The following is a 288,358-nucleotide window of genomic DNA, read 5'->3' as shown; positions in this document are numbered from 1 at the left end:
GTACCCCAGTCTAAAGTAGTTAATGGCATAGGAGAAGGGGATTTTTTTTACAAAATGGCGCTGAAGTTAAAGGGAGGGGATTTCTTTTAGATAGCACTGTGAGCTTTTTTTGCAGGCTTCTGGGGTTTCTTATTTAAATCACCATCAGTGCAGGGACATTGTACATGTTTTAAAAAAGGGAAAAATCATTGTACTGCATGAATAAGCAGAAGGATCACATGGCAGAGCTGGATATGTATAAATATGAGTAAAATATTAAAGTTTGTTAGTTATAATATTAACATTTTAAACGGACCCCATAGTAAGGAAGAGAGTCTTGGCAGACTTGAAAAAATTAAAGGCAAACATAGTTTTCTTATTAGAAACACACCTTACAAAATTGGAGCATAATAAATTAAAAAGGGACTGTGAGGGACAAGTCATTCGTCTTCTTTCAACTACAAAACAAGGGGGGTGGCAATTTTAATTAATTAAAATATACTAGTGTCAGTTGAGGACACATCCATTGATTCACCGGGAAGATTTTTAATGGCACATTGTCAGATATATGCAGAATCCTGCATGCTTCTTAGTATTTATGGTCCAAATTTTGATGATGAATCCTTTATGCAGAATGTCTCCTTAAAAGCAGTGGAAGGAAGACAAAATACATGGGTTGGGGGAGATTTTAATTTCTGCTTGGACCCCATCCCTGATAAATCAGCAAAAGCTGCAAAAGTTTCTTTCTCTTTTATGAAGGATTTAAATTTGATAGATGTATGGAGATAGTAACATGCCAGGGCAAGAGTTTATTCATTTTACTCAAAAGTTCATGACACTTATATGAGAATTTATCTTTTTTTTAAATGTCTGCACAAATGGAAAACAGAATTATTGAAACTGAATACCTGACTAGATTACTATCTGATCATGCACCGCTGACCCTAACAATACTGATGACAGACAGACAAGAGAGTGTCTATAGATGGTGTCTTAATCCTGTACTGTTGAGAAGGATGGATTTCTGTAATTTTATTAGGAGGCAAATAGAATTGTTTGTGAAATGAATTATCCCTCTACTGATGATAGTTTTGCCTTGAATATTGGATATACCCAAGGCTTATTTAAGGGGACAGATAATTTCATACATTAAAAAAAAAGGAGCACATGACAGAGGCTAATGGTCTGCAGAAAGAAATAACAGAGCTGGAAAAAGAGTACCAGAAATTAGGTTCAAAAGATAAGATGATGAAAAATAAAAAAAGAAATAAAATACATTACATGCATATAAAACAGAAATAACTATTTTAAAATCAAAACAAAAATATGAATTGGGAGATATAGCACATAAAGTTCTATGGTGGCAATTGAAGGCAGAAGAGACATCAAGAATGATGTGAAAGTGGAAAAGTTTTGGGAAGATCTAAACCAAGTATTAAATAAAATCACAAAAAGCAACATACCAAAAAATCCAGAGATCTTTCTTCTAAGTAATATAAGATGTAAAAAACTGACTCGATTTGGATGGAGCACAAAAAAGATTTATTATGATAGCCTTAGCTGTAGCAAAATAATGTATTATGTCAACCTGGAAATAAGAAGATAGCCTAAGAATACAGCAATGGTACATAGAAATGAATAAATGTATTCCATTGGAAAAAATAACATACAATTTAAGAAATAACATCACAGTATTCAAACAAATTTGGGAACCGTACATGGAACACAACAGTCCTACCGCGGACCTCCACCGCCTAAAATGACAGAAGGAGAAGAAGACAAAATGAACTGACCCAGTATGTAAAAGTAGAAGACACAAATTTCTTGTTTATTTTCATTGTGTGATGACATTGTTTAATGGGTTTAATGTATCATATATGTTGAACGTTGAGTGAGTGGGGAGGGGGGGGTGAAGGAGGGAGGGAAGGGAGGGGAAAAAGGGGAGAAAATGACACTGTATATATTCAAGAGGGAAATGTTTGTGTTTATTTTGGTCAGTATGGTTCATAGTGTGAAAAATTTTAAAAAATTTAAAAAGAATGATTAATGCAATTCAAACAGAACCTGATAAATTAACATATAATCCAAAAGAAATTAATGATACTTTTAAACAATATAATACAAAATTGTATGTCAGAATTGCTAGGGGACTCTGGGGAGATAGATGAATTTATTTAATTGATTGAATTGCCAAAATTGGAAAATAAAAATCAGATGGAATTGGGTGTCCCCTTTACCAGAGAAAAGATTGAAAAACATTTGAATATATTGTAGGCAAATAAGTCATCAGAGGAAGATGGTTTTCCACCCAAGTTTAATAGACATTTCAAAGATCTTTTGATTCCTCTTATTATGGACATGATAAACCACGTTAAGGAGACTCCATCTCAGCAGCAATTATCATGGTGCAACTGAGGAAAAAAAAGAGATCAGTTAAAATTGTCCTCATATAGACCTATTTATTTATTAAATGAAAATTACAAGATTCTGGTTAAAGCCCCAGCTAATAGATTAGGACAATATTTACCGAAATTGATAAATCCAGTTCAAGAAGGCTTTGTCAAATAAAGACACTCTTCAGACAAGTTGTGCAGATTATTAAATATAATTCATCTGGCTAAGTCTAAAGTGAACCCAAGTATGACTATCTTTGGATGCAGAAAAGGCATTTGATCAGTTAGAATGGATGTTTCTATTCAAAGTATTGGAAAAGTTTGGACTGGACTGAATATATATTAACTGGATAAAAACTCTTTATCATAAGCTATGGGCCAAAATTATAACTAACGGTCAGATGTTGTTGATAGTTCCTTTGAGTAGATCCAGTAGGCAGGAGTGCCCACTGTCACCAAGACTCTTTGTTTTGGTGATTGAACCATTAGCAGAGGTTATAAGGAAGGATCTGGACATAAAGGGATTCAAAGTTGGCCAGGAAGAGCATAAAATTAATATGTTTGCAGACGATGTGCTGTTGTATTTAGCAGACCCTGACAAGTCTTTGGCCAAACTATAGACCACACTGGAGAAATACGGAAGAGACTCTGGTTACAAAATTTGGAAAAAAATGAAATTATGCCACTAATAAATCTTGATTAGGAAAGATACCAGAAAGGAAGTCGGTTTAAATGGAAATTGAAAGGAATTAAATATTTGGGAATAATGTTAGATAATAACTTACAAAAGTTAAATAGACTTAACTATCTCCCTATGCTTGGAAATATAGAAAATAATCTACAAAGATGGAAAAACTTGCCTATTAATACTATGACTGCAATTTCTTTTCTAATCATTGCCTATTTCCTTGCCTCAGAATTTTTAAAAATATACTCATTGGTCATATAAGACAATTTATTTGCAATAATAAAGTGCCTTGGATTTCCATGGGGATATTGATGAGGGAATATAAATTGGGGGAATTAAGACTACCAGATTTTTAAAAATATTATCTAGTAGCCATTCTTTTCATCCTTTTTTGAAGAGGAGAGCTCTCCCACATGAATCCAAATAGGATTACATACAGTTAGGGAGGGGGCAGCAAAGGATTTTATTTACAAATGGATGTTAAATTAATTTTTTTTTAATGGATAGCCCCATTTTAATACATATGATTAAAATTTGGCATGAGATATTGGAAAAAAGGTGGGGATATTACCAAAAGCACCATTGTGACAGAATGAATTATTGCCCATGAATTTGGGTAACAAAATTCTAAATACTTGGTATGAGAAAGGAATTAGGCATATTGAAGATTGTTACGAGGAAAGGCTATTATGTTCTTTGAACAACTAAAACAGAAATATGACTTGACGAATGGGACCTTTCACTGCTTTCTTCAATTAAGGTCCTTCTTGCAAGTAAGATGGGGTCCCACAATGGTCCCGCCCTCAAGTAATGAAGTAGAAGGGATCTTCAGCTGGGAATTACACCTAAATTTATAACTAGGATGTATTTTGTTCTCTAAGGTGAAAGTGCTAAGCCAGGCCTACAAAGGTCAAGAAAGAGATTTGAGTCGGACCTGTATGTTATAATATCAGAGAAGTGTTGGTATGATTGGTGTTTGGATAGTATAACATCAACAAATCAATGCAAGATATGGACTGGCTCAATACAATTTTTTACATCAACTATCTCAAGCCACAAAAACCGTACAAGTCAAAATCTGAACTCTCTGAAATGTGCTTCATGTGGTATTAGGAACATAGGAACATAGGAAGTAGGAAGTAGAAAATGGCCCATCGAGCCTGCTCCGCCATTCAATACAATCATGGCTGATCTAATTTATGACCTAACTCCACCTACCTGCCTTCTCCCTATATCCCCTAATTTCTCTATCATGTAAAAATTTATCTAACCAAATTTTAAATATGTTTAATGAGGCAGCCCCAACCACTTCCCTGGTTAGAGAATTCCAAACATTCACTACTCTCTGGGAAAAACTATTTTTCCTCATCTCTGTCCTAAATCAACTCCCCCAAATCTTGAGACTGTGTCCTCTTGTTTTAGTTTCCCCGGCCAGCTCAAAAAACCTTCCTACATCTATCCTATCCACACCCTTCATAATCCTATATGTTTCTAAATTGAAATTGGAACCTTTTTATATTCTACCTGGTTGTGTGTAAAGGTAAGACCATATCACTGAAACACTAACAAGAGTAACAGAAGTGTCTTTCCCATGTGACCAGAGCTGTATTTTCTGAGCAATCTTATGGATGTGAGCTACAAATTGACTAAATTTCAATGTTGCTTTGTTAAGGTAGCTCTGTCTGTGGCCGAGAAGTGTATAGCAATCACCTAGAAATCCAACTCCTGCTTTTTATTGCTCGATGGGCCACGGAGTTACGTCATTGTATGCCCATGGAGAAAATTACTTACAATTTAAAGAATGAATATAGTACATTCATTAAGATATGGCAATCATACTTGGATTATGTAGATGTCCAAATATAAATTTGACCCATTGATGTATGTAACGATGTGATATCATAACAATTTACAGCACGGAAACAGGCCATTAGGCCCTTTTAATCTGCACCGAACCAAACACCCCTCTCTAGTCCCACCTCCCTGCACAATGCCCATAACCCTCCATCTTCTTCTCATCCATATACCTGTCCAACCTTTTCTTAAATAATACAATTGACTCCGCCGCCACTATTTCTCCCGGAAGACCATTCCACACGGCTACCATTCTCTGAGTAAAGAAGTTCCCCCTCATGTTACCTCTAAACCTCTGCCCCTTAATTCTTAACTCATGTCCTCTTGTTTTAATCTTTCCTCCTCTTAATGGAAATAGTCTATCCACATCCACTCTGTCTATCCCTTTCATAATCTTAAATACTTCTATAAAATCCCCTCTCAACCTTCTACACTCCAAAGAATAAAGACCTAATCTGTCCAATCTCTCCCTATACTCTAGATGCTTAAACCCAGGTAACATTCTGGTAAACCTTCTCTGCACTCTCTCCACTCTGTTTATATCCTTCCTATAATTAGGCGACCAGAACTGCACACAGAACTCCAAATTAGGCCGCACCAACGTCCTATACAATCTCAACAACACCTCCCAACTCCTATATTCCATGCAATGATTGATAAAGGCCAGCATACTAAAAGCCTTCTTCACCACCCTATTCACGTGAGTTTCTACCTTCAGGGAACGATGTACCGTTACTCCTAAATCTTTCTGCTCTTCTGTATCCCTAAAAAAGAATTATGAAAAATTAGACCTCTGACAGTACATTTTTGTATTCATTGGGGAGGGGAGGGAGGGGGGAAATTTTGCACTTATTTAATATATTGGTTATTTAATATATTTGTGTATAAAAGATTAAAGACTGTATGAATGTATTTATTAAAAATGAAAAATAAAATATTTTAAAAATAGCTTTGAAAGTGAACTGTGCTTAATTCCTGAAACTTCCATGATAATTACAGTTACCAAGATAATCAGATTCATATATAGGACATGGAATGGTGCAGGACAGGAACAAGCCCTTTGATCCAAATCAAAGTAAAATTATGCTGCTTGCACCTGATAGGTATCTCTCAATCCTCTTCATTTTCATGTGTCAATCTAGAAGCTTCTCCTGGCAATCCATTCCATGCTCCCTCCACTCTCAGTGTAATATGCTTGCCTGGTGTAATGATAGTGATCATGTGTGCAATGCAACTAGCAAGGCCTAAGTGTTATAATTCCTGTTTGATTATACTTGGCTGCTAGCAGGGGCTGACACAGAAGGAGAGACTGCTGTATGTGAGATCTGTAATGGACATTTGCAGCCTCATTGCATGCTTCATGGGCTGTTTATATCAACATGGTGTCAGAAGTGCAATGAAGGAAATTAAAAGGAAATACTTTAAAAGGAAAATCTAAAGTCAGCAACTGATAAGTGAAGAGAAAATATCAAATTGAAAAATGGAAGGATTACATCCACCAGCTAAACTTCAGTTGACAGGTAATGTGGCTGAAAATTGGAACAGATTCAAACAATATTTTGGATTGTATTTAGTGGCAGTCAGAACTGACGAGAAAAGTGTTAAAGTGAAAGTGTCCGTTTTCTTGCATGACATGGGTGATGAAGTCCTGGAGGTGTATAATAACTTAACATTTGCTGCTGAAAAAGACAAAATGAAATTGGAAAAAATAATGAAACAGTTTGAGGCATACTGCATATCTAAACATAATGTGACATTTGAGAGGCACAGATTTTTCACGCAAACAGAAAATGGAAGAAAGTATTGATCAGTATGTGACTGAATTGAGAAACAAAAGCAAAATGTGTGAATTTGGTGTACTGACTGACTCGCTGATAAAAGACAGATGTGTGTAGTATTCCAGATAATAGTCTCAGGGAAAGACTGCTAAGAGAGCAAAATCTAGACCTGGAAAAAGCCATAGCACTCTGTAGAGCTACATAAATTGTAAAATTGCAGGCAAAAGATCTGTTCAGTGAAACTAGCTGCAAAGTGGATGCAGTGAGCAAGCACAGACATAAACCATTTAACAAAAAGAGCACCAAAGTAAAAAGAGAGGAGTGGCCAGTGAACAAAAATGTAAGGGAAAATAGAAAGCCATGTCATCGATGCAGTACACAGCACCTACCAATAAAGTGTCCAGCATATGGTAAAATATGCAATATATGCAATGAAAGCAACCATATGCCCATTGCTATAGGAACCAAGTCCAACAAAGAAAGGTTCATGGGGTTAGAGGAATTCTATGTCGACATTGAGACTGAAAACAAAAAAGAAAACAGAGACTGGATGTTGAGATTAAACATGAATGACATATACATTTCAGTTAAATTGGATACTGGAACACAAATTAATGTAATATCAGAGAACGACTTTAAGAAGATTCGACCCAGACCAAAGATGTATGGAACAAAAGTGAAGATGACAGGATATTCAGGTACCGATATACCAGTGCAAGGAGAATGCATGGTTAAAGTGAAACACAAGGACAGAGAGCACATGGTAACATTCATCATGGTACCAAAGGATGTAGAGGTCATATTAGGTTTAACAGCCTGTGAGAAGCTGAACCTGGTAAAAAGAGTCCTCGTTGTGGAAAGTGAAGGAGAGACAGTCTATGATGAACTCATGAAAGAGTGCAATGAGCTATTCCAGGGTCTAGGCTGCCTTACAGGAGAACACACAATCAGAGTGGATAATACATCCATGCAGAAAAGTTCCATTTGCACTTCAAAAGCAACTAAAGGCAGAGTTGGACAGGATGGAATACCTGAATGTGATTCAGAAGATAGATGAGCCATCAGAGTGGACAAAAAGAATGGAAAGCTTAAAATTTGCCTGGATCCAAGAGATCTAAACAGAGCAATAAAGAGAGAACACTTTAAGTTTCTGACGTGAAGACATCATGTCACCATTTGCAAAATGCAAAGTTTTTCAGCAAATTAGATGCATCATCAGGATTTTTGCAGTTGAAATTGGATGAAGCAAATTGAAGATTGTACATGTTCAATAGTCCATTTGGCAGATACAGATTCCTAAGGTTACCATTTGGAAATGCCTCAGCTCCTGAAGTGTATCACAAAACTATCCATATGGTCTATGAACACCTGGATGAAGTTAATACCTCAATGGATGACATCATAGTATGGGGAACCATGAGAATGAAGCATGATGAGAGACTAAGGAAAATGCTGGAAGTAACAAGGAAAGCAAACCTGAAGCTGAATAGAGAGAAATGTCAGGTCGGGGTGACTGAACTAACATTTGTTGGAAATATTATTGGCATTGAGGGCATCAGACCAGATCCCAGAAAGGTGTCCACCATTGGGAACATGCCAAGGCCACAATGCAAAAAGGACATACAGAGGTTTAATGGAATGGTCAACTATATGGGTAAATTCATATCCTACCTCTCAGAAAAGATGGCTCCATTGAGAAGACGAACAGAAAAGAACATTGAATGGGAGTGGAATCATGAGCACGAAAAGTCATGGAGGGAACTAAAGAAACTGCTCACAGAGGAACCAGTTCTGAGGGTTTACAACCCAGTGAAACCCATCAAGAAATCATCAGATGCATCACATAGTGGGCTCGGTGCAGTTCTTCTGCAAATATATGATGACTGGCACCCCATTGCGTATGCATCACGCTCAATGACAGACACGGAGACACAATACGCTCAAATTGAAAAGGAGTTGCTCAGCATCACATACGCCTGTGAAAGATTTCATCAGTTACAATATTGCGGCAATTAGTGAGACCTGGCTTACAAGAGGGCCAGGACTGGCAACTTAACATTCCAGGATATATTTGTTTTAGATGTGATAGATCAGGGGGTAAAAAAAGGGGGAGGAGTTGTTCTGCTTGTTAAGGAGGACATTATTGCTGTGAGGTGGCAAGATGGTCTGGAGGGATCATCCAGTGAGGCTGTTTGGGTGGAATTGAGGGGTGAAGGAGGCATGAGGGTGCTAATAGGGGTGTATTAGAGACCACCAAATGGGTCAAGAAAACTAGAGGAACAAATGTGTAGAGAGATAACGTATATGTGTGAGAATCATAAGGTAGTGATCATGGGAGTTTTTAACTTCCCTCACATTGATTGGGATACCCATACAATTAGAGGGCTGGATGGGCTAGAGTTCGTTAAATGTGTTCAAGATTGTTTTCTGAATCAATTAGTAGAAGAACCGACTCGGGACAGTGTAATACTGGATCTCCTGTTAGGGAACGAGCTAGGTCAGGTATCAGACATTAATGTTGGAGATCCAATTGGGTCTAGTGATCATAATTCTGTTAGTTTTAAGGTTTTAGGGAAGAGCAAGGAGGGGCCTAAAGTTGAGGTTCTGGATTGGAGAAGAGCAAATTTCGAAGGAATAAGAAGGGATTTGGAGAGTATTGAGTGGGACAGGATATTTTCAGGTGAGGGTGTAAATGAAAAATGGAGGATATTCAAAAAAGAAATTTTGAGGGTGCAGAGAAGTTATGTCCCAGTAAGGATCAAAGGAAAGGCTGGAAGTCATAGGGAGGCTTGGTTTTTGAGGAATATTGGAAATTTGGTTAGGAGAAAAAGGGATGTGTACAAGAGATATAAAGAAAAGGGAGCTGACAATTTGAAGGACTACAAGGAGTGTAGAAGGAATCTTAAGAAAGAAATTAGAAAGGCCAAAAAAAGGCACGAAGAGGCTTTGGCAGACAGAGTAAAAATAAATCCAAAGGGTTTCTATAAGTACATTCAAAGTAAAAGATTAGTGAGGGATAAAATTGGACCCCTTGTAGATAGTGAGGGTAGGCTGAGTGAGAAGTCAAAGGAAATGGGGGAAATTTTGAATGATTTCTTTGCCTCGGTATTCACTAGGGAAAAAAATATTGAACCAGTTGAGGTAAAGAAAAATAGTGGGGAGGTAATGAAGCATATAAGATTAACCGAGGAGGTAGTGATGGCTGTGTTGAAAAAGATAAAGGTGGATAAATCTCCGGGACCGGACAAAATATTCCCAAGGACACTCAGGGAGGCTAGTGGACAGATAATGGGGCCATTAACAGAGATATTTAGGATGTCACTGGCCAAGGGGGTAGTGCCAAAGGATTGGAGGGTGGCGCATGTGGTTCCGCTGTTTAAGAAAGGGTCTAAATGTAAACCTGGGAATTATAGGCCCGTGAGTCTGATGTCTGTGGTGGGCAAGTTGATGGAAAGTGTTCTGAGGGTGGTATTTACAAATATTTGGAGGTACAGGGATTGATAGGGAGTAATCAGCATGGTTTTGTCAGGGGTAGATCATGCTTGACAAACCTGATTGAGTTTTTCGAGGGGGTTACAAAAAAGGTTGATGAAGGGAAAGCTGTGGATGTTGTCTGTTTAGACTTTAGTAAAGCTTTTGACAAAGTTCCCCACAGGAGGTTAGGAAAAAAGGTGGAGGCATTAGGTATAAATGAGGAGGTAGTGAAATGAATTCAGCAATGGTTGGATGGGAGGTGTCAGAGAGTAGTGGTAGAAAATTGTTTGTCCAATTGGAGGCCGGTGACTAGTGTTCCTCAGGGATTGGTCCTGGGTCCACTATTGTTTGTTATATATATTAACGATCTGGAAGTAGGGGTGGAGAATTGGATAAGCAAGTTTGCGGATGATACAAAGATTGGTGGTGTTGTGGACAGTGAGGAAGATTACCGTAGATTAAAAGGTGATTTAGGAAAGCTGGAGGTGTGGGCTGAGAAATGGCTGATGGAATTTAATACAGATAAGTGCGAGGTGTTACATTTTGGAAAGGCAAATCTAAATAGGTCATATGCATTAAATGGTAGGCTATTGAGATGTGCAGAGCAACAAATGGATTTAGGAGTTGTGGTAAATAGTACCTTCAAGGCTGATACTCGGGTAGATGGTGTGGTGAAGAAGGCATTTGGAATGTTGGCCTTCATAAATCGGAGTATTGAATTCAAGAGTAGGGAGGTTATGATGAAATTGTACAAGGCATTGGTGAGGCCAAATTTGGAGTACTGTGTACAGTTTTGGTCACCAAATTATAAAAAAGATATAAGCAAAATAGAGAGAGTGCAGAGAAGGTTCATGAGAATGTTGACAGGATTTCAAGGTTTGAGTTACAGGGAAAGGTTGTGCAGTCTGGGGCTTTTTTCTCTGGAGCGTAGAAGATTGAGAGGGGACTTGATAGAGGTGTTTAAGATTTTAAAAGGGACCGACAGAATAAACGTGGATAGGCTTTTTCAATTAAGAGTGGGGGAGATTCAAACTAGAGGGCATGGTTTAAGATTGAAGGGGAAAAATTATAATGGGAACATGAGGGGAAATTTCTTTATGCAAAGGGTGGTAGGGATGTGGAATGAGCTTTTGACAGACGTGGTCGAGGCGGGATCATTGGTTACATTTAAGGAAAGACTGGATAGTTCCATGTGTAGGAGAGGACTGGAGGGGTATGGACCGGGTGCTGGTCAGTGGGACTAGGAGGGTGGGGATTTGTTACGGCATGGACTAGTAGGGCCGAAATAGCCTGTTCTGTGCTGTAAGTGGTTAGATGGTTATACGGTTATAGTTTGTGTCAGGACATGCAATGTGCAGTGAATGACCATTGTATTGTATTGTTCCAAAAGCCATTAAATGAAAGTCCACTTAGAACACAAAGAATGATGATTAAGCTGCAACACTATACACTAAATGTGGCGTACACTCCGGGTAAGCTAATGTACACACCAGACACGTTGCCTAGAGCTGTTGACACGAGAGAGTCCACAAACACCAAAATGGATGAAGGCGTGAATGCCTTTGTGGACATGATCACAAGTGCACTACCCACATCAGATGCAAAAATGCAGCTCATAAAGTCAGAGACAAACAAAGATGAAACACTGAGACAATTGAGAAAAAACATCTTGGATGGATGGCCCAACATGAACCAGGACTGCTCATCATTCCAGAGTACTGGAACTACAGGGCAGAACTATCAAAGGTTGAAGACATCATCTCCTTCTTTCTTTGGCTTGGCTTCGCGGACGAAGATTTATGGAGGGGTAATGTCCACGTCAGCTGCAGGCTCGTTTGTGGCTGACAAGTCCGATGCGGGACAGGCAGACAAGGTTGCAGCGGTTGCAGGGGAAAATTGGTTGGTTGGGATTGGGTGTTGGGTTTTTCCTCCTTTGTCTTTTGTCAGTGAGGTGGGCTCTGCAGTCTTCTTCAAAGGAGGTTGCTGCCCGCCGAACTGTGAGGCGCCAAGATGCACGGTTTGAGGCGAGATCAGCCCACTGGCGGTGGTCATCGTCTACAAAGGAAGTAAAATCCTTATCCCAAAGAGTCTGAGAAAAGAGATGCTAAAAAGGATCCATAGAGGACATCTCGGAATCGAAAAGTGTAAGAAAAGAGCACGAGAGGTGATGTACTGGCCAAGAATCAACAATGATATAACAAATGAAGTGTCAAACTGTACAATATGCTGGAAATATCAAGCAAGCAATCCTGCAGAACCACTAAAGCCACACCCAGCATCATACAGACCTCACCAGGAAGTAGGTGCTGACCTATTCGAATGACAAGGGAAGGACTATCTTATAGTCACAGACTATTACTCCTGTATCCAGAGGTGTGTAAACTGAACACCGCCGCTGCATTAGCTGTAATAACAGGTATGAAAGCCATATTCTCTAGACATGGTGTGGCAAGCGAGGTCTTCACAGACACTGGACCCCAATTTTGCAATTCAAAGTTCCAACATCACATCACATCAAGTCTTCATTTTCCACAGTCAAATGATCTTGTGGAAAAATCAGTATACAGAGTAAAAAGACTGATGAACAAGGCAAAATACAGTGGAACGGACTTCTACCAGAGGATGCTAGTATACCGCACAATGCCTCTCAAGTGTGATATGTCACTAGCACAACTGCTTATGGGTCGTAGGCTAAGATCAAACCTACCCATTCAGGAGGACCTCCTAAAAACAAAAGAGGGGGAGAAAGTGAGGAAATTCAAAGAACAACAGAAAGAAAAGCAAAAGTATTACTTTGTCAGAGGAACAAAAAACCTAACGGAACTCTACACTGGTGACAAATTAAGGACAAAAAGACAAAACAAACTTATGGACTCAGAAGGGAACTGTCCTTAGTGAAGTCCAACCAAAATCATAAACCATTCAGACAGATGAAGGTACTATTCTGAGAAGAAATCGTCGAGATCTTCAAATGGGATCGCCCCCGCCCCCACAGTAGATAGAAAGACAGATACTGTTGAACAACCTGAATAAACAATGGAGAAGGCTTAATTTGAGGCAAAAACTCAGATTCAAGGACAATCAATCAGGAGATTCAAGACACGTTAATCCTCCTAAGAGACTCATTGAGCAAATTTAAAGACTCCTGTTATAGAATGAAGTAGTGCTATCTTATTGGCTCTTCAAGTTTTAGTGTATGTAAATGTGAGCACACAAAACAAATTTTAAAAATGTTAACAAATGTTGATAATAATGAAAATGTAAGTTCTTGGTGTTAAAGTTAAAATTGCAGAGTTATACAAAGAAAACATGTTAGTTAAAAGGAAGCTACTTTTGTTTTAAGAAAGAGGGTTGTAATGGTAGTGATAATGTGTGTATTGCCACTACCAAGGCCTTAAGGATTGTACTTAGCTGCCAGCAGTGGCTGACACAGAAGGAGAGACTCCTGTATGAGAGATCTGTAATGGAGTCTTGCAGCCTCATGGCATGCCTCATGGGCTGTTTACATCAACTTTAAAGTAAATAACCTTTTTCTTTCATCCATGTGTTATCTAAGAACTCACACATATGAATACAAGATGAAACACAAGGTGTATTCCATTAAACTTCCTCCCCTCATCTTAAACACATATTTTCTTACATGTGATGATTTTACCCTGGGGGAAATATTCTGACTGTGCACCCTATCAATGCCTCTCATTATTTTATAAACCTCTTTCAGGTCTCCCCTCAGCCTCCTACACTGAAGATAAAACAATCCAATTTCGTCCAATCACTCCACATAACTCATAGTGTCTAAATCAGGCAACATGGTGGTAAAACTTTCCAAAGCCTTCACATCTTTTCTAAAATGTGGCAACCAGAATTACTCACAATATTCCAAGTGGTGGCTAAAATTTGATGCAGCTCTAACATGACCTCCTTACATACCCCATCCAATGTAGCCCAGCATACCATATGTCTTCTTTACCACCCTATTTATTTGAATGGTGGATTTCAATTAGCAATGGGTCTGAACTTTAAGAACTCTTTGGGGCATGGTTAGCACAAAGCCGTTACAGCACTAACAGGGGTTCGAATCTAACACTGTCTGTAAGGAATTTGTACATTCTCCCTGTGCCTGCATAAGTTTTCTCTGGGTGCTCCAGTTTCCTTCCACCTTTTAAAACATACTGAGTTGGAGGTTAATTGGGCAGCATGGGCTCAAGGACCGAAAGGGCCTGTTACCATGCTGTTGTCTAAATTTGCATATCTGTATGTTTTAAGTGCCCTACCACTAATTGTATACATACATTTTTTTATTTGAACTCCCAATGTGCTTTACCTCACACTTATCCAGATTAAACTCTATTTGTGATTTCTTTGTCCATATCTGAGACTAAATTAGATTATTTTTGTATCCTTTAATAGCTCTTTACATTGTCCACAACTCCACCAATCTTTGCAAATTTACTAACCAACCCTCCTATTTTTCATTCCACTTGAAGGGCCTTCTGTCACAGACAGCAGGGGTCCTAACACAAATCCATGCAGAACATTGCTGGTCATAGGCCTCCAACATGGATAAAAACCTTCCATTACTGCCCTCTGTCTTCCTTGGGTTAACCAATTCCATGTCCAAACTATCACCTCACCATGGATCCTACACATCTGTACTTCCTGAATCAGCCTACCATAAGAGACCTAGTCAAACATCTTACAAATGTCTATGTGTGCAGAATCCACTGCCCTCCACTCATTAACCAGGTAATAAGCAAACACTTGCCTTCATTCTACTCCCATTTTGTTTGCTATTGATTTCACAGAGCCCACCATGTTTTTATTAATTTTAAAGAAATAATTGGATATTTCTATCACCAGGACATATGTGTCAACAAAGATCATTATCAGTTAGAATGGCAATTGGAATCAAAGCTGCAGCCATAAACATTTCTTGAAACTAACTACAGTATTTGCATATGACCCTGACTGAAGCTGCAACAGGAGAAATTCCAGTCTTTAACATAAATCCAAAATGATGCATTTTATCAATATTATTGCAAAAGTCAGCAAATATGAAATAACAGTGTCACTTTCTGGGATTCGTGGCCAAAAGAAGTAGAAAATATTGTAAATCAAGTTGAGACAGATGAGACAAAATGGTAAAGTTAACAGGAATTTTAACATTTTGTGAAACATGTAAAAATTCCAAACCAGGAAACACTGATAAATTAAATATAAAGTGAATAATAGATGAAATTACATTAAACTGGTGAGGAATGTACTAAATGGTTGAGAAATGGCATGATAGACCAGATATGGAGCAAATATGTGGGAATACTACATATGAGAATGAAGGTATCCAGCACTATTATAACATGAAGAAAAAAATGGCGATGCTGCCAGAGCTACTGTAATGACAGCACTGCTGCTGGTGCAGACCCAGGAGAGTGGGGAACAGAGACACAGGACTTCCCCACAGGATCCTACTACACAGTTGTGAAGCCAATGGCTCCATACAGGCTTTAAACAGCCTGTTAGAAGAGCTGATTGATTTTTTTAAACATCCTGTAACCACGAAGGTCTGTGCCAAAGTTGGTGGCACCCATGTTGGGAAGCACTCCATGAGAGGTTGCAGACTCTGGGGGGCCAGCAGACCAGTGCAGGTATCAGAAATGGGGGAATTTCTCCCTCCCCCACTCATTCAGAAAGCCTAGGAGATGACCCTTCAGGAAGGTGATCACAGCAGCGGTCCAATGAGGGCATGGTGGCTGAAGGACTCACACAGGCAGCAGGCTGTTGGCAACTTGTGGTCAAAGGACTCGAATAGGCTGTGGGCTGGTAGAGACTGGCTTATGGGAACCAGGTAGTGGAACCAGGACTCAAGATGATGTCTCAGGCACTAAAAGCTTCCTGATTGTATCGAAGGTTTGGATCTGGAGCTCAATACATTGAACAGGGGTCTGCGAGGTTGCAGGAGCACAGGAGGGGAACCCACAGACATTCAGTGTCTCTGAAGGCATTCTCCTTTGCTTCTCACTTATCATTAAGGGCATGCTAATGCTAATGGAGACGCCTTGTTTGCATTTACAGCAGGCAAAAGTTAACATATATCATGTATATTACACTTTTTGTATTATTACATGACACAAACTGTTACAATTCTGTCACAAACTTATGTGATATGGAAGGTCTCGGATAACTATCTGACCAAAAATATTCATAGCTAAATCTGATGGCTGTCAATCAATTATCACACAAAATATATAAAATGCAATGTATATTGATACTCTTAGATTTGCTCCCACTGTTCTGTGAGGGAAAACAAGTTTGATGGGACCCAAGAGTAGCGAGTTTGAACACAAGATGATTAAAACAGTGATCTTTATTCATGCATGGAGAAGTCAGAACAGGGATAAGAAAAAGACACACACAAACTCACGCAGGATCGCACAATACAATGGCTTCAGATGCAACAACTACCCGATACTTGCAACCACGCATGGAGAAATAGCTTGACAGTCAAGGAATAAAATACGATACCCGTCACCCCTTGATACAATGCAGGCATGGCTCTTAACTAAACTGGATTAGGGACAGTGTGTGGTAAACCACTGTAATGTATAATTATCTGGTCAAGCTTACCTATTGGCACCTGTTGCCCCTCCCCACAAGCTCTTGTATAAAGGTGGCTGTTCCACAGCTCCCTGCAACTCACTACAAGACAGCTGAACAGTAGGAATATGCTATGTTCTCAAGTGAATTAAAGCCCATTGGTTTTTCCACAATAGTCTCCTGAATGATTGAAGGTACATCACAGTGATTTATTACATACACAATACTCCAGTTCCCCAACCATTTGTCAGCGCAGACCTTATCAATGACTCTCCAGCGTTGCCAACGGTTCACAACCTGGAGTGGAGCTGGGGTTCATTCTGGGGAGAAAGGGGCAGATGGTCCACACGTTGTGGGCTTTAGAGTGCAATTGGCTGGAGAGTCTGGTCCAGGTGTGGTTAGGTGATTACATGGGCCAGGTATGCTCCAATCTGTGGGCAGAGCCTGACCTTGATTGGCAGGGAAGGTGACTTCTGATTAGGTACCCGTTGGCAGGGTCAAATGACATATATAAACCTCTGTATTACACCTCCATGAATGATTGTATTCAGATTGAATAAAATCTTCTGCACCAGTTTACAAGATGATCTTCACCCTCAACAATCTTGTGACTTAATGGCATCAAAATTTTACACATTGTAAAATCTTGGATCAGATTTTCATTCATTCCACTTGCATTCTCCAATCTAGGTGCTTTCTTATAATATCTGTACAAAAGTTTTCATTTGCTGATTAAAGATTTTTCCCTTGACTTTAAAAAAAAATTAGTAAATGGCATGTTATCCAGTCAACCATAAGTATTATTCCTTTCTGATTTTGATAGAAAGTATAATTGAACAATTCATATTAAAAAAGCAGTCCAAATCTACGTTGTAGGACAAAATATTTATATTTAATAAGTTCTGTGTGCAATTGGCTTTAAATGATTTAAGAATGATCAGTACAGACATTTTTTTTGACAGCAGTGCTGACAGCAAAGATACTGCACCAACTTTATTAGTAGCGCTTCAGAGAAAATGTTTATGCAAGCTCATGAAACATGCATGCCGTCTCTTTCAGTGATGCCTTAAGAATGGTGACAATTGTGCATGATTGGATATTCTTATACAAAGGTGAAACAATCTCCATAGGGATAGGAGAATTTAATTAGCCTACACAGGCATTGCTCCAGTCTGCTGAAATAACAATCACCTCATGGAAGAATGCTCAGTCATTTCTCAACGACAGCTCACTAACCAACAGCATTAATCCATCTTGCTGAGCCATCAGCTACCTGACACCAAACTGACAGCATAAAACTGGCAATTTGCATTTATTCACTGCCACATATGAAGTACAATGTCATTCTCAGGCAAACCTTGACAACTCTAGCATCTCCTCAAAGATGAAAATTACTGCTCAGACCTGTTTTTATAGAACATAAATGTGTTTCAGAAATGTAGGGGTCATGCAGTTTTGCTGGAAGGCATTGAACACTGTAATGTTTTACTCACTGCCTCTGGTGAATGTTTGCACTGATGTAAAATCACAACATAACGTTGGGAGATATCTAAAAATGCAATTTATCAAAGGGAGCATCTCACAATAAAATTCTGATATTTGACCATGCATTTAATCTTTTGCTCAATTAACAAAAAATAGGATGATTTTTATAATAGGAAACATTAAGTTTGTTCTCAATCACTGGAAAATTTCAATATTGAGACAGACTTTGGAAAGATGCGAGAATTAAAATGGAAATAAAATAAGGTCAGTAGAGTTCAGAAATAGATCTGCTGTAATCAAACAGAAAGACATAATGTGATCAAAGGTTTTGAAATACTTCAGATTCCTGTTCTACATCCCAAATTAGTTAATTAAAATATAATTAAAATGAAATTAGATTGGAGGAAAGCCTAAACTATCTTGCACCAATAATGCTTAGACTGCAAAATGTGAATAATGAGGTTTAAAAGTGCTATAGCTTGATAGACCAGCTTTGGATCATTACAGAGTTGAATTATCTATCTGCAATATAAAATCAAAGTTTGTCCTTCATCAATATAGACTATCTGCTGACAATTTAGCATTTCTCCCTGTGGAAAGAGGGAAACTTTTTTTTACCCAATAATGCTTGATAAGAATCAAATTAATTTGTATCTACATATATGCCCCAATATTGGAGGCTGTGGACAATGTAATGCTGCAGCTGGTGCAGCCATAATCTCATAGCTACAATAACCTGGGTAAAACTTTGACCTTTGGCTAGAGTTTTCCATGTACATATGGCATTTATCTGCATGATCCATTTCCTCTCATGTCCCAAAGTTCTGCAGATTGGTTGCTGTAATTTGCCTCAAGTATAGTTGTGTATTGATGGTCAGTTGTCCCAAAGGGACTGTTTCTGTTTTGAATAAATCTATGACCCAATGACATGGAGGATTTAACTCCAACCTTGGAAAAAATAGTGGCCCATGTCCCAAAGGGTGAGAAAATGATGCTCATGGGCAACAGCAACATCAACCCACTGGCATGGTGCAAAAACGCAAAGCTGGAGAAATTCAACAATCAAGCAGTGTCCTTTATATAGCAATGGTAAAAATACATAATCAACATTTCGGGCTTGAGCCCTTCATCAAGGTATGGGAAGATCTCAGTAGCCATCCGAACAAAAGATAAGGGGAGGAAGGGGGTGGTTGCAAGGCAGGGAGGTGATAGGTGGAGAAGGGAGGGAGGGGACAGCAGAGATCAAGAAGAGGAGAGAAGGCTAGGTGAAGGGAGGGAGGAAAACTGGAAAGGGGAAGGGAAGGGGTGAGGGGAAAAAGGAGAGCAGGTTAGCAGAAACCAGAAAAGTTAATGTTAATGCCATCTGGCTGGAGAGTGCCCAAATGGAAAATCTGGTGTTGTTCCTCCAATTTGCGGATGGTCTTGTGGGGACAGTACATAAGACCTTGGACAGACATGAGTGTGGGAATGTAACACAAAACTGAAATGGTTAGCTGCTGGGAGATTTCTGTAACTGGTGCAGAAGGAGTGAAGGTGCCAACTTTGATTTCAAAAACAGATGTTTTGTAGAAAAAAATGAATAACAGAAAACTTGAAACTGCTAAATTTATTTTAAATTCCAAGAATAAGTAATACATCAATATTTAATTATCTTTCTCAAGTACAAAAGAAATCATTTTGAACTAAAGGGCACTCACCAAAACCTTTTACTTCACACACCTTTAAGTTTTATACCTTTTAAAGTTACTTGGCATAACAACCCTGTCATGTTAAGACAATGTTTTACTTACAATCAGACGGATAAACAAATAAAAAACAGACAAACAGGGTTATAAACTTAACCTCCTTGTCAGAGGTAATAATCTTGTGAATTGTGTGGTTAAAATTTAAATCTTCACTGGGACCCTACACTCCATCCGCTCCCTCCTATGCACCACGACCAATGCCACTCCCCATGAAAGGAAATCCAAATTGGCAACAACCACGCCGGCGTGTCTCACGGTTCCCGGACCTGTCCTCCTGCGACGCCACATCCGATACTCAAAGAATGACCCTTTGTTGACCGAGTGACGCTGCTCCATGCGAACCTGCATTTTGCATACATTGAGTACCCGGACAGACGGGAGGACACAGTCTCGGTAATGGACCTAGCCCAAGCTGGATCGGACCCAGCATTGCTCCCAACCCAACCTCCTCCAAATCCTCCTCTAGGTCATATGCTTGAACAGAGGGATCAGGCACATCAAAATCTCACTTTCGAGCCTTTTCCTTTACAAATTTTGTAACCAATTCAATCAGATCAAGTGCTGATGGCTGGGCATGTTCATTTGATATAGTTGCCAAGCCGTCTACACTTGATTGCAACACTGTGGAGCATATGTAAGTTTTTATAAGTTTGAGCTTTGAGAAACTACACTCACCACTTGTCACTGATACTGGAAGTGTGAGAAGGATCCTTAGAGCAATGGAAACATGGTGGGCACATTATCCAGGAGTTTTTTATTGTAGTGAAGTACTCCTTGAGGCAACATAGTGTAGTGCACGTCAAAAGAATCAAAGGCTTGTTGATCCAAACCAAGGCTTCTATTAACTAGAAGACTGGAGCATATCACATGTAGGTTGACCAGTCCAGAATAATCTGGGTCTGGCTAGGACAACCCTTTAAGACCTGCCAGTAGGTGTGGCTATGCTCTCAGCCAATCACAACCATCCTATACCACAATATATACATATACACATTGGTGATAGAATCCTTACTATCACATTTACCCCTTCTTTGAGAACTGACCCCGGGGTGAATGGAGGGCTGTAAAAAAATGGGGCAGGGGAAAAAAACTGGTGGGCGGTTAGGGGCTGTAACGGTCAGGGGGCCTGATTGTCTGGCGTGTCCACCTTGGTGCTGGGATTGGGTTAGCTGGAGTCGTGTCACTGGCGGGCTCATTGGGTGCGGCCACCGTCTCGCTCAATTCTCCAATGGCATTGTCGACAGGCTGGCCTGAGTTGGTGGGGTGGTGCTGATCCCTCTGTTCAAGCATGTGACCTAGAGGAGGATTTGGAGGAGGTTGTGTTGGGAGCAATGCTGGGTCTGATCCAGCTTGGGCTAGGTCCATTACCGAGACTGTCTCCTCCCGCCCGTCCGGGTACTCAATGTATGCATAATGCAGGTTCGCATGGAGCAGCGTCACTCGGTCAACCAAAGGGTCATTCTTTGAGTACCGGATGTGGCGTCGCAGGAGGACAGGTCCAGGAACCATGAGACATGCCGGCATGGTTGTTGCCGATTTGGATTTCCTTGGGAAAGAGAACATCCTTTCATGGGGAGTGGCATTGGTCACGGTGCATAGGAGGGAGCGGATGGAGTGTAGGGTCCCAGTGAGCATGTCCTGCCAGCGAGCGGTGGGGAGGCCTTTGGACCAGAGGGAAAGCATAACTGCTTTCCAGATGGTGGCATTCTCTCTTTTGACGTGCCCATTACTGCGTGGGTTATAGCTGGTGGTCCTGCTTGAAACAATACCACGCTTCAAGAGGTACTGCCGCAGCTCAGCGCTCATAAACGAGGATCCCCAGTCACTGTGGATGAAATTGGCGTACCCAAAGATGGCGAAGATGCTGTGCAAGGCCTCTATGACTGAGGAGGCAGTCATGTCCGAGCAGGGCACAGCGAACGGGAAGCGAGAATACTCGTCGATCACCATAAGAATGTAGGTGTTACGGTTGGTCGATGGTAGGGGCCCTTTGAAGTCCATGCTTAGATGTTCAAAGGGCCGGATGGTTTTGATGATGTGGGTGTTCTCCAGACGAAACAAGTGGGGCTTGCATTTAGCGCTACCGGGCAGGCTCGAGTCATGGAGCGAATCTCCTCGACCGTGTAGGGCAGGTTGCGACCCTTAACAAAGTGCATGAACCTAGTGACACCCGAATGACAGAGCTCCTCATGGAATCCCTGTAGCCTGTCCAGTTGTATGTTGGCACGTCCCCCCCGGAGAGTGCATCTGGCGGGTCATTGAGTTTCAGGCCAGTACAGTATGTCGTAATTGAAGGTGGAGAGTTCGATTCTCCACCTAGCGATCTTGTCGTTCTTGATCTTGCCTCGCTGGATATTGCTAAACATGAAGGAGACCGCGTGTTAGTCGGTCAGCGGTGTAAAGCATCTGTCAGTGAGGTAGTGCCTCCAACGACTATGGCCTGGGCCTCCTTCTCAACAGAGAAGTGTCGGCTCTCAGGGCCCTGGAGGGTCCTGGAGAAGAAGGCTACTGGCCGGCTGGCCTGGTTCAAAGTGGCCGCCAGTGTAAAATCGGATGCATCGCTCTCTACTTGGAATGGAATGGACTCATCGACGGCATGCAGCTTTGCAGCAGCAATGTCTGATTTGATGTGGTCGAAGGCTGCTCTGGCTTCGGTTGACAGGGGGAAGGAGGTGGTCTTGATAAATGGCTGTGCCTTGTCGGAATAGTGTGGAACCCATTGGGTGTACTACGAAAAGAAGCCCTGGTAGCGTCTGAGTGCCTTTTGGGTGTGGGGGGGTGGCAAATCCATGAGGGGATGCATGCGGTCAGGGTCCAGCATGACCACCCTGTTGTCCACCACACAACCCAGAATTGCGAGCCGAGTGGTCCAGAAGACACACTTATCGAAATTGTAGTTTAAGTTCAGCTGAATGGCAGTCTGAAAAAATTTCTCAAAGCTGGCATCATGATCCTGCGTGTCATGGCCACAGATGGTGACGTTGTCCAGATATGGGAAAGTAGCTGTTAGCTGGTTCTGGTCTACCATCTGATCCATTTCCCGCTGTAAAACCGCGACACCATTCGTGACCCCAAAGGGTACCCTGAGGAATTGATACAGCTGGCCGTTGGCTTCGAAGGCCATGAAAAGTCGGTCTTCTCGCCGGATCGGGAGCTGGTGATAAGCCGAACGTAAGTCAATGGTGGAGAACACACAATATTGCGTGATCTGATTCACCACATCCGTGATCCATGGGAGGGGGTACGCATCCAAAAGGGTGAAGCGGTTGACTGTCTGGCTGTAGTCAACCACCATTTGCGGCTTCTCCCCATTTTTAACAACCACCACCTGGGCCCTCCAGGAACTTGAGCTGGGTTTGATAATGCTCTCATCCAGCAGTCTGAGCACCTCGCTTGTGATGAATTTCCTGTCTTCATAACTATATTGCTGGCTCTTGGTGGCCACTGGTTTCCAGCCAGGGGTGAGGTTTGCAAAGAGTACTGGAGAAGCGACCCGAAGGATGGAAAGGCTACAAGTGGGGCGCCAGGGCACGGGGCAGGTGGCTTGGGCTGTCGCTGGCAGAAGGCCTCCGGGGTGGAGTGGTTACAGATAGAAAGTGGAGCATGGGGCCCACCATAGTGCAGGGAAACAGTTCGGAACTGGCACTGAAAATCCAGTACCAGCAATACGGGAGCACACAGTTGAGGGAGGACGAACAGTTTAAAATTGGTAAAATTGGTCACCAAGCAATACCCCTTTACCCTAGTCAAGTGTGATCTGGTCACCAATGAAATCTTCTGATCAGTAGGGAGAATAACCAGTCTACAACGGTGGGCCAGGTCTGGACGGATAAAACTCTCCATTGACCCTGAGTCAAATAAGCAATTGGTATGGTGTCCATGCACTTTAATCAGTTCCATTGCTTTTGTAAGGGGATGGGGGCAGTCCTGGTCCAGGGTCACTGATGCAGCGACCTGTGCTGGGAACAGTGAAGTCTTGTGTGATGATGTCACAGAACCTGAAGTGCACTATGTGTGTGTGGTGATGTCACAGAAGCAGTCTGGCTGGAGCTGTCAGCATCGAGGAGCTGGGGCTGCTGCCTGCAACCTGCTGGGGGCATCGGCCAGCCAACGGTAAGTGCTGGGGGTTGCTGCTTGCAGTCGGCGGTGGGGCAGTCAGTCGGCCAGTTGTTGGCGGTAGTGGCAGTGGGTACCATGTCAGTAGCATTGGAAGCAGCAGCGTGTACCAGGTCGGTGGCATTGGTAGTGGCAGTAGCAGCGGTCATGGCAGTGGGTACCAGGTCAGCAGTGTCGGTGGTGGCGATAGTGGTGGCCGTGGCAGCAGGTACCTGGTCGGCAGCATTGGTGGTGGCGTTATCGTCGGTAGTGGTGGCATATACCAGGTCGGTAGCAGCAGTAGCGGCGGGAGCGGTGGCCACAGCGGCGGGTACCTGGTCGGCAGTGTCAGTGGTGGCGATGGCGGCGGCGGGTCCCTGGTCAGCAGTGGCAGCAACGGTAGTGGCAGCAGCAGTTCTCAGATTGGCAGCAGTGGTTGCTGAAGTCGGGACTGGGGCCTGGGTTGTCATGCTCCATGTGGGAGGTCCAAGTAGGCCAACGTCATCGCGGCGAGGGTGGAGTGTACCTTCTGCGCTTGGTACCTGCCCCGTGATGTCAGGCACTGCCATGTGATGGAGCCCTCGCTCTCATTGGACGAGAGATGTGGAGAAGAGATGTTTGAATGGGAGGGTGACGACTGGGCCTCACGACTGTGGCCATTTTTAAGGCACTTCTAACACCTGGCTCTCCTCGCCGGACACTTGCACCTGCTGTGCTTGTCCCTCCCGCAGAAGTAGCACTTCGGGGTCGCATCAGGCAATGTAGCAGCGGCCAACAGGTCGTTGGTGGGCCATGAGGTAGTAGGGTTGAGGGAGGGCATCCTACTCACTTCATAGCGTGGGGTCCAGCCCTGAGAGTAAGCATCCATAGTTAAAACCGCAGCCTCCATTGTCTCTGCGATCGAGGTCACCCATGCTCTAGCAGGCGCTACTTCACCTCATTCGATCGGACCCCGGCCACATAAGTATCCCGAATGAGATCATCAGTGGTCTCAGCAGCAGTTCTATCTGTGCAGGCACAGGCTCTGCCCAGTGCCCTTAGTGCTTGGAGATAAGCTCTACAGGACTAACCTGGTCGCTAGTTTGTACTGGGCGTAGACCCTGTTTACCAGTCACTCATAGAGTTCTTTCAGCACCTTCTTGGCTGCGGCATAAGTGGTTACATCCTGGATGCTCTCATAGATTCTCAGGGACACCATAGACATCAATACTAGTAGTCGATGGCCGTCCTCCACCACGCCAGGGTCAGAGAGTTGTAGGTAAGCTTCGAAACACCTCAACCAGTGTTTAAAGTCATTCGGAGATGTAGCCTACTGCAGGTCGATGTTGAGGCATTCCGGTCGCAGCATACACTCCATCCCTTGAAAACTTTCTAGTTAATAAAATTGTAGTGCATGTCGAAAGAATCAAAGGCTTGTTGATCCAAACCAAGGCTTTTATTAACTAGAAAACTGGAGCGTATCACATGTAGGTCGACCAGTCCAGAATGATCTGGGTCTGACTAGGAGCAACCCTTTAAGATCTACCAGGAGGCATGGCTACGTACTCAGCCAATCACAACCATCCTATACTACAATATATACATATACACATTGGTGATAGAATCCGTACTATCACACATAGACAATGGAAGTCTTTGAGCTATTACTATGAGTTAACAACACAGATCTTCAGCATCAATATCTTTCCAAATTAAGATCATTTATGTTTTTATTCTGAACAGATTATCCAAATTTCACTACACTGATGTAAAAGTTTAATTGACAATTATTCCTTCAATTTGTTCTGCTATTTCCCTCTAAAGTCACAACAGCATGTCTATAAGAGCAAAAGAAGATGTTGAAACCCACAGTTATTAGACCACTTTGAAATCTTCATTTGTATAAGCACCTGTTTCCTAGGGCAGGATCAGCAAACACCAGGGGACATATGTACAAAGTTAAGGGAGGGAAGTTTAGGGGAGACATCAGGGGTATGCTTTTTTTTCACACAGAGAGTTGTGGGTTCCCGGAATTCCTTACTTGGGATGGTGGTGGAACCTAAAACATTGGGGGCATTTAAAGACTTTTGCATGAAAGAAAAATAGAGGGTTATGGGCATGGAGGGTTAAGTATTTGTTTTAGGAAGGAATATGTGGGTCGGCACATCAAGGGCTGAATGGGCCTGTTCTGTGCTGTATTGTTCTATGTTCTACATGAATGTAATGAGAAAATGCCCGTGCAATTTCATATCAGTAAGATTTGTTGCATTTCATCCTTTGTGGCATTCAGGTCCTGAAAAGCTTCTACTTTACCTGAATCAGATCCTGTATTCAGAAATGTTTTGGTTCATAGTTGAAACAGTATGAATTTGTCTTTTATTGGAAGCCATGGAAGGATCTCTACAGTTACCTTAAAATTATGCTTTGAAGTGAAAGCCTTTGTGCAGAGGAATTTTTTTTTCTTTCTTTTAATTCTCCAAGTAAATGACATGAAGGCATTTGTGCTTTCCAACAGGCAGCAAAGCGACAGGGTCTCAGAGTCACTTTTTATACTGGCTGTAAAATTTTGGGCTGGCATTGTCCCTACTTTAACAACAAATGGTCATCATTCATCAATTAACATTTGACTTTGCTTTAATGTTTGTTCAAAGAAAATGGGTGGGGAATAAAGCATTACATTTGTCTCTTCACTATTTGATTCTGATGCATGTACAATGTTTGCATGCAGGTGGGAAAAGCTCATTTATAGTCTATCTACCTTCTGCAAAGTGAAGTCCCTTTTCAGAATAGTCAAAACATTCAAATAATCATCAAAATAAATATTATTTTGAGCAACCATGCTTCCTGCTAGTGACATTGGCTGATTTTATTTTTGTGATGGCTGAAGCAGATACCAATGATGGTTCAATTTTGCTCTGTCGTATGCAGCTTCTGTTTAACTTTTGGTTAATACTTGCAAAAGTTTAAATTTGAGCCGAGAAATTCCACTATATTACACAACCCATGTAAAATTCAAATGAATCTGCTAGAAAGTGTTAAAAATCAGATGATGAACTGATGGTTTAGATTTGGGTTTAAACGATTCAATGCAATACAGTACCAGAAACTAGGTACTTAAACAATTGTCACGTTATTTTTTATGTCAATTTGCTACAAATATGGAATGGAATAAATTCACCCACATATTATCAAACAAAACATCCAACTCAGCAATAGAAAACTGCAGTTCAAGTGAATGCGTCTATGGTGAGACAAATATGTAACTGCTGATGGGTAGCTGGTCCATCCCCCACTGGTGACTTGCTCCCTGGTAACTCCTCTCCATGTGTCCCTTGAATAAAGGTCGACTTCCCTCTCCCTGTCCTCAGTTGAGCACTTGCAATCGGGCCAGCTACGTCTAAAGTATAATAAAACCTATTGTTCCTCTTTCTACAGCTTTGGAGTTATTAATAAAGCATATCAATTTATCATACTTTAAATTTTCCACACAGAGATGGACAAACTGCTGTGACCTGATAGACTAAACCTTGACCCACAGATGCCCGGAGCCCCAGAGCTGAACGAGTGCTTCATAGATTTTCTGGAAGCTTCTGAGGACCTCGTGGACTCTGACAAGAAGAAACTTAAGCTACTGCAAGCGAGGGCCGGCCACCGTGCACACTTGGCGATGAGGGGCTGCACGACTTAACCCGGTGCCATGATCAAGCTCCACAACCTCTGCAGACCACGGGTAAATAAAGTCTATTCATGGTACCTCCTGGCCTCGAGAAAACAGCAACCGAGTGAGACTCTGGACTTTTTTTTTGGGTCTTGCTCAATCTGGAGCCAGAATGTATGGGCAATATCCCTGCCCCGGTATCGGTGGACCAGTATGTGTAAGAGCTGATCCAGGACACCTGTGTAGCTGGGATGAGTCCGATTACCTCTGCCAGCGACTACTATAGGAAGACAGGCTGCCATTGAAGAGAGCCCTCCAGCTCGCTAACTTCATATTCAGCCCACCACAACACCCATCACTGCTGGCAATGGGTCCTTAACGTGCAGGTCACGGGCACAGCCATGTTGAGACATAGTGTCACAGACAACCTCTATATAGGGAGGCTCCAACATCATTACCGCTACTGCCACCTCAGCTGAGCACCCGAAGTGCTATTTCTGCGTCCAGCAGAAGCACCCCTGGAAATGCTGCCCAGCGAGAGAAGCCACCTGCTTGGGATGCAGGAAGAAAGGACACTACAAGAGAATGTGTAAGTCAAAGCCTTCCCTATTGAACAGTGCCACGTGCACTCCCAGGAATTGGCCATCGATCCTGATTTCACTTCCTCCCGCAGCGACAACGTCATTTCCAGCCTCAAACGGCTCGACCACATGCGCGAACCCGGGAGTCGCCATCTTACTTGACTCCACTCCTGCCATCGTGGATGATGTCACTTCCGCCTTCTTCATCCACCTCTCTCTGTGTGACCTTGTGGTCAACATGGGGGCCACCATCTTACTGAACCAGTTCCCCCTCCAATATCAATGGCGAACTGCTACTGGCATCCATCATCTTGGATCAAGGCAGCCCTCACCTAATCACCCATTCAACGATGGAGATTGAGGTAAAGGCAAAGCGAACTAACTGCCTGTTCAACAGTGGAAGCTTCATCCAACTCTCTCTCCGTCAGACCAACAAGCAGCATGATAACAATGGCCGCAAAGGACCAATCTGCCGAGATCCGCAGGTATTGTATTGCGTTGGTAACAGTGCATTGTAAACGTTATGACAATTTCCATTTACTCTTAATGCCTCAGCTCTGTGCACCACTCCTTCTGGGGCTGGACTTCCAAAGCCAGTACAGGAGTGTCACAATAGCGCTTGGGGGGCCCCAACCACCCATCACTACATACAATCCCCAGTTCACGGACACCCTATAGCCAGCCCCACTTGCAGTCTCTCCACCCTCTGCATACCCCCACCTTCGCTGTTTGAGAACCTGACCCCAGACTGTAAGCCCATAGTAACTAACAGCAGACACTACAGCACTGAGGACAAGGCATTCATAAAGTCCAAGGTTTAGTGACTCCAGGCAGAGGGAGTCATAGCACACAGCTCCAGCCCATGGAGAGCCCAAATCATGGTGGTCAGGGGTGGAAGTATACCCCGTATAGTGATCGACTATAGCCAAACGATCAACCACTTCACACAGCTGGACACAAACCTCCTTCTCCAGATCAATGACATGGCCAACAAGATCACCCAGTACAGGGTGTTCTCCACCACTGACCTAAAGTCAGCATACCACCAACTCCCGCTACGCCAACGAGACCGCCAATATACCATTCAAAGCAGTTTGGAGGCTCTACCACTTCCTCCGGGTACCCTTCACAGTCACCAATGGTGTCTTCGTATTTCAGAGGGAAATGGATCAGATTGTGGACAAGCACAAACTGATGGCCACATTCCCCTACCTAGATACCATCTGTAGCAATGACCAACAAGACCAAGACGTGAATCTTACCAAATTCCTCCACATTGCTAAGTCCCTCAATCTGACCTACAGCTACAACATCCTATACTGGCTGGGCAAGCTCAACGACCACCCCCCCCCAGATGCCCTGTCCTGAGGGTCGTGCCATTGCACATCTTGGCCATCTCCAGTCCCTCCACAATGACCTTTGCCACCCCGGAGTCAAGAGATTGTACCACTTTGTGAAACCCTGGAACCTTCCCTACTCCAATGAGGATGTCAGGTCATTGACCAGACATTGTCAGGTCTGTGTGGAAAGCAAACCACAGTTCCTCCAGCCAACAAGTCACACCTCATAAAGGCCACAAACCCTTTTGAATGACTCAGCATCAATTTCAAGGGGCTCCTTCCCTCATCCAGCAGGAATATATATTTCCTGAATGTCAATGATGAGTACTCCAGGTTCCCTTTTGCCAGCCCCTGTCCTGACATGACCTCAATCACTGTCATAAAGGCGCTCCACAGCATATTTACCCTCTTCAGGTACCCGAATTACATCCAGAGTGATCGGGGGTCCTCTTTTATGAGTGACAAACTGCAGCAGTAACTGTTGGCTAGAGGCATTGCCACTAGTAGGACGACCAGTTACAACCCCTGGGGAATGGCCAGGTAGAGAGAGAAAATGCCACAGTTTGGAAAGCTGTCCTCCTGGCTCCTAAATCAAAAGGCCTGGCAATGTCCCATTGGCAGGAAGCCCTGTCAGAAGCACTCCATGCCATCCAATCTCTGTAGTGCACCGTTATCAACTCAACCCCACATGAATATGTTTTCCTTCACCAGGAAATTGGTAACCGGAACCATACCGCCACACTGGTTCTCATTTTCAGGACCCATCCTCATGCGGAAACATGAGGGGTCACAAGTCTGACCCATTGGTTGAAGAGGTGCAACTCCTCCACCCCAGCCCTCAGTATGCCTACATGGTGTACCCGGATAGCCATGACGACATGGTCCCCGTCCGGGACCTGGCACATGCCGGAGACCCCTGCCCTCTCCCCACTCCCTTCAACCCAGGTCCTACCTACACACTTACTGTCCCTGTCAGGGACTCAGTGCAAGTCAGCAGCCCATCCCCACCCACCACACCATACACCTCGAATCCTGCTTCAGCTGCTCCAACCACCAGACTGCCACCGCATTCAACCAAGCCCCACCTCTGAAGGAGCCAGCCATCCCTCCCCAGCCTCAGGACACATGATCAGCAATGGAGCTGGCCATTGTACCACTGGCAGAACTGCGCTGGTCCCAGAGACCAATTTTTTTAAAAAAAGAACATAAAACTTATGCGATTACATTGAAAATTGGGCCTATCTATGGTGGTCACCATTTTGGCTGGTGACCAACCTTTCATGAGAACTGCTTTGGTGGCTGCCATATTTCACTGCATTTTAACTCTTTGTGTCCAGTTTTTTCATGTTCTGTTGCTCAATATTCTGATGATCAGACAGATTTTAGAGGTCAGTAGAGTCAGCAAGGCGCTCAGGGTCTGCACCAACAGAGAGAATGAGAAGGATTTGGAGAGAGAGAACAGAAGGAAATCAATCATTTTACTCTTCAGTATCATAGGTAAGGAAATTTCCTGACATTCACCCATTCCAGAATGGAACACGGTCGTATTTCAGGGAATACCTGTAGTTTGATTGATACTCTTCTATCAAGATGTGATAGATTGTGAGTAGACTAAAAAAAATCTCGTGCCTCATAGCCACTGGCACAAAAGGCCTAGGCCTTCCTGTGGTAGAATTGCAGACTAACTTTTCACCCATTTCATTCAGGATTATATCTTGAAGAGGGAGACCAGAGTTGATTCGGTGATACAGGATGAGATCGGGATGGTAGTAGCCATATGTAAGGTGTCAATGTCTCACCTGGACAGGGCACCGGCCATGGTATTCGCTTTTCCTTTAATGTGACTCATGTCCGATGAAAATTGTTGAATGAAGTCCAAGTGCTGAATCTCTCTGGGCGAATAGAGATGTGTGCTTGTACTTGGCATGTGCATAAGAGACTAGTGCTCTATATAAATGGTGGAAGTGAAAAGACGACCTTCCAGTAAAAAGCGGAAATGTTTCACTGCGAGATAGATGGACAAGTGTTCTCGATTCAAGTGTACAAGACAGTGACAGCTTAGCTGAAAAAAAAGTCAAAGGTTCCAATTGCCCATTGTTCTAACACTGTTTCCACAGTACTGACAAACGCATCTGTGGTAAGAGAGAGAAAGGTGTTGGGCTTTTGATGTACAAGCATCATGGCATTCACAAGCGCAGTCTTCACATTGTTGAAAGCCCACATGGCATCATCTCCCAACGTTAATGGTCTTTTGGATCCTTTTTGTAGTTCAGTAAGGGGTCATAGAGATGCTGCAACATTTGGCAGGAATCAGCGATAAAAAATCATCATGCCTAAAAACATCACAACTGGCCAAACGTAACGTGTGTAGGAAATTCTCAAATCTTTCGCGCTTTCGATTCATCAAACAAAATCCCATGTTACATAACTCTATGTCCCAAAAATATAAGATCAGCAGCGCCAAAAACACATTTACTAGGATTGATCGCAATACCAAGCTCATCAAGCCTCTGAAACAATAAGATAAGGTGGCGCTTGTGCTCCTCTTCATCCACACTTGTGACCAGGATATCACTGATGTAAACAAACACAAAATCGAAGCCAAAAAGTATGTGATCCATAAACCGCTGGAATGTCTGAGTTGCATTCCTTAGACCAAATGGCATTTGGAGAAAATCAAATGTGCTGAAAGGGGTAACTATTGCCGTCTTCATGACATTCGAAGGCTCAACTTGAACCTGATAGTAAGCACATGCTAGATCTATTTTCACAAAGTTTTCTGAAAAGCCTTGTATATTTGGAATGCTGTATTGGTCAGGCACGGTAGAATTGGTCAGAACACAATAATCACTACAAGGCTGCCAATCCCCAGGAGATTTTATTTAACCATATGCAATGGTTAAGACCAGTAGCTGTCAGATCTGCGGACTATGCCTAACTCTTGCATCTGGTCAAATTTTGATTTCGCGATTTTAAGACGGTCCCGGGGTAATCTATGAGTCCATGATACCACCAGAGGACCCTGGGTTACTGTATGTTTCACATCTGTGTGACAATACAATGCGGTCACTAGGCAAGGAAAACACTTGAGCAAGGTTCAGAAAGGGCAGGAGCCGGGTTGAAGGCTTGTCAGACAGCTGACAACGTTGAAAGGATGACAGATGTAGCTCACTTGCATACAAGAGCTGCGGTCCATGATGTAGTGATAAAGTGCTAGTGATCCTCCTGACCACTAGAGGAAGTTGGAGACTAGTTTGTTGCAGCTTCAGTTGGATTCAAGATGGATCCCTCCACACGGTCTTCAGTACTTTAGCTAATATAGTTGTTTTAAAAGAACACTTTTTTATTACAATAAAAGAAACATCACATTGTTCCAGGAGTGGGGTCAGTGCACATAGCAGCAGAGAAATGGAAAGTGTGAAGGTTCTTGGAGCTGTAAATTGGACTGGAAATGTAACCACCAGTGGAGGCTGATTAAACAAAGATTCATGCTGTACCTGCAAGCCATTAGACTTGATAGCAAACCTGATGCATGGAAAATTGCACTGCTACTTACCATAGTGGGATCTCAATCACTAGAGGTTTTCAACACATTTGTCTTTGTCAAGGTAGCTGACCAGGGAAACTTTGACAATGTTATCGTGATGTATTATGAACACCATTCACCAAAGTAAAATGAAACATTCGAGCAGTCATAGCTGCAGGGAGAGAGCTTTGATACATTTTTAATGGACTTGAAATTTAAAGCAAGAACATTCAATTATGGATCGCTGCAAGATTTATTGATCTGTGATCAAATTGTGTTTGGGATTATTGATAAGAAATGAGAGAGAAGTTGCTATGAGAGACAGAGCTTATCTTAGCTGGAGCTGTGAAAATATGCCACACCAGTGAATTAGATCTGCGGTACATGATAAAGTTTGGTGAGAGTGCAAATTCCAGTGAAAACAAAGGCATAGCCATAGCCACAGTGTGTGTCAACACACACAAACAAAAATGAAATATAGGAAACAACAAAAAGATGGAGAGACATTCAATTGCAAAAGACGTGGCACTCAACATGCACCAAAATGTTTTGATGCACATTGAGTGCCCTTTGCACTTATGGAAGCCTATGGAAAAGGTAATAAATGCAAAGGGCAGAATCATCATGCAAAGCAATGTTTTTCCAAAGGGAAACAAAACAGAAGTGAAATTGTACACACTATAGAAGAAACTGGCCTCAGTGATGCACCTTTCATGGGCACGGTAGTGCAAAATATTCGAAACAAACAGGCACTGAACAGCAAAGCATGAATAGAGATGATTGGGTTATGTGGAGTGTGTCATTGCATACAAATGGAGCAAATATTTCTTTCAAGCTGAACACAGGGCAAAGGTCAATTTGATCTGTGAGCACGACATCAGGGCAATGAAGATAAATTGGACTGGAAATGCAAGCAAATCCATGCAAATCCTGTACAGCTCAAAGCCTACAATAGACAGAACATCATGTAAATTTAAAGTGAAACTTAAAGATAAAGATAAAGAACACCACCACTTCAGTTTTGCAGTAGTCCCAGATAGACATGAATCATTGCTGGGTGACAAAGCATGTGAAAACTTAAGACTAGTCAAGAAGTTATAAACACCAGAGAAACCTATTGTATTACTGATGTGTTATCCAGGGCAATGACACAGAGTGAAGCACACAATGAGAGTTCCACAGAGATAGATATGAATCTCCACATGAACCTGATCACTGAATCTCTTTCCATATCTGAAATGAAATCCAAGCAGATCACAACTGAAACAGAAAAGGACACAGTTCAACAGAAGGTCATCAAGAACCTGAATGAAGGATGGCCTGAAAGTGAATGTCAGCCATACTAAAACATCAGTGCTGAGCTCAGTGTTGTTATTGGGCTTCTGCTGAGACAGAACAGAATTATCACATGAGATGCTGAAAAGGGTGTATGAGGGGCACCTTGGAATGGAAAAAAAAGAGGAGGCCCAGGCTATTGTTTATTGACCAGGGATAAATGCTGACATTGACAGGATGGTTTTCAGCTGTGAGACCTGTTTGAAACATCATGCAAAGCAGACAAAGGAACCCATGATAATAACTGACATACCAGGAGAACCATGACACAAAGTTGGAAATTATCTGTTCCCCAAGGATGGAAAGAATTACTTGCTGGTTATTGATTATCTATCAAACTATGCGGAGAATGCGTTGCTTCCTAATATGTCTGCTGCTTGTGTAATAAAATATATGAAACCAATTTTTGTAAAACATGGAATTCCTAAAATTGTCTAGAGAGTATGATTTTTGACATGTAACTTCAAATCCTTTGCATCCACAGTGAAACAGTAAAGCAGAGAAAGGAATTTACATAGTTAAACAGTTGCTCAAGAAACCACAAGACAGTGGCTCGGATCCTTACCTAGCTCTACTGAACATGGCATGTCACCCATTGAGCTTCTGATGGGACATAGACTACACACGGCACTTCCCTACTCTGCAGACCCAAACCTTGATTAGAGGGAGGGGATAGATTAGATTAGTTTAGTCTATTCATATTTAGCTTGTTTTCACTTCTCTTTTTTCTCTTTATTATTTTAATATAAGTCTAATAAATGAGTCTGACATGGTTGCAAACATTATGTTTATTACTAGATTGAGTTAGAAGTGACTATTAATGCAATTATGCATATTTTCTTATTCCTTTCTCCCTTCTGTATGTATTTACTTGTATACAATTGAATTAATATGTAATCATCATTTATTATATATGCTTATATGTTAAACTCAATAAAACTATTTTAGAAAGAAGGAAACAACAGTGTCTGTGATGGAGACAAAAAGCAAACTATGGAAAATCAGCAAGAAGCTTAGGGCTGCTGGCACAACATGACAAAGTGAGACTCAGCGATTCCAACACATGGGACTAGAATACCACTGTTCTGGTGGAAGCAGATCCAAGATCCTACACTGCCAGAACAGAGGATGGTCTAATACTGAGGAGAAAGCGAAAGAGTCTGCTAAAAATGCAAGAGATACTGCAGGAACAGCCAAATGCAGAAGATCCAAACATCACCAGTGATAGATGGTAATGGACCAGCAGAGCCAACACAAGCACCTGTGTTAAGAAGATCCATACATGTTATCAAAGCATGTGACAGACTGAAAAGGAACTGCACACTTAAAAAGTTTGTGCTGCTGATGTTTGTGTTTACATTTGTGTTGAACTTTAAATTGAAAGTAATTCTGTATTAGTGTGTCATATTGTTAAACATCTCAAGGAAAGGGGATGTAATGATAGAGTGCGAGAGATCCTCCCAACTACCAGAGGGAGTCAGAGACTAGTTTGTTGCTGCTAAAGATGATTCAAGATGGATCTCTCCATCGATCCCAACACCTCCCCACTACCACCACCCATTCCAACATCACAACACTGCCAGTCCCAACTCCTCCCCACTGCTGCTGCCAGTCTCCTGCCCTGGAGCCTGAGGTCTCCACTCCTGCCCGGGAGCCCAAGATGACTTCTTTGATGCAGACAGCACCGCACCCGATATTGAAAATGGAGTTACAGTCACCGACTCTGGCTGCAGCCAATGCTAAAGACTTGGACCCAGCTCTGTTTGACATCTTTGTGTACTTTGTTTAACCACAGAACTCTGTTGTTAACAAAATGGCGCCAACAGAGTGTCAGATCCCCACATGAGCAAGTCTGGTGGTGAATTTTTTCAACTTGTGACATCATGTTGGTGCTAAAAAAAAAATTGTTTTTGAATCTTTTCAGTTTTTACTTCTTCGGATACATGGAACACAATTGTATCTGAAAATGCCCATAGTTGTAGACAAAAATAACTAAATATTGCATCCATTGGTTTTTACAAAGTTTACAAGAATATATGTTTAACTGCAACCACTGACCTGCTGTAATTCTGCAAATCATCTTGCTGAACAGATTGGAAATATTAATTGAACATCAAAGAGAATTATGTTTTAATTTATGCTAAAATAATGTTGTAAAATTACATTCCATTCTCAAAGAATTAATGCCCACAAATTAAAATGCTGTTTAGTTAGGACATTAATAAATGACTGAGCAAGGACAGCCATTAAGCTGTTAACTTTTACATATCTGCAGTGAGACAATAAAAAGTCATTAGGTATATCCATGACAGCTGATGCTATTCATTCAATATATCTGGCAAGGGACCTCAGATGGTTAGAGTTCCCAGACTGTGAGGAAGGTTCTAGTCAAGCTGGTGATGTTGACAGTTTGCTGACCTATTCCCATCACAGCTGTGAGGATATCATTTTCTGAAGGTAAAAGGTACAAACGTCAGAGAAAGATAAAGAGATTCTGAGATTTTACTCACTGGGCATAAAGTGAGAGAGATAAAATAATGACAGATTGATGTGTAAACTTGCATCAGGATGTAAAAGAATAGATTAATATCGCGTAATTCAGAAACTAATTTATGAATCAATTAGTTGGGGAACATGTTTATAACTGGAACATTGAATTTTGGTCATCAATCCATTGTGCATAAGTGTTTCCAGAGAAATCTCAGAACACCAAGTGAAATATTAAATATTTTTCACTTCATGATGCTGCCTGAACTGCTGTGTATTTCCAGTATTTTCTGTTCTCAGTTAATTGGTTACAGTTGGGTTTGTCTTGGCATATTGCTTTCTCGTTCAGTCTCTGAAAAGTTAACACACATGACAGCATGAGATAATGGAATCCAACTCATTTCTTTGATCCTAATCTTAGACTAAAGTTTCATTAAATTTCAGGAAGCAAAGATAATCATAAAGGATATCTGCAAAGAAACCATAAATTTTGTATGGAGTGAAACAAGAAAGACTGCAGACGCTGTGATTGTAGTAAATGCACAAAAGTGCTGGAGAAATTTATCAGGACTTGCAGCCACCCCTTGAGGGCTCAGGCCCGAAATGCTGGTCATATATCTTTGTCTCCTATGCACGCTGCAGGACCTGCTGAGTTTCTCCGGCTCTTTTGTGCATTTACATAATATTTGTATCAAATGTTTGTGAGCTACTGCAAATATCTTAAACTGATTTAAGCCTTACATCTAACATGCATCTTGTCAATACTTCTAAAGGAATTTATGCAAAGGTATGGCTTTATATAGGGCAGACATCAACCTACCTTGGGGTATCCCTGCTCAAAAGTGTTGTTGTTTTTAGTTTTGAAGTTTTATAACTCAGAGTGTTATTCCTCAGTATTATAAAAGGATAGCAAAAATATTAATCATTTACCTGGAAATTGAAAAATCCAATACCTATTAATTAAACACGAGTTATCCATTGAATCATTACCCCATAGAAGCTTTTAGAGACTACAACAGTTCTTTGTAAAGCAAGTCTTATTCTGCTGCTCCTTCTCCAAACCTTTGTGAATTTTATTCCCTCAAGTTGTTCTCAAGTTCCTTTTTGAAAGCCATGACTTTTTTTGCCACCCTGACATTTTGCACATTTGCAATTAGTATTGCTCTCAGCAATAATTTTTTTTTACCTCATTTACTCCCAAATCTTTTATACAACCTTTTAGATCCATGCTCACTAATACTTAGATTATCAAATGATGGAAACAGATTCTCTTTATTTACTCTGTCTAAACCAATTGTGATCTCATATACCCCCAAATCTCCTCTCAACATTCTTTTTTCCAAAAAAGATAACATCATCTTCTCAAATCTAACCTTGTAATAGAAATCCTTCTTCGCTAGAACCAAGCCAATAAATCTTTTCTAGACTCCATTGAAGACTTTCATATCTTTCATAATGAATGGTGGTCAAACTTGGCTGCAATTCTCCATTTGTGGGATAGCCAGTATTAAATTTTACTACTTTGCTTTTGTAGTGCCTGCCTTTATGAAGTCCAGAATCCCATCTGCTTTACTAATTGCTCTCACAATATGTCTTCAAAGATTTATTCATATGTACACCCAGTTCCTGCTGTTCATGCACGTCCTTTATAACTGTGCCATTAATCTCTGTTCATCCTTTTTGCCAACACACATCACTTCAAATTTCTCTGCATTAAATTTCATCTGCCACTGTTAACCAGCCCATGTCCTTCTGCAATCAGTTACCATCCTCCATGCAAGTTTCTTGCTTCTCACTTGCAAATTTAAAATGTTGCCCTCCACCCTGTTCATTTTAAACCTAACTTTGATCCTCTACAGTAGTGATTCCCAAAGTGGGCGGTGCCACCCCTGGGGGCAGTGGAAAGATCCAAGGGGGTGGTGAGGAAAGAGGGGCGGTCAGAACATTTGTTTGTATCTTGGTGACGTGGTCTGGGATATTGGCCCTCAAAATTCCCGGATTGGAAACAATGGTTGAATAAATCCGCTGGGAGATCTGGCCACAATGCTACTGCAGCAGAGTGGACCGTCACCATACACTGCTCCACCCCTTCTGACTCTGCAGCTCCACCACTGCCTCCTGAAGGGCATAGTGGATGCATGCAGGGCCTTGGTATGGCCTGGAGGAGGAACCAACAGATGCTGATGTTGCAAAGGAAGTTATCTCTCATCTCAGCTGCCTCTGAGCATAATTCATGCACTACTTCCCAGAAATAAGCCTAGAAGGACTGGCACTGGTGAGGAACCCCTTTCTTGTTAAAGTCAACAAAGTCCCTGTTGATCCAGAAGATGAACTCATTGACCTTCAAAATGATTCTGGATGCAGAAATGTGTTTAAGACTTGGTCTATCTCAGAGTTTTGGCCAAAAATGACAGATAGTTACTCCATCATTGCGAAGAAGTATCTTCAGAAGATCCTGCCCTTCACAACCACGTATCTTTATGAATCAGGCTTTTCAACATTGCTGCAGTTGAAGACAAAGGCACAATACTGCACTGAAGTGAAGGCAGATCTCAGGTGTGCATTCTCGACAACAGAACCAAGAACATGGAAACTGGTGAAGAAACATCAGGAACGGGGGTCTCGTTAAAGTGGCTTGAGCTTTGATTTTGATTGGAAGTTTGTATGTTCAATATTTGCTGGTAGTGTTTTTTTTAAATGTTAAATAAATTGAATAAAGATGTGTTTCTTACAGAGCTGCCTTTGACTTAATAATATTGCTCAGTCATTGACAGTAGGCTGGAAGCCAGATGGGCCTTAGACTGAAAAACACTGAGAACCAATGGACTAGATCCTATTGGCTAAATTAAATGTGATCACTGAGGAACTACTTAATGTCTGGAGTTGCAGATATAACAAGGCTTTATTCAATCAATTCCAATGGAAGGATATAGGAGAGATTAATTTTCCTGAAAATCAAATATTTTGAATGTTATACTTCAGATGCAATGAGTAAGTTTCTTCAAATCATGAGTCAGAGACATATTGCATGGAATAGGCCTTTGGTAGAAAAGGAAAGCCATTTCAGGCAAAGAGCATTTGTGGCATTGTCAAATACCTTTAATCTAAAATGTCCAGTGATTCCAATAACTCTACAACTGTTCTTAGTCACCAGGTACATTTCACATTTCTCCTTCACTCTGAGCTTATCAGCTTCCACGTGTTTCTAAAGATGCTGAATAGTATCAATTAATGTAGCTCCTTGTCTCATCTATCTCAGTACAGTACATTTTGCTCCAGTGCACATCTCCACTGATAACAGAATGCCTCATAGTTCTGTCACATCTTTTCTGTCCCAATATTGAATAAATGTATCACATCTTTTCTGTCCCAATATTGAATACATGTATACAGCAAGGAACCAATCGTTGCCTATATAAATGCAGTCCTCAGTGTGTCAAGTAGCTGCCTGCTGAGTAACATCACAACTCAAGAGCGTTTATACAGTTGTTTCCTGTGATTTCAAGGCCAATCACTGCTTGCAAAAATCAATACATGCAATAGCAATATTTTGAAAGTTGCTTTTTGTTTATATCAATTGTTCCTATATAACTATATATCTCCTTTCAGGAGATGTGAATAGCACATACTGTAACACTGTGAAATCGTCTGTGAATATTCCAACTTTGGCCTTGCAAGTTTTTAATTAAAAAAGTAAAGTTTGTTGGGATTATTAATTTGATGTCCTTAAGCCTGCCAAGTCATTACCATTATTTTCATTTATATGTGATCTTACTACCATAGTGAAGTTGTTTTCCCCTTGATTCCCACACAATCGAAATTTAATAGGGCTCCTTGATGGAGAATTCATCAGATAAGCTTTGTCCTGCTTCATGAAAACTTAACTTGACAATATTCCTCAAGGTTTGCTGAATGTCAATATTACTGCTGCTGTGGCATAGCAAGTTCTACAATACAAATGCTCAGTATTATAACTGGATTCATATTTGGATTGTGGCAAAAATGTCAAAAAGTGGCTTCCAAACCTCAGGAGAAAGACAAATACTCAGTGTAACCTCTGTATTTCTGTTCATGAAGTCTTCTGTGGACAGCAGTCATTGACACATCCACATGTGCTTCCTGGAGAGTGTTTCTGATCTGTCAGACGTACAGATGAGAGTTCTTTGTCACCAGCAGTGGAGGTCTTCCTTGGAATTCCAAAGGTGATCAAAAGCTTAAAAGCAAGTATAACTCTCTTATACCTGAACCAATGAAGCAATTAAACATAACAGAGTCCTCACAAACACCTGTGAAGTCAAATGTCCCAAACATTATGGTGCCCTGAAATGAGGGGAATATGTATAAAGTGCTGTAATTTCTACATGGTCAAACCAAAACGTATAAAATCTGAAATGTGCGCTAATCACATGTGAATTGTTTGATTACAAATTTAAAACTGTGGAGCACAGGGGCAAATAAAGGAAAAAATAATGACTTTGTCCCAAATATTATGGAGAGCACTGCAGATCATTCACTCATCATTTCCAGTAGAAGATGAAATAATTGAGCCTCCTCCTCCTATTAGCTACTTAATTCTGCAACAGGAATCACAAGAAGATTTGGTAGGACTGCAGAGATTCTCTAATCTTCTTGGAATGGGCCCACTTTCTTTTGTCCATAGCATAATGATCCACCATTTAATATGCAGATTGCTCAACCTTGTAGCTTCACCAACTGATCCCCTCATATTCATTTATAATTTTTTTACACTCCTCATCAAAACAGAGTTTGGCTTCTTCCTTGGTGCTCTTGGAATTCCGGATATGCCAGGCCAATTTGCTGCTTCCGATGTCCCTGTTTTGAGCTGCGAAACTTGCACTGAATCAAACCTAATTTGCTTGATGTTGATGGATGGAAAGATAATTATCATTGCCCAACAGCAGTGAAAAACTGAAAGGTGGATTCCAGTATTTGACTTCATAATCCACTGATTTCAAACCATATTCACAACTGAGTCCAAAAGCAAAGCACCAATGTACTGAGCTCAGCGTCAGGATGCAGTTTTCATCCATTCACTCAGCGTTATGCCAGCCAGGTTTTTCTCTTTGGGGCAACGAAGGATAAGAGGTGACTTAATAGAGGTATATAAGATTATCATAGGCTTACATAGGGTGAAGAGCCATCATATTTTTTTCCTAGAGCGACAATGGCAAGTTCAAGAGAATATCGGTTTAAGGTAAGTGCAGGAAAGTTTAGGGGAGATGTGAGAGTTAAATTTATTATAACACTGAGTCTGGTGGGTGGCTGGAATGCATTGCTGAGGGTGGTGGTGGAAGCAGGTACAATAGGGGCATTGAATCAACTCTTAGATCAGTACATGAAGAAAAATAAAGGGTTATGGGTGTGAAGTCGGGAATAATTAGATTATTGAGGAGTAGGATTCCAAAGGTTGAGCTGAAGGATCTGTACAGTGTTGTAATGTTCTGTTGTTTGATTCCTTTTCTTGTTTTATACTTTAAATTCTTTTCTGGTAGTTTAAGTTATATGAAGTCTTTTATCCTGTTTTTACTTTTGAATAATTCAATTTTTAATTTTAAATCTATTTCATTTAAGGTAGTTTTATGCCTCTCTGTTTAGCAGCAGTGCCCTTCACAGAATGGCCGCAGCAGCTAAGCCTCCACCAGTTGGTGCCAAAAGGCTGTAAAAACCATAGCCTTGGGATAAGAACAGGGTGGAGGATTGGTGGGGGGGTGGGGGGGAGTGGGATGGAGTGACAGCAATGAGTGTACAGGTGGCAGGCTGCATCATATACATGACAGGGGGGGAGTGGGATGGAGTGACAGCAATGAGTGAATAGGTGGCAGGCTGCATCGTATACATGACAGGGTGGGAGTGGGATGGAGTGACAGCAATGAGTGTATAGGTGGCAGGCTGCATCATATACATGACAGAGGGGAGTGGGATGGAGTGACAACAATGAGGGTATAGGTGGCAGCCTGCATCATATATATGACAGGGGACGGAGTGGGATGGAGTGACAGCAGTGAGTGAATAGGTGGCAGGCTGCATCATATACACGACGGGGGGAGTGGGATGGAGTGACACCAATGAGTGCATAGGTGGCAGGCTGCATCATATACACGACGGGGGGAGTGGGATGGAGTGACAGCAATGAGTGTACAGGTGGCAGGCTGCATCATATACATGACAGGGGGGAGTGGAATGGAGTGACAGCAATGAGTGTATAGGTGGCAGGCTGCATCATATACATGACAGAGGGGAGTGGGATGGAGTGACAACAATGAGGGTATAGGTGGCAAGCTGCATCATATACATGACAGGGGTGGAATGGGATGGAATGACAGCAATGAATATATAGGTGGCAGGCTGCATCATATACATGACAGGGGTGGAATGGGATGGAATGACAGCAATGAATATATAGGTGGCAGGCTGCATCATATACATGACAGGGGGGGAGTGGGATGGAGTGACAGCAATGAGTGTATAGGTGGCAGACTGCATCATATACATGACGGGGGGAGAGGGATGGAGTGAGAGCAATGACTGTATTGGTGGCAGGCTGCATCATATACATGACAGGGGGGGAGTGGGATGGAGTGACAGCAATGAGTGTATAGGTGGCAAGCTACATCATATACATGACAAGTTGAAAAATGATCTTAGTTTTAAAAATTACTGTCTTCAATTTCCACAATAACTTTCATGTCTGTTCACTCTCTCATGCCATAGAACTAATCTGAACAGTTTTATCTTTCATATTTGGTCAGATTAATTAACTCTTGGTGATAGACATTGAAATTTCTCACATATAATACATCTGTATCCTTGTTGCCCCGGTGTTCAATAATGCGGGGTGCTGATTTATCAACCGAGAGAGGGGTATCATAGGCAAATAGAGTTTCATCACAATGTTTGAACGAACACGTGAACATTTCTGAAGTCTTGGGATGATTGATTTTGAAATGCTCTGGTCTAATCTTTCTTATCTCTATATTTAGCCACCTACACGGGTGGGTTTACTGCTGCTGTGATATTTCATTGTTGCCTAAAATTTATGGTTATCTGAGTTTGACCATCCCTCAGGCTTTCGCTTGATTAGTTGTGTGGTAGCTCTTCCACATTAGACCGAAGTACACACTTACACAAATGTCTAAATTTGAAATGTTTGCGACTGGAACAAAGTTTGTCAGTAAGTGGTCTGTTTGGATGCCCTCCACTTAATATTTTTCCATTACAGTTTTGTTGCTCATAAATGGTGTTCTCAGCCATTTTCGGAAAGCAAGTGACATTGAAAACATTTATGTGGATCTGGAGCCATGAAGTAAAGGATAGAAGATTTTCCTTCCTCCAGGATATAGAAATCAGGTGGATTTTTTTCAGCAATTTAATCATTACTTGGTCACCATTCATGACAGAAGTTTTTTCAAAAAAAACTTTTGGTTCTATACTTTATAAATATTTATCCTTTGGTCCAGAATTTATAATTGTGATCTTGGCAAAATATCAGCATTTACCATTATTACTTTGAATTAATGAATAGCAACTTCCAGGAACTGCAGCTCTACAGTTAAATTCAGAGGGTACTCTCAATGATATTTTGCCAATTCTGCAGAGAAGTCAATTCAAGGGTCTGCAATTTAGTGTGAACTTCAAAATTTTAAAATTATTTTCACCTTAAACAGCACTGAATATGTGGAATAAGATGTAATTAAGTTCATAATCACCTTACTAAGATTATAATTCATACTGAAATGCTGTTTGATCCAGAAAAATAACATTACGTGTGAATTGTCAATCCCTCAGGATAATGTTTCAAATTTTATAGTCTTAAAAATGATAACTGTAAAGCTTAAGATTTTTTAGCTTTTACCTTAATCCCATATGAATAACCTCAGTCTTCATTTTGCTTTCTGCATAATGCTCAAAAAGTTACACAGGACTACTGCATTTCCCATCATGATTTTCTGTCTGTAAGTTGTAAGCACTGTTCTTTAGAGAGGAATTTGAGCCTAGAGGGCACTGCGGATATATTACCCAGAGTGGCACTGGGGAATTACAAAGGAAGATTAATGAAACTGCTCTCTTTATAGCTGAGAAGGTAAAGAGATTGAAAGTTATGAATGGCTTTGTGTATTAAGATCGAAAGAAACAATTCCAAGTAGCAACAAATTCAATGATCAGAGGGATACAGAGTTAAGATCATTAACATAAAACATTGTGCTTTAATGATCAAAGTTTGTTTAAATTAATATTCTTTTGAGTTTCTTGGGAATTTTCTTATGTTGAATTCTGTGTTGACCACTGCCAGTGGGCTGATCTTGCCTCAAACCGTGCATCTTGGCGCCTCACAGTTTGGTGGGCAGCAACCTCCTTTGAAGAAGACCGCAGAGCCCACCTCACTGACAAAAGGCAAAGGAGGAAAAACCCAACACCCATCCCCAACCAACCAATTTTCCCCTGCAGCCGCTGCAACCGTGTCTGCCTGTCCCGCATCGGACTTGTCAGCCACAAACGAGCCTGCAGCTGACGTGGACTTTTTACCCCCTCCATAAATCTTCGTCCGCGAAGCTAAGCCAAAGAAATCTCCTTAGTAGCAGCAAGGTTGGTTATCAAAAGATGCAGATTAAAGATAATTGGGGGGAAAATCAGTTATTTGGCTCTGTTGTAGTGATCAAATGTTGCTTATGTTCATCTGAAGAATCAAGAAAAGTTCATTAGATTGAAGGGTGTGCTCTTTATAATTTGGAAGAGGGCAATGAGTGTACAGGTTCTATAGAGTCTAGAGTATCCAAGTTAGCTTTTGAAACAAATTGTCTTGAGGAAATCTGCAAGGAGATGTAGATAGGTTAGGTGAATGAGCAAGGGTATTACAGGTGAACTAAAATGTTAGTCATTCACTTTGAAAGAAAGAATAATAGATCAGGTTCTTGGATGGAGAGGAGGAGGAACTATTTTACCCAGAGAGCAGTGAACCCGTGGAATTCTCTGCCCAAGAACGCAGTAGAGGCTAACACATTAAATCTATTAAATAATGAAAGATTGCAGCAGGTGACCATGCAGAGTGCTTGTGCGTGAATCACAAAAGGTTGGTTTGCTGGTGCAACAGGTAATCATGAAGGCCAATTAAATATTGGCCTGCATTATTAGAGGGACTGAATTTAAAAACAGGAGAATTTGCTGCAACTGTACAGGATCACACCTGGAGTATTGTGTGCAATTCTGATCTCCTTACTTGAGAAAGGATACACTGGCTTTGGAAGTGGTGCAAAAGAGGTTCACATGGTTGCTTCTGGAGGTGAAAGGGTTAATCCATGAAATGAGCTTGAGTCATATGGGACTATACTTGCTGGAATTTGGAAGAATGAAGGGAATTTTATAGAATATAAAAGTCTAAAAGGGAACAGATAAAATAGAGGCAGGAAAGATTTTTTTCACTGATTGGTGAGACTAGAACTAGCAGACGTAGCCTCATGAATAAGAACTACTTTTCCAAGAGAGTAATAAACCTGTGAAATTCTCTGCCCTGGGAAGCAGTAGACTGCCTTGTTAAATATATTTAAGACACAATTAGATAGATTTTTGCACAGTAGGGGAATTAAGGATTATGGGAAAAAGAAAGGACTCCTGCTCCTATTTCTGATGCTCTTAAGTGGTAGACACAGACACTATTGCCAATAATTATTTGGATGAGGGAGGAATTGGTCAGTGTGGACTGGGAGGAGAGGCTAGTTGGAAGAACAGTTGAGGAACAGTGAAAGACTTTCAGCTCAACAAAAATATATTCCCATCAAAAATAAAGGCAGTAAGAGAGGGAAGAGTCAGCTTTGGTTAACTAAGGAAATATAAAAATTATAAAATTAAAAGCTCATATGTACAAAGTCGCCAAGAGTAGTAGGAAACTGAAGGATTGGAAACACTTTAAAAGGCAACAAAGGACAATTAAACAGGAAATAAGGGAAGGGAAGAAGGATTATGAAGATAAATTAGCACAAAATATAAAAATATAGCAAAAAATTTTATGAAACAGCTGACTTGAGTCAACATAGGTCCCTTGGAAGATGAGAGAGGGAGATTGATATTGAGTAATGAGGAAATGGCCAAAGCACTGAACAGATATTTTGCATCAGTCTTCATGGTGGTGACATGTCCAGCATGTGAGTTAGCTTAACATCTGTAGTCAGGAAAATGCTTGAAGCTGTCATTAAGGATGATATAGTGAGGCAAACCGTGCATCTTGGCGCCTCACAGTTTGGCGGGCAGCAACCTCCTTTGAGGAAGACCGCAGAGCCCACCTCACTGACAAAAGGCAAAGGAGGAAAAACCCAACACCCAACCCCAACCAACCAATTTTCCCCTGCAACCGCTGCAACGTGTCTGCCTGTCCCGCATCGGATTTGTCAGCCACAAACAAGCCTGCAGCTGACGTGGACTTTTTACCTCCTCCATAAATCTTCGTCCGCGAAGCCAAGCCAAAGAGAAGAGAGTGAGGCATGAAGGGGTTCCATCAGGCAGTCGCAGCATGGATTCAAAAAGGGCAGGTCTTGTTTGACAAACTTGCTGGAATTCTTTGAGGATATAATGGGTGTGGTTGATAGAGAAGAACAGGTTGATGTTGTATATTTGGATTTCCAGAAGGCATTTGATAAGGTGCTGCACAAGAGACTTATCAATAAGATACAGGTGAATGGAGTTGGGGGAAGTATATTGGCTTGAATTGAAGGTTGGTTAACTGACAGAAGGCAGAGAGTTGGGATGAATGGATGTTTTCTTCATTGGCTGATGGTGGTAAGTGGGGGGGCCACAGGGGTGGGTGCTGGGGCCGCAGCTGTTCACCATTTACACTGATGATTTAGAAGAGGGGGCAGAGTGTAATGAAGCCAAGTTTGCAGATGATACTAAATTGAGTGGAAAAGAAAATTGTACAGAGGATGTGGAGAGGCTGCAGAAGGATATCTGAAGTTAGATGAGTGGGCAAAGGTCTAGCACAGGGGTGTCAAACTCAAATTCACAGAGGGCCAAAATTAAAAACTTGGACTAAGTCATAGGCCAAACTAAATATTTATTGAAAATTTTCAACAACATCTGCATGTTTTCTCTTCTTTCAACACATGTAATGTTAAACTTTTTATTAAAATAAATGTTTAATAATAGTTTTGGTTAAACTCTTTCCAGAAGAAGCATTAACAAATGAGAAATAAAATATTCAATAAATAATATTTCTCTATTGCCTTTAAGCTCCTTTTAAATGTTTTTTTTTTCACAAGCCAACAAGTCAAAAAAATAACAACTTGCTTCAATGACAAACAGGTTTGTCTTTTAAAATGATGAACATATAGTCTGCCTCCCATCTGTCTTGAAAGGTCCTGTTTTCTGTCTTTCGTTTGGCCATTTTTCATAAGGGGTTTATTACATGTGAGTTGGGCGACAGGTCGCAGATGCTAATGAAAGTAAAGAGAGGAGATGGGGGCGATTAGCGGGCTGATGGGCCGGCGCCAACGCATTTGCAAAGCATTCTGGGATTTGTAGTATTAGCTGTGCATGCGCTATACTGGCGCGGCGACCAGCGGGCCAGCTCTAATACATATTTGATATGATCTTGCGGGCCAAATATAATTATATCACGGGCCAAATTTGGCCCGCGGGCCTGAGTTTGACATGTGTGGTCTAGCAGATGGAGTACAATGTTAGTAAATGCAAGGCCATCCACTTTGGTAGGAAAAATAAAAGAGCAGATTATTATTTAAATGCTGTTGTGCAGAAGGACATAGGAGTTCTTGTTCATGAATCGCAAAAAGTTTGGTTGCAGGTACAACTGGTTATTAAGAAGGCAAATGGAATGTTGGCCTCCATCGCTAGAGGAATAGAATTCAAGAGCAGGGAGGTCACGCTGCAACTCTACAAGATAGTGGTGAGGACACACCTGGAGAGCTGCATACAGTTGTGGTCTCCATACAGCCCAGAAGAGGTTCACCAGGTTGATCCTGGAGATGAGGGGGTTCACCTACGAGGAGAGACTAAATCATCTGGGATTATACTCATTCAAATTCAGAAGAATGGGAGGCGATCTTATAGAAACATATAAAATTATGAGAGAGGCCGGAAAATTGTTTTTCACTGGTAGGTGAGACCAGATCTAGGGACACAGCCTCAATATTCAGTGGAGTAGATTCCACATGGAGATGAGGAAAAACTGTTTTTCCCATAGAGTAGTGAATCTATGGAATTCTCAACCCAGGGAAGCAGTTGAGGCTACTTCATTTAACATATTTAAGGTTCAGTTAGATAGATTTTTACATAAAAAGTAAATTAAGGGATATGGAGAAAAGGCAGGTAGGTGGAGTTGAGTCAATGATCAGATTAGCCATGATCTTATTGAATGGTGGAGCAGGCTCGTATTTCTTATGTTCTTTTGGAACAAATTGCCTGTAAAGGTGGAGGAGACAAAATTGCCAAGTTGACTAAATGCTCTGAAAGGAAATCTTATTAACCTCCAAGAAAATATGAGCTTAAAGGACAGCATTTTCATAACAAATATTAAATGGTCTTCTATTCTCTTATTTTTCAGGTTCCAGTGCAATAAATTAACAAGGAATGACAGGGTCTTGGTAAAAGTGAACAAAGTTGGGTTGAGATTCATCTTTGGTAGCACAAACAATTCTGATTATTGCCTGTTAGTATTCTCATTGATACATTCAATACTGTTGACTTAAACTGAGTCAAAATATGCATAAGTATTACAACCAACAGAACATTTCCACACATATTTAACTTCTAAGAACTACTTAGTTGCTTCACTGGATATTTTTCATAAAGTGTAAGATAAACACACTATTTAAGGATCTTTGCATCTTTCATTATCAGTGAAGTGCCTAATAGTCTTACAATGCAACAGATACTTAATAAGTGTTAAATAGCAATTCGTTTTGCTGTGGCACGACATCAGCATCCAAACTTCACATCCCAATTTATCCTAAGGCAAAGCATAAACTACCACCTACTGACATGAACAAAAAAAATATTTCTATGGCAACTGCATCTCTCTAATGAAAGTGTAATACAAAGTTCAGAATTATTGTCAGAGTACATACATGCCTAAAGAAATCTCTTGGTGCCTGCCACATTGACCACCGCCAGTGGGCTGATATCGCCTCAAACCGTGCATCTTGGCACCTCACAGTTCGGCGGGCAGCAACCTCCTTTGAAGAAGACCGCAGAGCCCACCTCACTGACAAAAGGCAAAGGAGGAAAAACCCAACACCCAACCCCAACCAACCAATTTTCCCCTGCAACCGCTGCAACCGTGTCTGCCTGTCCCGCATCAGACTTGCAGCCACAATCAAGCCTGCAGCTGACGTGGACTTTTACCCCCTCCATAAATCTTCGTCCGCGAAGCCAAGCCAAAGAAAGAAGGCATACATGACATCATATACAACCCTGAGATTCCTTTTCTTGTGGGCAAGGCCTAACTTCTACTCAACAGTCATACAACTTGTACTCAAGAAAAAGATACAGTATGTATACAAGAGACAAAATTTAAACAAAGAAAAATGTAAACAAAACTGTGCAATACAGAATAAAAAATAAATATCCTTTAATAAATATTATGCCAAGTCAGAGTCATTAAATGAGTGTCTGATTGGCTTTGTTGTTGAGGAGTCTGATGGTGGAGGGGTAGCAACTGTTCCTGAACCTGGCCGTACAAGTGTTGTGGAACGTATACCTCTTTCCTAATGACAGCAGCAAGATCAAAGCCTGTTCTGGGCAGTGTGGATCTTGATGATTGCTGATGGACTTTGATTGCAGTGTACCATGTAGGATTTTCTCAATGGTGGGAAGTTTTGCCTGTGATGTACTGGTATCCACTATCTTTTGCAGGGCTTTTCACTCAGAGGTATTGATGGTCCATACCAGGTTGCGATGCATCTGGTCAGCATACTTCCCACTTGACATCTGTAGAGGTTTGCCAAGTTTTTTGATGTCAGACTGAATCTCTGTAAACTCCTGTGGGAAGTAAAGGTGCTGATGTGGTTTCTTCATGATGATATTAGTATGTTGGATCCAGGAAAGGGCCTCCGGGGTAGTGACACCCAGGAATTTAACTTTCCTAAGCTTCTTCACTGCAGATCCCACAATGATATTACTGGTTTTGGTTTTCCTTTCCTAAAGTCCACTATCAGCTCCTTGGTTTTGGTAACATTGAGTGCGATGTTGTTGTTTTATTTATATTATGTAAGATTTTAAGCACATTACTTTTCCATGTTTCTTCTTTCTGCTCTTAAAAATTCATTGGCACAGATCTTGCACTAATTAACAAAGTAATGATACTGACCTTGAACCTGAACTATTGCGTTTGAAGTTAATACCCTCAAAGATCTAGCAGTTGGCATGGTTTATCATTCATTTGTTTTCCTCAAGCAGGCTGACAAGACAATCATATATAAATATTCACTAAAAGAAACCAGCAAGTAAAAACCAATCAAAATATGCATAAAGCAGAAGATAAAATGAAACTGTCCTTTAAAGAGAATTATTTTGTATTCCTTTCAATCCAAACAGTTGAATACAGAAACACACTTAAAGAGAATGCAAGATATCAGTGACCTTGATCAACTCCTGTATTTAACAACACATCTCAACCCTGGTAAGACATCATTGACTTGAAACAGAAACTATTTTCCTCTCTATAAAAGCACCCGGCACTGCTAACCACAGTATTTTCCACATATATGGTGTGTTATGAGCCCAGAGGACCCCAAAACCCAACAACAATAGTTATTCACCAAGACAAATGGTTACATAAACAAATGTTGCTTTTAATTATCTTTAAACATGAAAATAGAATCAAACTTTAACTTATCACTATTAACTTACTTAATCTAACTTAACCCCCTTCTAATTTTAAGTGCGCGTGTATGTAATATGTGTGTAAGTTCAGAAAAGTTATTTGGTTCACAGTCCAATCTCACTTCTCATTCCTCCAAGTTCACTGTTTGCAGGCAATTTTTATACTGTGCACAGATTTTAACATTTATAAAGTTCACCAGATTTTGGTGCGTGAAAGGTAAATGGTTACTACTCAGGAAGGTTCTTGTTGATTTTCAGGTATCCGGGATCTGCAATGCCTGCACCTTGTTGTGCATCACCGTCTTGCAGATGATGAACCACAAGAACTTTGTCCAGGCCATCTTCCAAATGGGCTGTCCACAAAGTTGCTAGCTTGTTCCCAGTCCCAGCTGCTGTCTGCTGGCTGTAACACTGTAACAAGTGACCTCTGTCTGTCTGTCTGTCTGTCTGTCTGTCTGTCTGTCTGTCTGTTTCTCTCTCTCTCTCTCTCTCGCTCTGTCTCTCTGACTCTCTTTCTCTCTCTGAGAGAAAGCCTGTTTTGCTCTCTCTGCTTGCAAAACCACATGACCCTCTTACAACAGCAAGCTCTCCTCCAGACAATATGCGGCTCCAACAAGCTCTTTCATCTGTTGCCTTTTGTATACAACAATCCATTAGTGAAGTCTCTTGAGTCCTCTTCAAAGCTCTGAGGCCCCGATATGATTTGCATGAGGCAGAGCTCCAGTATTTTAAATAAGATCTGTTTTTATAGTGTTTGTATGTAAGCTTTCCCAATTTATCTCCCAAAAACATATCTATATACTCTGTCACAGGTGTAATTTAATAAGATGTATCAGATTTTTTTTTTAAGTTATAGCAGTACACTGGATTTTTATAAGTTCAGGCAAAGGGAAACTATTGCGTCAGAGTGAAATGTTCTTTTTTTCAAAAATAGTAATGCCTGGGAAGGAGAGAAACGAAAGGCTAATTTTTTTAAATAATTGGTCAAATACCCAATTCAATCCAATAATGGCAGAAGATACTGTTCACTATAGAGGTCCCGCATGCTGGGTTTGAATCCAGCACGGTAAGGTGTTTTTACGTTCTTCCTACGTATGTGTGGGTTTCCTCTGGATTCTCCGGTTTCTTCCCACATTCCAAAGCCGTAAATGGTTAGTAGGTTAATTGATCACATGGTTGTGTTTGGGTGGCATGGACTCATGGGCCGGAAAGGCCTATTACAGTGCTGTATCTCTACATAAATAGAATTTGTCTTTTCCATCAGACAAAATCAAATTCCTTCTATGCTTTCAAATAGCAAATCAGTCAGGTCAACAAATAGATTTTTTTAAAGATTTTACCATTGGCCTGGAAGGTTACAATTCTAGCAACACACTATGCATCATGCAAAAAAGAAAAATGGATAACCTTGCAAGAGGAAAAGCAAGAGATTCTATTACATTCCCAAACAGAACAAAGCTTGCTCCAGAAATAAAATGTGACTGGATAAGGCAAGCATGCAACTTGGAACCCAACAAGACAGGAGGAAATGCTTTTGAGGGAAAAAATCATATAAAAAGATACCTGTGAGTAGAGAGGAAGATATCAATTAGCAATAGACTAGAGGAGATCCAAGGTAGCATTGACAAAAGTATATATAACACATTGAATTATGAATTTAGGCTTAATGGAAAATGAAGTTAAAAAAAAATCGAAATGGAATTTATAACGCTAATTTGGCAGCTCAATAATATAAAGTAGGCTTTATAAAGTGACTTTAAACCAAAAATAAAATTAAAAATATATTTTTCAATTGCAAATGTTTGATCAACAAAGATCTTTCACTTTATTTTCCCCAGAGCAAAGTCAAATTTCACTGTGGTTGTGATCAGATTCAAATTTATATTTCAGTAGAAAGCTAGTGAATAAATTGTTTGCTCAATATTAGATTATTTACCACAAATGGCTGATGGGGTTTTAAAAATAAATGCTTTTAATGAATATTTACATCGCTGTTTTAGATCAAAAAATTGCATCATGTGACCAGATTTAAGACTGCTTTAGGGACAAATGCATGGCTTACAATATCACGTGTATTTTTTATTCCATTCATACAAACATTTAGTTCGTGGTTTTCAAAATAATTTATTCTGTTGCAAATGAATATCAAAGCATCTACTTACTGATCAAAGGTGCAGGAATCTTAAAAACATCTGCGAATAATTACACATCTTAACATGAGCAACTGCTTCCTCTATCTTCTTTCTACTTCATTTCACATCCAAGCTTCTACAGGAAACCTCTCTGTCCTATTTTAAGACCATTGGATCGTCACAACTCAGCTTCTTGTCTATTCCTCACTGATTTAGTTTTTATCTCTGATGGTATATGGTCTGCTCGGGATCAAATTACGAATAACATGCTTTGTGACCATGATGCAGCACCCCTCATTACATTTAACCTTCCAGTATGTGATCAACTAAGCCACAGTCCAGTCCAGGTGGGGGCATGGCCATGCAGAGGATCTGAACAGACGTGTTTTGAAAGTCCTCTCCATAAAAAGTATTAAAAAGACAGTGTGAAAACTCCAAAATCAGAATTTCATCATCAAAAATGGATAAAACTAGTGTTAAATGACCAAGGCAACCAAAAATAAAAACTGAAGAAGCAACAGCTCAGCCAAGAACATCGAGTGGAAGCTCAATGAGGAGCAGCTCAGGAGGAGCCTTGGGACCAGTTGAACTCAGCAGAGCTGGGGGGGCGGGGGAGGATTGGCCCAAGATGTAGCCAACATCCTGAATAAGATGAAAACTTTGTGTACTCGTTTTACAAGCATTGAATCTGCAATAAGAGAAGTATCAGAAGTTACAGAAATTGTGGAAGACTTAACGGAATGAATGACTCTAGTGGAGGCTGAGCCGAACAAAACAAAAGACAGACTAAAGGCTTTAGAAGAAAAAGCAAAACATGGGACACAGACAGAAAATTAATGATGGACAAGATCGATCATGTGGAAAATTTCAGCAGATGCAACAATGTTAGAATCGTTGGACTGAGAGAAGGGATCGAGGGAATAGACTCAGTGAGCTTCTTAGTGAAAAATGGATCCCACAAATTCTGGGACAAAACAAGTTAAAGGGCTCACCAGAGCCTCAGACCCAGAAGAACTGGCAAACAGCGAACATGACCAGTCCTGGTAAGATTTTTTTGGTACTGGGAGTAGGATGGAGCAGCATATGAATATTCAAAAAATAAAAATGGCCCATTAGTGGTGGACAATAATAAAGTAATGTTTTTCGGAACAAGGTAGATGAATTAGCTGTGGAAATTGAGATAAACAAATATGATTTGATTGGGATTACAGAAACATGGCTGCAGGGTGGGCAAGCCTGGGAACTTAACATCCCGGGGTATACGATGTTTAGGAGAGATCGGCAAGAAAGAAAAGGGGGTGGGGTAGTATTGATGGTGAGAGAAGGGACCGACACGATTGACAGAAAGGATATCAACTCGGAAGATGCGGAATCTATATGGGTAGAACTGAGGAATAGCAAGGGGCGGAAAACGTTAGTGGGGGTGGTATATAGGCCTCCAAATAGTAGTGTAGAGGTGAGGGAAGGCATTAAAAGAGAAATTAGAAAAGCGTGCAATAAGGGAACAGCTGTCATCATGGGAGACTTTAATTTGCATATAGATTGGACTAGCCAAATTAGAAAAAATACTGAGGAGGAGGAATTCCTTGAATGTTTACGGGATGGTTATCTAGACCAATATGTCGAGAAACCACTCGGGAGAAGGCCATTTTAGATTGGGTATTATGCAATGATAAGGGGCTAATCAACAATCTTGTTGTACGAGGCCCTTTGGGTAGGAGCGATCACAATATGATCGAATTCTCACTCGACATGGAGAGTGAAGAAATTAAAACCGAGACTGAGGTCCTGAATTTAAATAAAGGGAATTATGATGGTATGAGACGGGAGTTGAGTAAGATTGATTGGGTGGTGTTTATGGGGAGTTGACTGTGGATAGACAATGGAGAAATTGCAAAAATCGTTTATACCGGTTTGGCATGAAAATAAACCAAAAAAGGTGACTCAACCGTGGATAACAAGGGAAATTAGAAACAGCATTAGGTCCAAAGAGAGAGCATATCAATTGGCCAAAAAAAGTACCACAATCGAAGACTGGGAGCAGTTCAGGATGCAGCAAAGGAGGACAAAGGGATTAATCAAGGAGCAAAAATAAATTACGAAAGTAAACTTGAGGCAAATATAAAAACCGACTGCAAAAGCTTTTATAAATATGTCAAGAGGAAAAGATTGGTGAAATCCAAAGTAGGTCCCTTGCAGTTGGAATCAGGGGAATATATAATGGGGAATAAGGAAATGGCAGACCAATTAAATTCTTACTTTAGTTCTGTTTTTACAAAAGAGGATACAAATAACCTCCCAAGGATGTTGGGAAACATAGAGACTAATGCAAGGGAGGAACTGAAAGAAATCAGTATCTCTAAGGACATGGTCTTGGGGAAATTGATGGGATTGAAGGATTGAAGGCAGATAAATCCCAAGGGCCTGATAATCTACATCCTAGGGTACTTAAGGAAGTGGACATTCAGATAGCAGATGCTTTAAGAATTATTTTCCAGAACTCGATAGACTCAGGAGGTTAGCTAATGTTACCCCACTATTTTAAAAGGGGGTTAGAGAAAAAGTGGGGAATTATAGGCCGGTGAGCCTTACATCAGTAGTGGGCAAAATGATGGAATCCATTATTAAGGATGTAATAGTGGAGCATATGACTAGCAGAGAAGGGATCGGATGGAGTCAACATGGATTTACAAAAGGTAAATCGTGCTTGACAAATCTATTGGAGTTCTTTGAAATGGTGACAGGTAAAATAGATGGGGGAGAGCCAGTGGATGTGGTGTACCTGGACATCCAAAAGGCCTTCGATAAGGTCCCGCATAAATGATTGGCTTCATGGAATTGGGGGCAAAGTATTGATTTGGATTGAGAACTGGCTGGCAGGTAGAAGACAGAGAGTTGGGATAAATGGCTCGTTTTCTGAGTGGCAGGCGGTGACCAGTGGGGTGCCACAGGGATCTGTACTGGGACCCCAGCTGTTCACAATTTACATTAATTATCTGGATGAGGGGATTGGATGTAATATCTCCAAATTTGCAGATGACATGAAGCTAGGAGGGGCTGTGTGCACGGAAGAGGGGATCAGGAAGCTCCAGTGTGATTTGGATAAATTGAGGCACTGGGCAGATACATGGCAAATGCACTACAATGTGGATAAATGTGAGGTTATCCACTTTGGTAATACAAACCGGAGGGCAGATTACTATTTGAATGGCAATAGATTAAGAGATGGGGAAGTGCAGAGAAACCTAGGGGTACTTGTACACCAGTCTCTGAAGGCGAGCATGCAGGTACAGCAGGCGGATAAAAAGGCAAATGGTATGTTGGCCTTCATATCAAGAGGGTTTGAGTATAGGAGCAAGGATACCTTACTGCAGCTGTACAGGGCCTTGGTGAGACCCCACCAGGAGTATTGTGTGCAGTTTTGGTCACCTTATCTAAGGAAGGATGTTCTTGCAATGGAGGGAGTGCAGAGGCGATTCACCAGGTTGATACTTGGAATGGCAGGAATGACTTATGAGGAAAGATTGCGCAAATTGGGATTGTACTCACTGGAGTTTAGAAGATTGAGAGGGGACCTCAGAGACATATAAAATTCTGGCAGGACTGGACAGAATGGATGCAGATGGGATGTTTCCAAGGATGGGAAAATCCAGAATCTGGAGCCATGGTTTGAGGATAATAGGCAAACCATTTAGGACCGAGATAAGGAGGAATTTCTTGACCCAGAGGGTGGTGAATCTGTGGAATTCATTGCCACAGAGGGCAATAGAGGCAGGTTCATTAAATATATTTAAGAGGGAATTAGATATATTTCTTCAGTATAAGGGTATTAAAGGTGAGAGAAGGTGGGGACGGGGTACTGAACTTTAAGATCAGCCATGATTTCGTTGAATGGTGGAGTAGGCTCTAAGGGTCGAATGACCTACTCCTGCTCCTATCTTCTATGTTTCTATGTTTAGCCCTATGTTGGTCAAACAAAGTTAAAGAGATAACTGCGATCCAAAAACTTAAAATATTCAATGATTTACCCAGCGATACTGAGGGTTGATGTCCCAGAAGGTAATCAATGAATTTTCAAGAATAAAGAAGTCAAAGAACTTTTTAAAAAGTTGTGAAGAGATTTGAGGTGCCAGGTAAGAAGATCGAAAAGACGATTTTGGAACGGGACTAACTGAAAGATGTATATGTTTTCTATTTTGAGGTCCCAAGCTGTCTTGTTTCTTCAGCTAAACAAAAAAAAATCATTGTAATATACATGGAGAGCTCTGGAAAGAAAGAAGGTGGTGAGGAAAGTGGCAGGGTGGGGATCCCGATTTAAGGGGGAAAATGGTACTGGGAGAGAAGTGGGTTTAAAAGATTGCACTAAAGGGTTGGGTTCTACTTCTTTGGAAGATACTGCGCACTTTTTTTGTGGGCTTCTGGATTCTACTGTTTATGTCACCATCAGAGCTAGGGATGTGTGTGTGTGTGTGTGTGTGTGTGTGTGTGTGTGTGTGTGTGTTTCTTAAAGGGGAAATGTGTATGTCTCTTAAAAGGTAAATGTTTCTTAAAAGGGAAATATTTCTTAAAAAGGGAAATGTTTCCTAAAAGGGAAATGTTACAGTAATATTTTTTTTTATTTGAAAGATTTTATTGTTATACAATATTTGTTTGAAATATGGTATGGATAAAACACTAAAGTTTATTAGTCTTAATATCAATGGGTTAAACAGAACAGTGAAAAGGAAAAGAAATTAAAAGCAGATATAATCTTTCTGCAGGAAATGCATCTTACCAAATTGGAACATGATAATTTTTTTTAAAGTATGGTAGGACAAATAATATCATCTTCCTTTGGTTCAAAGGCAAGAAGGATAGTGATTCTAATTAATAAAAATGCACAAGTATTAATAGAAGATACAATGATTGGCCAAGCTGGAAGGTATATAATGGCACATTGTAAAGGATGGACATTTATAAAGAGTTATGCCCTGAATTATGACAATGAAGTCTTTATGAAAAACATCTTCTTAAAAACAGCAAATGGAAGACAGAGGAGATTTTAATTTTTGCTTGGACCCAATACTGGATAAATCTGCAAGAATGGTAACAAGGGTGAAAGTGGCAAAAAACAGAATATTGTATATGAAAGATCTAAATATTTTTGTTATGTGGAAGCAATTAAATCCCACAGAGAGAAGACTACTCCTTTTACTAAAGGGTGCATGACTCACATACAAGGATTGATTTATTTTTAATGTCTGTCCAGTTAAAAAGTAGAGTGATAAAAGCAAAATACCTAGCGAGGCTTCTATCAGACCACTCACTGCTAACATTAACTATTCTAATAATGGAAAAGCAAGAAAATGTATAAGATTGCATCTCAATACCTCGCTACTTAAAAGAAGACTTCTGCGAGTTTATAAAGAGACAGATAGAAATATCTTGTGAAACAAATCAGCCATTTACTAATAATAGTTTTTTGATATGGGACATGCTCAAAGCATACCTGAGGGGACAAATTATATCCTATACAAAAAATATTAAGAGAGAATATATGGCAGAAATAAAGAAGGATATTGAAATAGAAAAAAATCAAAGAACGAGACTACAAGAACAATATAGACTACTAGAAACTAAAAAAATCTCTGATACGATACAATGCAAAATATAGAACAAAAGAAGCTATCGTAAAAACTAAACAACAATATTATGAGTTAAGCAAATGGGCACATAAAGTCTTATCTTGGCAAATTAAAGCAGAGGAGTCATCAAGAATGAAAAATTGGTGCAATATCACAATTCACCAGTACTACATCACATACTTAAATTATGGAAAAGAATACATCTGGAAGAAAAAAAGATAAATTATTAAATACCAAAAATGATATTAACAAAAAACCATTAACCCCTTTACAATAGACAATTTATTTTTCAAGCAATGGGATAGAAAAGGAATCAAGAAAATAGAAGATTGCTTTTGGGAAATAATTTATTATCATTTGAGCAATTAAAATAAAAATATGGAATAACACAAAGTACAATGTTTACATATTACCAATTGAAAACTTATCTAAAAGATATACTGAGAATTAGTTAGAGATTACCAGAAAGTAGCAACTATGAATATTTAATAATGGACACAATGATAATTTAAAAATGTATTACAAACATGTACATCAAATTCCAATATAAAGAAGAAGGTGAAATAAAGTATAAACTGAAACAAAATTGGGAAAAAGATTTAAACACAGAGACAAAGAACGAAACATGGGAGAAGTTATGTATAGGGAACAATGAGGAACATGATAAGTAGTAGATTAAGTATAATTCAATATAACTGGCTACATAGATTATATATTACTCTTCAGAAATTAAAAGAGTGGTACCCAACAGCATCGGATAGATGTTTTCATTGCAAACAAGAGATTGGATCAACATTACATGCAATTTGGACATGCTCAAAAGTAAAAACTTTCTGGGAAGATCAAAACTTAATATTAAACAAAAATCACAAAAAATAATATACCAAAAGATCAAAAAAATTTCTGTTAAATAATATAAGAGACAAAAAATTAGGATTAAAATTAGACAAAGCCCAAATAATTTTTTTAATGATAGCACCAGCAGTAGCAAAAAATGCATTATAACAACCTGGAAATTGGAAACAAATCTTAAAATACAACAGTTGTATACAGAAATGAACAAGTGTATTCCATTAGAAAAAATTACATTCAATCTGAAAGACAAGGGTACATTATTTGAGCAAATTTGGGAACCAGACATAAAATATGTCGGAAAATGCCGACCACAAAACAACATAATTATAAGCACAATAAGATTTAAATATGTGAAAGTAGCCGAAATGACTTTTTTTCATTTTTCTTGTTTTTGTTATTTCTTTATTTTATGTGTTTTATCTTTTATTGATTTTTGATGAGGGTTGGAAAGGGGGGAGAGAGGAAGGGGGGAAAAGAAAAAAATGTCACTATGTATATATTAATGATGATCATTTGTGGACGTTGTTATTGATATGACTCAGTGCGAAAAATAAAAATAATTTAAAAAAAGAATGATAAATGCTATAAAAGCAGATACAGACACTAGCATATAAACAAAAGGAAATCAATGACATCTTTAGACATTCTTGCACAAAATTATACAAATCAGAATTACTGGGAGATAAGAATGAAATGGAAGAATTTTTGTCGAATGTTGAACTTCCAAAACTAGAAGAGAGAGAAAAGATAGAACTAGCCATTCCCTTTACAAGAGAATAAATTGAAAAATTATTGGGTAATAAATCACCAAGAGAGAATGGATTTCCTCCCGAGTTTTACAGACAATTCAAAGAATTATTAAGCTCCCTGTTAATGGATGTTCTGGACCAAGCAATAAAAACACAGACCCTTCTGGAATCATTCTGAACCACAATTATTACAGTGTTACCAAAAAAAGAATCCATTAAAAAACTTTGTCATATGGACCAATCTCTCTGTTAAATGCCAATTATAAGATAATAGCAAATGCATTGGCTAATAGATTAGGATAATATCTACCAAAACTGATACATACAGACCAGGTCAGATTTGTTAAAGAAAGGCATTCTTCAAATAGTCTAGAAAGATTATTTAATATAATACACATGGCTAAATCTGATCAAAATCCAAGTGTCACTAGACATGGTAAAAGTATTTGACCATTTGGAATGGTCCTTTCTATTTGGAACTCTGGAAAAATGTGGCATAGGCAGAACATTTATAAACAGGATAAAAACTTTATATCATAAACCACAAGCTAAAATTATAACCAATAATTAGATGTCAGCATTGTTCCCCTTGAATAAATCAAGTCCCCAGTGCTTTTTATTTTTCTGATTGAAATGCTAGCAGAGATAATAAGAAGGGATCTGGATATAAAGGGCTTCAAAGTTGGACAAGAAGAACACAAATTTAGTCTATTTGCCAATGATGTGCTACTACACCTATCAGACACAGCTAAATCTTTGGAAAAATTACAAGGAACACTGGAAAAATATCTGGATATAAAATAAATATGGACAAAAGTGAGATAATGTCATTGACACATTTTGAATATGGAAGATACCAAAACGTAAATTTAAATGGAAGATGAATGGAATAAAATATCTTGGAATAGCAGCTGACAACAATTTACAAAATCTGTATAAACTAAATTATATTCCTCTTTTGGGTAAGATAGAAGAAGGGTCAATTGCATCAAAATGAAAGTGATGCCAACGTGCAGTACCTTTTTCAATCGCTGCCTGTTCCATTACCTAAAAATTCCTCCAAATTATTAAACAATTATATTAGACAGTTCCTATGGAAATAATAAGATACCAAGAATCGCACTGGAAAAACTGGCATGGGACTATGGGCTGGAGGACTTAGACTCCCAGATTTTAAAAAAGACTACCTAGCAGCACAGACTAGATTTCTTGCAGCCTTCTTTGTGGAAGATAACTCCCCCTCTTGGATTCAGATGGGAATGCTCTCAATGGGAGAGGGGTAAGCAAAGGATTTTATCTATAAATGGGGTGTCAAATCTCTAAAAAAAAAGACAGATAATCCCATACACATGATCAGAACATGGCAAGAAATTAATGAATGTATAGGAAAAAAAATAGGAATATCAATAAAAGCACTATTGTGTAAAAATGTGTTTTTGCCTATGAACATGGGTAATAGAATATTAAATTCATGGTATGACAATGGTATAAGATACATTAAAGACTGCTATACGAAAGGAACTTATATCCTTCAAATGACTAAAACATCCATTTTTATAACAAATGTACTATGCTCTCCAGAGTGAAAGTGTAAAACCAGGGTTACAGAGGTCAAGGGAAAGATAGGAGTCAGACTTGGGTGTGGTGATTTCAGAAAGAAGATGGTCGGATTGGTGTAAGGGCAGCATGGCATCAGTTATAAATGCAAGATATGGATTGGTTCAATATAATTTTTACACTAATTATAGCTTACTCCAGAGAAGTTACATAGATCAAAAGCAAAAATGTCCAAGATGTGTTTCAGATGTGATCATGTAAGAAAGTGAAGCCATTTTGGCAAGACATCACAGAAAAATTAACCAGGATAACAGGAGTGGTCTTCACGGGCGACCCAGAGCTATATGTACAAGGTAATTTTATAGAAATAAGTAACAAATTGAATAAATATCAAAATTCATTTATAAAAATAGCATTGGTGGTAGCAAAATAATATATTGGGATCATTTGGAAGTCTGACTCCCCTCTACTTATAGCACGATGGGCTGTGGAAATGAACAGCTATATACCTATGGAAAAATATCACTTATAATTTAAAGAATAAATGTCACTTTTGTAAAGATATGGCAACCATACCTGAACCACATAGGAACCCAAAAACAGTAATTAAAAAGGACTATAAATGTTATTATTTTACATATTCAAATGTGATTTCCCAAATTGTGCTCCATATATTTAAAAGCTCTGACGGAGTGCGAACCTGTATGTATGGGGGGTAGGGGGAGGGAGGGACTGTTTTCTTTTTTGTTGTTTGTTAGAAAAAGTTTAATATATTGTGATATTGAAGATTTTATTATGGATATTTTTGAAAAAATATCAAGATTATAAAATGTTCAAAAAACAATTCATCCACAGTCCATTATTTCCCATCCAATGTACTTGCATGGCTACTTGCAGTACAGCAATTCTTCTTGGATATTGTACATATTGAAAAGATAGTTCATTGCTCATGGAGGATTTTCAGATTGGGCAGATCACCAGTCCAGGATTTTTTCCCCAAATGCTACCAACTTTTTTAGTTCTATTGGACTTGCACCTCTGCAAGCAACTGCACGCTGTTCCCCTAACCTTTAGTATTTGTGCAACCAGGACAGCAAAAGAGCTAATTGGTTTAGGAGGCAAGTCACTTCCTGCCAAAAGTCCAGCCTCTGGTATATACTTATGGTCATTGTATATTGTGGATGATTCATTTAACTTTTCTTCCAAGGTGGCAACAAAAGGATAACAATGAAGGAAATATTGTCACAGGGATCTGATTAAACTTTTGCATGCTTGTTGCCTGGCCCTTTTCTAAGTCCTTTACTTAACGTTTTAACCTTTTATTTTTTGCTGCTTCCACCAAACCCTCACTCAATGTTTGTATCTGTTGTGAAGGTAAAGCTCTATTGTCCTTCCTACAATTTTTTTCTGGAAATTTGCTTCAGGTCTGCCTCACCACACCCACAAATTCCATCCTGATCCTCAGGCTGGGAAACTGATCAGAAATTTAATAAAAGATAAATTCCTCAGCATAAAACTCCACAAGCTTCACCATAAATGCTTTCTTGATCCACTGAATAAACTTCATCCAAACCTCTACTTTCTCATTTACAATCCCACAGTTTCATGCATGTTTTTTCTTAAATATCAAGTGCTCTGTTGAAGGTCAAGTAGTCGTTTAAAACCACAAAAACAGTCAAGGAATAAAATTGTTCATATTCATCGGGTACTGTGAAGAGATTTCAACGTACTAAACCAGAAACTATTTCCAAATAGACAGTTTTTACTGAAGTTAATCAATTTTATCTTCACAGTGGACTCATGGAAACAGCAGGTGCTGGGCCCTTCACAGTTACTTCTACATGGCATCACATGCATGCCTGAAACAGCCCATATCATAATTTCAATTGACATGAAATTTCTTTGATGATACATCTTTCGAAGATAATGAGTTTCACTTTCTTCTGCAGATGGCAACATTATATTCATTACTATTTCAAAGACATGAGGTGACTTCCTAATTAGCTTATGAATAATATCAATTACGTCCCCCAGGAAACTACTGCGGTTGATGGAATCACATGGGATGAAACACTTTCCAAACAGCTTAGTACATAGTTTACCCAAAGGATCAAAGAAGTTTTAAATAATACAGCCTACCTGAAGCTAATTTTCAAACAGAAATTATAGGAAGTACATTAGAGCTTTGCCTTCACAACAGACACAACTGTTGATCTCAGCATCATCAGAATGAGTGCAGGGGAGCTGAACAAAATCAGACAGATGCTACATATGAATTCTATGATTTCCCCAATGAAATAGAGTACTCTCGAAGGCTTATTTGTGATAGTCCTATCTTTGAGGTACCATTTCAATGTTGCAATCATAGAATAGTGACTTGGGGAAAAAAAATCTGGGAGGTGGCAGGAATCCATGAAATTCCTTCGCAAACATACTTCAAAACCTTTGGAAGGAGACAGGGAGAAGGAAAGATCAGTGGATCGGAATTTGCTGGTAAATATCAGTCAATTCTTCTCAATATGCCAGTGACTCAATTACTACCAGTCAGTGACATCCATCTTGATGAAATACTTTAAGAAGATGGTTATAGAGCAAAACAACTCCTACCTGAGGAAGGACCTGGACTCACTTCAATTCGCCTACTGTCATTAAATTACCATGCAGAAGGATAAATGCAAACAATAGATAGAAAGTAAATATTCATAGTTTCAGTAGTGCAAGAAAAAAAAAGTGGTGTTTTAACAGTACAGACAGGTCATTTTGTGGTGCCGGATGATCAGTGGAAGTTCAAGACCGTGAAAACCATAGAACAAAAACTATTCTTGAACCTGGAAGTGCTAGACTTAAGGCTTCTCTACCTTCTTCCTGAAGGTAGCAGCAAGAGGTTAAGACCAGAGTGATGGAGGTCCTATGATTCTGTCTGGCTTCTTGAGGCAGCACCTCATGAATGTCTGCAATAGATGAGAAGTCAGAGCCTCTAATGCCTCTATTCTACCTGGTTATGCCTTATAGCCTGTGAAGGCATGCATGCCCTGCCTCAAGCACCTGGTGTCTATGAAATATCTTTTATCGAAGTCAGAAAGAACAATCATTATGCCATTAGTAATCTCCCATTACCCTTCTCAACTTTTCTTCAGCAGCCAGTGTGGTTGAGCATACCAATATCCTCTAAAGCCTTACCTCCAGCTGGAAGAGATTATCTCTTGACTGATTTCATTCTAGACCCAGAGAATTACCCACAAAGGTCATTTCTTCTCTCATTTCCAAATTGGAGTCTCTCAAGGATCTTCTCTAGGTTCCCTTCAACTTCTTATCCATACATTATCCCTCAGTTAAGCCAAGAACAACCAATTTTATCTTGGGCCAATCACTTTTAATGCCTCTGCTCTCTGATCCCTTTCACTGCTTGTCTAATATCCAAAAAATAATTTCTAACCAAATATTAGTAATATTTAGTTAGAAGTTTTGTCTCAAACACAATTCCATTCTTTTGCCTGCTGACTGTCTGAGGTAAACTGGCCCAATTATACTTTTGACCCTAAGAAAAGATTCCACCACATAAGCTCTCTATCGCCAAAAGGTACGTACGTTCACCCATGTAAAATTATCCTCGCTGTCTCTTGTTTCTAGTTTTCTTCCTATCTTTTTCTATTCTTAAATTGCTCTCTTTAAAAGATCTTCTGTCTCTCTCTAACATGCAGCAAATCCTATTCGCCTGTTCTTATTTATTCCCAGTCTTTTTTTTTAATTTCTCCATAGCCACATTGATCCTGCTGTCTCCTCTAGCCTGACAATATTTTTACAAATCTGCCATCTTGTACAGTGTTAGTCTGTCCACATATGCCTCCATCACTCTGCCCAAGGTCTGAAATTTCCTTCCCAAATTCATCCAAGTAACAAAGCAGGAATAAAATGTTCATCCCTGATTTTAAAAATCTGCAGTAAATGGAGAATTTTCTGCAGAAAATCAGCCTTGAATTTAATCTTTCATTTGGTTGAAAATTTTTAAGGTTCAATTTATGGTAATAATGGTGATGAACAATCATTTCAAGAGCTCTTTCAATTATACATCCCATGATTCGAAATGATTTTCAGGGCAGATACATTCATTGAAGGGGTGAGAGTGAAATCTTCAAAATGAAGTTATATGTTAAAGCAAGAAGATGATTCTGTTAGTCAAAATAGAGCTAGATAATTATGCAATGTTGGAAAACCCCATCAGACAATTAATATCCTTTTCAATAAAGCAACAGAAATGCAGCAAATAATTTCAACCCAGAACCTTTCATGCAATTTCAAATGCAAATTTCATGGTCCCAGAAAAGGGTCCTGACCCAAATCATTAACTGCCCATTTCTCTGCATTGATATTGCCTGATCCTCTAAGTCTGCTCCAGCTTCTCATCATAAGCTCAAGATTCCAGCATCTGCAGTGGTTATGCTACTCCAATAAAATCAAATTGAATGGCCTATAAAATTGCACAAAAATTTAAGAGTGCAGCACAGGAATGTAAATGCTGTACAAGGTCTGATGGAGGAACAACAGTCAGAGCTCTAACCTTGGATTTGGCAGGACGCTGCTGTTGCAAAAAGAATCACTTGCACAAGTTGTCAATTGGAGCAGCAAGATACATTAATTGGAGAAGGCAAAGCACATGACCTTGGCATGCAGGGTCACACAGAGTCAAACAAGCCAAAGGTATTGCTGAGACAGGTAAGACCATCCAGGCTATCTAAATTATAAAATGACCCAGAATAGATTGCCCATGTCTCAAAATGTAAGAGCCAATTAGCAGGGGCAAAAGTCTTTACTAAACTGTTTCATGCCTATGTTAGAGCCAACATTACTTGACAAATAATATCTGAAATGGGATTTTATTGTTCCGAGCTCTTTTCCCTAATGAAATGTTTATTTTCCACTTGCTTATTTTAAACAAATACAATGCCATAAAAGGTTCACAAAAGTCCAAATTTTCTTTGTGTCAAATAAAGTGCCTGACATTGATTTTATATCATAACCAAGTAGATTTTGTGATTACTATAACTTTTGAATTAATCTTTAAATTTTGTACATGTTACTAGATGCTTTGCAGTAAAATATTAGGTCTACATATTAGGGCAATTAGCATGCACCTGAATTAGCTATTCATCCCTTTGAAATGATTATAAATTGGTTTGCCGTCTGAATCCAAGCCTTGCCTTGTACAAGTTCAGTGATACATCATGGGACTTTATTACAGCAATAGATTACCCTCTTAGAGAAACCACATTGACAGCTTCTAGTCCATGCACATTGGAATAGCTGTATGCTGCTGCTACCATTTTTCTCCATCCTCATGCAGAACCATAGGAATACTCTCCATTCGTGTATTTTAGTTGTGAGTACTAAAACATTAACCTATGGAAAAGCAAGAAACATTTAGAAAGGAGAGAAAAGTACACTAGTTTCCTCCCTCAACTAAATGTAACATTCAATTTCAATCTTGTGATCTGCCAAAATTTAAACCAAGTGAAGGGAGGAATGTCTAGGGGAGACATCGGGGTTAAGTTTTTCCACACAGGGAGTTGTGGGTACCTGGATTGCCTTGCCAGGGATAGTGTTGTGGAAGCTGAAACATTAGGGACATTTAAGAGACTCTTAGACAGGAACATGGATGAAAGAAAAATAGAGGGTTCCAAAATAGAAAGAGTTTTGTTTTTGTTCGGTAGGAATATATAGGTCGGCATAACATCGAGAGCCAAACTGTACGGTTCTATGTTCTGTCTCAAAAAGGATTTCAAGATCATTTCCTAGGGGAACCTTGGAGGAAATCATCAAGTTAAGACTAGCTCTTTGAAATAAGTCAAAGTATGTTTGTATAATTAGTGCATTTTGATTAATAACTCTAGTTTTATGAACACCCCCAAAATGAAATAACTTTAGGTTTCACTGATATGTCATCTCTCTGACATTTTCATGTTGTCTTTTTTTTTCAAAATTATATTGCCATGAAAATTAAAATTACCCTAAAGCTATATCATGAAATCATTGTCTGCTAGTCAGTGATAAGCTTCATCAAATTAAACATATTTTGAGAACCAATGCCAAATACTTCATATCCCAACCACACAGTTGTGTTCTGAGAATGTGGTCTGTATACAGAGAAGAACAATTAGAGTTAAAGCCATTTGAAGACATCAGGCAAGAACACTCACAATTCAGCTTTGAAAAAGTAGCCAAGGGTATTTTACCCAGATTTTCCAAAATTTAGCAGAAGCTGAAAGCTAGAGTCTTTAAGGTCAAACAGATTTAAAACAATCTGGAACAAAATGTAGTCTGTGTGACCTGAAATTACTTATGCTATACATTGTATAAACAAATTATAAAGAATTATAAGACTAGGAAATAGAAAGTGTACCTGTACTTCATGCAAAATGTGCACACACATAAATCCATGAAGCTTTTAAAAAAAGCCAAAAGCTCCATCAGTGAAGATACAGCAAATTTATTCTGCTGCCATGAAATGGTAGGCTTGTTTTTAATATTTCAACATTGGATTTATTGGTTGATGATGGCTTTTTAATGATTCTGCCTGTGCACAGCTATATTGGTATCAAATTTAGGAATTGAACCCAGTGAAATTTATACCAAGTAACACCACTACTTTTTCTCCATAATTTTAAGTCAGTGGTCAGGAAATTATTGGAAACAAATTCAGGGGATGGAATTAATCTGCACTTGGAGAGGCAGTGATTACCCCAGAAGAATCAGCATGGCTCAGATCTTGCCTGCTGAATTTGAACTTTTCAATGAGAGGAATAGCATTTATGTATTCATTAAGGCCATGAATAAGGTCCCACATGGGAGACTGGTTCAAAGATTGGAGCTCATGGGATCTCGAAGAACTTGCCAAAACAAATCCAAAATTAACTTGGTGAATGAGAAGCAGAGAATGATGATGGAGGATTGTTTTCAGCACTGGAAGCTTGGACCAGAGATATAAATCAGGGACCTCTGCTGAAGGCTTATGGTTAGCTACATTAATGATTTGCATGTATTCCTATATTCCATGCAATGATTGATAAAGGCCAGCATACTAAAAGCCTTCTTCACCACCCTATTCACGTGAGTTTCTACCTTCAGGGAACGATGTAACGTTACTCCTAAATCTTTCTGCTCTTCTGTATTCCTCAATGCTCTCCCATTTACCACGTATGTCCTATTCTGATTCTTCTTACCAAAATGAAGCACCTCACACTTATCAGCATTAAATTCCATCTGCCATTTTTCAGCCCACTTTTCTAAGCAGCCCAAATCCCTCTGCAATCCTTGAAAACCTTCTTCATTATCCACTATTCCACCTATCTTAGTATCATCTGCATATTTACTAATCCAATTCACCACCCCATCATCTAGATCATTAATGTATATAACGAACAACAATGGGCCCAATACAGATCCTTGAGGCACACCACTGGTCACCGGCCTCCAACCTGACAGACAATTATCCACTACCACTCTCTGGCCTCTCCCTTTCAGCCAATGTTCAATCCATTTGACTATCTTAAAATTTATACCTAAAGACTGCACCTTCCATGTGGTACCTTATCGAAGGCCTTACTGAAGTCCATATAGACAACATCCACTGCGCTACCCTCATCCACATTCCTAGTCACCTCTTCAAAAAATTCAATCAGATTGGTCAAACATGACCTTCCTCCCACAAATCCATGTTGAGTGCTACTGATCAGACTCTGTCTATCCAGATGTTTATAAGTACTATCTCTAAGAATTTTCTCTATTAATTTACCTACCACAGACGTCAAACTTACAGGCCGATAGTTGCCAGGCTTCCTCCTTGAACCCTTTTTAAATAACAGAACCACATGCGCAATGCACCAATCCTCCGGCACTATCCCCATATCTAATGACATTTGGAAAATTACCGCCAGAGCCTCTGCTATTTCCTCCTTCACTTCTCTCAATGTCCTGGGGAAGATCCCGTCTGGTCCCGGAGACTTATCCACCTTTATATTCTTCAAAAGCCTTAAAACTACACCTTTTGTAATCTCTATATTCCCCATATTTACCCAATTTGCTTTTTTTATCTCACATCTCCCAATATCCTTCTCCTTAGTGAATACCGAAGAAAAGAAACTGTTCAATATCTCCCCCATTTCTCTAGGCTCCACACACAGTTTTCCGCTCTGATTTTCTAAGGGACCAATTTTGTCTCTAGCTTTCCTCTTACCATTAATATATTTGTAGAACTCTTTTGGATTAGTTTTCACCCTGCTTGCCATAGTTTTCTCATACCTTCTTTTAGCTTTCCTAATTCCTCTCTTAAGATTCCTCTTACATTCAATGTATCTTTCAAACATCTCCTTAACTCCATGCTTCTTATATCTAATGTACGCCTCCCTTTTTCTTTGAACCAAGTTTCCAATATTCCTTGAAAACCACGGCTCTCTCAAACCTTTTGCCCCTCCTTTTAACCTAACAGGAACATAAAGCTTTTGCACTCTCAAAATCTGATCTTTAAAAGACTTCCATCTCTCTACTACATCCTGCCCATAAAACAAATTGTCCCAATGCACACCCTGCAAGTCCTTTCGCATCTCCTCAAATCTAGCTTTTCCCCAATCAAAAACCTCAATCCTTGGCCCTGATTTCTCTCTTTCCATAATGACATTGAAGCTGATGGCATTATGATCACTGGACCCGAAGTGCTCACCAACACTAACCTCCGTCAGTTGACCCATCCCATTTGCCAACAGTAGATCTAACACTGCTCCTTCTCTGGTCGGCACCTCTACATATTGTTGTAAAAAACTATCTTGCACACATTTCACAAACTCTAACCCATCCAGTCCTTTCACAGAATGTGTTTCCCAATCTATATGTGGAAAATTAAAATCTCCCATAATTACAACCCTGTGCTTATCACAAATATCTACTATCTCCCTACAGATTTGCTCCTCTAGGTCTCGGTCCCCTCCGGGTGGTCTATAATACACCCCTACAAGTGTAACCTCTCCTTTCCTACTCCTCAGTTCCACCCAAATAGCCTCCGTGGATGTGCCCTCTAATCTATCCTTCCTAGGCACCGCTGTAATATTTTCCCTGACAAGCAATGCAACCCCACCTCCTCTTGCCCCTCCGACTCTATCACACCTAAAACAACGAAACCCAGGGATATTCAGTTGCCAATCACATCCCTCCTGCGACCATGTCTCACTAATCGCTACCACATCATACTTCCAAGTATCAATCCACACCTTCAGCTCATCCACCTTTTTTACAATACTCCTGGCATTAAAATATATGAATTTCAGAGATTTCCCAATTTTTAATCCCTGTTTTCCCTCATCATGAGAAAGTTCTCCAGTGTCCAGGACAATATTTATCTGTCAATCACCTTCACTAGAGGATTACCTGGTCATGATCATTCTCTTGTTTAGAGAAGCAGATAATGCAAAAATTGCTTCAGTACAATAAAAGCAACAATTCAACAAAGTATCAGCTGTAAGATTGTGAAATGCACAATATAATCTTTCCACTTGTCTTGAAACTCATGGAATGTTATCCACAAGAGGTTAAATTAGATATCATCTGTGCAAGCATCTGAAGTCCTCCAAGGATTTATTTCTGGTTCAAATGCTTTGTTGTGTGAATTTTTAAAAATGACCAATAGTTGTGACTGAAGGCGATTTATTGCTACTGCAATTTTGTGCAGGCAAAATATGTGTCTTACTTGTGTATGTACAGCTTCTCTGTTTGTTTTGAGTAAACAGATAAAATGTCAAGGAAGTAATGAAACAGAGTATCTTCCTCCTTCCCCAAATTAAAAAATACCAGTAGTGACAAATAGTAGTATGATGAATAATAATATAATTTGTTTTTTCTTTAATAATGACCTAATAAACTTTTTATTTTAATGAAATGGGCTCTGCCAAATCCCAGAGTAACAGACTTCTATAATGTTTTAGAACTACATATAAATCAACTGTGAACTTACTGGTTAAATCAAATATGCTCCAGCCTTTCTTTTTCAGCTCTAGTTCTAGTATTTGTAGTTACTACCTTTAAGAATGAAGAGGACTAACAAAGAAGCCAATGTCTGAATGTTCTCCATGGAGCCACAGATTATTCTATATTTGAGGACATGAACATCACCACATCTTTCCTCAGAATGGAGGACAGCTCCCGGTGGAGCTGAAGACATTATTCCTGTCATGGTGTCTGAGACAGGATATGTTGACAGACAGTGAACTTCACTCTTTATTTCCAAAATCTTCAATTTTACCAAGGCTCATTGTTGCTGTAGTCAGTCAAATACTGCCTTGATAATCAGAGCAGTCAATCACATCTCTGCAAAGTCCTGTAAAGTAAGTTCAGAGAGTTAGGAAAGAGGCTGAACAGTAGGACCTCTAAGGTGATATTCTCTGGATTACTCCCGGTACCATGAGCTGGGAAGGTCAAAACAGGAAGATAGTGCAGACAAATGAGGGGCTGAGTGTACTGTTGGCTCATTTAAATGGTTCAGTGTCATCACTGGCCAGATGCCCAGCTCAGAGCAGTATAAAACATCAATGCACACCACGTTTCTCTCTCTCTCTCTCTCTCTCTCTGCATCTTGGTCCAAGCCCCGGACATCTCTCCATGCCAGATCACTACTGTGGACATCACTGGAGGTGTTGTGGGTAAGGTGTGTACTGCACTGAGTTGACTCATAGTGCTTCAGTAGATCAGTGTTTGCAGAGAGCCACACCTCTGTTGGTACAGGGAATAATGAGTGTATTTGAAAGTCCCTGTCTGTGAAGTGTATACATGTGTGGGAGAGTCAGGTCAAGATCTGCTTATTTGTTTTTCATGCTATAACCACTGCTATGTATAGTGAAAATGAAATAGCATTTCTCTGGACCATGGAGCAAATTATTTATATGGCTAAATTACATCTGAAACTTTTTTATAAATAGCACATAAATATCATGTTACATATGCTAGCCCTGTTTCCCCAGAGTTCAGAAGTCCCATGGCTTGGGAGGAAAAAAAATTGTTTTGCATTCTGAGCATGAGGTTCTAAATGCTTCGGTATCTCTTTCCGGATGGCAGGAGGGAGAACTGATTGCGGGACAGGTGCGTGGAGTCCTTTACAATGTTTATGGCTTTCCACAAACAATGGCCATTATATATGTCCATTATGGCAGGGGGGGGGGAGACCCCAACAATCCTCTCAGCAGTCTTTACTATCTGCTGCAGGGACTTGCGTTCCCCCACTAGGCAGTGATGCAGTTACATTGGAGTGTGGTAGGATAAGCAGCCACCAGAATTGGAGTCCCTTGTGCTCAATGTGCCTGCTTGCACCATTATAGTTTTTGTCTCATATTTTGTAGAAGAAAGGCAGCCACTGGTATCAGAGTCCAACCTGGGTCGAAAGTGAATGTCTATTTAATTATTTAGTAGTAGAGTAATTAAGTATTGTTTGCCATCTTCCTCTGTTTTGTTTCCTGTGAGTTCAATAAAGTTACCTTTGATTATAACATTGTGTCCAGACTCATTTCTCTGTGAACCCACAGGACTTGATACTTTCCAAACACAACACTGAGGAAATGGTGCAGGGGACAGGGTTCAAGTTCTTGGATCATTGTAACATTTTCTGAGGAAGGGGAGACTTATACAAGTGAGATGGGTTGCACCTGAACTGGAGAGGAGCCAATGTTTTCTGGCAGGGAGGTTTGCTAATGCTGTTGGGAGTTGGGAGTGGGTGGTGGGAAATGGGGTTTAAACTAGATTTGCAGTGGAGTGGGAACCAAACTGAAAGGGCAAAGGAAGAGGTGGTTGGGACATAAGTCGGGACCACTGGGAGGGGGTTTGTGTGAAAGGACAGGAAGATAGGGCAAAATTGCAGCTATAGGGATTGACATAGTGTCAGAAAAGTAGCAAATACATGGCTAAAGTTTTTATATTTAAATGCACACAACATAAAAAATAGCTTGGATGACTCTGTAGTTCAACTACAGATTGGCAGGTATGATGTGGCCATCTCAGGGTGACAGTAAAGGATGGATGTTATTGGAAACTTAATGTCCAAGGAAACACAGTGCAGCATAAAGAAAGTCAGGTGAGCAGAGGGGGTATCGTGGTTCTATTGGTAAGGAATAACATTAAATAATTAGATGATATAGATCCATTGTGGGTTGAGTTTAGAAATGGCAAGGGTAAAAGCACACTGTTGGCAGTTATGTACAGACCTCCAAACAGCAAATTACAACAGCAAATAGAAAAGGCATGTCAATGCACAATGTTATGGTAGTCATGGGGGATTTTAACATGCAAGTAGACTGGGAAAATTAGGTTGGGACTGCATCTCAAGAGGGAAAATTTGTAGAATGCTGACAAGATGGCTTTTTAGAGCAGTTGTTGATGAGTCCATTAGGGGATTGGCTGTACTGGAGTGGGTGTTGTGTAATGCACCAGAGACAATTAGAGAACCTAGGGTAAAGGAACTATGAAGGATCAGTGATCACACTATGATGGAGCTCAATTGAGATTTAACAAGGAGAAACTAGTCAGATGTCTCAGCATTTCAATTGAGAGAGGAACTGGCTTTGAAGTGGTCACATATCGTGGATGGCACAGCATCATTGGATGGAGTTTTTGCAAGAAATGAGGGAGGTGCATAATAAATACATACAATATAAACGAAATATTGAAATGGAAAATTGTCGCAAAACTGTGACTGATAAAGGAAGCCCAAGCCAATGTAAAAGCAAAAGAGAGAGCAAACAAGGAAGCAAAAATTAGAGGGAAGATAGAGGATTGGGAAGTTTTTAAAAACTTGCAGAAGGTAAATAAAAAATTCATGAGGGAAAATAGGCAAGCAAATAATATCAAAGTGGATTACAAAAAGCATCTTCAAGTATATAAAGAGTAAATGAGATGTGAGAGTAAATATAGGACCATCAGAAAATAACACTGGAGAAATGATAATGGGAGACAAGCAGTAGCATAGCTAGGGGGGTGCATGGGAAGCGATCGTGCCCTCTGAGCACATTCTTCACAAGCGGCACCTTTTTGAAATGGATGCTCGCTGCTGTCTTCTGTGGTACGCTGATGGGCCATCAGTACATCATAGGAGTTGGAGTGAGAACGAAGAGCTGCGCATACACCCCCATCCATTTGCTTGAAATGTGCTCCAAGGCTCTGCACCCTCATTCAGTAAGTTTAAAAAAAGCAACAATGTTAAATGTGGCAATAAACCAAGGACAAACTGTTTATTTGCCCCAAATGAACTCTGCTTTATTTAACAATTTTTTCCCCACATGGCCTTGTTTATTTATGCACACAGAACAGCTAAAGTCCTAAAAAGGGCTTTCAGCTCAATAGAATCCTCGGTGTCTGTCAACAGGAGGTGCAGTACAGCAGGTCCTAGAGTCCGTGGGTTGTGTATGGGCACAGTCCCGGCTCCCCCCAACGAGGCACATGTTGGTTACATTGGCGACACTGCTACAAGCTAGGACCAACAGTAGCTCTTCTTTTTCTTCCCTTTCTTTAATATCGATATGTGGTTCGATATTGGTGGTATTTTGTCAGTATCATGGATATTGAGGTTTTGACTGCATGTTGATTGAAAATTGTCAAAATGAAATATTCAAAAATTAAAATAAAATAAACAGACCGATTATTTTCTAAATGGGGAGAAAACTTAAGATACCCAAATCCAAAGGGATCTGAGAGTCCTCATGGAGGATAACCTGAAGGTAAATTTGCAATTTGAGTCAGTGGTGAAGATGGCAAATGCAGTGCTGGCATTTATTTCAAGAGGTACAGAATATAAGAGCAGGATGTGATGTTGAGGCTTTATAAGACACTAGGGAGATCTCATTTGGAGTACTGTAAGCGGTTTTTGGTTTCTCATTTAAGAACGGATGTGCAGATGTTGAAGAAGGTTCAGAGGAGTTCACAAAGATGATTCTGGAAATGAAAGGGTACCACATGAGGATGTTTCAGAGTTCTTGGCCTGTACTCATTGGAATTCAGGAGAATCGGGTTGGGGTGGGGAGAGAGCAGAATCTAATTGAAACATTTGAATGTTGACAGGCATGGACAAAGCAGATATAGAAAGGTTGTTTTCCATGGTGAGAGAGTCTAGGACAAGATGGCAAACTTCAGAACTGAAGGGCATTCACTTAGAAGGGAGATGCGGAGGAATTTCTTTAGCCAGAGGGTGGTAAATCTGAGGAATTTGTTGCCACAGGCAAAGGTGGAGGCCATCAATGGGTGTATTGAATGGAGAGACTGAAGTTCTTGATTAGCCAGGGCACCAAAGGTTATGGGGAGAAAGCTGGGCAGTGTGGTTGAGTGGATTCAATGGGCTGAATAGCCTATTTCTGCTCCTATGTCTTATGGTTTTATGGTCTAATTCAGTTCATGTTTGCACTAGTGTTGCATTAAGATATACAGCCAACAGTTCCAGGGAAAACACAAACTAGGGATCTCTGAATAGGTTATTGGTGAGCAACTGCTTATGGTAGCATTGTTAACACCAGTTTCCATAATTTTACTGATCAATGAGAGCAAATTAATTCAGCAGATTAAATTTGTTCTTATTTTTGTGGACAGAATACATCTAAGCAACTTTCCACATTGTCAGATATTGTTGGCTACAGGCACATTGAACACATCACGTACGTTAGTGGAGATAGTTGGATTCCAAAACCAAAGATAATGTTGGAATTGGGATGCTGGCTGAAAGCTCTGGTTGTGTGCTGTTACTGGATTGTTAACCTTTTTTAACTGCTTTGATTAATTTATGGAACAATTCTTTTAATGTAAGTGCAGTGTTTCCTGTGCTAGAAGTACCTTTGTCACTATCGATGTTGAGCAGACCTTTTATTCCTTTTGTTTGCAGTAGCATGCAAGATGATTTTGGAGAGCAATTAATAATCAACTACATTGTAATGGATATGTAGCAGACTTCAGCAGGGAATTTATCTGAAGGCTGTAACTGGAAATTGGAGTCAGGTGACTCCGGCAGTTGGATTTGTAAAGCTCAGATCAGCAGGAAGCTGATTGGGCAATAGAAATCAAATGATCCAGGGGACTTGTTCTTTTTTTCATGAACTGTGGCACAGATTGTTTTAATTCACTTCAACTCAGCAGTCTGGAGATGGAACTATCGACCAGAGTTCCACACTGTACATGCAACAGAGTAGGAAATTCACAGCTATTTTTTTTTCTACATTGATGATGCCGAAGTTATCTGCCATTTCACGATCATTTACTGTTCTACTTCATTCTACTGTCTACATGAGAGATAGGCATCCATGTGGAGACTACTGTGCCCTGAATGCCCAGACAGTGCCTGATCAGTAGCCCATCCCACACCTCCAGGATTTTTTTTATCATCTCTTAGTGGTTGATGCATTTTTCCCATGATTGATTTGATTCGGGCATACCATCAAATCGAAATGGAGCCTGTTGACATACTCAAGACAGCCATCCCGACTCCTTTAAGATTTTTGACTGGGTACGTATGCCGTTTGGTTTATGAAATGTGGCACAGACATTTCAGAGGCTGTTGGATGATATGGTTCATGATTTTCCTTTTGTCTATGTTTACATAGATGACCTGCTAGCAGACAGCTAGACAGATGATGAAAACTAAATTCATCTCCATCTGCTTTTCAAGCATTTACATGAGTATGGCATATTTTTCAGCCCAGCCAAGTGTCAGTTTGGAGTACCATCACTCACCTTAATGAGCCATATGGTTAACAAACACGGGATTTGCCCTCAGATCGACAAGGCGAAGGTCACCCATGATTTTTCCAATCCTTCATCGCTCATGAAGCTGAGGGAGTTTCTTGGTCTGATCAATTTTTAGAGATGGTTCATTCCACACTGTGCTGACCTATTCCATCCACTCACGGACCTGCTGAAGAATAGGACTAAGAAAATCAGTCCATCGCACTCAACGAAGTGGAGCTTTCAGCCTTCCACTGTGCTAAGAGCGACCTGCCTGGGGCAACTACATTGGTTCATCCTCCACACGACATTCTATTATGTCTTATTGTCAATGCATCAGATGTCGGAGTAGATGGAACCATTCAACAGCTCGTAGATAGTGCCTGAAAACTACTTGCCTTTTTCTCCAAGCTACTCTAAACTGCTGAGACTAAGTATATCACATTTGGTTGTGAACTGCTGGCTATTTACCTTGATGTCAAATATTTTTGCCATCTACTTGAGGGCCACACATTCACCATCTATACCAATCACAAGCCTTTGACATATGCTGTTTGTTCCATGCCAGACTTGTTCTCCCCACATGAAGTCTATCACTTGGATTACATATCACAGTTTACCTCTGATATTCAAAATTTCAATATCTGAAGGGATTCTTGATATTATAGATCAGTAATGCTACCTTTTTCTCATTATTGATGCTTGTGACCACACTAGTGCCCTTGCAATCTTGTAAGGGGCTATTGTAGCAGACTTCAGCAGGGAAATTATCTGGCAATTGGAGTCAGGTGACTCTGGCAGTTGGATTTGAAAAGCTCAGATCTGCAGGAAGCTGATTGGGAAATAGAAATCAAGAGATCATGGGGGACTTGTGTGTTTTTTCCATGAATTTGTGACACAGGTTGCTTTAATTCACTTCAACTCTGCAGTCAGGAGACCAAATTATTGATTGGAGTTCCACATTGTACATGCAGCAGTGAGTAGGAAATTCACAACTAACTTGTTTTTTTCTACAGATCTGGTATCACCAATTGGCCAATTTGGATAAAGGCAGATAATAAGTTTATTGTGGCCAGTGTATATATGCTCCAAATTCTTACTTGCTGCATCTGAACAAGTACTTTGTAAAGAAAGGCAATGGGGAAAAAAAGCAACTACAGTATGGTACTAAATTAAAATGAGACAGCAGACACAAAATTTCTAGCTAAGTGAGTCGCAGTGAATAATCTTCAATCTGATTGGTTGAAGAGCCTTTTTGATATTTTCAGATCTGATGAAACACTACATTGAACCAGGCACTACAGTGGATTAGATGCCTGTAGAAAGCCATTCTCTTTTCTGGGGATTATACAAACCTACAAAATCTAGTGCCATTTTGTTTCCAATGTGTTGCTTGATATATATTGAAGATCTTGAGCTTGATCATGCTTTGGTTATTATAAAATCACTGTCTCAGCTGCAGGAATTGATTAGATGTTTATAGTTGGTTCCTTCCATTGGATGTGCTTCAAGTTGCAATCAAAACAGGTCATTATAAACAAACAATGCAACCTGCCATAAATTTCTCCTTTAAAAATTAAATCCAGAGCATATAATGAATAATAGTTATGTCAAAGCATATCTCATCTCAAGCCAAATCACAGTGTAAAACACAGGAGGATTGTATCCAGCCAGCTGCACTGATCACAACTAAATATGATCAGAATGAGGCTTACAGTGAGACAAATTCTTATAAATCTGCTTTGAAATACTTTTTTAAATTAATGTTATTGATAGTTTTTCAATAGTGATTATATAGTGATTAAAAGTTATTCTGTTCATAGTTTGAAGGTTATCAATGAATATGTGATACTTTTACTTAATTCTAAACTGACATTCAGAAATGCATTGCTAATTTTGACTGCAAGGTTTTCAATGTCAAATATTTGCATATTCCAGGAAACTTTCCAATTTCTAAAGATTGGATACAGCAAGCTCTCAAGAAGAATAGGCCAAATTAACTCAAATTAAATTGTGCAGAATGAATTAGACAACTGGGTAAGATAGAAAGATCAAAAGGCAAAAGGAAAATGTAAGCAATTTAAATAAAACAAAGAAAGATAAGGCAATGGAAAAGGAGAGGTTGAAGAGCAGGGAGAAGGTCAAACAAAAGAAGGAAAAGAGAGAGATAGAAGGAGAGGGGAAAACAGAAACTGGAGAAGTCAATGTTCATTTAGGGATGAAAGCACTCTCTTCATGAATCTGAAGGGGTCATCTGCTGCATCCGGTGCTCCCATTGTGGCCTCCTCTACTTTGGAAAGACGTTGCAGATTGGGGGATTGTTTCATTAAGCATCTTCACTCTGTCCACTGAAATAGCAGGAAACTCTCAGTGGCCAACCATTTCAATTCTGCGCCCCACTCCCACACAAACGCATTTGTCCATGGCCTCATGCACTGCCAAACAAAGGCCACCTGCATATTGGAGGAACAACACCTAATATTCCATCTGGGCTCTCACAAAACAAGATGTCATTAGCATCAACTTCTCCAGTCTCTCCCCAGTCCCTTCCCATCTCTGTTTCTTTTCTGCCCTCCCACCCAAATCCTTTTGCCTGTTGGTGTCTGCTCCTTCCCATGCTCTTCCCCCACTCCCTGGCATTTTATTGAGGTGCCTGTCTGATTTTTGCTCATACCCTGACAAAGGGCTCAGGACCCAAACATTGGTTATGTATCTTTGCCATAAAGAACGCTGGATGACCTGTTGAGTTTCTCCAGCACTTTTGTGTGTTAAAAGACAAACTTGCTATTCAGTGCAATGTGTTCAACTACTTTTTAAGACACTTCAGGAAGAAAAATGTCATGCAATTAAATCCACATTCCAAAGCTAAATAGGGAAAAATAGCTTAAAGGATAAAATGGATAAAATAAAATTGTGACTGAAATAATTTTTCTCTCCCTTGCTAATTCCCAAAGGTACAATATATATATTGATATGCTATTGACTTCTCTCGATCCCTCCAATATCTCAGTCTAGTCAAATTTTCTGTCTGACTTTCAGTCCTGAATGAATCAATGTTTCCTCAAATTAAATATGAGGAAGACAAAAGGATCGACCACATGCTCCTTTCCTTGCCACCAATCCCATTTCCTCAGGTTGAAAAAGATTTTAACTTAGTGGTCTTCAACCTTTTTCTTTCCACTCACATACCACTTTAAGTAATCCCTATGCCATAGGTGCTCTGTGATTAGTAAGGGATTGCTTAAGGTGGGATGTGAGTGGGAAGGGAAGGTTGAGAACCACTGCTCTAGACCCAATTGTTATTGAAATATTTTGCTTGAGAAAAATTGTCATTGGCCCATTTCCTTTGGAGTTACGAAACCATACACATAACGAGTCAATGAGGTACGATGAAAACAGTGGCTTTCGACCATTTTCTTTCCATCCACATACTACCTTAAGCAATCCTTTACAAATCACAGGGCACCTTATGGCATAGGAAACACTTAAAGTGATATGTGAGTGGAAAGAAAAAGGTTGAGAACCGCTGTTCTAGCTAATCATACAATCATACCAAACTCTGAGCTGAGCTGCTGATCATTCTAATTATTTCCACGCTCATCAATTTCCAACCAGTTTCTGCCAATATGTTGCTGAAACAAAATCATCCATCCAAGGCCTTTGTAACTTTCAAAATCAATTATTCCACTTCTTTCAGAACTAGCACCCTCTGCCTACCAGAACTTACCAAAACATGGATATCCATATTTCAACTTTTATAATATTTCTTTCACATTTTACCTTTATGATCTCAGATCATTGAGATTTACTGTTCAAAAACCTTTTGATTTTGCATTTCTCAGCCTTCCATTTAAATCTCTTCATAGTCTCCCCCTTGTTAACTTTTTTCAGAACTTGCCCTCTAAGAATTCAGAAATCCTTCCACTCTGGCCTTCTGAACTATAAATATATGGTAACTCTTGAAATATTTTACTCTTGAAAGTATGACATGGTTGTTCACTATCTATTTGTAACCCTTGACAAATATTGCAATCGTAAACAAAACACTCATGCAACACTAATTTTAAAACATTTTCAGCCAAGGAATGTATTCAGAATTCCCTGGTTTTGAAACTAAGACAATCTACTCTTATCTGGCACATTTATTTGCATAATTATAGTTTTCACTTTCACATTGTAAACTCCATTCATGAAAGGAAAAGTGGAAGTTGCACAGATTCTTTCATGATCTCATTTCAGTCTTGAGCCCATCCTCAAGGTATCACTCATACCTTGAGGAAGGGCTCTCGCCCAAAACGTTGTTTATGTATCTTTATCTTTGCTATATAAAAGTACACTGTTTGACCTGCTGAGTTTCTCCAGCATTGTGTTTTTACTTCAATCACAGTGTCTGCAGCACTTCATGTCTTTCCTTGAAACCCTGTGTAGTTTTACAGTACAAAAATACACAACTAATGCACTTTGCAATTTGACACTTGCAAGGGAAACACAACAATTAAAGAAGACCAAAACATTTAGTTGAAGGACCAGTGGAACAACTTTTAGGTCATGGTGTGTGCTAAGACTGGCAGAACGCATTCATAACCAAAGCAAATTTGTAAGTGGCGGATTTTCAATGCTCATCCAATGAATAACAACCACATACTATTGAACATTCTGTGGAATGAACTGGCCATTTGATTACAACTTTCTGGACCTTTGCAACAAGGCCAACCATTAGCAAGATATGATGATGCCAGGAACTGACATAAACAAATGAGAGATAGCAGCCAATGTATGGAACCTCTAGGCTAACTTTCCAGGTGGGTATCAGAAAAGACAAGGAGGAACAGTGAGCCCAGCTGGCTGAGAATAAAGTCCACATATCAAAATGTTTCCCCTTCTCAGCCCACTGCCTTCATTTGCAGCAATACAAGAGCAGAGATCATTGAGCTGGAGTACTGATCCTGAACCAAACCAGAACAATACAACAAAGTACAGGCTCTGAGCACAGTTTCAAATACATGTTGCAACTGAAATGTGCCTCATGCCAACAACTCACAGCCACACCAGGGAGGTTCATTCACCATTACATGAATCAGCAAATCATCTTTGCAATACGAGGCAGAACATCTTCCATGAAACACTGTGCACCAATTCATTCCTCTGCCTGTCTGGAAGCATCAAATGCACCACTGATGGTTAAGAGATGAGCAGTTAAAGGTTAGTTAATAATAGAACCCCTTGCCTGTAATGATGTTCATGAGACCAGCAAAAATCCCACCTGGTTCACTTATGTATATCTTTCAGTCCTTGCATGTGTATCCATGCCACAATATTCAACTCCTAAATAACCTAGCAAATCACAATTCAACGAGAAATAAGGGTGAGTAAGTAATAGTCTTCAGCAGTAATATTCAGATCTAATGAACAAAAACAGTCAAGCAGTGGAAACAGAATCATAAAACCAGATAAATTCAGGAAGAGGGGAGTTAATTTCTATGAGATTGTCATTTCTCAGAACAGTAGCACTTCCCAGAATCTTGGTTTTCCCTTGACAGCACTAAACTAGTCAAATGTGGGAGGCAACACCAAATCGCCCATGTTCTTCCAATAAAGTTTAATAAAAATTAGTGTCATACTTTAAGACGATGTCAATAACTGGAGTTAAACAGGAAAGGATACATCTATTGATGTGCACTTACTTCATTAAAGAAAACTCTCCACATGTTCCAGGCTTTGAAGCCATTCGTATCAGTTCCCTTCAGTTGACAACTGTAGCTTCTTCTTGGGCAATCCCTACTCTGGTTTTGTGGGTTCCAATGTGGCTAATGAGGCTGATGTGGAAACCACAGACTCTCCCATAGATGGGGCAGGTAAGAGGGTAGGTGGTTTGTGCGGTGATATGTACTTGCTACCACTCATGCATGCCTTTGAGATTCTAAATGGTCCTTCCCTACTTTGAGCAGTCACAATCCATAGATTCCAAGAGATCAGTGGAGATGTTGCACTGTCTCACCGTGGCTTTGAACACATTAATCTTTCTTTTCCTTTGTTCACTTGTCAATATAATCCTGTGACAGAACTCAAAATTGAGTATCTGATTCTGGAATCTGGTGTCAAGTCATGTCACCTTTATTTATCGTTCACACAATGCTTGCACAGTAAAGGCAAGATAGTGTTTCTTCAGGACCATGGAGCATATTTACATAAATATAAGTTGGAAAAGAAGTTAAACACATTGCCTTATACAGTATAAGTCCACGGTACCCTATCCACATATGTTCTGGGAATTTAGAAGTCTGATGGCTTGGGGGAAAAAAAACTGTTGCCCAATCTGGACGTAAGGGCACAAATGCTACGGTACCTCCTACCAGATGGCAGAAGGGAGAACAGCTTACGTGAGGGGTGTGTGGAGTCCTTCACAATATTTATTGCCTTTCACCTGCATCAAATGTTGTAGATGTCCTTCATGGTAGGAAGGGAGCCCCCAGAGATCTTTTCCGCTGACTTCACTATCCTCTGCAGGGTCTTGCAGTCTGAGGTGGTACAGCTTCCAAACCAGGCATGAAAATAATATGGCTTAATCAATGTAGTCGACTAAGTACAACTAGGACTGGGGATGTTGACATCGGAGAGGACATGCTCTGGTTCAGTTACTTTTCCCCCAAGCACCATGTTGTTATGATTCTTATCTTTTTCTCTCTACATCATTGTACCATTAATTTTGCTTGATGGATTTTTCAGTCCACTGACATTATCCTAATTATATTCTAATACTAACATTATCCTCATTACATGATTTTGGTGTTGTAAATGTGATTGGTAGCTTGCCCAGCTTTTCTGGCATAATGTGAATTATTTCTTGAACATATTTCACATTTGAATTCACTTGCAAAATATCCATTCTTAATATAGCAGAGATCAGCTCTGCACATTAGAATGTCTGTGGTGATGAGGGATAGTTTTCAGCTCAACCATCCAACCTGCTGAAAGGTCTGCTAAGTGAAGATTAACTGTTATTGACCCTTTCATTGCTGTTGCTACATAATGGAGATCCTGTTTGTGACTGCTAAATAAAACCAACATCTTCTAGTTTGCACTATAAATGTGCTTAAGACATTAGAATTGAGAGTCAGTGTGTGCGCTTTTCTGTCCTAGAAGCAAATTTAACAAGCAAGGGTACATCATGACCAGAAATGACAGGTTAAATTTCCAAAATGGCATGATACAATAGGGTGATGATTACAATCACATTCCATTTTAAATTAAAACTATTTTTGATTGAGTTGAAAAGAAACTGCAATGCAATTTCCTTTTTATGGATTACTCTTTGCAGAGAAGTGAAAGAAAAATGTACTTACCAAACTCCATATTAGAACCATGCTTTGAGGAGAGGATCTGATACAAGAATACCTCTTGTTCCCAACAATTTTGACAAGTCTGCCTTCTCCATCAAGAAATAAACACCACAAAAATGAAAATTAGAACCGAAAAATCAAAAGCTAACTCACCCTCTGAAGCACAATACTTCAGAAGTCAATGCAATTTGGCAAGTTGAATGACCAAACACTTGGCAAAACTACAAAAAGTGAAACAGCCTAGGAATTTCAAATGGCATTATCTGAAACTTCATTCATCCAATGACCCAGCCACAATATCATGTGAATGGATTAGCTGAAGGGCCTGAATATTGACTGTTTCCAATAAACATGACATAGTTTGCATACCCATTAAGGGAAAGAAAACTTCAGCCTCTCTGAAAAGAAAATTTAAAGGATCACAAAATGCAATTGCAAAGATAACAGTTTCAATGATCCTGAAGGCCAAAACAGTAAAATATAGACCCTTAAACAGGTAAAGTACAGAGATTGTCACAGGAGGAAATGGCTGACAGGCAGAAAATTAAAATCTATTTCTCAAAGTAAGACTCAGAACCATCAGTTGTTTTCTCATTTCCTTTTAAGGCTGCTTCAATTATCTAATTAAATTTTAAAAATTCTATTAAAGTAAATTCCACGTTCATGCAATTCTTGGCAAAGACTGCAATAAAAAATGTTCAGCTTATCAGTAAACATCTGCCCTAACCTCACCAAATCTGCACCCCATTTATGTAATATCTTTAAAGGCCCATTGTGAAATTCCCAGAGTTCCCATAGTCACTTGAGCAAGAAATTATTGAGAAACACTAGAAATCCTAATTACAAAAAAATTTGACTTCTTTTCTTCTGCAAGGACTCAGCTAATAATAAATTGGGAATCTTATATACAATTTGTCTTTTTTTGTAAAATATTTCATTGGCCACCAATAAACTGCATGTTTGGGAGTGTTTGATGAACTTGAATGGCAACACCATAAAGGAAAAGGAACTGGATAAGGGCAGGGTTTATTTTGTCTTGCTAAGAAAATTTCCATTTGGGTTTAGGAGTTTCTTCCTGTAGGGATGATTCAACGTTGTTTTTATTTATTTATGAACTTTGTGGTGACATGGAAGTGTGTTAGTGGACTGCAGAATCGTAGTTTGGGTGATTCAGGTACAATTACAGTCTAAAAGTAATTTGTCTTTACGGGTAGGTCAGATTCCCAGGTTCAGAAATTATATCAGAATTATTGCTTCAATTTATATTGTGCAGACAGATCAGTTTCTCTTTTAATTTGAAATACTTCATGTAATATGGAAATGTTGGCAGCTCTCTCTCTCTCTCTCTCTCTCTCTCTCTCTCTCTCTCTCTCTCTCTCTCTCTCTCTCTCTCTCTCTCTCTCTCTCTCTCTCTCTCTCTCTCTCTCTCTCTCTCTCTCTCTCTCTCTCTCTCTCTCTCTCTCTCTCTCTCTCTCTCTCTCTCTCTCTCTCTCTCTCTCTGTTCTGTTCTGTTCCACCAATCCAGTACATTTGTCTATTTGGAATGTAAAATTATATGACTGCAGAATTATTATACCTGAAATAATTATGATGGCTACTTTTTAAATATATTTGAGGCATATAGAAAATTATTAAATAGGAAATAAAAACACACACTTTTTCCCGTATTTCTGCAGATTATTCACCTCATTATAGGAAGGATGTGGAAGCTGTGGAGAGGGTGCAGAGGAGATTTACCAGGATGTTGCCTGGATTGGAAAATAAGGCTTATGAGGCAAGGTTGGCAGAGCTGGGACATTTCTCTTTGGAACATAGAAGAATGAAAGGAGATTTAATAGAAGTCTACAAGATTATGAGCGGCATAGAAAGGATGGACAGCCAGCATCTGTTTCCTAGGGCAGGATCAGCAAACACCAGAGGACGTGTGTACAAAGTTTAGGGAAGTTTAGGGGAGACATCGTTTTTTATGCAGAGAGTTGTGGGTGTCTGGAATGCTTTGCCAGGGATGGTGGTGGAGGCTGAAACACCAGGGGCATTTAAGAGACACTTAGACAGGCACGTGGATGGAGAAAAAATAGAGGATTATGGGGAAGGGAGGGTTTAGTAGTATTTTTTATATTATGGGTCAGCACAACATCGAGGACCAAAGAGCCTATACTATGTTTGTAGTATTCTATGTTCTGGATCTCCTCCCTTTCTGTTTGGAATCCTTCATGAATAGCTCTTAATATGTTGCTTATTAAAAAAAAAAGCAGACAGAGCACAGTCACCAAGGAACCTTTCTGCCTGGTTTTATATCTGAAAAATGAGACATTAAAAAGGGAGCGATAACAGGATGTACCTTGAAGAACTCTGGTATTTTCAGAAATGACTAGAAACCCTGGATAAATTGAAGAATTCTCAGATGTTAACTGAGATGATATGCTTCAACAAATTAGTCTTCCATGTAGGTCCAGGGTTTATGACAGTTACTGTCATTCGTAATTTTCCAGAAAACATTGTGGCAATTAAGTATTTAAATGTGACCATTTTACTCCTATAAGCAAAAACAGGAAAAAAGTAAATATGCCTGCATGGGAATTGTATTCATTTAAGCAAGAATAGAAGCAATCTTTTTTCTTTTAAATTTACATGTGTAGCACAGTAACAGGCCCTTCCAGCCCACAAGCCCGTTCCCCCCCCCCCAAATACACCAATTAATCTACCATCCCCAAATGTTTTTGAAGGGTGCAGGGAAACCGAAGACACATGGGGTTATATTGTGGGATTAACTCATTTAGAAATGTCCAGTAATACCATTGTGGAGTGAGAAAATGATGCTGGATATCAATTTGCATTAAGCAGTGTCTAACAAAGTCTTTGCAGATGAGAACATTTTACTGTATTTACTGAAAGATGTTGATGAACTATGTTTTATAAATTCTAAGAACAGAAAAAGTATCTGTAACCAAATGATTAATGAATTATTTTAGTAAAAAGGCACATTGTTAAAGTACTTCTATGTGCTCCTGAATTTAAAATACAAATAGACAATATAAAATAGGATAGGAGGCCAAAGATCAGATAACTCACCAGATTCATGAGGAACTATTCTTACCCATGTTTACATTAACATAGAACATGGCACAGTTCAACTCTCACCAAAACCTCCTCTTCCTTCCTGTAATTGACCAGAACTGCACATGATACTCCAAAGTTTTATACAGCTGCATCATGACTTCCCTGCTTTAATAGTGTGGTGATACAACCATAAACCTACTGCAGGGGGCAATCTCTGTACCTGCAGGAAAATCACCTAAGGGACTGACTCCACCTGGCCGGATGTCAATCAGCCAACCTGAATATAAACCTGAGCAAGCCCCTCCTGAGCCAGTCACACAGGGAGCCATGAGGCTTGAACTGGTGTTCAGACTTTTACTGGAATAAAGCCTGTTGTACAGTCTTTTGAGTTTTGTGCTTGCTTGCTGCTACCTCAGTACACCACAATTTATTCCAGTAAAAATTTAAAGAGAGACCATGGAGAAGTTTCTGATGATGGGAGCCTGGAGTCCCTGACACCTGAATGCCCAGGCATGCTTCGAGATCTGGAAATACGCAATTGAGCCATCATCCTAACACAGGCTGAGGTGATCAACACCAACTAGAAACAGCTCATGGTGCTCCGCACAAAGCTGGGCTCATGAGCTTTCCAAGCCATCAAGGACTTCACGGACTATGAACCTGGGATTGCCGTCCTGGAGAGCATGTACAAGATCCCGACAAACATGCCACTTTGCCAAGATGAGCCTTTCCAGGCCCATTGGGAGCACTGCGGCTGTTCCTGAGCAGCTGTGAGCCCTCTCAAACACCACCACATCTGAAGACCTGGCAACGCCATTACTCGCCCAACCACTTCTGCCCTCACTGCCAACGTTATTTCCTGCCCGGACACCAACCCACACCACTGCAGTGTGCTCACCCCGGGCACCGCCATCTTCCTCCAGATGACTTCCGCCCGCACCGAAGGCATCACTTCTGCCCACTCGGATGACATCGTCTCCGGCTTCACTGCCAGTCAGGTCACCCGACCACACCAACTCCACATGCATCCATTCGGCACTACAATCTTGGGCCAGCTGAGCCCCAACTGCTGCAATATGCGCACCACATTGACAAAACGATGTGGTCAACATGGGTGCATACCCGATGTACCCCATGCCCCAGAAGGAAGCTGCTGTCTGCTATTGCCAAATCCATCATGGAGCAGCGGTTCTGACCCCAAGATGGTCTTGGCATCCACCACCTTAAAAAGGGACGTTCCCCATGAACTCAGGCACACAATGTTGAACATCAGTGTCAATGGGAAAGTAAAAAAATGCCTGTCCAATAGCGGTAGTACTGAGAGCTTCGTGCCTTCAAATGTGGCCTGGACAGTAAAGCTCAAAATCTATCCCACGAACATTTCCATTGGCTTCACTGCCCAGGACCACTCCATCATGGCCCTCGGGCACTGCTCAGTGGAATTGGAATTGATAGTGGGGGGAGCAATATACCAAGGGTTCAGTCTCCTGGTCATTCCCAAGCTCTGTGCCCCAGTCCTCTTAGGGCTGGACTTCCAGTGCCATCTCCAAAGCTCACCCTCACCTTCAGCGGCCTCCTACCCCCCACTCACACTCCACAGCACAGAGGCCAGCCACTTCCCCCAGTCCACCTGCTGCCTCTCCATGCTACAGGTAATCCATCCATATCTCTTTAACTACCTTACATCAGACTGCAAGCCCAAAACTGCCAAGAACAAGTGCTATTGCATGGCAGACAGGACCTTCATTAAGGAAGAAATGAGGCGGCTTCTGACGGAAGGTATCATAGAGCCCAGCACCAGCCCCTGGAGAGCCCAAGTCCTGGTGCTAAAATGGCGTAGCAAACCAAAGATGGTCATCGATTATAGCCAGACCATAAACCGATACACCCAACTGAACGCCTACCCCGAATAGCCAACGTGGTCAATGAGATAGCCCAACATAAGGTCTTCTCAACAATGGACCTAAAGTCAACCTACCATCAGCTCCCTATCCACGCTCGGGATAAACCATATACCACCTTCAAGGCAGACGGGCACCTCTACCAGTTCTGTGGGTCCCATTTGGGTCACTAATGGGGTTTCTGTCTTTTAGCGGGAGATAGACTGCATGGTAGACTGACACAACTTGAGAGCGACCTTCCCGTAGTTGGACAATGTCACCATCTGTGGCCATGACCAGCAGGACCACGATGACAACTTGGAGAGATTTCTCCAGACGGCCAAGGAGCTGAACCACACTTGCAACAAAGAGAAGTACATGTTCATCACCACCCGCCTCGCTGTCCTAGGGTACATCATGGAACATGGTATCATTGGTCCTGACCCTGAATGCATCCATCCACTAATGGAACTGCCCCTCCTCCACACACTCAAGGCCCTCTGCAGGTGCCTTGGGCTTATCTCCTATTACTCCCAGTGGGTCTCTTTTTTCTCAGACAATGTCCACCCACTGGGACAAGCCACAACCTTTCCCCTCCACCCCCAGGCGCAAGCAGCTTTTATTCACATCTGGCAGGACATTACCAATGCCACGATGCATGCCGTGGATGAGGACACTCCATTCCAGGTGGAGTGTGATGCCTCTAATGTTGCCCTCACAGCCAACCTCAACCAAGGAGGAAAATTCGTGGTCTTCTTCTCCAGGACCCTCCACAGTTCCGAGCGTGGGCACTCAACCATTGAAAAGGAGGCCCAGGGATCATGGAAGGCAGGAGATTCATCCTCCTCATCAACCAATGCAGAGTGTGATGGAATATTTGAAGATGTTTTTGGGAGATATATTGGTAAAATTAGAGTAGGTTACATACACATACTTTAAAACAGATCTTATTTGGAATAATGAAGAATTCATTTTCAGTGACTTTACAGAAACTATGGAGAATGCTATGCACATTTCACAAGTAGGTGCGAATTGAAATGATGTCATGAAATGAATGGACTATTGTTTTGGAAGAACAACCAGAGCCAGGTTGTCTGTTTTGGACCTTTTTGCAAGGTTTTGACCTCCCTGTAAAGTGCTCAGTCAGAGGTCATTGAGAGGTTATTGTTTACCTAAAACAACAGTGACAAGAAGACTAACTCCTATTGTTTGCTGGAGAAGGTCAGGGGTTTTGCAAGTGAGAGAGGGAAGGACATGCTGCTGGGAGTTTGAATCTCAGATAGAGACGGAGAGAGACAGACATACAGAAGGGAGTCTTTGACAGTGTGTGACACAGAAAACTGTAACAAGCCAGGAGAAGCTTGTTGGAATTGAAACAAAAGCTTCAGAGCAGCAGATGGCTGGAAGTGCTATCTGCCTGATGTTTCTCTCAGAATGTGGAACAGAAAGGAACTCTGTGCTAGCCTGAAAGAAAGAGGTTATCATCTAGAGAACCCTGATGGGGCAAGATTCATCAGCAAGACATTGAGGTGACTAATGGTGGTACCTCAGTTGTGGAAATCCTGAAACAACACATCTCTCTCTGAAAACCTACAAGAACCTTCCTGAGTGGTAAACATTTACCTTTCAAGCACCAAAGCCTGGTGAACTTTATACATGTTAAATTCTGTGCACAGTATAAGAATAGCCTGCAACCATTGAACTTGGAAGAATGAGGTGAGATTGAACTGTGAACCAAATAACTTTTCTTAAATTTACACAAACATTACATACACATGCGCTTAGAATTAGAAGGGGGTTAAGTTGGGTTAGTTAATAGAGATAAGTTAAAGTTTGATTCTGTTTTCATATTTAAAGATAATTAAAAACAACTTTTGTTTAAGTAACTACTTGTCGTGGTGAATATCTATTGCTGCTTGGTTTTGGGGTCCTTTGGACTTGTAACAGCAGTGGCTTTCATGTTCAGCACCACCAATAAGATCTTGCACTGGAGAGTCGAGCTGGCCACGTTCAGCTACGACATCCAGTACAGACTGGGAAAGCTCAATGACTCCCCCAACGCCCTGTCCCAGACCTGCGCCACTGTGGAGTCCAACCAACTGTAGGCGCTGTACAACACCCTTTGTCACCTGGCTGTCACATGCCTGTATCATTTCATTAAGTCCCTAAACCTCCTCTTAACTGTCCAAGAAGTCCAGACCATGACCAAGGCATGCAGGGTCTGTGCAGTGCAAACTGTGCTTCTTCTGCCCGTCACAGGCCCACGTCATCAAGGCCACTTAGCCCTTTGAACAGCTTAGTATCAACTTCAAGGGCCCCCTGCCTTCCACGAGCAAGAACATCTACTTCCTCGCAGTCATAGATGAATACTCCCCCATGACTTGTCTGCACAGAACATTTCCAGTACATATTTCTGAAATTCTCTCTTCTTTACTTCCTCCAGTCTTTTCCATCACTTGTTCTTGACTAAACAATGTGGGCCAGGATCTCAGGTTTGCATTCATTATTCAAGAACAAGTGATGAAAAAACAACCAGTAAATATAAATGATTGCAATTTCATGACATTCCTACATATGAGTTTCCTATTCCTGCAAAAAGGAACTTTTGAGCTCCTCCAAAAAGTTCAAACCAAAAATATATGGAGTCTATTTAACTCAACAAAGAACACTGCAACATTTCTGGTGCTTCTAGTCCATGCTAAACTATTATTCAGCCTATTCCCACTGACCTGCACCTGAACCATACCCTTCCATATTCCTCCCATCTATGTTCCCCTGTCCAAATTTTTCTTAATATCAAAATTAAGCCTGTATTCACCAATTCAGCCTCCAGTTCATTCCACACTGCCACCACGTCAGTGGAAAAAACCTGCTTGCATTTGTTCCATTTATACCCATCATAATTTTGAATAACTGCTATCAAATCTCCCCTCGTTCTTCTATGCTCATGCGAATAAACTCCTAACCTGTATAATCTTTCCCTGTAACTCAGTTCTTTGCTCTTACAACATCCTTGTAAATATCTCTTGTATTCTTTCAATCTTATTGATATCCTTCCTGTAATTAGGTGACCAAAAGTGCACTCAATAATTCAAATTTCACCTCACCAATGTCTAATACAACTTTACCATAACATTACAACTCAATACTTTGATTTACAGTATAAAGGCCAATGTGCCAAAAGCTCTCTTTAAACCCTCCCTGCCCGTGATGTCACTTTCATGGAATTATGTATCTGTATTCCCAGATCCCTCTATTCTACTGAACTCCTTAGTGCTCAGCCATTTACCCTATATGTCCTACCTTGGTTTGTCTTCCCAAAATGCAACACCTCACACGTTAAATTTATTTTAATTTAGACATACAGCACGGTAACAGACCATTTTGGACAACAAGTCAGTGCCTCCCAATTTACCTACCCCCCCCCCAGTATATTTCGAATACTGGGAGGAAACCAGAGGACCCTGGGGAAAACCCACGAAGATGCGGGGAGAACATACAAACTTCTTACAGACAGCACAGTATTCGAACCTTGGACCTGATCGCTGGCATTGGAAAGATGTTGCACTATGCCAACTGTGCCTCCCATCTGCATTAAATTTCATATAACCATATAACCACTTACAGCACAGAACAGGCCAGTTCAGCCCTACTAGTCCATGCCGTAACAAATCCCCACCCTCCTAGTCCCACTGACCAGCACCCGGTCCATACCCATCCAGTCCTCTCCTCTCCATGTAACTATCCAGTCTTTCCTTAAATGTAACCAACGATCCCGCCTCAACCACGTCTGCCGGAAGCTCATTCCACATCCCTACCACCCTTTGCATAAAGAAATTTCCCCTCATGTTCCCCTTATAATTTTCCCCCTTCAATCTTAAACCATGCCCTCTAGTTTGAATCTCCCCCACTCTTAATTGACTCCACATTTACTCTGTCTGTCCCTTTTAAAATCTTAAACACCTCTATCAAGTCCCTCCTCAATCTTCTACGTTCCAGAGAAAAAAGCCCTAGTCTGCACAACCTTTCCCTGTAACTCAAACCTTCAAATCCTGTCAACATTCTCGTGAACCTTCTCTGCACTCTCTCTATTTTGTTTATATCTTTTTTATAATATGGTGACCAAAACTGTACACAGTACTCCAAATTTGGCCTCACCAATGCCTTGTACAATTTCATCATAACCTCCCTACTCTTGAATTCAATACTCCGATTTATGAAGGCCAACATTCCAAATGCCTTCTTCACCACACCATCTCCCATTATTCATCCTAGTTTTCCAGCTGGTCTAGATCCTGCTGAAAGCTTTGAAAGATTTCCTCACTGTCCATTACACCTCCAACCTTTGTGTCATTTTCAAACTTTCTCATCCAATTTCCATATTATCATCCAGATCATTGATATCGGCAAAAAACATTTACAGTCGTTTCCCCTAACCATCGAGACAGCCTCCTCCATATGTGGGACTCCCTGTCAGGGTGATGTTTCCTAGTTGACATGGGGGTTGAGATAAGCATCCTACCCCCCCACCCCACCCCAAGCGTACGACACCCATACCTAAAGGCAGTGAACAATTCCAATATAAGAACTTTTTCCACCCACACCATACCACTTTGCTTCAGGGACAGCCAGCTCACGTAGATATTCACCCTGGCAGCAGTGCAAGAACTACTTCTGGGAGTGGACTTCCTCAAGGTTCACTGCCTATAAGTGGACCTCATGGGGCCACTGGCTAGTAAATGCTAAGACTTTCCAAATCTTCTCCTTGGGGGAGGCCAAGCTACCCACCACCACCCCCTCCCCGCACACACACACACACACACACACACACACACACATACACACACACACACACACACACACACATATTGTCACCACCACCGACAACGAGTTCACATGCATCCTGGCAGAATTCACCTCCATTATGGTGCCACAGTTTACCTCAGCAGAACCGAAACATGGGGTACAGCAGCACATCCTCAAAAGGGCCCCCCTATCCATGCCAGGGCACACTGCCTTACCCCTGAGAAACTCAATTTCACAAAGGAAGAGTTCAGAAAGATGAAGAGATAGGAATCATGCGGTGGTCCGACAATACCTGGGCATCCCCCCTGCACATGGTACTGAAGGCAGCAGGGAATGGAGGCCATGTGGAGATTATTGCCACCACAATGGAGAGGTATCTTGTGCCCCACATACAGGATTTTACTGTGAACTTACAGGAGGCATGGATATTTTTGAAGGTTGACCTCATCAGGGGCTATCACCAGATCCCGATCCACCTTGAGGACATTGCTAAAATAGACTTCATCATGCCATTTGGTTTGTTTGAGTTTCTTAGGATGCCCTTCAGGCAAAAAATGCGGCAGAGGCTGATAGATGCTGTGGGCCAAGATCTCAGGTTTGCATTCATTTACTTGGATGACATCCTGATAGCCAGCCGCAACTGCAAAGAGCATGCAGCCCACATAAGGCAGCTATGCATCCGTCTCGATGAATTTGGCCTGACCATCAACCTGGCCAAATTCCAGTTCAGCGAGAGACAATAGACTTCTTAGGCCACAGAATAGACATGGGGCGACAACTCTGCCCGAAAAGGTAGAGACATCAGGTGGTTTACCAAGCCACACATGGTGAAGGGCCTCCAAGATTTTGCCGGTATGATTAATTTCTAACTCCTTCATAGCAGTATGTGTCCATTATTCTCACTCATGGCAGGGAAAAAGAGAGAGGTCAAGTGGGATGAAGAAACATCAGAAGCTTTCCAGAAGGCCAAATACACTTTAGCTAATGCCAAGCTTCTGGTGCATCCACAGACAGATGCTCTAACCGCCCAAAATCCTGTCATTGTATCCAGCAGTCTGATATTTTAGGTACTTTCTGGAGAGGAGATGATTCAAGGGCTTTACAGATTACAAGCTGTTGAATTTTACCTTTAACAAGGCGTCAGACCCATGGTCAGCCGGGCAGCAAAGGCACCACAGATATCGAGCATATCACCTGAAAGACCAATGTGGTGACTGACACATTATCTCGGCCGACAATCCAGGCGATACAGATTCTGGCCCAAGCACAGGAGATGGACCCTAACATCCCTACATACAGGATGGCAGTGATAGGACTCAAGCTAGAAGACGACCGCATTGACCTCAGCAACCAGACCTTCCTGAGTGGCATATTGACTGACAGGCCTTGCCCTATTGTCCCAGCAGAATGGAGATGACCAGTGTTTGAAGCGATCCACAATCTGGCACACCCAGCCTTCAGGACCACCGTCAAGATGGTTTGTTTGGCATGGCCTCTGCAAACAGGTCAGTCAATGGGCTAAAGCCTACACACATTGCCAGTTGTCAAAGGTGCACACAAATATCAAAGCACAACCCCCCCCCCAGCCATTCGAGCTGGCATGGAGGAGGTTCAGTCATTTGCACATTGACATTGTGGGACCCCTGCCGGTGTCACAGGGGGCATGGTACCGCCTCACAAGGTGGTCAGAGGCAATCCCACTGTTGGAAATCTCAGAGCCAGAGCCCTAATAAACACTTGGGTGGCACGGTTTGGAATCCCAGAGCACCTAACATTGGACATTCTGAAGCAAGATAAAGTGCACTTTCACTTTCACTTGCCACCAACCAAAGTTTTGTGGATGCAAAACAATGTTATAAATAATTGAACCCTAACTGATAATAATTAGGACAAGGCATAATAAACTCGTTCCAGGAACCATATTTCAAATGTTGTTGGACCTTTCCACAACAATAATTATCTTTTTTAAAAAGCAACCACAAGCAAACACTAATGAACTATTTCTGGAACTTCCTCCACTCAGTCAGCAACCTGCCATGCTGCAACCTTGGTGGAGAACAGAACAAGTTCAAGTCCCACTTTATTGTTACATACAATGATATAGGTTGTTTAGAGAGCAGACCCGTTGCTCATCTCATATAGAGAGGAGCAAGAAAGGCACAGTACAGGTGTAGAGTTACAAAGAGAGCTCAGTTGGTATGGAGCAAAGGCAACATAATTTTGGTATTTTGGGGTTCCTTCAGAAGTCTGATAGTGGTAGGAAAGAAACTATAATTGAATCTGGTGTGTGATCTCATACTCATCAATTTCTTCCCGAAGGTTCATGAAGAGGGTTTGGCTAGGATGGAATGAGTCTTTTCCAAGGTAGCAGGAGTTATAGAGAGTGTAAAAGTTGGAAGGGCGGTGGGGGGGGGGATTATGTGTGAAACCTGAGCCACATTCACAATCCTCTTCAGTTTCTTACAATCTTGGGGAGAGCAGTTGCTGCATCATGCAGTAATGCACCCTGACAGGATGCTTTCAATGGTGTACTTATTGAAGGATGCACGTGACATCTGAAGTAGAGGTGCTGGTGCACTTTTTTTTCGAATATTTTATTTAAAGTATTAAAACCATGATATATAATCAGAAAAACAAATAATACTTATGATCAATAAAAAACATGGTGTATATATAAAACACTCTACCCCCCTCCTACCCACCCTCCTCCCATACCAACCTTCCCACCCACCTTTTCCATCATATCCTTCCCCCGAAACCTCTCCTAACCAACTAACCTAAACCCCAAAGAAAAAGAAAGAAAAGGAAAGAAAGGAGATATAAACCACATTAACATAATGAATTACCATTGATTAGAGTATCACCACTCCAGCATGCCCGGAGAATTCAGAATTTTAAACCCATATAGTCCAAATAAAAGTTCCAATTTTTCCAATTAAAAAAAATTATCACATAAATTATACGTTATTTCTTCCACTGGGATACAAGATCTCAGTTCCATATGCCATCTGTGTAAACTCAAATCAGTCTCATTTTTCCAAGTAATCGCTAAACATTTTCTGGCTACAGCCAATGTTAATTTCAAAAATGCAATTTGAAACCTAGTTAGTCTCAATTCCAAATCCAACATTACCTAACAAAAATACTGATGGATCCAATGGAAATTTAACTTTAAAAATACCTTCTAAAAGCATCCAAATTTTTTTTTACTAAATCACATAACCAAATAGAATGTAAAAAAGGACCTACTTACTTTTGCCATCTAAAACATAAATCTGAAGAAATTAAATTATATCTCTTTAATTTTTCAGGAGTTAAATATAATTTATGTATAATGAACTAATCTACATCTCACATTAACAATTTTAGTCATACTATCTTTACATAAATTTCTCCAATCATTCTGATTTTCCCTAATACTTAATTTTTTTCCCATTTTAACCTTAGATTTTGTAAATCTAACTTAGGCATTTTATTCTGTAATAACAAATATATTTCAGATATCAATCTTTTCTTCCCTCATTCTGTAAGTAAATTTTCAAATTGAGATTGTTTTGGTAGCCTTAAAGTATGCCCAAAATTATTCAATTATAAAGCTCTATCTTGATAATAACAAAAAAATAATTTGATGATACTTCATTTTTTTTCATTCTTTTTGTAAAGAAATAAAATAACCCACTTCATAAAAATCTTGTACAAATTTAATTCCATTTTGATCCCATAATTTCAAAAACTGATTATTAGGCTTAAAGGGAAAAAGTTTATTCTGATATAAAGGTGTCCTAAATGAAATTTTCCCTTCTGTACCTATTGCTTCATTTATCATATTCCATAATTCCATTAAGTGTATCAAAATAGACTAATTATAATTATGTAAATAAATTGATCCATCTTCTTCTCACCAATTTGAATTAATTCAATATTTGCCCATACCAATGATTTTTCCAAATCAAACATTCTATTAATAAATTTTAATTGTGCCACTTTATAATAATATTGAAAATTCAGAAGCTGTAAACCTCCTAATTCATATTTCCAAGTTAATTTTTGTAAAGCTATCCTTACCATTTTATCTTTCCATAAAAACTTCCTTACAACAGAATTAAAACCTTTAAAAAATTTTTGAGGAACTTTACAAGGGATGGATTGTAAAAAATACTGTATTCTTAGAAAAATATTCATCTTAATAGAATTAACTTTACCTATTAATGTTATCGGTAAATCCATCGATTCAAATCATTTTTAATTTTAGGAAATAAAGGCAAATAATTTAATTCAAACAGGTGATTAAAATTATTATCTACTTTAATACCTAAGTATTTAATTTGGTCTGACCATTTAAATTTAGCAATATTTTTTACAAGAAGTATAATCTGCTTCAATCAATGGCATAATTTCACTTTTTTCCCAATTAATTTTATAACAGATATTTCTGCATACTGCTCCAACCATTTTAAAGAATTCTGAAGTTCTGTTAAGTATATCAAAATATCATCTGCAAATAAATTATTTTTAAATTAATCAGATTTCACTTTAATACCCTTAATATTATTATCTTGCCTTTGTGGTGGCGCACAGCCTAATGGCAAACCGGCCCTGCTTGTATTGCTACGTGGCAGGGCAGCCATTAGGAGATAGTGTCATCAGGTGGTTTCTTCTTGACTCCAGCATCCCTTCCAGCGCATGCCCTGGGCAGCGATTATGATGTCACAATGCACCAGGTGACTGAGCTCAAGCTGCCCTTAAAGGGGCACGCAGAATTTGAATAAAAACAGTCGTTAACGACCATGGCAGTGATTTACTTCAGCTCCTCAGAGCACCACATTGGTGACCCCGACGGGCCAAGATAACCTTCTGGACCCAACCAATGATGGACACAGTAGCCCTCAAACTTCCCCCTTTCTGGCCACCGCCCATGGACATGGTTCGGCCAAGCAGAGGCACAATTCCACCTTTGCAACATCATGGCTGATACCACCAAGTTTTACCATGTCGTGGGTGCCCTCAATCAGGACATGGCAGCGAGGGTGGACGATATCATCCATCGGCCACCAGCGACTAAAACGTACACAGCACTCAAGAATCTGCTTCTGGGGATGTTTGGCCTCTCACCCCAGCAGCGTACGTCCAGTCTCCTACATCTAGACGGGTTTGGGAACCGCAGCCTCTCAGCCCTCATGGACGAGATGCTGGCCTTTGCAGAGGATCACCAGCCATGCTTCCTCTTCAGACAGATCTTTCTAGAACAGATGGCAGAGGACATTCAGCTTCATCTGTCTGAGGAGGACTTCTCTAACCCCCGCAAGGCAGCAACCCGGGTGGATGCCCTCTGGCGAGCTAAGCATGAGAACGAGGCAGCACTCAGCCAGATCTCCAAACTTCCACCCCGTCACCCAAGGGCAAGCCCGAAGAAGCCCAGTCATCATGGTGCTTCTACCATCAGTTCTGGGGGGCTAAAGCTCGCAAGTACCGCCATCCCTGCAATTAACAGGGAAATGGCCAGGCCAACCGCCATTGATGGCTGCGATAGTTGGCCACGTAAACAGCCTCCTTTACATCCAAGACAGATCCACAGGTCGCTGGTTCCTAGTCAACACAGAGGCTGGGCTGAGTGTTCTTCCCCCCAGAGCACTGAAAACACAGACTCGAACCCCTGGTCCAACCCTGCGGGCTGCCAATGGCTCTACAATCAAAACCATTAGTACTCGTAGGGCACAGATACAAATTGGTGAAGAGAAGTTCACTTGGAAGTTTTTCCTGGCCTCGGTGAGCATGGCGCTGTTAGGGGCTGACTCTTTAAGTGCTCACAGCTTACTGGTGGACATAAGCGGCAGGAGGCTGCTCAACGTCCGCATCTTCCACTCAATGTGTCTGGGCACGGCATATGACACCAGGTCAGAGATCGCCATATTCGCCGCTGCCAAAGATGAATTCGCCGGGATCCTCAGTGAATTCCCTGCCATCCTGGAACCTCACTTCGACATTGCCTCCCCCTGACATGGAATATTCCATCATGTCTCCACACAAGGCCCCCTGATCCACACCAGGGCTAGATGGCTGCCACCAGAGAAACTGAAGCAAGCCAAGGAGGAATTCTCCAGACTCCAGCAGTTGGGCATTGTTCGGCGATCAAACAGCGCTTGGTCAGTGCCGCTACTCATGGTCCCGAAGTCATTGGGAGATTGGAAGCCCTGCTGAGACTACAGATGGCTAAATAACACCATAACTCCAGACAGATACCCAGTCCCCCATATCCAAGACTTCGCGGCCAACCTCCACGGTGCGCGGTTCTTTTCAAAGGTTGATCTGGTGCGCGGATACCACCAGATCCTGGTCCACCCCGACGATGTTGGAAAGACCGCCATTATAACCCCCTTTGGCCTGTTTGAGTTTCTCCACATGCCGTTTGGCCTGAAGAACACCACACGGACATTCCAGCGCCTCATGGATGCATTAGGTAAGGATTTGGACTTTGTCTTTATCTACCTAGACGACATCCTGGTAGCTAGCCGCATTCTCGAAGAGCACAAGGCCCATCTCTGTACCCTGTTCAACTGGCTGACAGAATTCTACCTCACGGTCAACATGGCCAAATGCCAGTTCAGGAAACAAAGTTTGCAGTTCATGGGGCACACCATCACAGCGTCTGGAGCAGCACTGGCACTAAAGAAGGTGGCAGCCGTCCAACATTTTCCCAAGCCCTCCTCCCTCAAAGGGCTACAGGAATTTGTTGGTATGGTGGACTTTTACCATCAATTCATCCCCAACGCCGCCTGCAACATGTGCCCTTTGTTTGCGCTCATAGCGATGAAGGAAAAGACTTTGGCCTGGTCGGGGGAGGCAGACGAGGCTTTCAAAGTGATGAAATGGGCCCTCGCTGAGGCAACTTTATTAGTGCACCTGTGCCTGGAGCTATAAGTTGATGCTTCCGCCACGGCGGTCGGAGGTGTGCTCGAACAGTGGCTGGATGGACAGTGGCACCCGCTAGCCTTTTTCAGCAGGCAGTTGCAGCCTCCCGAACTCAAATACAGTGTGTTCGACTGGGAGCTCTGGCGCTGTACTTGGCCATTGCCATTTTCGATATTTCCTAGAGGGCAGGATTTTAACATCTTTGCCGATCATAAGCCCCTCACCCAAGCACTATCGATGGCCATGGGCCCATAGTCAGCGAGGCAATAGCGCCACCTGTCCTACATCTCGGAATTCACAATGGACATCCGGCACAGGGCGGGTAAGGACAACGTAGTCACTGATATGCTCTCCCACCCAGCCATCAGCACACTAGCTCCCGGTCTCGACTACGCACAGCTCGCACAGGCCCAACAGCGCGACACCGAAACCCAGGTTCTCCACACCATCAGGACTCCAGCTTGAGGATATCCTTCTCTCCCAGCCGCTGCTCTGCAATATCTCCACTGGCACAACGCGCCCGGTAGTTCCATAGGACTGGAGGGCTAGGGGCGTCTATTTCATCCATGATCTCGCCCACCCTTCAGTAAAGACTTCCGTCTGCATGGTGGCTCAGCGATTCATCTGGCAAGGCCTCAGGGTGACTCGGGGTGGGGGGGGGGGACACTTGGGGTTAAGGGAAATTTAGATGTGGGACTGGTTGAAGTATTTTATGTTTTCGAAGTGTTGTCATACATTCAGTTCAAAAAAGGAAAACTTTGAGATGAAAATGGGGGAAAAGGTGGTGGTGAGGAAGCGGAAATTAGGTGTAAACCAAGTATGAGATGGCCATGTTGAACTATATGACTATAAATATTAATGGAATACAAAACCAAATCAAAAGGAAGAGGCTATTAAATTTACTGAAAAAAGAAAAAACAGATATAGCATTCATGCAGGAAACGCATCTAAGTGAAGTGGAACATAATAAATTAAGGAGAGACTGGGTAGGGCACGTAATGGCAGCATCATATAATTCAAAAGCTAGAGGTGTAGCTATATTAATCAATAAAAATGTACCAATCAAAATAGAGGAGGAAATAATAGATCCAGCAGGGAGATATGTAATGATAAAGTGTCAGATATATTCAGAATTCTGGAATTTGGGTCAATATATATGCACCTAATAAAGAGGATCAAAAGTTTATGCAAGATATTTTTTGAAGATTGTAGATACGCAGGGAAATATATTGATAGGAGGGGACTTTAACATTAATTTGGACCCAAAGATGGATAAAACTGGACAAAAGACTAGCAAAAAGAACAAAGTAGCCAAATTTAGGAGATGTAACTTTTGGAAATATGGAGGAAGCAACACCCAAAGGAGAGGGAATACTCATATTATTCATGTAGACATAAAACATACTCAAGGATTGACCTGTTCATCTTGTCAGCCCATATCCAAGGGAGAGTTAGGAAAACAGAATATAAAGCTAGATTGTTATCTGATCACTCACCCCTGTTATGAGCAATAGAACTGGAGGACATCCCACCAAGAACACATAGATGGAAATTAAACTCCATGCTACTTAAAAGACAGGAATTTAGTGAATTTATTGAGCACCAAATTAAAATGTACTTTGAAATAAATACAGAATCAGTGAAAGACAATTTTATATTATGGGATGCAATGAAAGCCTTCATTAGAGGGCAGATAATAAGTTATGTAACCAAGATGAAAAAGGACTACAATCGGGAAATAGAACAGCTGGAAAGGGAAATAGTAAGTACAGAAAAAGAACTAGCAACAAGGGAAGATACAACAAAAAGAAGAGAATTGGCGGACAAAAAAAATAAAATACGAAACATTACAAATGTATAAGGTGGAGAAGAACATAATGAAAATATTATGAGCTAGGAGAAAAAATGCACAAAATACTAGCCTGGCAGCTTACAACAGAACAACCTAAAAGAACTGTATTGACATCAAGAAAAAAGGACAAACAAATTACATATAACCCAACAGAGATCAATGAAAACTTCAAGGAATTCTATGAGCAATTATACTGAACTGAGAATGAAGGGAAAGAAGACAAAATAGATGATTTTTTAGTTAAAATTGAACTACCAAAATTGCAAGAAGAGGAGCAAGACAAATTGATAAAACCAATTGAAATAGAGGAAATACAGGATATATTAAAAAAGCTACCGAACAATAAAATGCCTGGAGAAGACGGACTCCCAATAGAATTCTATAAAACATTTCAAGAGTTATTAATTCCTCCTCTCCTGGAAGTAATGAACCAGATAGAAGTAACACAAAACTTGCCAGATTCATGTAAAACAGCAATAATTACAGTAATACCAAAGACAGGGAAAGATCCACTAACACCAGCATCATATAGACCAATATCTCTACTTAATTCAGATTATAAGATAATAGCAAAACTATTAGCAAACAGATTAGCCGACTGTGTACCAAACATAGTAAAACTAGATCAAACTGGATTTATTAAGAAAAGACGAACAACGGACAATGTCTAAGTTCATTAACTTAATCCATGCAGTACAAGGAAATAAGATACCAACAGTGGCTGTTGCTTTAGATGCAGAGAAAGCCTTTGACAGGGTAGAATGGAATTATTTATTCAAAGTATTACAGAGGTTCAACCTACCAGAGAAATATATTAATTGGATTAAAGCATTATATAAGGGACCATTGGCAAAGGTGACAGTAAATGGATATATATTGAACCAATTTAAATTAAGCAGGTCAACTAGGCAAGGATGTCCACTATCTCCCTCACTATTCGCTTTAGCAATAGAACCATTGGCAGAACTGATAAGAACAGAAAATAAAATAAAAGGGATAAAAATAAAAGAGAAGGAATATAAAATCAGTTTATTTGCAGATGACATCATAGTATACTTAACAGAACCAGAAATATCAATAAAAGAAATACATAAGAAATTGAAGGAATATGGAGAAATATCGGGGTACAGGGTCAACGCAAATAAAAGTGAAGCGATGCCAATGAATAATATGGATTACACAGTCTTTAGAAAAGAGTCACCATTTAAATGGCCAACACAAGCAATCCAATACCTAGGTATTAGATTAGATAATAATTTAGGCCACCTATACAAATTAAATTATCAGCCATTAATGAAGAAATTACACAATAACTTAGAACATTGGAAAGAATTACCACTAACACTGATAGGGTAAATTGCATTAAAATGAATATCTTCCCAAGGATACAATACCTATTTCAATCGTTACCAATTCCCTTAACAGAGAAATTCTTCAATGAACTAAAGAGAATAATAAGGAAATTCTTATGGAAAGGGGGGAAACTGAGGATAGCGCTAGATAAATTAACAGAATGGTACAAACAAAGTGGTTTGCAGCTACCAAACTTTAAAAATTATTATAGAGCAGCACAATTAAGATATCTATCAGATTTTTATCAAACAAGGGAAAAACCAGATTGGGCCAAGATAGAGCTAGATAAAATAGGGGAGAAGGTACCAGAATATATACCTTATAAGTGGGATGAAAAACTGGTGCAATATAGAAGTTCACCAGTACTGCAAAATTTACTCATCATTTGGAAGATTCACATAGAAAGGAAAAAAACAAATTACCAACTACCAAAATTATTATTGACGCAAAATCAACTAATCCCTTTCACAATAGATAACCTTTCCTTTAGAGAATGGGAGAGAAAAGGAATTAAAAGGATAAAAAATTGTTTTTTGGGAAATAATTTATTATTATTTGAACAAATGAAGTACAAATGTGGAATAACTCATGGTACAATGTTTGCATATCACCAACTGAAAACCTACTTGAAGGATAAATTGGGAAACAGACTGAGATTACCAGAAGGAAGCAGCTTTGAATATGTGATTACAGGCACAATGATAATTAAAAGATTTATAATGAACATGTACATCAAGCTGCAAGAGAAAGAGAATGATGAAATAAGCTATAAACCCAAAGAAAAGTGGGAAAAAGATCTAAACATAAAGATAAAAAATGAAATATGGGAAAAGTTATGCTCCAGAACTATGAGAAATATAATAAATATGAGGTTACGCATGATACAATATAATTGGTTACACAGGTTATATATCATGCCCCAAAAGTTAAATAAATAGGATTCAACATTATCAGATAGATGTTTTCGCTGTAAGAAGGAAACGGGAACAACAGTACATGCAATTTAGGCATGTGAGAAAGTGGAAAAGTTTTGGGAAGATCTAAACCAGGTATTAAATAAAATCACAAAAAGCAACATACCAAAAAATCCAGAGATATTTCTTCTAAATAATATAAGAAGTAAAGAATTAGGCCTCAAACTGGATGAAGCACAAAAAAGATTTATTATGATAGCCTTAGCTGTAGCAAAGAAATGTATAATGTCTACTTGGAAATCAGAAGAAAGCCTGAGAGTACAGCAATGGTACATAGAAATTAATAAATGTATTCCAGTGGAAAAAAGTAACATATAATTTAAAAATTAAAGTCTCATTATTTGAACAAATTTGGGAACTGTACATGGAACTCAAAAGAGAGGGCCTACCGCGGACCTCCACCCCCTAAAATGATAGAATGAGAAGAAGATGAAATGAACTGATCCAGTGTGTAAAAGTAGATAACACAATTTTCTTGTTTATTTTCAATGCGTGATGACATTGTTTAATGGGCTTATTATATTGATAATGTTGAACATTTAGTGGGTTTGAAGGGGGGGTGGGAAGGAGGGAGGGGGGAAAAAGAGGAGAAAATGACACTGTGTATATTCAAGAGGGAAATGTTTGTGTACATTTTGATTAATATGGTTCATAGTGTGAAATTTTTTTTTTAATTTTAAAAACGAGGTCGTAGCACTAGCCCACAACTGCGTCCGATGCCAGACCTCCAAAGTCCACAGGCACACACAGGCCCCTGTCCAACATTTCGACCCAGCACCGCGAAGGTTCCAACGTATCCTTCCCCTTGCTGGTGTCCAGGGAGTCGCAGTACCTATTTACCATAGTTTACAGAGCTATCAGGTGGCCGAAAGCCATCCCGGTCCGTGAAGCATAGGCAGAGACATGCGCTAGAGCCCTGGTCAGCCAATGGATCACTCATTTCAGTGTGCCGGTGCATATTACAAGCGACGGGGTGCTCAATTTACCTCTGCCCTATGGTCGCAGCTGGCGAGGCTTTTAGGGGTAACACTGCACCACACCACAGCCTAGCACCCGTGGACTAACGAGTTGGTAGAGAGGTTCCATCACCACTTAAATTCTGCCCTGATGGCTCGGCTTTTTGGCCCTGACTGGGTGGACAAGTTGGCCTGGGTCCTCCTTGGAATCAGAACAGCGCCCAAGGAGGACTTGCAAGCCTAGTCAGCTGAAATGGTCTACAGTACACCACTCTCCCTGCCAGGGAAATTCTTCAGCCTACAAGCAGAGGCCATGCACAGCAAAGTTGAGCGGCTCACCAACCTCTGTAAATGCCTGGGCAACCTGACCCACCGCCCCCGTCGCACCACGGCACCCGACCGTCTCATCAGTCCAAAGACCTCAATGTGGCGCAATTAGTCTTTGTCAGAAGGGGACCACAAAGAGCACTGGGTCTGCAGTGGCCTTAAGAGGGGCCGTACAAGGTGCTCCAGCGGTCGGGACGTGGGGGGCAGGAAGGAATTGTTTACCATGGACCACTTGAAAGCCACCCACCTAGATTTTCAGTTAAGTGTCTCTCTTGCAAAAAAGCAATATCAACTTTCAACTTTTTAATATAAGCCAATACTAGTTTTCTCTTAATCGTATTATTGAGCCCATTAACATTAAAAGTTACAAAATTTATATTAGACATCAATTTAATTTATACCATAAACAAACCTCCATGTCTGATGCAGTGGAACTCCAATTCATGATTAATCTGCAACAAATAATTATCTCCTTAATACAAAGAAAAATACAGACCCCAATAAAGAAAGAAAAAAAAATAAAGAAAAAAACACAAAAAAAAGGAAAAGAAAATTGTACCAAAGTACTACCTCCCTCTACTATACAGGAAGTGTCCGATGCCACAAAGTGGCCAACAATTTCAGAAGGAGAAGAAAACAAAACCACCTCTCCTGAACAGAACAATTAAAAAAACAAGTAAAACATTTCAAATATGATAAGCTTCTTCCAAATCTCTATTGACTTGATCATCATCAATGTCAATTTCAGCTAATTGATGGCATTCACTTTCCTGCAAACCATTCTTCCTTTCTTCTTGAGTTGTTGAGAAAGATATTCTTGATTTCTCTTCAGTTTATTATCTGGCAAAGAATTAGCAAATGTAAGAACTTCAACTTCATTATTAAAAAAATGGGATTACCTGGATATCTAAAAGCAAATTTACATCCTTTCTTCCACAATACAACTTTGGCAGAATTAAACTCTTTACGATGTTTAATAATAGTTTGTAGAGATATACTCTACTATTCTTAACTACCAAATGACCCTAATGTTTTCTTGCATTTTAATCTGCTACACACAAAATTATTTCTCCATCTTGATAACACAAACATCTAATTAATAGAGTAAGTGGCAGTTGTCCAGGAGGAAGCTTTTTCCTAATTGCTCCATAAGCTCTGTTCAATTCTAAACCATTTGGAAAATAATCCTTTCCCAAAACATCAGGGACCAATTTCTGGAAAAATTGCACTGATCTGCACCTTCAAAATCTTCTGGCAACCCGACAATTTTAACATTATTTCTTTGTCTCTGATTCTCCAAAGCATCAATCTTCTTTAATAAATCATTTCTTAGTAAAAGAATCCTCCATCTGTCCCATCCTTTCTTTACATCACTCTACATCATCATGATAATCAGGAAATTCCTCTTCAATCTTCTTAATTTTATCTTGTACTATATCCACCAGCTTCACACATTTTGCCACATCAGTCTTAATAGTTGACATTTCTTCCTTCATAGATTAAAAAAAAACCTTGATTCATCTGATTTGACATAGTTTCAATTTGTTTAGACAAAAAATCAAATTGAATAGCAGGATTTGCATAATGAGAAATATTAGGCTTAGATTTCCCTTGAATATACTTAAGTAAGGCCTATCCTTATATATCACCATTCTTTCTTCTTCTTCTGTGCCTGGGTAAATGTCCTCCTTCTCAACTCCACCAATGATGTCTCCTTCTTCCTCCTCCGTTGAAACCGGCAGCATTTCTACCTGTCTGCAGGTCTTGGCCCTCTCCTTCAATGGTCCAGCATCACTGGGCTGTGAGGGATGCCCCCCCCCACCCCCGCAGCACAGGCTGAACTATTTTGTGCATGCGCATTTTTTCCTCAAAGTCAGGAGGAAGATGTCTTCATATTTCGGCACCATCTTCCCTGGAACTCTGTGAAATCAGCACTGAAATCAACTGTACCTTCGCCAGTAATTGTCGCTGTGGACATAGGTGAAGAGAAGTCGAATCCCCAGGCTCCATCTCAAAGGTAGGCCCAAGTTCTTCAGTGCTTGATAGATGCTTCTGAATCATTTTCTTTGCAGTCTGTGCCTTTGTCTTTCTCATCATTGCTATTGATTGTACTTTATAAGAATACATAATGTTTTTGTTTAAAAAACTATTAAAATTTGTTTTTTAACAGTTCTGTTGGGAGAGGTGTCCTTTCACATCTCCCATATATGCCATGCCCCTGCTGGTGCACTTTCTTGACAATTATATCAATGTTGGTGGTCCAGGACAAGTTACTGGTGATATTTACATCTCAGAACTTAAAGATGTCTTCTACCTCCATCTCAGCACTGTTGATGCTACAAGAAACAAGCTCTACACCTGTTCTGGAAGTCTTCAACCAGCTCTGTGGACTCACTGACATTGAGAGAGGGGTTGTCCTGGCATCAAGCCTCTAATATATTTACTCACTTCTGTACTCTGACTCGTCCTTATCCTTATTATGGTGGTGTCATCTGCAAATCTGTAGATGGAGTTGGAGCAGTGTTTGGCTATGCAGTCATGGATGTACAGGGAGTAGAGGACTGAGTACTCAACCTTGTGGTGACCTGGAATGAGGATGATCATGAAGGAGGTGCTAGCACTACACTTCACTGATTGTGGCCTCTGGGATATAAAGTCATGGATCCAATTGCAGAGAGGGGTGCTGAGACCAAAGTGAGACAGTATGGGGATGAGCTTGTTTGGTCACACAATAAAAATCCACATTAAAAAAGTCATAACAAAAAGCATGAGGATGCTTCAATGTATTGTTTGGTTTTGATATGAAAGTGGGTAAATGTAATCTGTTCTAATATGCTGTTGTTTTAGTACACAGATGATTAAGTAAAGAGGAAGTGTGGAATGGTATCTGGGGTAGGTCTGATTTTTTTTTTAATGCAGTCATATAAAAAGCTCTCTGAGTGACCAACCAGTAAGTATCTGCCAGAATTACTTCCATGGTTCCCTGTTGCCAGCCAAAGTTAAGGCTACTTTAGTACCAGATTGATGATGATGCATTATAAATCTTGACAACCTCTCTGGACATATTCAAAGGCACTTAGAAAGCAGGGGGAAGTAGATATTTTGCTGGGGATATTAATTATCGGCTCAATAACCCTCCATCTCACTGCATTCTCATCAGAAAATGAGTATTCAGCCTTTGTTTGAGGACTACCAAGTGATAACAGTATCTAGTATCTGGGAGGGTGGCCTTGTTTCCAAACAGCTACCCTTGAACTGACACAGAAGGTCACAAGGCAAGGGGATTGTTACTCAGGATGATCTGCTCTTAAATTTGTCATACTTTTCTGATCATGGTTGCCGATCGGTTTTTTATCAAGATGATGGAACCCATTTTGATTAATGTAAAATCTCCAAGTTCTGTGATTGCATTCTGAAGGAACCGTAGGTGAAGATTGTGTCTCCCTGCAATGTCATGATGTCCACAATACTTGCAGTAAACCTCAAGTGTACTGTTCTCTTGAAAGGGAGAAAATTATACTTTTAGCTGATCATGAGAGCAGGGGGTTGGTGGCCTCCCTAAAGCAATGATGTGCATTAAATTGGAAGACTCTATGCATAACCCTCCACTGCAGTTTGTAAGGAATCTAATGCAAGTGATCATGACTGTCGTTGGCAAGGCCGTTATAACCCTGCTCTGATTGCAGCAAAAAGTGACTTCAGTCTTCCTTAAGTGGTGTCCCTTGAGACATCCACTTAAGATGGATATACACTCAGAATAGAGAACTAGTCCTTGAATTTCTGCTGTGGATCGTACCTCATAATTAATGATCCCATTAAAAATGCAGAAGTGATGTGGACTTTTTGTATGAGTTGATCTGAATGATAAAATGTATGATAGTGGCTTCTAAAATACATTTTACTTAACGAGAAGTTGGTTATAGTCAATTATTCTTTCAATATGTGGCATTAGCCGTACCACTGAAGTCTAATGGCATTAAATTACTATGGCTGAAGCATTGACATCACCTGCTCAGAGTTTTTTTGTGTGCCCACTGCCCATTTACTAACCAATTTTCAGAGCTGCATTTGAAATGTATGTTAATGATTCATTTTTGAAATTAGAAGTAATTGCCCCAAAAGAATTACTATAGCTCAGCTTAGCCTCATGATTGTTCTCAGACACAGTGATATTTATTCATCAGAATGATAGGAAAGGGTACATTGGCCATAATGCATGCAGTTGTGTAAAAAGTATTTTAGATGCAAATTATTATTCAGGCTAATTTTCACAAAAATTAAGTGCTATAATTTTCACAAGATGATTTTGAGCACTGTACTATGTATTCATCACAATCAATAAATCAAATTGAAAAAATCAAGTTTCCCATTATTTTTGTTTTGCAAAGGAATCTTGTGTCTGTTTTCAAAAACAATAAACTTGGCCGTTGTTTTTTTCTCTCTCAGAAAATATTAGTAAGAATGAGGTACAGTAAAATCCCCATTAACTGGAATTCAAGCATTGCCAAAATAATTGAAGAAATCATTTTTTAAAGTTAAATAAATAGTATAAAATAACAGGTTAAAAAAATGTAAGTTTAAAATTGTAAAAGTAAATGTTCTCTCAAGTAATACATAAACTTTTGGTGAAGATGGGAGCAAATATTCAGCCAGCCATGTGCCCTGGTTGTCCTTTGCTGGTAGCAACTGTGTGAATAAAGTTGTGTGAAACAGCAATGTCTTTGCCCCGAATGAAGAGCCACTCGCTGTTGGAATGACTCTCTTAAACTCTCTTCTTATTCCTGCATAGTAAGTGTTGTCCCAGTTAGAAGCTTTATCTATAAACTTGGGGGAGATTAATTATCTATAATGTTATTGCTTATCTTTCGGGCAGCTCCATGGAGGGGGACGAACCTGCAGATCCAGTGACGGTTAAATGCTTTCAAAGAATGTGACTAAAAAAAAGTAAAATGTTTTAAGGTTTATATATTCATATGCGAAGTTTGTTCAGAGTAAGTAAGTATAGTATTTCTGTCTTTTGTCTTTTAAACTGTTTATTCTTCAAGCAGCCATATTAGTTAGGCATTGTAAGAGTGAGTCTGAAGCAACCGGAAAATACACTTACTTGACATCCACCAATCCCCATAGGTGCCAGAGTTTTACTGCACTAAAAATTATCCTTAAAATGTTGATAATAAACATCACATGGGAATCACCACTGCTTATTGAACTGAGTTAGATTTGAATTGGTTTGGACACATACATTCTACCTTTAACTGTCAATTATTTTTCTTAAAAGTAACATTTAAAAGCAAAATGGTTAAGCAATTTTGTTCAAAAAAACTTAAAAAATAGCTTCTAAATAATCATAGATAGACCTTCTTGTAACTAATATATTCTACAATGATAACCAAAAAATGCATGAGAACATTGCACAACCCACCCTCTCCCCATCCTAGATGGTTTCAGATTTCGAAGTTTCAAGTATATCAAATATAATTTTAGAACATAAGTTTTTTCTTCTCATGGAGGGTAGTGAATTCTCTATCCCAGAAAGTTTTGAAGCCTGGGTGATTGAGGGTATTTAAAGAGGAAGTTGATAATTTTTTGAAAGATCATGTAATTGAGGACGAAGTGGAAATGACACAGCAGAGAAGATGAGGCCTGGAGCAGATCAGCATAATCATATTTAATGGTGGGGCTGACTGGCCTACTCCTGATCTTATTTGTCTATGTTCTTAGAAGCTCAACTGGTTTAAAAACCAGTTTAAAAACCGAAGGGGCAGAATGACCTTCAACTGAAACACATCCATCACCATCAGATATTGCTTAATCAGCTCTGAGCTAGATAGTAAAAATGAAAGGCAAAGTGATTTGAAAGGAGAGAAGAAATATTTAAACCATTGTACTTTAATGGATTGCATTTCATGCCAGACAACAATAAAATAGTGGTGTGTAATAAATTGACGGTTTTAACTGATGAGAACATCCACAAGTCATCATTCCACCACATCTGCTCCAGAAGGAGAGAGAGAATGAGGAAAAATATAGAAATATTAATAAAAGGGTTTGAAATTGTTGCAGCAAAAAAATTGAAAAAAAAATTCTGCTATGTATTCATTACAGTTTAAATGCACAAAATATGTAACGTAATGCTGTAAACAGTAGAGGATGTTGAAATAAAACAAATTATTAAACACCAACTGAACTGAAATACATCACTTCTGGACAAAAACATAAATCTCTCTCTTTTTTTTCGAATGGCTGGGGAGCAGTGGGCCCAGCTGCTTTTATTCAGTGTGTTTTATTGCTGCTCCGCTCTCCCCCTACCCCTCATCCTGTCTCCCTGTTTGTTTACCTCCCTCTCTAAATCTCTCTCTCTAAGCGGGTATTAAAGCTGATAATGGCAATTAAAAATGCCAATTCTTGTCACTTTCAAAATGAGAATCATTTTTTTTAATCTCACAAATTCAAGCTGAAAACAGGTAATTGAGGTAATAATAAACCTTAAATATTTTGGAATCATTTGATCATTGCTTTCATTGATGTTATTTGTCAAGAAGCATGAAGTACTGTGATTCAAGTCAAATTTAAAAGACACACCGAGTAACTCCTCTTTCCAGAAGGCGGTTCATGAAAATGATTTGAAGATAAACTGTCTACATTATTAATTAACTCTTTTATATCAGTATTTAATGGTTTCAGGATTATTGTGAACATAACGTTACCTTGAAGAAGAATACTATGATTGAAATTCTGGGAAGCAAAGGTAAAGGTTCATTATTGTTCATTTAGAATGTAACATACATGAAATTCAAATTCTTTAACTTTTGTCTGCGGTAAGGCAGATAGAGAGCCACTACTTTGTCCAGCACCTGGTATTCCTAGGCGATCTCTCCTCAAAATACTGACCAGACCTATGCCTGCGTAGCTTCTGAGATCAGACAATCTCAGGCACATTCAGGCTACTAGGTGCTGCCTCAAGTAAAAGAATTACTGGTAGACGCTGTTACAATCCCAAAGGACCCCAAAACCCACCAGCAATAGATATTAACCACGACAAGTAGTTACTTAAATAAAAGTTGTTTTTAATTACCTTTAAACATGAAAACAGAATCAAACTTTAACTTATCACTATTAACTTAACTACCCAACTTAACCACCTTCTAATTCTAAGTGTACGTGTATGTAATGTGTGTATAAATTTAAGAAAAGTTATTTGGTTTTCAGTTCAATCTCACTTCTCATTCTTCTAAGTTCTCTGGTTGCAGGCAATTCTTATACTGTGCACAGAATTTAACATGTATAAAGTTCACCAGGCTTTGGTGCTCGAAAGGAAAATGTTTACCACACAGGAAGGTTCTTGTAGGTTTTCAGAAAGAGATGTGTTGTTTCAGGATTTCCACAACTGAGGTACCACCATTAGTCACCTCAATGTCTTGCTGAAGAAACTTGCCCCATCAGGGTTCTCCAGATGATAACCTCTTACTTTCAGGCTAGCACAGAGTTCCTTTCTGTTCCACTTAATCCAAGAGAAACATCAGATAGATAGCACTTCCAGCCATCCGCCACTCTGGAGTTTCTGTTTCAGTTCCAACAAGCTTCTCCTGGCTTGTTTCAGCTGTGTGCCTCTCTCTCCATCTGAGATTTCAACTGCCAGCCACATGTCCTTCTCTCTCACACTTGCAAAACCCGCTCCTTCTCCAGCAAACAATAGGAGTTAGTCTTCTGCTCCTATCTGTTGTTTTAGGTAAACAAGAACTCAGGAGTGACCTTTCTGTGCACTCTGTCAAAACCCTTGCAAAGAACTATCAATAGCCAGTGTGTCTCCTGATTGTTGCTTTAAAGACACACTCCATTCATTCATGATGTCATTTCAATTAACACCTACTTGTGAAATGTGCATAGCATTTTCCATAGTTTCTGTAAAGTCACTGAATATCAATTCTTTAGTATTTCAAATAAGATCTGTTTTAAAGTGTGAATGTATGTAACCTTCTTTAATTTTACCAATTTATCTCTCAAAAACATCTCCAAATATTCCATCACAGAGCTGACAAGTAAAAGAATGAAAAGAGTGACAATAAAGAGTTGTAATTAAACAGCATTTCTTTCATGATCTGAGGATGCTATGAGCTCCTTCCAGCCAATAAAGAATATTTTCAAGTGTCATCACTTCCATAACTTTGGAAACTAAATAATTATATTTAAAATAACTTTCCACATGTAACAATGGGTTAATGGACTAATAATCACTTATAATGGCAAGCATTTAAGGATCACCTGGATGAAATACAGCATTTGTTCATCCCGGATTGGAAAAAGAATAACTCAAGGAGGGTAGCACATCCTTGGATAACAAGGGAAATCAGGGAGAGTATCAACTGAAGTGTATAGACTAGCCAGGAAAGACAGAATACCAGAGGATTGGGAGAAATTCAGAGTTCTACAGAGGAAGACAAAGGGATTAGTAAATATGCAGACGATACTAAGATAGGTGGAATAGTGGATAATGAAGAAGGCTTTCAAGGATTGCAGAGGGATTTGGGCTGCTTAGAAAAGTGGGCTGAAAAATGGCAGATGGAATTTAATGCTGATAAGTGTGAGGTGCTTCATTTTGGTAAGAAGAATCAGAACAGGACATACGTGGTAAATGGGAGAGCATTGATGAATACAGAAGAACAGAAAGATTTAGGAGTAACGGTACATCGTTCCCTGAAGGTAGAAACTCACGTGAATAGGGTGGTGAAGAAGGCTTTTAGTTTGCTGGCTTTTATCAATCATTGCATGGAATATAGGAGTTGGGAGGTGATGTTGAGATTGTATAAGACGTTGGTGCGGCCTAATTTGGAGTTCTGTGTGCAGTTCTGGTCGCCTAATTATAGGAAGGATATAAACAGAGTGGAGAGAGTGCAGAGAAGGTTTACCAGAATGTTACCTGGGTTTAAGCATCTAGAGTATAGGGAGACATTGGACAGATTAGGTCTTTATTCTTTGGAGCGTAGAAGGTTGAGAGGGGATTTGATAGATGTATTTAAGATTATGAAAGGGATAGACAGAGTGGATGTGGATAGACTATTTCCGTTAAGAGGAGGAAAGATTAAAACAAGAGGACATGAGTTAAGAATTAAGGGGCAGAGGTTTAGAGGTAACATGAGGGGGAACTTCTTTACTCAGAGAGTGGTAGCCGTGTGGAATGGTCTTCCGGGAGAAATAGTGGCGGTGGAGTCAATTGTATTATTTAAGAAAAGGTTGCACAGGTATATGGATGAGAAGAAGATGGAGGGTTATGGGCATTGTGCAGGGAGGTGGGACTAGAGAGGGGTGTTTGGTTTGGTGCAGACTAGAAGGGCCTAATGGCCTGTTTCTGTGCTGTAATTGTTATGTTATTAATCAGGAAAGGCAAAAGAGATTATGAGAGAAAGTTGGCAGGGAACATAAAAAATGACTGCAAAAGTTTTTATATATATGTAAAGAGAAAGAGACTAGTAAAGAGAAATGTGGGTCCCTTGCAGTCAGAAACAGGTGAATTGGTCATGGGGAACAAGGACATGGCAGACCAATTAAATAACTACTTTAGTTCAGTCTTCACTAGGGAAAATATTAATAATCTTCAGGAAATAATAGGGGACCATGGGGCTAATGTGACGGAAGGACTGGGGAAAATAAGTGTAAGTTATGAGGTTGTGTTGGATAAATTGAAGGGATTAAAGGTAGACAAGTCCCCAGGGCCAGATGGTCTGCATCCCAGAGTGCTAAAGGAAGTAGCCCATGAAATAGTGGATGCATTGTTGATAATTTTTCAAAAATCTTTAAATTCTGGAGTAGTTCCTGAGGATTGGAGGGTGGCTAATCAGGGAATTATAGACTGGTTAGCTTGACATCGGTAGTGGGGAAAATGTTAGAGTCAGTTATTAAAGATGTGATTGCGGCACATCTGGAAAGTGGTGAATTCATTGGTCAGAGCCAGCCAGCATGGTTTTATGAAGGGAAAATCATGTCTGACTAATCTTATTGAATTTTTTGAGGATGTAACTAGTATAGTGGATAGGGGAGAACCAGTAGATGTGGTTTACCTGGATTTTCAGAAGGCTTTTGATAAGGTCCCACACAGGAGATTACAATACAAACTTAAGGCACACGGTATAGGGGATATGGTATTGAGGTGGATAGAGAATTGGTTGACAGATAGGAAGCAAAGAGTAGGAATAAACGGGTACTTTTTGGAATGGCAGTCAGTTACTAGTGGGGTATCACAAGGCTCAGTGCTGGGACCCCAGTTATTTACGATATATATTAATGATTTAGATGAGGAAATAGAAAACAGCATGTCCAAGTTTGCAGATGACACGAAGCTGGGTGGGATTGTAAGCTGTGTAGAGGCTGCTAAGAGTGTGCAGGGTGACTTGGACAGGTTGGGTGAGTGGGCAGATGCGTGGCAGATGCAATATAAAGTGGATGTGTGTGGTTATCCACTTTGGAGGAAAGAATAGGAGGGCTGAGTACTATCTTAATGGTATCCAATTAGGAAAAGGGGAGATGCAAAGAGACCTGGGTGTCGCTGTGCATCAGTCATTAAAAGTGGGCAGGCAGGTCCAGCAAGCAGTAAAAAAGGCAAATGGTATGTTGGCGTTCATATCAAGAGGATTTAAGTTTAGGAGCAGAGAGGTATTGATGTATAGGGCCCTGGTGAGACCTCACCTGGAGTATTGTGTTCAGTTTTGGTCTCCTTATCTGAGGAAGGTCACTGGAGTGGTGTCGCCAGCAGAAAAGCTTTACCAGATTGATATCAGGGATGGAGGGACTTGCATATGAAGAAAGGCTAGAACGACTGGGCTTGTACTCGCTGGAGTTTAGATGATTAAAAGGAGATTTGATAGAAATGTTCAAAATTCTTAAGGGATTTGACAGGCTAGATGCAGGAAGATTGTTCCCAATGTTGAGCAAGTCTAGAACCAGGGGTCACAGTTTAAGGATAAAGGGGAAGTCCTTTAGGACTGAGATGAGGAAGAATTTTTTTCATTCAGAGGGTGGTGAATTTATGGAATTCTCTGCCACAGGAAGTGATTGAGGCCGATTCCATAGCTATGTTTAAGAGAGAGTTAGATTTAGTACTTGTGTCTAGGGGAATCAGGGGGTATGGAGAGAGAGCTGGAACAGAGTACTGAGTGGATGATCAGCCATGATCAAAATGAATGGCAGTGTAAGCTTGAAGGGCCAAATGGCCTATTTTCTATGTTTCTATGTTATAAGGTACTGGTAAGGTTTCACTTGGAATACAGGGCGCAGTTTTGGCCTCCTTATTTAAGTAAGGATGGGCTGGCATTGGATGGGGTTCAGAGATTCACAAGAATGACTCCTGGAATGAGGGGATTAGCCATTGAGGATCATTTGATGGCTCTGGGACTACACTCCTTAGAGTTCAGAAATATGAGGGGACCTCATAGAAGCATTTCAAATGTTGAAAGGCCTGGACAGAGTAGATGTGGCAAAGTTGTTTCCTATTGTAAGAGAGTCAAAGATAATAGGATACAGCTTCAGGATTGAAGGGTTCCCATTTAAAAGAAAGATGCAGAGGAGTTTCTTTAATCAAAGAGTAGTGAACCCCTGGAATTTGCTACCATGGGTGGCTGTGGAGGCCAGGTTTTTTGGTCTATTTAAGGCAGAGATTACTACGTATCTGAATAGTCAGGGTATGAAAGGAAATGGGGAAAAGGTAGGGGGTGGGGCTGATTGGGAGTTGGAATGGTGGAGCAGACTCGATGGGCAAAATGGCCTACTTATGCTCCTATACCTTATGGCCTTATGGCCTAATAATGTTAATTGAGAGATAAATACCAATAATATTGTTTCCCTGCTCTTTTACTTTCTGTAGGAATGTAGAGCTCGTCGAAAGAACCAAAGACTTCTTGATCCAAACCAAGGCTTTTATTAGCAAAAGACCGGAGCTCTTCACAGGTGGCCGACCAGTCCGGAATGATCCGACCTGGCTAGGGACACAACCCTTTAAAGCCCAGTCAGTAGGCGTGGCTAAGCTCTCAGCCAATCGCTGTAAGCACAGTCATTACACTCTAGATACTATAACTATATACATTGGTGTTAGGTCTGTACTATCACAAGGAAGAAATTGGCTTCAGGTTAATGCCCCATCAGAAAGATATTACCTCTAATAATTTTGCATGTCCTTATGACTTCACTGCTTAGTTGGCCTAGATTTTTGTGCTCAAGTTTCTAAAGTGAGACCTAATCTCATAACTTTTTGTTCCAGTAGCAAGAATGCTACCATGTGAGCTGACAAAATTAATGGTAGATTTGCATAAACCAAGAAGACAGTAACATCAAAAATAAGGGGTTTGATTTATTCCAGGATTCTCACAATCAATAAGGAATAGGGTTGAGGTATCATATTCAGAGGGTTCAAGGAATTACAACCCTGGATGCATGTTAGTATTAAAATGTAAATTTTATTTACAATAGGGAGTAAACACAAAACCGGAGACAGAATGCCCTCATGCAAATTGATCTCAATAGCGTGCAAGTTCACAAAATTACAAATACCTTTAGTCAGTGGTTCTCAATCTTTTTCTTTCCACTCACATACCACCTTAAGTAATCTTTATTTCTAGTAATCTTTATGCTATTGGTGCTCTGTGATTAGTAAGGGATTGCTTAAGGTGGTATGTGAGTGAGAAGGGAAGGTTGAGAATCACTGCTCTAGACCCAATTTTTACTGAAATATTTTGCTTGAGAAATATTGTCATTGGCCCATTTCCTTTGGAGTTCTGAAACCGTGCACATAACAAGTCATTTAGGTATGATTAAAACAGTGGTTTTCAAACTTTTTCTTTCCACCTACATACCACCTTAAGCAATCCCTTACTAATCACAGAGTATCCTAAGCCATAGGGAATACTTAAATTGGTATGTGAGTGGAAAGAAAAAGATTGAGAACCACTGCTTTAGGTATTTAGGACTACTGAGGGTTATAACAAGCAGTTCTTCCCACCACCAACACCCCTCCTTCACTCCCTCCCTGCGCCCCCCACCCCCCACCACCCCCTCCCCCGTTCCCAAATGTATAGACATTACACACAGATTAAAGAATTTATCTCATTCTAGATTGGAATGTGGAACTTAAACAGGTGTGAGGAGAAATTTGTTCAACCAAAAGGTGGTGAATCTGTGGAATTTGTTGCTACATATGACTGTTGAGGCCAAGTCACTGGGTATATTTAACAAGGAGGTTGATAGGTTTTTGATTAGCAAAGGTATCAAATGTTGCAGGGAGAAAGCAGGACAATGGAAATGAGAGGTAAAATATATTTGATATATATTTTTTTATATCAAATAGAAAGCCAAATTGCCTAATTCTGATTCTATGTCTTATGGTATGGTGCACATGGTCCAATGTTATATGCAAATGTAATGTTATTACTAAAAAGGTCATTTTGAGTTACAATATTTGTTTTTGGAATCTATGTGATTTTGTACTGAGGACGATACCATGTAGTGTTCCTTATGATTTTAGGGTACAGAATGCCAAACAGCCAAATTATTATCTGCTATAAAAGTGGTTCATTGTGAACTTGAAACATTTAATTGCCATTTACACTGAACATTCACTCCCCCTTGTTACACTAATCATGAACTGCTCCGAAACCACAAGAGGACTGTCTACACCAATGTAATGGCACAATTTTCTTGCACTATGGTAACTGTGAACATTTATGAATCATCTACCTTTTGAATTTATTATCTTTTTGATTGAATATATTTTATGAAGTACCTGTTTGGCTGCATCAAGTAAGAATTTGGATGCATATGTATATTATACCGTGTATATGTGTAGCGTGAATAAATGTTCTCACGACTGGAGGAAGAACATACGCTTTTATAAGCTTATAACTCAGGGTAGGGTCTTACAGTGATCTTCAGAGGGGCTCAGGGTTTAGGTGGGAAACCAGGGTTATATATGGGTAGATGGGGGCAGAGTCAGCTATCAGTATAACACACCACCAGTGAATCTCAGTTCACTGCAATATGACAAAAAAAATTATCATTATCTTAAAAGATTAAAAACAATCATAATGAATTTTGTGGCATAGTTTTTTAATGGTTTATACAGCAAAACAGAAAGGGAATCATGTCATAGATATTTCCTCATGTAGTACTGGTATGAAATCTCAGTCTGTTTGGAATTACACAGCAGGTATATCAAAAATAAATACCATCTAAATGTTAATTAATAGATAAATTTACATTAATATTTTCCAAGAGCAAATCATAACAAATCCATATTAAGGAGCTTTAACTGGAGAAATGAGAAAACTTGTTAAAATTGACACATTAAATTCAGAATGAAAAAAAAACAAAGCACATCTCTGGTATAGCGCTCTCAACAGAAGAAATATGGTCGTAGAGCTTGAGAGCAGCAGAGATTACAGGGAGGGAGCAGTGAGAAAGATTCTGACTGAATCTCCACCAAACTGCATCATCAATAATGAAACGCTCGCCATTTCCTCAGAAGGCTAGCGTAGATTTGCTATTCAGAAGAACTGCCCATTTTGTATGAACCCCACACAAGATTTACAGCATATAATAGAAAGTAATTTAAAATTGAATGCACTTTTAATGTCATGTACTTTTACATTATATTTTTGTTTTTTTTTATAAAGCATTGAGAGAAAATCAAGGAGAGCATTACAGAGAATAAGATTGGCCTCACACATGTACAGAGAAGATTTTTTTAAGATTGCCAAATGCTAATTATTCAGTAAGAGAGGTAGTTCACTGCAATATCAACAAGAAATTGTCAATCGACCAACATGTTTAACTACCCTGTCTTGCAGAGTAGTCACTAAGTTATGAAAGGGATAGCATAGATAGCTATATCATATTGTATTTTTCATTCATAAATACAGGAACATCACATCACATAACATCCTTACAAATGAATTTAAAAGCAAAAATTAGATTTAAATTACATTTTCAGATACAAATTAGTGTTATAAAATAAATAGAACATTCTGTAGAACATTGTCTCCAAAAGAAAACCAAATGGAGTTTTACAATTATATCTTTCTAGTTAATAATTAATAATTTTTTGTGATTACTTTTTATACTACAACGCAGTCAAACAAGAACTGTTCTCCTGCCAGTAAGTCAATTTAGCCATCAGACAGCCTGGTCAGCAACTGAACAGTAGGATTCTAACGCCAGATCCATAGATTACTGACAACAAGCATATGAGGATTTCAAACAGAACCACAGCTTTCTGCTAGCTTTGCTGCAGCCTAAAGGCGAGTACCTCATGATCTTTAATAATCTCTGATTTTAAAAAAAGATCAGAGTTGAACAGTTTGGTGAGAAATTAAAGCAGCAATCTTCATGTTAAAGTGGAAGAGAGGATAATGCAAACACTGTTCAGGAGAAAACAGCATGGTCCTTTACATCCTGTCTAAAACAAAATAAACAACTGATCCAAATGAAATATGTCAAAACTGTGAAGAAGCATTGGAGGAAATGAAACAATCTCTAATTAAGATTTCCCAATCTTGAATGATTATGTCGAATTGGAAGACTCCATGGATGCTAACAATGTACATTGTTTTAAAAGGGAGAAAGTGATAGATGTTACAAGATCAAACCAGCAACCACAAAGAAGGCATATTGCAAAGGGTAAAGATGAACAATTACTTTATTAACAAAAAAAATCACCTTCAAACTTTAATTCAAAATCCCCCCTTTTATAACAATGCCCACTGGTTACTATGCAAATCTCTATAACAGTGTAAAACTAATAAATTCCCCATCCTAAATATAACATATGTAATAAAAATCTAAGCTCCACTTCCAACCAGCCCACAGAAAAACTTAGACACAAAACAAACACAAAACACACAAGACTCACAAAACTTCAATCTCAACCGAAGCAAAGATCATAAACAAAATTCAGTTTGTTTGGTAAACTGAAGCCAAAATATCTTTGAGAGAGAGAGAGAGAGAGAGAGAAAGAGAGAGAGAGAGAGAGAGAGAGAGAGAGAGAGAGAGAGCAGAAAATTGGAAGTTGTCTTGTGTTGCTTGCAGAGAGAGGAACAACTGGCTTGGTCCAGATGTTCATCCTTTTTGAAATCTCAACATTCTAAACTGTCCTACAGACCATGACTCATGCTCTGGGCCTTCTTCCACTCCACAGCATCCCCAGTGGTGGTTTATCGTCCAAGTCCAGAAATTTTTAGATAATTTTCTGCACATGCTCAGTCCATCTCCCACTCTCTCACGAGTGCACCTTCACCTTAGCTCTCTAAGGCAAACTGTCACTTTTTAACATAAAACCACACAACACAGAACTCTGTAACATAGACTTCAGAAATGGAGATCACTTACCTAATGTCAGCAGGGGAAAATTATTTGGAATTTTTCAGTGTATTCAAGGATAGTCTGCACAGATTTGTTGAGGGAAGGTTTCCCTTGACTGAGTACTTGAATGGAACAAATGCTTTGGTGAAGAAAACAATCCAGCTGCAGAAATGAAGACCTGCACTCCAAAGCTTTGCCCCTAGCCAAGCGGTTCCAGTACCCACACCTGAACCAATGAGCTGAATTTGAGAGGTCAGATGTGAGTGGTTCTTATTGGCAACAAGGATGCATTTTATGAGTTGCATTAGAAGCCAAGTAAAACTAAAATCAATGAACATAGAAGGGAAAACTCTCTAGTAATTCTGGAACAAAGTTTGGCCAGTTAGATTTCCATCACTCCATCAGCATAACATCCCTGCAGAAATTCCTCAGGGAAGTTGTATGGACTCAGCTATCTTCAGCTTCTTCAATTTCCATAAATTAGAAGTTGGAATGTTCCCTAATGATCACAAAGTGTTCACTTCGACATGAAACTTTGCCCACATGCAGAAAGTCCTCAATAATAGTCAGGCGTAAGGTGGTAACTGGCAACAAAGATTTACACCACTGAAGTACCAGACTATGATTACCATCAACAAGGAAGAACCTAACTTCTCCTACACTTGACATTTATCACCAACATCTATTGATCAGAAACTCAATAAGGCTCATTTCGCAAATTTTGTGACTGAAACAGTAGATAAGTGACTGACACATTCTTGACAATCCAGGATGTTCCCATTATCTACACGCACAAATCAAAAGTGCAATGGAATATGTTCCACTTGCTTGGGTGAGTACACTCCAAAACTCTCAAAACACTCAGCATCATACAAGACCCAGCAGCCAAAATCAAACATCCTAAACCAGTGATTCTCAGCCTTTTTCTTTCCATTCGCATACCACTTTAAGTAATCCCTATGCCATCGGTGCTCTATGAGGGATTGCTAAGGTGATATGTGAGGGGGAAGGGAAGGTTGAGAACCACTGGTCTAGACCCAATTGTTACTGAAATATTTTGCTTGAGAAAAATTGTCATTGGCCCATTTCCTTTGGAGTTATGAAACTGTGCATGAGTCAATTAGGTACGATTAAAACAGTGGTTTTCAAACTTTTTCTTTCCACCCACATACCACCTTAAGCAGTCCCTTACTAATCCCTTACAGTTTGGTATTCAACACCATTATCCCCTCAAAACTGATCAGCAAACTCCAATACCCCACTGTGTAACTGGATCCTGGATTTCTGCACCTCCAAACTACAATCAGTGAGAATTGGTGAAAACATCTCCTCCACAATTTCCCCCTGATCTACTTGTTTTACATCTATGGCTCAGTACGACAATACCATGGAAGTGGATTGTATAAAATGGGGTGATGAGTCATCACTTAGGAAAGAGATTTAAAACTTGGCTGAATAGTATAGTAAAAAAAATCTTCACACTCAATGTCACCAAAACCTAGAAGCTGATTGTGAACTTTAGGAGGAGAAAACCAGAGGTGAGAGATGGAGAGAATGAGCAAATTTAAATTTTTGGGAGTCACTATCTCGGAGGACCTTTCCTGGACACAGCACATGAATGTCATCATGAAGAAAGGACATCAATGCCTTGACTTCCTCAGGAGTTTGCGGAGGTTTGATTTGGCATTAAAAATGTCGGCAAACTTCTACAGATGTGTAGTGGAAAGTGTGCTGACCGGCTGCATCGCAGGGGGCACCAATACCTCTGAATGGAAGCCCTGCAAAAGATAGGGGAACAGCCCAGTACATCAAAGGCAAAACTCTCCCCGACATCGAGAAAATCTACATGGAATTCAGCCTTTGGCAAGCAGCTGCAATCATTAAAGATCCACACAGCATGCTCTGTTCTCACTGCTGCCCTCAGGAAATAGGTAAAGGTGTACAAGATCAAGGTTCAGGAACAGTTAATTCCCCTCCACCATCAGACTCCTACACAACAAATCAGAGACTGATTTAAGGACTCTTACTTTGTACATTATTATTATTTTTTTCTGTATTCCAGTCAGTTTGTTTACATTTATTTCTTTGTTTATATTTCTCTTTTGTATGCATATCTTTTCTTGAGCACAGTTTTTTTTTACACTACCGATAATTAGAAATTGCCAGGCTCACAGGAAAAAGAATCTCAGGGTTATATGTGATGTCACGCATTTATCCTGACAATAAATCTGAACTTTGAAAATAAGAGTGGGTACACCAAGCAAAAGCCAACAAAGCAACAATCACAAATCTCTCAGGTTATATATTTCACATTCAAACATGCTATTTTAAAGCTAGTAATTCAATTCAGAGACAACAGCAGGTTTCCCACTGGGAGAGCACTTATAGAACTGACAATGTAAATGGGAATAGTTACCAAACAATCAAATAATCTGTAATATATAAATATGTTTTTAAGATATCCTTGGTTTCTGACAGTGCATAAGAAGATAAGAGCATATGGGGCAGAAGCAACATTAAACTCTGGAGATCTGCCATTATATATAAAAATAAAGATATTTCACTCCTCATGGAGTTATTTGCAATTCATCCTCTTCATGATGGAGTCAATATACTTTCCAAGGACAGCACCTTAACAGGAATGAAAACTTTGCAGGTTCCTTAACTTTGAAGCTATGATGAAGACATCCAAGCCAAGCAGAAAGTTTTAGAGCTAACCCTGATGAAGTGAAATATCCTGTTTAGCACAGACAACAGGGAAGAAATGTGCTCCTCATGGAGTTAGATGCTTCACGAGAGGAAAAAAAATCAGAAATAAAGAAAAAATATGGAGCAGTAGAGAGGAGCTTAACTATAAAAGTTAAAGATGGTGAAAGAGGGTACACAGAGTAGAACCACATTCATGTAATGTAAATACATACAAAGTGCACATAAGATATGATGGGAAAAAAAACATTGTGACTTACCCCCTCCATAAATCTTCGTCCGCGAAGCCAAGCCAAAGAACTAAAAGAATGTCAGCATTTTTGAAACATGAAACATTCAAAGCAATAAGAACGTGGAAGTCAATGAACTAATGTGATTTAGGATGATCAGCAAAGAGAAGAATGACTAAAAAGTGTTCGCTTTGGAGTACACATAGCCTGAATTGCAAGAAAGATATAATTAATTTGAGAATACTCAAATGGAATTCAAATCAAAATTAGTCAATTTGCTATGTTTAACACTTTTTGGTTAAGATCAGAAGATGCCAGTAAGTTTCTTAAATTCATCATAAAAACTAATCATGTCCGTTTCAATTATTTATACAACAGAATCTTGAAAACTGGTCACCAAAATAGGATTCAATGACTGTTAATTTAATTTTAGATTATTTTCAAACACAATGGAAAAGCAATAATTCACAAAGATATAACAGAAAAGAATGTGATATTGAAAATGAACTGGAAACCTTGAAAGAAACAAAATGCTAACTATATTATGAAGAAGTGTTGATATTATACTCTGCATTGCCAAGTTCAAGTTCTAACATATATTTAAAAGATCAGTTGTAATAGATGAGAACCTACCACTATCTGTTCAGTCAGAGGTAAACCTGCTCATCAGCATCCTCTGCCACCTGTCACTTAATCAATTTTGGATCCATTGTGTTGCCACCCTTTCAAGCCAAAATGCTTTAATTTTGCCTCTGGGTCTGCTAAAAAGCTTTCAGAAAATGCTTATAAACTTCAACCATATACTCTTGTCAAATTTATTAATCAAGTTCAACAAAATGGCATTCACTTGACCATACATTTCAAAGCCAGTTAATTTTATACAAAAGAAACTTTATTTTTTAACTCCCCCAATTATGACAAATACCTCCCTATCCTCTGTGGGTTATTTTTTTTAATTTTGGGGTTCTTTTGCCTCCGTTTTCAACTTTCATTTCTTTTTCAATTATTTCAAAGATTATTTGCTTCTTTGGTGATATGATCATAGAACCTTTATTATTAACAGTAAAGGTCCTGTGAATGAAGTTAATGGTTTCCTACTCCACATTCCCACATTCCTGGCATGTACCAATCTGTATATACTCCCTGTTGCTCTCCAGCAAGGGGAAAAGAAATGAATTTAGCTCTCCAGGAATATAGCAGAGTGCTGCAAATTGCAAGACACGCCCTGGTGCAGAAAGACATGGGACAATAAAAACGTGTGCCCACATTCATTGTCAACATAGTTTATGTCCTTTCTCACAGCTGATATTATTGCTGCACCATATGGCTGCAACATTTGATATACTTTGTTGTTTTGGTGCCTTTTGGATCATTGTTCCCTTCCTATAATATGGGAGAACTATCCCAAAACATTCTAGTAATCAGACATTCCTGCCAAAGGTCCACTTTCCCCCTCTTCCTCTTTCATCATCTCACAACTCTCTGGATCTACATGCTAAAGATTAAGTGAAGTGAAGTTCAGAGGTATAATTTTAGATTCACTATCAACCTGAGGCTTTCTCAAAATACCATGTTCTCCAAGTCCCCAAATGTTTCACTTCCTTACAATCAATTCCCCTTTTGTTCCCACCTGAGTGTTTCCGGTTCTTCAAATCTGTTTATCAGCAAGAAAAATTGCAACTTCCTTTGAAATATCTTCAGTCTGCTTTTCTACATCCAAAGATGCTATAAGATCTGCTGAGAATTTCCAATACTTTCTAAAACAGAGTTGAATTATGGATCAGCTATGACCTAGTGGAATATTGGAACATGATCAAGGAAAAAAATCTATATAGCAGTTGGAATTTCATGCGTGTGTATATATAAATATATATATATATATAGCAGCACGGTTGGCTTAGCAGTTAGCACACACCTTTACAGCACCAGCGATCGGGACTGGGGTTCAAATCCCATGCTGACTGTAAGGAGTTTGTACATTCTCGCCGTGTCTGCATGGTTTTTCCTGGGAGCTCCAGCTTACCATTTGAAACATACTGGGGGTGTAGGCTAATTGGGCTGCACAGATATGTGGGTTGAAATAGCCTATATGTCTAAATTTAAATTTCTATACTGTAAAAATATTTGCACACACACACACACACACACACACACACACACACACACACACACACACACACACACACACACACACACACACACACACACACACACACACACACACACAGACCATTTATAAGTTTTCACAATTATATTTGTCATATATAGTTCATTGTTTCAGGAGTTGGAGTAAAAAAAACCAAAGAAATGCCGAAAATTACAGATGAAAATGAAAATTGCATAAAAGCCATCTATTAATAGGATTATCTTGACAAAATAGTTCACTTCTTTTCTTTTTCAAAAGATCAGCAACTTGCTCTGACAAAATTTGTTTCAGTTTTGTCTTTGTCAGGATATATCTTTGGCTTAGCTTCGCGGACGAAGATTTATGGAGGGGTAAAGTCCACGTCAGCTGCAGGCTCGTTTGTGGCTGACAAGTCCGATGCAGGACAGGCAGACACGGTTGCAGGACAGGCAGACACGGATCTTTGGCATTAACTCACAACTGCCATCTTGTGACAAAGAAAGTTTTTGTTAATCTAGTCAATATTTTTAAAAGGAATAAAATTAAATAGTATGCCTTCTTGTGGTGATCTGTTAATCTATTTCCAGAATACTTTCCAATTATATTGCTTTGAATTCTATCCTTTTGCAGTTAAAAGGCATGTTATTTTTTTTAATAATTAGAAATTCACGGATAAATTAAACTTTGTATGCAACACAAACAAATTTACTTTCTAAAAAAATATATTTGTTTTCACAGAGATCATGCAAATGTTGGAATATTCTGCATCCAAAAAAATAACAATATAAAATACCGGATGTCCATTAACATTATAATTGTAGTGTTACATTCTCCTTCATATTTTTTCTCAATTATTATGCAAACTCGAGATAGCAGAGGTCGACAGCATCGAGTCCACGCTGCTGAAGATCCAGCTGCGCTGGGTGGGTCACGTCTCCAGAATGGAGGACCATTGCCTTCCCAAGATCGTGTTATATGGCGAGCTCTCCACTGGCTACTGTGACAGGGGTGCACCAAAGAAAAGGTACAAGGACTGCCTAAAGAAATCTCTTGGTGCCTGCCCCATTGACCACCGCCAGTGGGCTGATATCGCCTCAAACCATGCATCTTGGCGCCTCACAGTTTGGCGGGCAGCAACCTCCTTTGAAGAAGACTGCAGAGCCTACCTCACTGACAAAAGGCAAAGGAGGAAAAACCCAACCAACCAATTTTCCCTTGCAACCGCTGCAACCGTGTCTGCCTGTCCCGCATCGGACTTGTCAGCCACAAATGAGCCTGCAGCTGACGTGGACATTTACCCCCTCCATAAATCTTCGTCCGTGAAGCCAAGCCAAAGAAGAATGCAAACTCAAGACACAGCATAAAATGTCACCATTTCTCAACAGAAAAGTTAAGATGGAACATCAGTGATGCACATTTAAGAATGGGAACAATCTTATCTTTAAGAATCATAAAATTATTTGTGTGTCACAGTCTGTGCAATTTTTAACTTGTACAAAATGTTGCCATTTTTACACCAATGAGAATATGATTATACTTGTACTCCAGAGTACAGCATGCATAAAGGAGACGAAAGCATATAAATGCAATAAGTATATCTTAAATCATCTTTCAATGAAATGGGAATTTTTACTCTTTACCTGAGCATATGCGCTGTGATTTGTTCTTTCACATTTTCTGTTTTATACAATAGTCAAATGGTGGATCAAGATTTTCTTAAATAAATTGGATTACACAGCTGTTACAGATCCAGAGGACCCCAAAACAGCAGCAATAGAAATTCAACAAGACAAATGGTTACTTAAACAAAAGTTCCTTTTAATTTTCTTTAAAAATAACTAACTTAACCCCCTTCTAATTCTAAGTGCAAATGTATGTAATGTATATATAATCAGTAAAATTAATTGATTCAAAGTCCAATCTCACTTCTCACTCATCCAAGTTTACTGGTATCAGGCAATTCTTATACTTTTCACAGAATTTAACATTTGTGAATTTTCACCAAGCTCTGGTGATACCACTCAGCAAGGTTCTTGTTGGTTTCAGAGAGAGATATGTTGCTCGTTGGACACACACCAACTGATTTACTTCCATCAGTGCCTTGCCGAAGAAACTTGTCCCATCAGGGTTTTCCAAGTGATAACCTCTTCTTCCAGGTCACCACAGAGTTCCTCTTGTTTGCCTTATTTCAGGTGAAACACCCTAACCAGTCATTTCCTCTTGCAAGGACCATAAGGGTTTTCACCAGGCTGAACTCAGAACTCACAACCTGTCTTCAAAATGGGGTTTTCCACAAGCTTCCAAAAGCCACTGCAGAAGTCAGTTCTCTTTCCCTCTCTCTTAGAGAAAGCCCATTTGGTCTCTCTCTCTTTCTCTCTCTCTCTCTGTCTGTCTGTCTGTCTGTCTGTCTGTCTGTCTCTCTCTCTCTCTCTCTCTCTCTCTCTCTCTCTCTCTCTCTCTTCTTGCAAAACCACATGACCCCTCTTAGAATACCAAACTGCAATGAGACAGATTGCTGGCATCAGAATCAGTTTCTGCCTGCTTTAAAGACAATAGTCCATTTACTCCACAGCATTAGTCCAATTAACACCTACTTGTGAAGTCCCCATAGGCATTCTTCAAAGTTTCTGTAAAATCACTGTGGACATGAAGTCTCTCTTTCAGCAAAGCTCTTGCATTTTAAATGAGATCTCTTTTATGAAGTGTTGCTGTCTTTTTGTGACCTACACACCAAACCCAACACAATCTCTTTTAAAAACATATTTACATATAATATAAAATATAACATAACCCTGCACACAGCACAGAATATTCTTGGTCAATCACTGGCAAGACAGAACATTTTACAATAATGTTTAGCTGTTTCTTTGTATACATTATTCTTATTATAAATTAACAGCATGAAATTCCACCTGTTATAAATGTCAGTCTGCGAAGAGAAGACTGGGTACATTGTGCCTCATAAAAACATTGGATATTTTAAGGAATGAATTATTTACCCCAGTTTTCCATTACATAAAATCCCTATCTCATTTTTGGAGAATTTGTGTGAATTTCCTGTGCATCGCAGAGCTGAGAAATAAATAATTTCAGAAAGGAGAAGATAAACAAGACATGGTTAATACAACTAACAGTTCTGTAATGTCATTAGTAAAATAGAGATTGTCAAACTAATCAAGAAGGAGAATGGCCAAAAGCTTGCCCAAGATGATGATGGGCCAGGGTTGAGAAAGAAGGTAAGCGTTATGTAGGATTTTTTTTTAATGAGATCAACAATCTATAGCATGTTTGGAGTGATTGTTGCAAAATAGAATGTGGGAAGCAAAAAAAGGGAGATGTCTAGATAGAATCAAACTAATCCAAAGGTAATGTAAGTACTTAACAACATCCTTGGGATACAGACTGAAATAAGGATGGATCACATTTAGAAGTATATAAAAAAATAATTGCTGAAATATTCAAGTGAAAACAAAATCCTTGCTTCCAACATCCAGCTCCATAAATATCTAACCCGCAACTTGCAAATTGATTCCAACCAAGTAGAGAGTCATTCCTTCTGCCACCCTGAATATATGTTAATTGTGTTCCTGAAGCTGAATTCAAATAACAGGGTCCATACAAGAAATGTTATTGGCATTTGTTTAATATGTTCAGGTATAATGTTTAAGCAAGGGTTATCATTGCTTGAACATTAATGAAATTAAATCATTAAAGTTAAATCATTCACCTTAATATAATTCTCAAACTCTATATCTCTAAAACAATTTCACATAAGCATTCAAGTTTTTAATTATTAAATATAAAATATATACCCATTAAATTTACTTTTTAATTTGAATTATCTGCTAATTTAAATTAAAATTATACAAAGCAACTTACTGTGTGTTTTATTTATTTTTTAGATCAAATTATAGGATAACAATTTCTTTTGAAAAAAGGTAGATCATAAATGACTGAATTATAAAAGTTCAAAAAAAATCAATTACATACTTTAAGTGATGAACAGAAACTGCTTTACTGACTCTGATCTCCAATTCTAATAATCCAATATTACTAATTACATTGTCCTAATTTTAAGTTTGTGTCCTCATTTTACATTTGATGAACACTTGTGATTTGTAAGTTTCACTGCATTCTCTATTTAACATTGTTAAAATGTTTTCAAGTCTTATCAATTACTGTTTTTTCATGTCCACATTTGTGAACAATTGCTATGCAAAAATTCCCCTGTTCTCCTGATTCAAGTTCATTCACATTCACTTTTTAAAATGCTTGGTTTTTTCCCTTCCAGCCATCAGTTTTCAATTACCAATTTATTATTAGCCATGTGATGTTTAGGGATCATTGCATTCATGTAATTGTGACTATTGCTAATATCGAAGAAACAAATTACCTTCCTTTTTGCTGGCAATATATGTAAATATCTAATATTGGTAGTTAAACAAGAATGTATAAAGCTAGTCAGTGAAGTTTCATCATATGTACTTACTATGGTAAATACAGAATCTAAGTAATTCTCAAGAAACATTAAATTTCCCAAGGTGTCTGATACAAGATTACTTAATCAATAACCAAGGATATATTTTCAAATGTATATGAAAATAATTGATCCTTTATTCATCATCAAACTCAGGAAAATCAATGCTGGAAAATAGAACACTTTATAATTAGATAATTACCAAGTAGTTCACTGTCAAGTATTGTCAATAGATTTGGACGGATGTTCCTGGCGTCATAACACAAAAGAATGCTATTGGATTGTATTGATGCCATCAGCTTTTATCTAAATAAAAGTGCTAATTTTGCCATTGATGGACAATTTTATGCTATAATTATATCCACTGTGAACTGCATTAAGGATGTGTTTAATTTTACTAAAGCAAATTTAAGGCTAATGCCCACATGCACACATACACACACACACTGACACTAAACAATAAGAGGGAAAATTAGTGCAAGAGGAGAGATTAAACAAAATAACAAGAGAAAGAGAAAACAAGTGCTCTCCCACTTCAATGTATTTTTAGTTTACTGGGATTTATGCTAACATGGATTGCCAGCATATGAAGATTTAGAGGATCAAACCATAGCTTGGTCAATAAACCAATGAATTTACCAACAAAAAGTAGATTCAAAATACTAAAAGGCATATTTGCAATAGTCAGAAACTATTTGATCATTGTACAAGATTCCTTTATTGTCATGTTATAAAAACAGAGCAATATTACACGGAATTTGCTTTCATCTGCTGAAAGGGCAGAGAGATTCACCATTGGCAGAACTTTCCTGAAGTGCCTCTTACAATCAGAGAAAGAGAAGCAAGAGAGTCCCCTCAGAGTCACCGAGTATCTGTGGATTCGCCTCCAGTGCTCCTGCTGCCACACAGAGTCCAGACCAAGCCATCAGTAGCCCAAGTTCTAGATCCGAACCTCCGAGATGATCAAGAAACCTTCAACAACTTCAGCATCTTCTCGAATCCCAGTTCAAATTCCTTAAAGCCAGTCTTGAACCAGTCACTAGCAGTCCACAGTCTGGTGTGAATCCCTCACTGCAGTTACCAGCAGCCCACAGCCTTCAGGGGTTCCTCACCTTGAGTCATCAACACCCATGTTTTCTTCAGCCACAGAACCCCTCACTGGTCCACCGCCATTGTCACTGTCCTGTGGGTCGTCTCCTCTGCTTCTCCTTCTCAAATGGCAGGGGTGGGGCGAGGGTGTTCTTCACATCTTCTCGTACCCTGAGCTAGTCTTCTCCTTCCCTGGAGTCTCCAACCCCTCATGGTTGCTATCAATCATAGATGCCACCATAAGAACATAAGAAATAGGAGCAGGTGTAGTCCATCTAGTCTGTCAAGCCTGCTCCGCGCGTTCAATGTGATTATGTCTAATCTGATGATTGACTCATCTCCACCTACTTATCTTTTCCTCATTCCTGTCCATCAGGAAATTGTGGAATTCATTTGTAAAGTGAGCAACGGAGTCCCAGATCCCTGCTTAATTATCAGGTCAGATGGTGTTAGAGGCTAAGCTGTAGACAAACACAGAAATGCTGGAAGAACATAGAAGGTCATGCAGAATCCATAAGAGGTAAAAATAGATAACTGACATTTCTTCAAGGACTCAGCAGCCACAATAATAACTGACTGAATTGCATAAGCCTGAAGTTGTGCACCCAATCAAAAGCCATGGATAAATCAAGAAATCCACAACCATCTGAAGACTAAATTTGTGGCATTCATATCAGACCATTCAAGGTCATTCAGGAAAACTATGTATGACCTCCAGAAACCCTTTACCAACATGAAAAGACAATTCCAGACTACTCTGGAGTCCCAAAAGGAGGCTCAGCAGCTGTGACAAGGCTTGCACACCATCACTTTCTAAAAGGCAAAACTGTGTAGCTTTAGTGGCTGCAACGCTTCACTTCCAAACAAACCCAACACCTATGACACTTGCTTCAAAAGAGAAAGCAATGATACCCCCTCACAATTCGCCAAAGCCTCCAGTGACCCTGTGATCCCCATCACTGAGGATGACATAACAAGAGGGTGAAGACTTGGAAATCATCCAGCCCAGTGCACCTGGTCACGAATGTAATGCATGCACAGACCAAATGGCTGGAGTTTTTACAGACATTATCAACCTCTCGTTACTATAGTCAGAACATCCTTCAAAAGGACACCCATCATACCCTAAAAGAGAAAGGTGACCTATCTCAGTGACTATCAGCTGGTGGCATATGCCTATAGATAGCAAATTATTCCTCTCTTAGAACATTCCAGCCTCTCACTTATTTATTGCCTTCACACAAATGATCAGGCAATTTTGCAAGCCAAGATTATGATGGCACATGCAATGAGTTAGATCATTTCATCCAACCAGAGACACTGCACACCCCAATTCACAGAATCATCTTTCGTCTCATAACACAATGTCTGATATTTTTTTAATTTATCTGCCAGGAGTACTGAATTACTTCCAACGCTAGAATGCTTCCCCAGTGCTTCCATGAAAAGAAAAAGCTGCTTGCTCTGCAAACTTTTTCAGAAATTTCTATTTTAATTTCGGATATATTGCATAAATATTCTACTTGTGTTTCTGTGTTGAGTAAGTAGCCTGGTCAGAGCAAAAGAGAATTTTGGCATAGCAACATGCTGTATCATTCATAAATATGGCAGTGTAGCATAGTCCACAATATGTTTTATTAATTACTATTTGAAAGTGAACAACCCCAGATCTCCTTCAGTCTTTCCATCACCTCTTTCAAAAATGTGTGGTATCCTCAACTTTATTGTTTTCTCTTTTCAAGAGAAAAAAATTCTAAGTAGTTAATCATTCCTCCCACATTCCCTACAGTTCTACTTGCTTCATATCAATAATGTCTCACAGGAGCTACATACTTGCAGACTGACAATTGGCTCGATTGTTAAACAGCTTTGTTCAAAATACCAGTATTTCTTGCCATGAAGTAATGTGCCATGCATAGCTCTTTACACGAAATGCAAATGAATTGCGAAGAAATTTTATTTTTATTGTATAGCGTTATTACATTACATCAGATATTTTATTTATTTATATTATTTTATTTACATTATTAAACATTATGGTCAGAAAACTTCAGTTTGTGGATTATTCCAAACATTATTTTTTTAATCATTTTATTTATAAATTTAAAACCACAAAAAATTCACATCATTGATAATATTGCAAATTAAATACAAATATATGTGCCATATATAAAAAAAAGAAAGAATACAAAAACCCTATATACTGCCCCCTTCCCCCATCTATCTCCCTTCTAAAAGGAAAAGAAAAAAAGGATGAGACCCTCAACAGGGATGGCTATTACTTTAAAGTTTATTTTAAGATACTGAGTCCTTAAGGAGCCTAATTTAAATATTTACACCCACACTGTAAATATGGGCCCCATATCTTCCAAAATATATCTTATTTATCTCTTGTAAGTAATTTTCTCAAGTGGTATACAACTCCAAACTTCAGCATGCCATCTTTCTATACCCAAATCTGTATCAGACTTATAGCTATTGCTCTAAGCAATTTGAACAAACTTCTTTTGATATATATTTAATTTCAATTTAGATTTAACACCTTTACTATCACTCAATAAAAATAACATTGGATCCTGTGGGAATTTAATCCCCATTATTCATTCCAATAAATTACTTATTTCTAACCAAAAAGGTTTAACTCGAGGACACTGCCAAGTAGATTGCAAAAATGTACCAATTTCCTGTCTATATCTAAAACATTAATCCAAAAGAGTATGATTCAATCTTTTTTAAACTTGTATGGTGTCAAAAATACTGATGAATAAAATTACATTGTACCAATCTATATCTCACATTTATTGTATTTTTCACTTTTTCTCTACATATCTCAATCCAATCTCATTCATCTATTTGTTTATTCAAATGTACTTCCCATTTTTGTTTAGATTTATGAAGCCCTACTTTTTGGCCTTTCTTTTGAAATAACCCATAAATCACTGAAATAAATTTCTTTATACTTCCATAATCAACAATAATTCTAATTCTGTCTCTACTGGTAATAACGGCTCATGACCAAAATTTTCATGTAAAAATTCCATAACTAAATTATGACTATTTTCAGGTACCTTAAACTTCTCCTTCTTTCTTTTAAAAGAAATAAATTTCCATGCTTTAAAAACATCCTCAATCTTCCTAATTCCTTGACACTGCAAAATCTTTAAAAATTGATTTCTGTGGAAAATGGAATCAATCTATTCTGAAATAATGGTGTTTTTCTAGACAATAAACTTCCTCCTCCAATCTCTTTATCAACCTTATTCCAAAGCTCAATTAAATGTTTCAATATGGGAGTTTCTCTATTCACTGTTAACAGTCCTGAATTCCATTTATAAATAAAATCATGTGGGTTTGATAGACGACACTTTCATTATTCTAATATATCCTAATTTCAAAGTATCATCTTCCACAAGTGTGAGCTATGATATTCCGAATTTCAATCTCTTTAATCCAATAAATCTAACTCTGTGACTGCTGTTTTATGTAGTTTTAATTCATTGATAAAATGGATAAACATTTTGCATAGCTTCACATTAATACTTTCATAATGATGAATAACAAAGCATTTACTGTATGATAGAGATATAAAACATATATAAAGCTCAAACTTTAAAGAGATACATAACAGTATTTAAAGAGATACACATAAAAATTAAAAGAAAAAATTCTCATGCTCATGCTTCCTTCACGTTGTCGAATTGAGCAAGTCATTAGTCTGAGTGGATATTACAACATATTACATCATAGTCACTATGGTAACACTACTATGAGACTTAAAGAGAGGCACAAAATTAATTAAGTTAAAAAACACAAGGTTTTAACCTTCACATTCTGGTCCCTAATTATTATAATAGACATAAATGGCTAATATATAATAATCACTATTACACAAGTAAATATAGTAAAAGATTAAAAATCAAAACTTTAAACTTCTTGTAAAAGCCAGATTTTATTAATAGATCTATTTAAGTAACCAGTCTCAGTTTTAATCCGCACTTGCCGAACGAAACCTTTCTTATCTGGAACTGCATCCACGATTTTCCCCAGCAACCAAGAATTTCTCGGTGAAGAATCATCCATGATAATTACAATGTCTCCTCATACAAAATTGCATTTGGTTTTAGACCATTTTTGACTTCCTTATAATAATGAAAGATATTCTTTAATCCATATTTTTCAAAATAAATCTGCAAATGGGAGTTCATCAGGTGAAACTCTGTCTTGTGGCAGATCTGCCATTTGTTGATGTCCTCATTTGCACATCGACAATTAACATATTTTGTTATATTTCTTTTGATCAATGTTGAAGCACCAAGTATCCAATAATTCTGGCACACTTCTGATAATACGTGATTACAACCACCATGACCTGTTTTCTCATGTATATGTTGAACAATCAAATCAAAAATATGAAATTCCTTATCTAATAATAATTGAATGTTTCATTTCTTCTGGCATTATTACTTTTTTCAATCTTCCTCCTACTCTCAATACATCATTTGTAAGAAAAGGATTTATCTTGTAAACACGACTTGTTTTTGTAACATCCAGATTCTTCTTCAGTTTGATATCTCATTATCAAATGCCTTTTTCTGACAAAAATTAATTATCTCCAATTCAGCATTCGGCAACTAATCAACTGTTAGGTAACGGTTCTTTCGAATCTTCAGATTCTTTTTCTTGATACAATTTAAAAGCATAGGGGGCGTGGCAAGATGGCATAAGGAACAGACGTGCCTTCCAGTCCTCTCCTGACTCTAACTTATTGTTTTGTCTTTAAGTGCCCATTAAAACTTTTTTTTAAAGTTTATAAATAGTATGAGGTGTTGAATTAATACCTAATGGTACATTTATTAAAAAAAAGTAAAAGGAAACATCAACAGATTGTTAAAAAATTATATTTCCCGAAATTATCTGAGCCTACTTGTTTACAAAAAGCCACGACTCAGCGTGAAATGGATCCAGGAAAAGAAGAGAAGAATTTGGCCTTGGAGCTCCGCTCTGCATCCGTAAGTCTTTCTGAAGGTCGTTTTCAGCTGCCTTTAGAACAAAGGGCTGGCCGGATGCAGTATTTCAAACAACGTCTACTGTTACTGAGACTTTGACTGCTGAATTAGCTGGGGCGGCACCAGTTGGAGAGTTAAAGAGTTGTTATTTGACTGCTATACCATCAGTTACAACAGCTCTTCCAGATACTGACGTAACGAAGCTTTTAAAGGGGGTTTGGATCAAAGATAACCCTGATTATCAGCCTCCTGACACTTCTGGGGGGTCTGTGCCAGGGGCTCTTACACAGAGTCAAACTGCAAGAAAAGCTACTAAATTAAAAGAAGGGATAGAAGGTCCTCTGATTCCACAAGAACAGCAGGATCCCACCATGTCTGGATCTACTGATATTGATATACTTTTCAAGAGTCTTGAACATAAGATATTTTCTTCAATGATGCATTTAGGTGATTCTATGAATAATCATTTCTAAGATTAATGCATTGGTGGATGTCAATACTCAACAGATGGCTGATTATGGAGCTTTTAAAGTCGAAACTATTGAAAGACTTGAGATGTGTGATCAAGGATTATCTGATGTACAAGATCAATTGCAAGATGTGAATAAAACAATTGAAATGCTACAGATTCAGAATAAAAATTTAGCAAAAAAAGTTGATTATTTGGAGAACCAATCCAGAAGGAATAATGTGAAAATTGTCGGCTTGCCATAAGGCATAAAAGGGCCAGATCCAAGAAAATTTTTTACTGAATGGATTCCACAAGTGTTGGGACAAGATAAGTTTCCTGAAGGTTTAATATTGGAACGGGCTCATAGAGCTTTGAGAAGGAGACCTTTTTCAGGACAGAATCCAAGACCTGTTTTGGTTCGCTGTTTAAATTACTGTAATAGAGAGACTATTTTACGTATGGCTATTAAAAATGCACAGCAAAACAGATCTCCTTTGATATTTCAGAGTAATCGTGTTTTCTTCTATCCGGATTTAAGTCAGGAAATTATGTTTCAACGACGTGAATTTAATTCTGTGAAAGAATTATTGTGGAAAAAAGGATATAAGGCAACATTTAGATACCCTGTGGTACTGAAGATTTTTCAGGATGGATATCAACCAAAGTTCTTTGATAATCCTAAAGAAGCTATGGATTTTGCTCAGTCTTTACCAATTATGCAATTCCAGGAACGACGTAGTCCTCCATGGTCTCCAAAGAGGGCAGAGCTGCAAGAAGGGAATCTGATTTCTGGAAGAAATGGAAGAAATGGTGGTCGCAATGGCAAAGTTGATTAAAATTTTTTTTTAATTATTTTTTTTGTTGAGAAGATTTTAAATAGTGATGGGAGTTGGGAGAGGGAACTGGGTGAAAACCAATTTCCAGAAGTCATCAGCTGCGTGTGAGTTATCTCACACCCAATATTTTGGGGGAGTTACCGCATTAGGCGATTTAAACAGGAGGAGGTAATTGTGACCTCCGACCTGATTTTTTTTCTTTTTAATTTTTGGGTTAGGGAATGAAGCTCTTTTTTTTATTATCTTTTTTAAATAATTTTTAAAAATTTTATATATATCTTTTTTTTTAGTTTTTGGTTGTAATTTCAAAGGGGAATTAAGGGTTTTTTTTCTTTTTTTTCTTTTTTTGGGGGGTTTCTTTTTTCTTCTCTTTTTTTCTTTCTTTTTTTTCCTTTTTTTTGTTTGTTTCTTGTTGTTGTGTTTTATTGAATGTAAGATATGTCTAAATTGAAGTTTGCTTCTCTTAATGTTCAAGGTTTAAATAATCCTATTAAGCGTAAGAAAGTGCTTATTTAAAAAAAATAAAAGTTGATGTTGCTTTTTTACAGGAAACTCATTTAACAGATAAGGAACATTTGAAACTCAAACGTGAATGGGTTGGGCAAGTTTTTTATTCTTCGTTTAATTCTAAGGCAAAAGGTGTGGCAATTTTGGTACATAAGAATCTACCATTTCAGTTACAGAATGAAGAGAAAAATGGTGGAAGAATATTAAAATTAAATTGTACAATCTTTAATGAGGCATGGACTTTGCTTGATGTTTATGCTCCTAATGTTGAGGATATAGCTTTTGTTGTGGATATGTCTTTATTACTTAGACAATCGAACTCTAATGTGATGATTGGGCGAGATTTGAATGTGGTCTTGGAGCCTTTATTGGATAAGTACCCAAGAGTAATTAAGAAGTCTAAGATGGCAATCCAAGTGATTAATATGATGGCAGATTTGAATTTAATTGATATTTGGCGAAGAGTTAATCCTACAGAGAAAGATTTTTCTTTTTATTCCTCGCAACATAATTATTTTTCTAGAATTGATTATTTTTTAATATCAGCACATTTGCAGGATAGGGTTACATCTGTGGAGTATAAGGCTAGATTGGTTTCGGATCATTCACTATTATTATTAGAATATTTGAGTTCACATGATGTTCAGAACGCTTCAAGATGGAGATTTAATATTATGCTATTGCAAAAACCAGAATTTATTAGTTTTTTAAAACAGCAAATTGAAATTTTTATTGGTATTAACTGTAATTCTGTTTCTAGTCATTTTGTTTTATGGGATGCAATGAAAGCTTTTTTGCGAGGCCAAATTATCAGTTATGCCTCTAAAGTAAAGAAGGAGAGAATTAAAGAGATTGAAGACTTAGAGGAAAAGATAACTGCTACTGAAAAAGAATTTCAAAAACATGCTACCAAAATGCTAAAGAATCAGTTAACTAATTTAAAATTTAAATATAATTAATTACAAACATATCGGTTTGAATGTTTAATGAATCGAACTAAGCATAAGTTTTATGAATGGGGTGAGAAAGCTCATAAAGTTTTGTCATGGCAATTAAAAAAGGAACAATTATCTAGGATTATACCAGCGATTAGAAAGAAATCAGATATTACATTTAATCAAAAAGAGATTAATGAGGAATTTTGTAATTTCTATAAACAATTGTATACTTCGGAATGTAAAGATGTAACTGGAGATGCAATAGATTCTTTCTTGGAAAATATTAACTTGCCACAATTGAATCAAGAAGGCAGACAAGAGTTAGATAAACCTTTTACAGAAGATGAAATAGAAAGGGCAATAAGAGACATGCCGAATGGAAAGGCACCTGGTGAAGATGGGTTTTCTATAGAGTTTTATAAAGTTTTTTATGCTGATGTATCTTCTATTTATAAGGATGTATTACAACAAACTTACAATACTTTTCAATTACCTGAGTCTTGTTCTAACGCAATAATTACGGTTATACCAAAAAAAGATAAAGACCCTTTACAGGTTTCTTCTTATAGACCAATTTTGTTGTTAAATGTAGATTATAAAATTGTAGCTAAAATTATGGCTAAAAGATTAGCTCAATATCTGCCTAAAATTATACATGGTGATCAGACGGGATTTATAAAAAACAGGTATGCGTCAGATAATATTTTACGGTTAATAACCTTGATAAATAAATCTAAATTTCAGTTGAATTATCCAATAGTGGTTTCATTGGATGCAGAAAAGGCTTTTGATAGAGTGGAATTAAAGTTTCTGTTCAAAGTACTTGAGAAATTTTGTTTTGGTTCTTCATTTATTGGGTTGATAAAGGCTTTATATAATAGCCCGAAGGCTAGAATTGCTGTTAATGGCCAAATTTCAGAATCTTTTAGTTCGACAAGGTCTACTAGACAAGGATGTCCGTTGTCACCTGCTTTATTTGCTATAGTTATTGAACCTTTAGCACAATTAATACGTCAAAATGAAAATGTTAAAGGTATGAGAGTTCTGAATGAGGAATATAAGATTAATTTATTTGCTGATGATGTTTTATTATATTTGGTGGATCTGGATATTCCTTTACCTGCAATTCAAGAATGTTTAGAAATTTATGGCCAATTATCTGGTTACAAAGTAAATTGGGCTAAAAGTGAAATTTTACCAATTTGTAAAGGTGATTATTCAGTATATAAAAATATTACAAATTTGAAGTGGACTACACAAATTAAATATTTAGGAATTAATGTTAATACGGAATTTCAAGAATTATATTCAATTAATTATTTTCCTTTAATAAAAAGGATTAAATTAGATTTGATTAGGTGAAGGGATCTACCTTTGGGTTTACTAGGGAGGATTAATACCATAAAAATGAATATTTTTCCTAGAATACAATATTTGTTTCAATCAATTCCTTATTTTTAAAAAAAAAGTTTTTTTAAGGATTTATATAAAGCGATTAGAGAATTCTTATGGAAGGGAAAATTTCCGAGAGTAGCAATGAGAAAATTGATGTGGGATTTTCAATTTGGAGGTTTAAGATTACCGAATTTTCAGCATTATTATGAAGCAGCTCAATTCAAATTTCTTAGTGCATTAATGAATATGGACAACCCACCTAGTTGGGTAAAGATAGAAATGGTGGTTATTTTAGAAAAATTTCCTCATGAGTTTTTGTTTCGATGGAATAAAAATTTATTACGAACTTATGATGTGCCAATATTGAAACATTTATTGAATTTATGGACAAGTAAACTTAAAAATTGGGACTTCAAAATATATATTCTGGAAGATTGCCATTATATAATAATCAACTTGTTCCTTTTACAGTCTCCAATGCCACTTTGAAACAATGGGAAAAGAAGGGAATAAAAAATTTATCTGATTGTTTTTCTGAGGGTTGTTTTTGTTCCTTTGACGAATTACAAAGGAAATATGGTATTAGTGCAAATTCTATATTTGTATATTATCAATTAAGATCTTTTGTAAAACAGTTATATGGTCGACATATGATTTTATTGCCTGAATCTAGTTTTGAAGAATATGTACTTTCAATACCAAAAAAAGGATATATATCTGATTTGTATTGTATTTTACAAGAAATTGATAGTAAAAAAGACTGGGATAAAGATAAGTTGAAATGGGAAAAAGATTTAGGACATAAAATAGCTGAAGAAGCTTGAATGGAAATTTATCAGAATAGTATTCAGAAATTAATTAATGCTAGACTAGCGATGATTAATTATAATTTTATTCATCAGCTATATTTAACGCCTGAGAAATTTAAAAAATTTGGTTTTAGTAAGTTGGATTCTTGTTTTCGATGTGATCAGATGGCCAATACTTTTTTGCATACTGTTTGGCTTTGTGATCGATTGCAACAGTTTTGGAAAGGTATTCAATCTGTTTTTAACAGTTTATATAATATCCATCTTGTATTAGATCCCGATATATTTTTATTAGGGAACATGCAATCATTAATCGATTTAGGTTTAGAGGATTATCAGATTTCATTTATTTATTTAGCTTTAGTTGTGGCAAAGAAATGTATAGCACTTACTTGGAAAGATAGAAATATACTAACTTTAGATAAGTGGTATTTGGAAATGAAATTTTGTTTGACTATGGAAAGGATATCTTTTTCAATTCAGGATAAGATGCCTTTTTATAAGTTAAAGTGGACTCTGTTTGCTAATTATATGCATTTAAGTTTGATTTAAATATATGTTTAAGTGTGATATTTTAGTATTGACAATTTTTTTTGTTAGAATTTTTTTAGGTTAAGTTTTATCTCTTTTTTGTAAGTGGGTATTTTTTTCATATATAATATTGTCAATTTTATTAACTCTTCACTCTTTATTTTGGGGGGGAGGGTTGGACTAATTTTAAGTTAGACTATTAATATTGTGTTACAATTAACGGGGGGTTATTTTGTGTAGTTTTCTGATGTAATATTGTAATCATACCTTTTTAAATTTTTTTTTCTATTTTTCTTTAAATGTAATTCTTTATTGTATTCATGTTATAAAATTTTAAATAAAGTCTTCAAAAAAAACAATTTAAAAGCATAGTTTTTAATCTAAGAATCCATGCTACAGCCTTTTTCAAACAAAACCAGGAAACATGATAGCAAATTAATCAAATAATTGTATGTTTCTCATTAGATATTTGAATAGTATTCACATTAGTGTTTTGGATTTCTAGATCCTCCATCAAAAATCCTTTTAACTCTTCTGGATTTTGAGGCCATTCTTCTTGAGATTGCAAAAGAAATTGAGGATCAGACACCCAAGTGTTGGCTCTTTTCAGAAAAGATTGAACTTTTGTACCACATGAAGCCATATCAGATGGATTATCTACACTTTCAATATATCTCCATTGACTAGCCTGCGAAACCTTCTCAATTTCATTAACTCTGTTAGTTACAAAGGTACAAAACCTTGTGATTTTGTTATTAATGTATTTAAGTACTGATGAACTATCAGTCCAAAATATAGAATCTGCTAACTCCATCTGTAATTCTCTTCTCATCACAGTGTCCATTTTGCTCACCATAGTAGCAGCAGTCAATTTGATTTGAGGTAATGGTTATGGGCTTTTCACATTACAAATCCTCAATGTACCTGCTCTTGGTTATTTTGCAGTACTAAATAACTGACAGTACCAAACCCACCTTTGCTTGCATCAGCAAAGTGGAGTAATTGAGCAAATGTGGCAATTCCATAGACTGTTGATTTAAAACATATGTTTATTTCAAAATTCTCTAACATTTTAAAATTCTCAATCCAATTTATCCAATCTTGTGTGATGGAATCGGGTATAGTTTCATCCCATTCAAATTTTCCTCTGCACAATTCTTGCAGAATTTTCTTGGCTGTTAATACTACCGATGCCAATGTTCCCAAGGGATCATATATTGAGATTATGTTCGAAAGGATACCTCTTCTTGCTAAAGGCTGTCCTTTCAAAACAATCTTGAATTTGAAAACATCAGATTGAACACACCATTGCACCCCTAGAATTCTTTTGACAGGTAGAACATCACAATCCAAATCAAGATGTTTTATCTCCTTTGCTCCTTCTGCCTCAGAAATAACAGCCAACACATCTCGAATGTTGCTAATCCATTTTGTAAGGAAGAAACCTTCTTTATTACAGCTCTCTTTTTACTCATGATAAAAATCTATTGGGTTTTTTTTTACTGAAACCACTGAAATAAGACAATCATCAATATAGAAATGATTTCTGATGATGCTTATAGCTTGAGAACTAAAGTGCTCTTCATTATCTTCAGCACATTTTCTGAGAGCAAAATTTGCACAATTCGATGACAAAGTTGCTCCAAATAAATGAACTGTCATTCTGTATTCAATCATATCTTTACTATAATTTCCATTAGGCCATCATAATATCATAGAAAATCACAATCTTCTGATGGTACTTTCACTTGATAAAACATCGCTTCAATATCTGCAGCAATTACAAAGGGCTCTTTACAAAATCTTATCAGAATCCCTATTAAAGTACTGGTTAAGTCTAGACCTTGTAGAAGTTGAGAATTCAATGAAACTTCTTGAAATAATGCTCCACAATCAAATACTACACGTAGTTTCTCCTTTTGTGGATGTATAACTCCATGATGAGGTAAATACCATTTTCTACCATCTTTACATTCCAAGATTTCTTCTGATACCTTTTCAACATTACCCTTAGTTATCATGTCCAACATTCCAAATAAAAAGAAGAATTTCTCTTGAATTTTCTCTTCAAATTCAGCATACGCTGTTCTGTAATTATTTTATTATCTGGCATACAAATTTCTCTTTTCTTCAAAGGTAATAACCATCAACATGTTTAATAGAATTTGAAACCAAATCCAGAAAATGCTTGTCATCCTTTGCAGGTTCTTGAATATCAGTGAGACATTCAAGAAAATCAATTTTAAACTTGCTTTTCAGAAAAGATTGAACTTTTGTTACCTTGTTCTTTTTTGAGCTTGTATCTGACCCAGCAGTAACAAAGGTTTAACAAGAGAAATTCAGTTGAAATTCACGTTCAATGTCTCCTGACCATTATTCATTTTTCCTCCTAATGGTCCATTGATCGTCCATCCAGGCAATGTTCTCACAGCATAAGGTCCATTGTTTCAACTCCTCATTAATTCTAGAGGTTTGAGAGCTTTTGATACATCTAATCCAATTAACATATCAATCTTGGTTAGGCAAACATCTTTTAGATGAGCCCACTGTTTGATATCATTCTAATATGGAATATTCTCCTTATTCAGAGGCATAGTCTTCTGAGTATATACACTTGGAAGATTGCAACATTCATTGCTATTCAATCCAGCAATCTGTAAACCTGAAACTATATTAGTTTCAATGTCTTTAATAAGATCTGTGATCTGTGATCTTTTTTCATGAAGATTAAGTTCATTCAACAGTACAAAATAATGCAGTATTTCCAGGATCAAGAAGTGCATAGATCTTCAGTATGAAGCTTCCCTTTTTAGCTTTAACTTGTACAAGAACTATTAAGAGAGCTTTGTCACCGACTGTTTGTCTGAACCGAAGCTGAACCATCCTCTCTAACTGTGTCTTTAGTCTTGGATTCAGATTGTTTGACTTTCTTCTCAACTTTACTTCATTGAGTATGCAGTAACTTGCAATGCTTCAAACTGCATATATCACAACTGAATTGCTTATTCCAAGTTTTGCTGATATGCCCTTTAAACTGAAACATAATCCATTCTTCTTTAAAAAAAGTTATTTTCTTGTTGTGTGACTTTTTCTCTAATCGTGAACATCTTTCACTTATCTTTGCTTTCATGCTTATCTTTGCAATACAAACAGCTTTCTTGAACAGTCTTATCTACCTTTTCAATTGTTTCCTTGTTCTTTTTTGAGCTTGTATCTGACCCAGCAGTAACAAAGATACTTCCCTTTGGTTTCTGTTGAGAGTATGACTTAGACTTCTTTACATCTTTAGGAACTATTGAAGTATCCTTAATATTTCAAAATACTGGTAAACATGCGCATGCCATGCCAAAAATTGTACAAAAGTGGTATCCCTTCCAGGAAGAATGTTAAGCTCTGCAACTTTGGTTCTCCATAAATCCTTCAGCTTATAAGACAATTTGTTTATAATAATAATCAACAAATTAGCAAGCAAATTCAGCTCTTGCAAATCTACACTACTTCCCATTGTGTTGCAACATCCTCTCAGAAAGAATGCATATACTTGTAAAGCTTTGCATCCACTGATTTTATTGCTGACCAAGAAAGAATCTTGTCGATGTGGGCTTTTGTGATTTTATGTTCATCGCCATAATGATGATGCAATAATTCTTTTGCATTTTTAAAACTTTGGTCTTGATTCATATATGGGAAACTTTTGATTAATTCCTTCACCTGTCCTCCAGTATACTGTTCCAGGTAATAGAGTTGATCTAGCGTTTTTAGTATTATATACCATTAAATTTGGAGAATGATCTGATGATATTCTAGATTTATATTCAACAAAATTAATTCTACCCTGTAACTGTGCTGTTATTGGAGAAAAAATATCTCTTCTTGAATAAGAATAATGTCTATGGGAATAAAAAGAACAGTCTCTCTCCTTAGGATTCAACCTATGCCAAATGTCTATTAAATTTAATTCCTTCATCAAACTTAATATAGTCTTAACCATTTTAGCTTTTGTTACCAATTTAGTTGATTTATCCAATTTAGGCTCCAAATAACAATTAAAATCACCTCCTATTAATATTTTTTTTCATTTCACTCTGAAAAATGTAAAAAAAAGTATCCCGTATAAAGTCTTAATCATTGACATTTGGTACATAAATACTCACAAGTATCCACATCTCAGAATAAATTTGACAATGAACCACAGGATCTATTATAACATCTTTAATTTTCAGCAATACTTTTTTATTAATATTACAACACACACCTCTTGCTTTAGAATTAAAAGATGAAGATACTACTTTACCCACCATTTCCTTTTTTAATTTCAAATGTTCTTTCTCTGTCATATGAGGCTCTTGTAAAAATGCAATATGAACTTTCATCTTTTTTCATATAAACAAGTATTCTTTTTCTTTTAATTTTACTTTTAAGACCATTAACATTAAAATTAAAATTAAGAAAAATTTTTCCATCCATTATTTTAAATTCAAATATCTTTCAGTCCACCCTTCCAGTCTCCACCATCAAGCACAAGCAACTCCTGTGAACATCTCTGTCCCAAAGAAAAAAAATTCTGAAAAAGAAAAGAAAATAAAGTAAACAAATAGATTACATACTTCCACCCTCCACAGATGCTGAATAAAAAAAATAAAGAGCACTACTCCCCTCCACCATACAGGTTGTAGCTCCTGCCATAAGATGGAATATAACAGATAAAGCAAGTAAGGAAAAAACATCCTTCCCCCCATGCAGAAAAAAAATCAATTATACAATTCATTCAAACAATCTTTCACAGCTGCTTTCAGGTCAGCATTTACTTGATCATCATCAATTATGACAGTTTTGACTTTGTTTCCCAGACCTATTTGTAATTCTTGTTGACAGCTTAAAACCTGCAAAGCTACAGCTCTCTTTGGTGTAAGCTGTATTTGCACCACTTCCCTTTGCAATTCTCATTGAGGACTTGAACCTTCCACTCCTTGATGATCTTCTTTAATTGAAGGAAGAAATTCTGCAAAACCTCTTGCTTGTCCTGCTGCCACAAAAAACCTGGATTGGTTATTGTCCAAAAACACCTTTAATTTAGCTGGGTGTCTGAACATAAACTTATTTCCAAAGAATTGCATTTGTGGCCACTGGAATCACAGTGGACATGACAAAATAACCAACAAGGCATTTCTAGAGTGAATCAAATGGATTTACTCTTCATCACCCACACAACCTTTTAAAAGCCAGAATCCCATGCTCAACATGCGCTGACATCATCATGCATTGACATTACATCACCGGTTCGATGCCTCCTGGGAGTTGTAGTGCTGCCTTAAAGGTTTGTCTCTCTTTTAGAATGTCGATTCCTGCGATGGGCTGTTGGCTGCTGCAGTGGGGAAGACCTGTACACGTGTGCTGGCTTAAGCCTGTCAATAGTGAAAGACTGTGGTTTTCCTCCAATGTCCAAATTACAGGTCGACCTAGTTTGTCTGAGATTCCTACAAGATCCTTAACAGGGCATCTGTAAAGGCTGACCAGGTGTTCTCCTTCACAGTTTTTGATGTCTTTAGGTACAAAAGAGTGTTCTCCATGTGATGATGGTAGTATTGGGGTCAATTTTCCTACCATCTCCCTTAGCCTGCTCAACAGTTCCTTAGGATCATTGCTGATGTTGGAATGGTAGGGGACGATCTCCCCTGGAACCACCAACGGTGCACCATACATGAGCACTACAGATGAAGCTTGGAGGTCCTCCTCTGGAGTTGTTCTAATGCCAAGTAATACTCACAGCAGCTCATCAGCCTAGTTCAGGCCATGTAACCGAGCCATCAAGGCTGACTTGAGATGTCGATGATATCTTTCCACCATTCTATTGGCCTGGAGATGATAAGCATTCATATGATGAATTGTTGTACCGAGAAAGTGAGACAAGGCCGTCCACAGCGAGGAAGTAAATTATGGTCCAATATCTGAAGTAACATGAAGTAACACAAAAAAGACACCCAGAAACTGAGGAATGCCCAAGCACAAGTGTCTGTAGTAGCATCTACCATAGGCACAACCTTGGGCCACAACATAAAGCTGTCTATTGCTGTAAAAAGATAATGATATTGTCTTGAAACAGGAAGCAGACCAATGATATCCATGTGGACATAAGCATAATGGCAAGTAACTGCCGGAAAGGACTGCAGTGGTGCTTTAGTATGCCATTGAATTTTCGCTTTCTGGCAGGCGATGCAGGACTTCACCACTTGTGTAATGTCTTTTTTAAGACTGTGCCACATGAACCTGTCCAAAACCATACAAACAGTCGATCTAATTGATGGATGTGAGAAACCATGCACAGAGTTGAATACTTGACATTTCCATGATGCCAGAACTACTAGGCGTGGGTGTCCCATTGATATATCACAGAGGAGTAGTTTGCCATGAACTCTAAACTGGACATCCTTCAATTGCAGGTTCGTGATTGCAGTCCGATAAGCATTTGTCTCATGGTCAAGTTCTTGGCCCACGGCCAAAGATGTGTAGTCAATACCTTGATCTACAGATGAAACCTCAAGTGGAGCAGAGTGGGAAAGTGCATCAGCTACTACATTGTCTTTTCCGGAAATATGTAATATTTTTGTGGAGAATTCTGAAATGAATGATAATTGCCATTGTTGTTGAGCTGACTAGAGCTCTGCGACCTTGGAAAATGCAAATGTTAAGGGCTTGTGGTTGGTGTACATAGTAAAATCTCTGCCCTCCAAAAAAAATAATGGTCGTGTCAAATTGACAAGCAAATAGCCAAAAGCTCCTTATCAAAAGCATAGTATTTCTTCTTTGCTTCATGAAGATAGTGGCTGAAGAATGCTGAAAGTTTCCATTGCCAGTTGACATATTGATGAAGAGCACCTCCTACAGCCATACTGGAAGCATCTGTAGAAAGGGAGGTGGCTGCACTTAAAACTGGGTATGTGAGCATAGTGGCCTGAGTCAGCAAATCTTTCATCTTCAAGAAAGCATTGTTTTCCAATCCAATGGATGGTTCTGGTGTTTCCGGACAGTAAATCAAAAAGAGGCTTCATGATATGAGCTGCTCCCGGAAGAAATGGACAGTAAAAATTTATTGTTTCCAAGAATTCCAGCAGGCTTTTAACCGTAGCAAGTCTTTAATACTTGGTAATAGCTTCATCTTTGGATGGCAGCAGAGTCACGCCTTCCTGAGTAATCCTATGCCCCAAGAAATCAATCATTTCTTGTCCAAAAATGCATTTATCTGGATTGATGGTCAGTTCAAACTTTAAGACGAATAAAAAGTGTATGAAGATGTTCCAAATGTTCTTCCTTAGTCCTACTGGCCACTAAAATGTCATCCAGGTAAATGAAAACATTGATCATACCACATCCTAAAGCATCCATCAACCGTTTAAATGATTGAGCTGCATTCTTTAATCCAAATGGCATCTGTAAAAATTCGAACAACCCAAACGGGGTAATTATTGCTGTTTTTGAAATGTCCTCTGGCTCTACTGGTACTTGGTGATAGCCATGCACCGTCTATTTTGGAGAAGATCTTTGCTCCATGCAAATTAGCCGAGGAATCCAGAATATGAGGTATCAGATTACAATCTGGGATGGTCATTAAGCCGCTTGTAATTTCCACAAGGTCACCAACCTCTGTTGAGTTTTGAGACCACATGTAATGGAGATGCCTAGGGACTGTCGGACCTAAAAATTATGCCTACTTCCTCCATCTTGACAAAATCTTCCTTAGTTTCTCTGGAGGCAAGCTGCATGCTTTAACATGGATAGAAGGGCCCTTAATACAAATGTGATGAGTAACACCATGCTTTGCAGAGGAGGCAGAAATTTGTAGCGTAGAAATCTCAGGGGAATCTTCCAACAGTTTGGAGAATTCATCTACTGGTTTACTTAATGTTTGGAGGTGCAGAGCAGGGGTATAGGTGTCTGTCAGAGGAATAGTCTGAAAATAGTCCCATCTATTAGGTGATGCCCTTTTAAGTTGACGAGGAATGAATGAGCCTGAAGAAAATCTGCAGCAAGCAAAGGCCAGGATACTGCTGCTATAATAAATGGCCAAGTGTAGAGATGATTCTCAAACTTAACATTCATCTTCCTGTTGTCAAAGGTCAGAATGTTGGAACTGTTAACTGCTCATAGTTGCAGGTCCGGGTTAGGATGGCGTGTGTCAAAATCAGTGGTGGAAATACACTAACTTCTGAACCTATATCCACCAGAAATTTTTGCTGGGACAACTGGTCCCACACATACAGGTTTCTTGCCAACCGGCGCATTCCTTACTGGTGGTTGGCCTGGGTGTTTCCCGCAAATGGGCAGGGTGGAAGGCACTTGTGGGTATTTACTCCCCAAAGCCTGTGGCAATAACACCAAGACGAGATGTCCACAGGCTGCTTGCTTGTCTTGGGGCGTTGCCTGCTTGTAGGGAGTGATGTTCTAAGAGCACTAGAGTGTGACACAGGGTCAATATTGGAGGATTTGGTTGTGCAGACTTGTCTTTCCTCGCTTTGCTTTTTAACCAACCATAGAATGTCTGCTTTGGCCACGACAGCCCTTTGGTCTTCAAATAAACAAATGGATAAGAAGAGCCTAATATCATCTAGCATTCGCTCTAAAAAGATCTGCTTGAGTAATACATTGGGCCTTTCACTATCTGCCAGGACCAGCATTTCATCCATTAATTCTGAAGGGGCGCAGTCTCCCAACCCATCAAAATGTAGTAATTTGGCTGCCCTTTCCCTACAGAACATGCCATATACACATAATAAAAGTACTTTTGAAGTGTTATACTTGCTGGTATGTGGTGTATCCCATGGGAAATCGCCAACCATCCTGATGACACCTGGCCCAGGCACCGACAAGATAGTAATAATGAGTAGTGTCTAATTCGACTTTGTGAATATGAAATTGTGCTTCAGCCTGTTGGAACCACAGTTCAGGCTCAGCCGTCCAGAAAGGTGGAAGCTTCACAGCAATGGCTGCAGAGTCCACATTTGTCGAAAAATACATTTTTGGACTCATTGGGATCACCAACTGTGGCCAGTGGAATGAGAGTGGACAAAATGAAATAACCACACAAGGTGATTTTAGAGTGAATCAAACAAATTTACTCTTCATCACCCGTGCAATCTTTTAAAAGCCAGAATCATGCACTCGACATGAGCTGACATCATCATGCACTGATGTCAAATGGCTCTTTCGATGCCTCCTGGGAGATGTAGTGCTGCCATAGTGCTGCTACACCTTCACTCTTCTCTTCTATCCAGCACTTCCTTACTCAAATCAGCATAACAAAATTTTTTTTATCTCCATCAATAATCATGGGTCCCATATTCTGTCTTGCCTTTTGGACCACAACTTTTAATTTTTTTTTCTTTTTCTTGATAGTGTAAGCATTTAACTAATACAACCCTGGGTTGTTGAATGGGCAGTGGCTTCCTCCTTAAGGCTCTGTGAGTTCTCTCCAATTCAATTCAATTGGGAAAATTTTCTTTACCTAGAACTTTAAGAATCAATTTTTGAAAAAATTCCATAGGATGTTCACTTTCTTCAGAATTTTCTCTAAGACCCAATCTTATCATTGTTACATCTACTATGATTTTACAAAATGTCCATTTTTTCCAACAATTCATTCCTCTGTTTTTCCCTTACATTTTCAGAAATTTCAACCTTCTCAATTCTATCCATACAAATATCCACATCATTTTTAACTATCTGCACATCCAATTCCACTCTCTAAACATTTTCTCGCTATCTGGAGAATATTTCATCATGTCAGTTCTAACATCTTTCACATCAGTCTAATGTTCTGTATGTCTTCTTTTAAAATCTGGAGCTGACCCATCATTAATGAGGAAAGATCCTTTATAGTTGGACATTGACCTTCTTCATGCTCTTCATCTTCATCTGATTCTTCTTGGTCTTCCTTTTCTTCTGTATCGCTACCTGTCAACGAAAAAAAACAGGTGTTTCTGACAGCTCTGTTCCAAGTTGTGGTTCCTCATTTCTGGCAGTGCTCGAAGTGGTGCTATCGAGTCTCCGTTCAGAAGCCTATAGTTCCTTTTCGAGCATGTGCGGGGGTTAACTTTAGTGCACACGCACCACATTTTGATATTCCCCTGGAGAGATCTGGATGGCTCTAGTGCCATCTTCTCTGGATTCCTGGAGGGGTGGCACTGTTTCTGGGTTCAGGAAGGCCATCGTCGCCCGTGGCATCCAAGGAGGCCTCGGAACCTAAGCCTTAGGCTCCAATGTTAAGGTAGGCCAAACATTCTCCATATTCTTCATTTCTTTATGCACAGTTAATTTGTTTTTTTCTGAATTCTTTTCTCTACCAGCCATGCCAAGCACATTAGGTTCCAGGGGTTTTTAATAAATGTAGATTATTTTTAAAATTCTTATTTTCAGGCTTTAATTTTATTCCCCCAGGAGAGTATTCATTATGCCTCCTTCCCTTGCATCATATGGTTTAACAGGAAATAGTCAATTTCAATTTTAATAAAGTTCCAATCAACTGCTGCTCTGTAGGTTTACTCACATTTATTTGCTCTATGGAATGAAATTTGACCAAGAAATAACAGTAATTGATGTCTATTGCTGTTTAACTATGCAAATAGTTAATGTTAAACTACCATTTCAGAACTCAAAAAGTAATGCAATAATCACTCAAAACTGACGATGATACTTATCAAAAATTTTCGTATCTGTCCGGCTCAGACATTTCTCACCCTTTCATTAATTAACATTTTATGACCCATCCACAATTTGCTCAATTTATTAGCTAAATAATTGAAATAATCTTCAATAGAAAATATTCAAAATCTGGTGTTGCACAAAGATTGTTAATCTGCCATCTGCAGGTATGATACCATTACTGAATGTACCATAGCTAAATCTGAAAAATCGTGAGAGTGTAAGTGACTGCCAACATCAAACTACCATAGTTGTTCACACCAAACCTGCAGAACTTCAAGGGATTAGTTGACTACATGCCAAATCAGCTCAGACTTCTTAGAAACCAAAGGTGTTGGTGTGCCTTCTTCGCAGTTGCTTCAATTTGCAGGCTTCAGGAGAGGCCCTCTGAAGTCCTCCCAAGGACTTGAAGGTATGGGCGCTCTCCACTTCCATCTCATCAATGTGGATTGGTGCATGGTCCCCCGCCTTCCCCTTTCTCTATCAACAATAAACTCCTTGGTCTTCGTGAAATTGAGAGCAAGCTTGTTGTTCTGGTGTCAGTCTAGCTGATTTTCAATCTCCAGAGTAATAATTTATTTCAGAGATGCTGAATGAAGGGCAAATATTGGCCATGACCAGACAAATAATCAATCTGCTAGGTTGATTCAACTAGTTTCGTCTTCAACTTCAGCTACTTCCATAACTGATCTTTTATCTGAGAAAGCAGATGGGACCTTAATTTAATACGTATCTCATTTGAAAAGTAGTTGTCCTGAGACTGTAACTCCAATTTAATATGAGGAAGATTAATAGAAATATATGAGCTTTTTCTGCTGTACTTAGCAGTGAAGAAGTTGAATTCTAAGCATTTTTAAAAATGGATTAAAAATCAAAAACTCAAAATATATCAACTTAATTCGCAGTGGTTTAACACACTGAACAAGTAAAAAGAATAACTGGAGAGGACATGAAACACAGTATGACTGGCCAAAGAATATAGTATATCACAATTTTTTTAGTTTTTTTTTAACATATTGATTGTTAAAGGGAAAGGTAAATAATGAGAATCTCAAGGAACTCAGCAGGTCATGTAGCATCCTTGGAGAGAAATGGTTCATTAACATTTCAGGTTGGACCCATTTTCCAAGTCTCTCTATGATGCTGAAAGGCTAGAGATCCAACCGCCTATGTCTGATGTTTGGTAGAAAAAGGTTAATGCTAAAATTCAGCTCTATTTTCAGCCACATGGCCCCCTTAACTTTTCCAAATTCCAAAGCTATACACTAATTAAATATCTGCAAATTTCCATCTATCCAATAAATTATGTGTTAATTCAACGGTTCTCAACCATTGCCATCAATGGACCACCTTAAGAATACTTTTACTTGCCCAAAACCAGTTTTGGGAAGTTTACAACTTTCTTTCACGTATCAATTGTTTATCATGTCAGTTTATCATGGCATTAAAGGAGAAATTAGAAAAGCGTGCAATAAGGGAACAGCTGTCATCATGGGAGACTTTAATTTGCATATAGATTGGACTAGTCAAATTGGTAAAAATACAGAGGAGGAGGAATTCCTTGAATGTTTACGGGACGGTTATCTAGACCAATATGTCGAGGAACCAACTCGGGAGCAGGCCATTTTAGATTGGGTATTATGCAATGATAAGGGGCTAATCAGCAATCTTGTTGTGCAAGGCCCTTTGGGTAGGAGCGATCACAATATGATCGAATTCTCACTCGACATGGAGAGTGATGAAATTAAAACCGAGACTGAGGTCCTGAATTTAAATAAAGGGAATTATGATGGTATGAGACGGGAGTTGAGTAAGATTGATTGGGTGGTGTTTATCGGGGAGTTGACTGTGGATAGACAATGGAAAGCATTCACAGATCTAATGGAGAAATTGCAAAAATCGTTTCTACCAGTTTGGCATAAAAATAAACCAAAAAAGGTGACTCCACCATGGATAACAAGGGAAATTTGAGACAGCATTGGGTCCAAAGAGAGAGCATATCAATTGGCCAAAATAAGTACCGCAACCGAAGACTGGGAGCAGTTCAAGATGCAGCAAAGGAGAACAAAGGGATTAATCAAGAGAGCAAAAATAAATTACGAAAGTAAGCTTGCGGCAAATATAAAAACCGACTGCAAAAGCTTTTATAAATATGTCAAGAGGAAAAGATTGGTGAAATCCAGAGTAGGTCCTTTGCAGTTGGAATCAGGGGAATATATAATGGGGAATAAGGAAATGGCAGACCAATTAAATTCTTACTTTAGTTCTATTTTTACAAGAGAGGATACAAATAACCTCCCAAGGATGTTGGGAAACATAGAGACTAATGCAAGGGAGGAAATGAAAGAAATCAGTATCTCTAAGGACATGGTCTTGGGGAAATTGATGGGATTGAAGGCAGATAAATCCCAAGGGCCTGATAATCTACATCCTAGGGTATTCAAGGAAGTGGCCATTCAGATAGCAGATGCTTTAAGAATTATTTTCCAGAACTCGATAGACTCAGGATCAGTACCCATGGATTGGAGGATAGCTAATGTTACCCCACTATTTAAAAAGGGGGGTAGAGAAAAAGCGGGGAATTATCGGCCGGTGAGCCTTACATCAGTAGTGGGAAAAATGATAGAATCCATTATTAAGGATGTAATAGCGGAGTATGTGACTAGCAGAGAAGGGATCGGACAGAGTCAACATGGATTTACAAAAGGTAAATCGTACTTGACAAATCTATTGGAATTCTTTGAGATGGTAACAGGTAAAATAGATGGGGGAGAGCCAGTGGATGTGGTGTACCAGGACTTCCAAAAGGCCTTCGATAAGGTCTCGCATAAACGACTGGTTTCCAAAATCAAGGCTCATGGGATTGGGGGAAAAGTATTGATGTGGATTGAGAACTGGCTGGCAGGTAGAAGACAGAGAGTTGGGATAAATGGCTCGTTTTCTGAGTGGCAGGCAGTGACCAGTGTAGTGCCACAGGGATCTGTACTGGGACCCCAGCTGTTCACAATTTACATTAATGATCTAGATGAGGGGATTGGATGTAATATCTCCAAATTTGCAGATGACACTAAGCTAGGAGGGGTTGTGTGCACGGAAGAGGGGGTCAGGAAGCTCCAGTGTGATTTGGATAAATTGAGGGACTGGGCAGATACATGGCAAATGCACTACAATGTGGATAAATGTGTGGTTATCCATTTTGGTAATACAAACCGGAGGGCAGATTACTATTTGAATGGCAATAGATTAAGAGATGGGGAAGTGCAGAGAGACCTAGGGGTACTTGTACATCAGTCTCTGAAGACGAGCATGCAGGTACAGCAGGTGGTTAAAAAGGCAAGTGGTATGTTGTCCTTCATATCAAGAGGGTTTGAGTATAGGAACAAGGATACCTTACTGCAGCTGTACAAGGCCTTGGTGAGACCACACCTGGAGTATTGTGTGCAGTTTTGGTCACCTTATCTAAGGAAGGATGTTCTTGCAATGGAGGGAGTGCAGAGGCGATTCACCAGGCTGATACCTGGAATGGCAGGAATGACTTATGAGGAAAGATTGCACAAATTGGGATTGTACTCGCCGGAGTTTAGAAGATTGAGAGGGGATCTCATAGAGACATATAAAATTCTGGCAGGACTGGACAGAATGGATGCAGATGGGATGTTTCCAAGGATGGGAAAATCCAGAACCCAGGGCCATGGTTTGAGGTTAATAGGCAAACCATTTAGGACCTAGATGAGGAGGAATTTCTTTACCCAGAGAGTGGTGAATCTGTGGAATTCATTGCCACAGAGGGCAGTAGAGGCAGGTTCATTAAATATATTTAAGATGGAATTAGATATATTTCTTCAGTATAAGGGTATTAAAGGTTACGGAGAGAAGGCGGGGACGGGGTACTGAACTTTAAGATCAGCCATGACCTCATTGAATGGCGGAGCAGGCTCGAAGGGTTGAATGACCTACTCCTGCTCCTATCTTCCATGTTTCTATGTTTCTATGTCAGCAAAGTTTGTCCTAGCCCTGATTAAAATGAAACACAGAATATCAAGGTGAGAAATACTGTTTCAAATGAGGTGGGTAGAATGGTGTTGATGTTCTCCCAGCTGGATTTTCAAATTCACCCAATTGCACCCACCAATCACCTCCACTTAGAAAAATGTACAGGGACTAGATGAGAGTCATTTGCAACCAGGACATCTCTGGTAGGTGGAAGGAAAACACAGCAATTAGGGGTAACTCACATGGTTTCAAGGTGCATGTAAACTCCATGCTGTCAATTCTGGAGGTCAAAATCAGACCAAGTCACTGAAGCTGTGAGACAGCAGCACACTGTGCTGCCTTTTGTTTTGGTTCCGAGAAAGATTATTATAATGGCAGGCCTACAAAAAAAAACCTTATTTGCCTAGACGGCTAAATGAAAGCAAATGAATATCATGGTTCCTAAAGTCACCAAAACATCTACCATTATTTCAAAATTAAATCTTTTTTAACTCTTGCGCTAACGTATATCCGCCTTATCAATCCAGGTAAAAAAAAAGAAAAATGAAAAGAGATAATATAAAAATAAAAACAACAAAAAAACCTCCTATTGATGTTGTTCAAATAATACACAATATTATCCCCTTCTATTTTACAGGTTGTGGCCCAATCCACAAAAACACACATGATTCGATAGATGCCAATCCATTTGCCTCCATTCCCCCCCTGAATGTTCATGATTATTCCAATTAATTTACATTAGACTGAATACAATAATTTTAATTAATTCCTTATAAATCAAGAAGAATTTCAGACTCCTGCTTGCTGTAGCACTCCCAGATAAGCTTCTTGATGAATAATTGTTAAAATATCCATATATTTTTGCACACATCCAGGGTCTGTAAAAAAACAAAACGTATTCACTCCTCCTTGCGCAAAGATCTTGAGAGTCACAGGGTAGCATAGAATAAATCTATAACCTTTCTTCAACAATGTATTCTTTATTGGATTGAATTCTTTCTTTTTCTTCAATAACTAAAAACTAATATCAGGATAAAAGAAAATTTATTTCCATGTTATTCCATTGGCTCTCTCTTTCGCTTGCTTTGCTGCTGACTTGAATACTTTGTCTTTGACCTGATAATGAAGAAACTTTATCAATATAGACCGTGGTTTTTGATCAGGTAAAGTCATTTTTGGCCCCAGCTGCCCACTCACTGCCGACTCTCACCTAGGCCCTGGCCACCCACACATCTAAGCTCGCAATGCCTTGACCCTGGACTCTTGCCTAGGCCCCGGCTACCCACCCACAGGAGCTCCCAATGCCCTGACTGCAGACGCTCTCCTAGGCCTTGGCTGCCCACCCTTCTGAGCTCCAAATGCCTGACCATGGAATCCCGCCTATCCCCCAGCTGTCCAACCATCCGAGCTCCTGATGCCCTGACTGTGGGCTCTTGCATCGATCCAGGCCATCTGCCCATTTGAGCTCCTGAAACTCCAAATGCGGACTTACCACCCACCCACCCATCTGAACTACTGATGCCTCAAACCATGATCAAAAGTAGAATCTGTGTAGTTGACCGCCTAAATTTTACCCTAAATATTGGTCCACAAAATTCGACTATTACATGCGTATATATGGTAATTAATATTCCTAATTAGTGATACCTATCTAGTAAATATTCTATGAGTCCTTTGGAGCATTGTTACATTTTTTAGACTGTCATAACACAAAGTAGCACAAACAGGACAAGAGCTTTGGTTAATGTTGTTAATTTTATTCTGACATTGGAACAGATTATAATTTAAAGGAAACCCTTACATATCAAAACACTATTAAATCCTCTAAAGTCTGCTTGTTCTACACAAATGGATGTTGAGGCCAGATTATTAGTTGTACTTAAAGATATAAACTTTTGAAAGACTGAGGAATTGAGGGTGACTGAAAGCTGGCACTGAAGAGGCCAGCATAATCAGCCACATTCACATTGAACGGTGGGGCCTAGGCCTCCTCTCCATCTTCTTGTGTTCCTTTGCACTTGCTGCCCTTGCTCTAGCTACTATAGAAGCTTGATGTTTGGGATGTAGTGTCAGAGTAGCCTAAGTGAGTGGTAACTGGTGATGGAGGAAATGAATATTGATGATGGGGTACCAATCAATTGGGCTGTTCTGTTCTCAGCTGTTGAATAATTTTTTTAATGGCAGGAGGAGTGTAATCAACCAGACCCTTGGTTGTGGCACAGTTAGCATGGTGGATAGTGCAATGCTATTTCAGCACTACTGACCCAAGTTAGAATCCAGTGTTGTCTGTAAAGAGTACCTATGTTCTCCCCGTGACTGAATGAGTTTACTCAGGTTCTCCGGTTTCCTCCCATCCTCCAAAAATGTATGGGGTTTGTCGGTAATTTGGTATATTTGGGTGGCATGGGCTCATAGGTCAGAATGGCCTGTTGACATGCTGTATGCCTAAATTTTTAAAAAAATAAAATAGGCTTGGGGTGTCACAAGGTCACAAGATAGAAGAGTAGAAGTAGGACCATTGCTCCTCCATTCTAATCATGAGCTGACCCATCTTCTCACTCAGCCCCACTCCCTGGCTTTCTCCCCATAACCATTGATACCCTGACTAATCAAAACCTGTTGATCTCTGCCTTAAATACACCCAATGACCTCACTTCTACAGTTGCCTGTGGCAATGTTCTACAACTCAAGACCCTCTGACTAAATAAATATTTTCCCCATCACTGTTTTAAATTAATGCCATTTTATCTTGAAGTTGTGCCCTCTTGTCTTAGAATCCCCTACCATGAGAAACATCTTTGCCACATCTACTCTGTCCTGCCTTGCAGTATTTGAAATGCCTCTATAATATACCCCCTCATCTTTCTGTACTCCAATGAGTGCAGACCAAGAGCTGACAAACATTAATCATATACTAACCCTTTTATTCCTAGCATCATTCTAGTAAATCTTCCTTGAACCCTGCTGCACCAGACAGCAGATAAATCAGTCCGTCAGGGCAGGAAGTAAAATATTAATTCAACCAGTGGGTTTCAATGTGTGCCTTAAGATAACCAAACCTTGGAAGAAAATACAGATTGTAATACTAAAGCTAAATGTTTGGATGTAAATAATGAAGAAAAGAAAATCAAGATTACACTGGAGACCAAAACGGGAGAAAAATAGAGATTTAGGGAGCAGGAATGGAGACAAATATAGAGAAAGAGAGTTTGTGATTCTAAGGAGGTGTTATGAGCCAAAAGGACCCCAAAACCCAGCAGCAATAGACATTCACCCGACAAATATTTTCTTAAAGAAAAGTTGTTTTTAATTATCTTTAAACATGAAAAGAGAATCAAACTTTAACTTATCACTATTAACCTAACTAACCCAATGTAAACCCGTTCTAATTCTAAGCGCAAGTGTATGTAATGTGTGTGTAAATTTAAGAAAAGGTTCTTTGGTTCACAGTTCAATTCACTTCTCATTCTCCCAAGTTATCTGGTTGCAGGCAATTCTTATACTGAGCACAGAATTTAACATGTATAAAGTTCACCAGGCTTTGGTACTCGAAAAGTAAATGTTTACCACTCAGGAAGGTTCTTGTAGGGTTTCCAGAGAGAGATGTGTGTTCCAGGATTTCCACAACTGAGGTACCACCATTAGTCACCTCAATGTGTCTTGCTGATGAAATTTGCCCCATCAGGATTCTCCAGATGATAACCTCTTTCTTTCAGGCTATCACAGAGTTCCTTTCTGTTCCACTTATTCCAAGAGAAACATCAGACAGATAGCACTTCCAACCATCCACCACTCTGGAGCTTTTCTTCAGTTCCAACAAGCTTCCTGGCTTGCACTGTTCAGCTGCTTTCAGTGTCACACACACTAGCTGAGAGAGCTTGTTTCACCACTCTCTCTCCAACTCAGACTGCTAGAAAGCCCATGTGACTCTCTCACTTGACACAAAACCTCCACCTTCTTCAGCAAACCACAGGAGTTATCCTTCTGCTCCCATCTGTTGCTTTAGGTAAACAAAATCTAGGAGTGACCTTTCTATGAGCACTAAAGATACTTGCAAACAGCCAGTGTCTCCAGTCCAAAACAATAGTCTATTCATTTTATTCAATTAGCACCTACTTGTGAAATGTGCATAGCATTCTCCATAGTTTCTGTAAAGTCCACTGAATATGAATTCTTCAGTATTTCAAATAAGATCTGTTTTAAAATGTGTGCATACATGTCTTCTTCTTTGGCTTGGCTTCGCGGACGAAGATTTATGGAGGGGGTAAAAATTCCACGTCAGCTGCAGGCTCGTTTGTGGCTGACCAGTCCGATGCGGGACAGGCAGACACGATTGCAGCGGTTGCAAGGGAAAATTGGTTGGTTGGGGTTGGGTGTTGGGTTTTTCCTCCTTTGCCTTTTGTCAGTGAGGTGGGCTCTGCGGTCTTCTTCAAAGGAGGCTGCTGCCCGCCAAACTGTGAGGCGCCAAGATGCACGGTTTGAGGCGTTATCAGCCCACTGGTGGTGGTCAATGTGGCAGGCACCAAGAGATTTCTTTAGGCAGTCCTTGTACCTTTTCTTTGGTGCACCTCTGTCACGGTGGCCAGTGGAGAGCTCGCCATATAATACGATCTTGGGAAGGCGATGGTCCTCCATTCTGGAGACGTGACCCATCCAGCGCAGCTGGATCTTCAGCAGCGTGGACTCGATGCTGTCGACCTCTGCCATCTCGAGTACCTCGACGTTAGGGGTGTGAGCGCTCCAATGGATGTTGAGGATGGAGCGGAGACAACGCTGGTGGAAGCGTTCTAGGAGCCGTAGGTGGTGCCGGTAGAGGACCCATGATTCGGAGCCGAACAGGAGTGTGGGTATGACAACGGCTCTGTATACGCTTATCTTTGTGAGGTTTTTCAGTTGGTTGTTTTTCCAGACTCTTTTGTGTAGTCTTCCAAAGGCGCTATTTGCCTTGGCGAGTCTGTTGTCTATCTCATTGTCGATCCTTGCATCTGATGAAATGGTGCAGCCGAGATAGGTAAACTGGTTGACCGTTTTGAGTTTTGTGTGCCCGATGGAGATGTGGGGGGGCTGGTAGTCATGGTGGGGAGCTGGCTGATGGAGGACCTCAGTTTTCTTCAGGCTGACTTCCAGGCCAAACATTTTGGCAGTTTCCGCAAAGCAGGACGTCAAGCGCTGAAGAGCTGGCTCTGAATGGGCAACTAAAGCGGCATCATCTGCAAAGAGTAGTTCACGGACAAGTTTCTCTTGTGTCTTGGTGTGTAACCTACTCTAATTTTACCAATTATCTCCAAAATATATATTCCATTACAGGATTTGAAAATACTGATGAAAAAACTAAACCTAAGGCATCAAGGCTTCAGAATATTATTGGCTATGTTCAAAAATATAGGCTATAATAGAATTGTCTTCCAACATTTGCCAACTCAAAAGCAACTTAATGTTAAAGCCACAAAGTACTCAGTTTATTGAAAGTGGACATAGTCAGCAGATGGGTTGTACTTAATTTTCGTGCGACATTTACAACTACTTTCCCAGGAAGGTGCACACTGTTGACAAACATAACATGTACAGTTACATGCTCGTGCAGTCTGGCAATTGCAGATTACCGCATCTCTGTTCAGTAATGATCATTTGCATTTTGCTATTGCAGTGTAGTGTGCGCACTACCACGAAGTGTAGAAAGAAGACAGGCACATGAGGAGTCGAAGTCAAAGACTGGTTTATTGCACTGGCAGCTCTACTTATATTCTCTCCTTGCTGCTGATGACGGGAGTGACGTCACTGCAGCACCAATCTCTGATTGGGCGGTGTGCCCGGCGCTGCTCATTGTTTCCCGCTGTGTAGGTGGTCACCTGGGTCAAAGGTCATTGGCCCCCATGGGGTCTGTGTGGTCACCAGGTTCATTGGCCATTTTGAGTACTGGGTCACATCCCAGCTAGCGGGCCGCTGCAACAGTAGGATTTGTAAAATTTCAAAAACAGAAGGACCTTTTTTTTGCAAAAATTGCAAGTGTAAATTTAATTTGATGTTACGAACTAGCAACCCTTTTAATTTTTATTTGGTACTAAAGGGACCTTGTTAGCACTAACAAAGGAACAGCAATGGAAAATTCATCATACAATGGTAAATTCAAAATAACAGTCTTTATTAAGCTATCAGTAAAACAACATTTGTTACTTATCTCTAAACTTAACTCTAAATTTACCAATACACAAATGTAAAATGTATGTGTGTGTGTGTGTGTGTGTGTGTGTGTGTGTGTGTGTGTGTGTGTGTGTGTGTGTGTGTGTGTGTGTGTGTGTGTGTGTCACATACTGGGAAAATTCATTTTTAAAACTTCAGCATCATTTAATTCTTGCTTGAAGGTCTTAAATTCACAGTTCAGAAATAATTATAAAGCACTTTTAATCATCATATCTTTGGCCTCTTTACTCACATTTCTTTTGATGTCTTGAGAGATATTCTTTAAATGGAAATGACCATCTTTTAAGCCACAAATGTACCACCTGTGAAAAGGAGAATACAATTCCTGTCTTCCCAGGATCAAATCATATTTTTATTGAAGATTTAGGAATCCTTTCCACCTGAACAATTTTCCCCCTTTTCAAAGAGACAACAAATATGGCTATTTTCTTCCATGATGAATTCATGAACCCAGACAAGGGTTAAACGAAATGGCTATTTTCTTCAATGATGAATTCACAAACCCAGTCAAGGGTTAAATGAAGTGGCATTATAAAAATGGACCCAGTAAAATTTTGTGCTCTTTTCCAAAGAGACAGTGAAGTGGTCTTCCTTATTTCAAAAGCCACTTATTCTGTGTTCCCCTTTTCCCAGTAGTAACACACAACAGCACTTATTCAAGTTACTGTCATTCAATGCTGTCTTTCACAAGGTTCCAAACTCTGTGTGTCACAGGGTTTTTGAATTCTGTACCCTCCAAACTGAACTATTTGTCTCTCATTTCGATAATATATTTCCAGATAATTTTTCATGTCACATGGTATGTGACACCATTTCTGTCTTTGAAGCTCATAAGGTCTTTTGACACAAATGTGTTAAAAGCATTCAAGTCTACTTTTATCTTCAAGAAGTCCACTTTCCTCAGAACTAAAATGGCCGTGCATTTTTACAGATGCTTCTGAAATAACACCTATGACTTCTAATATCTCAGAAACCATCATAAATCCTTTTCATCTTCTTGACCAAATTCAATCACCATCCATTTTCATCTCAAACTGGCTTCTGTCTTCTATCTCAAAGATGTGTGTTTAAAATGTTAATGGGTTGTCTTTGTGCCCCTTTTACCACCCAAACTAACATTAAACCATATGTAGATAAAATAATAGTTTTAACATTAAACTAAGGATTCATATTAACACAGATTTGTTACAGTGTACATAGAAAACAAAATTGAAATTGGTAATGCATACAGTTCTGAAGGACTTGCATTTAAATGCCTAGAGAATAAGAAATAAAGTTGATGATCTAGTCGTGCAACTGGAAATTGACAGGTATGATTGACAATTTGGCCATCATCAAGTCATGGCTGAAAGAAGACCACAAATGGACAGGAAGGTAGGCAGATGGGGTGTGGTGGTTCTGCTGGTTAATAATGGAATAAATTTTTGGAGAGAGAAGATATTGAATCAGAAGATAAAGAATCCATGTGGGTAGAATAATAAACTGTAAGGGTAAAAAAATCCCTGATGAGAGCTGTATGCATAACTTGAACAATAGCCATAATGTGGCGTCCAAACTATGAAAGAGATTGAGAAGCAATGCAAAAAGGATGATGTTACAATGGTCATGGGAGATTTCAATATGCAGGTTGATTGGGAAAACCAGGTTGGTGCTGGATCCCAAGAGAAGGAATTTATTTAAATACATTCAGTATGGCTTCTTAGAACAGCTGTGGGCTGAGCCGACCAGGGAAATGGGAATTTTGGATTGGGTATTATATAATGAACCAGAGTTGATATGGGAGCTGAAGGTAAGGGGACCCTTAAGAGATAGTGATCATAATATGTTAGAATTTGCCCTGCAGTTTGAGAGGGAGAAACTAAAACCAGAGTGCAGTAGACCAGTGGAATAAAGGGCACTACAGAGGTATGAGAGAGGAAATGGCCAAAGTTGACTGGAAAGCCATGCTAACAGTGAAGATGGCAGAGCAGCAATGGCTGGAGTTTCAGTGAGAAATAAATAAGAGAAAGGCCAGGTATATTCCAAAAAATAAGATATATTTGAATGGAAAAATGAACTGTGGCTGACAAGAGAAGTCAAAACCCAAAGTAAAAACAAATGAAAGGGCACACAAGGAACCAAAAATTAGTGGGAACCAATGGACTGGGAAGCCATTAGAAGGTTACCAAGAAGGTCATAAGGAAGGAAAAAATGAACGTTGAAAGGAAGCCAGTAAGTAATATCAAAAAGGATACCAAAAGCTTTTTTTTTAAGTATATTAAGAGCAAAATAAATAGGCATTTATTTACCCTCCAGCCCAGGTAAGAAACCTGCATAGGAGAAGGCCACTCCAATATAAAACCTACGGCCCAAGGACCTCGCTGCAACGTCCCAGCTTGCTTGGCCACGGCACACGAACCATGGGTGTAAGGGTGGGGCCAGTACTGCGCACACTGCACTCCACCTAAAAGCTCCTTTGTGCAGGCCCGAGGACAGGTCCACGTCCTCCCCCTCCACGTCCTCCCCCTCCACGTCCTCCCCCTCAAAAGATGCTCACAAACTCAAGCTAGCATGCTGGAACATCAGAACCATGCTAGACAAGGCTGACAGCCACCGACCTGAACGTCGGTCTGCCCTCATTGCACATGAACTCCTCAGACTTGACATCGACATAGCCGCTCTCAGTGAAGTCCGCCTGGCAGATATAGGCAGCCTCCAAGAACGCGGCAAGCCTTTGGATGAACGACGCCTATCTGGTGTAGGCTTCATGGTCAAGAACTCCATTGCCTCCAAACTCGAAAACCTTCCGAAAGGCCACTCGGACCGAATCATGTCCATGCGACTCCCCCTTCAAAACAAGCGTCGCATCACCCTCATCAGTGTCTATGCTCCAAACCTCCAGGCAGAACCAGCAGAAAAGGACAAGTTCTACACTGACCTGCGCAACCTCATCCAACGCACCCCTACAGCCGACAAGGTTGTCATCCTTGGCGACTTCAAGGCTCACATCAGCAAAGACTCAGAAACCTGGCCAGGAATCCTGGGCAAGCATGGCGTCGGCAAGTGCAACGACAATGGGCGCCTCCTGTTGGAGCTCTGCGCAGAACAGTGGCTTGTCATTACAAACACCCTTTTTCAGCAAAGGGACAGCCTTAAGACTACCTGGATGCATCCCCGATCCAAACACTGGCACCTCCTGGACTACATCCTGGTGCGAGAAAGTGACAAACGAGATGTGCTCCACACCAGGGTCATGCCCAGCGCGGAATGCCACACTGACCACCGGCTGGTTCGCTGCAAGCTCAACCTTCACTTCAAGCCAAAGCCCAGGAACAGTAAAGCCCCCAGAAAGAGGTTCAATGTTGGAAACCTGCAGTCAGACGAAGTGAGAGGAAACTTCCAGGCAAACCTCAAAGCAAAGCTCAACAATGCAATCCACCTCATGGACCCGTCCCCTGAAACCCTCTGGGATCAGCTGAAGACTACCATACTGCAATCCACTGAAGAGGTACTGGGCTTCTCCTCCAGGAAAAACAAGGACTGGTTTGACGAAAACAGCCAGGAAATCCAGGAGCTGCTGGCAAAGAAGCGAGCTGCCCACCAGGCTCACCTTACAAAGCCGTCCTATCCAGAGAAGAAACAAGCCTTCCGTCGCGCATGCAGCCATACTCAGCGCAAACTCCGGGAGATCCAAAATGAGTGGTGGACTAGCCTCGCAAAGCAAACCCAGCTCAGCGCGGACATTGGCGACTTCAGGGGTTTCTACGAGGCTCTAAAGGCTGTGTACGGCCCCTCACCCCAAGTCCAAAGCCCGCTGCGCAGCTCAGACGGCAAAGTCCTCCTCAGCGACAAGATCTCCATCCTCAACCGATGGTCAGAACACTTCCAATCTCTTTTCAGTGCCAACAGCTCAGTCCAAGATACCGCCCTGCTCCAGCTCCCTCAACAGCCCCTAAGGCTAGAGCTGGATGAGGTCCTCACCCAGGATGAGACATATAAGGCAATCGAACAACTGAAAAGTGGGTATGGATGGAATCCCCCCCAGAGGTCTGGAAGGCTGGCGGCAAAACTCTGCATGTCAAACTGCATGAGTTTTTCAAGCTTTGTTGGGACCAAGGAAAACTGCCTCAGGACCTTCGTGACCTTCATCATCACCCTGTACAAAAACAAAGGCGAGAAATCTGACTGCTCAAACTACAGGGGAATCACGCTGCTCTCCATTGCAGGCAAAATCTTCGCTAGGATTCTCCTAAATAGAATAATACCTAGTGTCGCCGAGAATATTCTCCCAGAATCACAGTGCAGCTTTCGCGCAAACAGAGGAACTACTGACATGGTCTTTGCCCACAGACAGCTCCAAGAAAAGTGCAGAGAACAAAACAAAGGACTCTACATCACCTTTGTTGACCTCACCAAAGCCTTCGACACCGTGAGCAGGCAAGGGCTTTGGCAAATACTAGAGCGCATCGGATGCCCCCCAAAATTCCTCAACATGGTTATCCAACTGCACGAAAACCAACAAGGTCGGGTCAGATACAGCAATGAGCTCTCTGAACCCTTCTCCATTAACAATGGCATGAAGCAAGGCTGTGTTCTCACACCAACCCTCTTTTCAATCTTCTTCAGCATGATGCTGAACCAAGCCATGAAAGACCTCAACAATGAAGACGCTGTTTACATCCGGTACCGCACGGATGGCAGTCTCTTCAATCTGAGGCGCCTGCAAGCTCACACCAAGACACAAGAGAAACTTGTCCATGAACTACTCTTTGCGGACGATGCCGCTTTAGTTGCCCATTCAGAGCCAGCTCTTCAGCGATTGACGTCCTGTTTTGCAGAAACTGCCAAAATGTTTGGCCTGGAAGTCAGCCTGAAAAAAACTGAGGTCCTCCATCAGCCAGCTCCCCACCATGACTACCAGCCCCCCTACATCTCCATTGGGCTCACAAAACTCAAAACGGTCAACCAGTTTACCTATCTTGGCTGCACCATTTCATCAGATGCAAGGATCGACAACGAGATAGATAACAGACTCGCCAAGGCAAATAGCGCCTTTGGAAGACTACACAAAAGAGTCTGGAAAAACAACCAACTGAAAAACCTCACAAGGATAAGCGTATACAGAGCCGTTGTCATACCCACACTCCTGTTCGGCTCCGAATCATGGGTCCTCTACCGGCATCACCTATGGCTCCTAGAACGCTTCCACCAGCGTTGTCTCCGCTCCATCCTCAACATTCATTGGAGCGCTTTCATCCCTAACGTCGAAGTACTCGAGATGGCAGAGGTCGACAGCATCGAGTCCACGCTGCTGAAGATCCAGCTGCGCTGGGTGGGTCACGTCTCCAGAATGGAGGACCATCGCCTTCCCAAGATCGTGTTATATGGCGAGCTCTCCACTGGCCACCGTGACAGAGGTGAACCAAAGAAAAGGTACAAGGACTGCCTAAAAAAATCTCTTGGTGCCTGCCCCATTGACCACCGCCAGTGGGCTGATATCGCCTCAAACCGTGCATCTTGGCGCCTCACAGTTCGGCGGGCAGCAACCTCCTTTGAAGAAGACTGCAGAGCCCACCTCACTGACAAAAGGCAAAGGAGGAAAAACCCAACACCCAACCCCAACCAACCAATTTTCCCCTGCAACCGCTGCAACCGTGTCTGCCTGTCCCGCATCGGACTTGTCAGCCACAAACGAGCCTGCAACTGATGTGGACATTTACCCCCTCCATAAATCTTCGTCCATGAAGCCAAGCCAAAGAAGAAGAAGAAATAGGCATGAATAGAGAAAGGACTGATAGAAAATGATGCTGGAGAAATTGTAATGGGAGACAAGGAGATGGAAGAGGAACTGAATTGATATTTTGCATCAGTCTTCACTGTGGAAGATATTACCAGTATTCCTGACATTCAAAGCTGTCAAGGAAGAGAGGTGAGTGCAGTTATTATCACCAGAGGGATGGTGCTTGGGAAGCTGAAGGTCTAGTGATATACAAGTCTCCTGGGCCAGATGGAATGTACCTTTGGGTTCTGAAAGAAGTAGCTATGGAGACTGTGGAGGTAGTAGTAATGATCTTCCAAGAATCAACAGATCCTGGCATATTTCTGGAGGACTCAAAAATTCCAAAGGCAACTTTGCAACTAAAAAAGGAAGCAAGGCAGCCAAAAGCAAATTCTAAACCTGTAGCCTAACATCGATGGATGGGAAGTTGTTGGAGTTGATTGTTAAGGATGAGATGAAGTACTTGGAGGTGTATGACAAGATAGGCCAAAGTCAGCATGGTTTCCTTGAGAGAAAATCCTGCCTAAAAAAACCTATTGCAATTTTTTTGAGGAAACTACAAGTAGGTTGGACAAAGGAGATGCAGTAGATGTACAAGATGAGAGGAAAGATACCAGTATGAGTAGAACAATGTCTGATAACCAGGAAACAGAGTGTGAATAGGAGGATCCTATTCTGGTTAGCTACCAGTTACCAGTGGTGTTCCACGGGGGTTGGTGTGGGAGCCATTGTTTTTTACATTGTATGTTAATGATTTGGATTGCAGAATAAATGGCTTTGTGGCTAGGTTTGAAGATAGGTGGAGGGACAGGTAGTGAGGAGGAATCAAGGACGCTGTAACCAAATAACCATATAACAATTACAGCATAGGAACAGGCCAACTTGGCCCTTTTAGACCATGCCGAACACTTTCTTCCACCTACCCCCGCTGACCTACACTCAACCCATAACCCTCCATTCCTTTATCATTCATATACATATCCAAGGAACAGGCCAACTTGGCCCTTTTAGACCATGCCGAACATTTTCTTCCACCTACCCCCGCTGACCTACACTCAACCCATAACCCTCCATTCCTTTATCATTCATATACATATCCAAGGAACAGGCCAACTTGGCCCTTTTAGACCATGCCGAACACTTTCTTCCACCTACCCCTGCTGACCTACACTCAACCCATAACCCTCCATTCCTTTATCATTCATATACATATCCAAGGAACAGGCCAACTTGGCCCTTTTAGACCATGCCGAACACTTTCTTCCACCTACCCCCGCTGACCTACACTCAACCCATAACCCTCCATTCCTTTATCATTCATATACATATTCAAGGAACAGGCCAACTTGGCCCTTTTAGACCATGCCGAACACTTTCTTCCACCTACCCCCGCTGACCTACACTCAACCCATAACCCTCCATTCCTTCATCATTCATATACATATCCAAGGAACAGGCCAACTTGGCCCTTTTAGACCATGCCAAACACTTTCTTCCACCTACCCCCGCTGACCTACACTCAATCCATAACCCTCCATTCCTTTATCATTCATATACATATCCAACTTCTCCTTAAATGTTTATATCAAGCCTGCTTCCGCCACTTTGCCTGGAAGCCTATTCCATGCACCCAGCACTCTCCGAGTAAAGAAGTCCCCCCCCTCATATTTCCTCTAAACTTTTGCCCCCTAACTCTCAACTCGTGTGCTCTTGTTTGTATCTCCCCCTTTCTTAAAGGAAAAAGACTCTACACATCAACTCTTTCTATAACCCTAATAATTTTAAATACCTCAATCAAATCCCCTCTCAGCCTTCTATGCTCCAAAGACTTTAACCTTTCCCTACAACTAGACCCTGTAACCCAGACAACATTTTAGTAAATCTTCTCTGCACTCTCTCCAATTTGTTGATATTTTTCCTAAACTTTGGTGACCAAAATTTAACACAATACTCCAAATTTGGCCTCACAAATGCCTTGTACAATTTTAACATAACATCCCAGCTCCTATACTCAATGCTCTGATTTTTAAAGTCCAACAGCTTTCTTCACCACCCTTTCCACATATGACTTCACCTTCAGGGAACTATGTACAATTATTCCTAGATCCTTCTGTTCTACTGCACTTTTCAATGCCATACAATTCACCATGTCCTATTTTGATTAGCCTTATTAAAGTGTAACACCTCACATTTATCTGCATTAAACTCCATCTGCCATCTTTCAGCCCACTCGTCTAACTGGCCTAAATCTCTCTGCAAGCTTTTAAACCCTTCTTCTCTATCCACAGCTCCACCTATCTTAGTATCATCTGCATACTTACTAATCCAGTTTTCCACCTTGTCATCCAGATCATTAATGTATATGACAAATAGTAATGGACCCAATACTGAACCCTGAGACACACCACTAATCACTGGCTTCCAATCTGACAGTTATCTACCACTATTGTCTGGCATCTCCCATTCAACTATTGTTGAATCCATTTTACTCTTTCAATGTTAATACCTAATGATTGAACCTTCCTAACTAATCTTTCTTGAGAAACCTTATCAAAGGCCTTAATAAAGTCCATATATACAACATTCACTGCCTTACCCTCATCAACTTTCCTAGAAACCTCTTCAAAAAATTCAATAAGGCTTGTCAAACATGATCTTCCTCTCACATATCCACATTGACTGTTCATAATCAAACCCTGTCTATCCAAATATTTATATATACCATCTCTAAGAATACTTTCCATTAACTTACCACCACTGACGTCAAACTTACAGGCCTATAATTACTAGATTTACTCCAAGCACCTTTTTTAAGCAATGGAACTACATGAGCTACCCTCCAATCGTCCGGCACCATAACTGTTACTAATGACATTTTAAATATCTCAGTCAAAGCCCCTCCTATTTCTACACTAACCTCCCTCAATGTCCTAGAGAATATCTTGTAAGGACCTGGAGACTAACCCACCTTTATTTTCCTTATAAGTGCCTGTACTTCTTCTTTAATCATCATTGTTTCCATAACTTCCCTACTTATTTCCCTTATTTTGCACTGATTAATATCCTTCTGGTTAGTAAATACTGAATAAAAAACAACAGTTCAAAATCTCTCCCATCTCTTTTGGCTCCATGCATAGCTGTCCACTCTTATCCTCTTGGGGACCAATTTTATCCCTCATTATCCTTTTGCTCCTAATACATCTGTAGAATGACATTGATAAATTAGTATCTATGCAAAGAACTGGCAACTGAAATACAATGAGGGAATGTGTATATTAATGCACTTTGGTAGAAGGAATAAAAGAGCAGACTATTATTTGGATGGGGATAAAATTCAGAGGTACAATGGGGTTTGGAAGTCCTACCCTAAATATTAACCTCCAGATTAAGTCGGTTGTGAAGAAGACAAATGTAATATTGGCTTTCCTATCTATAGGAATAGGATATATGAACTGGAATATGGTGAAAATGGAGAGGCGTCAGAGAAGATTCAAAAGAATGATTCCTGGAATGAGGACCATTTGCCAGCTCCTGGGCAGTACTCCTCAAAGTTCAGAAAAATGAGGAGACCTCACAGCTTTTTGAAAGTTGAAAGGCCTGGACATAGTAGTTGTGGTAAAGTTGTTTCCATATTAGTGGGGTTGAGGACAAAAGGGGACAACTTCAAGATTATACGGCATCCATTTAAAACAGAGATACAGAGGAATTTCTTTATCCAGAGAGTGGTAAACCTCTTGAGGCCAAGTCATTGGGTGTATTTAGGGCAGAGATCAGAATCAGAATTATTGTCATGAATATGTCATGAAATTCATTGCTTTGTGACACCATTATAGGGGTAAGTATTTCAATAAATAAGTGAAAAAGAAAGAACATGAGGTAATGTCTATAGGTTCATTGTCCACTCAGAAACCTGATGGTGGAGGGGAAGAAGCTGTTTCTGCAATGTTGGGTGTTTGTCTTCAGGCTCCTGTACCAGTGTGAAAAGGACAAGGGACTTTTGAGGATAGAAGACAATGCCTCTTGTAGATGTCCTCGCTGGAGGGAAGGTTGATGCCCGTGATGACACTGGCTGACATCACAACACTGAAGTCTTTTCCTGTCCTATGCATTGACCCTTCCATACCAGACAGTGATGCATCCAGTCAGAATGCTCTCCATGGTACACCTGTAGAAGTTTGCAAGAGTCTTTGGTGACATCCTAAATCTCCTCAATCTCCTCACAAAGTATAGCCACTGCCAAGCTTTTTTGTGTTTACATTGACATAGAGGCCCCAGGACAGGTCTTCAGAGATGTTGACTCCCAGGAATTTTAAATTCTAACCCTTTCTACAGTTGACACCTCGAAGAGGACTGGTTCATGTTCTCCTAATTTCCCCTTCCTGAAGTCTACAATCAGCCCCTTACTTTTGTGGTACCACTCAACCAACTGATCTACCTCCCTCCTGTACACCTCCTCATTACTGTCTGTGATTCTGCCAACAAGTATCTGTATAGTCAGGATATCAAAGGTTAAGGGATAAAGGCAGGGGAGTGGGGCTGTGTGGGAGAATGGATCAGGTCATGATGGAATAGCACAGTGGACTGAATGGGCCAAATGGCCTATTTCTGCTCCTATATCTTGTACTATTGTCTTAGGCATTTTAAGAGATAACAAATGTCACAAATTAACTTTGTATCTACTCTCAGCTGTACCTGTAATTTAAAAAATTCTCTAAACAAATATTGATATAGAATAATTGCTTTATAAGATATCAATAAGGTGCATGAATTTGTGATGACAAAATATCTCTTTTACATTGATTTTTTTTAACATTTCCAATCTAATTCATTGTGTTGTGTACTGCCTGACTTTCTTTATTAATTTAAAGACTGAATTAATTAGCATCATTTCATGAACTGTCAATCAAATAATGAATCAAATACCTGTAACAACAAATTAAATGTCAGATTGTGATGACATTATCATCAATAATATTAAACAGGCAAAAACCAATGACTGTCAAGCAGATATATCCCTATCACAGGTAAAGCTAAATCTTGAGGATCAGTAGTAATCACAAATAAAATGCTGCAGATCTGGATATTTGAAACAAAACAAAAAAATATAGAAAGCATCAGCAGGTTAGGCAAAATGTGGAAAGAGAGAAACGGAGCTAATATTTCAGGTCAATGAGAAAATAAGAAATGAAACTGTTCTTGTAAATTTGTACCTGTTTAGCTGTAGTTGAGCCTTCTCACTAGTTGAACTTCTTGTTAATGTCATTTAGCATAAATAAACATGCACGTTAATTTATGCCTTTTGAGCGACACAGTTTTGCACTGTAATTTCTGGTGTTTAGGTCTGGAGCAAATAATTAGTTAAAATTACAGTCCTATGGCCACAAGAAAAAAGATTGTGGCTATAAGAAAGTTGTTTATATTATTATATGACAATCAATTCACAATTATTTTTTAAACTGCATGATTAATTTTGAAATCATTCAACATTACTAATTATAATGTCAAAATATTGATAATTATGCTAATCTCACATAAAATTAAGACAGAGATTATATTTTAAACATATTTATACTTATTCACTGTTTTTAAATCACATGGTATCCCAAAATGTAAAGTTATCATGTTAGATATTGAAAATATTATATACTATTAGTGAAACTAGTTGCAGGAATGGCAGCTCAATGTCCTGTTGTTTCAGACAGGATAAAGGACAAGGGAGGAAAGGAGGAGGTGTGGCATTGCTAATCAGGGAAAATATCAAAGCTGTGCATAGACAGGGCAGCACAGAGGACTCATCTACAGAGGCCATATCGGTGGAGCTGAGGAACAGGAAGAATTTGAGCACGCCAAAAAGGCCATATTACAGACCACACAGTAGTCCAAAAGAATTGGAGCAGCAAATCTGTAGGGAGATAGCAAACTGGTGTAAGAAACAGAAAGTTGTGATAATAGGAGATTTTAACTTTCCACATTGACTGGGACTCTCATATGGTAAAAGGACTGGATGAGTTGGAGTTTGTCAAATGTGTACAGGAAAGTTTTATACATTAATATGTAGAGGTACCAACAAGAGAAGATGTAATACTTGATCAGGTGGCAGAAGTCTGTGTAGGTGAGCATTTTGGGTCCAGTGATCATAATATCATTAGTTTCAAGTTAATTATGGAGAAGGATAAGAGTTGAGGTTCTGAATTGGATAAAGACCAATTTTGAGGAAATGAGGAAGGATCTCAGATGAGTCCATTAGAATGTTATTTTCTGGCAAGGATGTGTCCAACAGGTGGAAGGCCTTCAAGGATGAAATTTTGAGAGTGCAGAGATTGCATGTTCCTACCGGGAATAAAGGCAAAGTCAACAAACATAGGGATTTTTGAACATATTGATGTTCAAGGGATATTGGAAAGCTGGTTAAGAAAAGGAGGGGGCTCTATATTGCTGTATAGACAACAAGGAGAAAATGAGCTACTTGTAGAGTATAGAAAATGTAAGAGAATGCTTAAGAAGGAAATTAGGAAAGCAAAAGGAAGACATGAAGGTGCTTTGGCAGATAATGTGAAGGAAAATCCAAAGGGACAAAATTGGGCCCCTAGAAAATCAGAGTGGTCAACTATGTGTGAAGACTTGTGAAATGGGGGAGATCTTAAACAATTTGCTTTGCATCAGTATTTATGCATGAAACTGGCACAGTGAATCAGGGTGGAAGGGAAACAAATAGAAGTGTCTTGGAGCATATGGAGTTTAAAGAGAAGGAGGTGCTTGCTGCCTTGCAACAAGTAATGGTAGACAAATCCCCACACCTTGAGGGAGACAAGTGCTGAAATTGCAGGGCCCCTGGCTGATATATTCAAAAAGTCACAGGATTTGAGGGTGGATCATGTTGTCCTGCTGTTTAAGAAGAGCTCCAAGAGTAAACCAGGCAATTATAGGCCAGTGAGCCTGACATCAGACGTATGTAAATTATTTCTGAGAGATAGGATATATAGTTATTTGGACCATCATCAGCTGATTAAGAACAGTCAGCATGGATTTATGCATGGTAGATCACGTTTAATAAATCTTGTAGAGTTTTTTGAGGAAGTTACCAGGAAGGTTGATGAGGAAAAGACCATAGATGATGTCTATATGGACTTTAGTAAGGCCTTTGACAAGGTTCCATATGAGAGGTTGGTTCAGCAGGTTAGGACACTAGGTATACATAGAGAGGTTGCAAACTGGATTCGAAATTGGCTTGGTGGAAGAAGACAGAGTGGCGGTGGATGGTTGTTTCTCAGACTGGAGGTCTGTGTTGAGTGGTGTACCTCAGGGATTTGTGTTGGATCCATTATAGTTTGTTATCTATTTAAATTATCTAGATGATAATGTGAATTGGATCAGCAAGTTTAATGATGACACAAAGATAGGACTCTGATAGATTTTCAAAGCTTGCAGAGGGATCTGGACCAGCTGGGAAATTGGGCCAGTAAATGGCTGATGGAATTTATTGAAGATAAGGGTGAGGTGTTGCACTTTGGAAGAGCGAATCAGGGAAGGATGTGTACAGTAATTGGTCGGCCATTGAGGAGTGCGGAGGAACAGAGATCTGGTAATACATATAAATTGTTCCCTGAAGGTGGCATTGACTATGGACAGGGTTATAAAGAAATCAGTTGGCATCTTAGCCTTTATAAATCAAAGTACTGAGTATAGAAGTTGGAATGTTATATTGAAGTTATTCATTAGTGAGGCCACACTTAGAATATTGTGCACATTTCTAGTCACCCAGCAGCAGGAAAAATATCAATAAAGTACAGAGAAGATTTACTAAGATGTTGCTTGATCTTCTGGAGCTGAGTTACCAGGAGAAATTAAACAGGTTAGGACTATACTCCTTGGAATGAAGAAGGATGAGGGAAGATTTGATAGAGGGTTATAAGATTATTAGGGGTATAGACAGAGTAGATGTGAGTAGGATGTTTCCATTTAGATTGAGGGAGATAAATAAGAGAGGTCATAGTTTTAGGCAAAAAGGGAAAAGGTACAAGGGGAACGTTAGGGAAATGTTTTTCACTCAGATAGTGGTAGGAGTGTGGAATGAGCGGCCATCTGATGTAATGAATGCAGATTCAATCTTGAGTGTTAAAAATAAATTGGATTGATACATGGATAGGAGAAGTCTGGAGGGTTATGGAATGAGAGCAGGTCAGTGGGACTAGCTAGTTTTATTGGTCGGCACAGACTAGAAAGGTCGAATGCCCTGTTTTCTGTACTGTAACTTTCTATGGTTCTTTGATCTCCTTGATGTTATAATGATAGCAATTAGCTCTGTAAATTACAGAATTTATATATCAGTTCAGTGTTTATCCTTTATATTTACATCATTATGGATTCAGATCTTCTCTACACCAACAGCACTAATACCTATCAGCATAGAAATCCCAGATTCCAGCAAGTTCATCTCCTAAGTCAATTGAAACATCTGATCCAGTTCATCTGTACCTGGCCTGTGTGGCTCCAGTAAACTTTTCACGTAACTGGGAGGCATAAGAAATTATGATGTTATTATTCCTTACAGAATTTAGTATCAGTGATTGTCATTGAATTTTGGTGATCGCGTTTTTTTTAAATTTATTTTCTGTGCCCCAAGTATTGCTGAATGCTTGTGAATATGATTGTTATTCAAAAAGATTCAATGGCCACAATCACACTGACGGTTGAGGCAAAGCATGAGACAGGGGTAAGACTGCAGTGGCTGCCAAAGTAAATCTTTGTCCAGCTGTGCCAAAACAGAAGCTAGTCAAACACAATTTCATTCATTAGCATTTCACCTGCAATATTTGCTTAGACTTGCTCATCCACTTATTTCTTCTGTGTCAGTTATTATATTTGACTACACGATAGATGTGATTACCCAGACTGCATGCCACAAATAAAAATCATGTGGATTTTTTAAATTGTATTTGAATGCAAGTAACTCCTGTCACTTTTAGTTCAACACACTGGCAGATTTGAAGTTCCAGGAGAAATATCCACTGACATAAGATTACCCACCTTTCACCTGGGATCAGCATTGCAAAGTAGGTTGCTTCAATGTGTTTGCTAGGGTGTATGGCAAAGTCACCGCAATCAATTCACCAATATAAAATTTGCCAACTGACTAAATCACCAACCACTGAATTCACTGATTTCAAAACTCATCTGCACTCACCTCCAGCCGGATTTAGGATGGTTGGAGGGAGGAGAAGCAGACTAATCTGTGAACATGGATCACTCAACTTTGGAGTGGATGGACGAGACACTGACTGTCGGCAATGGTTTGACCAGAGGAAAGGCCATTTACCACACCTCATCTCCCTCCTGCCACTCCTCCTCTGGTTTACCTTCCATTTCCTCCTTTGACCCTGACTGCAGTGTTCTCTCCTGGGGCGACTGATGGGTGAGGAAGAGAATGGGGAGTGGAATTGTTCGAGTCCAGTACTGCGCACAAAATCAACCCAAAATTGGCATTCATCACCGCAAGGATGGGAGTGGGAGAGGCGAACTCCCCCGTGCATACTGGGGGGAAGGAGCCCAGGCAGCTGTGGGAGGCTCATTAGACAAACGTCTGCAGGAATTACCAATTAACACCTAATTAAAAGCTTTATTGGTTGATTTTCCAGACTCTTTTGTGTAGTCTTCCAAAGGCACTATTTGCCTTGGCGAGTCTGTTGTCTATCTCATTGTCGATCCTCGCATCTGATGAAATGGTGCAGCCGAGATAGGTAAACTGGTTGACCGTTTTGAGTTTTGTGTGCCCGATGGAGATGTGGGGGGGCTGGTAGTCATGGTGGGGAGCTGGCTGATGGAGGACCTCAGTTTTCTTCAGGCTGACTTCCAGGCCAAACATTTTGGCAGTTTCCGCAAAGCAGGACGTCAAGCGCTGAAGAGCTGGCTCTGAATGGGCAACTAAAGATAAGCGTATACAGAGCCGTTGTCATACCCACACTCCTGTTCGGCTCCGAATCATGGGTCCTCTACCGGCATCACCTACGGCTCCTAAAACGCTTCCACCAGCGTTGTCTCCGCTCCATCCTCAACATCCATTGGAGCGCTTTCATCCCTAACGTCGAAGTACTCGAGATGGCAGAGGTCGACAGCATCGAGTCCACGCTGCTGAAGATCCAGCTGCGCTGGATGGGTCACGTCTCCAGAATGGAGGACCATCGCCTTCCCAAGATCGTGTTATATGGCGAGCTCTCCACTGGCCACCGTGACAGAGGTGCACCAAAGAAAAGGTACAAGGACTGCCTAAAGAAATCTCTTGGTGCCTGCCACATTGACCACCGCCAGTGGGCTGATATCGCCTCAAACCGTGCATCTTGGCGCCTCACAGTTTGGCGGGCAGCAACCTCCTTTGAAGAAGACCGCAGAGCCCACCTCACTGACAAAAGGCAAAGGAGGAAAAACCCAACACCCAACCCCAACCAACCAATTTTCCCCTGCAGCCACTGCAACCGTGTCTGCCTGTCCCGCATCGGACTTGTCAGCCACAAACGAGCCTGCAGCTGATGTGGACTTTTACCCCCTCCATAAATCTTCGTCCGCGAAGCCAAGCCAAAGAAAAGAAGAAAAGCTTTATTAAAGGACACTTCAAAATTCATTAAAAATTAAAATTATGAACTATACTTCTTAAAATTCTTTTTTTCCATTCATTCAATTGTTGGTGAATTCGATGGTCAGTGACTTTTCTGTGGTTGAATTTGATAGTTGGTGAATTTTATAGTCGGTGAATTTTCATCAGTGAATTTTACGTCAGTGATTTCAGAAAAATTTACCTGTAACTGTTTGCCAGTGATATGATTTTAGAGTTTTAACGGACATTTTGTTAACTTGTTTAGCAATGAGTGAACAGAGATGTTATTATTGTGTTTATTGATGAATTGACAAATATGTTGTTAGTTTGTTTACTGGTGGAAGTTTCCAGAATCAGAATTTATCGTCATGAACAAGTCACAAAATACAGTGTTTGCCACAGCATCATAGTGCAAACATTCATATTATAACAACATTACTTTAAATTTTAAAAAATTAAAATAGTGTAGGAAAAGTAAGGCAGTATCTTTGGTTTATTGATTATTCAGGAATCTGATGGCAGCGGGGAAGAAGCTGACCTTGTGCTGCTGAGTGCTTGTCTTTAGGCTCCTGTGCCTTTTTCCCGATGGTAGCAGAGTGAAGAGGGCATGACTTGGGTGGTGGGGGTATTTGAGGATAGAGGCTGCTTTTTTAAGACACCTCATGTAGGTGTCCTTGATAGAGTGAAGTTTGGTGCCTGTGATGTCACAGGCCAAGTTAACACCCCTCTGGAGTTTATTCTTGTCCTGAGAGTTGGGGCCTCCACACCAGGCAGTTATGCAACCAGCCAGAATGCTCTGCACAGTACACCTGTAGAAGTTTTCGAGAGTTTTCTGTGACATACCAAATTTCCTCAAACACCTCACAAAGTATAGCTGCTGACGAGCCTTCTTTGTGATTGCATCAACATGGAGGGTCCAGGACAAATCCTCAGAGATGTTGACACCCAGGAATTTAAAGTTCTTAACCCTCTCCACTACTGAGCTCTCGATGAGGACTGGGTCATGTTCCCCTGACTTCCTTGGTTTTACTAACATTGAGCACAAGGCTGTTGGCATTACACCACTCAATGAGCTGATCTATCTCTTCCTCATTGTCATTTGTGATTCTGCCGACAACTGTGGTGTCATCGGCAAACTTGTAGATAGCATTGGAATTGTGCCTGGTCACACAGTCATGTGTGTATAATGAGTAGTGTGATGGGCTAAATACGCATCCTTAGAGTGTGCCCATGTTGATAATCAGTGAGGAGGAGACATTATTTCTAATTTGTACTGACTGTGGTTTTCCAATGAAAAAAAGGATCCAATTGCAGAGGTGGGTACAGATGGCTAGAGTCTGTAGCTTCTTGACCTGCTCTGAGAGAATAATGGAATTGAAGGCTGTGTAGACAATGAAGAACAGCTGTATGTATAAATTGCTTTTGTCTAGGTGATCCAGAGCTGAGTGGAAAGCCAGCGATATTGCATCTGCTGTGGGGCAATTGTGAAATTTTACACTCCATTAAGTCAATTGAATGAGCTATCTTGCAATATACACTTCCATGACCACTGTGCCCTAATGAAATAGTGAAGGCAGGTACGCACAATTATCTAGACATTTCTGATGTGTGGCCTTTCCCTTTTCTGACATCGCTTGTAGTCAGGCATTAAAGGGAATTCCATTGTGCAGTCAATTAAATCATTGAAATGACTACAGTTGTGGAAAGTGTGCTGACTGGCTGCATCATGGTCTGGTATGGGGACACCATTGCCCCTGAGCATAAAACTCTGCAAAAATGCTAAAAGACTCGCACCGCCAGGTTCAGGAACAGCTGCAAACCCTCCACCGTCAGACTTCTCGACAACAAATTCAACCAGGAACCCATTTAAGGACTCTTACTTCTGCATTTTATTGATTATTTTTCTCTCTATTGCACAGTCCATTAGTTTGCATTTCTTTATTTGCTTACATGTGCACGTTAAGTACATTTTTTGCACTACCAATACTTTTGCCTCCCCTGCAGGAAAAAGTATGTGATGTGTATGTACTCTGACAATAAATCTGACATCAAGAAAAAGAAAATAATTCCTCTAAAAGGAAAAGCTGAATTTTCTTAATAACTTTTAAAATATAATACAGATTAATAAATAATGCTTTCTGAGATTTTAAAATATTTTGTGAGAAAACCGCAGTCACACTTAAATTTGACTTAAAACATTAAATTATTTTATTGGTTTTTATAAAAATATCTCAGATTTCATGCACTAAAAAAAATATTTTTGACTATTTTCAGTGAAATTAGTTTGTAAATACTGGTAATGTCAATACAGCTGATTTTCCTTAAGAGCACTTTATCACCAGTATCGACATGCCTTACACCTTCCATTCCTGCTTGTGCAGTACATATCAATCCACCAGATGCACCACACATTGTCCACAGGAAAAGCTCTCACATCATCACCGCATGGTGCTTGGGCATGGTGGCCTGAGCGGGGTCCTGCACCCAGGGCCTGGAGTAACTGACATTGAAGTTTTGCCTCCTACTGCCTACGGCAAGAATTCACATCAGTTATATTGACTGCATTCTGCATAATGCCCCAGGCAATGTGAAGTTAGCTTAAGACAAACTATTCTTGATCAATTAGAAAGAGAAATAAGAGCTCTGGAAAACAATCCTCAAAAACAGAGTTATGAAGATAAGCATAGACATTTAATTAACAAAGAACTTCAGTATAATACATTGCAAACTTATAAAACTGAGATAGCAATTATAAGAATAAAACAAAGATATTATAAATTATGTGAGAGACCACATAAAGTATTAGCTTGGCAATTAAAGGCAGAACAGAACTCGAGAATAATCAATAAAATTAAAAAGGATACTTACAAGCCTCAAGAAATAAATTAATCAGTTAAAAAATTTATTTGAAATTATATAGTTTGGAATCTTTAAAAGACAAAAATAAAATAGATAATTATTTATCACAGATAACATTGCCTAGTTTAAGTTTGGAAGACCAGATTGAGCTGAATGTTTCTTTTACAGAGGTCGAGGTGGAAGAAGCCATGGGTTCATTACAGAGTAATAAATCTTTGGGAGAAGATGGATTTCCACCTGAATTCTATAAAAAATTTAAAGATTTATTAATTTTGATATTTATGCAAGTAATAGATCAGGCTATGAAAATCCAAACTCACCCAGAATCATTTTCGATGGTAATAATTACAATGATTTCTAAAAAGGATAGAGATCTTTTAAAACCCTCATCTTATAGACTTATTTCATTAGTAAATGTGGATAACAAAATTGTTTGGCCAATAAATTAACTAAATTTCTGTCTAAATTAATAAATATGGATCAAACAGGTTTTGTAAAAAAATATTTTTTTGGTCAGTTTTCTTTTTTTAATATAATAGAATATATTTTTTTAATAAAATATAGTTATGCACACTATATTTTTGATTTCTTTTCTGTCTGCACCTAATGCAGCAGAGGGGGGAATTGGGTTTATACTGTTTGAAGTTTGATCTTGATAGATAGAGGGCTCATCAAGGGGAGGCTATTTGGGTGGAAATGAGGAATGGGAAAGGGGTAGTTACATTTATAGGGGTGTATTATAGACCACCTAATGGGGAATGAGAATTAGAGGAGCAAATTTTTTGGGAGATATCAGATATTTTTTATAAGAACAGGGTTGTGATTGTGGGAGATTTTAATTTTCCAAATATAAATTTTCAATTCTGTGAAAGGTATGGATGGATTGGAGTTTGTAAAATGATGCAGGATAGTTTTTTTACAGCAATACATAGAGGTACCAACTAGAGAAGGGGTAGTGTTGGATCAACTGTTGGGGAATGAGATAGGTCAGGTTTCAGAGGTATGTATTGGGGAGCACTTGGGGTCCAGTGATCATTGTGCCATTAGATTCAATGGAATTATATAAAGGGATAGGCCAGGGCATTGGGTTGAGGTTTTAAAGTGGGGAAAAGCTACATTTGAGGAGATGCGAAAGGATTTACAAGGAATGGATTGGGGCCATTTGTTTTATGGGCAGGATGTAGTAGAAAAAATGAGGTCTTTTAAAGGTGAGATTTTGAGAGTGCGTGTTAGGTTAAAAGGCAGGGTCAAAAGTTTGAGAGAGCCATGGTTTTCAAGGCATATTGGTTCATAAAAAGAGGGAGACCTACAATAAATATAAGAAACAAGAAAAAAATGTTCAGAGAATACATTGAATGTAAAAAGAATCTTAAGAAAGAAATTATAAAAGCTAAAAGAAGGTATGAGGTGGCTATAGCAAACAGGATGAAAATAAGGTTTTTACAAATATGTTAATAGCAAAAGGAGAGTAAGGGATAAAATTGGTCCTTTTGAGAATCAGAACAGACAACTGTGTATGGAACCAAAAGAGACAGGGGAGATCTTGAACAGTTTCTTTTCTTCACTAAGGAGAAGGATATGTGCAGGAAAAAAGAAAGCAAAGAAGGTAATTATGGAAACTGTAGTGATTAAGAAAGAGGAAGTACTGGAGCTTTTGAAGCATATTAAGGTGGATAAGTCTCCAGGTCCTGATGGGATTTTCCCCAGGACCTTGAGAGAAATTAGTGAGGAAATAGCAGAGGCTCTGACAGTAATTTTTCAAATGTCATTAGCGTTGGGAAGAGTGCCAGAGGATTGGCGTATTGCTAATGTGGTTCCTTTGTTTAAAAAGGATTAGAGGAGCAAGCCTAGCAATTATAGGTCTGTAAGTATGACATCAGTGGTAGGAAAGCTTTCTTAGAGATAATATATAAGTATTTGGAGAGACAGGGTCTGATCAGGAATACTCAACATGCGATTGTGCTTGGAAGATCAGATTTGACCAATCTTGTTGAATTTTTTGAAGAGGTGACAAGGAATGTTGATGAGCGTAGAGCAGTAGATGTTATCTATGTGGACTTCAGTCAGGCCTTCAATAATGTTCCATATGGAAGGTTTGTTAGGAAGGTTCAGTCATTAGCTATTAATTTTACTTACTGAGGGTGGCAAGAAGGGATTTATATCTGAGATGTATACAGGATAAAATGCTTAAGCTGGATATTCATAAATCTAGATTGAAATGGGAGAGTACACGATCCTTTATCCAGAACCCTTGGGGGACAGTGTGTTCCAAATTTTGGATTTTTCCGAATTTCAGAACAAAAGCCAACTGCCCCAGATTTAAGCCCACCCGAATTGCGCTGCCATATCCACCCCCTTCCAGTCGCACCCACCCGTCACCCACCCGTCACGTTCCCGTCTCTCCCCCCACCCAACCTAGTCTCTCTCTCTCTCTCTCTCTCTCTCTCTCTCACTCCCTCTCTCTCTCTCTCTCTCACACTCCCTCTCTCTCCCCCCTTCTGCTGTACCAGCACCAGGAAAAATGCCGGTTTTTGGAGCTTTCCAGATTTTAGATGTCCGGATAAAGGATTGTGTACCTGTATATGTATTTCTCAGGATAATTGGATGAATTTATGTAAGAACAGCATGACTAAAATTGTAAATGTAAGGTATCGAGTGGTTCATTATAATTTTATTCATCAATTATATTTAACTTTGGAAAAATTAAGGAAATAAAATTTTATTTCTTTGGATTTATGTTTTAGATGTCATAAGGAAGTAGGTTCTTTTCTACATTCTGCTTGGTTATGTGAGATGGTGAAACCATTTTAGATTAAACTTAAGGAATTTCTAGAAGTTATTTTGAAAGTGAAATTTTCATTCGATCCTGTGGTGTTGGGTAGTATTAAGAGGATTAGTTTAGAATTAAAATTAAATAGATTTCAAATTGCATTTTTAAGATTGGCTTTAGCTGTGGGTAGAAAATGTTTGGCAATTACTTGGAAAAATTAGATTGATTTGAGTATTCAGTGATGGCATATGGAGATGAGATCTTGTATTCCATTGGAAAAGATAACATATAATTTACGTAATAATTATTCCTTTTTTGTAAAACTTGGAGCCCATATTTGGATTATATGGTGTTGAATTATTAAATCCCTTTTCTGCACGCTCATGGTGATGTTCCAAACCATGGTAATTAACTGATGAATTTTTATGTTATGCGATCTCCTTTCTTTCTTCTTTTATTCTCTTTGGGGGTCGATTAGAGGGATTGGGAAGGGTGGTGGAGGTTGTAGGAGATTTGGGTTTTTTTAAATATCATGTTTATATTTTGTCCTTTTTAAGTTTTATTCATTAATTGTATGTTTAACATGCAATCATGATTTAATAAATAAAATTTTCAAAAAAAAAGAGAACATGTTCAATTCAGTTAATCTACCCTTAAAACTAAGTGTTCAGTTTCTGAGGATTATTGTCATTCACTCCTTTCACAACTTAATTAATCAAAAATATCATTGTTAAAGAAAGAATTCTAACCTTGTGCAAATGCACAGAGTTAAAATAATTCATTAGATCCTACAATGCCCTTAATAGAGACATAATTTTTCCTTTTTGGCAACAACTTCACATTTTCTGGAGGATTTTAGTCAGCAGGCAATAATAATTGTATCTCAATCTGCAGTGCTATGGAAAGTAACTCAGTTCATTAGTTGGGGGTATAATCGGATTTCAAAAGAATACTCTATAAACTGAATTGTAAAATGTAATTTGACAGTATGAAACCAAAAGGAATAAACAATTGGAACTCATTTTAAATTTCTTGCTTCAAAATGCATAATTTAACATTAATTCAGCCCAAGTTAAAGGGTTCCTGGAGCTGTGTGCATGCAAGAAAGAATTGTGTTCTCACTTGCCTTGTGAAATAATAGAAAACATTTGGGAAATTGGGGGAAAGAGTCACGCTTGTCAAAGTACCCAATGAGAAATTCAATTTAAAGAGATTCTTTTGTGCCTGATCTCCAAATCACATGGAAAGAAACGTTGTCCATTTAACCACAGAGCATATTCTTCTCTGCAACTAGATCTCAGATGAACAACAGTCAAATCTGCTCCACACAAGATAGCTCGAGTTAGCCTTCAGAAGGCCATTAACAACACAAAAAAGACAATTCCAGACCAAGATAGAGCCTCTGATGGACACTCAGCCATTGTGATAGGGCTTGCATGCCATCATATCTTACAAATTTAAAACCATGGAGCACAGAAGCAAATGAAGGATAAAAAGTGTCACTGTTCCAAAACATTATGGAGGACACAGTTGTGCCACAAGACTTGTACCATCAGGTTCAGGAACAGTTGCTAACCCTCCACCATTAGGAGCCCTAAACACTCAATTGGAGACTCATTTATCGACTCTTCCTTTGCACATTATTTATTATAATATTTATTTTCTGAATTGTACAGTCAGTTTTTTTACATTTCTTTCTTTGTTTTTAATTTCTTTCTTTTAAATATGTATCTTTTCTTGAATACAGTTTTTTGCACTACTGATAACACTGGACAACAAAGATTTTTCTTCATGAGCACTTTTGGGTGTTTTTTATGATCACAAGAATCACCATCAATTTTTCCTATCATGTACCATTTTTCAGATGCAACCTAATGTAGTTTTGTGATTTCTTGTCATATTATGTCTGCTGGTATATTCCCCACAAAGCAAGCTGTTTCGGTCAGTCTAAACATGTTTGGGCAGGCGCTCAATGCAGGTGCTATGCAAATGTTATCTGAGGCCTGGGGATGCTTGGAGGGCATTTAAAGATGTTGTTAAGAATTTTCTTGGCAACTACAGAGCACCAACCTACCTCCAGCTGATTGACAACCTGATTCAAGCATCCAAACACAGGAAGTGCAGTGTGTCATTGAAAATTAATTTTCTGCATTCACACTTGGAATTTTTCCCTGCTGATCTTGGTGCAGTCAGTGATGAAAATTATAAAAGGTTTCACAAGTCATTGCGACCATGGAAAAGTGGTATCAGGGCAACTGAGATCCATCGATGCTGCCCGACTATGGTTGGGCACTGACATGAGAGGCATCAGATGCTGAGTACAGTCAAAAATCAGCAGCAAAATATTTTTAGGTCAGTTGAACTAACACAATGTGTCAGCAACATTATGTAATTAAACACGCTAAATTCAATACAAGGGAATTTAATATTTCTCCAATTTCCTATGTGATACAGCAAATCTGAAATTATCATAGTGTTCATCTTAAAAATGTCAATCATAATCCCCAATTTTTTTTCTAGGAAGCAAACATTTGAAAAATTTTGTTGTCCAGTCTGATTAGAAATTATACTTGAACAACAGGAAAAAAGAATCTCAGGGTTGTATGTGATGGCATATATGTACTCTGACAATACATCTGAACTTTGATCTTTGAACTTTAAAGCTTTTTTTTAAAACAAGAGGACCACATTTGCCATTCTCCATTCTTACAGTACCTGCCTTGTGTCAAGAAAGGATGCAAAGAACTGCCAAATCCCAGCAATCTCTTTCCTGGGATATATCTCATCTGATTCCAGGGACTTCTGTTTTTTGGAAGATTCAGCACTTCCTCTTTCTTAACCTAAACATGCTCCAGCACGTAAGTCCCTCTCTGGTGAACACTGAAGCAAAGTATTTATTTGATACCTCACCTACACCTCTCCCCCAAGTGCCTCCTTTATCTTTAAGCGGCCCTACTTCACTCATGTCATCCTTCCGTTCTTCATGTATGCATGGAACACATTTTTCCTTAATTCCACTTGTCAATCCTTCTCATGCCCTCTCCTAGCTCACCTAAGTCCTTTCTTCAGTTCCTCCCTGGCTACAATAGACAATAGGTGCTGGAGTAGCCCATTTGGCCCATCAAGCCAGCACCGCCATTCATTTAGATCATGGCTGATCTTCCACTATCAGTACCCTGTCCCTGCATTCTCCCCATAACCCTTAATTCCCCTGTCTGCAAGAACCTTATCTAGCTCCCTCTTGAACTTATCCAGGGAACCCGCCTCTACCACCCTCTGTGGCAGAGCATTTTGCAGACCAACAACTCTCTGGGTAAAATAATGTTCTCATTGCTGTCCTAAAGGGCCTTACTGTATTCTTTTTTTTAAACTTTATTTAATATTTTCAAAACAGAAAATTTTACAAAGTCCATAATATAAAAATGAAAACTACTACTAACCCACCCATTCTCAGCAAACTCCACAAGGGAAGCATTAAGAAAATAAAAGAAACACATACAACAATTTAAGATATTACTAAATTCATACATTTCAAATAAGGTGACCACATCTTAACAAAAAAGTCGTAATTATCATGCAAGTTGTATGTTATTTTCTCCATATAAATACAGGACCTCAACTCATTATGTCAATGAGTTACATTTATCTCAACTTTGTCTTTCCATGAAATTGCAATGCATTTACGTGCTACAGCTAATGCTAAACCAAGAAATGCTGTCTGAAACTTATCTAACCCCAAATCCATAAATGGGGCAGTACAACCCAAAAAAAAAATTTTTGGATCTAACAAAAATTGGATCTTAAACAATTTTTGAAGAAATTCCTTAATTTTATGCCAAAATGATTGAACCTTATCATAAAACCAAACTGAATGTAAAAATGTACCTACACATAATCCACATCTAAAACAGAACTCTGAATAACTAAATCCATAATTTTTCAATTTCTCAGGGGTTAGATATAACTGATGCAAAACATTATAATCATACTATATCTTTCATTAAGCAATTTAGTCACACCATCAAAACACATCGTCTCCCAATCAGCCTGATTAACATCACAACTTAAATCATTTTCCCATTTAATTCTAGATTTATCTAAATTTATTTTATCCATAGTGTCTTGCATCTTTCACTAACGCCTTAACTGTATTCTTAAACTATGGGCTCCACCAATATCAGGAACATGTAATTAGTTTCAATCATGTCCAATCTCTTAATAATCATATATACCTCAATCATATGTCCCCTCGTCCTTCAAATTCCAACATATACAACCCCAGTTTATCCAACATTCCAGTAGACGTCAATCCCACCATCCCAGGAACTAACCTTGTGAATCTACGCTGCACTCTCTCAAAAGCAAGAATGTCCCTCCTAAAATTAGGAGACCGGAACTGGACACAATACTCCAGGTCTGGTCTCACCAGGGCCCTGTACAACTGCAGAAGAACATCTTTACTCCTATACTCTATTTATGAAGGCCAACATGCCATTTGCCTTTTTCACATCTTGTTGAACCTGCAGGCTAGCTTTTAGTGACTGCTGGTCTTTAAAATCCATATTTATTCTCCAAGTTCAGAACACTGTGGAGAAGGCCTGAAAAAATAGTGTACTGCACATCTAAAATACTGGATGACCAATTTCAGTTTTTACCTTTTCAGTTGCTTTAACTATGAAATGAAAGAAATAAAGGAAGACAAGGAGAAAGCGACTTCCATTTCTATTGTGTGTTTTGCAAGATATTCCAAGGCATCTCTAATGTTGACACTGCTGAAGTGTAGGCACAGTGGTACTGCATCAAAAAAACAATTTTGCAGTGGCTGCTTGAAAATGAAGTGAGATTAGAAAGTACGATAAATTAGCATATTACAGAAATTATGAAATGAGGTGGGGTTCTTCCCATTTATCACAAAAACAATAATTCTGAATCAATCACAGGAAATTAGCACAAGCAAAATAACTGTAAGGATGAGATTAATTGCACTGAAGGGTGAAAAATTCCTGAGGACCAGATGGTTTCATAAATAGTTTAAAGGAAAGAATGTTGCAGATGTTCTGTGGGTAATTTTCTAAAGTTCTGGCAATTTGGTGATTATTCTTTCAAACTGGAAAATTGTAAAAATCAGCTTGTTATTTAAGAAAGGTAGGAGAGTGAATTTATTTATCCAACATCTGTTGAGAAATGAATAGCATTTATAATTAAAAATAGAGTGATTGAGCACCTTGAATTTTCAGTTGATGTGAGACAACCCAGTAGATGGGTGAAGGTAGGTCATGCCCAGTGAAACTGATCGATGTTTTGAAGATGGGAAATAGTGACAAGGCCAGGTCTATTAATGCTATTTATAAAGGCTTCCAGAGCCATTTGACAATGCCTCTAACAAGAAAGTGCCAGCTGTAATTGAAGTTCACAGAAATGAAGCCAAATTATTGATCTGGCTAAAAACAGACTAAGTGAAAAAGAGCAGAGATAATGGGCAGATATTCATATAGGCAGGATATGACAAATGGCATCACACATGCAAGCATCTGCATTGAGGCCATGATTATTTGTCACATTTATTAACACTTTGATGAAGCAAGAGGAAATCACACATGTCAGTCTGATGATAACATCAGGAACGGAAGAATTTTAAGGGGTATAAATGTAAGTCTTGGGTTTCAGACATGTTCATGTAACAAATGAGAAACATGTAACAAATGGGTTTCAGTGCAGACAAATATGAGGTCTGCCATTTTGAGTCCAAGATACAAAGGAGCACCTTCCAAAATATAAAAATTAGATGCAGCGGAGTCTCAAGGATATGATTAAAATGTCATGTGCAGAAACCAAAGATAAGCAGGGACCCAAACAATGTTGGCCTTTATAATAAAGGGACTGCAAAAAAAAAAGTGTTTATCAAAGTTGTATTTAAATTAACCGATGGAGATGTGGGGGGGCTGGTAGTCATGGTGGGGAGCTGGCTGATGGAGGACCTCAGTTTTCTTCAGGCTGACTTCCAGGCCAAACATTTTGGCAGTTTCCGCAAAGCAGGACGTCAAGCGCTGAAGAGCTGGCTCTGAATGGGCAACTAAAGCGGCATCATCTGCAAAGAGTAGTTCACGGACAAGTTTCTCTTGTGTCTTGGTGTGAGCTTGCAGGCGCCTCAGATTGATTGAAGGGCACACAAAACTCAAAACGGTCAACCAGTTTACCTATCTCGGCTGCACCATTTCATCAGATGCAAGGATCGACAATGAGATAGACAACAGACTCGCCAAGGCACATAGCGCCTTTGGAAGACTACACAAAAGAGTCTGGAAAAACAACCAACTGAAAAACCTCACAAAGATAAGCGTATACAGAGCCGTTGTCATACCCACACTCCTGTTCGGCTCCGAATCATGGGTCCTCTACCGGCACCACCTACGGCTCCTAGAACGCTTCCACCAGCGTTGTCTCCGCTCCATCCTCAACATCCATTGGAGCGCTTACACCCCTAACGTCGAAGTACTCGAGATGGCAGAGGTCGACAGCATCGAGTCCACGCTGCTGAAGATCCAGCTGCGCTGGATGGGTCACGTCTCCAGAATGGAGGACCATCGCCTTCCCAAGATTGTGTTATATGGCGAGCTCTCCACTGGCCACCGTGACAGAGGTGCACCAAAGAAAAGGTACAAGGACTGCCTAAAGAAATCTCTTGGTGCCTGCCACATTGGCCACCGCCAGTGGGCTGATAACGCCTCAAACCGTGCATCTTGGCGCCTCACAGTTTGGCGGGCAGCAACCTCCTTTGAAGAAGACCGCAGAGCCCACCTCACTGACAAAAGGCAAAGGAGGAAAAACCCAACACCCAACCCCAACCAACCAATTTTCCCTTGCAACCGCTGCAATCGTGTCTGCCTGTCCCGCATCGGACTTGTCAGCCACAAACGAGCCTGCAGCTGACGTGGACTTTTTACCCCCTCCATAAATCTTCGTCCGCGAAGCCAAGCCAAAGAAAAAGAAATTTAAATTAACAAAAGTCCTGCTAAGTCCATATCTATGAACAAATCCAACAACCCACCATAGGAATTGTTTAAGTACGTCAATTAGCCTTGGAGGAAGCAAATTTCAGAATTTGTATGTTCCTGTCAGGACTAAAGGCAAAGTTAACAGGCATAGGGAACCTATGATATTGGGGATCTGGTTCAGAAGAAGAGAGAGATATATAGCAGGTACGGGCAACACAGAGCAAACGAGGTTCTTGAATATAAAAAATGCAAGAAAAAACTCAAGAAATAAATCAGGAAGGATAAAAAAAAAAGACTTGAGGTTACATTGGCAAACAACATGAAGAAAAATCCTAAGTGCTTCTACATGTATATTAAAGCAAAAGAATAGTAAGGGACAAAATTGGTCCCCTTGAAGATCAGAATGGCTGGATTTAGTATAGAGCTAGAAGTGATGGGGGAGGTCTTTTCTTTTGGATTGGTATTGACTCATGAATGGCACAGAGTCTAGGGAAGTAAAGAAAATAAGCATTGAGGTCATGGACCATACACAGATTAAATAGGAGGAGGTGCTAGCTGTCTTAAAGAAAATAAGGGTAGATAAATGCCCAGGGCCTGACAAGATATTCCCTTGGACCTTGAGGGAGGCTAATATAGAAATTTCAGGGGCTCAATATTTAAAATGTCCTTAGCCATAAGTGTGGTGCCAGAAGATTGGAGGGTAGCTAATGTTCTGTTTTTTAAAAAATGCTCTAAAAGTAACCCAGGAAATTATAGGCCAGTGAACCTGATGCCAGTAGTAGGCAAATTATTGGAAGGTGTTCTAAGAAATCAGTTATAGAAGTATTTGGATAGCCAGAAACTGATTAGGGATAGCCAACATGGCTTTATGTGTAGTAGGTCATGTTTAACCAATTTTTTAGAGTTTATTTGAGGAGGTAACCAAGAAAGTGAAGGAAAGTGTGGATGTTGTCTACATAGACTTTAATAAAGCATTTTAAAAGGTCCCATATGGGAGGTTAGTCAGGAAGGTTCAGCTCAGTATTCATGGTGAGGTCATAAACTGGATTTGACATTGGCTGAATGGGAGAAGCCTGAAAGTGGGACTGGATGATTGGTTCTCAGATTGGAGGCCTGTGACTAGTGGTGTTCCTCAGGGATCAGTGCCAGGACCATTATTGTTTGTCATCTATATCAATGATCTGGATTATAATGTGGTAAACTGGATCAGAAAGTTTGCACATGACTCTAAGATTGAACGCTTTGTGGACAGCAAAGTATGTGGACAGCGAAGAAGGCTTTCCAAGCTTGCAGAGGTGCCTGGACCAGCTGGAAAAATGGGATGAAAAATGCAGTCTAGTGTGAGGCGTTATATTTTTGAAGGACAAGCCAAGAAAGGACATACACAGTAAATGGTAGGGCACTGAGGGGTGTGGTTGAACAGAGGGATCTGGGAATACAGATATATAATTCTCTGAAAGTGGCATCACAGGTGGATAGGTTTGTAAAGAAAGCTTTTGGCATATTGGCCTTTATAAATCAAAGTACAGGGAGTCCCCTGGTTATGAACATCTGACTTATAGACAACTCATACTTATGAACAAATTGTGCCTCAAATTTGTGCATGAGCATAATGTTACCTCACGAATGCCCCATGTATGCAAGACATCAATGGAACAAGAGTAAGTGTTAACTTTTAATCATCATTTTTTCTACCTAAACTGTTTTAAGAACTGCTTCTTTCAAGTTTTTTTTAACAGTACTAACAAACATTTGATGAACTTTAATGCTTGATGTGCAGCAAAAATGGCAAAAAAGACAAATAAAGGAAAAAACAAGATAATATGGTGAACAATTGAACTACAGATAAATTAGATACTGGTCTAAGGGTATTGTACTTAAATGCATGGAGTATTAGGAATAAGGTAGATGACTTGATTGTGCAGATGCAAATGGAAAGTTATGACATTGTGGCCATCAACGAAACATGGCGGAATGAGGGATGTGATTAGGAACTGAATGTGCAGGGTTACACCTTTATAGGAAAGATAGGCAGGTATGTAGAGGGGGTGACGTGACCCTGATGGTAAGCAATGCTATTAAATCACTTGAAAGAAGGGACAGAAATTGCAGAATCTTTATGGGTTGAAGTAAGAAATGGCAAGGATAAAAAGACCTTACCAGCTGTAATGTACAGGCCCCCAAACACCACTCGGGACATGGACTGCAAGATGCAGTGGAACTAGAAAAAGTGTGTCAGAAGGAGAATGTCCAGATAATTATGGGAGATTTTAATATGAAAGGGGATTGGGAATGTCAGTAAGGTACAGGATCTCAGGAGAAAGTTTACAGAATGCCTAAAGGATGGCTTTTTGGAACAGCTGGTCGATCAACCCACCAAAGGATCGGGTTTTGGATTGAGTGATGTTTAATGAACTGGGGGTGATTAGGGATTTAAAGATTGTGGAGCCCTTAGGAAGTAGTGATCACAACATGATAGAGTTCAGCTTCCAATGTGAAAGGGAAAAAATGATATCAGGTGTCAATATTTCAGTGGAATGAGAGAGGAACTGGCCCAAGTTCACTGGAAAAATAAGCTAGATGGGGGGAATGGCAGAACAGAATTGGTTGATATTTATACAAGAAATAAAGAAAGCACAGGATAGATATATTCCAAGGAAAAGGCAAATTAAGAATGGTAAAATAACGCAGATATGGCTAACAAGAGAGGTTAAAGCTAAAACAAAAGCAAAAAGGAGGGCATACAGGGTAGCAAAAATTACTGGAAAAGCAGAGGACTGGGATTTTTTTTAAAACTTACAGAGAAAAAGAAAGATATTAGGAAAGAAAAGAACTGTGAAAGAACATTAGCAAATAACATACAAAAGGATACAAAGAGTTTCTTCAAATATATAAAAAAAAGAGGCAATGTAGATATAGGGCCAATTGAAAATGAAGCTGGAGACATTTTAATGGGTAACAAGGAGATGGCAGAGGAACTAAATGGATATTTTGCATCATTCTTCACTGTGGAGGACATTAGCAATATACCTGATATTCAAAGGTCTCCAGGAATAGAATTAAGTACAGTCAGGATTAAAAGAGAGATAGTGCTTAGTAAGCTGAATGGTCTAAAAGTAGATAAGTCTCCAGGACCGGATGAGGTGGTCCCATGGGTTCTGAAAGAGGTGGCCTTGGAGATTGTAGAGGCATTGGAATCAATTTTCCAGAAATCAATAGACTCAGGCATGGTTCCAAAGGAATGGAAGGTCACAAATGTAGTTCTCCTATTTAAGAAACGAGGAAGGCAGAAAAAATGAAATTATAGGCCTATTAGTCTGACTTCAGTAGTTCGAAAGGTATTGGAATTGATCCTCAAGAACAAGGTTATAGAATACTTCGAGGAACATGGCATGATTGGTTTCATGAAGGGAAGATCCTGCCTAACCAACCTAATGGGATTTTTTGAGGAAATCTCAAGTAGGGTGGACAAGGGAGAGGCTATGGATGTCGTGTATTTGGATTTTCAAAAGGCTTTCGATAAGGTGCCACATGAGAGGCTGCTTAATAAGATGAGAGCACATGGAATTATTAATAAAATAATAGATGGGTAGGGCATTGGCTGATAAGCAGAAAGCTAAGGGTGGGAATAAAGGATCCCATTCTGGTTAGTTGCCTGTTACTAGTGGCATTCTGCAAGGGTCAGTGTTGGGGCCGCTTCTTTTTATAATGTATAATGATGATTTAGATTGTGGATTAAATGGTTTCATGGCAATGTTTGCAGATGACACCAAGATAAGTGGTAGAGAACATAGTGTAGAAGAAATCAAAAGCTTGCAGAAAGACTTGGACAGCTTAGGAGAATGGGCGAAGAAATGGCAAATGAGATATAATGTTGAGAAATGTACAGTTGTGCATTTTGGTAGAGGAAATAAATGGTCAGATTATTATTTGGATGGGGAGAAAATTCAAACCTCAGAAGTACAAAGGGACTTGGGGGCCCTCGTGCAGGATAACCTGAAAGTTGACCTCCAGGTTGGATCAGCAAGTAAAGAAGGCGAATGCTATGTTGGCATTCATTTGTGTATGAGAATAAAAAGGTGTTGATAAGACTCTATGGAGCACTGGTGAGACCTCATTAGGAGTATTGTGTGCAGCTTTAGGCCCATACCTTAGAAAAGATATAGCAAGGTTGGAGAAAGTACAGAGGAGGCTTACCAGAATGATTTCAGGAATGAGAATGATAACATATGAGAAATGCTTAGCGGTTCTTGGGCTCTATTCATTAGAATATAGAAGAATGAGAGGAGATCTCATAGAAACATTTCGAATAATGAATGGATTGGACAGAGTGGATGTAAATAAGATGTTTCCCCTGTTGGGTGATTCCAGGATAAGAGGGCACAGTCTTAGAATTAAAAAGTACCAATTTACAACAGAGGTCAGCAGAAATGTCTTTAGTCAGAGTGTAGTGGATTTGTGGAATTCGTTGCCACATGAAGCTGTGGAGGCTGGATCTTTGAGGGAATTTAAAGAGGAAATTGATAGGTAACTCATTAATTGCTACAGGGGCAAGGCTTTAGATTCTTGGATCTTTGGGATCACTTTTGGGGAAGGTATGACCTATACAAAAAGGATGGGTTACATCTGAACCCAAAGGGGATCAATATCCTGGTGGCCAGGTTTAATATAGCTGTTAGGGAGTGTTTAAACTAATTTGGCAGGGGGATGGGAACCAGAGTGTGAGGGCTGAAGAAGTGGGAAATAGCAGTAGAGCAAAGGTAGTATGCAGCAAGGATGACAGGTAGGCATCGAGACAAAATAGTAGCTGGAGGGATGTCAGAGACATGATGAATTCAAAAACTGATCTGAACCTATTAAACTTAAATGTACCCACCATTAGAAACAAGGTGAATGATTTTGCTGAACAGCTGCAGATTGGAGGGTATGGTCAAAGTAAAAGCAAAAGAGAGGGCATATAAGGAAGCAAAAATTAGTAGAAAGATAGAGGACTGGGAGGCTTTTTAAAACTAACATTTTAAGACAACTAGAAAGGTGATTTGGAAGGAAAGAAAAGATGAGTTATGAAAGGAGGTCAACAAATAATATCAAAGTAGATACTAAAACCTTTTAAATATACAGTATAAAGTGTAAAAGTATGACCAAAGAGAACCAATCAAAAAGGACATTGGATAAATTACATCAGAGATAAGGATATGGCAGAGAGACAGCATGAATATTTTAGAAAATAGACAATAGACAATAGATAATAGGAGCTGGAGTAGGCCCTTCGGCCCATCGAGCCAGCACCGCCATTTTACAGATCATGGCTGATCACTACCATCAGTACCCGTTTCCAGCCTTATCCCCATAACCCTTAACTCCTTTGCCCACTAGAGTCTTATCTAACTCTCTTTTGAACATAATCAGCAAATCTGCCTCTACCACCCTCTGTGGCAGAGCATTCCACAGATTCACACTTCTCTGGGTAAAAAAATGTTTTCTCATCTCCGTCCTAAAGGGCCTACCCTGTATTCTTAAACTATGCCCTCTAGTCCTCGTCTCCCCCATCATTGGGAACAAGTAATCCGACTTCACCCTGTCTATCCCCCTGATAATTTTGTATACCTCAATCATGTCCCCCCTCATCCTTCTAAACTCCATCGGATACAAGTCCAGTTTTTCTAGCCTTTCAGCATATGTCAACCTCGCCATCCCTGGAACTAACCTTGTAAATCTGCGCTGCACACCCTCTATAGCTAGTATGTCCTTCCTCAAAATTGGAGACCAGAACTGGACGCAATACTCCAGGTGGGGTCTCACCAGGGCCCTGTACAACTGCAGAAGGGCGTCTCTGTTCCTATACTCCAATCCCCTCTTTATGAAAGCCAACACGCCATTAGCCTTCTTCACAGCTTTCTGAACCTGCATGCTAGTCTTCAGTGACCGGTGAACAAGTACTCCCAGATCCATTTGCTCCTCCCCACTCCCTAGCTTGTCTCCATTTAAATAATACTCAGCTTTCCTATTATTGCCCCCAAAATGGATAACCTCACATTTGCTTACATTGAACGTCATCTTCCATTAAACAGCCCACTCCCCCAACCTGTCAAAGTCCCTCTGCATTTTCCTGACATCCTCCTCACACTCCACACCGCCACCCAGTTTCGTGTCATCTGCAAATTTGCTCAAGTTATTCTTTTTACATTGTACATAAATGATTTGGATTATGGAATAGATGGCTTTGTGGTTCAATTTACAGATGATACCAAAATAGGTGGTAAGATGAATGTTGCTGAGGATACAGAAAGACTGCAGAGAGACTTGGATAGATTTGGTAGAAGAAATAGCTGGACAGACTATTATTTAGATGGGGAGAAAATTCAAAATTCCGAGGTGCAAATGGACTTGGGAGTCCTCATGCAGGATACCCTAAGGTTAAGCTTCATGTTGACTTGATGGTGCAGAAGGCAAATACAATGTTGACATTTATGTCTAGAGGAATAGCAGACAAGAGCAGGGATGTAATGTTGAGGCTCTATAAAATACTGGTGAGACCTCACTTGGAGTACTGTGTACAGTTTTGGTTGCCTTATTTGAGAAAATAATGTGCTGGAGTTGGAGAGGGTTCAAGGAAGATTTACGAGAATGATGCCAGGAATAAAAGGGTTAGTATAGGATGAACATTTGTCAGCTCTTGGCTGTACTCATTGGAATACAGAAAGATGAGGGAGTATATTATAGAGGCATTTCAAATACTGCAAGGCTGGACAGAGTAGATGTGGCAAAGATGTTTCTCATGGTAGGGGATTCTAGGACAAGAGGACGCAACTTCAAAATGAAATGGCATTAATTTAAAACAGAGATGGGGAAAATTTTATTTAATCAGAGGGACTTGACTTTGTAGAACATTGCCACAGGTAACTGTGGAAGTGAGATCATTGGGTGTATTTAAGGTAGAGATCGACAGGTTTTCATTAGTCAGTGTATCTATGGTTATGGGGTGAAAGCCAGGGAGTGGGGCTAAATGAGAGGATGGGTCAGCTCATGATTAGAATGGAGGAGCAATGGTCCTACTTCTGCTCTTGTATCTTGTGACCTTGTGACACCCCAAGCCTATTTTAATTTTAAAAAAATTTAGACATACATCATGTCAACAGGCCATTCTGACCCATGAGCACATGCCACCCAAATATACCAAATTACCGACAAACCCCATACATTTTTGGAGGATGGGAGGAAACCGGAGAACCTGAGTAAACTCATTCAGACACGGGGAGAACATAGGTACTCCTTACAGACAGCACTGGATTCTAACTTGGGTCAGTAGTGCTGAAATAGCATTGCACTATCCACCATGCTAACTGTGCCACAACCAAGGGTCTGGTCGATTACACTCCTCCTGCCATTAAAAAAATTATTCAACAGCTGAGAACAGAACAGCCCAATTGATTGGTACCCCATCATCAATATTCATTTCCTCCATCACCAGGCTACCCTGACACTACATCCCAAACATCAAGCTTCTATAGTAGGTAGGGCAAGGGCAGCAAGTGCAAAGGAACACAAGAAGATGGAGAGGAGGCCTAGGCCCCACCGTTCAATGTGAATGTGGTTGATTATGCTGGCCTCTTCAGTGCCAGCTTTCAGTCACCCTCAATTCCTCAGTCTTTCAAAAGTTTATCTCTTTAAGTACAACTAATAATCTGGCCTCAACATCCATTTGTGTAGAACAAGCAGACTTTAGAGGATTTAATAGTGTTTTGATATGTAAGGGTTTCCTTTAAATTATTATCTGTTCCAATGTCGGAATAAAATTAACAACATTAACCAAAGCTCTTGTCCTGTTTGTGAAACTTTGTGTTGTGACAGTCTAAAAAATGTAACAATGCTCCAAAGGACTTATAGAATATTTACTAGATAGGTATAACTAATTAGGAATATCAATTACCATATATACTCATGTAATAGCCGAATCTTGTGGACCAATATTTAGGGTAAAATTTAGGGGGTCAACTACACAGAATCTACTTTTGATCATGGTTTGAGGCATCAGTAGCTCAGATGGGTGGGTAGGTGGTAAGACCGCATTTGGAGTGTCAGGAGCTCAAATGGGCAGATGGCCTGGATCGATGCAAGAGCCCACAGTCAGGGCATCAGGAGCTCGGATGGTCGGACAGCTGGGGGATTCCATGGTCAGGCATTTGGAACTCAGAAGGGCAGGCAGCCAAGGCCTAGGAGAGATTCTGCAGTCAGGGCATTGGGAGCTCCTGTGGGTGTATGGCCGGGGCCTAGGCAAGAGTCCAGGGTCAAGGCATTGCGAGCTTGGATGTGCGGGTGGCCAGGGCCTAGGTGAGAGTCTGTGGTTGAGTGGCAGTGAGCGGGCAGCTGGGGCCAAAAATGACTTTACCTGATCAAAAACCACGGTCTATATTGATAAAGTTTCTTCATTATCAGGTCAAAGACAAAGTATTCAAGTCAGCAGCAAAGCAAGCGAAAGAGAGAGCCAATGGAATAACATGGAAATAAATTTTCTTTTATCCTGATATTAGTTTTTAGTTATTGAAGAAAAAGAAAGAATTCAATCCAATAAAGAATACATTGTTGAAGAAAGGTTATAGATTTATTCTATGCTACCCTGTGACTCTCAAGATCTTTGCGCAAGGAGGAGTGAATACGTTTTGTTTTTTTACAGACCCTGGATGTGTGCAAGAATATGCGGATATTTTAACAACTATTCATCAAGAAGCTTATCTGGGAGTCGTACAGCAAGCAGGAGTCTGAATTTTTTCTCAATTTATAAGGAATGAATTAAAATTATTGTATTCAGTCTAATGTAAATTAATTGGAATATTCATGAACATTCAGGGGGGGAATGGAGGCAAATGGATTGGCATCTATTGAATCATGTGTATTTTTGTGGATTGGGCCACAACCCGTAAAATAGAAAGGGATAATGTCATGTATTATTTGAACAACATCAATAGGAGGTTTTTTTTTGTTGTTTTGATTTTTATATTATCTATTTTTTTTTAAATCTGGATTGATAAGACAGATGTATGTTAGCACAAGAGTTAAAAAAGATTTGAAATGCCAAGGATTTGGGTGGAGAGAGGTGAAGGAAAGGTATAGTTTGCAATTGTTTTTAAAAAGATACTAAAAGGTAAATTATTGGATATTTAAGTTTTAATATTAATGGCTCAGTGAAAAGGAAGAGGATTTTGGACCGTGTCTGCCTGTCCCGCATCGGACTTGTCAGCCACAATCGAGCCTGCAGCTGACGTGGACTTATAATATGAAGGTTGATATAGCTTTTTCGCAATAAACTCATTTAATTGAAAAAGAACATCAGAAGTTAAAGAGAAATTTGGTAGGGTATTGGTTGTGGCTTCTTCATTTAATTCAAAAGCTAGGGATGTAGCAAATTTAATAAATAAGAATCTTCCTGTTAAAATACAAAATATCGTTACTGATCCTGCAAGGAGATATGTTATGGTACATGTTCAAATTTTTTTCAGAATATTGGACATTTATGAACATATATGCACAAAACATAGACGGAGATACATTAAAATCAGCATCATATATACAAATTTTATTGTTAAATTTAGATTATAAAATAGTAGCAAAATTATTAATGAAAAGATTGGCAAAATATTTGCTGAAATTAATAAATATGGACTAGACTGGTTTTGTTAAAAAGAGAGCAGATAATATGACTAGATTATTGAGTATAATACATTTGGTGCAAAAGAAAGGAGATTTAAGTGTAGCAGTGGCCTTAGGTGCTGAAAAAGCATTTGAGAGATTAGAATGGGATTTTTTTATTTCAAGTACTTGATAAATTTGGATTGGGATCAATACTTACAAATTGGATTGAAGCCTCATATAATGGATAAAAAGCTAAAGTTGTAACAAATGGACAAATGTCTATGACTTTTCATTTAACTAGATCTAGCAGACAAGGATGTCCATTATCTCCAGCTTTATTTATTAGCAATAGAACCATTAGCAGAATTAATTTGGTCTGATTCTGATATTAAAGGTTTTAGAATTGGAAGAGAGGAATATAAGTTAATTTGTTTGCAGATGATGTAATAATTTATTTGCCTGAACTGGAAAGTTCATAGTGTAAATTATATTTTAAGGTTAAAAAAATATGGAATAATATCTGGATATAAAGTAAATTGGGACAAAAATTAGATTATGCCCCTTAATAGAGGTGATTATACTCAGTGTAAAAGAGACTCCCAATTTAAATGGCCATTGAATGGAATAAAATATTTAGGGATACGAGTATTAACAATTTAAATAATATATACAAGTTGAATTATACCCTTTTACTTAAGAAAATTGATATAGATTTCAAAGAATAGTTGGAAATTACTGGGAAGAGTTAATTGCATAAAAATGAATACATTTCCAAGAGTACAATATTTTTTCGAACATTGCCTATATCTCTTCCACAAAAATTCTTTCAGGAAATAAATAAATATATTTGAAGATTTCTTTGGAAAGGTAATGTGTTGAGGGTTTCATTAGAAAAATTAATATGGAAATATGAATTAGGAGGTCTGCAACTTCCAAATATTAAAAATTATTATAAAGCTACACAAATGAGATTTCTCTCTTCTTTTTTGAAGAGGGAGATAAACCAGCATGGATGGATAAGAAAGGAAAGAAGATACCAGAAGATTTCATATATAAATGGGAACAGAGATTAATATCTGGAGACAGGAATACACCACTGTTGGAGCATCTGATTAATTTATGGAATAAAGTAAATAACAAAATGGGAATGATGAATTTTGGGTTAATTAAAATACTTTTGATTCACAATAGACTTATGCCATTTACTATGAATAACTGAATTTTTAATATTTTTTTCTCTAATGGAATTAGAAATATAGAAGATTGTTATGAATGATGAAATTTAATGTTATTTGATCAATTAAAAAATAAATATGAAATACAAAATAACACAATATTTTTTAATCAAATAAAAGCATATTTACAAGATAAATTGGGTCCAACAACATAACGGCCCAAAAGAAGTGAAACAGAAACTTTGATCTGCAATAGATCTATCAATAAATTTATATCTGCTATGTATATATTATTACAAAAGGGAGCTTCAAAGCAGAGAATCTATAGATCTAGACAGAGATGGGAAAGAGATTTAAATATAAGTATTGTGGTGAAAAATTGGCAGGAATTATGTAATGACAGTATGACAAACACAATAAATGTTAGATATAGATTTGTTCAGTATAACTTTTTACATCAATTGTATCTTACTCCACAAAAATTAAATAGATTAAAATCAGATTTATCAGATAAATGTTTTAGTGTAGTCAAGAGATAGGTACCTTTTTGAATTCTATGTGGTCATGTTCAAAATGAGGCCATTTTGGATAGAATTAGGAAAATTTCTAGAACAAGTTACAGGAGTTAAATTTACACAAGATCCAATGCTTTTCTTATTGGGTAATATTTCAGTGATAATACCAAAATTGAAATTTATTTTTTTCCAAAAGGAATGGAAAGATGGCATGCGTACCTATTGTGAAAATTACATGTAATTTAAGGAATAAATATGATATTTTTTTTGAACATTTGGTGCCAATATTTACATACTGTAGGTATTAATTTATAAAGCGCTTTCCCTGAACCTCATGAAACCTTGCTAACTCCTTGGGATAGGTAAATCATGAAATTGAGAAGACAAAGTTGTGAGAATGATTATGATATTTTGGTAACCACGTTTGTTTATATTTTTTCTTAACTTTTTTTGTGGCTCTATTCTTTATTTATGTCTTTTTCTTTTTTTCTACTTTTTCTTTTTCTTTTCTTTGGGGATTATTTTTGTGGGAAGGGATATGTGGGATTTAATTGGAGTATAATATGTAGCATGTATAATTGATTTTGAATATATGACTGTTATTTTCTGTACTTGGATATTAGTACAATGTACAGAAATTTAAATAAAATATTCAAAAAAGTATATATGGCACGTGGCAACACTGGAGAAGACGGAATTGTTCTTCGCAGAATGGAAATGAATTAGATTAGATCAAAAGAAATATTCAGTTATCAAGACTGCAGATTAAATAAGGAAAAAACAAGTGTGAGAATCCAGGGTGGATGTACTGGTAACTAAAGAACTGACATAAAATACTAGATTAAGGGGAAATTAGAGGTTACATAATGCCCTGATTTTGCACTATCAGTGATGCCAAGACTACAGCCATTCACTGTCATTTCTCCATAAAAGTGATTGCATTTTCAGGACATTCATGATCTGTAGTTTAATGTGAGAATCCCAAAGGCAATCAATAACTCTTCTTACATTACTGCAATTTCTTCAAAAAAATATTTCAAAATATAGAAGAAATTAAAATTAAATGAATATATTTTTAAGTTTCTTTATTAGATTAGTGCATTTTAATAAGAAGAATATTATTTTTAAGTGTTGATTGCTTGGCTAAGTTGATAACATTGCAGATTCTAGTCATCAAAGAATACTTTGAACTAATTCAGATACCAGGACATATCGAGGACAGGAATTAACTTTATTGCTTGTCAACTGATATCACATTCTGTTGTGTTTTGGTGCAAGCAGGTTTAATCTCTCTTAACAGAAAATTGGAAATGAAAGAAAAAATATCCAGTGCTTTCGTTGAAGAAAAGATTTGTAAATATGAAGATGATTTTTTTCAGAGCACAAGGAACCATTTGCTCAAATCCATGTTATAAGATTAGCCTCTATTGGATGTGGAGTAAACAGCAAGCTCTGTATGTTCTCCCTGTGTTTGCGTAGGTTTTCCCTGGGGACTTCAGTTTCCAGGGGCGTAGCCAGATTCTAACGTTAGGGGGAGCGAGCACATAAAAAATGGCACCACAACCACTTATCCCTATGCGTGCACCCACATGTTTTACAGCCAGCGCACAAAGGAAATGAATGTGCGCACAAAAGGCTAGTTACCTAAAATAATGCAGTTTAAAGTATAGAGTAAAATCTTAACTAAATACACTACTTCCTGCCAAAGTCTGTTGGCTTGTAAACAATGCAAAATTGGCTGGTAGTCTACAATTGAATGTTCTGTCCACTCTTCTAACCTTATATTATTTTTTAAATCTCACTTACTCTTTTAATCACTAACTTAATATAATTTTGAAAGGCAAGGACAAATAAATACCTTAGGAGAATTGGGCGACACCAACTTGTGAGCAGAAATGGCCAGTTACCGCACTATAAGTCTGAATTTAAAAGATAACAAAACAACGAAAGTATCAATGTAGTGTATGACGTATGGCTGGTTTTCCAAATTCTCTCTCTGGGGTAATGACCAGTGAACTCACAAGGCCTCATGGATAAATATTGGCACATTTTAGTGGATCTCCAAAAATTACAGTATTTCCTCACAATCATGAATCCCAGTTCTGGTGATCCCAATAGCAAGATCCAATTTTCTCCAATGGAAATCTGTCTTCTTCTTTGGCTTGGCTTCACGGACGAAGATTTATGGAGGGGTAATGTCCACGTCAGCTGCAGGCTCATTTGTGGCTGACAAGTTCGATGCAGGACAGGCAGACACCGTTGCAGCAGTTGCAAGGGAAAATTGGTTGGTTGGGGTTGGGTGTTGGGTTTTTCCTCCTTTGTCTTTTGTCAGTGAGGTGGGCTCTGCGGTCTTCTTCAAAGGAGGTTGCTGCCCGCCGAACTGTGAGGTGCCAAGATGCACGGTTTGAGGCGATATCAGCCCACTGGCGGTGGTCAATATGGCAGGCACTGAGATTTCTTTAGGCAATCTGTAGTACCATAGCAAACACCCAAGGAGGACCCATGTGTGTACAACAATGGAATTCAGACTAAGGTAACTGAATGGAAATCTCTAGGAAAACAAATTCTAATTCATTATTTGATATGCCACCTGTGCACAAACTGCAATAAGACAAAAAGACAATTGCATTGAGTAAACTGCAACCAGGCAACATTTTTGTTTCTGAAAGGAATGCCAAATCTAAAGAAAACAAACTTGCATTGTGACTTCTTAAGATCTTGATGAAGTTGTTTCTCACTACTTTGAAATGGACAATTAAAATGACATTCACCGGTCAAGTAGTACATTCTGTGAAAGGGTCATAAAATTGCCACTTGATGCTTGGAACCAAGTGACTTTTTCCAATCACCCACTGAGAAAAATATGAATAACATAATGTTATCTACATAATATAGATTTTTAAATACAATTATGAAACTCAATTTAAATTGTTGCCATAAATGACCAAACTTTTTCAATAATTATTCTTTTAAAGCCTGATGAGGATCATTATTGTACTTCTACACCATCAGGGATCCTGTCTTTTTTTCCAAAAGGCCATGTCAACAGTAAGAAAGCAGTGTTTTCATTGGAGTAAACATTGTAAAAACCAATATACCTATACAGAAATAACATGCTTGTTGGTCAATAAATACAAAAGTTCCCAAGGCATGGCATGTTGGCCTGAGATATGAATGTGAAGACCCACAAATTCACAGATCATAAAGTCCAGCAAGCAGTGCTCCAAAATTGAATAATATTTTCCAACCTTTTAAAATACTTTTAGAAGTAAATAGAACAGCAAAGGCACTGTGAATTAGAATTTGCACTTATACATACACTACAGGATATCATCTTCATATTTAGACAAGTATGAAAACTATCCCAGGAGTAGAATGTTGTATACACACCGTAATACCTTAAAAATAACCTCATGCCTAAAATGATTGGACAGCTTCAGCTTTCCTGTTGTTTAATTGGATCCAAGATGGCAGCAGAGGGGTTGTAAGGAGATCTGAGAGCTCCCCAAAGAAAAGATAATAAAGAACAGATAAAGATATATCCCTGGGAAAAAATCCCAAAAAGACAGAAGATAACGGGGAAATGTGAAAATAAGAAAGATTGAGAAGGAGAAAAAAAGATGGGAAAGAGAACAAAGAAAGCAATCCAGGAAAGACTGGAAGGAAGAAAAGGTTCACTGCATGGTGGCCAGGAGAGAGAGACTGACCTTGGGCCTACAAGAATGTCAAGGGCAGCAGCAGCAGCTGCGGAGCCCGACCACCCCATGGGAGGGAGACTCATCCAGAAGGATGAGGGAGGATGTCTTGCGGGTGGCCGAGGATAGGCCACAACCAAGGCAGCAGGAGGGCTGGTGGGTGCATAGAGCAAAGTGGCGGAGGCCTGCGGTCAGCAGGAATGACCGAACCCGGGCCCATAGAGGCTGCAGTGGTGGTAATGGCAGAAGAGAAGCCGCAGACCGCCAGAAAAAAATAAGCACTTACCTGATAAGGAAGATCCATGCGAGGGCCGGGAGGAAAACACAGCCAAAGTGGCATCAGACAGATGAGGTGTCGGGCCTGGCAGGAAGTAGGAGCAGTGCAACCAGGGAGGCGTCGGGACCTGGTGGAGAAAGGAGGTCGGGAGGTGTGGGCAGCACCAGCCCAACAACTTCAGATGACGAGGAGGAAGAAACAGAAGGGGAAGAGGAGGAAGAAAATGAACAGCAAAGAAAGGTGGGGATAAAGAGACAGAGGGATTAGTGTCCCAACCAGGGATATTATGGCAGCCATTCAACAAATGAAAAAGCATTAAAAACTTTGGTGGTGGGACAGAATGTAATTAAGGAAAGGTTGGATAATTTAACTTAAAGGGTGAAAGTGACAGAGGAAAGAATTGATAGAATGGAAGAGAGACTGGAAAGGAGGGAGAGTGCAATGGATGTGTGAGTGAGAGAAAGAAAGAAACTATGGGAAAAATTGGAATAAAGTTGGGGATATCTCCTAAAGCACCTTTGGTGCAGAATAAATTAATACCCATGACTCTGGATAAGAAAATCCCAGAAACCTGATTGAAGATTTAAACAACTAAGGAATAAATATGATTTGTCCAATAAAACTTTCTTCTGCTATTGTGGTGATATGTAATTACACCACTAGGTCACCAGGGGTCATCCCGGTGACCTTGTATATAAAGCAGTCCAGAGCTACAGTCTCACCTTCCAGATTTGTCTTGCAGAGAGACAAGACCTCTTAGTGTACATATTAGTTTATTAAAGCTGTCTTATACTCAGACTGCTTGTGTGGTTATTGTCAGTATAGCTATCTCCAGCTAAAATCCTACTTAAGGGATAATTTGGGACTGACTATGGCCATACCCATGCGTAGTGGCGTAGAGATTCTAATTCAAAATGGGAATGCATGTAAGTTCATCTCTAAGATGTGTCTCCTATTCCAAATTGAGGGCCTGAAGCCGGGCTTACATAAGGCAAGGGAAAGGAGGGAGATGGACTTGGGCTTAACAATCAACAAGCGGTGCTGGTTAGACCTGTGCCTGGACAGCATGACAGCAATTATTAATGCCAGGTACAGATTGGTGCAATACAATTTTTTGCATCAATTGTACATCACACCACAAAAACTATATAAATCTAAACCAGAAATTTTGAAAATGTTCTTCAAATGTGGTGAGGCGATTGGAATTTTTATTCACTCAACTTGGCTGTGTACAAAGGTGGGCTCCTTCTGGGAGGACCTGGGGGACATTCTGAAAAAAATTACAAAGGTGGATTTTCCACAGGACCCAGAATTGTACTTTCTGGTAAACATTATGGATACGAGTTTTAAACTGTCCAAATACCAAATTCAGTTTGTAAAGGTCGTCTTGTCAGAAGCCAGGAAGTGTATAGCGATCACGTGAAAGTCCGACTCCCAACTAAGTACTACATGATGGAAGACGCAGATATAGTTCTTCTTCTTTCTTCTTCTAAAATGAAGAAAGCTAAACATCCGTACAAATAGTGCAACAATTGAAAGTGGGTCGTGGCTTAGATGATGTGCTCTTGTTTCATATCTTTTTCATTTTACTTTATGTTACTCTGGGTTTATATTTGGTTCCATTAAGGACTGGTGACTCCACAGATTTTTGGTTCTTTATGTTTGTTTTACATAATCTTTTCCTTGTGGTATTAGGGAATAGGAGGGAAGGGAGAGGGGTGGACAGAGGGAAATATTGACTCAATGTAATATATCATTGTTGTGGAAGATTGTATTGTTTTGAATTTGTGTGAGTCTTGGAAAAGCAAAAATATAAAATATTCAAAAAAAAATTACTGTGCTGAACATAATGCTGTTGCACATAATTCCATTCACCAGTAAAGTTGGTGCAAAAAATTGATCACAATACAAAAAAATAAAAAAGAACAGGAATAGTATTGCAGTGCAATGTCTATCTATTGATTCAGCCTCCATACAAACTTCGAATAAGTAACCATTTGATAACAAATTTCTTTAATGGCTGCTGTGTAGCATTATGTTATAATAGGTCTAATATCTTTTAGAATAGATATGTCAGATAAATCAACAAGATTATCCTAGTTAAAAGTATGTACAGTTGAAATCATGCCTCACTTCAAGGATCAAAAATACTTTAAAAATAACAGTTCTAACATTCTAGATTGCTTCCTTATGCCAGTACAAAGACAACATTTACTTCCACAGCTAAATATTAAGAAACCACAAATTATGTACAAACCATTGCATGAAGCAAACACGTTTTTAAAAGGCATACAGCCTTTTCCCTGTCAACCTCATTTCTAATTATTAAAAATTTAGAACATTCAATATTACATTTCATTATTGGACATTATACAATATGCACTCCTTAGAGCAAGATTACTGCTTGCTCTTCCAGAAAAATTCCTTTCATAGAATATATTTCATGGAAAATTGCCTACATACTTTGTGATGGCAGAAAAAAAATAGATCAACACTGATTCTATTAATAATAAACATCACTAAATATGATAAGAACAAAAAACTTTTATATATTATTAATGAAAAAGCTGCTGCAAGACCACTGGAAGCATGTTATTTTTCTTCTATTTCTAGATTCTTACTGTGTTCGCAGAGTGTTTACTTCACAGACTTATTTTGGGCTCTTCTGCCAGCACTCATAACACCCAATTAAATGTTAATGCTGTTTATAACACACCTTGTAAACATTCTTCATGTGCACAGACTACCTTAAATTTACAAGCCATTTTTTACAATTGTTTGCAATGTTGAATTAACATCTGACATTGTCAATTAGCACTAATGGCCATCATCTACATTTTAAAAAAACACTGCTTTTTCCATACTGGCAGTTGAAAAATATCAAAGAATAGATATAGTTTTCAAATCAGATCTCATCAGAAAGTTGAATTCAATACAGTACTGAACATTTTGTTAAATTACCAATGGAAAATATATAGAAAAAAAATCACATCATAAAATATAAAGCTTTACTGAAAATCACAATAAAAATCAGGTTGAAGTCGATGTGGTGATCACTTACACTGCTTCTATTTTTCATTAAGAACAGGAGGTTTCCTTTCCGGCAGCACCATCTTTCTATTAATTCTGCGTGAGAAAATGAAACATTAATAAAATGGTATTCTGCTGGTGAAGGAAAGATGGTTCTGAAAGAAGATGCATCAGTAATAAAGGTCAGGGAAGAAAATCATTAGAAAATTCCTGCTTCAGCCAGTAGCTGCATACATATGACAGCCTGCTAAATGCCAGATAACTCCCTAGAAGGATCTTCTTACCCTGCAGCTGAGAGATTTGGTGACTGCAGCAGAAACCATCTGTTTTTTCATTGGCTTCCACAGGGAAAAAGAAACAGGAACTTATGTGATTTTATGTGAAATGAGATGTTAGTATTTTTAAATTAATGATAAAACTCATAGTAATGCATTACATTAAGATAAAATGGCCTCGGCTGTGTAAATCAAGTCCAGAATGCTCAGATCACAGGCCAAAAAAATTTTAATAATAATCGACCAACCAATATAGTTAAGCAAAACTTTCCAGAATTATGTCACCATGCAAAACATTAAATAACTTGTTAACCATGTTTAGTGGTATCTAATAATTAAAGTAAATTATCCTCATTAACTGGCATTTGTGAGAACATTATTTAAAAAGCAATATAAAATAAAATCAAAAAGAATTCTTCCTACTAATGCAAAATAGTTTCAAATTCCACAAGGATGGGGAAAGGATTGGGGCATTATTTAGAATGTGGGTGAAAAGGATATGGGAATGTCCAGCAGGTGAGGCATCCACCAGCAACTCTGATATAAAACCCTTTCTGCCTTTGATGGTAGGACCTCATAAAAATTGATAGTTTATAAATCCTGTCTCATAACTGGCTAAGTGAACTACTTGAGAAGTGAATGTCAGTGTGCATCTCGAAGAAAGAGGTTATAGCCTGAGAAAGTGACTGGCCTTTGGCAGTATTTGGGAGGGTGGAAAATGCTGGACAGAGGGCATGGGTATGCAGCAGACTAGGATCAGGCATCTGGAAGGAGTTGAAGGCTCTAGGAAGAATCAAGAACAGGGAGAGCAATTTATTAAATATCAGGAGATGATAATCTCGAAAAAGCAAATCGTGATGCCTGTATTTGATGGTCCATAAACCTGCATAAAACTATAAAAATTACTTTCCAGGGGCATGGCAATGCAAAGGATCTAGGCAGACGTGTCTTAAATGAGCACTCCATGAAGAGTGATAAAAAGGGGGATTAAAAGTTTAAATTTCAGAATTTTTCCACTACGGATATACAAAATTACCAGCAAGAAACCAAGACTGCAAAAATCAAAATCTGAAGAGGCACAGTCCACCTGGATTGTCGAGTGAAAGCCCGAAAGCAAGCAGCACAAGAGCTGCCTTGAGACCAGCTGAACCCAGTAGTACTGGGCAGTTGGGGGGGGGGGGGGTTGGGGGGGAGGGTTGGCACAAGATTAAATAAAATCCTGGAGAAATGGAAGATGGAGATTTTATGTATATGTTTTATAACTGTGGAAAATGCAATAAAGAACATGTCAGAGAACATAGGTAAACTCTCAGAGGCAAACGATGACATAATTAATCGAATGAGCCAAATGGAAGTCAACCTGGTTACAACTCAAGAAAAGCTGAAAGCTTTAGAAGACAATGCAAAAAAGTGGGAGTTGGACAGGCAAATGATCAACCACTTGGAAAACATTCGCAGATGCAATAATATCTCAATTATTGGATTGAAGGAGGGGACAGAAGGGAATGATCCAGTGCACTTCTTTGAATCATGGATCCCACGAGTGTTGGGAGAAAGTAAATTTAATGAGAAGTTACATATAGAAAAGCTTATCAGACCTTTGGATCCAGAAGATGTGAGGAGCAGTGACAATGAACAGTCCTGGTAAGACTTTTGAGTTACTGGGACCAGGAAGCGATTTTGGGAGTAGCATTTGATTATTCTAAACACCATAGTGGCCCACTTGAATAAAAAATGGAAGGGTTCTATTCTTTCAAGACTTTAGTCCAAGTTTGATCAAGCAAAGGAAGGAGTCTGATGATGTGAATGGACAAATGCAGTCAAAAAATATGAGATATTTGATGGTATACCCTGTAACACTGAGGGTTGAAGTAACAGAGGGAAATCGGCATTTTTTTCAAGACTAAGAAAGAGGCAGAGAAATTTCTACAAAGATCATGAGATCATGAGAAGACTAAAGACATTAGATAAGAAGACTGAGAAGAGTGTTTAAGAAGTTCTATTTTTTTGAATTGTCTTTTAATTATTACTAAATGTGAATGCTATTGCAATTTGCATGGAGAGTTCAAGAAAGAGCGAGAACTTAGGAAAAGTATTAGCAAGGTTGAAATTCCGGTCTAAGGGAAGTAATGGCACCTGGAGAGGATCATTTTTACAAGATGGCACTAAAGGGAGGGGTTCTCCTTTCTCTGAAGAATTCGTGGGCTTTTATTCGCAGGCTTCCAGAGTTTCATTTTTACAACACCATCAGAGCAGGGGCACTATATGTATTTTTTTTAAAGGGGAAAGACCACAGTATTGTTTGAATTATCGAAAAGGTTTTATTGCTGAACAACATTTATTTAAGAATTGGTATGGATGGAATGTTAAAGCTTGTTAGTTTTAATGTTTATGGGTTAAATGGTTGGTGAAAAGAAAAAGGGTCTTGGCACACAAAAAACCTAAAGACAAATGTACCTTTTCCGCAGGATGCATGCTAAGTTACAAAGAGGAATATCATCTTCTTTTACTTAAAAAATGAGAGGGGTAATGATCTTAATTAATAAAAATGTACCAGTAAGACAAGAAGATATATCAATTGACCAAGCGAGAAGGTTTGTCATGGTACATTTCAAGATTTATGTAACATCCTGGATATTTATGAATATTTATGCTCTGAATTATGATGATGAAGCCTTTATGAACGATGTCTTTTTTTAAAAATAGCAGGGGAAAGACAAAATACATTGTCAAAGGGGGGTTTAATTTTTGTTTGAATCTGATATTGGATAAATCAGTGAGAATCAGGGAGAGAGCTGCAAAAGTGACATTATCATTTATGAGGGATTTAAATTTTATTGATATCTGAAGGCAGCTCAACCCCGCCGAGGGAGACTACTCGTTCTACTCAAGGGTCCATGGCTTACATGGATTGATTTATTTTTAATCTCTGCACAGTTGAAAGCAGAGTGATAAAAACAGAGTATTTGGCAAGATTACTCTCAGACCATTTGCCATTAACCTTAACCATTTCAATATCAGAAAAACAAGAAAATGTGTATAGATGGTGTCTTAATGCCACGTTGTTGAAAAGGACAGACTTTTATGAGTTTATTCCACTGATAACAATTTTTTGATATGAGATACATTTAAGGCAGTGGTTTTCAACCTTTTCTTTCCACTTACATATCACTTTAAGTAATCCCTATGCCACACATGTCAAACTCTGGCCCGCGGGCCAAATTTTGCCCGCAATATAATTATATTTGGCCTGCAAGATCATTTCAAAAATGTATTAGAGATGGACTGCTGGCCGCCGCGCCAGTATAGCGCATGCACAGTAATACAACAAATCCCAGAATGCATTGGCGTCAGCCTGCTAATCGCCCCCACCTCCTCTGTTTACATTGCAGGGTCTCACCATGGACTCTGGTTTTGGGGCCTGGCCGGTGTCAGGGGGAGCCAAGGCCGCTTCCCAGCACCCAGAACCGGAGGCTTCGGGCCTGACCTCGCCAGGACCGTTGCCCACTCCCCCTCCCTGCCGCAGGCCGATCCGCGACTCACGGTGACGGGGCCGCTGATCCGCCAAGAGGCCGCCCTGCAGCCAGAGCCGATGCCCCTGGACTGTCGTTGTTCAACCCGATCGCCCGCAAACCCCGCCCTCCCGCACACAGGCCTGAGTAAGTATTATGAATCTCAGGATAAAACGGTCTTCCAATAGTTTCATGTCACAGTGATAAATATATTCCTGGTTAAAAATGGTCCTGCACCTGGATACAAGTTCATTAGGCATAAAACTTTAAAAGTGTGTAAGTCAAAGGATAGCTGTACCAATGGAAAAGGGCATGGCAAATAACCCTGCTAGAGTTCATGCCCACAATCAGTCACCCATTTGATTGTTTCAGGAATCATGTTATTCTCCCACATTCTCAATAGCCCTCAGATTTTACTATTCGACAGCACATTAGCAACATTTGACAAATCCTCTATAGAGAAATATTCTCTATAGAGAATATTTTATTTCTCATTTGTTAATGCTTCTGGAAATAGTTTATCCAAAACTATTATTAAACATTTATTTTAATAAGAAAAAGTTTAACATTACATATGTTGAAAGAAGAGAAAACATGCAGATGTTGTTGAAAATTTTCAATAAATATTTAGTTCGGCCCTCGACTTAGTCCAAGTTTTTAATTTTGGCCCTCCGTGAATTTGAGTTTGACACCCCTGCCCTATGCCATCAGTGCTCTGTGATTAGCAAGGGATTGCTTAAGGTGGTATGTAGGTGGGAATCACTGCTCTAGACCCAATTATTACTGAAATATTTTGCTTGAGAAAAATTGTCATTGGCCCATTTCCTTTGAAGTTCTGAAACAGTGCACATAATGAATCAATTAGGTAGAATTAAAACATTGGTTTTCAAACTTTTTCTTTCCACCCACATACCACCTTAAGCAATCCTTTATTAATCACAGAGCATCTATGGCATAGGGAATACTTAAAGTGGTATGTGAGTGGAAAGAAAAAGGTTGAGAACCACTGACATAATGTTTTGTCCTGGCAAGTGAAAGCAGAGGAGTCGTCGAGGACAATAAATGCAATTAAAACAGATGTAAACATGTTAACCCACAATCAGAAAGAGATCAATAATATTTTTAGACAATATTATACAAAGTTGTATAAATCAGAATTATTAGGAAATGATAATGAGATGAATGAGTTCTTGGCAACCATTGAGCTCCCAAAATTGAAGGCCAGAGATCAGATGGAGCTAGAAGCTCCTTTCACAAAAGAGGAAATTGAGAAGGCTCTGTGCACTTTGCAGGCTAAGATGGGGGAAGATGGGTTACTGCCTGAGTTCTATAGACAATTTAGGATTTGTTGATGCCTTTTATGATGGATGCACTGGACTGGGCAGTGGAGATTCAGTCTCTTCCGGATTCCTTTTCAACAGCTATTATTACAGTGTTGCCAAAAAAGGACCCCTTAAAAACTTTATTGTTTAGGCCTATCTCACTTCTGAATCTTGATTATAAGATATTGGTGAAGACTTTAGCCAACAGCTGGGACAATATTTACCTAAACAGATACATTCAAATCAGGTGGGATTGGTTAAAGGAAGACACTCGGCAAATAGACTGGGCAGGCTATTTAATATAATTCATTCAGCTAAATCAAAATTGAATTCTGGTATAATAGTCTCTGTGGATGCTGAAAAGGCATTTTATTGATTAGAATGGCCTTTTTTTATTTAAATCATTGGAGAAATTTGGTATAGGTAGAATATTTATAAATTGGATAAAAACTCTGTATCATAAACTAAAATGTAAAATTATAACTAAGTCAGATGTTGGTGGTCTTCCCTTTCAGTAGATTGAGTAGGCAGGATGTCCCCTTTCTCAAGCATTTTTTATCCTTATGATTGAACCACTAGTGGAGATTATAAGGAAAGATCCAGACATAAAGGGCTTCAAAGTTAGACAAGAAGAACATGAAATCAGCATATTTGCTGATGATGTGCTATTATACCTATCTGATATGGTTGACTCCTTTAAGAAATTACAAACAACACTAAAAAATATGGAAGAATCTCAGGTAACAAAGTTAATATAGATAAAAGTGAGATAATACCATTGACAAACTTTGATTATGAAAAACTATCAAAGAGGAAGTTGATTTAAATAGAAGGCAGATGAAATTAACAATTTAAGAATAAATGACTCATAATAACTTGCAGAATTTGTATAAATTATACTCCTCTTTTTGGGAAGATAGAGAAGGATTTGGAGAAATGGAAAGATTTGCCGATTACTTTGGTGGGAAGAGTTTATAGTGTTAAAATTAAAGTGATGCCAGATTTACAATATCTTTTCCAATCACTGACTATTTTCTTTAAATTAATAAATAATTATATTAGGAAGTTCCTTTAGAATAATCAGGTGCTGAGGATTTTGTTGGAAAATTTAATGTGGGACTATAAACTAGGGGGAATTAGGCTAATGAATTTCAAAAAGTACTATTTGGTTGCACAAACTAGATTACTTTCATTCTTCTTTGAAGGCAGCAGCCCCCTCCCCCCACCCCAGATTCAAATGGAACTATACTTAATGAGAGAGGGGGCAGTGAAAAATTTTATTTATAAATGGAGCCTAAGTCAATAACCAAAAAGATAGATAATCCTTGTGGTGGTACACCACCGGCCTACCCCAGGGGGCAACCTCTGTACCTACAGGAGTGTAAGGGGACAGAACAACATCTGGCCGGCTGTCAATCAGTTGGTCTGAATGGATCAAGCTCCACCCGCTCAGATGTTAATCACCCTGCGCCAGCCTCTGAGGCCTCACTCAGAGTTGCTGCAGCTACAGCCAGCCTGGCTCTGTGGAAGCCTTTGTGGATTAAAGCCTGTTGTACAGTCTTTATCTTTGTGTGTGTCTGATTCTGGCTAACAGTGCTCCACAATCCTAAATGAATACATATGATTAGAGTATGGCAAGAACTCAATGAGTGTATTGGGAAAAAAGCAGGGATATAGTTCAGAGCACCATTATGTAAGAATGTGAGGCTGCCTATGAATCTAGGTAATAGAATACTAAACTCCTGGTGTGACAAAGGAATAAGAAACATTGAAGATTGCTATGCAGAAGAAGCTCTTTTATCTTTTGATCAACTAAAACAAAATATAGAGTAGCTAATGAAACTTTCTTCTGCTTCCTCTAGCTAAGTTTGTTCTTGAGAGAAAGATGGGGGCCAGTGTTGGTTGCACCTTAAATTAGTGAAATGGAATGAATGATTTGGCTGGAAAATGCACTTAAATTTATAACAAAAATGTACTTTGCTCTCCAGAGTGAAAGTGCAAAGGTCGAGAGAGAGATGGAAAATGGACTTAGGTGTTGTAATATCAGAAAAGTGTTGGTCTGATTGTTGTTTGGATAGTATGACATCAATTATAAATGCAAGATATGGATTGGTTTGGTATAACTTCCTACACCAATTATATCTTACACTATAGAAGCAACATAGGTCAAATTCTGCAATATCGGAGATGTGTTTTAGATGTGGGATTGAAACAGGAATGTTTTTACATGCTACATGGTCGTGTGTGAAGGTGAAGCCCTTTTGGCAGGATATTGTGAAGCATTAACAAGGATAACAGGGGTAGTCTTCGCGGACAACCCGGAGCTTTGTCTCTTGGGTAATTTTATTGAAATATGTAATAAATTAACTAAATTCCAAATTTCTTTTGACAAAGCAGCTTTAGCAGTGGATAAGAAGTGTATTGCAACAACTTAGAAGTCCAACTCTTCCTTAATCATAGCGCAATGGACAGCACAGATGAATAGTTGTTTACCTATGGAGAAAATTACATCCAATCTAAAAAAACAAGTATCATATATTTGTCAAGATATGGCAGCCATATTTGGACCATATAGGGGCCCAGTTATAATAATGATAATAACAAACGCTGTTACAATATAAGTGAATGTAACTTTCCCACATAGATCTTTTTTAGATTTTTTATGGATAGTATAAGTGGTTTTATATTTTGTAGGAAGGAGGGAAGGATTTTCTTTTTATTGTATTAAAAAGTTTAATATATTGTGATATTGAAGATTTTACTATGTATATTTATAAAAAATGAAAAATATTTTTAAAACTTACTTTCTAAATCTCTCTAGCTTAGGAAATTACTTCAAAAGCATTTGCATTTCCATCCAATCATGTAATTTTCAAACAAAAAATTGTGAATCCAATATACATTCTAGAATATAATAGTCTTTCTACGACTAGTAATTTCACTGAATAGAGGTCTAAATTTTAAGATATTTTTGAGTTCTTTTCATTAAGATTTCAGGAACTCAGTAAATACCCAGTGGTGCAAGACAAATTCCTGGACTTTCACTAAACACAAAAAATGCTGACCTTTCTCAAGATCTAAATCACCTCCCAGGAGAAAAAAATGGAAATCGTTATGCGATGGGGAATTAGCCAACATGAGAGATTCATATAAAGCTGGAAACAACTTCAACACAAACAATACAACATTTAATTGTGAGTATCCTGTGATACCTGGACTCACTCAAGCACCAGGAATGAAAATTAAATTAATTGTTTCAACCCTTCATTATTCATTGCTCCATGATAACTATGAGAACAAAGCTAATGTATAATATGCAACTGTCAAGCTTTCAAAATGTAGTATGGTTCACTAGGTAGGGGTCTTAATCTAAATTCTTGAAATGGCCACAAAATATATTTTTTTAAATTAATGCATCAAATAAAATGAAATCAAAAGAATTTATGATTTTCAAATTAATTTAAAGTATTTTGCCTTCCTTTGTGTGGAAATATAAATGTTTCAATTTTTAAGTACAAATGGCTCATACTTCAAACAATATTTATTATTGAAGATTGCAAGATTTTAAAACAGGAAAAACAAAATTCAGATTTACCTCTTTAGCACAACGGTGACGATTCTTACCCTGAGCAGATCCAATTAAAATTAAAGGTTCAGGTCATGGAAGTCAGAATCGGAGTATGACCTAATTGATTTTAACTGGCGTGTTTCATCATTATGTGAATTGTGTCTGATGCCACCAACCCACATCTACTGTAAAGCAGCAGTCACAAGGCAGTATATTTAAAGACTGAATGCACCTCTTAAAGGGAAGATGCATTCACTAAATCTGAACCTTTTTTTAAAAATTGATTTATTCTTCAAATGAACAATGCCTATGGAGTAGATAAAGGTAAAGGAATTCTCAAGGTTATCATAAACCTCATTAAAGGTGTAAGTGACAGACAGGTAACAAAAGGGAGAGTCTTCCCAGATAGGAATAAGTAGTACAATATCTCTCAACTAATGTGAATAAAAGATTCAAAAATGTCACAGCCTCTCATCCTTCGCCATGAATCCAGATGCTCATTAACAATCTTTCATGCTCACTTGCAATGGGTATCTTTGCTTGCTGCTGGAAACGTTTCTACCAACAAAATACTCTTCTCATTGTCTTCCATTTACTGAACCTGCATCTCCCTTATTCTTCCTCCTCATTTTATATTCAGTCCACTCACTTCCCACTAAAGACATTACCATTCACTTACCATTCCCTCTCAATATTGCCATCATTAACCATAAAACATTACAGCATAAAACAGGCTCTTTGGCTCATCAAGTCTGTGCTGAACTAATCTTCGGTCTTGTCCCAATGACCTGCACCCAGACCATAGGCCTCCAAACCCCTCCCATTCATGCATCTATCCAATTATTTTTTTTAAATGTCAAAATTCAGCCCCGTCACTTCAGCTGGTGGCTCATTCCACACTCTCGTCTCTCTGCATGAAGAAGTGCCCACTAATATTCCCTTTAAACATGTTACCTTTCACCCTTAACCTATGTCCTAGCTGTTGTTGTCTCACTTAACATCTGTCGAATAACACCTGCTGGCATTTATTCTTAATATACCCTTTATCATTTTGTGTACCTCTATCAAATCTTTCCTCATTCTTCTAGGCTCCAGGGAATAAAGGCTTTACCTGTTTAGCCTTTCCATGTAATTCAGTTCCTCCAGTCTTGGCAACATTCTTGTAAATCTTCTCTGTTCTCTTTCAATCTTATTGATATATTTCCTGTCATTAAAGCTCTAAATCCTTGTATTTCCTTTCTCTGTAGCAACTGATAACTGTGCCTATAATCTCCTACCAAAGAAGTTAGCACACCAGACCAAAATAAGACCAGGAGAGGAGCCTTCAGGGTTGTGGCCTATGTAAATTAGGGGATTGACATTAACAGTGGGGATGATATGCTTTGTTTCATTGTATATATTTAGGTACCATTTCAAGTATCACAAGCAGTTATAACTTTATTCAACTTCAAAATTACAACCATTGTGGTCACTCCTCTCATGAACAAATGTCCAATATCTTCCATCCCTTTCTTCTAAGCAATTCTCAAAATCAAAAATTCAAAGTTCCTGAAGTGAAAAATCCAGAGAAGGATGGATTGATTCAAAAATGCGTGCAATGAAGGTGCTTAACCTCAAAGTCCAATGCAAACTGAACATGCTTCTGGAATTCAAACGAAGCTTGTATGTTTATTCAAGGGCTCTTCATAGGGAGTATCTGGGAAACTTTCTCCATAACAGTCTGCAACCCAAAAAGCAGTTAGTCATATGGCACAACTCTTAATGGGATAATAACCTTGAAGTAAGTCATATCACTGTTTCCCTTTCTAAATAAAAACAGGGTTAACTTGCTTATAAATGGTCATAGAATCATTAGTTTTCTGCACTCGCTTTCTCTCTCTGATCTACACAGCAGAAGTCATGGATTCACCAGGTACTGTTGCAGAATCATCCTTCTCTTGACTTACTATGTCATCTCAACTCTCATTAGAAAAATCATGCTGAATAATGGTTACACACATTTCAGAAACAACTCTAACCTCACATCCCCCTCTATTAATCTCTTGGGCTTCATTGATTAGGATTAAATGGTTGTTTATTCTTTAGGTAGGGAATTGCACAGAATCTCTCTACTTTTCAAGAATATAATTCGTAGATTCATTATTTCCTCATCTTTAGCCAATCAAATGTCTCATTCCTCTAAATCCACTGAAGGTCTTGTCCTACCGTCTTATGCTGTGATGCTTTCCCTGTTTTAATTGCCACTCTTCCAGTTTTTTCTTCCAGTTTCACCGTACAAGAATCAACTGTATTCTGTTTTCCATTCATTAACATTTCAACAGGAATAAAACCTGTTGTGGAATGTGGCATTTTCCTATAACATGAGAGAAAAGCTGCAAGTTGGCATTTCATCGTGATGTCATCTTGACCTTCCATAACCTGTTTCAATTTGTTGCCTTGCTTACTTTGTGAACCAATTTTTCTACTTCCCAAATTGAGTGTTCAAAGTACTAAATTGTATTTTATTCCCTTGCTCTTCATGAACTATGCAAAATGACCACTGTGGATCATTATCTAATACAACTTCAAAGGACCCATGTGTAATAAAACAGTCTACTTCTTTTCTATTATTCATCGTGTGGGAGTAGACAACCCACATGCTTTATTTCTAACCATACCAATTGTCTGCCAACTGAGGTAATAGTGTTAGTTCCTTTATCATTGCAATCAATAAGCACTGCTGGTAATGCTTTGTAAGCCAATTGCACATCTTTAAAAAGTTGTGTTCTGTAATCCTAACAAAACATTCATTTACTGACTATTCTTTCCATACATTTGTCAATACCAAGCCTGGAGTTGTTTTCCTTTGCAATGTCTTTGGCATTACTACCCTATTTATACAACTCTGATTGGTATAAAATGCAAAGCAGATTCAATGCAAGGGTTTCACACTCTCATTCAGATTTGTGTTGGAATCTGTCTATCCAGTTCCATCCTTCTTCACAAAAGGGTGTCAATAAGACATTAATTTTATTCAATGACAATGTAAGATGAGACCAAAAAAAACTGGTGCACCTCTGGATTCTTTATACCACCATAGAGATAGCAGCAGGAAATGGCCCCAAAGAAGCCCGCTGCAGATTATGGTATGAACTAATGTGAAAAGCTTTCCAGCAAAAGTTGATGAAAGATTGTAACTGCTAATGGAATCAGCAACAATACTCCATCTAGTTGAACAGAAATAAATCTCTTTGCTTTTGGTCATGGTCTGCAAACAATAGTCTTTGTTATGGCCACTATCCATGTCTTGACAAATTACTGGGAGTCCCCGGGTTACAAACATCCAACTTACAGACAACTCATACTAACAAACAAAATATGCCCCCAATTTGTGTATGCCCATAATGTTACCTCACGGATGCCCCTTGTATCCAAGACGTTGATGGAATGAGAGTGTTAACTTTTAATCATGATTTTTTTTTCTATCTAAACTATTTTAAGAACAGTTTCTTCTTTTTTTTACAGTATTAAGACAAACATTTGACTACCTGATGCTCAATAAGAACTGACTTACCTACAAAATCACCTTAAAGACAGACGTAGGAAAGTATCTCATTCATAACCCAGGGACTCCCTGTACTGCTGGAAGCATCATAAATAAGTTTTAGTACTCAGCTGGTGTCATAATTCACCAGAAATGACTCAACCATGCGGATTCTCTTCTTTTGTTTGTATTTTCCCTACTACGAAATAGGAAAACCCTTTACCAACTTTTTTTTGGCAGCTGGTGAAAGATTGTACCTAGAAATGATCCGAGTGCCATAATATTTTGAAGTTTTCTGACCTTAATAGCCTCTTTAACTGGCTGGGGCCTATTTTCATCCACTCTTGGACTTAAATAAATTACTTGCTTTTCACAAGAGCCTATTTGCTTTTTTATGAAAATATTTACATAATGTTAATGTAATCTCACGAATCATTACTCAAAAACTGGTATGTTATTTTCCTCTTGTCCAATTACACAAACAATATTGAACCCTTCAGAGTACTGTTGCTTGGAATTTTTGAATGATAATTTTACCCCATGCAATAGGTTGATTTATGATCACAACTCCTGATGGTTGTCTATTATTCAAGATGCTTTGATTGTCATGTAAGAAAGCATGTAACAAATTGCTTTTAGTCTGCTGTAAGGCAGAGAAATATTCGCCATCAGCAGAAATTGTCTGGGCCCCCTTATAGACAGAGAAAGAGAATTCAGCAACCCGAATTCCTGATCCAAACCTCCGACATGATCAGAATTCCTTCAGAGCCCTCGGTACCCTCTCGCATCCTGGTTCCAATACCTGGTACCCCTTCAGCCAGTCTTGATCCAGTTTTCAGCAGTCTGCAGCCTACTGTGAGTCCTTTGACTGCAGTCGGCACCAACCCAAAGCCTGCATGGCTTCCTCACCTGGTCACCAACAGCACACCGCCTATGTGTTCTTCAGCCATAGAGCCCTTCACTGGCGCATTGCAGTGATCATCATCCCATTGGGACATTTCTTTGGCTCCTCATTGTGGTGCAGTATTGGATAGAAGCAAACACACAAATCTTAAAGACTGTACAACAGGCTTTATTTGACGTAAACTTCCACAGATCCAGCTGTGAGGAGAGCTTCTGTAAACTCTGAGAGTGTCTTCAAAGGGCCGGCTCAGGCTTATATCCCAGAGGGTGATTGCCACCCAACCGGGTCGGGCTTGGTCCATTCAGGTCGACTAATTGAGAGCCAGCCAGGTGTTGTCTTGTCCCCATGCTCTTCTGCAGGTACAGAGGTTTCCCCCTGCAGTAGGCCAGTGGTGTACCATCAGACTCATTCTCAAACAGCGTGTGGTCTCCCCATTTTCAGACTCCCTTCATCAGCATTAAGTTGGCCATAAGCAGGGGGACACGAGAGGCAACAACAAAGAAAGACATGTAAATGTGTGCTCCCTGAGAGTGCCTCCATAATTACCTTCTACTTTGCTATATTATTGTTAAAACTGCATTCCTAAAATTTTCAGAGCAAATCTCATCTGCTATTAGTGTATGAGACATTATAATCTTAGGAGCAAGAAAAATATTTTATTGTTAACGGAAGGAACAACCAGACCCTTGTATTTTGCAAAGATGGCAACCCACTCTGGAAAAGGAGGAAATCTTTCCCTCGAGACAATCATGACGGCTATTCAGGAAAGCAAGGAAGAAATATCAATACGAATCAACACAAAAACAACTGATATTCAGTCCTCACTAATTAAAATAGAATCTGCATTATCAACACTAGCTGAGCAGGTGAAGGAAATGGAGGGCTGTGTATCGGCTAATGAAGACAACATAATAGAAGTCACCACACACATCGAGGAATTGGAGAAAGAGGTGCAGTTGTTGATAGACAAGGTCGATGACTTGGAAAACAGGAGCATGTGAAATAATATTTGGGTACTTAATCGTCCTGAGAAAGCTGAAGGCCACAATGCAGCTGGATTTTTGGAACAAATCCTATCATAAATATTTGACATCATAAATTTTCCTGCTCCCATCACCTGTGAGAGAGCCCACCGCTTGGGACACACATCCCCTCCCCCACACCCCCAACCATGCTGACCACTCACGGAGCCCAAGACCTATAATCACGAAGCTCCTCAACTTTAAGAAAAAGAAGATTGTGCACCTGGCCAGGCAAAAAGGAGCGATTCACTATGAAAATAATAGGATTCATATATTTCCCCACTGTAGCCTGAGATTGCAACATGTTAAGGATACCTTCAAGGAGGTTAAGAAGAGCCTACGGGAGAGGGGGATCAACTATACCCTGCACTATCCAGCCAAACTTCAGGTTATGCATAAAGGAGCTATCAAGTGGTTTGTACTCCTGCTGCAGTGGTATTGTTTTTGAAATCAATCAACAATAATGACAGATCGTCTTTGTGCTCCTTGCACAACAGACAGGGTCATTGTGATACATACAGTAACATTTACTTAAGAGATCACTGGATGGACTGCTATGATCCTGATACAAGGACACAAGTAAGTTTCACAATATGGATTCTTCCCCTCCCGGCTATTATGAAAAATACATCTCCCTCATTTTTGACTCGACATTTAGTCTCATACTAGTTCCTTAAGATATTTTTTGATTCGTGATGTTCTTTATAACATTTGCATATGTTATAATCTAAGTTCTTTTCATGTTGCTTTACCAGGCTTTATGTACTAGACTTTGATTTTACTCATTTAGAGGCTGTCGAACCCAGAATTCTTAATTAATGTGGTTTAATCATCATTACCATTTTTTTGTAACTGTTAAGAACTCATGTATATTCATATCAGTGATTCCCAAAGTGGGTTCTGCCACCCCCCCCCCCCCCGGGGGGTGGTGGAAGGACAAAGGAGGTGGTGAGGAAAAAGGGGGCATTCTGAACCTTCAGTCTTATTATTATTTAGCCTGCTGCAAGTTAAATGAAGAAGCCAGTCCAGTAATTTTCTGGCCAAACTCACGGTGGCCATAATGAGCAAAATAAACGGTGACGTGTTCTCGTGAGAGCTAGTCTCGGTGGCCGCAATGCACTGGCGTCACTATCCCCACCCCCACTCAGAGTTGCCGCCACCACCAACACCCCCCAGCTCATCACTGACACTAACCCCCCCCATTCAGTGCCACCACCACAAACTCCCCGTTCAGTGCCACCACCACCCCCTCGCTCAGCACCACCACCACTAGCCCCCTCCGCTCAGCGCCAGCAATAGCCCCTTCTCAGCACTGCCACTACCTACCCCTCAGTATTGCCACTATCCTCTGCTCAGCTCCACTACTAATCCCCCAACCCATTCAGCACTGCCATTAACCCCACCCGCTCAGCGCCACTAATACCCCCCCTCAGTGCCGCCACTAACCACCCCTCAGCACTGCTACTTCTCCCTGCTCAGCACCACCACTAATCCCCACCCTACTCAGTGCTGCCACTACCCACCCCTCAGTGCTATTACTCCCTACTCAGCACCACCACTAATCTCACCCTACTCAGCGCTTCCACTACCCCCACTCAGCACCACCATTAACCCCACCCACTCAGTGCCCCCAATACCCCCCTCTCAGCACTGCCATTACCCATCCCTCAGCATTGCCACTGCCCCTCTGCTCAGCACCGCCACTAACCCCCCCCCAACTCATCACCACCACTAACCCTCCCCACCCCGCTCAGTGCCACCACTATCGCAACTCCACCCCCCCACCGGCGCTGTTGTATGGGGGGTGTTTGGGATCTGGCCTGGAGGCCAAGTGGGTGGCAGCCTGCAAAAGTTTGGGAACCACTAATTTAGCCTACCCCCAGAGGATGTTCAGGGGTCGTTAATGGGTGGGTCTCATACTGGGTTATGTTATAGTTCTGTTTTTTTAATTACTCTCATTTTTATAGTTCTCGCTCTATTTTTATGCTCGGAGATACCTTTTTTTAAATTTTCTTTGAAGTATGACTAGTCAAATTAAAATAATCTCCTTGAATGTAAGGGGAATTAATTTTCCAATTAAGAACAAAAGAATGCTTAAATATTTAAAGAGACTTACTGATAAGAGTGTTTATTCAAGAGACTCACCTCTGACACAAAACATATAAAATTAAAAAGGGATTGGGTTGGACATGTTTATTGAGCAACAAGTTTCTTGTACTCATTAAATCTGTCCCAGTTAGATCCGGAGGACAAAGATCATCTTGACGTGATAGATCTGAAGAAAAGGTTCTTGGTTCGATGAAGTCTGTACAGAACAATAAAGCGCCAGGGCCAGATGACTTTCCAATTGAATACTTTAAAGCCTTTTCAGATAAGCTTTTAACCCCCTTTAACAAATATGTTTAAGGAAGTGCTGACTAATAAAATTCTGCCTCGTTCTCTGGAATCGGCCACATTAACATTTCTGCCAAAACCTGTACTTCTCATCGGCACCTTTATCTTTTGAAATCAGATTACAAAATTTTATCAAAATTAATTGCATTAAGGATAATGACATTATCCCTAAAATTATTAATGCTGATCAGATAGGCTTTGTCAGAAATCTATTTGGATCTGACAATGTATGGAGACTTTTTCACATAATGGAGACAGTTGATATGCAAAATGATCCCACGTTGATAATGTCGATGGATGCGGAGAAGGTGTTTGACAGAATTGAATCTAACTTCTTAAAGCAATGAAATTTGGAGAGAGAGATTTATTCAAAACTGAAACATTTTTTGCTAATGGAGTCCTGTCGGGTGCCTTCCTGCTATCCAAAGGGGACACTCAGGTTGCCCAAGTGCTCCACTGCTATTCTCAATATCTATTAAGCTGTTGGCTATTGCTATTCATTCTAATCCCATCATTTCCGGAATTAAATTTGGCACAAATTAATACCAACTAGCCCTTTATGCTGAAAATCTTGTAGTTTTCCTGTCTGATCCAACAGAATCATTACCCTCCCTTCTACAATGTTTCTAATAATACAATGCTGCTTCTTGATATAAATCAAACCTTTTGAAAAGTGAAGTCATGCCTTTTAATATACAGGATAACAACATAAAGAACCCTAGTCAAACCCTTCCAATGGAGCCCAAGTGGATTTACATATTTAGGCATAGAAATGAAGAGATCTGCAGATAAAATCCTTAAAGATAATTACATTAAATTATTGAATCGGGTTAAATTAGATCTACAGAAATGGAGGGAACTGCCATTATCATTAACTGGAAGGATGAACTATACTTATTCCAATGAGTCCCAATTAAAATTCCCAAAATTCTATTTAAGTATATCAATGTCCAGCTTCTTATGGAAAAGTAAAGTCCCCAGAGTCAAACTCTTAACCCTTCAGGCCTCTTATGTCAAGGGAGGATTAAATCTTCCTAATTTAAAATGCTACTACCTTGCAGCTCAGTTCTGTCCAATATGGTGTTGGTTGCCCTCTGAGGACAATGAGGCTAGATGGCTTCCAATTGAACAACTTCAACTAAAGAATGTTCCTAATTTTAAATGCAGCTTAATTCTGTCCAATATGGCCTTAAAAGTTCTTCCTATTTTTAACATCTAAGAAAGCACTCTTAAATAGTACTAAGAATGCTGCAATTTTTTTTTTGAAAGATGGCAAGAAGCTCACACAGTTATTAGTATAAATAATTCATTATTTTGGAAAACTTCTCTGTGGAATAACCCCAATATACCCCACCTGATTGCAGATAAAAATTTTAAAAATTGGGTTAATAATGGTATAAAAACAGTTGAAGATTTATATAACCAAGATAAGTTTGCCAATTTTCAACAATTGTCCAGTAAATTAAATCTACCAAATCATAATTTATTTAAATATTTTCAGATTAGACTCTGGGTCCATAATAGTTACATAGAATATCCTCAAATTCCAACATAATCCCCATTTGAAAAGCACTTGCTTAGTGAAGCCCTGTACACTACAAAGGGTTTGAAATTGTCATTTATATGATTTTAAACAGTAGCTTGCCAATCTATACTAAGAGTGATATTAAAAATAAATGGGAATCATATCTTGAATGTAATGATGTTGATTGGTGATATATCCTTCAAATGTCTTAAACTGTATTAATCTCAACTAAACACAGACAAATACAATTTAATATATTTAATAGGACCTACTACTCTCCACATAGACTGCACAAAATATACAATAACCCCTCTTCCAATTGTTAGAGATGTAAAACTCATGACAGAGATTTACTTCATATGCTTTGGAATCGCTCTCATCTGGAAGACTTTTGGAAATACATTGTTAGAATAACCTCAGATATTATAAAAATTGAAATTTCATTTGACCCTAGAGTCTGGTTTTTGGGAAATTTACAAGGTCTTGATGTGAACCACAACAACAAATAAAAATACTTTATATTGCTTGTGGCCACAGCTAGGAAAAAGTGTATCCTACAAAACTGGAAATCTGGGTTTCTTCCTTCACAGAGGGAATGATTAAACGAGTTAACATCTTAGAGTACACCTGAAAAGATCTTGTATAGTGTGGGGAGGAAACCAGCAACATATGAAATGATATGGGGTTCTTTTTTGGCCTTATCACCATCATTACACTTTCAGATACTAAATTAGAACAGATACCAGTTCTCCCTTGCTCCTACTATCTGCTTAATGTCATAATATATATCTTAGTAATATATATTAGTGCCTCACACTTTAACTTATTGAATTTTATTTTTGCTATTTTTCAATTGTGAGCATGAGAGAAATTTCTACCATACCAGGGTTGTGGGTGGGGGTGGGAGGGAGCATTTTGTTTGTGCATTTTTGGGTTTTTTTTGTTTGTGTTTTTCTCGCTTATGTGTATTTGTTTATAAAAATGTGGCTATTTTGCTTCAATAAAGATTTCTTTTTAAAAAAAAGTTGGGCATAAGCATAGGGAAGGTACAGTTTAGCAAAGACTTTTACTTCTGCCAAATTCAGCACATAGGTCTTGAGATTGAAATTGAGATAAAGCATGGAAGCAGGTTCTTTAGCCTACAAAGTCTTTGACAGCCACAAAACACCTTTTTTTTCACAAATATATTACTAACTCCCATTTTGGTAAATAGGATTATCACTGTGAGGGATAGTATAGACAGGAGGAACTGAATGGTCGCAGTTAACATCTCATATAAGCACCATCACCATTCAAGTTACAGCCCAGCGATAATTCGATACATTGGAAGAACTGAGGGAAGGTTTGTCACAGTCTGTTCCAGATTTGATACATTTGCAAAGACACTGTGATTTTGAAAGGGAAACCATACTGACGGTTGAAGAAAAAGCACCTTTTTGAAGCAGCTCTTGTGGCCAGCTATTTTGTGAAATTCAGATCAAAGAATGCTGTGAACAACTGGGTCTTTTCGGTGGATGGACTTGTGTCAGGAGGGTCTTTTGGGAAACAAAGTGTTTCATTTTGATTGTGATTAACAGTGGAGGTCACTTGGAGAGACCGGTGCCAGGGTCTTGGAAGCTTCGTGGAGGCCCCCCAGTTCGAATCTTGCAGGACCAGGAGTGTTGTGACCACAGCTCGTGTGGATGGATATTTCTTCAAAGGCAACACAAGGAGAATTTGTGAGTCTGTATCAGCCACAACTCGAGTCTTCCCATCAGTTCATCATTAATTCAGGGAATCAAATTTCAAAGGCCTACACTTCAACACTGAATTCAAAAGACTGAACTCTGAGGTAACTTTGTAGATTTTTGCCTGGACTGTCATGGTTTGGGTATAAATCACAGACACACATCTGCGCAAAGTTGGGGATAGATTTAGTGTTAAGAAGAGTTTAAAAGTTAAGATTATAGTTTAAGGGTAAGAAATAAAATTAGAGTTTTAAAATTAAACACTATCTGGTTCATTATCTATTGCTGCTCGTTATGTGAGGTCCACAACAAGTATTACCTAAACCCATTGTTTTTCCCTCATTCCCATCAACTCAGCTCCAAATTCTAACATTCATCAGTATCCTAGGTGCAATTTACACTGGTCAATGTACCTACCAACGAGGCCAGATTAACATAGTAGCGAAAGTAGCAAATGCTACAGGCCCTGTAATTCAAGGTCCCCCACGTTGAGGAACTATGAATTATGAGAAACATTTTTGTTTTCATCTTTGTGCGGCAGCTATCAGATTCCACTGATTGTCTGTGTTAATAATCCTGTTTAAAGGTTAAAATTGGCTAAAATCACTAACATTAAATTTAATCGGGATTATAACACAGACTATCCCCAGCAACTCATGGCAACGGCTCAATGCGGGAGCAATGGTTACCCATATTCCCCCACGCAGCTGGAACTGTTCTGCCAGTGTCAACACCAGGGAAATGCAGCATGGTTCCAGCTATGTGGGGGATTATGGGTAATGAAGACAGCCATTGATCCTGCATTGAACCAGCCACTTCTGTAAGTTTTGTTTTAACAGGGCAGGGGAGAGGGGAGAAGGGGAGGAGAAAGGGAGAGAATAAAGGGGGAGGAGGGGAAGGGGGGATGGGGAGAGGGAGGAGTGGGAAGGGGAGGGAGAGAAGGAAGGGAGGGGGAGGGGGAGGTGGATGGGGAGGGGAGGTGGATGGGGAGGGGAGGTGGATGGGGAGGGGAGGTGGATGGGGAGGGGAGGTGGATGGGGAGGGGAGGTGGATGGGGAGGGGAGGTGGATGGGGAGGGGAGGTGGATGGGGAGGGGAGGTGGATGGGGAGGGGAGGTGGATGGGGAGGGGAGGTGGATGGGGAGGGGAGGTGGATGGGGAGGGGAGGTGGATGGGGAGGGGAGGTGGATGGGGAGGGGAGGTGGATGGGGAGGGGAGGTGGATGGGGAGGGGAGATGGATGGGGAGGGGAGGTGGATGGGGAGGTGTATTCGGCATTGGATACTGCTGGGGGGGAACAGCCTATCAGAGACGAGTCTTGGGGGTCAGGTCTCTGGCACAGGGGCTGCCCCTGAGGCTCAGAAGGGAAGGAGGGATAAGAACAAGGTAATTGTGGTTGGGAACTCACTTGTCAGAGGGACAGATAGGAGGTTTGTTGGATGAGATCAGGGATCCAGGTTGGTCTGTTGCCTCTCTGGTACTAGGATCAGGGATGTCTCTGATCGAGTTCACAGAATTCTGCAAGGGGAAGGTGAGCAGCCAGAAGTCATGGTCCATGTGGGGGCCAATTACTTAGTTAGAAGTGGGGATGAGGTCCTGAAACAGGAAGACATAGAATTAGGCAGGAAGTTAAAAAACAGGATCTCTAAGGTAGTAATCTCTGGTTTGCTGCCGGTGCCACACGCTAGAGAGGGTAGTAATAGGAGGATGTGGAGGATGAATGCGTGGCTAAAGAGCTGGTGCAGGGGGCAGGGGATAAGATTTTTGGATCATTGGGATCTCTTCTGGGGAAAGTCGGACCTGTACAAAAGGGACGGACTCAACTTGAACTGGAGGGGGACCAATATCCTGGCAAGCAGATTTGCTAGAGCTGTGTGAGAGGGTTTAAACTAGTTTGGCAGGGGAGTGGGGAGCAGAGTTTGCGAGCAGTCTAGGGTGCATGGCCACCTAGTTAAAAATGATAAAGGTAACAAAGGAAGGATGGAGGTTAAGATAAAAGGTAGGAAAGGGAATATATGTGAGGGTCATTCTCTGAAATGCATGTACTTTAATGCAAGAAGCATAGTGAACAAAGTAGATGAGCTTAGAGCATGGATTGGCACTTGGAATCATGATGTTGTGGCAATTAGTGAGACCTGGTTACAGGAGGGACAGGACTGGCAACTAAATATTCCAGAATACAAATGTTTTAAATGTGATAGAACAGGGGGTAAAAAAGGGGGAGGAGTTGCTCTGCTTGTTAAAGAGGACATTACTCCCGTGAGGTGGCAGGATGGTTTGGAGGGATTGTCCAGTGAGGCTGTTTGGGTGGAATTGAGGGGTGGAGGAGACATGAGGGCACTAATGGGAGTATATTATAGACCACCAAATGGGCCAAGAAAATTGGAAGAACAAATTTGTAAGGAGATAGCATATATGTGTAATAAATATAAAGTAGTGATCATGGGAGATTTTAACTTCTCTCACATTGATTGGGATACCCATACAGTAAGGGGGCTGGATGGGCTTGAGTTTGTCAAATGTGTGCAAGATAGTTTTCTTAATCAATATGTAGAGGAACCGACTTGGGATGGTGTAATACTGGATCTCCAGTTAGGGAACGAGATAGGTCAGGTGTCTGAGGTTAATGTTGGAGAACAAATTGGGTCTAGTGATCACAACTCTATTAGTTTTAGGGAAGAGCAAAGAAGGGCCTAAAGTTGAGATTCTGGATTGGAGAAAAGCAAATTTCGAAGGAATAAGAATGGATTTGGGGAGTACTGAGTGGGACATGATTTTTTCAGGAAAGGATGTAAATGAAAAATGGAGAATATTCAAAGAAGAAATTTTGAGAGTACAGAGTAGATATGTCCCAGTGAAGATCAAAGGAAAGACTGGAAGTCATAGGGAGCCTTGGTTTTTGAGGAATATTAGAAATTTGATTAGGAGAAAGAGGGAGGTGTACAAGAGGTATAAACAGCAGGGTGCTGAGAAATTGAAAGAGGACTGCAAGGAGTGTAGAAAAAATCTTAAGAAAGAAATTAGAAAGGCCAAAAAGAGGCACGAAGAGGCTTTGGTGGGCAGAATAAGAATAAATCCAAAGGGTTTGCATTAAAAGATTAGTGAGGGATAGAATTGGACCCCTTGTGGATAGGGAGGGTAGGCTATGTGAGAAGTCAGAGGAGATGGAGGAAATTTTAAATTATTTATTTTCCTAGGGAAAAAAATATTGAACCAGTTGAAGTAAAGAAAAATAGTGGGGAGGTCATGAATCATACAAGGATAACCGAGGAGGTAGTGATGGCAGTATTAAAAAAGATAAAGGTGGACAAATCTCCGGGTCCGGACAATGTATTCCCAAGGACACTCAGGGAGACTAGTGTACAGATAATGGGGCGATTAACAGAGATATTTAGGATGTCAGTGGTCATGGGGGTAGTGCCAGAGGATTGGAGGGTGGCTCATGTTGTTCCGCTGTTTAAGGTCCAAATGTAAGCCTGGAAATTATAGACCTGTGAGTCTGATGTCTGTGGTGGGTAAATTGATGGAAAGTGTTCTGAGGGATGGCATTTACAAATATTTGGAAGAACAGGGATTGGTAGGTAGTAGTCAGCATGGTTTTGTCAGGGGTAGATCATGCTTAACAAACTTTATAGAGTTTTTTGAGGGGGTTACAAAAAAGATTGATGAAGGGAAGGCTGTGGATGTTGTCTATTTAAACTTTAGTAAAGCTTTTGACAAAGTTCAACACAGGAGGTTAGGAAAAAAGGTGGAGGCATTAGGTATAAATAGGAGGTAGTGAAATGGATTCAGCAATGGTTGGATGGGAGGAGTCAGAGATTAGTGGTAGAAAATTGTTTGTCAAATTAGAGGCCGGTGACTAGTGGAGTTTCTCAGGGATCAGTCCTGGGTCCACTATTGTTTGTTATATATATTAATGATCTGGAAGAAGGGGTGGTGAATTGGATAAGTAAGTTTGCAGATGATACAAAGATTGGTGGTATTCTGAACAGTGAGGAAGATTACCGTAGCTTGAAAAGAGATATAGGAAAGCTAGAGGAGTGGGCTGAGAAATGGCTGATGGAATTTAATATGGATAAGTGTGAAGTGTTGCATTTTGGAAAGGCAAATCTAAGTAGGTCATATACATTGAATGGTAGACAATTGAGGAGTGCAGAGCAACAAAGGGATTTAGGAGTTATGGTAAATAGTACCCTCAAAATTGATACTCAGGTAGATAGAGTGGTGAAGAAGGCATTTGGAATGTTGGCCTTCATAAATCGGAGTATTGAATTCAAGAGTTGGGATGTTATGATGAAATTGTACAAAGCATTGGTGAGGTCAAATTTGGAATACTGTGTGCAGTTTTGGTCACCAAATTATAGGAAGGATATAAACAAAATAGAGAGAGTGCAGAGAAGGTTCACGAGAATGTTTACAGGATGTCAGGGTTTGAGTTACAGAAAAAGGTTGAACAGCCTGGGGCTTTTTTCTCTGGAGCGTAGAAGATTGAGGGGGGATTTGATGGAGGTGTTCAAGATTTTAAAAGGGACAGAGAGAGTCAACGTGGATAGGCTTTTTCAATTAAGAGTGGGGGATATTCAAACCAGAGGCCATGGTTTGAGATTGAAGGGGGAAAATTATAAGGGGAATATGAGGGGAAATTTCTTCACGCAAAGGGTGTTTGGGATGTGGAATAAGCTTCCAGCGGAGGTGATTGAAGCAGGAACGTTATTTACATTTAAGGAAAAACTGGATAATTACATGGAGGGGAGAGGATTAGAGGGGTATGGACCAGGTGCTGGTCAGTGGGACTAGGAGGGTGGGGATTTGTTCCGGCATGGACTAGTAGGGCCAAACTGGCCTGTTCTGTGCTGTATATGGTTATATGATGGGGAGGGGAGGTGAGGGGAGGTGGATGGAAGAGGGAATGCGAGGGAGGAGGGAAGGGGCTCGATTTCATTGTAAGTGTGATTTCAGTGCAAGTGCTTCCCCCCCCCTCAAGACACACGTGCCAGCCGGCACAATTTAGGGCCCCTTTAAAATATTTGCTACAAGCCCCGCAATACCTTAATCCAGTACTGCCTACCAATCAGCTTATTTTTAAGATGTGGAAGGAAACTCTTGTGGTCACAGAGAGAATGTGCAAATTCCTCCCTTGACAGTACCAAAGGTGAAGGTTGAACCTGGAAGATGGGAGCAATGAAGCAGCATCGGTTGTGTGATGAACAGGTTTGACGGGTCCAAAAAGGAACAAGTACAGTTCGAATATGATAACAGTATTTTCCCATGAGGGAAATTCACACGGGGAATCACAATCACTCGCATACTCCGTGGGTACCAATGAATCCCCAGACACAACACTGTCTGGCTGGGACCCTGCTCCTTGCTGGGATTGATGGCCCAGCCCTGCGCTCACAAGGAAGTGATTAGGGTGTGTAAAAGGCTTGTGCTGCTTCCTCCTTGTATGGGCCCCTGGAAGAACACATCATTGATAAGAGAATCAGAATTTATTTTCATGAACAAGTCATGAAATTCAGTGTTTTGCGGCAGCATCGTAGAGGATACACTCACATAAACCACCTAACATCAATAATTTTTTTAAAGTACACAAAAAGTAAGGCAGTGCTAGGGATGCAAAGGGGTTGTGCTAAATGCACTCGAGGTCCCAAGTAATAAGGCCGTAGCCTTGAGGGAGCGGCAAAAGGTATACTAGCACCCTTCCCATGTGAAAGCAAACTAGTTCTGTGATTCAGGGTCGAGGAGGATGGAGAATAAGGTGTTTGGCAGGTTGACAACTGCATACCTGCGCTTCTCCTCCTGCCTCTCTGTGCCTTCGACAAGGGTGACTATATTGGGGGCTGCTGTTGCAAGGGGTGGGAGCCATGCTTTTTGAGCTGCCAGTCAACTATTTTCATGCGCCACATGCCAATCTTTTTTTTTAAAACAGGTCAGACTGAGCTATTGTATGGTGACGTGGCAGGATGTAAAAACCACCCCCCCCCCCATCTTGCAACAAAGCGTCAATGGTCTGGGGGTGGGGGGGAAGGGGCAGGGGGGAGAGAGAAAGGGCGTTCCCACTTAGCATTCCTAACTAGTGTGGTGGTGCTGACTACCCCAAAGGTGAACTTTTCCTTGATAGTTTGCAGGGACCAGCCATTGAGCACATTCATGCCCAAGGTACATTCCGGGGATGCCACAACCAGAACAGAGAATGTTTGGAGTTGCTGGTTGCTGATGGCCAACTAGAGGTGACTTCCCTGGCTGGGATAGTTGCTCCCATCAATCCCTTGATAGCGACTGATGGGCCTTGTCACATGGCGGAGTTGGTGGAATTGATAGCATGTTTGCCCCCCTGTGTCTACTAGGGCCATCCACTTTTGGATGTTCCCTCTCCCCCAGTGGACAGCAATGGTAATATAGGGCCTTGGTTTCCCTGATCAGGCAAAGTCAACTGAGTGCACGTGCTGGAAGCCCTGGTCAACCCCTCCCCCCCACCCATGGCAGGGGAGAGAGGGGTCACCACCCCAGAGCTGGTGCTGGCTGCTGCTGCAGACGGACTTCCTCCTCCCATTGTGCTTTAATCTCCAATAGGACGGAGTCCTTATCAGAGGAGGGAGGAACTGAATGCGTGTAGCACAGGGCACCAACCTTGGAGGTGGAGGTGTATCCTCCCAGTTTCCCCCCCATGGTGCTCCTTCCAGAGCACATAAAGGGCAGATGTGAGGATCCCATGGATCTATGTTGTAGCCCCGCCTCCAACATTGCCACGTGCAGGCCTTTACGGCTCAGGCGGGACGTTCATTCCTCCAACGCCACCTCATGGCTGCAGTAGGACTGTGTCACCTCATGGCCGCAGCGAGGCTGCGCTACTTCTGGTACTACACTGTGGCTCGAGCAGGGCACCTGTTCTTCTGGTGCTACCTCAGCCTTGCGGATAAAGTCAATCCCATTGAGGAGGAATACTGTCTCCCTCACCGTCCTCCTGGTCACTGGGCTCAGGAGAGACAGAACCACCCCTTGTAGGTGCAGAGCGACCATGGTCACCAAGTGTTTGATGAGGGCTAGGATGACCCGGGAGCTTTTGGGCCAATTGCGGTTGGGAGTGCCTTCATAGACCCCAATGATGAGTGCCCATTCCTTTACCACTCTAGTCCCTTCTTCCAGGGTGCTCCACTCCCTCTGAGTCTTCAGATCCCACTCAAGCAGGGAAGGGAAGGAGGTCTGGATCACTGTGACCACACACTCCAGTAGGGATGCGACCCAGTCAACCAACTCAGGTATCCCACATGGCATTGTTGATGGCATGTTGTTTGGACAGCCTGCATATGGTGTTTGCTTCCTCGTGGGACAGGTTCACCCTGGCACTACCCTGATCCCATAGTCGGAGCAGCCACATATACAGGCGCTCCCTGGGCCAATGAATGTAGTCCTCCCCCAACCCTGTCTGCAACTTGGCTGAGAATTCTCAGATTTTGGTGACTTCACAGGGACAGTGGGCATGATTGCACCAGGCTTCAAAACTCTCCTCAGTACTTTTGTTGGACAAGGCTGGTGCAAACTCCTTCCCCCCAACCCCCGCAATCTGGTCTGGGACCATGTGATCACAAGCATGGGCTGAACAGAACCGATCGCATAGGAGGTAACTCAAGTGCAGAGGGACCCAGTGTCAGCACAATTGGTGTTGTCCATCCAAACATCCCTCTCTCCCAACCAAAGGTCGGTTCCCCATCTTATCATGGCTCAAACCTTGACTGGGTCCAATTGCAAATCAGCCCAGCGGGTAGTGCAGAATCGCTGCAGTTTAATGATGCGGAACTTTGGATCCATATCCTTCTGCTTGGACTATGATGCCCAGGCCTGTGCAGTGTGGGCTGTGTCCCCCAATGAGATACAGTGCAGGTTGAGCACATTCACCTCATTCATTAGACAGGCATTTTCCTATTAATGCCACTGGCATGATTCATGCTGGAGGGCTGCTAGGAACCAGAAAGTGCTCCTCTGGCTCCTCTTACACACTAGGAACCCTAGCTCTCTAAAAAGGGAGACCACATGGTCTCCTACTTTCTCCCCTCCAGGGCTCCAAGCACTCTGGATCCACTGGACTCCCATGCTCGACGAGAAGCCTTGCCAGGTTATCAATTCCATCGCTACTGTCGGGCCATCTCAGGAGGTGAATCCTCACTGAGTGGGGATTCCTTTCTGCAGTTCCAGAACATTTCCCTCAGGCTTGTGACCAGCTGACACTCCTCAGACCCTGCTCACAGCACTAATTGTTATGTGATATGCCATAGACATGGACCAGACAAATGTTATATTAATACTGGGCTTTTATTAACCATCACTAAACTGGCCAATGGGAAAGCATCTCCATCTGTTATATCAGTAGGCTGGAGTATCTCTACAGCCATAGCTAATAGCTATGGCTATTAGATCATTACATTATGTGAGCAGAGGCTTGACAGGTCTGAAAAAGAAGGAGTCTAAGAACAGTTCAAATGTGATAGTATTTGCCTACAAGGGAAATTTACCATAGGGAGTGACTCTCACTCCTACAAAGTACAGAAAGTAATCACATCAGATAGAATTAAACTAGCTATAACTTTAAACCACACTGGGTAGAGCTATCCAGTGGAGGAAAATGCAACAACAGTACCCACCACCCCTCAACCTTGTGCAGGTATGGCACCAACAGTAAATAAGGAAAAAGAAGCACAATACAATGATGAATCAATGTGCAGCACTGCATTAAAGACACTGAATATATTGTGTGATACTTTATTGTTTATGAAAATACATCTTTATTTGCCTGAGTTGTTTCAAAAATGGTACCTTTTTTCCAATTTTTCAAGTGTATTTACAGTTTAAGCTGTACCCTTCCAACTGCAGATAATATTTATGTACAATATGATTGTTGAGGATAAAGAGCTTCAAAAGGGTGCTGGCCAAAACCCTTCATACTTCTGGAGACTATGTCCAAAGATTAAGTTATCTCACCTGCCTGTCTGAACAATGAACTTTCAAATTCCTATGTATTGGACTACATGTACAGTACGCTCCATGAAAAAGACACATCCTTTATTTGTCCCTGTGCTCCACTGTTTTAAATTTGTAATCAAACAATTCAAGGTTATTCGTGTACATTTTGGTTTGACCATGTTGAAATTACATCAAATTTTATACGTAGTTTGCACAATGTTTGGGACATTTGGCTTCATGTGTTTGAGAGTACTCAGGTATGTTTAATTGCTTCATTGGTGCAGGTAAAGAGAGCTGGGTTTGCTTCTAAGCTTTTGATCACCTTTGGAGTCAATAGTTGCCATTTTGGTTGCCAGAGTTGTGCCAATGAAAGTCAAAGAAGGCTGAAAAACAGTAATAAAACTGTAAGAGGATCCAAACCTTAGGATTACCAAAAATCAACCTATGGAACATCATGAAGAAGAAAGAGCGTACTGGTGAGCTCAGTTATCACAAAGGGACTAATGTTCCAAGGAAGATCTCCACTGCTGATGACAGAAGAATTCTCATCATCATGAAGAAAAATTTCCAACCATATGTCTGACAAATCAGAAACAATCTTCATTAGGCAGGTGTGGATGTATCAATGACTACCGACTGCAGAAAACTTCATGAACAGAAATATGGAGGGTACATTCCAAGATGCAAAACAAGTTAGCCACAGAAACAGGATGGCCAGATTACAGTTTGCCAAGTATTTAAAAAAGCATGCAGAATTCTGTAAAAGAAATTCTTGTGAACAGATGAGGCCAAGATTAACCTATATCAGGGCAAGAGCAAAGTGTGAAGGATTAAAGGAGATGCCCAAGATCCAAAGCATACCACCTCATCTGTGAAACAAGGTGATGGGGGTGTTATGGTCTGGGCATGTATGGCTGCCACAGGTACTGGTGCACTTATCTTCATTGATGATGTATCTGCTGATGGCAGCAGCAAAATGAATTCTGAGGTATACAGAAGCATCCTGTCTACTCCAGTTCGAGCAAATGCCCCCAAACCTATTGGATGTCACTTCATCCAACAACAAGACAATGATCCCAAAAAGGAGTTTTTCCAAGCTAAAAACTGGAAAACTCTTGAATGGCCAAGTCAGTCATCTGATCTTTGAGTATGCCAATGAGTATGCCTTCCATATGCTGAAGAGAAAACTTCAGGGGACAAACCCCCAGAAAAAAGCAGGAGATGAAGATGGCTGCAGTAGAGGCCTGGGAGAACATCACCAGAGAAAATACTCACCACCTGGCGATACCTATGAATCACTGACTTCAAGCAGGCATTGCATACAAAGGATATACCACAGTACTAAACATGACTACATTAACAATATGTCCCAAATATTATAGTGCCCTAAAATGAGGGGGCCACATATAAAAAGTGCTGTAATGCTACATACTCAACCCAAAATGTACTAAAATACCTATTAATAAAATCTGGAATGTGCACTTTAATCATGTGAATTATTTGATTACAAATTTAAAACTGTGGAGCACAGGGGCAAATAAAGGGGGGGGAAAAAGTGTCTTTGTCCCAAATATTATGGAGGGCACTGTATTCAGCTATTCATTCACACAATTCAGATATCTACAAAAATTATAGTATTATGACAGAACTAATAATGCCACCAAATTTTTCACAATATGTGATGGTGTTGGGTGGATGTGTTTTGTTGAATGGATATCGATTGTTCTTAGGACTCACAAGATTACCAAAATCAGTATCTGCTCCTACAGACCATAATAGTGTACTCCTTGCACCCCTATATGACTTCATTCCAAGCATTTTCTCCATCACCCTCTGCTTCAATAGTTATTCACTTAAGACAGTGGTTCTCAACCTTTATCTTTCCACCCACATATCACCTTAAGTAACCCTTTACTCATCACAGAGCACTGACGGCATAGGGAATACTTAAAGTGGTATATGAGTGGAAATAAAAAGGTTGAAAACCATTGACCTAAGGCAACAATCCTCTCCTCCTGATGTACAAACTGAAGGATTCCTCCAAATAATCATATCACCAAGGCATCTCATTCAAGATTAAAGATTCCTTTATCATCATGTAATAAAGCAGGTGTAATATTTCACAAAATTTACTTTACCCTACCATAAGGCAAGCAAAGATCTGCCATCAGCAGAGGTTGCCTGCCGCTCCTTAAAGTCAGAGAAAAGAAGCAAATGAAAGAATCCCCAGAGTCACTGAGTGTCCACATATTCACCTCCAGTGCTCCGGCAGCCACACAGTCTTTAGTCCAAACCATCGGCAACCCAAGCTTCAGATCTGACATGATCACGAAGCCTTCAGCGCCATCGGAACCCTCTCGCATCTTGGTCCTGATACATGCTCTACTCGCTTTACTGTGTGCTCGGCACAACACCCTTTACAAATTCACTGACAATACCACGATAGTAGGTTGTATAATAAGAAGTAATGAGTCAGCATACAGGAGGGAGAATGAAAATTTGGCAAAATGGTGCACCACCAACAACTTCACACTGTGTCACCAAAACCAAGAAGTTGACTATTGAATTCAGGAAGGGAAAACCAGATGTGTATGATCCAGTGATCATTGGGGGAAATCAGAGTTGGAGAGGGTGAGCAAATTTAAGTTCTTGGGAGTCACTACCTCAGAGGATCTTTCTTGGACCCAACACCCTAATGGCATCGTGAAGTAAGCACACCAGTGTCTCTATTTACTCAGGACATTGGAAACCCTGGAAAATTTCAGCAGATGTGTGGCGGAAAGTGTGACCGGCTGCATCATGGTCTGGTATGGGGACAGCAATACTCCCAAGTGTAATGTCCTGCAAAAGGTAGTGGACACAGCCCAGGTCATCACAGGCAAAACCTTCCCCACTATCAAGAACATCTATAGGGAACGCTGCAATCAGAGAGCAGCAGCAATCATCAAGGATCCACACCACTCAATACATGCTCTGTTCTTGCTGCTTCCATCAGGAAAGAGGTATAGGTGCCACAAGACTCACACCACCAGTTCAGGAACATGTGTTACCTCTCCTCCATCAGACTCCTCAACAACAACCTCAGTCGAGGGGCTCGACTCTTACATTTGCACATTATTTGTTTTTTCCCTCTCTATTGCGGACAATTGTTTACATTTGTTTATTTGTTTACATGTGTACATTGTGTACAGTTTTTTTTGCACGACCAATAATTTATAATTCTGCCTTGCCCGCAGGATAGTAAGAGATTGTAATCTCAGGGTTGTAAGTGATATCATGTATGTACTCTGACAATAAATCTGAATCTGAAATCTGGTCCCCAATCTCGTGCCAGTATCCAGCAGTCCAGATTGGTGTGAGTCCCTTGATTGCATTCACCAGCAGCTTGCATGGGCACCTTGCCTCAAATCAACAAAACCCAGCCACCTGCCAGTTCTTCAGCCTTAGAGCCCCTCGTTGGTCTACCACTGTGGTCATCATCCCATGGGTCATCTCCTCTGCTTCTCTTTCTGAAATTGGGGTGATCTCCCCTTTTTATGGTGCCCTGCGCCAGTCCTCCTCTTCCCCAGAGTCTGCCACACCCTCTGGCCACTGCCAAACATAGGCACTGCCTTACTGAGCCGAGACTCCAAGGTCCCAGGATTTTAAAATAAAACACCGTCGGCTCCTTTAACAAGCCGTATAAAGGCAGAATGGAGCCAACAGAGGTTTAACTGGGCGGTTGGACCACTCAGTGGAGCACTGTGTCTCCACTCCTCGCTCTCTGTGGGTGCATACCAGAGACATTGTTGCCATTACAGTGTGAGCCATAGTTTGAGGTGAAGTTTAATCCCACACAAGTTATCGGGAGCCTCAGCACTCATGGAAAAATGATGGCAATATGAAATGAGCAACTGTGAGCACTGTTGAGTTGTTGTCTTGGGTAAACTTATACCTCTCATTTTGTTTGTTTTAGATTGATCACAGTGTTTGAGCTACCAAAAGAAAATAGACATACACACCGAGAGAAGTTCAGTTTATACAAATCTTTATTAAAAATTGAAAAGCTGATTTCAAACTACAATATGCAAGCCCTTCCCAACTATACTTATCAACGCCTGGACTGGTCCCAACTACCGAAGCGAGGCAACGACTGCACACTTGTAGTAGGTTGTCAGGACGCCGGTAGAAGTTTCTCCACCTCCCCCAACCAGGACGTTGGCTGGACACTAGAAGTTCTTCTTCTTGCTGAGAGATGTTGCCACCTCTCGGAGAGTCTCAAACTTCAGCAGCAGGACCATGGCTTATATTACCCAAAAACTGCTTACCCAAGCACCTATTCCCAGCACAGTAAGAAAGATAAGCGAGCAAGCTAGCATGCTAGGCTTCTATCGAATAACATAATTTTCAGCTTATCACTTTGAATACAATGGTTTATTTTGCATCAAGGCTAGGCCTCTGACAGTCTGTGACCAAAACAAGCAGGAAGATTAAATGTTCTTGGTACACAGATGTCCGTTCATCAGATAACTGCATCTCTGGCCCCTCGGTGGAATTTAGCTTATGTCTCCTGATTCTAAAAAACAAGCAGGTTCTCAACCTTGCAGAAGCAAAGGCTGCAAAAGTAAAAAACATGGTTTAAATCTTCCATTACAGTTGTCCACTCCCTGAGCACTGCTCAACTAATGATAACAATGGTAGCAGCAGCTCCAATCCATAAATGAGCCTTACCAAGTGCAAGGTCTCCAATCAACAGTACTTCATGAGTAAAGGGCTTACCTCTGTTCTTCAGAAGCTCAGAGAGGAACACCTAGTTAAAAGTAACCATATACAACACAGAACAGGCCAGTTTGGCCCTACTAATCCATGCCAGAACGAATCCCCACCCTCCTAGTCCCACTGACCAGCACCTGGTCCATACCCCTCCAATCCTCTCCCCTCCATGTAATTATCCAGTCTTTCCTTAAATGTAAATAACGTCCCTGCTTCAACCACCTCCGCCAGAAGCTTATTCCACATCCCAACCACCCTTTGCGTGAAGAAATTTCCCCTCATGTTCCCCTTATAATTTTCCAAGGCTGGAAATTACCATCATTACTGATGGTAATGATCAGCCATGATCTAAAATGGTGGTGCTGGCCCGACGGGCCAAATGGCCTACTCCAGCTCCTATTGTCTATAACCATGGCCTCTAGTTTGAATATACCCCTCTCTTAATTGAAAAAGCCTATCCACATTGACTCTCTCTGTCCCTTTTAAAATTTTGAACACCTCCATCAAATCCCCCCTCAATCTTAGAAGAGTAAATGTTCCTTTTATTGAAAAGGAAACTTAAATAATAAACATTTTGAAGTAAACAGTTGTATTCGCAAACACATTAAAACTCTCTCTCACTGCTGAAATTCAAAGGCTATCTGGGACTTAAATAATGAAAAATTATGCAGCTTCCAGATCTCAGTGGGGTGCAACCCCATGCTAAAATGTCAGATGAAAAATGGTCGTATTACCTGACACTCCATTCCAGGCATAATCACAAATAAATTCAGGTACCAAAAGTGCTTGCATTTTAATTTGGAAAATGTTCTATATAGAATAGCTGTTTGGAAGGTGGGGAACCCTAGAAAAATGTATGCCCACAAAATTCAGCATGCTTTTATTTATCTTTTGTTTTAAGTTTCTATCATTAACTAGACTGAGACCAACTAGATTGGAAATTTTATTAAACAAACACAAGGCCAAATGGCTTGAGTGTAGGTTGGTTATTGAGGGTGGAGACTATGTTACCCTCACACAGGCCTATCCTTGTTAATTTTATTAACTCTTCACTCTTTATTGGGGGGGGGGGAGGAGGGTTGGACTAATTTTAAGTTAGACTATTAATATTGTGTTACAATTAACGGGGGGGGGGGGGTTATTTTGTGTAGTTTTCTGATGTAATATTGTAATCATACCATTTTAATTTTTTTTCTTTAAATGTAATTCTCTATTGTATTCATGTTATAAAATTTTAAATAAAGTCATCAAAAAAAAAAAACACAGGCCTTTGTTACCTCTCCTATAAAGAAAATAGGGGAGGAAGTGAAGTAAGCCTCAGACAATAGAGGAAGGGCTAAGGTAGGTTAGCTATGAATTGTCAAAGGAATTGGGGGAAGGGAGGATTGACTCAGATATGGAGAATCTGATGTAGGGTTGAGGGCTTCGGGGAGAGAGAACCAAAAAGAAATATACAGAAAGATGACACGCACTTATTTGAAAGGTCACCAATTATTTTACAAAATTTACATCTATGTTTTGCTTTCTTTGACAATGTTTTACAAGCATGAAAACATTGTTTATTAATTTTCCTTTATTTTACTGTTTATTGAGCTGGCCTCTGTAGTAATCGTAGCCAGGGTTAACAAATACATGTAATATGATGCATGCATAATCTCCCATTAAGAACATTGAATCATAAAACAGAAAGGCAAAAGGGCCATTCACCTTCCCTTGTCTTCTTTATCATAGATTCTCTTTTTATCTCAGCACTATTTTCATGCATTAAACTTGGATTCGTTATTCCATTAATATCTAAAAATCTATTGATCTTTTCTGAAAATTCAGCAACCAAGTCTCCACTATTTAGTTGAATGCAGCAAATGCCGTGCATAAAAACCTGAGAGGATTGATGGAAGAAGAAATTACTTTAGTCACTGTCACCGACTACTTTCCCAATGATCAGTGGCAGCAGCTGGAAACCAGATACAGTCATCTGCTTCCTCGATTACTGAACAGTGAGGTCCTGAGCAATTAATCTTGGAATGACGCTAAAGGAATTCAACCAGTAAAAGACAAAATAGAAAAACCTTTAAAATTCAGATGATTATAACCTGGGTTTTTTTGTAAAACAGGAATAATTTAAGGATGTAAATTTATATTTTGTATTATAAATCAAAATAAGACTTAAGATTTACTGTAAATAATTTAAAATATATGGTATGTTATTTAAGACTAGATGCACTCCTGAGACTTGCTGCCTAGACTCTGCAGGGAAGCCAAGTGAGTGGTGGCATCTTCTGGGTTATCAAGTGGGCACCCTCCTTCCTTCAGTGTTTCGCTGATAGACCCACGACACCTCTGGAGGGTTTAGCAGTGAATCCCGGTGTCCTAGGCTCACCCCTATATGCCATTCACTCACTTAGGGGCCAAAATGGAATCCTTTCTCCTCATCCTGACTACCCTTTTCACCAGTGCTGAAGAGATCTTTGACTGCTTGTCGATATATCTTTCTTTACATTCCCAACTCCCAGAGTAGCCTTGATGTTGATCTGGCTACAAATTCTCTGCAGCCTACTTCAACCGGTCGGCCCATTGCCTTCCAGCCACGTTGCTGCACATCATCCGCAAGCTCAGGGTACCTCAGTTTCTTGTGCTCATTGGCCTCCTCCACTGAATCCTTACAGCCTAGGCACTGTAAGCTCGATTATATAAATGAGAGGGAGTGAGGCCAACTATAGCACAAGGTCTAGTCTGAAGTTGGCTCCTACGATTTCATTCAGGAAGCCGAGCCTCTGGCCTAAGTCTCCCGCCATCTTCCAATCACGTGCCTTGCTGAACTGCCCAGAGTCTGTCCTTGATGTAGTGATTCCGGCTTGACCCTCACCTTCCTGAACAAATGCTGTTAACAGCCAGTGGGATGAAGGGAGAGGTAGAGCGTTTACACTTGTCCACCGATTTTCCGGCTGTGAGACACTGTAGCACCTGGTCATGATGCCAGGTGTATTGGCCTTAAATAAGGCTGGTCTTGCAGCCCACCAAAATATGTTTTAGTGTTGCTGAAGTCAGGCAGAGGGACCATATGGGATCCTCTCTATACCACTGGCTGAGATTCATGGCAGATGGCAAAATATTGTATACAGCCCTGATGGTGAAGCCCTGAATGTCTCCATCTCCCACAGCCCTTTCCAGAAAAATCTTCCTTTTCTCCACTCCCTCGTCCATTGCCATTGCCTGAGTGATGGCCTTTGCGTACCTAGCCAACTCCTCCTGCCGACATATCTCCTCTGTCAAGAGCCTATGTCTCTACGAGACGAAGCAGCCTGGTTCCAGGTTGGTTTACTGGCCGCAAGACCAAGACCATTCCTCCCTTGCCCACAATGTCCCTATGCTTGAGTGCCACCTTTGCTTGCTTAGTTACTTCTGATGGAATCCATTTCCTCCCAGTATCCAGGATGATATTATTTACTGTGAATAATTAATAATTAAAACTATACATTTTAAATTGCATTCAAGTCTGGTCATTTGATCCAAAATGTTTCAAATTATTAAAGAAAAATTGTCTGCACTTATAAAGTTGCAATCTAGTCGTTGAGAACATTTCCTTTAGATTAAAATTTGCTGTAAATGTAGATTTGAAGAGATTAAAACAGTGATTCCCAAAATTTTCAGGTTGCCGCCTCCTTGGCCTCCAGGCCACATCCTAAGTGCTCCCATCCCAAGTGCCCCCCCTCCCCCATACAACAACATGGGGGGGGGGGGGAAATTTAGAGGCAGTGTTGAGCAGGGTGGGGGGGTTACTGGGGGTGCTGAGCGGGGTGGGGCAGTTAGTAGGGGTGCTGAGCGGGGGCAGTGGTAGTGCTGAGAAGGGGGTAATGGCAGCACTGAAAAGGGGATAGTGGCAGTGGCACTGAGCTCAGGGGTAGTGGTGGCACCAAGCCGGGGGGGGGAAATAATGACGGTGCTGAGTGAGGGTAGTTGTGTTGGTGCTGAGCAGGGGGGTTGGGTCGGCACTGAGTGGGAGGTGTTGGTGGTGGCAGCGGCACTGAGTGAGGGGTAGTGATTCCAGTATCACATGGAAGCCACCGAGACCAGCTCTCGCAAGAACGCCTTGAGGCCATTTATTTTGCTCACTACTGTCACCCAGAGTCCAGCTAGAAAATTATTGCACTGGCTTCTTCATTAAACTTCGCAGAAGGCTGAATAATAACAAGACAAAAGGTTCAGAACTCCCCACCCAGTTTTCCTCACCGCCCCCTAGAGATAAACAATATACAGGACTAGTATTCACATATACAAATAAATAGATAAATATATTTTATTTCAGGAATATGAGAATCTAGTGAGAGCAGTTCCTTTGGTCATTTAGCATTCTCACTGCCCATGGGAAGAAGCTGTTTCTCAGCCTGGTGGTGCTGGCTCTGATACTCCTGTATCTCTTTCCCAAAGGGAGCATGCTGTGGTGCAGGATGAAAGGGGTCCTCAATGATTTTGCACACCCTCTTCAGACAACAATCCTGCTCTATGAAGGGAAAAGTGCTTGACAAAGCTCATGTGAGATGTTTGCACTAATATGAGGTTAAGGGGGAAATCAGGAGATGTGGCCTTACAAATCCCCAAAAATAAGGTACCTCACAAAAAGTTACTACATAAAAAAGGCCCGAGTAGATGGGTGACAACATAGTTAGAGATTCAAAAGGAGACAGTTGAGATTATTTTCATGATAATCCAATAACAGTGAAATTAACAGTAAACAATTATTCATAATGTACTACATGAACAGCCAGAATCTATTTTTTATTTGTCCAATTTTCTGCCTTCAAACTTTTAACATCTATTCCTAATTTTCCCCAATAAAGTATAATTGATGAGAATGATAATGAAGCATTCATTGAGCACAGTGTACCTTTGTTATGTTATTCTAACTGCTTCAGGATTACCATTAGTGGTTACATTTCATGAATTAAATTTATGCTAATAAACTATCACTTCTAGATACCATGAAAAAAATTAGCTAAATTCTTAATTTGAACTCAATATAGATATCAGAATGAAAGATGGTGCACAGAAAAAAAAACTTCAAGAATTCAGAAAGAACAAAAGCCAGCATGAGGATCATCTCAAAAGCGGTAAGCCTTTCCAAGTGTTCCATACATTTGTGTTATTGAAACAATAAGTCTTCAAATATTGAAGTCCTACATAGATTCTGGCTTCATAAACACTTTTTAAGCGAAAGTAAATCTTTGAGTAGAAGAAGAAAAAGTATATTTGAAGCATCTTAAGTGATGGATGGGAGCTGAGAGTTCTATTTTCTGTCAGAGAAAAAAATGCCAATAATATTAACTGATGATGATGAACTAGAGAACCATCACATTAATACTGTAACCAGTATCTGTTGAACAGATTTGAGAAATATGAAGAAACCAATCCTTGGCATTTTGTCTGTACACTGAAGCAAACTATGCACTCAGAGTATGCAATCCCAGTCATGTCTATGAATGTAAAATAAAATGAACAGATGCATTTATTTCTAGATTTTCTATCCATCTTCCAGTTTATAGTTCTCCTGTTAAAAACTGCTGTTTTTTTTTTTTTAAATATTATTTTGGTTGACAATGAAATATACATTTACACTGCAGGGCCTGTTTCCATGCTGAGTTCCAATGACTATAATGTAACAGTGGCTGCATGGTCTGGCAGCTTAATCAACAAAAAGACAAGGGTACAAGGTGCTTGGTATACTACAAGTTCCTCTTCAACTTGCTCACCAGCCGGATGTTGAAATAGATCCCTGCGTATCAATCTAACACCAACGTGGGGATACATTCACCAAAAGGACTGCAGTGATTCAAAAAGATGGCATGAGGGGAATTAGGAATAGGCAATAAATTTTTCTCTACTAGTTGTGCCAGATCCTGAGTATTAGATCGCAACCATAAATTAGGCTTCCAGGAGAAATATTTATTTCCAAGTTGAGAAACACTAAGCAAAGTAGCATCATTTCTACTTTATAGTTATTGTATGCACTAATGCATAATCTTTTTCATCCAAAATAATCTTGTCAAAATGGGACAGTCATTTATTCACATTTTGCATTTCCTCTCAGCACTGACAGAGAATCATGTTCCTCTGTTAGTTTAGACACTGTGGAATCTTGAAGGCAATTATTTGTATGGGTATGGTTCCAAAGATCATACCCATCCAATCGTGCCTCAACCACATTGTCAATTCTTTTCATCTCCACTGAGACTGAAAGTGTTGGCTACCTATTGTGTTGTGGGTTACAAGTTTGGAGGGTTCAAGAAGTGATGATATTGAATGCATTTTAACCACAAACAAGGGTCTTTACATGTGGGGGAAGTTGCAATGAGGATCACACACACAAGGCCATCACCTACAGTTCATATGCATCAGACGCAACTAAACAATCAATAATTGCTACAGCTATTTCTTGCAGTTTCCACACATAAAACCACAGATCAATGCTAATCACAGTTCCCACAGTTAAATGTGCAGATGAAACAAACAGTATCCACCACCCTCCTCTAACTAGCAGGCACAGTATCCTACTTAACTACAGAATCTAATCACACTGGTTTCAAAGAATAAGGCACAACAGTTCTTTCTGGGTATGCACCACAACAGCCCTCCCACCTTGTACTGGCACACACCTTGCAATTAACTCTCCAGCATCACCCACAGATTGCAACTGGAGTGGACCAAGGGTTCATTCACAGGAGAAAAAGAGGCAGAGCTGCTCCACATGGCAGACTTTATACTGCAGCTGGCTGGAGGAGCCAATTTCTAGTATGTACAAAATAGGCACGGTGATTGAAAGAATCAATTGCACTTGTGGGTGAGCTCACCTTGATTGACATGGGGAAATGACTTACCCTTCAGGAGCAAGCACATGGATTATCCTTTGTTCAGAGCAGTTTCCTCTCTGACCTGTTGGATAATACTCTGGATATTACCTATTCATCTACAAAGCACATTAAAAACCTCTATCCTCTGTATTGTGACAAATAGTAAAGTTCTATTTGCCTCCTTGCCTGGGAGTGCAAAAGTTAATTACATCACCTGCAAAGCAATTCCTGCCTACATCAACACACTCAGCACTAATTATTACGTTAAAAGGGCATTGAAGAAAATATGCTTTATTCAGGCATGCAAAATTCAGTTTGATCATGCAAATTAATAATTCTTTAAATTAATGTTTTCTTGAAACTTATTAAAATGAAAAGTTTTAAATTTAGTTCTATCTGCTGATTACATGTAATGGGCTGGAAGTTCCTCAACACAGTGCAATGTAACTGTTATATCTAAAACCTAGTTGATGTGGGCATAACTTTTTAACTCAGGATCTCTGTTTATGGCATGCTTTCAACAAGAGGGTACAAGGTTTGCACAATGATGTTCAGCAGCAAGCAATGTCTGCTTCAACATGTTGAAATGTTTTGAGTGCAATCAAGGCCTGCCAATGACATAGTCACAGTAAAGCATACCTGAACTAAAGTGGTGAGTCCTGATTGGAGGTAATTAAAGGGGACCAAATTTATCAGACATTTGCAGGGATTTCAAAGTGCCAGTTCTTTTTGGAAATAATACCTCTAAGGTTTTTGCTTGGCATTTGCTCTCCATTCTCTCTCTTTATTGCACACTTTGTTACAGAACTAAACCAGGGCCAAATCACATGGATGACACTCCCTCCACAACAGGACCCAATCACCTATCCAAGCCCCCATTCACACAACCCAATCATTTGACCAGTATCCCCTTCTGATCCAAATGATGATGCCTCTCCAAAACTCCTATCTCTTAGACACCACTGCTATTACCCAAATGTATTAAATCATCCCTTAACAACAATTCCCACAGTTACCACAACTACACATCTTTACACCCTTCCCCCTGTAAGGATTCTAGTCCTTTCTCTCAATCTATCCCTCTCCAATGCATCTGCTCCCAGGATAAAATTTTCCATGCAAGATCATCCGAGATCTCCTTAAAAAAAAATGGCCCTCAGCAGCTAATCTTCCATTTCTCATGCATCTGCCCTGGCATCCTCCATCCCAGACACAACAAGGACAGGACTGTCCTTGTGCTCACCTATTACTCCAGCTGCCTCCACATCCAACACGTCATCCTCCACAATTTCCGCCATCTACAATGTAATCCTATCACCAGACATATCTTCCCTTCTCCTTCCTGTTCCACCTTCAGCAGGATCCAGTCCCTCTGTGACTCGCTCATCACTTTCCATCAATTGTTGCCTTGGTAACTACCAATGCTCCATTTGCACACAAACCTCCTCCCTCAACAATATTCAAAGCCTCAAACAGTCCTTCCAAGTGAAACAATACTTAATTTGTGAACCTGCAGGGGTCATCCATTGTATCTGGTGCTCCTGTTGTGGTCTCCTCTACATCAGAGAGCCTGGACCCAGACTGGGAGATGGCTTCATTGAGCATCTTTGTCTGCTTGGTGTAATAGCAGAAATCTCCCAGTGGCAACCCATTTTAGTTCCCACCCTATTCTCATCCTGATAGTGAGACCACTGCAAACTGGAGGAACAACACCTCACCTTAGGAGCAAACCTAGCAATTATAGGCCTGTACATTTGATGTCTGTAGTAGGTAAGTATCTGGAGAGACAGGGTCTATTCAGGAATACTCAACATGGATTTGTGCATGGAAGGTCTTGTTTGACCAATCTTGTTGAATTCTTTGAAGAAGTGACTAGAAATGTTGATGAGGGTAGAGCAGTGGATGTTGTCTCTATGAATTTCGTAAGGTTCCGCATGGAAGGTCAGCTAGGAAGATTCAGGTGCTAGGTATTAATTTTGAGATAGTTAAATGGATTCAACAGTGGCTGGAAGGGAGATGTCAGAGAGTCGTAGTGGTTAACTGTTTGTCAGGCTGGAGGCCAGTTACAAGCAGTGTGCCTCAGGGATCTGTATTGGGTCCCTTGTTGTTTGTCATTTACATTAATGATCTGGATGATGGGGTGGTATATTGGATTAGTAAATATGTGGATGAAACTAAAATAGGTGGAATTGTAGATAATGAAGGTGGTTTTCAAACACTGCAAAAGGATTTGGACTGCTTAGAAGAGTGGGATGAAAGATGGCAGATGAAGTTCAATGCTGAAAAGTGTGGAGTGCTTAATTTTGGAAGGAATAATCAAAACAGGACATACGTAGTAAATGAGAGAGCATTGAGGAATGCAGTGGACCAGAAAGATCTAGGAATAATGGTTCATCATTCCCTGAAGGTAGAATCTCATGTGGGTATGGTGGTGAAGAAGGCTTTTAGTATGCTGGCCTTTATAAATCAAAGCATAGAATACAGGAGTTGGGAGGTGATGTTGAGACTATTCAAGGCATGGGTGAGGCCAAATTTGGAATACTGGGTGCAGTTCTGGTCAGCAAATTATAGGAAGGATATCAATAAGGTTGAGGGAGTGCAGAGAAGATTTATAAAAATGTTACCTGGATTTCAGAATCTAGATTACAAAGAAAGATTGAGCAGATTAGGTCTTTATTCCTTGGAGCGTAGAAGGTTGAGAGGTGATTTGATAGAGGTATTTAAGATATGGATAGGCTTTTTCCCTTGAGGGTAGGAGAGATTGAAACAAGAGGTCATGAGTTAAGAGTTAAGGGGCAGAAGTTTAGAAGTAACATGAAGGGGAACTTTTTACTCAGAAAGTAGTGGGTGTATGGAAGTAGTGGTGGCAGGGTCAATTTTGTAATTTAAGGAAAAATTGGATAGGTATATGGATGGGAGGGGAATGCAGGGTTCTGGGCAAAGTGCAGGGAGGTGGGACTAGAGGAGAGTACTTGGTTCGGTGCAGACTAGAAGGGCCAAGATGGCCTGTTTCCGTGCTGTAATTGTTATATGGTTATATTCCAGCTGGGCATCCTCCAACCAGATGGCATTAACATCTCCAGTTTCCATTAGTCCCCCCACAACCCCACCCACACTGCCTCTCACATTCCTCATCCCTCTGTTTCCTTTCTTCCAGCTCTGCATTCACAGAGCTAGCCCATCCCTCGATTCATTCTCAGCTTTTCTCTCCTGCCTTCCTATCCAAGTCCATCTTTAGCCTCTTGGCAGTTTGCCTATGCTCCTCCCCCTGCCCCTTCTTCTCTTCTCCCCCAATCTTTTTATTCAGGCACCAGCTTTATGTTCATACCTTAGCGAATGACTCTGGCCTGAAAGGTATGAAAGGTTTTTGCCTCCTCTGGACACTGGGATCTGCTGAGTTTCTACAACACGTTTGTGTAGTTACTGTAATCACAGCACCTGCAGACTTACTTGTTTCACTACTGACAACTAATGTCTTGTCTAATATCATCCTAATTCTAAAATAAGCAATTACATGTTTATATTTGTTGAAAAGCAAAATACCAGATGCAGGAAATCTGAAATAAACCAAAAAGAACTTGTTATCCATGGTTATTTTTCGTTTGATACTAATAAGCATCAACTATCTTTAAAATTACTCAGCTTTTTGATATCATTTGTAGCCATCAGATCACTGCCTTGGCATCTACGTTAAACCAGTGGATTTTTTCCATCAACATGTTCTCTGGTCATAGAGATTAAATGCAATAATGACAATACATTCTGGAACAAATAAAGATAAAATATAGTAATGTGTAACAAACTTTGACCCAAATTCCTCATTAGTACATTGATTCATGTCGAGGATACATTCCCAAGAACAAGATGGAATCCATGATAAAATGGGTTAAATGGAGAGATACATTGCTGACAGCACAGATTTGCTAGAAACCTTTTCTCCTCAAGGCTCAGTGTGGAAAGGCTGCCTGTGAAGTCTGGTATTGAGCTGGCCAGGGCAAGCAGAAGTGGTGAGATGTGGGGCTCAGGGCTATATTCTGGATCAAATGTATCACTTGAGAAAGATATTTTTGAGCTGGAACTATTAGCAGGTTGTGTGGTCTATGAGTGTTGCTTTTTGTTTATGTTATTACTTTATTGACGTCCATGGACTTGAAATCAACAAGATAGATTGGATTTCATATACTGTAAAATTGTTCTAATTAGACCACAATTGTAGACCTCAATCCATCAACTGCACAAGTCTCAATGGCAAGTTCTTATTTTGTGATACAAGCTATTCATATATTATATTTAGCTTGTACTTAATTTTACTGAGTGTGCAAATAAATACACATCAATCAATCAAGTATATCACTCCATTCCTATTTACTATAATCAATTTTGCAATTAGCTTTTCTTAACCACGTGTAACGTCAATTGTCCAATCATTCAATGACAACAGTCAGCATTAATACATCACTTTTAATGGAGGGAAAAAAAAATGTGGAACTTCAGGAAACCTTGTGGTGGCCCACCCACACAGCAGGGGAACCAGAGCCAGCAGTTGCGGTTGAATCTGCAGTCAGAGACATGCTCAGGAGCTCTCAGTGCAGGGCAAAACAATGGACAAGTTGACATCATTTCTGCCCTGCATGAGTGCTGAGGCCGCTGGGACCAGCATGGACCTTTTTAAGCCAATAGCCACAACCTCGTCAAATAATATCAGATAATAAATAAAAAGAACAGATTCTATTACTAAAAAGGAGAGAAAATAGGCTACATTTTAGTGATCCAAATCAGGAAAGTGGAAAGGAGCTCACGGTTCCCTGAGCAGAAGGATATTACACAATTGGGCAAGAATGAGGCACGGTGACAGGCGGCAGCCTCATTTTCTCCATAACTTCAGTTTCTCCACTTCCTCTTGAGTTCATTTGCTTCCACTGGAATAGTTGGAGATAAATGAGCTCAATAGGAAATTTGACTTTACGCTCCTTCTGCAAGAAGAGCAGAATTATGACCATAAGAGTCTATACCAGTCAGAGCAAAATCTGGGGAATTTTAACTGAGCCGACAGTTGCAGCCACACAGTTCACATTCTATTTCCTTCCTCCCATTGGGAGAAGGCTTAAGAGTGTGAAAACATGCTCCAACAGACTTAAAGACAGCTTCTTTCCTGCAGCCATTATTCCTGGACCCCAAAGAGTGCTCTTGCTTGGTGCTAATTGATCTTCCTTTTCACTGTAATCCTGTACTCTGTAAATTGTGCTCTATATATGGCTGTCTGTAATGCTCGAGAAACCTGTTTGCAGAGAACCTTTCATGGTGATTTTGTGAAAAATAAGATTAAACATTAAACTTAAACAATGAAAGAAAGGTAATTGATGAAGCAATTAGATGGAACAGGTCACTAGCTTGAGGAATTCCTGCAAAGTTATCCAAGGACTGAGAGATTTTGAATTCAACAAGCATAACCATCTTCATTTGAGCTGGGTATAGTACCAGTTTATAGATAGAGGCCCCCATATTGCCTCTGACTTCAAATGTTCTAGTGGAACTTCATCGCTCGTTCAGTCAAATGTTGCCTCAATGTCACAGCCAGCTCATATTTTTGTTGACTCTCGGTAAGATCGGGTGCCAAATGGTCTTGCGGAAACGCAAACTGAGCACCAATGAGAAAGCTATTGAAAGTAAATGCAACTAAACAGCACTGTCAATTATAAACTCCAACATTTGGCTCATAACTGAGAGTAAACTGATGGGGTGGTCATTAACAACATTGGATTTACCCTACTCTCTGTAAAAAGGATGTAGCTGAGAAATTTTCCGCCTTGAGGTAGAAGCAAACAGTGCACCTACATTCAAACAGCTTGAGGACCAGCTGGTTGTGGATTGCAAGTGTGTTCTTGAATGTCTTCTTTCTTGCTGAACCATGGCTTCAGTCCTTGACCATCTCATCCATTCTCCCTCCTACTCCTTCTCCTCCAGAAAAGGATAGAGTTGCCCTAATCCTCACCTTCCACCAACCAGCCTTTATATTCAGCAGATCATTCTCCGCAATTTCCACGACATTCAAAACATATTCCACCACCAGATACATAAGAACTAGGACCAGGATGAGGTCTCTCAAGCCTGTTCCACTATGAAATAAGATCATGACTGAACTGACCATGGACTCAACTCCACTTACATTCCTTTTATCCAACCCTTAATTTCCATACTACAGTATATGCAAAAATCCATCTAACTATGTCTTAAATATATTAAATAAGGCAGCCTCTGCAGGTTCCTTTGGCAGATAATTCCACAGATTCACTACTCTCTATGTTATCTATCTGGTTCATAATTTTATATATTTCTATAAGTTTTGTTGTGGTCGCATACTTGCAGTCAGGAGCAGTGCCAGCCGCCACTGACGATGTAGGCGAAGTGACGCATAGAAGTAATAGCGCAGATGTGCGGATGTATTAAGCATTAGCATACTGGGGATGGATCTCAGCTGCAAGAGGAGGAGAGTGAGAGTGTCAGGATCACCCGTGTGGCAGTGAGCCCATGAGAAGGTCAAAGGAGTTTAGCTGGGTTGTGTTTAGAGAGGTGAAGAATGTAATGTTGTGTCTAGTGAAGAAGAAAGGAAAGTCGACTTCATGATGCGCTGAAAGAAACCAATGAGTGTATTCTTTATTTCGTTGTCAGTTGTGGTAAATCCCAGTGCCATTACAAGTGGTGACTCCGTGAGTTCACAGGACCTTCTAACTTAAAATGGATGGTGATGAGGATAAACCCCTTACAGGAGCAGTTGGGGAGGTCAAACTAAATTAATTAATTATGCACTAGTATGGTTCATGATCCTTGAACCGTGTTTCTCTGCCCTCAATGAGATGAGTCAGAAGACAAAGTACGGTTTACTTGTGGAGCATCTTCCGGAGCAGATTGCTTGTGAAGTGGAGGATGTTCAGTGGATCCGGATGGTAATCTCCCATACGACATGCATAAGGTGGCTATTATGCAGCAGACTCAACCATTTAGGGGGACTCATATTGCCCAATTACTAGCTGATGATGGCCGAGGCGATGGGCAACTGTCACAGATGTTGAGAAGGTGGTGCAGGCCAGCTGGAGCAGACCCTGTTGAAGGCAATTTTTGGAAACAAAGGTTCCTTTGATGTTTACCTCATCATGTTCAAGAGCATTTAGTGAGTGTCTTTTGATTGGCGGATTATGCCAACCTAATTTGTCCACAACCTCGGCATTGAAGATAGAAGGATTGGCTTCTTCCCCTAGTCAAAAGGAGCAAACAGAGCTGAAACAACTGCTTACTGCTCCTTGTGAAGTGCCAGCACCTTCTCAATTGAAGGTAACTGAGTTGGAGCAGCAAATGGCACCACTGACTACGCAGGTCCAGTCTTTGGGCATGTAACGGAATTCATTCCATCAACCTGATTGGAATCGTGATGGTCATGGATGTGGTAGAAGTGATGAGCGGCATATCTGTTGAAAGTATCAGAGATTTGGTGCTGCTGTCTGGTCCTGTCAGCCACTTTGCGACTTCTACAAATGGCGGTCAGGAAGTGACAACTGCCGTCCATGGGCATGTCAGTTGCTGTCTTTTCCTCAAAGACCATCTCTCGGGTGTTCAATTTCTTGTTTCCGGTACACAGATTTCAGTGGTCCCTCCAACCACAGAGGAATGCAGACACCCCAATATGTCATATGTTCATTCAGCCACGAATGATTCTCATATTCAAACATATGGCCAGAGGTCACTCATGTTGGATTTTGGTCTCAAGAAACATTTTTGGTGGGTTTTCACTGTTGCAAACATGGCAAATTCTATTTTGGGAGTGGATTTCTTGTCAGACCTCCATGCCATTATGTAGTGAGACGGTTCCAAACAGTTGCCTCCTTGCATGGCTCGGAGGCTGAGGGGGGTGCTGTCACAGTTGCGTACTTACCTTTGTCGGGAGCAGTGCCAGCTGCCGCTGATGTTGTAAGCGATGTGACATGCAGAAGTTATAGTGCAGATGTGCAGGTGTGTTAACCATTAGTATACTGGTGACGGTTCTCAGATGCAAGAGGAGGAGAATGAGAGTGTTTGGATCACCCGTGTGGCAGTGAGTCAATGAGAAGGTCAAAGGAGTTTAGCTAGGTGGTGTTTGGAGAGGTAAAGAATGCAATGTTGTGTCAAGTGAAGAATAAAGGAAAGTCGACTTCATGATGTGCTGAAAGAAATAAGTGAGTGTATCCTTTATTTCTTTGTAAGCTGTAGTAAATCAGTGCTGTTATTGGTTCTATACCATAGGTACATTTAAGTCTTGATTACAGCTCGGTGTTCAACACCATCATACCAGCAAAACTCATGACAAAACTAATGGATCTGGGACTTTGCAAATGGATCCTCCACTTCTCATCGACGGACTCCTCTCAACGTGAATCAGTGGCATCATCTCTTCTATGGTGTCCATCAACACAGGGGCACCTCAAGGCAATGTGCTTAGTCCCTGTACTCTACTCCCCATACACTCATGACAACATAACTAGGTTTGGCTCTAACTTGATCTACAAATTTGCTGATGACACCACCATTGTCAGCCAAATAACTGGAATGAAGGAGAGAAAATACAGAAAAGAGATTAAGAATCTGGTTGTGGGGTGCCAAAATAACAATCTTACTCTCAACTTCACCAAGACCAAAAAGCTTATCATTAATTTTAGGAAGGAGATGCTGAGGAACCACACATCTGTTTGAATTGATGGGACAGAGGTGAAGAGGGTTATTACATTCATGTTCTTAGGATTCTATATTTCAGAAGACCTCTCCTGGAGACAATACATATGAAGAAGGCACACCTGCATCTCTACGTTTATGTCATCAAATACTCTATTAAACTTCTACAGGTGCACTGTCCAAAATATACTGTCTGGTTACATCACAACCTCATTAGGAAATTCAAATATTTAGGAAATCAAAAGGCACCAAAAGGTAAAAATCATAGCCAGGTCCATTATAGGCTATATGTCCCATCCGTTGAATGCATCTGCCTCAAGGAGGCAACCAATATTATAAAGGACACCCATCACTCTGGTCCCAACCTCCTCTAACAGAAGGTACAGAAACCTGAAGACCAGCACCTCTCGGTTCAAGAACTGTTTCTTTTAAACTCCCCTTGTTACACTAATCAGGGATTGCTCTGACCACAGAAGGACTATTGTTAAGTCACTATTTTTTACATTGGCATAACTGTATTTATTTTTGTGTATCTATTGCCTTTTCAATTCAGTGAAGTATTTAGTATGCCATAGCCACGCACTACTCGAAGTAAAGACACACTCACGAGTGTAGTCAGGTGTAGCTCTGGTTTATTGGGGCTGAAGCCCAACTTTTATACAGTTTGCATTCCTGCTGTTTTCCCCCATTTGCTGACATCACTGCTCGCACAACAATAGCAGGTTTCCCGCATGCAGGTACATTCCTACATAACAATATCTTCTTCCCCGCACGCTGACCCTATCTGTTGGCTGTGCAGCGGAGCCAGTGCCATGTTGGGGATGCTGGCTCCTATGCTGTCTTAGCTGTCAGTTCACTTGCTGGGGCCAGTGCCACTGCGTGCTCTGCTGGCTCTTGGTTGTGCTTGCTGCCCAGAGCACCGCCCGATTGCTGCGGCGGTGTGCTGCTACAATTAAGTGTTTTTTTAGTTGTTTTGCAGTTGTTGCTTTTTTTCAAACCGCGGCAGCAGCAATGAGAATTTTGGTACATATAAACATTGTAAAAATGTATATGACAACAAACTTATTATCATTAGAAATAATAGTATTAGAAATAAGGTTAGTGAACTTGAGGTGCAAATCGGTACCCATGCCTATCATTTGGTAGCCATCACAGAAACATGGCTACAAGGTGACCCTAAATGGGAATTAAATCTTTCAAAGGTATCATGTGGTGCAAAGAGATAGACAGGATGGTAAGGGAGGTGGAGTTGCACTCTTAATCAAAGATGAGCTCCAGGCAGTAGTGAGGAATGATACAAGATCTAAAGAGCATAATGTTGAGTCCATTTGGGTAGAGATAAAAAATAACAAAGGGAAAAAATTATTGGTGGGTGTTATCTATTGCCCACCATATAACAATAGTTTAGTGGCACAGGAAATAAATAGAGAGATAAGTGAGGCATGTAATAATGATACGGCAGTCGACATGGGGGACTTTAACTTCCACATAGATTGGGAAAATCAAGTTGGTCGTGGGAGTCTGGAAGAGGACTTCATAGAATGCATCCACGATAGCTTTCTTGAGCAGCATGTTAAAGAACCAACAAGAGAAAATGCTCTCCTGGATCTAGTGTTGTGCAATGAGATAGGTAGAGTAAATGATGTAATAGTCAGAGACCATCTGGGAAATAGCGATCATAGTATGATTGAATTTCTCATTCAGATGGAAGGGGAAATAGTTAGATCTAAAACTAATATATTATGCTTAAACAGGGGTGACTACCATAGGATGAGGGAGGAATTGGGCAAAGTGGACTGGGAGCACAGGCTAATTGATGAAACAGTTGAGGAACAGTGGAGGATTTTCAAAGAAATATTTTGTAATGCTCAACAAAAATATATTCCAGTCAGCAAAAAGGGCAGCACGGGCGGGAAAAATCAACCGTGGTTAACAAAGGAAATAAAGGAAAGTATAAAATTGAAGGCGCGGGTGTACAAAGCTGCAAAGAGCAGTGGGAAACTGGAAGATTGGGAAAACTTTAAGAGACAACAGGGGTTACAAAGTGGGTAATAAGAAATGGCAAAAAGAATTATGAAAGTAAATTGGCACAAAATATAAAAACAGACAGCAAAAAATTTTATAAATATATAAAACGGAAGAGGGTGGCCAGAGTTAACATAGGACCCTTGGAGGATGAGAAAGCAAAACTGGTAGCAAAAAATGAGGAAATGGCTGAGGCATTAAACAAATATTTTGTGTCAGTCTTCACGGTGGAAGACATGTCCAGCATGCCCAAGTGCAGAGTTAAGGATGCGAATGTTGGGGAGGGCCTTGATAAAATAGTTGTTACAAAGGAAGTAGTGATAGAGAAACTAATGGTACTAAAGCCAGACAAATCACCCGGTCCAAGAGTTCTGAATGAAATGGCAAAAGTTATAGTTGATGCATTGGTGGTCATATACCAAAATTCCTTGGATTCTGGACAGGTCCCGGCAGACTGGAAGACAGCAAATGTCATGCCACTTTTTAAGAAGGGATGTAGGCAGAAGACTGGAAACTATTGGCCAATTAGCTTGACATCTGTAGTTGGAAAAATGCTTGAAGCCGTCATTAAAGATGAAATAGTGAAACTTTTGGAACGTAAGGGTTCAATCAGGCAGACGCAGCATGGTTTTAGAAAGGGAAGATCTTGTTTGACAAACTTGTTAGGATTCTTTGAGGATATAATGGGTGCGGTGGATAGAGGGGAACAGGTTGATGTTGTATATTTTGGTTTTCCAGAAAGCGTTTGATAAGGTGCCGCACAAGAGAATTATCAGTAAGTTACAAGAAAGTGGAGTCCGGGGAAGTATATTGGCCTGGATTGAAAATCGGTTGTCTGACAGGAGGCAGAGAATCGGGATAAATGGGAGTTTTTCAGGTTGGCAGAGAGTGGTAAGTGGGGTGCCGCAGGGGTCAGTGTTAGGCCCACAATTGTTCATCATTTACATTGATGACTTGGAGGAGGGGACAAAATGTGGTGTAGCCAAGTTTGTGGATGACACCAAATTGAGTGGAAGAGCAAATTGTAATGAGGATGTGGAGAGTCTGCAGAGGGATATAGTTAAGCTGGATGAGTGGGCAAAGGTCTGGCAGATGGAGTACAATGTTAGTAAGTGTCAGGCTATCCACTTTGGCAAGAAAAATAAAAGAGCTGAATATTATTTAAAAGTGAAATACTACAGCATGCTGTTGTGCAGAGGGACTTGGGAGTGCTTGTGCATGAATCGCAAAAAGTTAGGTTGCAGGTGCAGCAGGTTATTAAGAAGGCAAATGGAATGTTGGCCTTCATCGGTAGAGGAATTGAATTCAGGAGTAGGGAGGTAATGTTGCAACTGTATGAAGTACTGGTGAGACCGCACCTGGAGTACTGTGTCCAGTTCTGGTCTCCATATTTGAGGAAGGATATACTGGCTTTGGAGACGGTCCAGAGGAGGTTTACTAGGTTGATCCCTGGGATGAAGGGGTTGACTTATGATGAAAGATTAAATCATCTAGGATTGTATTCGCTCGAGTTCAGAAGAATGAGAGGAGATCTTATAGAAACATATAGGATTATGAAGGGTATGGATAGGATAGATGTAGGAAGGTTTTTTGAACTGGCCAGGGAAACTAAAATGAGAGGACACAGTCTCAAGATTCGAGGGAGTAAATTTAGGACAGAGATGAAGCAAAATAGTTTTTCCCAGAGAGTAGTGAATGTTTGGAATTCTCTAACCAGGGAAGTGGTTGAGGTTGCCTCATTAAACATATTTAAAATTCGGTTAGATAAATTTTTACATGATAGAGGAATTAGGGGATATGGGGAGAAGGCAGGTAGGTGGAGGTAGGTCATAAATTAGATCATTCATGATCGTATTGAATGGCGGAACAGGCTCGATGGGCCATTTTTGGCCTACTTCTGTTCCTACTTCCTATGTTCCCATTACCATCATTATTATCAAGATTCTGTCTTATCTAAATTTCAGCTAGTCCCAGGGATTCAATCTTTCCTCATAGGCTAATCCCCCTCAACTCTAGAATCAACCTGTTGAACCTCCTCTGCAACATCCCCAAAGCCAGTACATCCCTTCTCAAATAAGGAGACCAGAACTGCATCCAATGCTGCAGGTGAGGCCACATCAGTACTCTCAACAGTTGCAGCAGTACTTCCCTGCTCTTAAATTCAATTCCTCTCTCAATGAAGGCCAACATCTATTTCCCTTCTTGATTAACTGTTGCTCATGCAAACAGACTTCTACAATTCAAGCACAAACACTCCCAATTCTCTCTGCACAACAGCATGTTGCAATTTTTCATCATTTAAGCTATAATCTGATCTGATATTTTTCCTTCCAAAGTGGATGACCTTGTACTTACCAACATTGGACCCCATCTTCCAGACTCTTACCAACTCATTTAACCTATCTATATCTTTCTGCATACTCTCTGTATACTCTGAACAATTTGTTCTTCCTCTCAAAGCCAACTTATATGTGCTTCACTCGGTCCCCTCTTCTAAACATTAATGTATATCATGAACAGTTGTAGGATCAGCACCAACCATCATGAAACTGTTCACTGATTGCCAAGCAGAGAATCACCCATTTATATCAACTCTCTGCCTTTTATTGGTTAACAAATCCACTATCCATGTGAATACTTTCCCACCATCTTTATCTCATGGATGTCTTTTATGCAGTACCTTACTGAATACCTTCCACCTGTTCTCCTTAATCCACTGCACTTATTATATCCTCAAAGAACTCCCATAATTTGAAGCACTTGCTTCTTCACCTTTTTTTCCATCATTCAGGAACCCAAACAGTCTTTCCAGATATATCAGCAATTCACCTGCACTTCTTCCACTCTGGGGCACCATATTTGCTCTTAACAATATGGTCTCCTGTATATTGGAGAAACCAAACACAGATTGGGTGATCCCTCTGTGAAACACCTGCATACAATCCACAGGAGCAATCCTGAGATTCCCATTTTCTGCTGCTTTAATTCCTCATCCAACTCCTACTCTGACCCATCGGTCTGTGGCCTTCTATACAGTCATAGTGAAGTCCCACACAAAGTCAAAGAACAGTGTCTCATTTTCCATCTGGACACTTGGCAGTTTTTTAGACTCAATGTTGATTTCGACAATTTCAGATAATTTAATTGCTATCTGTACAGTTGACCACGTGCTATTCCTGGTATTAGCTCATCTTGTTTGCTGTTTTTATTTACCCTTGTTTTGTTTTTTTTCTCCTTCTGGAAGTGTGGGAAGGCCCAGTCCAACCTGTTCTCCAATTTGCAAGTTCCATGTTCTTTTGTCCACATTGTTGCTTTCTAACTGTTCCCATTCACTATTTAAATAGATAATCTGAATCTAGCTAATCCTATGGTCACCCTAATTTTGCCTGATCTGAAATATCCCACTCCCACCTTCTTAATTACTTTTTTTTGTCTCCTCCCTAATTTTGAGGAAGGGCCTTAAGCCTGAAATGTTGATTCTGTTTATCTTCCAACAGAAGCAACAACCTGGCCTGCATTTTCCAGTATTTTCTGTTTTTACCATCAGAACTGAATTGATCTACACACTTTGAGGCATATGATGCATTCAGATTCTTTTTGATTGCATGAAATGAACCAAACTAAGTGAAATTGTGGAACACGTTTATAATTTTTCCCCTTTACATCAGCACATTTTTATAAAATAATATTTAATTAAATGATCCTAATCGTATTTTTCTGGCCAAGTAAAAGCAAGATTTTATATTTAGGATTATGCAAATAATTTTAGCAGTTGCGTGAAAATGTAATCTGTTCAATATTGCACAGGAAGCATAACCGGAAGCTGCAAGTAAAGAGTTTTCTCCCCCCACCCCCCCACAAGTTTGTCAATGTGGCATTTCTGAGTACTGCATTTATACATTGTGAATCTTACATTAATTACATACATTGAAATTCACAGCAAAGCAAACAAATCAGCTGCGATCTCCTCAGATATCAGTCCTTTAGCCTCCCTGCGCTCAGCTAAATGGGGTTGCACTGGCAAGTAGACCAAAAGTTCAACAGTTATGGTTTTTAGACTGCAGGCATGTAATGGGACAATCAAGGATTTTTTCCGCTACACGGGCAGTCAAAAAAGGAATGTGTAATGATAATGATTGGGTTTGCAATGCAACTAGCAATGCCTTAAGGATTATAGCTCCTGTTTGATTATACTTGGCTGCCAGCAGGGGGCTGATACAGAGCATGAGACTACAGTATGTAAGATCTGTAATGAAGGCATGCCTCATGGTGCTGTTTACATCAATTTTAAAGTAAAGAACCTTTTCCTTCATCCAGGTGTTGTCCAAGAACTCACACATACGAATACTAGATGAAACATGGTGTCAGAAGTGGGATGAAGAAAATTAAAAGGAAATACTTTAAAAGGAAAAATCTAAAGTTAGCAACTGATCAGTGAAGAGAGGCTAATGAAGTAAAAATTGGAAGGATTACACCCATCAGGGAAACTTCATTTGACAGGTGGCTGAAATTTGAAACATATTCAAACAACGTTTTGGATTCTATTTAGTGGCATTTGGGGTAAAAATTATAAAGTGAAAGCATCAGTTTTCTTACATACCGTGGGTGATGAAGCCCTGGAGGTGTATAATAACTTCACATTTGCTGCTGAAGAAGACAAAATGAAACTGGAAAAATAATCAAACAGTCTGAGGCATACTGCCTACCTAAAAGGTAACGTGATGTTTGAGAGGCACAGATTTTTCACATGTATACATAAAATGGAAGAAAATATTGATCAGTATATGACTGAATTGAGAAACAAAAGCAAAACATGTGAATTTGGTGGACTGACCGACTCGCTGATAAAAGACAGACTTGTGTGTGGTATTCCAGGTAATAGTCTCATGGAAAGACTGGTAAGAGAGCAAAATCTAGACCTGGAAAAAGACTGAGCACTCTGTAGGGCTACAGAAACTATAAAAGGCAAAAGAGCTGTTCAGTGAAACTAGCTGCAATGTGGATGCAGTAAGCAAGAACAGACATAAACCGTTTAACAAAAAGCATGCCAAAGTAGAAAGAGAGGTGTGGCCAGCAAACAAAAATGAAAAGGACAATTGAAAGCCATGTCACACAACACCAACCAAAAAAGTGTCCAGAACATGGTAAAACATGCAATATGTGCAACAAAAGCAACCATTATGGCCATTGCTGTAGGATCCAAGTGCAACAAAGCAAGGTTCATGCAATAGATGAAAGGGAGATAGAGGAATTCTATGTAGATGTTGTGACTGAAAACAAGAAAGAAAACAGAGCCTGGATGTTGAGATTAAACGAGAATGACATATATATTTCAGTTAAATTGGATACTGGAGCACAAATTAATGTAATATCAGAGACTGATTTTAAGAAGATTAGACCCAGACCAAAGATGTATGGAACAAAAGTGATGGTGACAGGATATTCAGGTACCGATATACCAGTGCAGGAGAATGCATGGTCAAAGTGAAACACAAGGACAAAGAGCACATGCTAGCATTCATTATGGTATTAAAGGATGTATAGGCCACACTAGGTTTAACAGCCTGTGAGAAAATGAACCTGGTAAAAAGAGTACATGACCTATTTCAGGGTCTAGGCTGCCTTCCAGGAGAACATGATCAGAGAGGATAAACATGTGCCACTGATAATACAACCATGCAGAAAAGTTCCATTTGCATTTCAAAAACAATTAAAGGCAGAGTGGGAAAAGATGAAAAGTCTGAATGTGATTCAGAAGACAGCTGAGCCAATGGAGTAGGTGAGTTCACTCGTTGTTGTGGACAAAAAGAATGGAAAGCTTAGAATTTGCCTGGATCCAAGAGATCTAAACAGAGCACACTTCAAATTTCTGACGTGTGAAGAAATCATGTCACAGTTTGCAAATGCAAAGTTTTTCAGCAAGTTAGATGCATGATCAGGATTCTGGCAGTTGAAATTGGATTAAACAAGTTCAAGACTGTGCACGTTCAATAGTCCATTTGGCAGATACAGATTCCTAAGGTTACCATTTGGAATTGCCTCAACTCCTGAAGTGTATCACAAAACTATCCATATCATCTATTGAGTTGATACCTCAATGGATGACATCATAGTCTGGGGAACCACGAGAATGGGGCATGATGAGAGACATAAAGTGCTGGAAGCAACAAGGAAAGCAAACCTGAAGCTGAATAGAGAGAAATGCCAGCTCGCGGTGACAGAACTAACTAGGAGATATTATTGCCAGTGAGGGCATCAGACCAGATCCCAGAAAGGTGTCTGCCATTAGGAACATGCCAAGGCAACAATGTAAAAAGGATGTAAAGAGGTTGAATGGAATGGTCAACTATATGGGTAAATTCATATCCTACCTCTCCGAAAGGATGGCTCCATTGAGAAGACTAACAGAAAAGATAATTGAATGGGAGTGGGATCATGACCATGAAAAGTCATGGAGGGAACTAAAGAAACTGCTCACAGAGGAACCAGTTCTGAGGTTTTACGACCCAGTGAGTCCTATCAAGATATCATCAGATGCATCATATAGTGGGCTTGGTGAAGTTCTTCTGCAAAAATATGATGACTGGCACCCCATTGCATATGCATCACGCTCAATGACAGACACGGAGACACGATACGCTCAAATTGAAAAGGAGTTGCTCAGCATCACATAAGCCTGTAAAAGATTTCATCAGTTTGTGTCAGGACAAGCAATGTGCAGAGAATGACCATTGTATTGTATTGTTCCAAAAGCCATTAAATGAAAGTCCACTTAGAATACAAAGAATGATGATTAGGCTGCAACACTATACACTAAATGTGGCGTACACTCTGGGTAAGCTAATGCACACAGCAGAAATGTTTTCTAGAGCTGTTGACATGAGAGAGCCCACAAACACCAAAATGGATGAAGGTGTGAATGCCTTGGTGGACATGATCACAAGTGCACTGCCCACATCAAATGCAAAAATGGAGCTCATAAAGTCAGAGATAAACAAAGATGAAACACTGAGACAACTGAGAAAAAACATCTTGGCCCAACTTGAAGCAGAACTGCTCATCTGACATTGCAGAGTACTGGAACTGCAAGGCGGAACTATCAGAGGTTGAAGACATCATCTACAAAGGAAGCAAAATCATTATTCCAAAGAGTCTGAGAAAAGAGATGCTAAAATGATTCATGGAGGACATCTTTGAATCAAAAAGTGTAAGAAAAGAGCACGAGAGGTGATGTACTAGCCAAGCATCAACAATGATATAACAAATGAAGTGTCAAACTGTACAATATTCTGGAAATATCAAACAAGCAATCCTGCAGAACCACTAAAGCCACACCTAGTACCATACAGACCTTATCAGAAGGTAGGTGCTGACCTATTCATATGTCAAGGGAAGGACTATCTTGTAGTCACAGACTATTACTCCCTGTATGCAGAGGTCTGTAAACTGAACACTGCCACTGCAGATGCTGTAATAACAGGTATGAAAGCTATATTCTCCAGACATGGTGTGGCAAGTGAGGTCTTCACAGACAATGGACCCCAGTTTTGCAATTTAAAGTTCCGACAGTTTGCCAAAGAGTGGGACATTGTACACACCACATCAAGTTCTCACTTTCCTCAGTCCAATGGTCTAGTGGAAAAATCAGTACAGACAGTGAAAAGACTGATGTACAAGGTAAAAGACAGTGGAACAGACTTCTACCAGAGCATACTAGTATACCGCACAATGCCTCTCTGGTATGTCACCAGCACAACTCCTTATGGGACATAGGCTTAGAACAAACCTACCCATACAGAAGAACCTCCTAAAAACAAAAGAGGGGGAGAAAGTGAGGAAATTCAGAAAGAAAAGCAAAAGTATTACTTTGACAGAGGAACAAAACACCTACCAGAACTCCACACTGGTGACCAAGTAAGGCTAAAAGACAAACCTATGGACTCAGAAGGGAACTATCTTTAGGGAAGTCTAACCAAGATCATACACCATTTAGACAGATGAAGGTGCTGTTCTGGGAAGAAATCGTCGAGATCTTCAAATGGGACTAGCCACAGTAGATGGAAAAATTAATACTGCTGAACAACCTAAATACACATCTGAGGCAACATCTCAGATTCAAAGACAATCAATTAGGAGATCGTCAAGACATGCAAAAGTAAACTATTTTTGTTTTAAGAAATGGAGATGTAATGGTAGCTATCAGGTTTCCAATGCAACTAGCAATCCCTTAAGGATTATAGCTCCTGTTTGATTATACTTGGCTGCCAGCAGGGGGCTGACCCAGAGCAGGAGACTGCAGTATATAAGATCTATAATGGAGGCTTGCAGCCTCATGGCATGCCTCATGGTGCTGTTTACATCAACTTTAAAGTAAAGAACTTTTTCCTTCATCTATGCATTGTCTAAGAACTTGCACAAACGAATACAAGATGAAACAGAATGAGCAGGAATTCCTGCACTGTGATTTATCCTGCAAGACCCCTACAACTATTTGGAAGAAACCTGCTGTGTAAATTGTACTGGCAAATTCATTGTTGATCATCTACTCTACTGCATGTCCAACCACTGAGTCTGTTGCATTCAGGTACTTGCAGTCTAAAAACACCCAGTGTGAATGACCACACAGGAAGTAATTATGTTATTTTTTCCGCGATTTTCCAAACATTGCAGTCTAACAAATCTTAAGTACAGCAAAGGAAATGATAATAATATGTATGTATACATTTCCAGTCAGGCACTCACTATATCATGAAACAATAGAGCACATAAGAGAGAAAAAAATTAAGGTCTCATTTAATTCAAGGTTTATATGGGACCAATTTTTAAGTATCTCATCATTTCATTCCTAAAGCGACCAACACACAGAAAGGTGTAGAAGAACAGAGACTACCAGCCACTGCTAGTTTCCCCAGCCACTAATGTACTCCATCTCTCACATTTCATTCACTCAGGAATTGGCCCTGTGATTCATCATAGCACTCCATTGTTCTTCAGTAAAAGGAAATTGAATCCTAAGGCTTTACAGGGATATCTTAGTCATTAACAATCAGCTGTAGCAATATTTTTATGCTCCCTGTTTATCCAAATGTCTAAGATAAATCCAAGTGGCATATTTGAAAGACTATTCCTATTTATGCATTTTCTTCTTGCTGCCTTTATTCATGACTTAAATTTAACCAAATAATTATTGCAAAGTAATGAGAAACTATGTTCAAGGGTAAACTGAAACACTAATACAACACTATTAGCCTATAATGCACCCAATTATTTTTTTGGCTCAAATCAAATACGCAGTATCTTGTTAATCAAGCATCTGTCTTCTTCAAAGCTTAGTTTTAGGCTATTTATTGAACAGCCATTATGTGTAACTGAGAACATGAATCCCCGCATACAGGCTAGTCCTTGCTTTTCTAAGCAGACCCTAGGGGCTGGATCAAGCTTCACTATGGGCAGAAATTTCATAGGTAGTTTCATTGCTAGGCTTCAGTTATATCAAATAAAGCAGTGGTTTTAGCAATCCCTTACTAATAACAGAGCACTTATGGCATAGGGAATTGCCTAACGTGGAATGTGAGTTTAGGAGGGCAGTTTGAAAACCACTGAAATAAATTGATGAGGAGCCTGATTAAATATATTCAAATTGGCTGATGATTCAGATCAAGGTGCATGAGTAAGCTACAAGGAGTTTGCAAGGAGACAACAAAGGTAATTTGATATTAATGCAATATAGAAATTCAAAGTTTATCTCTTCTGGAAAAAAAAGCATAAAAACAGATTTTTAATAAATATGAATGACTGGAAAGTGTTAACATTTCATGGGACCTGGGTGTCTGTGTTGACAATTCATTGAAAGTTAATATGCAAATCATCGGGACAGTATATATGGCAAGTTCATCGATATTTCAAATAGGGCGCATCGCAGTCTGGTATGAGGACACCAATACCCCGGAGCAAAACGCCCTGCAAAAAAGTAGTGGACACAGTCCAGGACATCACAGGCAAAACCCTCCCCATTATTTGGAACATCTGCAGGGAACGCTGCCGTCAGAGGGCAGCAACAATCATCAAGGATCCACACCACCCAGCACACGCGCTGTTCTCACAGTTACCATCAGGAAAGAGGTACTGGTGCCACAAGAATCCTACCTTCAGGTTCAGGATCAGCTGCTACCTCTCCACCATCAGACTCCTTAACAATAAACTCAATCAGGGACTGATTTAAGGACTCGTACTTGTGCACTTTATTGATTTTTTCTCTCTGTATTGTACAGTCCGTTTGTTTACATGTGTATGTTGTGTACAGTTTTTTTTCTTGCACTACCAATGAATGATAATTCTGCTTTTACCTGCAGGAAAAATAATCTCAGGGTTATATTTACTCTGACAAAAAATCTGAACCCTGAAATACAAAGAAACACAAAAATTAAGGTGTCTTAGTGCAATTATATAGCGATTTGGTAAGATGACACAATACTATGTACAGTTTTGGTATCCTTAGCCTTAGAAAGATAATATATCCTTAGAAGGATATACTTCCCTTACTGTACAAGGAGTCCAACAAAGGTTCTGTAGACTAATTCCTAAAATTAGGGGATTATCCTATAAGAAAGGATTGCATAAAGAAAGCCTATATTCACTAGAACTATCAATGAAGCAGATTATTAATAGTTATTAGGATGTCTTTCCTGGCTGGGAATCCAGGAGTCAAGTCCCAGGGTAAGATATCAGCCGCATGGGGAAGAGAAAAATAGACATTGTTCATTCAGAAAATATGAATCTTTGAGCTATTCTACCCCACTAGTTCTGGATGCTTAATCATTGAGAATATTTAAGCTCTTCTGAGAATAATGGAATCAAGTGAAGTGAGAATATGATAACCCATAATTTGAAATACCAGAGCAAGCTTGGTGAGACAAATAAATTATTTTGTTCTATTGATGCACAAAATGTTCCATGGCACTTTAAAGAATATTAGGGGATTAGTTGATCAGATATGGGCAGGGGAAATACAAACATGAAGATAAAAAATAATTCATAAAATGAAAATGAAGGTCAGTCATTGAGGAAAGAAGTGGTGTGTGAGTGGGATCTAGGATATGGCCTTCATGGATCATCTCAGGTCAAGTTTGTGGAGATAATGGTGGACAACTGGGAATTTCGTGAAACTATCAAGTCTAAATGTAAAAAAAATACAAGGCAAAAGAATTGCTCAGGTAGGGTAAAGACTGGCCAAGATGTAGATGGAACTCAGTATTCTTTAAGATAAAGTGAAGATGGTGTCAAGTGTTTAAATCTGTAGCCATTTCCCTCCTGGCCCATTTTCATAGGTGCAGCGAATATCAAAACTTGCTGATAAATTAGAGCAGCCATTCTCAATGGGGATTGCTGAGCCATTCCCCGCGACCGGAAGTGGCACCAGAAGTGATGCTGTGCAAGATGGCAGCAACTTCCGGCCATAGGCAGCACTGCTGGAGAAAGAATGGGACCTACATGCCATCCCATAGTGTCCCTTCTTCCTGAAGGCAGAACATGTCGTGTTTCAGGCCAGGAAGCTCTTACAAGGATGGCGGCGGTGGCGACCTGGGACCCCACATCCCACGATGGCAGTGCCTGTGCTCCCCACGTGGTGCCCACATTTCCAGAAGAGAAGACTTCTGCATTTAGCTGTGCTATCTCGAGTGATTTGGCCAGGTCTATGACTTCCTGCAGGCTTCGATTGCCCTTTTCCAGGATTTTCTGACATATGTAATCAGACTTGAATTCAGCCACACGTGTCTCATATCAACTCTTCCAAGTGAACGGCGGCGGTCGCAGGCTTGCCCCAGCTCCCACAGGATCCACATGTATTTGTCCACTGACTCACCAGGTGCTTGACTACGACTGCCCAGAAGGTACCTGGCATAGATGACATTCATCGGGGGCCGACACTGTCTGTGCAGGAGCTCCATAGCAGCCGAGTAAGTATTTCAGTCTCTGATCATTTGAAAAACACGGTGGCCGACCTGTGCGAAGAGTAGGTCTCATTTATCTTCCTCTGCACGTGGTTGCATCTTATGAATGCATTGAGACAGTGCAACCATTGATCGAATTTGATGGAGCCCTCCAGATCTATATGATTGGTGTCCAGTTTATCCACCTCTATAGCCTTATCCATGGCATGAAAATTATGGTGATTAAATTGTTGCACCACTGATTAACCACATTAGACTGAGAGTCAAGATTAATAGGCTTTAATCACCATAAAACATCAGCACATCTCACATGTTGCTGGCCTAGTTCCAAGGCAAGTACTGAGGGTGGGGTTTGGGCACAACAGCCCTTTGTGGGGATTCTGTGGTGAGGAGTCACAGGTACAAGTGCGGACCAGCCCATAGAGTATATTCATACTGTCAGTGCTAATAACCATAGGTAGGAGAGAAGTATGGAAGAAACCAACTACAATGACTGCTTCACAGGAAAAGGGGCCCATAAACTTTGACCAGTCTGAAGGGGGCCATAGCCAAAAAATGATTGAGAATGGTTGAATTAGAGAGAGCAGAATGGATTTGCACAATCTGACCATCTTTCAGCATTTTAAATATATTTAAGATATTTCCCCACCCCCTCCATCTTACAAACTTTACACAACGGTGGTTTGATTACTGATGCATTCACAATCAGAGACAATACATAATTTTCATTCCACAGATGCTCTATAACCTCAAATACACCCAAACATGATATTTTTAACGTATTCAGAGATCAGCAAAAACATCAAACTAACACCACAAATGTACTAAGAGAAAAATTAATAAACATTTGCTTGTTCAATTCAACTGAAAATGTATATTGTGTTATATAAACATACATCTGACTTGATTTAATGTAAATGCATATCTGATGCAGGAAAAATGAATTTGAACTGGACAAGGATCCTTTGAACATAATTGCATTCCTAATTTCAATTTGGCTCCTTCCTTAAATTCATAAAAATGTAAACCATTTCATAGAAACAATTTTTTATGGTGCTGAAATAGAAAGAGTACGGTAAAAAAAAAACATTTCTGTAGCTTTGAAAAGTTCTTTTCAATTCACCAAAATTGTCAAAGATTAAATCAATAATCAATCTAAATTTCTGAATTTTACACTGAGCTCATCAATATTAATGGTATTATATGCATCAGATTTAGCTAACCCTCTCTTGCATTAAAGTATTGGTTTCTAGAAGGAATATTGTGACACCTTAGCTGATTAATTTCTATTGCTGTGCAAACAACTGTTCACATTGTTGGTGTGTGACAAGTCGTAAAATAAAATCTTGTCCAAGTATTTATCTACCAGAAGAATAAAAATGTCATCATAAGGCTACTCAGATCTTAAATCCTCTGCAAATCTATTCCATTGTTCTGTGATGAAACCCAAGCTTAAAATGAACCAATGAAATTATTTAGAGATCAATTATTCTGCTGTCACGAGTTCCCAGTCATTCAGTCGGCCAGCAAATATTCTCTTCAATCAGTTGGTTCCAAAATCCATGCCTATATATTAAAATTTGGAAGTTAAAGACAAACTAAATATCAGACGCTCATACATCCAACTGAGTTCACTATCTTGATTTTGATCCCTCAACTTCATGTCATGATGTCTTATGTAAATAGTATGATCTAATTCTTCAATAACTATAAAACTTTTTTTTTAATGTTTTAAGTACTAAAAGCTAAAATGGCCGTAATTCTTTACCTTCTTCCATGCTAAATGACTATAGCTCAAGGAAGATTTTGATTATGTTTAAAAAAAACAGATGTAGATATTGGTATACCTAGTCCCTACTTATTCAGGATTCTTGCTAATGGTCTTTTGTAAGAAGAATTATATATTGAGGGTCAGCAGAAGACAGAATATTTAAAAAAACACCATGCAAAGTAATCCAACACAAAAAAATGTGGCCTCTTCTTCATGAGACCTGGGTTGGATTGGATATCCAGATCACATAATCTGGACAGCCTCATTTATTTTCCCTGGCGGGCCAAAAGCAGCCAAACTAAGCTACAAGACATATTTTGCACCAAGATAGATTCCTCGTGACACTGATATCATTGACAATATTTGAAGGCCCTCATATGCTGCAGCTGTGTCACAGCTAAAGTCAACATAAAAATGCAATCCTAACATATTTTTCAACTCCAAAGACTTCATGGATAATTTCCCTGTATAAATAAATGAAGATGAATCCTGTTGATTTGCAATGGTGAGATATGATCATTAATATTCAAGGAAATAAATGTTTTTGTTAATCTCAGGTTTTAATATAAAAATTATCAGTTAAAAATCAAACTGAAGCAAACAAAAAAAGATTATTTTAAGAGTAATTTTTTTACCATGTGTGTTAGTCAGCTCTGAAAGATTAACTACTATATGTTTCTCTTTCCACAGGTGCTGCCTGCTTTGCTGTGTGCTCCAATATTTTCTATTTTTATTTCAGAACGTTACCAACATTAGCTTCAGGGGTTATACTGACTCAACAAATGGAATGAACACAATTCAAAGTTTCCTCTATAAAAATTGTAAGATTCAATACCAACCAATTTTCCCTTGCAACCGCTGCAACCATGTCTGCCTGTCCCGCATCGGACTTGTCAGCCACAAACGAGCCTGCAGCTGACGTGGACTTTACCCCTCCATAAATCTTCGTCCGCGAAGCCAAGCCAAAGAAGAAGAAATATTTTAGTACCTTCAGAATGAAATGTCAAATTGGTAGAAATGATTGATAAGGTCACAACATCAATTTTATGAGAGCACAACCTGAAATAACTATTCTCTCCATAAAGGATAACTGTAAGATGAAGAAGTATGTCAATTATAATAGATTCTTAAAAGAATCACAAAGTATTACATCCAGCAAGTTAAAGACTCTTCACCATCTTCAAGGCTGATTACTTCAAATGAGTTCAGGAATCTGATTGGGAGCAGCTCCCATAATATACAGGAGGGATTTAGGTTTAGAGACACAGAACAGTAACAGGCCCTTCCAGCCCTCAAGCCCATGGCACCCTTATACAACCATGTGACCAATTAACCTACTAACCCTGTATATCTTTGGAATGTTGGAGAAAACCACAGCACCCGGAGAAAACCCATGTGGACATGGAGGGAGCATACAAACTCATGACAGACAGCGCCAGATTCGAACCCGGGTCACTTGCGCTATTATAGCATTGCTCTAACCACTACACTAACCATGCTGGGAATGATTCACATGATCACAGTGATACACCTCTGGCACACTACAGCAATAGTAAATGTTATCTCAAGTACTCAAAGAGCTGAAGAATAATCATAAAATTATAACTTCTATATTTTCTCATTTACCATAAAATATTCCTCTTTAAACTCCCTCTTCACCACTGGACCAAAACTCTCAAATTTATAGTAATGGGCTTTTAACTTAAAGATTTCAATAGTTCAGAACAACCCCAGAAACTACAGTGTCCAACCATTCAACCATTAGATACCAGGTATGAAGAATATTTTAAAAATGAACATTGATGGGATATAATTTAAAAATTGATATTTGAAATTATAATAGATTTTCAAGAATATTGGGTCAAGAATTGTACATCACAACATGATGCAGGGGTGGGCAACTTTTAAAAAAAAAACTCACATTCCACCTGTGCCATTGGTGCTCAGTGATTAGTAAAGGATTGCTTAAGGTCGTATGTGAGTGGGGAGGGAAGGTTGAGAATCACTGCTCTAGACCCGATTGTTACCAAAATATTTTGCTTGAGAAAAATTCTCATTGGCCCATTTCCTTTGGAGTTATGAAACCGTGCACAAAACGAGTCAATTAGGTATGATTAAAACAGTGGTTTTCAAACATTTTTCTTTCGACTCACATACCATCTTAAGCAATCCCTTACAGAGCACCAACATCATAGGGAATACTTAAAGTGGAATGTGAGTTTTTAAAAAAAAGGTTGCACACTCCGTGATAAAGCAAGTCAATGGAAATCAAGGGAAGTAAGTTATAAAATTAGCTGTTAAAATCCCATTGGAGGAAACTCACCTATTGATGCTACAATTAGCCTATCAAACAAGAGCACCGATCATTTGATTGTAATGTTCATAGGATAAATGTCTCAGTTAACAACATTAATATATTACTGGATTGTTCCTAGATATGCTTACTGTCAGAAGAGTCAGTCTTTTAAAATAATCTTCCTCTTAGATTAGGGGTCTCCAAAGTGGTCAATATCTATCCTGGGGGAGGGGAGGTCGATGGGACTAAACAAGGGGTGGAAAGGGGGCTCGATAAATGCCGGGGGGGGGGGGGGTTGGAGTCAAAAGAATTGTAGAGTCTGAGGTCCCCGCTCCTATCAGGAGCCCGAGGCAACTTCTTTGATGAGGATGGCACCACACCTGATGTTGAGAATGGAGTCACCATGGCTGATGCTGAAGACTTGGGCATCTTCCCAGCCAGAAGCAAAGTTTTTTTTTACTCTTATTGTAATCACTTGCTTACTTAATTTACAGATCTGTTACTTGGTGATTGGGGTGTTGTCAGAAAGTTTGGGTTTTTGCTGCGAGGCCTGGACACCATGCATATGGTATGCAGTTTCCCTCACTAATGCACATGGAAACTGCACGTTTGCTTATGTATTTTTTGAACATGCCTGGGGGTCTATAAGGGATTGAGCATTCCATGAAGGAGTCGATGGTCGAAAAGGTTTGGGGACCCCTGTCTTAGACAATTCCTCAGGATTAAGCTTCATTGATTTCACTCCAGTTTTGTGGGTTCTTTCTTTTAAAAATATTTTTATTGAGTTTAGTATATAAATCCTACATAAAAAGTCATTTAATATAACAAACAACAGCTCATATCATATTCATATCACATATTAAACATAGAATGTAAATCAAAAACCTATCCATAATTGTTCATTTGACTCGTTTCCTTAAGACATCAAATTCTATAAATATGATGTTTAACAGTTTATCCCTTTCTCATAAGAGAAAATAGATAAGACAAAATTAACAACCCTTTATATAAACAAAGGGTAAATTCTTCCTTAATTAATGATACAATCCATGATAAACCATATTTAAACCCATGGTTTTGTGGGTTCTGAAGTGGTGAAGGGGACCAATGGGGGGGGAAATATATAGACTCTTCCGCAGTTGGTACAGGCAAAGGAAGACAAGGTGGGTAGATGGGTAGTTTGTGAAGTAATATGCCCACAAGTGTCAATCAGAAGTCTAGTTTCTATTAAGGCAATAGGAACATGGTTGTTCAATGGCCAGTGGAATCCACTGCAGTTTGTACAGCGGTCTCATACTCTAGTTCAAAGCTGGCCTCTGCCGCTGTAAATGGAAATTGCCCATTCTCCCTCTTACTGTGTGGGTTTCCTCCAGAGGCTCATTTCCTTCCACATCCCAAAGATATGAGTTATCAGTTGAATTAATTATGGGGTGGGGTAGAAGAATCAGCTGGGTAGTAATGTGCTTCTGTTTCAAAATGTTGATCAGGAAATTGCTCTGAGTGCTGACATAGACTTGACAGTCTCCTTCACTGTTCTCATGAAACTTAAGAAATCTATTCCAGTGGTGCAGAGATGAAAATAAAATCAAAGTCGATTTACAGTAACTAAATAAAATTTAATTTATATTCATATAGCTTATCATTATTTTGAATAATTTCACTACCTCGGGAAAGTAGCCAACATATTAAAAGACCCATCCCACCCCTAGTTTCCCTGCTCTCAAATGGACAAAAGACAGACGAGATTGATAACAAACATCATCAGATTCAAGGACAATTTCTTCCCCACTCTTATCTGTCTATTGAATGGACCTCTAAACAATGAACTCTATTCTCTGTAGCACTGTACACTCCACTTCTGTTTTATTTTTGCACCACCTACTGTACTTAAGTAGAGGTTGACTTGCCTAAATACCAAGCAAAACAAAAATTTTCACTTGGTATGAATAACAATAAACAATTCAGTGCAATTCAATTACAAGTCCACATTGTTCATTATTCTGTGAAAGGAAATGAACGTCATGTATGTATTTGTCAATTTTTTTTAAATGAGAATACACAACATGAGTACTGCACTATTGAGAGTAGACTGTGCGGACGTTTTTCTGGCTGTTCACAAGTGATCCTGTTTCCTAGTGTCTTACAGAACAGCAATGGGCTATAACCTGAAGGGTTGTAGAAATTCAAAGGATGGCTAAAAATAATGGGCAAAATGTGGGGGTGGGGAGGTGGGGTCTGCATATAGATTATGGTTGAATTCCTGATGCTGTAGTGACAAGACAGGTAACCAGGATGGGGACCTCATAACCTTGATTCAGAAAGATCCCAAGGAATACCTGCAAATACTGGCTTGGTGTTGGCATCCTTGGTTGTATTTCCAGCCAATCATATTGGCTATATTACATTCTAATTACCATCATTGTGTAACACAGTAAATAACAAGTGTCACTAAAAGAAAATTCATTTACTTTTAATTTGAGAAGTCCAATTAAGTCAAACCATCTCTAACAGCTGTTAGAAATTAGTATGTTTATATTTTCTAATTAACAAGAAAGAAGATAAACAGACAATAATTAGAGGGTGCTCCAACAGTCAACATAACACATTGGAGGATAATTAGAGACTTCAAAAGTTGAGAGATTTATTTTGATAGACTAACTTATAAAGGCACTGTGCCAATCTGTCAGTTTAATCTGATTCAAGTTTATAGAATAGCTCAAGAAGATGGGAAGTGTGTAGATCTCCTCCCACTTCCAATTATTATCTCAAAACATCCTCTATTCAAAATGCACAAGGGCTATTTTATACAGCCCTCATTTTTAACATATGTCATCTGCCTTTACTTCCAAAAATCGCAAGTAGTAACTGAAATTGCTCGGGTCCAAAAAAATGCATTCTGTTGAGTTAACTGAAAATTATAATACATTCTGAAAAAATGTGACAAATTCAATTCCAGATTTTTGCAACAATCCAGATTCTTTAAAGTTAAAAAAAATTAATAAAGGAATTCAATTTTCAAATACTTCACATAAGTATAAAAATAATATGTTTTGGTGAAATTGTCATTGTTTCAAAAGCATTTGGACCATTAGTAACTTGCAAGCCCAAGATATTTCAGTGTCACCAAATAATAAAAATGGCAGTATTACCCAATGACCATATTAAATATTTTTTACACAATAATTTTTAAAAGGCGTGGCGGCATAAACCAAATAAAATGATCAGTGAGCCATTAAACATATTGATCCAAAATGCAGGCATTTTCATTTCAAGACAATCTTGGTTTTCAAAAAAATTGCAGTATTATTTCAAACTGTTCTTGTACATTACAGTGAATGCAAAGGTATTGTTCATACGTAGACAACTGCAATAAAATATAAGAATGTTGTGAACATGAAAAATTGACATACAAGTGGAAATTGAATTTTAATGCAACTCAATGTGAGAAAGTGCTCACTGAGAGGAAGAGAGATTATATCCTCTGGAAATTAGGCAAGTCAAGTTTATTGTCATCTAATTGTACAAGTATAACCCGACAAAAGAGCGTTCTCGGTCCTTGGTACAAAAACATACAGACACACAACCAGACATAACACACATACAGACAAATAATTCACATGCAGGGCAAGTATCATATCTATAAAAATAAATATTGTTTATAGTGTGAGCAGTTTCTTTGGTCGTTCAGCATTCTCTTCAACCTGGTGGTGCTGGCTCTGATTCTTCTGTATCCCTTCCCCCGACGGGAGCAGCTAAATTACATTGAAAGTAGGGTGGAAGTGGTCCTCAATGATTTTGTGCACTCTCTTCAGGGAACAATCCTGATACATCACGTCGATTGCGTGGGGAGGGGCAGGGAGGTGGTTTGTGAGGGAAAATAGACTCCAGTGATCCTTTCTACAACCATTATGGTCCTGTGGATAGATCTCTAATCCATTTCTCTTCAGCAACCATTCCACACTGTGATGCAGCAGGCCAGGACGCTCTCGATAGAGCTCCTATCGAAGGTTAACCTAATGGTGGCCAATAGCCTTACTCACTTCAGTCTTTTCAGGAAGTGTAGTGGCTGTGGCACCTTCCTGACATGAGGAGATGCTGAGTGTCCACAATAGGTCATTAGTTAAGTGAACTCTGAACTCCAAGGAATTTGGTGCTCTTCACTCCCTCTTGTTGATGTGTAGTGGAGGGTGGCTGTTCCTGGTCCTCTTTCATCTTGTCCACGTTGGGACTCAGGTTGTTACTCTTGCACCATTCATTTGATTTTCCACCTCTTCTATGTAGTGGGACTCATTGTTGTTGCTGATGAGGCCATCTATTGTTGTGTCATCTGCAAATTGATGACACTGTTGGAGCTGGATCTGGCGATGCAGTTGTGGGTTAGTAGTGTGAAAAGGAACGGGCTGAGCACACAGCCCTGAGGTGTGCCAGTGCTCAGGGTGATGGTTCTCAATGTTCTGCTATCTACCCAAATATATTGTGGTCTTTCTGTTAGCAAGTCCAAAATCCAGTTGCTAAGATGGGGTGTTGAGTCCCATTGAAGACAGCTTCTCCACCAGCCTCTGGGGAATGATTGTATTAAACACTGAACAGCAGTATATGAGGCATCCTTCTACAGGTGGGTCAGGATGGAGTGGAGGGACAAGGCTATAGCATCATCAGTGGAAAAGTTCTATCTATAGGCAAATTCAAATGGGTCTAGTGTCTCTGGGGATGGGAGATACACTTTGATATATTTCCACCAAATAAGAAAAATGACAGTATCACCCAATGACCATATTGAATATTTTTCGCACAATAATTTTTAAAAGGTATGGTGGCATAAACCAAATAAAATGATCAACAAACCATCAAACATATTGATCCAATGCTCAAAGCATTACCTAATGGTAGAGGTCAGTGCCACAGGATAGTAGTCATTGAGGCGTGTTACCCTCTTTGGTACTGGGATGATGGTGGCTGTCTTGAAACCCATGGGTACAATGGACTGCTGCAGTGACAAGTTAAAAATAACTAAGTTGGTCTGCACAGGCTTTCAGTACCCAACCAGGTATGTTGTCTGGTCCCACTGCCTTGGATAGCATTATCCTCACCTCGGCCATTGTTATGTAGGGCGCCCATTCATTAAGGGGTCATGGAACTTTCTTCAGTCATCCTTTTCTTTTCATCATCATGTTTAGTAGATGTTCAGTCTGTTTGGAATGGAGGCATCATTATCTTTCACTCACAAGTGTCTGTTGTGATCTGTTATAGTTTTGATCCCTTGCCACAGGTGCCTTGTGTCGCCAGTTTCACACAGCTGTCCATGGATTTGCATGTGTACTCACCCTTTTCCTTTAGATTGCACAAATTGAAAAATACAGGAAGCTTTTGAGAAGATACAGTTAAAAAAATATGATAAGAATGAATGGGAAGTCTGTTGTTATTGGGAAAAACCAAAGAGTCAGGGTTTCCTCTCAGAAAGAAGCCTGAAAAGAGATAGGAATTGCAGAGATGTTCTAGTTTGTAAAGAATCTTCAAATATAAATATAGGCTAATCACAAATAAATTACAATGGTATTCAGGAGAAATATATCCAAAGTATTACAATGTGAATTACAATATTACGATTGTTTTTATTTTGCTTCTCTGTGTGGCCATCAGCTGTTTACATTTGTTTACAGGTGCATGCTGTGTACAGTTTTTGTTTGCACTACCATTTAGTGGTGATTCAACCGCACCCACAAGAAAAAGAATCTCAGGGTTGAATGTGATGTCATATATGTACTCTGACAATAAATCTGAAATCTGATCTGAACTTGTTACCATCTGGAATAGTAGGGAGAGATAGATAAAAGAAGAAATGAAAATCAAGGTACACTGATAGGGTTAGAAGAGAAGGTTTTGGTGGATCATAAACCACATCCGAAGACCTATTTCAATGTTGTAAGTTCTCTGCAATTCAAAGTAACTACTGTCCAGCCAAATTCAAACTTCAACTACATGATAAAGTTTGAAGTTCAGATTTTTACTTTAATGTCTAAGAGTAGCTGAGGTCAAATAACATGAATAAATACAAGCAAGGTGGAACTTAAATAATAATAGTGATTGTCTGATACATTCGAACCTGACTTTAATTAAACTTGATTTCAAGTTATTCTTATTAATGCCCTGCAACCCACTGAGTTCCTCCAGAAGATTGGGTTTTTTTATTCCCATTTTCAGCATATGTGGTCTCTTGTGTATTTTCAACTATAACTACATCGTTAAACATCAGGACAATTCATAATTATTGCCAAACAACCTTTCTGGCAATGAAAATTTAATTTTACAATTTTGCATCTTATTTTTTCAAAATCTAATTGTTACGGAAATTTTAAGATTAATGTTGTTTTTCTTTGTATATCTGTCCCAATTCCATCTTTCTTTCTTCTCCTTAAAATCAAGTGCAGAATATTATTTACATGTAGTTAAGAACCTTACCCCAAATCCACATTTCCAGACCTGGATTTGAAATGTTTCCTCAGTGAAGATTCATCAGTATAACCCCTTGAAAAAATTTTCCTGGTGGCTTAACAATAATTGCCGAGGTGGAGCCCTTGCAAAAAAATTGTAAAATTGGCCAAAATAAAAACAATTTTAAAAAACATTGAGGTAAATCACAAAAGCATGCACCAAATTGGATCCACACAATTTCCAAAATGATTAGTCTCAAGACAGTATAAATGCCAACATTTTCCTTCATATTAATCACAAAATAATGTCAACCCTTAATCATGCACTGCCCATGGCAGTAGGCCCCTGCAATAGTCACAATGGGTCTTATAGAAGAGTGAAAAGATGCCAAACAGAGAGAGTCTCACCATTCACAACATGATATTAAAGTTCGATACACAAAAGTGCTAGAGAAACTCATCAGGCCATGCAGCAGGAAGTGAAGGGTAACCAACATTTCAGGCCTGAACCCTTTGTCAAGGTATATGGGCTGATGCATTTGACAGAGGTCAGATAGGTATATTTACACAGTTCTGTAAACTTTAAGGTAGGAAATAAAAAAGCATTAATGTCATGAGATTGGACTGGGTGTTCAAATGTTAAATTCCTAGTTTTGCAATTGCTACACAACAATATTTTTCTTCAATTCTGTTATTAAAGAAATTAATTTATTAAAACATTGACATTTCTAACTGTAATTATATTTTTCCTTCCAGAGGATGTGGAGAGGCTGCAGAAGGATAGAGTTAAGTTAGGTGAGCGGGCAAATGTCAGGCAGATGGAGGACAACATTAGTAAATGCGAGGTCATCCACTTTGGTAGGAAAAATAGAAGAGCAAATTATTATTTAAATGGTGAAAAACTGGAGCATGTTGGAGTGCAAAAAGACTTGGGAGTGCTTGTGCATGAATTGCAAAAAGTTGGGTTGCAAGTACAACAGGTTATTAAGAAGTTGTGCAAAGAGCCTTTATGTCAAAAGTTAAATTAGCTTGTATTTATTAGCTCTTATTGTGACAGATGCAGAAATGAGGACAGTTCACTAATTAATATGTACTGGTCTTGTTTGACCCTTGTCAAATATTGAGAAGAGGTCTTCTGTACTTTATCAATAATTATTAAAGTAAACCTAACACCAAATCTTTTAATAATCTTGTTTGGGATGGTTGAACAGAAGATCATCTCAAACTTCATCTCAATGTCATATTGAGCCCTTTGCCTCTCATTGCAACATGTGTTATTTTGATCAGATGGAAAGATGC

The 288,358-nt window shown here is 39.6% G+C and overlaps 4 long non-coding RNA genes across 7 annotated transcripts; 2 read left to right on the top strand and 2 right to left on the bottom strand.

Annotated features, from left to right (window-relative positions):
• The first annotated feature begins 24,028 nt into the window (after positions 1–24,028).
• Positions 24,029–37,691, top strand: LOC138757636 (uncharacterized). 2 transcript variants are annotated; one of them, XR_011353775.1, is made up of 3 exons: positions 24,029–24,103; positions 27,556–31,140; positions 35,453–37,691. It is a non-coding gene; the product is annotated as an uncharacterized lncRNA (long non-coding RNA). The 2 variants fall into 2 exon arrangements; XR_011353776.1 differs by lacking the exon at positions 35,453–37,691 and adding an exon at positions 34,989–35,276.
• Positions 37,692–72,662: 34,971 nt separating this feature from the next.
• Positions 72,663–100,221, bottom strand: LOC138757635 (uncharacterized). Its single transcript, XR_011353774.1, has 4 exons — positions 100,131–100,221; positions 85,828–85,910; positions 78,494–78,674; positions 72,663–73,115 (listed from the first exon to the last, which is right to left on the bottom strand). It is a non-coding gene; the product is annotated as an uncharacterized lncRNA (long non-coding RNA).
• Positions 100,222–108,698: 8,477 nt separating this feature from the next.
• Positions 108,699–255,231, bottom strand: LOC138757633 (uncharacterized). 3 transcript variants are annotated; one of them, XR_011353772.1, is made up of 4 exons: positions 255,129–255,231; positions 253,913–253,967; positions 213,592–213,656; positions 108,699–108,781 (listed from the first exon to the last, which is right to left on the bottom strand). It is a non-coding gene; the product is annotated as an uncharacterized lncRNA (long non-coding RNA). The 3 variants fall into 3 exon arrangements; XR_011353770.1 differs by lacking the exon at positions 108,699–108,781 and adding an exon at positions 149,728–149,943; XR_011353771.1 differs by lacking the exon at positions 108,699–108,781 and adding an exon at positions 166,501–166,570.
• LOC138757631 (uncharacterized) lies at positions 233,011–280,857 on the top strand. The gene is made up of 3 exons (XR_011353768.1): positions 233,011–233,436; positions 252,062–252,148; positions 279,072–280,857. It is a non-coding gene; the product is annotated as an uncharacterized lncRNA (long non-coding RNA).
• Positions 280,858–288,358: the final 7,501 nt, after the last annotated feature.

Source organism: Narcine bancroftii, chromosome 3 (assembly GCF_036971445.1).
Source record: "Narcine bancroftii isolate sNarBan1 chromosome 3, sNarBan1.hap1, whole genome shotgun sequence".
Lineage (NCBI taxonomy): Eukaryota > Metazoa > Chordata > Chondrichthyes > Torpediniformes > Narcinidae > Narcine > Narcine bancroftii.
This window is presented reverse-complemented; position numbering and strand designations above follow the sequence as displayed.